Source organism: Chaetodon auriga, chromosome 1, assembly GCF_051107435.1.
Source record: "Chaetodon auriga isolate fChaAug3 chromosome 1, fChaAug3.hap1, whole genome shotgun sequence".
Taxonomy (NCBI): domain Eukaryota; kingdom Metazoa; phylum Chordata; class Actinopteri; order Chaetodontiformes; family Chaetodontidae; genus Chaetodon; species Chaetodon auriga.
The window spans coordinates 23,943,475-24,231,832 of record NC_135074.1 but is presented as its reverse complement, the minus strand read 5'-3'; the positions used below and the strand labels follow the sequence as shown (position 1 = coordinate 24,231,832).

The window sequence follows — 288,358 nt, the reverse complement described above, 5'->3', positions numbered from 1 at the left end:
AGATATCAACCAAGTCATTCCAATTTATTCTGAGGGGGATCATGAATGTTTGAACCTGAATTTTATGGCAATCCACCCAATAGCTGTCTTGACATTTCACTGAAATCCACGACTGTTTGCTGTCATAAGAGGAAAAGTCAGGGGATCACCACAGTAATGAAGATATATTGTCTGAAAAACACGAATTTCATGGCAATCCATCCAGTAGTTGCTGACATATTTCAGTCTGGACTAAACTGGCGGTATGTCTGTCCCGCAGTTTTGTCCAGACTGATGTAATTTGGATGAACCAAGATTTTCACCTTAATTATTTATATAATAATAGAATATAATATAGTGAAAAATATAAAATAACATTTCCAAATATCAGTCAAATTAGAAAAAGTAAAAAAGGACAGGCAAGTTTGGAGAAGGGAGTTGAAAGAAATGTAAAGAAGTTGTAGTGCAGCACTGGGCTAAGGGACTCCACTTACATTTTAAGCATCCAAATCAAAGCATCATCATTTGTAAAAGAGATCAAGCAATGTTTCTGCATTAAAATTTAATTCAAACTTAATACAGGAAATGATGGGACCCTTTTTTCTTCTAAAGGTTTGTTTAATCTTCACACACACGCCAAAAAAAAATCTCTTTGATCCTCTTCTCCCCTTTAATCAGGGTACATGCTCTCATGCCCCCCCTCCCTTTTCTGTCTCTCATTCAGACTTGTTCCTCCTCAACCCGTCTGTCTCCTTGTACTGGTTTCATTTCTGTTGACAAAGCATTACAGAGCCCCCATGTCTTGTCTTGCCTAATTGGTCCACATGGACTAATTTAGCATCTAATTACCAAGCTAGTTTTCATGCTTCTGAATTTTCAGGGTCGTGTTTTGCCTTTAGATAACTGTCCTCCTTCTCAAGGTTATGTAGCTGCTCACATTTCGATGAACCATATGAATAATTGTCTATTGTAATGGGTACTACTAAAAGTTAAAATACACCAATGGCCGTGACTTGGAATCAAGACGTAGCAGCATGGGGGTTACAGGAGAAGTGGGTCATTAAAAATAAAAAAAAAATAATTAATTTAAAAAAATCTATAAACACATGTGAGCATGTCAAAAGTGACAGATGATCCCTGAGTTGTGGTCGTATTAGCATTAGCTGTCAAATGAGAGTTTCAATGGCTCAGAGCTTATATAGCTTGTAGCTGACGTAGTTACAGTTTGATCACATAAGGTACTATAGAAATATAACAGAACAATTAAATGCACATTAACACTGAAATTGATTTTGACTTGAAAATAAAAAAAGAGAATAAAAGAAATACAAAAAAAAGCCCACCCTACCTCTAGTTTGATCACATCATGTCTATCGTTCAGTGGTTTGATTTAATGATGGAAATAGCAAATAGTTCAAGGCAAGCATGCTGCTGTCCTTGTAGCTCTCATAGAATAAATGCTGCTGACAAGCACACATGTTTACCTTGGCTCAAAGAAGCGGACAGTCCTGCAGTCACAGTAGAAATAGATAGTTAGCTAGTAGAGGTAAAAGCCATAATATATGTAATTCAGGATCTTTCCTGAAACAGCGCTGGCTGAGCCTCCTGCCTCAGCTAATGATTCAGGATATAGGATATAATGGATATAATCATACAGTTTGTGCTGTGTCGAACTGATATAACTGTGATTTTGGTGTTTATTTCTAGATGTCCTTCAGTCACATAATGCAGTATGTGGCAATGTTACTCACCTGGAAAGTGATAAATACAATCTTTTCTCTTTTTTTTTTTTGATTTCTGATCTTTTTTAGTCATCACCTTTGTTTCTTAAATGTGTGCATTCCCCCTGAAGCCACATTGACTTTCTCACATTTTAAACAACTTTCAGATACTTTCAGGTAGTAATTCGTTTTGGACTTAAGATCCCATGTGCGTTGTTGTGACATCTACTGGATTACAGAGCCTTTAATGAGAGCATCAGCCAGTAAAGAAAACGAAAATTACTCAAGAAAAAAATGTACTAACAAGCTTGAAAAACATTTTGTTGTGAAAATATTTCACGGACACATTTTTACCAGATTTGTTAGGTGGACCGATTTGCTAATTAGTAGCTGCATGTCCTTAGTCAAAAGTCATCAACATGCAACTTTTAATTACAGCACCTGCATGTGGTGTAATTTGGTGGGAAACTTTGTAGAAAGAACAAACATATTTGGTGTTTCAGTTGATAGATGAAACCCATAATATCTGTGAACACGCACCCTCATGAGTTTTGACCAAACACCAAGTTTAGATTCATATCCTGCTTGTCCCTGACAGTATTCAGGCGTCACTCACACCACAGATTTGGTCAGTATGTGGAGTGACTTTGGCTCAAGGACAACCACAAAGTATGTTTCACAGCAGGGCCTCAGAGCAAGGAGTTAAGAAACAAACTAATCAGCTGATGATAAAGAGCAAAATATTATGTGAAAGACTGAAGGAATGAGGTCTTATTTTCTCTACCTGCACGAGAGTTTTAGAATCTTTGAGTGGTCTTAATGAGTAACTACATACATGCATAGCTACCATCTTTGTTTGTTACAGAAAAAGTGGTGCATCATGGATGACGGGTTACATTTTCGTTATCGTTCTGCAGCAGACAGAATATTTTTTCATGCAGACGGTTAGGAGAGTTGTAACCATCGGTTGTTGTTGTTAAACACTCCTCTGGGTTTTTCAGGTGGTAGTTTATGTGTTTATTTTCCGGTATTTTTCAGAAAATCCAATGTTTAGCTCTGTGACTTGAATGCGTGGTTGTGGTTGTTTAAAGTGGGTCAATACAAGAAGATCAGAAATAGAAAATTCCTCTAATTGGGAATATTGGGAAAGTATATGTAAAGTAAGATTCTCTGTTGTAATGTGTCTTGCTTTTATACACCTGAAGACACTACCTGTAAGTCCATCTAAGTATCTTTTGCTACCATAGGGTGACTTTAATTTGTCACCACAGGTTGCTATGGACCATTACGTTATTCTCACCACATAATTGTGTCATCTTGGAATTAAAAATTTACAGCATGCTCACTTTTATTTTTGGCCTTTCAATGATGGCCATATCATTACACAGCCTAAGCCGAAGAGGCTTACATTTTATGTGGGTTTGAAGATTTTCAGAGCCATAGTTACTTCACAATTACCTTAATTACACCTACACTCGATTGGTCAGAGAGAGCGAAAAGATTAAGAGTGCCGGGGAAATGTGAGTGTGGGTGGTGGTGGTGCGTTGCATATTTGGACAAGCGGAGGCATCTGAGACTGACAACACCAGCATTTTGAGATGTATCCACTCTGGGGAGCATTTTTTGAAAAGCATCAGCTATGTGTAAGTAAAACACCGTCCTGGTGCGGACATGGCCTCAGGCTGGAACGTCTATTGCTAACGACAGCTAGATCAAGACAAGCAGTATCTACTTTTATTGGCCCTTGTGCTCATTATTCATGGTCATGTTTTGCTGTTGAACAGAAGCCACATGTCTCCCCTGAAAATGATGCAATATGAGACCGTCTGTTTTGTCCATTAAAAAAGGAAATATTACACAGAACACACATTATACCTTTGAAATGTTTGCAGTCCTCTCTGTATCACAAACAACAGAATTGTTGACTGATGCAGATAAGGCTGTAAGAATTAGTTAACGCTATAGTAAAACCAGTCTTTGGCCTGTGGACTGTACATTTTGTCTAATTCACAGTTCTATGGTAGGCCCCATGAGATGAGGCATTTGAAAAGACTACTGCAGTGCCCGCTCATGTCTGTTGAACATGTCTGTTCAGAGCGGGCCTGTTGCGTGGTCTCCGGTATTGCTGCTTGGAGCTTCCTCAATATCATCGACCTGCAGAGCCGGAGTGCCCCTGCGGTTCTAGATGCAGCAGTTACAGACCCACGGTTTTAGATGTACGCGTGTGAGCTCCAGAATAAAATGTACAATTGTTTCACGTACTAAAAATGTCAAAATATGCAATTTAAAAAAAAATGATTATACACTAATATCAGCATTTAGAGGAGAAAGAAAAGCCCTGCTATTGAAATCTAACCTTAAGAAGTTTTTCATCCAGATGTAACAATCTTTACTGCTATATCATTACTGATAAAATTCATGAATTCATGTTGAAGCTACCCCAGGTTATAGCTAGTTCCCAGGGTATTACAAAGGATAGGCTGCTATTATTCAGTGAAGCTTGCTAATGTTGGCTCAATAATATTATGCTAATCACTTCATAGAATTATCAAACGTCAACATTAAAACTCAGATTACCTATTCATTAGACAGCCATTGAGAGAGAGGGTTAACCCTGACCCTTTCAAGAATCGTTAATGCAAACTGTTTCACAGTCAACACCGCACTTCCTCGGGTCCTCAGCAACACACTCACAAAGTGTGAGGTCGATTGGATGAAGATTTGTCAAGAAAATCAAAGGACAGACAAACACGGCTACATTCCCCTCTGGTTCAGCAGGTGGCAGTATGTTGAACATTAGCTGTAACATCTAATGACGGGGAGTCTTTCACTCAAACAGCACCAGCCAATAAAACAAGAAGAAGACTGATGAATGTAAGAAGGATGGAGCAGCGGCCAAAAAAAAGTAGGTGCCAGTATCTCACCAAATGGGAGGAAGCTCATCTGTACTTAATGAAGAGCAACTTCATGCTTTTTGTAAAATATGTCAAACAAATTTTAGGGTATCACACAGAGGAAAAAGCGACAAATCTGTCAAGCATAAGCACGTCCAAGAGGTGCAGAAACATGCTCCACCAATGACTGCATTTATACCATCTCTGCCATCCATTTTCATAACCCCCCTCTGCTAACAATGCTCTCTCTTTCCAGCAGCTTGTCTCAAAATCACCACTGAATCATAATGTGTAAGTGATGTGCACATACCCTTCAAGTAAGACATATTTAAACTAAGTGCTCAATGTATCTGCCCTTTTGTGCTTTCATTTATATAATGCAGGGACAGCATTTCACTTTCAGATTCTGATTCTGATGACCTAACTGTACTCACTTAATGTAGGAGCTAGTTGACTCAGTCCTTGTTGCTCTGATATTTTGAAGAAAGTAGTTGCCTAGTAGTGATTTTAGGATTCACTGCGTGTCCGCTTGTCTTAATACAAAGGGCACGTGGACAGTGATAAGGGTGGTGGGAAAGTTTCAAATCCCACTGTTGACCGATGTGAGCTGGCAGTGGAGGCAAAAAGCAATGGTGTGTGTTTGAACTGTGAGTGTAAATGACCTTTGGTGTGGTCCAGCATGCTTAAGTAGTCTGTTGCTTTCATATTTGTTCATTACATAAGTATTTCCTTCAGGCTGTGTTATTATTTGTCCCATTAGTTATAATATAGAGGCTAATGCTTTTATTTTGAAGGAGTAATGCTGTAGAATGCATGTGGTAAGGGCAAAAGGTTTGCCAGTATTTTGTTTTGTACTGTGTGTAATATGTAATAACATTATACTGCTTTTTATGGTTTTTCTTAGCAATTTACATTCCTTGGTTAAATTACAGTAAACAGCATTATTATGTCCACCAGGTAACTCTGGTCATGTGTTCGGTCGTGTGTGTGTGTGTGTGTGTATACCCTTCTGCCGCTAATCCTGCAAACTGCTGGACCCATCAGCTAAATATTTTATGTGCATATTTATGACTCAAAGACCTCTTCTGGTTGCGGTGATTCACATTTTTTTATTCATTATTTTTTTAAAAAACCTACATTATTGACTTTTTTTAAACCACCATTGGCTGCTGACTCCTCACCACTCTCCACCTGCAGGTGTGGGCTGCAAGTGATCAACAACTGCTTCAGTTAGTCGCCAGACACACCTGGTGGCCGTGAGGCTCGGACGTCATCCTCATCCGCGTGTACACATAAATCATCCAGTTGCCACCTACCTGAACAAATTGTTTTCTCCGATTTAGACCCACACCTGCGCGGACATTTCACTCCACCTCTGCTGTTCCCTGTAGGTAATATTGCCTTTTAAATTATGTCGAGCTGTGTGAGCTTTCCAGGTGATTTCTTTATTGTGCGTTGTATTGATGTATGAGTGTTTTCTTCAACGACAAGCTTCAATGACTTTTAATGATTAGAGAGGCTGCTTTCAAAGTTTCCATGTACGCAGTAATGTCCGTGCAGCAAATATGGTGGGACACTTAAACAGCAAAACTAAAAAACTCTAGTTAGAAACTTGACGGGACAGAAGAAACTCTCCAGAGGAAACAGAATTAAACTTTTAGCTTCTGACATGATTTTTTTAGACAGCTCTGATGGAGCTCAGGATTTGTCAGGAAGGCAGCTGCTTTACTGCAATCAGTTTCACTGCAGAACCTGGACTGTGTGTGTGTGTGGCCTTACATAGAAGAACACAAAACATTAATTGAAATTTGATCCTGACAAATCAGGATCAGTCAGGAGATTTAAATATTCAATGAAGTTATGCTGCTGTGCCTCGTGTGTAACCACTACATCTCTCTTAATGAGGAGACGTATTTTCCTCTTTGATGATGTATTATTTCACTCACCCGCAACCAAACCGCCTGATCCACGGATTATCTGCAGTGCCCACGGGTATAACTGTGATTTGCGCATTAGAAGGTAACAAAGGTAACACTGGAGTGGATTTTCACTCCTGTCCCATCCCACTCCCTCAAAAACACACCTGTTCGGTCCAAATCCCAGAGTAAGGACTCCCAACTAGACCATAATGTGCAGTGTTGTATTTTCTTTTTTAAGGGGGCTAGTATTTAGGCAATGGAATGACTTTGATTTGATTTTCCTCGTTATCCTTTTCAGATTACTTTTTGACAGAGATAGAAAGAGTACTAGAATACTATACTCAAGATAAAGTACTGTTACTTTCAAGACACTTAAAACTACTTGCGTAAAAATGTACTTACCAAGATAGAAGTAAAAAGTAAGTCAATGAAAATTTCCTCTGGGTAAATGTGGCTGCATTCAATTTTGGATATTAATGGTGACATATGATGGTACCTCTAGGAAACAACGGCATTCAAAGGCAGTCCAACAATATTAGTGGCACAACATCACATCATGCCACCAAGAATTAATGTTCAAACCAACAATACATTTGTAGAGACAGATTTTGCATACCACTGATGATCAATTATGAATATTCAACAGCCCTCTTCTGTAAAGCCTCACTGGAATCAACCAGAGGACAAAACTCAAGACAATAAAACAGAAACGAGCAGCAATAAATAAGAAGAGCTATGGACACTGCGGCAGGCGCAACACGCAAGCTGCCACTTTAACAATAGAAAACATCACCGAGGCGGACAGCACACAGATACATTAACAATATAAACTCCACAGCAGCTGCAGCCACAAAGACACCAACAAAAGCAGAGAGAGCTGCACAGTTTTTACACTGAGGCGGCACGCGCACACACTGCTACGTTGCTAGGCAACGCGGCGGTTGTTGATGTCTGCTGTTCCTGCTCACCTGTCTGAATGTCATTCTCTGAGCCTTGTGTACCGTGAAGTCCTCCACAATCTGCTCTTGTTCAGCTTCTCTCCTTGACCGCTCTCAGCTCGTAGTCCCCACTGTCCCACTGCGCTCCTCAAACTTTTCAAACATCTGGAGCTGAAAGATGCTCTGCAGTCACCACTGTGACACGAACTGTCACAAACAGGAGAAAGTCCTCACACAGTGGTGGAAGAAGATCCTCAGCGATGCAGCAAATGCAGGAGCCACCGCCAAAGGGCCCACGACAGCACTTTTATCGTTCAGCCAAACAACACGTGCACCTGTTGGTCGCCTTGGGTCTCGCAGGAATCCCGCTGTAATCACGTGACCAACAGACTGTCAGCCTCTACCGGGCATCAGAGAGTCAAGTTTTAGCGTGTTTTCCAGTAACTTCAGTACATCAGGTGAAACATACTTGAAAGAAATAGCGTCAACCCGTTGACCTGTTGGCATGTTTCTCTCATCCAACACATTTGTGAACCATGAGATGAAGAGTGATCCTGTTATTTCGGATGCTACAGCGCGTGTCGCTTTTTTGAGGAGCTTCTGGTGCATTCCTTAAAGACAGCAGTGTGGATTAGTGGCTTCAAGCCTGGGGAAGTTTGTCTGTAATGTTTGCCACATTTTATTGTATTCTAGATTTAATTTCTGATTGTTTTTTGCCATTAATCTGCGCTCAGCTGCGAGACAAAAATAAACCTTGCCCAACATTGCACACTGGCAGCACATTTGTGGCAGTGTTTTCCATTTTTTGTTGCAAATCCTCTCAAGCTCAGCTGGATTGGATAGAGTGATCTCTCTGTATCTACAGATATTAAATTCAGAGGCTGGTGCAGAAGCTGGACTGTGTTGTCTTGCCTGTGTTTTTGAAATTGTTATATATTGAAAGGTGTATTGTCTCAAGTCTGAGTCCTGTGGCAAAGTTTTTCTTCAACTCTTAACAGTAATTCAACTCTTTTCATTCTTCCCTCCAGGTCGACCAGCCCAGTCTCCCATACAGTCCTCACAGCGTGATCCCATCGTCATGCCACACTATTTCTTAGCCTGGTGATGAAGTTTTTTCTGTAGGGACCTATTCTTGAGCTTCCTGATGGAGTTTCATGCATTTTCTATTTCGAAGGACTACTTGACCACTCCAAAGACACACACACACACACACACGCACGCACGCAGTAACCATGTCTGAGTTTGTACAAACTTGATTTTGATTATAGCATCATAAATAGCGAGGAACACTACATTTGAACATGCACTTCCATGGTAATCATGCAGCCAGTATAAAATATCAAGATGCTTTAGCAATTTCTGTTATTAGGCTCACCAGTTACAGCACTGGACGCCAGTCACTGACTAATATAACAACTGAAACGGGAAGTTGGTACCCACTTGACATTTTTTCCTGAATGTGGTTAATCAAATGTAGTGTACCAGATATTATCTACAGTGTCAAAAATTGCTCACTTAAAAGATCCCCTTCAGACATGTCTCATGACATAAAAATACTCTGCTTTGAATTTTGTCTCTGGCATGGTTTTTCTGCAACAAAGTTCAGTTAGACGAGGACTGACTTCCAAATAACTTTGTGATGTCACAAAGTCATACCTGTAGGTTCATGTCTCAAACTGCTTAAGCTGCAGCTGCTGTCTTTTTGACCTGTAAAGACAGAATTACAGTAGTCGGCCCTACTGATGATGATGCTCTGTTTTTTTGCTATCCACTTTGCTGCTGTAATACTGGAAATTTCCCCACTGTGGGACTAATAAAGGAATATCTTATCTTATCTTATATATTTTAATTCTTGTTATGTTCATAATGTGAGAGTGGGATGATATTCTAATATCTTAACACTCAGGTCTGAGCTATTTCTGTCCTAGTTTGTGGGCTTTACCCTTAGTGACTGGAGATGAGCACTGATTTTTAGTCATTCTTCTTAGGGTCCAAAGACAATTATTTCTGTTCTATCTTTGTTAAACTGGAGGACATTTTGGCACATCTTATCATTTGTTGCATGCACGTAGTCTTGCTTGGATGGAACCATGGTTATCTGGTGATGTCACTTTGTAAATTTGTATATCGTTTGCACAATTATGGTAAGATATTTTGTACATTGATTTTTACATGATCTGCCCTAGCGAAGGCATAGAGATGTTGAACAGAAGAGGCCAGAGAACGGAGCCTTGTGGAACTCCATACATCATTTTTGAATACACAGACGTGTACAAAGCAGTGCACTTTTACCACTGTGCCAGAAGCACTGTCCAGTCTCTGAATACGTTGTCGTCACAATGTCAAATGCACCTGAGATCTAATAATACCAAAACTTTTCCACTGTTTGCGTTTAAGTAGATGTCATTAAAAACCTTAACAAGAGCTGTGTCGGTGCTGTGGTGAGGTCAAAATCATGACCGGAAAACATCAAAACAATTGTTTGGAGCCAAGAGGGAGTTAAGCTGCTGAAAAACAGCCTTTTCAATGATTTAATAATAAACAGGAGGCTTGGTATGAACTTTCATTGGTGAACTGTCTAGATAATGCCTTTTTAAGAGTGGTTTAATAACGGCAGATTTCAGGGCGTGAGAGTATAGGTGTTACAACAACTGTATTTGCAGAAGATCAGGATGGCTTGTCAGCCTGTAGGCAATAGCAAATAGGCAAGAGCATTATTATTGTTTTTGACGATTATATCAGAGAAGAAGGAGTGCCTTTAATTTCTCAGTTCAGAATTATAATTGCAAAGTCTCTCATTATAGATGTCATAATGAACCTGGAGATTTGTTTTTTTGCCACTTGTGTTCAGTCTTTCAACACTCTGTTGTTAGGAGCATGGCATTTCTCCATGGTGAGGGTTTTTTTTTTTTTTTTTTTGTCTTACCAGAGACTACCTTTACCTTGGTGGAGTGAATGCCATCAATAACATTTGTGATTTTAGAACTGAAATTATCCGCAAGATCATTGATTGAGATCCAATCAAAGGCGGGTGTGGAAGAGAAAGCCTAAATGAATAATTCACGAGATTTTTCAGTGATAGCACATTTTCTGATTAACTCTGATTGAACATCTGTGCGCACAGAGATAGTCATCTCAAAGAAAACACAGGAATAATCAGAAAGAACAACATCAGTCACCACAACCTTAGAAATATTAAGACTGCTGGAGATGATTAAATCCAGAGTAAGCCCCTGATGATGTGTGGGCTCTGCTGAGTCAGTCCATAGGTATCCAGAACACAGTGTGTTAGTGCTGCAGTCCTGGGGGTTGTCAACATGAACGTTAAAATCAAAGTCATCAAAACAGGTTTGCACTGTGGGAGTCCCGTACATGTCTAAGAATGCAGCTCAACATTAGGAAATCAACTGACAGAAATATTGAGCAAAATGGCAACTCCACCTTCTTTCTTATGCACTCTGGCTTTGCTCATAAAAATTGCGCATGAAAGATTGTGCTTGATAATTAAATAATTAATTAAAAAGTTGACTGTGAAGACCTGAAGTTTAATTCAGCTAAATTTAGTGTGTGAAAAACATTCTTTGCCAATTAATTATTAACTTTTTTTTTTTTTTTTTTTTGTGACAGGGCTTTACACTGTGGGTGACAAAGAGGGCCGTAATTTATATATTTGCACCCAACCACCACAGTAGATGGATCACGGTCTGGCGGTCCAGCAAAATACACTTTAAGTAGATTGATGCACCTAACGCTGAGCCTAACCTCACAAGCACATGTTCCACCAGGAAACCGTTAGCGATACGCCTTTAACAGCATATGCTAAGTTTAGGACAACAAGCTGATTGACGTGCTAATCAGTTATGCTATGCAAGCAACAGTGAAACGGTAGAGTTGGAAGACCTGCCTGCATCTTTTAAATAAGTTGGGTTTGCAGTCAGCTACAACAGCAACAGCAGCAGAGAGAGTGCTGTGGGTAAGCCAAGGATGGTTGCTCCAGTGTACCATTACACCCCTAGAGACAATGAACTGATATCAAATTTGATAAAGCTGCAGAAGTAGTTCAATGCATCTTGTTCATTCTACTTCTTATCAAAACAGGATTAGGAACATGAAGAAGAAGAGCCTGCTTCTGGGCTTTGGTGAGGGCCACTGTACAGCGCAATGGGTCCATGCCCAGTAGGCAAAAGAGAGGGTATATTGAGGGTAATGGAAATGGGGCAAGGACCAGTCTGTCCTCAGCATCTCCTCTACTGTATGCATGGATGCCCTGTAGATTTATTTGGTATTGTGTGAATCGAGATGTGGCAGTGCAGCTCAGTGGCATTCATGAACATCACTTCCAGTTCCTTAATCTCTGATCTTACATTGTTAGTGATATCCCTGAGAAGAGAGGTGGGGGAGAGACTGACAAGGCAAACCTTTGGTGACCTCACTGGTCTTATCAGTCTTGTCCCCCTCGGCAGGAGAGAGCTGTTCTCTCTTTTTGTCATCATTTGTTCAGCAAGGTTAGTAGAGAATGTGCTTGGCTGGGGTGCAGGCAGACAATGTGGCAGTGACCGGGGGGTAAAATTAATGCCAGCGTTAACCAGCGCTTCCATTTTATCAGTGAATCCCTAAAGGGGTGAGTCAGGGAAGGGAGGAGGAATTAGGAGGATGATCCATGAGCTTGTTGACAGCACACTGACATTGAGGCAGTGATGTTTTGTGAACGTAGCACTGAGGCTGCTGTGTGTCAGGGTGAATCATCTAAGGCCTGGCTGATGGATATCTCAAACCAGAAATGGTCAATCAGTGCTTTAACTCCAGATTTGCTTAGGTGGACGCCATCTGCCCCAAAAAGATGCCTGTGTCCCCCGAGCAGATTGAAGTTATCAGTGTAGTTGATCCCTTTCAGACCACAGGTTTTTCCGAGCCATCTGTTGAGTCCTAAGAGTCTCCCAAGCCTGTTGATCCCTCTGTTGAGCGTGATGCACTAATAAAACATTGGCCTTCCAGTTTGTCCATACAATAACACGGTTCAATGAAATCCTGCATTAGCACTTCACATTGTCCTCTGCAAGCATCACTGGTTCACATGTAGAACAGTTATCCTACCGTTCACTGTATGTGTCTGACAGCGGGGTCGTCTTTGCTCCACATGAAACTCTTTTGCTGGCACTCTTCCTAATTGTTCCACGTCCAAACGTATCAGTAGTCATCTCCACTTATGTTTGAATGAGATTTATTGGTGGTTCAAACCTGTTTTCCAGTTATAATATCAGAGGTGACTGTGGCCTGTGTTTATTCCCTCCTTTTGCTGTCCTCCAAATGTCCGGAGGTGAAGCTGGCTGCGCTGAGTCCGTAGGTTTTTGCCCTCTGTGTGAGTACAATCATGCATGCTTTAGCACCCAAATGATCTCAGGTAGAGATCCCAGTCACAGTCCATGACTTCAATGGTTTTGTTTCAGTGAATCTTATGAAAGTTATGGTGTCATTTAGCCATCCATTTACATCTTGTCGAGTTAAATTCTGATTAACTAACTCACTGGCACAGGAGGACACTGGCAAACTGTCATGGAGTTCAGAGGACTTCTCCAGTGCAAATATCCAATCTTCTGGAACAATTTATGACAGTCTCTGCACTTCATCTATTCAGATGAGCAGTGAGGCATAGTGCAGTGCAGGGCATTACTCTGACAGCAGTCCACTAAGTTCCTGTTTGGATCTGTTAACGTTGCGGGAAGCAGAAGGCAGTTCAAAGATAATCGCAACCCAGAATTGTCATAATCATCCTCCCAGTGATTTAGTTGTTTTAGGCAATTTCCTTTGTATTGTTGTTCGAGGCAAGAAGGAGAAAGACGCAAAAGTTGCAGCTAAGCAGAGAGCAAGCGAGACGAGCATCTGCATTACAGCAGAGCAGGAAGCAAACATGCAAGTGAAGCAACAATAAACAAAGCATATTTGTGAGTGGAAGGGGACTTTAAAACCAGACTTTAAGACCATCTGCTGTCTTGTAATGGAAGTGGTCATGTTACTGCACAGAGGAACACAAACAAGCCATTTTCTCAACGTATACCATAATTTGTAACGTAGCAAAAACATGAAAACAGTAAACATATCAAAAAAATACAGCATGACAAAAAGACTTGGGCTCAAGCTGCTGGTACATCCTGTGAACATCCTGTCTGCCACAGATTTAATCGCTGAAGGTCATGGTGTTCCAGCACCGGCAGGATTTTTACACCAGAAAATATCATGTGTTATATATTACTTTTTCAGACGGAGCTAACCTCTTTTATCCACATGAGCGTTGTTGTGTGAGCAGTGCAGATTTTGCAAAAGCTCTCAATATTACACGCAGATACCCCTAGTTCTTCTAAACTTAATAAACACTGCATGCGCAAAATGTTGTGTTTTTAATTTTATTTAAACTGGTGAGAAATTAATCTACATTAATGTAATAAATTAACATTTTAATTATAAAATATAAAATTAATTTTAATGTCAAAGTTTTGATGTAAAAGATCTCAGACCATTCCGATTAACATGTTAGAAATGCTTTTGCAGCCAAAAGTGTTGTATCTCTCGAGCAATTATAATAAAGAATCTGAGGTAAATTATTTATGACTAAGATGTGAGACCATAATTACCTTTATTCAGTGGCATAGGTTAGAGTGGCTTTCAATTTCTCTCTTTTTCTAAATGGAATATAGAAAGTCAATCACCAGTAAACTGTAAATTCAGTCTGAGGGTACAGAGGCACGATTATGTTTTCTCTGCATGAACAATAGTGATGGGTAAATGTAAAATAGCAAGTTTACTTCACACACTGTGTCTGGCATGCCTTCAGCCAGTGTCTGCTTCAATATTAGTTTTACTGCTCCCCACATACAATTACTTAATTAGAGTATTAAATGCACCCATGGGTGTGCTCTGCCAATATGGGAATGAGCTCAACTTGCTTTTCTTCTATGGATTTAGGATAAGAAGAGAGAGGAGGCAGGATGTTAGTTTATCTGTAGCCCACCTAAGAGTTCACACACACCCTGAAGTTGAATTCTATCAAGGAAGGAAGCACTGTATACATGTGTAACAGCTGCACTGATATATTTGCACAGAATGAAGCGGTGTTGTTCTAAACTGAATTTTTCATATTCTTAAGAGGACATGGCATACACTTCAACATAAGATATAAATCATTTGTTTGTTAAACTTTATGTCTGCAAGAATTGAACACTCTTCTGCTACTTGAGAGCAAATTACAGTGCATGTACACAAGGTCAAAGACAAGTAATTGATTCACCCGATGTAAATATGAAAACGGCTCGAAGATACAATAAAATTGAATCTTTAGTATTTTTTTTTTTTTAAATAACTACATAACCCTGTTACGTTCGATAAAATAACAACAAATTGTGCTTTGTGTGTGCATGTGTGGAGGAAGCTTCACTGTAAATGATTCATTGTGTTCTCCCCTTTGTACCCAGACATGATCTCCTACATTGCAAATGCATAAACTTCATACTGTTGAGTGTTTGTTTAGAAAAATGTCTTTAGTCTAGGAAGACCCTTGCTTTCTCTTCCATTTTCGCATTTCTCTGCTGTTGCTACCAGCCATCACCTCATTAATTGCTTTTCCTTGTTTTACTCCTGCATACTCTGCATGCTGGTGTTGAATAGCACTCACATATCAACTCACGCAAATCTGCATTTACAGCTGCAGTCTCTCCCTCTCCCTCCCTCTCTCTCTCTCTCTCTCTCTCTCTCTCTCTCACACACACACACACACACAAATTAGTGACATGCTTGTTTTAAATGTGTACTGTTTATGAGAGCTGCTTCAGTATATGATTTCCAAATAATGCTCCTTGCTGAAGCCAAATGACAACCATTAGGACGAGTGATCGCAATAATATTTATAATACTCACAGAAAACTGTCATAACATTGACATAATACAGTAATATGTGGTTTATATTTTTGTTAAGCCTTTTTTCCAAGTTAAATCTAACGGTTTTCAGAAGTGAAGTCAGACAGGTAACTAACTGCCCGCAAACGCTGAAGCCATCATGTGTCGGTCGCTGAATGAACTCCCTTTAAAGTCAGACAGCTCACTGACTGCTGTGTCTGAAATTTGACCTAATTTCCAAAAGGATCTACAAAAGGGAAAAGGCTCACCTCAGATGTGTCAGGAGAGGGCACTTCTATTCAGGTGCAAAATAAATGACTGTGGGTTAGAATTTTGGACAAAATAACATGACTAATACAGGTCAGTCATCTGTGGAGCTTATAATTAAAAGACCCCTTAATGTAAATCAGTGAATGTTATAGTGAAGACTTGAGTTAAGGTTAGATTAAAGTTCAGGTTAAGGTGAGGGTTAGACAAGCAGTGGTTATGGTTGTGGTTAGGGTATGTCTCCAGGAAATGAATGCAAGTCTATGTAATATGTCCCCAAAAATGATGGAAACATGACTGTGTGTGTGTGTGTGTGTGTGTGTGTGTGTGTGTGTGTGTGTGTGTGTTTGTGTGTGTGCGTACTTGTACAGCTATCTGTGTGAGAACCTACTTGAGGTTTAGGTGTTCGTAGTGAGGACACTTTTTAAAGTGAAGACATTTTGGCCTGTCTTCACTTTAGGAGAGACCTTCAATGGGATGTTTGAGGGTTCAGACTTGGTTTTAATAGTTGGGTTACATGAGACCATTTATTGGTTTCAGGTCTTCAATGTTTTTCTCTTTCTTTGTAATAATACGCTTTAGTTTAGCTTTCTCCCTTATTATGAATGTTGCTTTTGGCACCTGTAAAGCAGGTGTGACAGGTGGATGCAGGTTGCAACCCTGTCCCCGAGTTCTTGTACAGCTAATTTACAACATCTTCCATATGGTACAAAAACATAGCACCATATTGCCTGAAAAAAAAAATATCTGCAACCAGATTTTTATTCCACATTCACATTAATTCAATATTAAAGCAAACGCAAACAGAATTGAGCTGCAGTGAATTTGACTGAGGCAAGATACTGTATAGTTGTGCATAAGCATATACTGTACAGTACAGAACAGCAGTGCATTTGATAAAAATCTAATTACAGTTCTATAAGATTTAGTCAACTATCCTTCTGCTTAATGATGTAAGATTAGATCAGGCACTAAACAAACATATTCATAGCTTCCCAAGGGCACTACACAATCTGTTCCAGAGCTGTAATGATGGGGTGGAGGAAGACACAGGAAAACACAAGGCTGCAGTTTACAATTTAAAATACTGATGAATTACAGGTCAACAACCTCTCAGAGCTTGTATGGGTGGACACACAGGGGGTAGGACAGGAGAATGGGCAGGGGCAGTTGTGCTGCAGACCGTAATCTGTGCTTACCAGTGCAGCTCTCTGTGGCGGGGAGCAAATAAATCTGCCAAGCAGCAGCAGATTCATAAAATCCCTCAGGTGGCTCTGTTCATTTATCTACATTTGCCAGAGCTTCCAGCTGCCAAAAGCAGGTGGCACACTTTGGCTTGGAAATTGACTGTTTTTAAGATGTAGAGCTCTTTAAAGGGGTGGGAGCGCAGACAGGGAGAGGCTGGTAGGGGTTTAAAGGGTGACAGTGGGGTATAGGTGACAAGGTCGCAAGGTGAAGGGTATCAAGTAGATGGGAGTTCCATATTGTAACCTTATAAGACCCAACATCAAAATTGCTTCATTGGAAAGATAAATTGAAATGAAAATGCCCTCATTTCTAATTTCCTCCCCTCAAATTCAATTTTTAGATGGTGGCACACCCAGGGAGTAAAAGGCAGTGCCTGCGGGGGGGCAATAGAGGAGAGGCAGAAGGAAGGCACACCACCAGATAAGAAATTATAGATGGAAATAATCTGGGGATCTATTTCCTATCCTCCCCTCCCTGGCCTGCTGCAAATATGATGTGGTGAAGAGGGAAATTAAAAGTCACTATGATGCACCTCATTGCAGCTAGCACTTGTTGGGGACCGAGGTGCTGCTCGCGATTGCACTTGGGGCCCCAAACAGCTGCTAGCCAGCACACACTTGCTGCTTGATTCATATTAATGCACTGCTAACCTGAAACAGCATCTACACCTTCCACAGCTCATTCCTGCACCCAGCCACATAATTGTGTTTAGTTTGTAGGTATAGTGAATGAATGAATGAATTAAGGACCCTTTTGAATAATAATCCATTATAGCTTCATGCAAATATCTTGTTATCTTGATGCTCTCTCCAAAGGATGTCACATAATAGTCAATTTACAGGCCAATGCTTTGATATTTGTTCTTCTAAAACAAAAACAAAGACAAAGAGCTAAGCTAAATGTTATTTTTTTTCTTAAGATGGCAGCAGAGAGTAGGCTTATTTATTATATTTTCCCTTGAGGAAGGAAACGGGGTTCCAGACAACATCATGCCACAACACTGCCCAGCTCTTCGTTCTCACCACTGCCCAGTACCATGGAGGTCCCGCTGTCCAGCACTCCGGTGGTACGACCGACACCTGCTCCTGGTCCCCAGTCAGTGACCCAGAATCCCTGGTTGGCTGCCCGGCCAACACCAGCTCCTAGTTCCCAATTGGTGGTCTGGCCTACACTCACAACAGAGCTGCAGCGACCCCTGGAGCCAGTACTGCTGTTTTCTCCAGTTCCTGTGCTGCAGCGACCCTCTGACCCTGAGCTGCAGCATTCTCCTGAAGTAAAGCTGCTGACATCTCCACTTTGTGTTTTGCAACCATCCCCTGCACCAGAGCTGCAGCCATCCCTGGAGCCTGAGCTGCAGATGAGCTGTTCCTTCACCTCCTGCCTCAAGAGGGGTTCCGCTATTGCCGCCAGCCTATAGAGGGGTCCCGCCTTGTCGCCGTACTCCCAAGGGGCTCTGCCTTCGTCCCCAGCCTCCCTTGGTGTTCTGCCTACGCCACCGGCCAGCAGAGAGGTTACGCCTTTGCTGGCCTCCTGCTCATCCTCCAGAGGGGTTTTGCCTTCATCACCAGCCTCATTCCAGACCTCCTCTGCTCTTTCACTCATCTGTACAACCCCCAGGCTATCTGCCTGAGGTCTCCTGCACCATCCCCATCCCATCCTTAGGCTGATCCCTGAAATCACCTTCTCCATCCCTGCCCAGTCCACAGGCTATCTGCCTGAGGTTCCCAGCTTTGCTCCTGTCCAGCCCTCCATTCTTCAACTTCTTGACCACTTTCCTCTAAGTCCCTCCTCCAGACCCCCTAAACACACCTGTGACAGTGTGGGCCATGAACATCTAAAACAAATACTTGTTAAGATACTTTAGTTAACACTGCAAATGTAAATGGATCGCCTGCGGCCCATTAAAGTCAAAAAATTCAAATAGGGCACCTATCCATTTTGCAGATGTTGAGATATTTCACTGGATAAGTTAAACATCAAAGTAATTGGAATCGTCTCTATGGCAACCCAGTCAATAGATGCAGAGATATTTAGGCCTGGACTTAAGTGGTGAACCAACCAGCAGACAGACATTGCCGTCCCAAAAGTCACGGCACTAGTGAGGCTAATATTAAAAATCCTATGCTTGTGATGTGATGACATCTCATACAGAAACTGTGTTATTTTTAAAGGAGGATAATGTCACACATTAGATTAGGAGCCTTTTTAATTGGCCATTTTACCCGTTTCGGGATGATGTATCCAGCAAGTTCCAGATCGCATTAGATTTAACAGTCACTTCTAGAGTGTAGTCAAAAGTCTTTGCGATGACAGAGTCTGTAATGCATAAACATCCCAATAGTCAAATTCTCTCTCAGTCTTTTTGCATTTAATTGCATCTCCATTTGAATTCAACTGTGGATCTACTTTGCTTTCAGTTGCTTTGAAATAGAATGGGGTACAAGACGGAATGAAATGAGCATAAGCAAACATGGATATGAGTTTTCAAACAGCCTTGCTCACCATTATTTTTTCCAACGAGCTTAAAGATTGACATGAATAACTTTGATGTTTTTCTCTCCCTGCTCTTGGGAAAATGATGGCATACATCCAGCACATAAGGAGAAACATCAATCAAAGCCATTCACGATTTTCAATATACAGTGTAGCATACAATCATCAAGAAATTAGGAAAATTCATGATCTTCTATTCCAAATATGAATGTATTCAGTGGTCTATTTATTGAGGCATGAAAATATGTCTTATCTTGCGTTCTCTGTTAAGTGAAGTAGAGTACCACCATCTGCCTAAATTGTCCCTGGATATCTGTGATGCTTGATGGTCTCTCCCAACATTGGAGGCATTATGCAGGAAACCACTGTGATTACACATCATTAAAGGCGGTGCAATGCTGCTGACTATATTTTTTTAAGAGCAGGTCAGGGGTAAGTAACAAGAAAAAAGTGCAGGAGTGGCAGATTTCTTCCTATGCATGTGGTCAAGTCTTGCAGCATCACATCATGCCCACTTTGACACTGCTGCATTTTTACAGAAAAATGCCTTCAAAGCAGTATCATCACTACAGCGGAGATAAGGTTTATAGAAAGTTAAAAAAACATCAACAAGATATATCAGCTGTTAAACATTAGGTATAGCTAAGAATTGCAGTATTGTGTAATATTTGTGAAAATCTTAAATAATTAGTTTACATTACCGTACACTGACCCCCACTTACAAGTCCAGTGTGTGGATTTTTAGGCTTATTAGAAAAGCAGCATGAGCCACTGTTCTGATTGGCTGGCTGTACGTGGGGGGTCACTCGTCTTTAGCCCCAATTAGCTGACTTCCATATGCAGACAGCAGTGCTGTTGCTAATGATATGAAAGGCATGCTGACATTTCTCAGGGTCCAGAGCTGGAGGAGACTCATATATATCCAGGTCTAATGTGAAATACGGCAATTTATTTCATTTTTAAATTAAGTATTATTATCATTAAGTGTCACCCAGAGAAAAGTCATTGGGGTTTGTGTCTTGTCTCATTGGCACCTCTTCCAATATTAAGCCTTGAAGGAATAGTTCAACATTTCTGGAAATATATGTATTCACTTTCTTGCAGAGTTAGATAAGAAAACCAGCCACTCTCGTGTCTGTACTGTATATGTGACGCTACAGCCACCAGCTGCTTAGCTGAGCACAAAGACTGGAAACAGGGGGAAACAGGGCTTTACCCAAAGGTAAGGCAACCACTGTGCCTAAGTCACTGTGCTCAGTCAAGAAACAGTCCTACACGTAAGCCTTTTCAGGAACGTGCATCCAATCCTCCCAGTTTGTAAAATGCAATGGAAAAACAAAGCAGAACCGACCACCTTTGGCCTATGTATAATCTCAAAGGATTCAGCGCAGGGGAGACTCACATTTGGGCAGCTTGGCTAACTGTTTCCCTGGTTTGCAGTCTTTGTGCTAAGATAAGCTAATTGGCTGCCAGTGGTAGATTCCATTTACAACATTAACCAAACTTTAGGTAAACATGAAGTCTGGATCATGCTTTAGTTTCCAGGAGCAGGAACTGATGATATGTGACTAAAAAAAGAAGCAATATGATGAGCTGAATGATGGTCCTCTGCCTTATCCTGTTCAAATGAGTTTCATTGTATATGAATGTCATTCACTGGAAGCATGGTAGTAAAACTGAGATATTATCATTGACGCTGGAGTTCTTGTGGGTATGTGCTTGCACATTTGTTTCAAACTATTTTAAGCGTCAGTTGGGACGGAGCTGATTAACGTTGCAGTAAATTCCATTTAATTCCAGCTAATGCTCCAGTTGCTTAAGCTGACCACTCACTAGGAGAGAATTGTGGCTGATTTGGCCTCTGTGGACATTCAGAGGGGCTTTCCCAGATAGCAGATTCACTTTCCTGATTTTCATTCAATTGGAAGGTTTGTAATAATTCAATCTTGACATGCCTGATCCACTTGGGTCCTCTCAGACAACGACCTGATTTGTGCCAAACATGTTTGATGTAATCTTCTTGTGTCCTCACTGCCAGCAAGCTTCCAATTTCTTTACACCAGTTATTACTGTTTTCTGTTAAGCACACATGCACCCTTTATGCTAGAGTCACCATAGACACTAATAGAGAGCCAACAGTTTATCATTCTCATTCCAGTCCTGTAGTGTGTTGAAGTCGCAGAGTGAAACTGACAAACCCCCTTAATAGAGCAGTGAAAGCTGAAACCTGCTATATACTGTATCACAACTGCTATGTTCACTCAATTCAGTGAGTTGTTAATTTAATTCTGAATTACTCAGTGATTTAATTAATGATCTAGTATGATAAACAGTGCCTGCTGATCACACCATTTAATACAAGATTTTCCTCTTTCAATTACACAACCTTTCAGGCTGTTGTGTCTAGTTTCTGTTCTGCAACATGTACAAACCGCACTCAGCTCCTTTTGCAATCATGGCTACCTCCAGATCTTTTTGTTTGTCTTTTTTTCAGTCAATAATTGTGCACACACAGTGAGTGGCAGGTCAGTAGTCTTGCAGGATAGTTTGAATAAGATTTCAGGCTTGGAGTTCAGCTTTTCATTATGGCATAGCGTACGATGCCAGTCCTTTGTTAGATGCTGGCTTTGACATCTAAAAAAGAGTAGCATGTATTATACGTGAGGTCTCACAATTTCAAACTGAAAAATCTTCTATAAATAAACTTTAAATAAACAGAATTCGACACAGCTTTTGTGCATGCATGCATGCAGTTTTTTGTTTGCGCTCACGCCTGTGATAGATATGAGGATCGGCTGATTTGTTACCTCATTTTTAGGATGGCCTGTTCTTTTTTGTGCTTTAAAGCCCTTTGGAATTCATATTTGCACGCTGCCTCCTGTTGCTGTCCATGGCTCTGATCATGACATTCTGCCAGACACGGGGAGTACATGCTCTGGGCATCAAAGTCCCACCAAGACACTTAACCATGTGTTGCAATTTGGGAATAACAAATTATCGAGAAATGAAGCCATGTCTATGGTAATGACCCTGTGGTCGCATGGCTGAAGAGGGAAATTAATTCACTCAAGTCTATTTTTAGACTCGTGTCTTTAGGTCCTTTGTCCGTAAGACCTTTTTTATATAATAAGTTGAATTGATCTGACTTTAATCCCTGAATTTCACGAAAGAAAGTATTTTTTTTTAGCTCACTGAAAATCTTTTCCACATTTTTCTGGGCCATTTTTTCTCTAAATTTGAAGATGTTTATGATGTGTAGAGTATGAATTATTATTCTTATCATTATCTAGAGATTAAAAACCCAATTTCTCTGTGTCTCCTGTTCCTGGTAGTGCTAGCAGCGTAGAGAAACAGCTACATGCAGCGTGTCAGAATTTCCATGGGAAACCGATTAAGCTAAATGAGTGCCTGGATGTCCAATTATTTTTTGAACTCCACAAACTTAGTGAGGAATTTGCAATATCATGCCGAGCTGTTACAATATCTTGAACTGAGTTATTTATGAAAATGTGTTCTGACCTGTAGATTATTGCATGGCTTCCCATGAGGAAATAAAATCGACAGCCATGGAAGTCATCTGTTCAAACACTCAATCTGCATCTTAAAACATGCCTCCCAGGATATGAGTGGATGTAATTACAGAGTGTACAGTGCACGCTTTCCAGCTTTACTGAACTACTTTTCCATTTATATATGATACTATGACCATTTTTATAGTAAAATGTGGGGGAAAACACATATCTGCATTTAATATTCAAACAAGAGCTCTGCCGTTGTGGTATTATGCAGTTTCCCACTCAAAATATTAAAGGTCTGACAACATAGATATATGCATATTGTTTGTTGGCTGCAAATAATTTAACCATGGTTACTAATTTTCCAATTAATTCTCCTCTGCATGCACAAATGTTCCAATCTGTCATCATCAATCATAATCAGTTTTATAGTGTCTCCCATTGACCCCGTCATCTGGTCTACCTGCTGCTGCCCTTTCATATTCTTTTCATCTCATTAATTTAACAAATTTCAATTGTGTACATTTTTGACAGGTTTCATTTTCTGTCTGAAATTTTAAGTGGTTTTTATCAGTGTGGAATGAAGGACTGCCAACTCATGCATATATGTAAGGCTGAGTAAACAATGCAAGGTTAATAACACTCACTCAGACATCCCCTAACTCACTCACTCGCTCACAGATGTGTGCGCACACACTCACACACATCAGTAAGGATGAGGATATTTAAAGAGGAATTAAGAAAAGAATAATGGAATGAAAAGGAAAGCGACATAGAATTGCATTTGACAGCATTGTTGGCGAGGCAAACAAGTCAGTGGCACAGAGGTTTTGAACTATGCAAAGACAGATTAATCACCTCAGTTTGAGCAATACAATATGCCAGCAATCAATCTAGACATGGAATTACCAACTGTGACAGCAATCTATTCTCCAGTTTAGCCCCTTTTTGTATATATTAATTCTTGCGGTCAGACCACCTCCACTTCAATCTGCTCCACCACGGGAATCCATTTGAGCATTAAAATGGCTTCTGGCAGATATCCTTTTGCTGAAATGCCTTTTGAATAACCTCTGTTAACTTAACTTAACATAGAACAGACAGACAGGTCGTCATCACTGAATGCTCTGCAGAATCAAGTAACAACACACAAAATGTCCTCCAAACTAAATGCCCAAACACGCTGTTTGGCATTGCCTTCCAAAACAACCCGTATGTGTGTTTTCTGATCCGATGCTCCAATTGGCAGGATGACATCATTCGTCAGTGCCGTCCAGTCCAAAGGTTAAAAAAGTAGTGATGACTGTTGTCGGACACTGCTGCTTTGAATGTTTAGTTAGATTTACTCACACAAACTGCTTGGTTAAGGTTGGGACTGTAAGGTTTAAAGGTAAAAAGAAAACAACATGAGGCTGTTGGCTGGAAACAGGATGCAAACAGAGGTCACATGCTTTGTTGATCCAAAGATCCATCTCATTGTCACCAACATAAGATCCCATACATTACTGAGAAGAGTAAAATTGTTGAAAGTTTGTATGAACAGTATATTCCTCCCCAAATGTTACCAGCTGATGGAAAGCTTAAATTACTTTAAGCACAGAAAACAATCTAGGCAGGGGTTAGCTACGGGCTAAGACAGATGAAAGCTTAGTTACGTTACCAACTAAAACAGTTTGGTTAAGATTATGTGGAAAGGCCTTCATAATAGTCTTATTCATGTAATAAAACCACAACTGTTTGGTGGATGGACGGGTTAACAAAACAGCTAACTTCTATATGTGAGGCTGCTGTTCCTTCCCTATTTCCAACTAATGTCTCAAAACTTTACTGAATTTCTTAATTTAACTCAGTCTGTGTTCTTTCCCCAAACCAAGTTGTTTTTTTTGCCTATAAACCTAACCAAATCTAACCTTAGCAGGAAACAGATTTATCATCAAAAGTGATACGTTACAATTTTGAAAGGACTTTGACTGAACTTGAGTTGAGTTGTGTCATGAAGTTGTTGACCATATCTGACAAGTTTAAAATATGCTCCCAACTCTACTTTTACTTTAACACACTTCAATTTAAAGACTTTTAACTGGAAGAGCAAAGATCAGGAGAAAGGATAAGAAATTATGTCATAAAACAGCGCCCAGTGAATCAGCTCTTCATATCTCAAGAGTGTCACATTCAGACATGAAGGCCTACGTTGTGAGCATAAAAATGGACGATAATGTGCCAATGCTAATAAATTACAAAAAAAAATTGTGTCACAGTAGCTTGCTGTTGCACAGCCAGTCATTTTGCCTAAAAGGTATAATGTCTAAAAACTGGCCACAAACAAATAACAGGCAGCATATCACCAGTGTATCCTCTAATTACTGTTCTTTGCTGTAGCTTTCTTTGACTGGAGTTACTAGCTGCTGCTGTTAGTTAGCTCAGTTAGCTGTGCAGCTAGTGGCCCAGTTAACTGACTGGAGTCTGCTTCTACAGAGAGCTCAGAGCACTGGGCGATTGTTGGTGTTTATGCTGCTGAGACCAAAGGAGGCCAGTGACAGGAAGGTCATCGCCAGCTTGGAAAAGCATCTAGAGATGGAATATTTTCACATCTAAGCTTGAGAGCCAAGCCAGAATTGGTGATAGTTGTAATATTCTAAAGACGAGATGATTTTTGTGAGCTACATTTTGTTTCTGTTGAGTTTGAATTAAGTGTGTTTTACGGTGAGTTAACCTGACAAATAAGCTAATCTTGGTTAGGTTTAGGGTTAGGGTGACTTGTTTAGGATACAATAAAGAAAGATTAGGATATTGACTTGGGACTTGATTTATCTCGACTACAGAGAGTAACTTATGACTTGCAAGACGATCACTTTCTTGCACCACAAAGCTTAAACTTGTCTCCCATTACTGGAAAAGAAACTGTTACCAAGCTTTCGGGAAAGTTGCTCCATCATATTTTCATTATCAACAGTCTTCACCAGCATCCAAAAGAGATGCTGGAGAATACACAAGCAGCCCAAGCTGACCAATTACAGTTATTATTGTGTCCTGCTAGTACCTCTCGGCCCCTTTTGTGTAGTTAAATTTTTGAGGAGGTGTACGTCAGCTGGAGCCTCAGCAACACTCTGACGCACAAGTAAGAATAGAAATTTACGCAAGTCCAATGTCATTTTTTTACAGACTTGGAAATGGTAGAATAAAAAACACCTTGGCCTTTTAGTATGTGTTTGACACAACCGCAGCAGCATTGAGAATACACCGTATAGCAACATGGATTAAAGTGTTGTAGTTTAAATAATGTATGATTCTTTTCTCCTGTATATCCCAGATGGAAAATATCAAACAGAGAATTTCTGATGGACGCAAATAGCACATTTCTCTTATTCATAAGTAAACAAGTCGAATCCATTGATTTTCAAAGCAAGCTGCTTGATTATGTCTTCATTTTTTAAGCATGGTTGATTTTTAAATGAGGTGAGGGAATTTGAAATACAACAGGGAGTCTTGGGCTTGTCAAGGTTGCTTGCATGTACACATATATTTGCAGGCTGTGCTTAATGTGGCAAATGGCTTTTGATGCACATTTTGATTTACATAACTTCGGAGGAGGGATGCGGTAAAGGATTCCCTCAGCACCAAAGGACATGGAAGATATTGCGGTGTATTAATGACTGCCTCTTCTCCCCAGCGAAGAATCAAACAGAAATTTCAAGCAGGACACACAGAGAGTGAGACCGGGCAGGGAGATCTGACAGATTTCAGCATCACACACAGTCTGCCATATTCTATTACTGAATGTGGATATGTAATACCATGACCTTCTTTTCCTCAGCCATGCTCTCCTGTTCTCCTTACCCACATTCCAAAAATGTCCTCACACGTGCACAAAAACACACACACACACACACACACACACACACACACACACACACACACACCACAACTTGTTTTTATCAATAGAACATTTCTGTAGTATTTGAGGAACAGCTGCTGAGAAAGCCTGAACATACACCGAGTCTTTGAGGGTTGGATTGAGATCATTTCTGTCATCCTACGGTCATGTATGCAGACGCTTGACTCAGAACCACTCAGAGGATCAATAAAGAGTGTTTGCGTATTCGCTCTCCAAGGCTCCAGCAGCACAAAGCTCCATCATTTACCCAGACTGCATTAGCAGCGAGATAAGCGGCTATGTGTTTTCTTGCTTAGCCATTTGAAACACAGGGGGAATGTATTTATATTGCGCCCATTAATATCAAACATAACTAATGAGGTGCGATTATCCTGTGTGCTTGTTGTAATAACGATGGGGATCACACAATAATAAAGAGCCAGCTCTCTGAGCGAAGAAGTCTGGGCTTGCTTTTCAGCTGTGGTGACATTCTAAGCTTGAATCTATTTCAATACCTGTGAGCATTTGTTAGTACTTCCATAAAGGCAGTAAATCAACTGTAGCACAGAGGAAAATCTAGCCACACAATAGCTCCCACTGGGGCAAATCCAACACAGACTTCCTAGTGCTTTATGATAATGATGAGACTTATCTATCCTCCTATCATAAACATGACACAATACTCCATTATCAGCCATAAGGATCATGCAGCACAAATGGCTGCATGTGAGTGTAATTAATGTCTGATCATTTAGATGGCACCTCGTCACAAGTGAATAACACACACAAGGTCTTTCTTTTTCCCTTCTCTGTCTTTGTACTTCACTGTTGTAGCTGGTTGAGGTGGAGCTAGTTTTGACCACTGGGTCTATATATAGATGATTAATGGGATGGGAAAGAAGAAAAACAACAAACTTCTGATACACAAATTTCTTTGAATTATTTTTGAGTTTTCTCTAATGTTTTCTTTTTTGGGAAATATTGAATAATATGACACCTTTGTGCCTCAAATTGTTAATTTAAATGAAAACCAGTTTAGAAGTTTAGAGAGGAAATCTCTCTTCAGTGAAACTGTTAACAACTCACAGTAATCTGAATGTCAGGGGACCCAACGACACACAAAACCAACTAGGCTGAGAGCCGATTGATTATCTAACATGTATTTTTTATGATCATGTTTTTTTTTTCAGATATACAATTTTAATCTGAAAAGCAAGTTAACTATAGATAAATGTAGCAAAGCATAAAGTACAATATGTCCCTCTGAAATGACAACCCAATATCACTGCATTACGTGTAATCCACGAAACATCGTGAAACATTTTGCATCACCAGTGTAGGAAAAGAACATGGTTTGTCTTAAAATAACTGCTTCCTTAAAACATTGTCACGGATGTAACGCACAACCAGCAGTCCGGTTCAAACATAGGTTGGACATGCAGTATATTTGTTAGTGACTGTCCTTATTAAACAAATTATGACAGAAACAGTCATTTTTTCAAATGCTTAAGACTATATATGCATACAAGTAGCCATTTGTGGTTGCATGCAATGGTGGAGTGCACTATTGTACCACAAAGCCTTTCAGGCAGTAGGTCAGGATGGATTGTGGGCACACTAAGTGACTTCAGAACAGCTGAAACCTATCTCCTACCAACAGCCAGTGCTGTTTTCCTTTAACCCTGACCACAATCTCTCTCTAACAGCAACCAAGCAGCTTTTTGTTAACCCAAACCCCTATCTTTCATCACCCATAACACAGCAGTTTTACTTGCTTCAACTTGGATTATTATTGTGCATGATAGCTACAGCTTGCATGCGAAAGTGGTATTAATGACCACTGGATGATACGAAAACAACAGCTGGGGAGTTTTCTGCTGAAAATAAATAGAAGCTTTTGTTTTAAAAATTGCTCCCTTTTGAGTCATCGTATAATTTCTTCATAATTTGCCTCAGCACATTTTGTTCAACTGGTCTTTATTTTCAGTGTGCTTGTCCCAACTTGGCTTCCTCCACAGCCATTTTCTGTTCCTGTCCGCTACAGTCAGGTAGTTTGATGCTTTATTCAGCATTTTGGCCTGCCATTCCTTTTGCGACTGATGAGGCCTTGACACCGGTCACAGCTCTGTACCCAGCCTCTCTGCACTCCACTGTCAATTTCAAGCATTTCGACCTTTTCATTTTCTTTTTTTTCGGGGGGGGGGGGGGGGGGGGTTGCCTGCATTCTGTGGCTGGGCTAATTTGATACAGCTCCTCTTTTTCCATGCTTAATTTTTACTAATGGTGAGATGTCTTCATGAACATTTTAAAGAGATTAAGCATTAACAATGTTTTTCATTGTTTTTGCAGTGATAGTGTGAGACAGACTAAGTGCCGTGCAGTCACACTGGGTTGCCTCACATTTATCATCATTGTTTTTGTGACCTTAATAATATCTGTTTGATGGTGTGGTGTGTAATGTGCGCAGTGATTAATCGTATGCGATTATCTGTTCAGTCAGCTTTCGTCACAGAAATGAAAAGATTTGTTGAGATGGTTGTTGAAATGTGACTCACTCTAGATGATTAAACATGTTCTATTCTAGATTTGCAGAAAAAAAGTTAAAATGGAATTTGAAGGGATGGTGCTTTTTGTGACATGAGTGCTAAGTGTGTTTCACAGATGTGTCCCAACTACCCCCTTCGTGTTCAGCCGCAGGTACTGCTTCACTGAACAGCCATCAGCGGTCATGAATAGATACCATAGATGGACACAGCTGTAATGGGACTCTCGACAGTCTAGATGAAAGCAGAGGCACTTTGCAGCTCTTATAAGAAATGATTTTGAACCTGGTTAGTTCCTGGGTAAGACCTGGGAAAGAGCCTGAGGGGTTGCTGTAGTGGCCCTTGATTGTCTCCTCCACATATAACCTTTTATTGTCTTTTGGCCTGTTGTTCATCCCCGCCTTATTGGCTTCACATTAGTTATAAATCTCAGGGTTTTTGTTTTTTTGGTGATGTCAATTATGTTGTTCATTCTGCTCTGGCCATCTTCCCTCTTTCAGGCACATGTTGTCCTCCAGCAGCGTTTGACATTCTTGTTGCATGTCAAATAAACAGTGGGGGGATTTTGAAAGGATGTGAATTACTTCAATTGATGATGTATATAACAAGATCAACCACTTTCTCTCCTCATCTTGTCAATCAATAGAACTCTGCGGTGCTTTTCGAGGCCTTCTTTCCTCAGGATGCCATTTCATTGACTTGTTTTTTCTTTGTGTACTTCTGTCAGCTAAATGGTATTGTGGCATGAGCAATCGCTCACGAGGAGGCTTAACGAACATCAGGCGCAGAGTGCATGCTGGAAAAAATCGTTCTATTAATTAATGGTGTAATTAAGGTTTTGTCATTGACATGCCACTAGCTGACAGGGATGGATGGGGTACTTGGTCCTGCACCAGGCAGTCGCACATTCGATAATGAATGGCAGCTATTACCAGCACGTTTGGGTGGTGATGGGGCCACCTGCAAAGGCTCGGCTTCCCCACCTCTCCTTGCTCTCCTTCCTCCCAAAGCCCTTTATCTGTTCCCAACACTTTGGTTTCCCATTTCTGACCTTATCCTTCATTTAGCATCCTCCTAATTTAGCACAGTCTCTCTTCCCGTTGTGCTCACACAGATTTACTAAACCCTGCTGCTCTATCTGCCTAAAATTAATGCCAGGTAATTTAACCAGAGAAAATCCCCTTTTCCCCTAATATTTTTGTTGGCAATTATTGTCACATTTCTACATCCTTCACTTAACTCAAGCTGGGAAAAATGTCCTTGTCATGTTAATGCACAGTCCATCTGGGCTGTCAAACTGTCGTGTCTTGCGACAAAAATGCATTTATGTTAAATTTTTAGCTTGATCGGAAAAACTTTTAAACTCAGTCCAGCTGCATCACTTTACCTCAGCACGACACCATAGACGACTGCATTACCATTAATGGTAATTTCAGCCCTGGGCATTTATATAAAAGAGTAGCTCCAATTTAGGCTCTGTTTGGACAAAAAACACATGCTGTACAGAACTGTCACTGCTACCACAAGGAACATTATTGCAAGGCGTGACGTTTTGAGCTGTCGGTCTGTAGCCCAAAGACCGAGACAAGTTATTTTCACCCTCTTTGAAAGAGCACATGAATAGCTTGCTTCAATACTGTGCTGAAGTGCATCAAGAATGTGCCTTCAATGAAGCTGCATTTACAGTCGTGAAAAACTGGTGCTTTTTACACGCAGCTGTTTTCCCTTATAAGCCAAGTGAAAGCTTCTAATCAACATCAGTGGTTCTGTCTTTAATTATTAAAACCAAAAGGATGGCATGTAATATTAAAACATCTTCAGGCACTCCACAGTTGTGGGGTAGGAGGATGATGGTGGTGGTGGTGATGATGGGGGAGTGATTCAAATTCTGAGATAAGGTGATATTTTCATTTCCTATCAGGGGTGAGACTGGATGGGTTTGGAGCTATATGTTTGAGGCCAGTGTCAAAAAATGGCAGTTCTCGTGATTTATGAGAAGGCCAATTTTCTATTTTACTAACGAACGCCTAAAGAGCACACAGTCTGAATGCTCATCATCCACAAATGCTCATATTAGTCAGCACAGATGTACACAGTCACACTTGCTGTCACACATGTGGGATTACTTTTAGCTTAACCGGAGCAGCATGTTTGTGCAGTGTGAAATGCAGAGCACTTGGAGGAACCCCGCACAAACACAGGGAGAAGATGCAAATGCCACACAGTAAGAACAAGGGCTGAAATTTAAACCTGTGCTGTGATGCGACTGCGAGCTGGAGGTGGAAAATACTGAGCCGCCGTGCTGCCAAATATGGCATCGCATGCAAAAAATAAGATAGCAAAAAAAAAAAATTAATGCATCTTTGCTTTAAAAAAATGTAGACGTGTCTGGTACAGTACATCCTGATGAAGGCTGCCATGCTTCAATACCCTGCTGCAATAACCTTGCAAGATTCAATGGCCAATTCAATAAAAGTTTTAAAGGCTTTTCTGAAGTTGTCTTGGGTAGTTCTGAGTAGCTTTTTGAATATAATTGTAGAAGCAGAGAGAGTTTCATTATACATCCACACACAAAGCAGTTTTAATGTCTCCTTCCATAGGAAAAAAAAGTCTGAAAAATGGCACGCTCGGACATGAACGTATGAAAATTTATTTTAAAGGAATAATTTGACATTTGGGAAGCATGTGCTTGGCTGATTTCTCACTGAAAGAAGATGGATGCCATTCTTCCATCTGCACAGCACAATAAATCTGAAGCTACAGCCGCCAGCCAGCCTGGAAACAGTGGAAACAACTAGCATGCTTCTGTACGAAGGTAACAAATCAGTCAACCAGCACCTTTACAGCAACACATTAATTAACATGTTATATCTTGTTTGTTTAATCTGTACAAAAATGGGAGTGGGAGATCACTACATTTTTGTTTTTGTACTGGTTGCACAAACAAGATATGATGTGTTAATTGATGAGCTTTGGGGCTGCTGAGGGTTTTGAGGGTTCCCTTTGGTCATGCTAGCTGTTTGTGCTAAGCTAAGCTAAATGGCTGCTGGCAGCATAGCTTTCTATTTACTAAACAGACATGAGAGTTGTAACAGTCTTCTCATTAAATTATTCACAAGAAAGCAACTAAGCATATTTCCCAAAATGACAAACTATTCCGTCCTAAGTGAAGTGCACAAAACAAGTTATTTTCAAGACATTCTGCATGTTATGGATGAAATTTATCTCATCCAAGAGGAAGACTGAATCAAGCTGGTATCAACATTCATTGATAAACATGTATTAAACTGTTTTAAATAATTTGCTACCCACAAATGTCTGTACTATTTATTTCTTATCAGGTAAACTTCTGCATGCAGTTGTTGACTTTCCTCAAAGTGAGCGCGTTCTGCTTGGCTGGACAAATAAAAGCTCTTCAGCACAGCTAAATGGGTATTTCAGAATTTCAATATCTCATATCTCATACAACTCTTTCTGCTTTCTTCTCCATTTCTTTTGGTCTTTATGTGCACCAAGCTCCACTTTGCTGCCTTCTTTATGGTGTCACTGTTGCCACGTTACTTTAAAATTATCTGAAATCCTGTTATGGCCCTTTATCATGAAATGCGGGAGCAATTTGCATCGGAGATATTGTGCGGAGACAGACAGTAAACTGCTTTTCCTCTTGAGATGAGACAGAGAGACTCTTGTCCTATAGTAATTTAAGCTCTTATTACCTGGCCTTGGCGAGGGTTTATCAGTCACAGAAATTAATCATTTCATTTCTGTGCCATCAGCGGTTATTCATGGTTATTCAGCCATATAGATCAGATCAGTCACATGCACGGCACGGTGGGTTTTTCTGCTCGTCAGTCAGGCAGGCTTTTGCATCAGATACTGCCTGTTTGTCAACATTTTCTATGATCATTCAGTCAAGGTTACCCCCTGTTTGGGATTCCTGACAAGTTAACCTGCTATGTGACCTTTCCCTGCATTTTATTCTCCTCAAGTACCAGTTCCCTCCAATGTAATATCAACTCACTGATACCAGCTGCACAAAGGAAATTAGTCATTTCAGGAAATCAATCATCCTCATATAAATTCCTTTATCAAGTTGACCTGTTTCCAGATGAAATATTATGGGGAAGTGATGGGACTTTTGATTCCCTGCTCAAGGGCTTAGCTATTTCCCTTTTTGAAGGTTGAACAAATTTGCTTATTTGGTTGGTTAGTTTTTTTCCCCAGCACTCACATGATGCGCAAAATTTAATTTCACTGGAGATGTTGGATCTTGTGAAAAGCTTAAATGTGCATTAAAATGGGGCGGATGTAAACCTCAGAAAAGTAATAGCGCAACTTTATGAAATATTTTTCGAATTGTTTGCCGCAAGTGGCTTTACCGTGCTAAGTAGAAAAACACAAAAAAAATGAAGGTACGAACGTGTTGAAAATGAGCCAAACACAGGGCTAAAGCTGTTCAAATTTCAATTACCCCGTAGGAGGTAAGAAGAAGAGAGGAAAGACGGATGAAGCGGAATTGAGAAAAGAGAAGGAGGGGGGGGGGTGTCAGTGAAATGCGAGAGAAGCTATATCAGTCTGATCAGTCATCCGTCCTCCTCCAATCTCCTGATAAAGCAGGTACTGCAGGAGGTGAAACGATGTGTATCAAAACCTCATGAAGATCGATGGCATCCTTCTGCCAGCTTTGAGAGAGACAAAAGAGAATGAGTGCAAGAAATAAAAAAAGAAAAGAAGGCTATCTAAATTGGTCAACAAAAAAGTGACAACAGCGGGGAGACAGAGGAGATTGCGGGCTATTAAAGCATACAAGGAGGAAGAAGGTTTTACTTCTCTTCTACGTCTCTGCTGCCCGTTAACACAATGTCAGGAGATGGGGTAAATAAGTCCCAGAGAAACGATAGAAGGCTATAATCAGAATTCAGTGGGATCTTGAGCCAGGTGTGTTTGTGTACACAGCGCTTAGGCAAACAGCAGAGCGACAGGTGATAGCAGCTCCGAGAGCTTAACGGGCCTACAGATGTAGAGGTCATGTCTTGGTTTCACAAACACACTTGGGCGATGAGAGAGCCACGATTTCCATTTTCGTTCCTCCCTCTTGCCATTATTAGAGAATTTACTCAGGCATCCCTTCATTAGATTCACAATAACATTAACATCGAGGGAAGGTTTGCAGAGCTACAGTCTGAACTGCGAATGCAAGCTGACCACAATCTGCTCAGGTCTCTGATAGAGCTCAAAAAAAAAAAAAAAAAAAAAAAAAAAAAAAGCTTTAAAGCCAGAAGAGGATTAATTAAATTACAAAATGCTATACTGAAAAAACAAGAAAGAAGCACATGCAAATAATGTCCCTGGAAATGTTTTTTAATAGATGTAAATGAATTTATTCTCAGTGAACAGCCGCTCTCGTCCGACAATGTTGTAATCATGAGAAAGAACAAAGAAAACATGTTTATTCCAACATGTGAGACCATTATGATTTTCACGTGAGTATCATGCCATAAACAGATCACGGCTGACTTTCATCATATGGCACCATTATCGTCACATCGTTTCAAAACGTTCACATTTTATATGAAGGCGGAGTGATTATGTGTTTGCTCTTGAGAGCCAAAGAATCCTTAATATTCCACAGGGGAAAAACAGGAACTTATCTTGGGTCACAACAAATGCTGTTTTGTCTGTATGGTACAAAGACTGCTGCGCTGCAAAGCGAGGAAAATAAAAGCAAACCCAGAAAGAAAAAGTAAATATTTGAGAAGCGATGACTTTGTAAGATGCAAAGTACTTGGGAATGTCATTTTAGCCTTTGTTCATATTCAAATGCATGCACGTCTTTGAGTTGTACATTAACAGAAGATATTTACTGACACAGTCGCGCCATAGGCCCTTTTCACTGAAGACATTTTGACATGTCACGGTAGGAAAAGCACAGGTGTGAATAATAAAATGGATGATGGTTAAATTCCATTTAATTCCTGGTATTGTGCACGCTGGCTCGCCGTCACACTGCCACGGCCTTCTGGGACACTTTGATAGAACAGAGCCAGCGTTGATTTTATTGCTAACGCCTGTGATTTTACTGCTATGACAAGGCAAAATGTCTGCTGCGCAGGTCATCTTGTTTATGTATCTGCTTCTCATTTGCACAGAGGATCTGTCCAGAGCTGGACGCTGACCATTGTGCTGACATAAAATGTGTCTACAGGGCATGCCTCAGTGTCTGCGGTCACTTTTTCTGTGCTCATCCAAACATCTTGTATCTGGTCAGACCAAAGAATGTTTCTTTGTGGGAGTTTTCTAAGTGACTTCATATCAGGTAATAAGGTAATATCAGCAATCTACACACAAATAACACCGCTTTTCACGATACATTTTCAACTTCGTCTGGACTGATCTGGGATGTTTGGCAGGAAATGACTAATGCACTGGCAATATAAATACACAGAGATTTATATAACATTTATGCAACACTGTTTATCTGTCCATTTCAAATAGACCCATAAGTAAAAGGCAAAAACAAGAAGTGACATAAATAATCGTACAATAAGGTAATTATTCATTCCAAGGCAACGAGTGCTCCTTCGTCACAGACGAGTTTCATCTTTTTTTTCCGGTGAACATTAAAGGTGTTTCTTTTAATATACTTCCTATTACTAGCAGTGACAATGAGGTAGCACAGTCCCTGTTGGATTTACTGAAGCTTACAGCCAAGACGGTTATTAGTTTTATAATATAACATATAATATACAATTTACAGAATGCTTCGGATAAGCTACAGTGAGTCCAGAACTTAATGTAGTGATAAAGCTCTTTAAAAGAAGTGTAAATCCCTCCAGTCAGCCAGTGTTTTCATTTATGTCTATGGATCACCCCTCCCTCTGTGTTGATTTGTATCGTGTAATATGGGAATGATTAAATAATAGGACTCAGACCACATTATATTTGCTTTTTCCAGTCCAGTGCCGTGACACATGTGCCATGCACCTGCTCCTCCTGTGAGGCTGAGTGATGATCAGGGGTGGGAGGGCCTGTAGCTGCAAGGGAGGGGCTTGCTAACAGCTGGTGAATCATGGACTGAGCTGAGTACAAAGAGAAAGAGGCAGAGAATGAGGAGATAGAGACTGACGCTGTGAGCACTTCGTGTGCTTTAAGTTTGTACCGCAATCTGCAAACTTTGAGTTGTGCTCTGCTGTTGCAAACAAGTCTTTTCTAAATGTGTGAAACTCATTTTGCAAACTTGTGAAAATATTTGTGAACAAATGCATATAAAGGAAGGAGGAACAGTTGTTGATTCTTTTGGGAAATTACTGAAAACACTTGCTGTCATTTTGGCAGAATTAGGTTGGAAATTTTTAATGTGTGTGTTTTAAGCACAAGGGACTTTTGTTGTCTGAGCGACGACTGGAGGGCCGCCAAGACTGGGCCTTCCCACTCTTAATGTAGCCAGGCACAAGTGATGTTCTTTTGCTCATTTCCCTCAGCCAATAATTGAGCTTCAATATATCTACTTTTATAGTTGCTGACTTTTTCACGGTGAATCCTGTGTTCAAACAAACAGAACATTAACTGTCTTTGTTCCAACTCGGCGGGACTGACCGCAGGCAATGAAAGAGGACACGGAGCTGATCGTCAACCTCTGCCTGAGCTGTGCATTAGAGGTTTATAAGAGTGAATTATCAGCAGCTGTGTCTAATAATCATTATGTGTGTGACATCAAGTCTTTCCCTGATGGTGTGGAGAGTATGGCTTGGTATCATCAAACGAAATCTAAATCAAGCAAACTAGTTTTGCTGGAATAAGTAACCCTGCTTTCTTGACGGGGCACCCTTCTCCAGTCACACAGGCTGTGGGCTGCTTTCTATCTGAGTCATAATAGAACTTCACTTTGTCTGCAGTTGCTCTGCTACTGTTACACTCACAAGTGCACCCTGTGCACGGCAGGTAGGAACTGAAATTACTCTGAGCCAAGCGGGCAAAAATAAGCACAAATGTATAATAAATTACATAGGACAGAAGAGTTTAAGTGCTATACATGCTTATGTGCTTACATAATACACTACCACTACTACTACTAATATATATTTATGTGTGTGTGTGTGCATGTGTGATATTTATATTATTATGATGTTACTGAAATACTGAAATACTTACCGTAGTGTTTTGTGCTTAGGTAATGTACAGAGTAACTAAAGTTACAGTATAATCCACAGGCACCTTAAAATCCATCAGATTATTGGACAATTTTTTATTAAACCCCCAGTGATGCGCGTTTTACTCTGCATGTGATATCACACCACAGCAAAGCATGAGCCTCAGCACATACACATCATTCACTCAGATGCACATTTGATGAGAGATTCACTATAAATTCTAACATTCAACAAATCTCCTGGCATCATCATTCTGAACACAAGCATTGGCTATTAATTCAGAGGACGCTGTCTACATGTCTGCTCCACAGATGCTTTTGCTGACATGTGCTGCTAAATACAGAATGAAGGTAATGATGGCATGTTTCCCAGTTATGACATGAAAGGAGCTCAGAATTAAATGACTGATATATAGATGTAGTGCACAAATATGTAGTAATGACTTAATAGATGAGACTTTAATACATCATGGCCTCTCATGAATTATGAAGTAATAACTTGCGCTTAAGTGATTGGAGTTGAGTGGTGAACAGGGACAATATGCACCCTTTGCATTATTGGCATGCTGCACAGGCAGTTTGCAGTGGTGGAAAAAGCACTGAAATCTTTTACATAAAATTCACAATACCACAGTGTAGAAATACTCTGTTAGAAGTAAGAGTCGTGCATGTAAAATTTATATATATATACACACACACACACACACACATATACATGTATGTACGTATGTATGTATGTACGTATGTATGTATGTATGTATGTATGTATGTATGTACACATACATAATATAAAGATACACACATACATGCATACTTTACTTTAGAACGTAACTTGTAAATAGATGTAGATAAAAACATTTGCATCTGAATTGTTGAGTAGACGTACAAAATAGCAGAACATGGAAATGCTCAAGTAAAGTACAAGTACCTCAAAGTTAAACCTACATACGGTACTTGCTAAATGTTCTATCTCTGGTATTATGTGATATAAATCTGAATTTGAATTAAAGAGAATCTTCCTGGGTGGCAAGTTTGCCCTGGGCAGGTTGCCCAGGTAAGGCCTATGTAATGGAAACACTGATCTGGCATACACAAGCTGTTTGGGCAATTTCCAAGGCACCGCACAAACTCGCTCTCCAGGCATTCCCTCTGCTGCTGCTGTGAAAGCCACATCCAAAGCATCCTCCAAACATAACCTGGGAGAGCTGGGGCTGTGATGTTGGTTGTGTAGAACAACTGATTGAGCCTGTAATGGACGTTGCACGAAAACTGCCCCTACTTATAGCGTAAATATATCTTATCACTTCTGTATTAATTGATAACATTAATAATTCCCAGTAGGATTGTACTAAATACAGTATAATAAACCATGCCTCCCTAACAGTGCATGTATATACCATTTACTTGCAGCAGCAAACATCTATAGAAAGAAATGCACAATTTTTATCAACAATAATTAGGAAAAGTTTTTAATGAGGACGTCTGCAAAGTTGCCGACCAATGAAAGCTTCAGTGCAAATCCAACATTTCTGTCTTTCTCATTAACTAATGGGTTAGAATAAAAGTTTTGTAGGAGAAGGTTGTAATATACATGTTTTGTGTGTCTAGTCATAAGAGTAAATATGAGTAAATATGGTAATTGACAAAGGTAAGACAGCCTAAAAACATTTGGTGAATAAAACATGGTGCACTGGACAAGCATTGTGCGACGGACAGAAATTAACCTCAAACCGCTCACTGACAGTGCGTTTTATTTGATTCCCCTAGTATCTGAATCCACCTCCCTACAACTTGCATGACATTGAATTTACCTTAAAAAAAACATGTTCCATGCAACAAATATGTTTCCTCCAAAGCAAACCACTTAGTAGTATTTAAATGCAAATTTGAGAGACAGCGAGAGAGAAATTGGTTGTTTTTTCTCTTTCTGGAATGGAAATCTAACTAAAATGCTACCATGGTTTTAATTCAAACCAACAAAGCGGTTATTGGTATGATTATGATAATTAACTGATCCAACACAGTGTAAGAAAATTTCATAAAATCATACTTAGAATTCCCATTTCATCTCAGCATCACAAATAAACCCAAGTCCACCACTGTAAGGCTAGATATCACTGTAGTCTTAAACCTGTTGTGTACCAGGGAGATGAAAGGGGGCATGTTTGTCTGCTCAGTATTGCAGCAGACCAGTCAGCCACAACACGGATCTGTGTGCAAACACTTCTGTAATAAGAAATTTGTATCTAAGCATACCTCTGCCTTTCCCAACAACAGTCTAATTTCATGGTGTGTCGTGTTTATTCTCGCAAGATGTTTGACCCCTTATGGAACAATTCAAATTTAATTTGTGGCAGAAAGATCCAAAACACCACGGACACCGAGTTACAGAGTTAAGCCTTCCGTACATGGAAAATCACTGCGGGGGCACAGGGGTGTGATTTGTTGGAAAAGCAGTTTATTTATAAGGGGATTTGTGCTGATCTGCACACAAGCACAAACGATGGAGAGGTTATTATCCTATCACAAACCTTAGTACAATAATATGTTTTTAATTACAGTATTTGGTCCCCCAGTTGAATGCACTATTTAATGCAAATTCACAAGAGCAACTTGGCTTTTCAACAGCAGAACATGTGTTGTGGATGATCATCTCATTGTCCATGCCTGCATGTTCCAGAATGAGGCATTAACACTCGCTCAAAGTTACAATACTAACAGTTAACTCAACAGTGAGAGGCTTTGACCAGCGTTTTCCCTAAAGTTTTATAAATGGAAGTAGTGATGTCTGAGATATAAACCTGCACATGGACCATGGACCAACAAACAAAGCAATCACCCTTGGGCTTCTCGCTGTAATTCTGGTAATACCAGGACTCAGTGGCATGATCCATCATGCTGGGTTACAGTGATGAGACCCTGCATTTCCTTTATATTGTCAAAACCAACACTGTGAAATGAACAACCCAACCACCAGGATAGATGCTGGACCTGTGGAAGCTTTATATTTCTTTACATTCTAACTTAATATTTATTTACCTTTCAGTTTTTAATTTTATGTTGTGACAACGCTGGGGTTAAGGTCTGGTAAAAAAGAAAAGCTAATTCTTGGGTGTAAGATATCCGCAAACACAACAAACCGCAAACACAGCTGGAAAATGCTCTCACCTCATGTTAAAAATATCTGGTTTCTTCTCCTCAAGAATGGCTCAAATAGTTGCCTGCTGCTTGGCAGTTGCTTCGCTGTCACGCCACCACTATCCCCTCCTCCTCCTGATGAGAAATTCAACTCATACCCATAATCTGAGCTACGTCACTGTGATACCTACTGTAGAAACACAGATATGAGACTGTGAAAAATGTAATGTGTCCATGGTTTGCAGAAACATCTGATGCCAACATTGTATTTTGTCAACTGGGCTGGCAATAAGTGTACAAAAAAAATCTTATTATACAATTACAGTTAAACCCAATATCTCAACCAAACCCTCTAAGACAGTTGATATATCTCTGCAGGCTCAGTCTGTTGTGTAGGAAGATGAGAGGGGGCATCAGGGAGATGTTTAGCTTCCCATTATTGTCAGCAATCAGGGTTATCTCTCTGACCTCTTTATGGTGTATAGCAACTGTCATTAACATGTCCTAGGTGATTACATTGTGATTGGATAGTGCAAAAACACATAAAATCTGGAAGGAAATGCTTCCAGAAGGCATTAAAGACCCGATTACCTAAGCAACCTCTGGAAATTCATTATGATACAGCAAACAGCCTCAAAAATTACCATAGAGTTGAATCAACACTTGACCCATGCACACAAAAATGAACACTGTCAGCCTCACAAAGGTACTATTTATCAAGGGACTCTTCTAATAAAGAAATATATAAATAAATTCGGAGCACTCACTTGGTTCAGCTTCTAAGATGTGAGAGTTTGCAGCTGTCACATATCACTGAAGACTGAATATCTTTGGGTTTTGGAATGACAAAACAAGGGTTTTGAAGAAACCACATTGGGTTCTGGAATATTATAATGTGATTTTTTCCACTCTTCTGTCATTTTATAGACAGAAAATAACTGCAACCCTACCAAATGGGCACCTTCTAGCTACTGTAATTTGAGTACTTCTGCCTCTATAGCACATCAGGTGTATGGGCATCAAATGCACTTCATGTTCTCCAGATGCTGCTTCTGGTCATGTGTATATGAAGATGTGGGATGAAACTTAACAACTACGACTACGATGAGAACACGCTGAGGTGGAGGGCAGCATCGTGTCGGGTTTACACTCGCTCATGTAGTTCCGACCTCTAGCTGAACGCCACCGTTTCTGCACCATCAAAGGCACCTTCGCAGCTCTCATTCTGCTTTATCCACAGGAGGATGCCTTGTACTCTCTTTACACTGTCACACTGTAATTAATATCGGTTTTAAAACTCCAGCCCCAAAAATAAAGTGTCTCTGGAGCAACATAATATATGAGCCGCTCCTTGAGAATATCTTCGGCTGTCATATCTGCATTCTTATCGCAAGTAGGAAATGGCTGAATATACTAGGGTAAATAGCACTGACAAAAAATGTAAATTATATCCACCGATTATCCACTATTTTTACCAAACACATTACAGCACTCAGAGCCCACGTAGTGTATACTCCAGCTTGAGATGTGATATGCAGAGCAGACGGCTTAGGGCTTATTATCGCAATGTCTTACAGTAGACCATCAGAAACTTTTTCAAGTAGAAAACATGCCTACCCAGAGGTACTCTGAATTGAGGATGCATGCATTATTTACAATAATTGACTATCTGGCAAGTCAGAATGCAAGACAGCCGAACAGGCCACAGTAATCAGTTCCTTATCGTGGTGAGTGAGTAGTTTTAACAGTTCTGTCAGGAGCACTCGTGTCATTTATTGCGGATCATTTGACTGTGGCAAAGCTGGCAGCGAAGACACAAACAGGAAGTGAGCCATATCAATGCTGCAAGGCTCCAATCGAGATCAGATTTGCTCAGTAGACAAGTAGACAGGCCCTCATTGTGCCTGTTTGCAGTGCACGTTTGATGGGTGCCTCCAATTGCTGCTTGCATCAATATGTGCTGTTTAATGTGTCTAACAGGCTGGGGATATGCAGGTCAATTCAAGCAGACTTTAAACTCCTGAAGCAGACTGTATCTGGCTACAATTTTGACATTTGGCTGGGGTTGCTACTGCCAAAGAGAAAAAAAGAGGTTATATCCAAAGCTATAATGTCAAATCCACTGTCTAAATACGCCTTGGACTATAAATATCCCCCCCCCCCCCCCCTTTTTTTTTTTTTTTTTGGTTCCCCAACCATTTTTTGTGCACCTCAAAACAAAGTCAACAAAGTCAAGTGCCTCTGTAGGCTGCAGCATAACTGCTGTTCTTGAGGAGCAGCTGTGAAATGTGTTCTGGGCCAGTAACAAAATGATAACATATGATTGCTGAATGTGAAGGCATTATTTATAAGGGACACGTGTTGGTTAGTGCACAGCTTGGAGAACAAACCACATGTCTTAACTTTGTGTGTTTAAGTCCTTTCACTCTGTAGAAATCTGAGCAAACTGGGATTGCTACTGATTAAACCTACAGAACGCAGTAATTACCAATTCAATTATATACAGCATCTTTAAAGGAGTGGGATGGAAACAAACACCCTCTGAGACACATTTATTCACACTGAGTGCTACACACTACAACAGGGAAAAGCAAAAGTGCACTCTCATTTACTCTTTCCTCCATCTCTGCTTCGCTTCATCACTTTCAAATGACAGTGCGTATTTTTCTGGTATGAGATTTCATTATGAAGTTACTATTATAGCATTATTACAGCGAATGTAAGACGCATTTGTACTTACCAAGAAATACTCCTCTTTATCTGTTCAGGCCAGCTGAAATGGGAACATATTGATTCCCTCTGTGGCTGTATGCCTGTAGTGTATTTATCAGACATACTGTATGTCTTTACTGGTCTTGAAAATTGTATAGCTATGTTCTTGACAATACAGATGCTTTATACCCTGTGTAAAATCATGTCATTATGCACTGCATGAAATAGTGGCGCTATTATGTCCTACAGCCCCGTCTCTGAGGCGTTACATTTATATACAAGCAATTTGCAACAGAAAATACACTTTGAGGGATGCGTAATGATAAACCAATTATGTTTTAACATAGAGAGAAAATGTCAATTAACGTACCTGGCAAGTTGCAAAAGTTGCATGCATCCACCCTGACTGCCTCCCTGCGACTCCTGCTTGGTACATAACGTGTTTCATTCAGTCAAACAAACGTTGACTATGATCATAGTCCTGGCAGCGCAATGTAATTAAGAGAACAATTCAGTAATGTACAAAGGTGATTTTGTAGGAGACAGGGCGTCCAACAATCAAATTTTGAGCTGAATCTTCTCCGCTAGCCTGATTACTACATTTTTCGTGCAACAGCTGACCCATATATTTGGATTTTTACTGTAATATGGAGTGCAAATGTTGTACATTTTATCGCAGTGGTCACTTTGCAAACTGAAACAAAACCCTCCCCCAGAGAGTAGAGGGGAGAAGGGATAAGAAAGTGGTGCATGTAACCATAACTACTGCATATCAATTACGCAGGGATCACAGAGAGGGGAGAGATAAGTGTGTGGTTTGAAATCTTGCCAGATCCATTCAGTGATTGTTATCACGTGTGTTTATCCTAGTTTCAAAGTAGTAAAGGAATAATGATAGAAGGCACTGGATGAGTGCAAGTTTGGTGACGTGACAGATTTGATAATATGCAGAATAAATGACATACCGCTGTCGAAATTTTTATATCTGTATCATAAGCTGTGACACACTTGTGAAAAGGCAAAGGAGCCACATAAAGTAATTTGTTAAAAGTTGGGAGCTTGTGAAACATTAACACATTAGGAGTTAACATTAGGAAACAGAGAATATACTGAAAAGAACTGCATGCTGTGACAGTCTGAACAAACTGAGCAAACAGGCGAGAAACATAGTGGAGAGCTTACACACCACTCTGACCAAAAACTAAACTTTTCAGGCATAATGCAATACCTGCCTCCTGGTGGAAACCATACTGTAAAATACAATAAACAGACCATCCTGTGAGATTATTTCATATTTCAAGACGCTTTTGTTTTTAAAACTGCCTCGTTACCTCTTCACTTGAACTCCTCTCTTTGAGAACCATAAGAAAACAATCAGAGGAAAACTAATTAATCAGATTTTTCTTGTTAGTTGAGCCACCAAAGTGTTAACACTGAAGGCAACATTGGACAGACAGACAAACTTCTGCTTTTTTTTTCTTTTTTTTTTTTTTTTTTTGCTTGAATCGGCTGAGCTATTTTATTTTTATTGTTTACACTTGCATGCCTGAAATAGACACACCTCATAAAGAAATGCGGGTTGGAGAAACACTGCTGCAGAAAAACCAGCCAGCTGACATTCAGCTGAAGGAACAGGTCATGTAATTCACTGCTTATGAGTTTATTATGGATGCTTTACGGGAAGAGCACAATTCATTAGTCAAGAGTTGTGGTTGCGTTTTGCTGATGTTGGTATGTGTAAACCATAGATTGTAATAGACAATGTGATCCTCAATTAGTGGGGAGAGGAAACTCATTAGGAAACAATTACAGTCACACTTTCCTGTGAATCCCCACAGAGCAGTCTCACAGGTTGTCCCAGGCTACAGAATAAAAACCTGGAGAGGAAGCGAGTGAAATCTCATTCCTCCGCACCTGTGATTCCTCCTCCAGACGCCTCCACCAGCTGCAGCCCCTTAAAGGCCGGAGGTAATAGTTAAATTTAAGTATCTATTATGGATAAAATAGCAAATGGTTTTCTGTGAAAGGTACCTTGTTTAGCCTGTTGCCACCATGACCCGGACATGGATGAGAGGCGGAAAATGGATGGATGGATGGATGGCTGGGAAATTCACCACTCTTTTCTGGAAACAGAGAACAGCCATGTTCAGACCTAATGAGCTCACTAGAACTGAAAATAGTATTCATGTTGCCCCTTACTTCTTAGCTCAGCTGTTGGGGATGTTTCTTCTCAACAGAGGAGGAAATGTGCAACAGATGAAAGGGATACATTTTGAGATAAAACAGACGTGAAGATAGTCCCCAAAAACTCCATATGAAGGATTTTGCATCAAATGACATCATTAAAGGGTTGCTTACAAAAACCATGCCAGTGCGGGTCCTTACAACTGACAGCTATTCATGGCTGAATGAGCCAACAGTGTATATATGTACATACTGCATGGGAAGAGCATGAGGTAGACTTCAAGTGAGCTTGAAATATTCAGCCAAGTAGCGTTGTTTGCTGCATTCACCGTGCAAACATGATTATTAGCACGCCTTGCATCAGACATCACACTATAGAAAATGAATGACAACAACCCATGACACTATTTTCTCAGCTGAATCTGTGCTTTTGGAAATGTAGCCATGAGGGAGAGTGACATTTTCTATTCTGCGACTCATTTGCTAAGCATAAATTGTATGTTGTCATCTGATAATACCTTATCACCCTGGGCAGTGATTTGAATGCTGAAAGCTTGTGCTGGTTGTAAAATGATGTGTGGAGTCACCCTGGCAATTCCTCAGAAAAAGCAAATTGCTGGTATGTGTTAGCATACAGCAAGACACAGAAAAAACTGCAAACTGCAATTTCCTGCAACTTAAGCTGAATTATCCAACAAGGTGGATTCATTCCTGGCCATGTGGATTTTTTAACAACACACATTTCACATATAATATTCTAAATGATTTCCTGAAATTCACGAATGTCATTAATTCAAGGCTATATAATGTTTCCAGGTCTACAAAATAAAGAAAGAAGAATTGAATAGACAAGATGGCAATAGCAAATCTTACCTTGCTGAAATAATGAGCTTCAAGAAAAACTACAAAATAGCTTGCTGTAATTACCATTTGAAGAGTATTTACAAGTTAGAGACTGGTAAATGAATTTCACATGATGTGAATGCAGCATTATGAACATGAAGAGAATGAGGGTCAGGGACTTGTTGAGGAGTACTATTCACTTAAGTTTAAGAGACACTTTTCCATTTTCATTTGTTTCTTTCTCTGCTTCTCTCGCCAGCCAGCGTGCCCAATGTTGGAATTAATTTTTGTAATTACAGGAAACATCTATATGGCACCTCATTCTGAGGGAATGAGTCACTCTGCGTTGTAGACCAATGATTAAAACTGATAAGTGGGTGTATTTTACATAAAAGTGTATCTGCAACAATGACTGTACACCTACGTACAGAGAGATCTTAGTGTTTTGACAGTGTAAATCTGTGTAATTCAGCAGAGGGGTCTTTATTTCCTTTCTCTCTGTATCTTTGTTGGATGTACATGTGGTAGAAGACTCAAGAGGCATGAGCCTTTTACTGTAGCCCATGTTTTTGTTCATAACAGGTTTATTAACACAGACAGATTATCTAACACTGATGGGTTTTTTTTTTTATCTGTTTTGACACAGAATGTAACGTGTTACATACATTTTGCCTAAATAGACGTGCTTTCAAACTTTTCAGCCAAATATAATACTAAAAAGATGGACGATGAAGCCATGTTTGAGAAAAAGAATGTGCATGATACTAATGAAAAAGTAACATATTAATTAAAGTGGAATATTTAAAAATGGTGATTATTAAATTGGTTACGTTATTCCTTTACTAAGCCAAAGTTAAATACTGTATGTAAACACCTTAAGGAATACTTCGCATGTGCTGCTTATAAAGAGGAAAACAAAGCATAAAGTAATGAAATAATTTAGCATGGCGCAAGGATCTGAGACTGGAAGCCTGATGAAGTGAATAATATCCAAGTAGTACAGTATTTGAACAAAATGTTCTGCAGGAGACTTGCAGACTTAACTGCCTTTCATCTGAATCTTTGTTACATTTTAATACAGAGAGAATCGGCAAAGTAGTCCGGCCACTTGTGAATATGACTAATTAGCCACATCCTCTTAATAAATGTGAAGCCGCTTGGCTAATGCATGACAAAAACTGCCATGTAGAAGTCTGACCTTTCCGAAGACACATTAGACTCTCAGTATATATGTAGGCAGTTTCTTGCCATCGTCCCTCTTGTCACAGGCTGTCCTCACTGCGAGACTCATAATTACAAGTAGAAATAAATGAGTTAAATGTGCATGACATTCACTGGTTGGTATCTTTTTAAAAAGATATGGACACTATAAGCAGCTCTGCATCAGTGATAGAATCATTATAAATCTCACACTTGACTGGAGCCTCTTTTAGAAATCTTACAGCCTGATAAAAGATATGCGATAACACACCTCTGAGGTGTCTAACTGGTTGTCAGTTATTAAAATAGTAATCTTATGGGCAGTAATAAACAAACTCTTCAAACCTGTGAGTTGTGGGGTCATGCATTTGCTGTATTAGCCGATACTATACAAAAAATTCACAGCAGAGGCAAAGAGAAAGGTGATACTGTAAAAAGGAAAAGTTGATTAAATCAGTCAAGGACCTGAGACATGCATAATATGACATGTTATGGTGAGCTGATATAAAGATGAACTTTAAATACATGCATCCCCCATTAAAAAAATATAACCCAGTTTGACAGTACCTGAAAAAGGACTGATGTTGGAGTGCATGTCAAGAATCTAATAACTACTTGCGCAAGCCATTGCTTGCACAAGGTCAAATCAGCCCGTGCACTGAGCAGAAAAGGATCTCGCTAAACTTTCTTTCCCTGGTTCGCAGCAGTCTTTGACCAGGATCCATTTCAGCCTCTACAGCCAGCCTTCTGGCTTTCACATCAGTAAGAGAAGAGAATGGGAGGGAATGTTTGACCTTTTTCAGAGCGCAGTCTGGAAAGTGATATGTGATTCAATGTGTCAGGGAGAAGAAAAAATGAGGAGAGAATGAATGCGAAAGGAGAGAGCAAATTACAGACAGAGGGAAGGTATGAACAGAAGAAGCATTTCTTATAAGAGATGTCTTGCACTTTTGGCATCTTGAAACTCTAATCCACCCAGGATATCTTCTTTGATCAAACAATATGTCAATCAATGTTCAAAGGATTATTATGAATGGCATTACACCTCTCAAATGCCAACCAGCAGGCAGTAAAGGATGTGCGGGACGCATGCAAAATGTCTTCAAAATGGTTTCGCAGTAATTAAGAAGGCTCGGCAGTAACCGTGGCAGTTGCCATTTGGTGAATCAAAAATATTCCTTCAGCAAGCATTTACATCGTAACTCAAAGGCCCACACCTGTAAAGTTCTGTCCCTGAACCTATGATGGCATCCTGATCCTAAGCCCATGCAGTGATATCCTTTGTACAACCATGTGCTCACAAAGTGGTGAACCTCGCTCCATCCTCGCTTGTCAACGAGCCTTTCGAGGATGCCCCTTTCACACCCAATCACGATACTATCACCTGTTACCAATGAACCTGTTTGCCTGTGGAATGTTCCAAACATGTGTTTTTGGAGCATTCCACGACTTCCGCGGTCTTTTGTTGCTCCTGTTCCAACTTGTTTGAAAGGTGTTAGAATAAACATATATTTACAAAAATCAATGAAGCTGACTATATGTCAAAAAAAGACTGTCATATTTTGTTTCGTTTTCCTTGTTAAGTGACAAAACATCAGTTCCTGAAAGGAATTTGAAGTTTTGATTTTGCTGAAAACCCTTTCACAGAAAATGAAAAACATTTCATATTCACATTTTTCTCTCCCATGTATCTAAGCTTTTAAGTTAAAGATGCCTGATTAGAGGCTCTGATTAGCATTCAGGGTCCACAGCATGCGTGATGCCAATTATCTACTGTGTCATTACCACTCTTGGGAGAAGTCGCGCTGGCAAAAGGGTTTTAAGGCAAAAGGCCCAAATTTTCATCAGCAGTTGCAGTGGCTCTTTTGTGGTATTGACAAGTAACAAATGAAACCAATGCACTCAGTGGGATAAGAAAAAAAAAGAGTGAGCTAAGGCATAGAAATAGAAAATGGTTACTTTCAATGTACAATGCCAAAACAATTTAAGTCAGTGATGAAATAGAGTCTGTGTGTGTGTGTCTAACTCAAAGTATAGCTAAAGTGAGCAACAGTTTCTGGAGGAGAGTTTTGATCATGAGCAAAACAAGTCAAAAGAGTTTATCATTGCACAAGTCTGATTTTAAATGCTAACATTTGCTTAGCTGGCAGGTGGTACAGTGTCACAAGCAGCGGGACGCAGCTCATGTGATAATAACCGATAATAACCCCACTGATGTTTTTTCTGGGCGACTCAGCTGATTGAAGGATCTGAGGTTGGGTAAAAATAAGTATTCATTACATTTATTGTTTCTTTTAAGAGGACGCACAGCATGTTATTTAATATTATTATTATTATTGTTGTTGGTTTTTTTTTGGTGGGGGGGGGGGTATTACAAGGGATTTAGCTAATTAGAGTTCTTCTGGTGGAATTACTTTGTATTTTTTGAGCATGCATACCCAGTGGAGAGAGACAGCACTGAAACTGAAGCAGCTCTCACACTCTGAAAGGAATGTTTCTCACACACTCTTTTTTTTTTAACCACTCGTACTAGTGAAGGCCATGACAGAGAATAATTGCAGTTATGTTAAAGCATAACTAGTGCATCATGAGACACTAACTTAAAATTGAATTTCTGGAACTTGTTCCTCTCCTGACCAAAAACGAGACATTTTAAAGTCCATTACAGCTGTAAACAACATTCTCAGGGAGAATATCCTCATAATTTCAACTCACTGGGAATAGCATTAAAACATCTTTTTCCAGTAACAGCAATATCCTGTCTGTGATGTTCTTTTTAATTAATCTTACCCCAAATCCAAGCATGAGCTATCACTTCTTTATACAGAAGTAAAAACATTTCAAATTAAAAGGCTTCATGAAGGGAATAACAACATTCAGACAAACAGCATCGTCAGGCTCCTCCACACAGGCTTCAGCTTTCAGCCTTGTTTGCTGCTGCTTAGCTCTGACACCGACTGTTTAAGTTTTCCAGCAACAGCTCCTCAGACCTTGTTTGAGCTAGAAAATACATAAATTACCTGTTTGACCTCGTGCTTTAATGCACATGAAAGATAAATATATTTGTTCCTTATATTATTCATGGAGCCAGTTCAACAGCAGGAACGAGTTAATAAGTCAGTGCGAGAATCAAACCAAGGTGAGCAGTGTGATTGACTGCACTTGGCATATGGGGAATCATAAGGCCTTAGGTTTGGACCCTTCCCTTAGGCTCTCTCTTCGATGTGAGATTGCAGGAGGTACACCAGAAGACTGAGAACATATATTAGCATGCTACATTATTCATCACTTGTCAGTAACTTGACTGGCAGAAACATTAGCTACAGCCAGTTCAAAACAGACTAAATAAGGAGATAACAAACCTGAGAGACAGGGTACATTTGGAATTAGGAGCTGCACTGTTGCAGGATTTGCTGATTTTAGCCCCTTATGGTGTCTGAGTCAAGGTCATGTGACACATAATCACAGTAGAAACCAGCAATAATAATCAAGACTCTGGTGTGTATGAAGTTCAACTCATCTTTCAGGTGACATACATGAGACTTTCCTGACCCATGGCCAGAACACATCTGTGGACGTTTGATAGAGTTGGTGATCACTATCAAGGTGTTAAGGGTCATGTCACAAGATGCGGGGATTTCTGGCTTTCAAAGTGTACTTTCTGCTCACTGCTCCCAATCACTGTGCAATCATCCCCGTACTAACACACAAACACCTTTGAGACCTGCCAGTGTTGGAAAATTCTATTACATACAAGCATAATTCTTGTTTTGCAGAAAAAAAAAAACAAGACACATGCACTGTGTACAGTCAGGTCACATGGAGAGATATTACATAGACTTACATTCATTTCCTGGAGACGTACTCTAACCATTACCCTTGCCTTAACCCAAGTCTTTGCCCTAGACTTGGAGACTTGTCAAAATAAAGAAGGCAACTCCCTGCAAAGTGACTGTGTAAATAGATTTATGTCCCCACAACATGAGTAATACATGTCCACAAACACTCCAGGCGAGCAAATAAAAGCAAGTGATGAGTTCCTAATGACTCCAGCTGGCCAGCAGAGCAAGAAAGTGTTTCACCACTGTAGACAGTTATGTTGTCACTTTTTCCTCCACATCAGGGTGTCAGACTTTAAAGTGAAGTGACAGATCACTCCTTTAGCCGCTCTCTCCCAGCAAAGGACATTGATGGCTGGATCCAGAGGCAGAAAGGTCAGGCCACCAGGTTGGTTGTGCTAATGGACTGCTGACCAGGCAATAAGCCAGCCTCTCCGGAGACATTTGCAGCCTAGTTCTCACCTCAACAGTGTGGGCTCCAGGTCCTTTGCATCACTCCCATCACCAGTTGCCAACACTGGCTTATTCTCACTTCTGCCGTTCCTTCATTCACACTTTGCTTCTCAGTGAGTCCCTTGTTGTGTCATTTATTTTGTGGTCACTCGTCAAAGAGCATGAACCTAAGTCTTGGTTCACAAATGTGCAGTCGGCTGATTTCTGAGGCAATGAAGCACACAGCACACTTCGGGCATTTGTGTATGAGCACCTCAAGATGGCAGTGTTCACCACGGCAGGCTGCTCAGCCCCTGAGCTCAACAGCTCGCCTCTCTCAGCAGCAGCACAGGCTGAGAGCCGTGGATGAAATTGAGGGTTATCTACTGCATTGAAATTAAGTAATGATTGGATGGCAGTGTAATAAAAGATGGCTGGATCTGTATGGCTGGGGCCGATTTCCATTTGATTACATCTGCTGTTTTCCAGTTACCTCGTGTCACTTCTCTGACGTGCCATTTTGGGCTTCCTCGACTTCAGTTGCACAGTTCAGCCTCCTCTTGTTGCTTTGAAACTTGTCAAGTAAGATCATGTGCGGTTATGGGCAATTCCAAAGTCACATCACAGCCTCCTCTGATCATCACGGCTCTAGTGCGAGGCAGTAAACTTAAAAAAAGAAAGAAAAAAAAAAGGAATGCATTTTCACCCATTACGCAAAGAGCTCGCGCCACACGCGGCTGTAAAGCTTTGATGACAGGGATAACTGTCAAGGTTATTTCTCACAGACAAACGCTGATGACTGGCTGCAGAGTGCCGAGTGTGGCGGACACAGAGTGAATATGCAGCCCCGTGCAAACATGCTTAGACAACGGCTTCTCTGTCTGGAGTGCAATTATGAGTGACTCTCTCATACAAGGCTTGTTTTGTATATGCCTGTGTTGATTCTTGGCAAGTCGCGGGCCCGTCCATCGAAAGCCGTTGCAGTGCATCTCATTTCATGTGCTTTGCTTTTTATGTCTACCCCAATTAGTGCAGCCTACCTGACAACAGCCTAACAGGTTGGCTTGAGCGTTTGATGCGTCCCTTTAGAGACAATGACTGCTATCTGCCTTTATATAATCCTCCACAGTGTAAAAGCTACAGGACAGACAGTTTTTTTTTTCTACATTATCATCAGCAGCACCAGCAGCTTCATCATCATCGTCGTCGTCGTCATCACCATGCCCCTCCAGCCTCGGGGTTTTGGTTAAGCGTCTCTGCAGCCTGCAGCATCTTCACGGAGCATCTCGCCGCGGACAACACTGGGTCCGCATTAAGTGACGTGACTTCGGGCCAATCCTGTTGCTGCTCGGGCTGTCGACGCCACTGAGAGAGAGGGGCGGTGTCCAATGACGAGGGTCGGCGGGGTGGGGTGGGAGGGGGTGGGGGGGCGCTCGGTGTGGTGTACTTCACCACCCCTCCTATGGGTTTACACAGAGTTAGTGCAAGATATTCTGCTCTGGGAGTGAGAGTGCAAGGATAAACGGCACATACACGCTGCGCATCGGTGTCACACTGAACAGCCTTTATATCGAGGCTGGTATTTCCAAGTGGGATCGACTCTGAGATTTCTTTTTTTCTTTCTTTTCTTTTTTTGGGCATAAATGCCTTCATGATTTTTTTTTGTTTTAACCTTGTGTCTACGCCGGCTGACTATTGATGGTGCGCCGTGAACTTGAAACATGACGGGACATGAGCGTCTCCTCTTGCGTTCACCTCGTCGGCGCTTTCACCTTAACAGGTAGCCGGAGGGGGGGACAAAACGCCGGTTTTCTCGGGACGCGTACGGGAGATGAGATTTGATTTCGGGACCCGCTCTAATGGAAGACACCACAAACCACTGACCACCTGGCTGTGTCTGCTGGAGAGCGACGCTGATCACCGCAGTCACCGCAGGTCGCGCAATTAGATCCTGTCCATTCCTGAAGTTAAATGGGGGAAACGAAACTGCGACATATGCAGCGTCTAATTTACCCCGGTTTGTGCGACCAGCTGCTTTTACCCAAAACCTGTGCTAGAGTCTGATTACTCCTGCGGGGCGATTATTATTTTTCTCTCTCTCTCTTTCCTGGACCCAAAGCTAGATCAGACTGAGAAGGATATCTTTACCCGAATAAGCTCGCAGGCACTGGATGAGAAGACTATGAGCTGACACACTCCAGTTTTCCTCCTGCGCTGTAACGGATTTGGGTATGTACGATAAGAATAGGTCTCAGATGCCCACTAAGAATTCCAAATCTGACTGGGCTTAATTTGTAGGCTTCATTGAAGCGTATTCATTCGTTTAGGAGCCCACACACAGCTCTTTAATTCTGGCAATTTACGTGTAAAATTAATAAGACTGCGTAATGTGTTGTGAAGTTTTGTGACCATGGGGGTTTGAGGCGCTGGAAATTCTCAGTGACCATAAAATGTGGAGGATTTAGAAAGGGAGCAACAGACATGAATGGCTGCCTAACAGCTGCTGCTGCTGCAGTGTTTTTGTTGATTTTTTTTTCTTCTACTATGAATTGTTGATTAAGGCCCTTTGTGTAGATTTAACAGTGAGTTGTTTAAAATGAATGAAAGTTGACAAAACAGCTAATTGTGGAGAGGAGAGGGAGGGGGGTTGTTAAATATATTTATGTTCGTGGCAAAGTTACTTTGCTGAAAAGAAACTGTCATGTATTCGTAGGTTTGTCCGTGGAAGATTCCTGCCATCACACACAAGGGAGTCACTGCCTGTGACAGCGCTGCATAGAAAGAAAGCTTTGAGTTCTGAAGGCTGGAAACACATTTACTGTCATGGATCTAAAAGACTATTACCTGTTGGGAGCCCTGCTTGCCTGTGTATGGCTCGATCCTTCAATAGCCCAAGAGTTAATCTACCCCATCAGAGAGGAGTTGCAAGAAAATGTCCTCATTGGAAACATACCAAAGGACCTAAACATTTCCCATACAAATGCTGCCACTGGAGCAAGTGCTAATCTGGTGTACCGGCTTGTCTCCAAAGCAGGAGACAACCCGCTAGTCCGCGTTCTGAGCAGCACTGGCGAGATATTCACAACATCAAACCGAATCGACAGGGAGAAGTTGTGCCCCGGTCCCTCGTTTGAGGACAGCGAGTGCTCCTTTGAAATTGAAGTGGTCATCCTGCCTAATGATTATTTCAGGCTGATTAAGATCAAAATAATTGTCAAAGACACGAATGATAATGCCCCCATGTTCCCGTCCCCTGTGATCAACATCTCCATCCCGGAGAACACGCTCATTAACAGCCGCTTCGCCATTCCTTCTGCCACTGACCCAGACACTGGCCCCAACAGTGTCCACAAATATGAGCTGATCAACGGGCAAAGTGCCTTCGGCTTAGATATAGTGGAAACGCCTGAGGGGGAGAAGTGGCCCCAGCTCATTGTGCAGCAGAATCTGGACAGAGAGCAGAAGGATACGTATGTGATGAAGATCAAAGTGGAGGACGGCGGCAGTCCGCAGAAATCCAGCACTGCTATTCTCCAAGTTACAGTAACAGATGTCAATGACAACAGACCGGTGTTTAAAGAGGGTCAGATAGAGGTGCATATACCAGAGAACTCCCCTATTGGCACATCTGTTGTGCAGCTTCAGGCCACAGATGCAGACATAGGGGCAAATGCAGAGATACGTTATGTATTTGGGACTCAGGTGTCACCTGCTACAAAAAGACTCTTTGCATTAAATACAACATCTGGCCTAATTACGGTGCAGAGGCCTCTGGACAGAGAGGAGACTGCTATTCATAAGCTCTCTGTTCTAGCCAGTGATGGCAGCTCTAGTCCTGCCAGAGCTACTGTTACCATAAATGTGACTGACGTTAATGACAATCCACCTAATATAGACCTGAGATACATAATCAGTCCCATTAATGGCACTGTTTTCCTGTCAGAGAAGGATCCTATCAATACCAAGATAGCTCTGATCACAGTGTCAGACAAAGACACTGACATCAACGGCAAGGTCATCTGTTTCATAGAGAAGGATGTGCCCTTCCATCTCAAAGCTGTGTACGACAACCAGTATCTGCTAGAGACATCAGCGCTGCTCGACTATGAAGGGACTAAGGAGTACAACTTTAAAATTGTAGCGTCTGACTCTGGAAAACCAAGCTTGAATCAGACTGCCTTGGTAAGAGTGAGGCTGGAGGATGAGAATGACAACCCGCCTATTTTTACTCAGCCAGTTATTGAGCTGGCTGTTATGGAAAACAACAAACGCGACCTGTTCCTCACTACTCTCAGCGCCACCGATGAGGACAGTGGGAAAAACGCAGAGATAGTTTATCAGCTTGGACCGAATGCGTCATTCTTTGATCTTGACCGCAAAACGGGGGTCCTGACAGCATCCAGGGTTTTTGACCGGGAGGATCAGGACAGGTTTCTTTTCACTGTAACGGCAAGAGATAATGGGACACCCCCTCTGCAAACGCAGGCAGCTGTCATTGTAACTGTGCTGGATGAAAATGATAACAACCCTAAGTTCACACATAACCACTTTCAGTTCTTTGTGTCTGAGAATCTTCCTAAATACAGCACTGTGGGGGTGATAACTGTCACAGATTCAGATGCTGGAGAGAATGCTGCTGTTTCTCTTTCCATATTGAATGACAATGAGAACTTTATACTGGATCCTTACTCTGGGGTGATAAAATCTAATGTGTCATTTGATCGGGAGCAACAGAGCTCCTACACTTTTGATGTCAGGGCTGTGGACAGCGGCAGGCCTCCTTGCTCCTCAGCTGCCAAGGTGACCATCAATGTCATCGACGTGAATGACAACACCCCCATCGTCATCTACCCCCCCTCCAACACCTCTTTCAAGCTCGTTCCTCTCTCCTCTATCCCAGGATCTGTGGTAGCAGAAGTGTTTGCTGTGGATGGTGACACGGGGATGAATGCAGAACTGAAATATACCATTGTGAGTGGGAACAACAAAGGTCTGTTCAGAATTGACCCTGTCACGGGGAATATTACTCTGGAGGAAAAACCAGCAGTGACTGACATAGGCTTACACAGATTAGTGGTCAATATCAGTGACCTGGGATATCCCAAATCTCTGCATACTCTGGTGCTGGTGTTTCTTTATGTCAATGACACTGTGGGCAACTCAACCCTCATCTATGATCTCATCCGCCGCACCATGGAGACCCCAATTGACCGAAACATTGGTGAAAGCAGTGAAACTTATCAAAGTGGTGACTATTTAACCATAATGATCGCCTTTGTTACCGGCGCCCTAGTGGTGATTATTGTCATCTTTGTCACTGTGCTGCTGCGCTGCCGCCATGCTTCCAGGTTTAAAGCTGCACAGAGGAAAAAACAAGGGGCTGAGTGGATGTCGCCCAACACAGAGAACAAGCAGAACAAGAAGAAAAAGCGCAAGAAAAGGAAATCCCCCAAAAGCTCCTTGCTCAACTTTGTCACCATCGAGGGGAACAAACCTGACGACCCTGCCCACGAGCCAATCAATGGAACCATCAGCCTGCCCACCGAGCTGGACGAGCAAGGGATTGGACGCTTTGATTGGAATGCCACACCTACCACAACCTTCAAACCGAGCAGCCCAGACCTGGCCCGGCACTACAAGTCCGCCTCGCCGCAATCGGCCTTCCACCTCAAGGCCGACACGCCGGTCTCGGTGAAGAAGCATCACGTGATTCAGGAGCTCCCATTGGATAACACATTTGTTGGGGGTTGTGACACCCTTTCCAAGAGGTCCTCCACGAGCTCCGACCACTTCAGTGCCTCAGAGTGCAGTTCCCAAGGAGGGTTCAAGACGAAGGGGCCCATGCACACCAGACAGCAGGTAAAAGAGCACTTTTACTGGTCTATAAGTACTGCCTATAACTGCCCTGTTCCACAGTGCTGAAGTGCCAGTCTAGATTAGAGACTCTTCTTAAGTTACTGTGAAGCAACAGACAAGAGTACAGGAGACATACCGCTTCAGCAAGTTCCACTGTTTCTCAAACTTTGAAAAGAAAAAAAAAAAAAAGTAACTTGAACAACTGCTAAGTGAAGGAGTTGACCGTGGACTCAACAGTCACATGCATACCTTTGGGCGAATAATTATAGACTGATGTTTTGTCATTAATATCTATTTAATTCATATTTAACAAAATGCAAGTGGGTGAGTGATTGCCTTGCCTTATTTTGTCTATTCAGCACCCAGGTTAGATCACTGGTAAAATGTACCAACATAACATTAATTGTGACTCAATGTTCTTTGTGAAAGAAACATTTTTTTCTTGCCTATCTACTCAGATTAGTGTTTTCATCCCAGATAAATGCTGCACACATTCTTCAAAAACTTAGCTGACTTTTCACCTCTCTCATGAAACTCTGAGTGTATTCATGTTTTTTTGTTTGTTTCTTTGTTTTTGGTGTGTATTGTAATATCACAAAAGACCTTTTCAACACCTGCAGCAATAACAACAGTCAATAATTAGCCTGCTGCGGTGGTATTGTGAATGTCACTGTAGGCTTTGCCACATCATCTAAGCTTGAATTAAATGCCTCCTCTCAAAGCACACTAGCGAACTGAGTGAAGCTTGTCTGGAACTTGATACACATCCAATTCAAAAAGGATTAGCCAATAATGAGCCTCAAATTTCAACGTAATCCATGCTGCTTTTTATCAAAGCCTTATTAATTTTTCTGCTAATAAAGCAGCACTACACAACACACAGTTCTAATCTAATGGAACACACGTGGACAAATACAGGGAGCAGCAGAGAAGAGGGAAGAGAGAGCGTGCAGAGGGAGAAAGGGAGGCAAAGTGAAAGTGTTGTCAGTGGGTCAGGCTTGACTGGTGGTGGTACTGAACCTTTAGGTGGCAGTGTTGCGCTGCACGGCACAGCCTGGCACTATGCCAGCCTGCAGTGGACTTATAAATGCAAGGGAGGAGAAGAAGGGAGTGAAACCTGTGTTGGTGTTCTTAGTGAAATACTCTTGCCTAATGATGTAGAGGCTGCACAGGGAAGATTGATAATGGCAGTTAGAGATGTGAGTGATAAGATCTATCCGGAAGAGAGAGTGGAATTACAGGGGTGACACTGTGTGACTCCTATCGATGCATACCTCCGGGTCACTGCATCTGGGGTTGCATTTAATGTGTTTCTGTGTGAGAGGTAGCAGTCAAAAGAGGCATTCAGTTTGGCGTTATTGGCCAGGCACCGCTGGTGTGTGTGTGTGTGTGTGTGTGTGTGTGTGTGTGTGTGTGTGTGTGTGTGTGGTTGGTGGCGTGTGTGACAGAGAGATGAGACAAGGCGATGAAATGGGTGATGGTGGCGTCGGTGGGGACTCAACGCTAGAGGAGGACACATGAGATATGACACTATACTTTAAGCACAACTCCATTGATTCGCTCAGTCATCCAAGAGTTCCATACAAGATTTATTGGAATCAATAACTCTGACAAATGATTCAAAGAGGCACACAAACAGAGCCAGTGTGTTCCATATAGTGCCGTCAATAATATAAATAATGTATTGCTGCAGACACATTTGCTCACACGTGTTTCTCTGAAATGTTGTGTACAAACAAGATTCTTTTATGGACTTGTGCATAGCATAAATCTAATCCTTACAGAAGCTGAGGGTTGAAACTGACCTCACGTTGTGCCTCAGTCTATTTCTACTTTCTGTTCACTCTGAAATGACACAAAGCAGTTCAGTTCAGCTGAGTCTTGCCAATCTAACCTTCTTCATTTTACACTGTGGCCCGTTTTCAGAACTTGTGATCACAAATTCATAATCAAATCTGTGTTTAGTTATTTTTTGATCGAGCAACATTGTTTAGATTCAGACGAAACCCTTTGCCATAAAAAGTCCAGGCAAAGTGCGACAACCTTCCCTTCAGCAAAACCTATGAATTGCTCAAATAAATATGCGCTAATATATTGGACTTCACACAAGGGTACACTTTCTTATCTCATTTCCTTATTATTAAAAGAAAAAGTAATTTTCTACCTCTCCACTATTAGCTAGTATCTATCTTTGGAGATCTATAATGAAGACTCTTCAGGCGTATCTGGTTGATTCTCAGTCCAAAACATCTCCCTGATAAAGATCCTTCTTCAGATTTGAGGTTAAATGGCAGTTATTGATTGTGGTTAAAATGATTGGACTGCGCTGACTGTCTTAGTGGATAAAGCAGGGTACGTTATCAATTACAGGCAAATTTTGATTGTTTTGCACAGTGCAACCATTTGCATTGACATGTGAATGTCATCTCCATTACATGAGCATTGATAAGCAGATGGTCATCCAGTGTGTCCCATTCCTTTTTAAATTCTACCCAAGCATTGAGTGAAAACAGAGAGGAGATCAGCTGTAAAGAAAAAAAAAAAAGCTGAAAGAATACCAATTACGTTTCAGTGAATGTTTAAACAGACAGTATATCCAAAAGGTAATATTGTTGGATTATCATATCATATTTCCTGCAAAGTAGAACTGCGTTGGAAAAAGATAAGAACTGCATTATTAAAAGATTTCTATACATGCATAGATAATAAAAATACAATTTAAAGTTATTACCCAGTACCTTTGCTGTTTTAAAATACGCTTTGATGCCTTACATTGATAATAAGTTCAGTTTGTGCCATAGAATGCATCACATATAAGATAGAATGATGAAGTTTAGCATTTCCATTGTTTCCTTTTGAGTAACAAACCACGATCAATCTCATATTACTGCCTGACAATGACATGAAACAAGCGATTAAGTGAAAGGGGACGTTTAACTGAAAGAAATGTCCAAAGCTGAGGGGAATGGCTTTTAAAATTGACCTTCTCTCAGAGAATTGAAAAGCCATTTTGTTCCAGTTCTCAAGAGTCACTTCTATGCAATGTCAGCACTGATCAATAAATACGGAATCTTAAAGGAAATTGATAAACAAGCAGGCAGAGAGGAAGAGCAAAGCATGACGGTTTCACTAGCGTCTTCCTCTCAGAGAATTTAGAACATAGGGACTGGAAATCTACAGCAGTCACAGACAGACGCTGAGTGGAATCAGCTTTATAGAGATCCCAAACTTTGCTGATAGCAATAGGAGCAATCCTTTCCTTTCCTTTCTTTTCCCCCCACTTATTATTTACCCTCCAGGGACCTGCATTAGTGTAAACAACACTGAGGAAAAAAGCATGAAAACACTGTCCTAGTTTCACAAGGCAACACAAGCATCTAAGAAACCAAGTATAATCATAGCCGTTTCACCATCAGCCTTACTTTCTTTCCTTTCGGTAGTCTTAAGGGGACACATACAGTAGATGTGGTTCACCAACATAACATGGGCCCAGCGGCCATGCGTTGTAGCCATGTACTGCACATTAGATCCCCAGATCATGTTATAGACACGTTGAACACGGTTTGACTCAGGGTGCAGGGTTTGGAAGTAGTCACCGCTATGGTGTATGAAAAATCGTGCTAAATCAATTACAGTCCACATTCTAGGTTTTTAAACATCACCATTTAGCTTAAACAAATCCCATGGTGAATGTGAAAATAAGGCTGTTTATGGTCCGTTCACTTAGCAAGCAGGTGTAGATTAATGTGTGGTTTTTGCACATAACCAAGATGTGCTCTCTTTCCCTTTGCTTTTTATGGTAATATACATTATGTGTAAGGATGCACAATTAAGGGCCTTATATAGGGCTTTCAGTCGTGCAACCATGTGGGCTGAACACGTGTGCAAAAAGGCTTTATTGCTGTGGGTTATTAGTGTTTTTCTTGCATGGCGGAAAAGATGCAAGCACTGAAAGAAAGCGTGTACCTACAGTTCAGTTATCCCACACTGCTCTGATGTGTTTTCCTGCAGCACAGATCCTGCCGTAGCTCTAGGGAAACAGTCTAAAAGCTCCCTTTTATGCAGCTTCACTCTTGCTACAGCACATATAGAACAACTGACAACATATGCATCTTAGGTTGACTTAATCAAAATAACTCTGGAGACTTCTGTTTTCAATTTTGTCCAGTTTTTCCGTCTGCGTCTGACTCACATATCATCTCCCTTCTTGTTGTGACCACTGCAATACAAACAGACTTGTATTACAGTATCAGTCACGAGAAGTGAGCAGTCCATTAAACGTTACAGTGGATGTAGTATTCAGGTTAAAGTGCAGGATGAAAGACAAGCCTGTGAGGAGGAAAAGGGAATCTTTCACAGACTATTCCTGGTGTTGTCTTGTCAGTACATTTAATGAATGGACATTCTATGCAAACAGGAGTTTGTACAGACCATTGTAATTATGGAGCCTTGGGGGAGTCGTCCTTCTTGTGCAGGTTCATTTGCCACATTAATAAGGGGATTAGTAGTACGTACGGGGGCTGATGGCAGTAGGAGAAGTTTGAGAAGATTAATGAACTATGACAATGTTGCACCTGAGGGGAAAAGTCTGTTGCAATATCTTCTGGGTTGTGCTGACACAGAGTTTGGCGGCATGAAAGAGGAAGATGGAGAGAGGCCAGTGATTGTTGCCGACTGATCATACATCCTTCTCCTCAGCTATCCTGTCACTTCTATGGGATTCTTTGTTTGTGATCTCTTATACTGCACATGCCCATGACACTTTTGACTGGAGATGTTCCAGTGGATTACATTTTTTTTCCTGAAAATACTTATACAATCTCATCGTTTCTGCGCGTATGAATAAGTGTTTCAGCTGGATACACAGCTATAAAGACAAACCAAATCTTTGAGCACATTCTCTGTAATCTACATTTGGGTCTGTTGCCAACATCAGTTTAATGATGGAGGGAACTACTGGTAGATGCAAGAAGAATAACCTGCACTGCATTCTCTTATTGAGTAAAATGTAGCAGATCCTCAAAGCAAATGTAGCTATCAGGAGATCGTAAGCCAATAAGTCTGTGAGTGAAGTTTCTATCAAAGCTTTAAATCATCAGTGGAGGATTTGCAGGGCTCTTTACGGCAGACAACTTTGTATTTCTTTAAAAAACTTGTCATGTCCTCTATGTCTAGGTGGGTAAAAGGAAATGAAATGGATTGTGGGCTATACTAAGGTAGTGGGTGTGAGTACTACCAGAGTAGATTATTGCCCCAAGGGGGATCCAGTTTTGTCTGCTCAAAACAACAAAATAAATCAAAGCTCCCTGTTGGTACACTGGCTGAACTGCAGAGTTCATTTATATGTTTTTATTTTTCCGCTGTTGAGAAGAATGAAGTGCTACTGATTTTTAATATATTTATTTATTTATAGCCGTTTATTTTTCTTTATTTTTCTTTGTTGTGTATAATTGCCAGAGACAGGATTGCCAAAACACAGATGATGGCAAATTACCAGGAATTACATTTGATTTTTTGTGAGCATTTTGTTAATTTTCATTTCTGTTTGATCCATTTTCATACATTTGTTGAGACACATCTCCTCATCATCACTCTGTTTTATTCTGTGAAATGTATACATTCAGTTTTGATAATGACGGATATTGTCACGTATCAAAAGATCTTAACGTGTGTGTGCATTTGTGTGTTTTTTTTTTTTGTTGTTGTTTGTCCATCACGTCTGGCTGGGAACCCATTCATCTCCAATTCATCATCCATTTCTTCAATTTCTCAAAGCACATTGATTGATGATCAGTCTTGAGGGGGTTTGCTTTGTGAAGCTGACTGTTTTGCATGCACAAAAGCCAGAGTCATTGTGGCTTTTGTGGGACTGTCATTACTTAATTCATCTCCATGTTTTCGCTAATCAACAAAACACATTTCCCATTTTTCTGAGGCAATCAATCAAGTTGACATACTAGCTTCATATTTTTTTTTAACACTGCATGATGAGAAAAAGATAAACTGCAGCTTAAAACACTTACAGTATCGACACCTCAACTGAATTCTCAAATTTTCCTTAAATATAAGAGTAGAGGGTGGAAGAAAATGTTTCTTGACTACTTGCTTGTCTACAAAAAAAGAAAAAAAATGATATAAAAAGATGAAGTTATGATGCTACTTCATTGTTTGAATGCCCCCCCCCCCACCCCAACAACCCATCTCTCCTCTCCACTCCTCACTTGGCCCCTCCACCCACTCCTTATCTTCCCTGTCTCCAGCCCACACCTTTCACCCATGTTTTTTCGGGGTCAGCGCCGTTACATGCAATGTTAAATCACCAAGGGTGTGTTCACCTTTGTGTTCTGATCATTTGTGACAGATGAGGGTGCTTTGTGTTCAGCACGTAGCCCCACTTTCTTCCTGTTACGATCCTCTCTCCCTGTAGTATCAGAGAGAGCTGGGGTGGGGGGTGTTTGTGTGTAAAAGATGGGCAAAGTGGTGCTGTACGTCCTGACATGACAAACCCAGAGGGAGACGCGTCCTTGTCATTGGGTTGTTGTGTCAAGTGACACACAGGCCGCTGCTCTGTCACTAGCGTGTGCCAGTGTCTGGACTAATAGTTGTGATAATGGCATTGCCAGCCAAAAAAAAAAAAAAACCCTCAAGCAAAGAGCCACACTTGACTTGAAATGTGACTGCCATTGACTGCTTTGCCACTGGGCCCCATAGCTCACAAAGACTCTGTAACCCTCATCGATGTAAATCTTTCTTGTATATATGAGATGTTTCATGTAAATTGAACTCCTGGTAATCTTGCCTAATGTGCTGTGATAAACAATAATGGACTTGTTTTATTTTACTTTTGCTTTATTTATTTGCCCTGCTTTCTACTTTTCCTTTTTTCATTGCTGGGTATACATTAATTACATCTGAAATAAACTCTGCCAGTTATTCAGTACACTGCAACTCCTATTCTGTTTTTAAAAGCTTTATTTGAACAGTGCTATTCTACCTTTATAATTTCATAATAAATGTTTCAAAGAGCTCATTCCTTTCTTGTTTTTAATTCGTCCGTTTGGTCTCCTTTTGTGATGTGTCTAAACTGGGATACGTTTCAGTCAAGCTACCATGTGTGAAACAGTTTTTGCCCACAAAGAAGTGCTCCAGCTGATTGTGATGCCAACTCGTGTATTTTAAGGAACAAACAGATTTTCTGGTTTGACTGAATATTTGAAAGGAGGCAGACAAAATCACTGACACGCGGCCGAAATGTGGAGTCAGGACAGGAAGAATCATGACAACGACCAAAAACTCCGTCCGTGGACACATGAAGGTGTGATTATTTGAAGACAGGTTGAAAAAAAATGTAGAATTTTGTTTGGAAGTAAGTCTAAAATATACCGTGTGGCTGTGATCAGATGGACTGTGAGCTAAATGAGGACAGCTGTCTCACATAGTGTCAAAGAACCAAATCCTCTTTATGATGGTATCTGAAGTCCTAAAGTGCTCCTCTCCTGGACATTTCTGTTGTGTCTTCACTCCTTCACCATTAATCCTGTTAAGGTTTCATCCTGATTGGTGAGGCAGGTGTAACTGAACAGACTTAATTACATTAGGTGTGAACACCAAGTAGCTCTTTAACAGGAAATTAACTGCAAAAACCTGCACCGTAAAAACTGAATGTCAATCTTGTGTGTCCAGTAATATCAAGAATTTCTTAACGCCATCATCACCTTCATCATCGCCACCACCAGCACCATCATAACAAACTCAAAATGTATTACATATTGTGGCTATCTATGAAGTGTTAAGGAAAAGAAAGCCTGTTTCAACAATGTTTTTCTTTTTTTTTTCTTTTTTTTTTTTTTTTGCAAGAGCTGACTTTTTATAGTGACGCTTTCATTCGTTAATCTCCAGCTACCTTCCGGTGTAAGAAGTATACAGTAGATGTGTCACCTCTTAACTGGTCTTTGCAGAAAGAGAGAGGGAGGGAGGGAGTGTGGATTTCAAAGTGCCACGCCAACACATCTATGGAAAGTAGGCCTAACTCAGCTTAATCTGTCCACTCCGTTTTAAAGCCAGCAGCAGAGCGAGCTTACTCTTCATTTGAGTGAGGAAAAAAAAGAGGATAAATAAATAAATATAGGCTTTAAAGTTTGACCTCATCTATACGGTCACTTTCAAAAAGCTCTGTGCACTTTCTGACTGGAATTTGAAACCTGACTTCTGACCCAAAGTGTAATCATATCGCCTGTCCTTTCCCAAGAATAAAAGGGAAGAGATGGCAGTGCTAGTATTGCATCTCTGAACATTTTATCAGAATATGTTGTCTGTCTCCCAATCTCATGTGGCCAGATTTCCAAATTGTGTGGAATCCATGTGGGATGGGAAGACTGGAGATAACATGGATCTTTGAAAATGCTTTGCTATCTTTGAATGTGGTGAATTTGCTGCGGCGGGTTTGCTTTCTCTGGCCCTGCACAGACTGTATTCGCTGGCAGGCAATGTCAGAGATGGTCTCAGATGTGACCTCCATACGCGTAGTCTGGTTAGTGAAAGGATATGAATAGTCAGTCCTAAAAAACAAAGGATTTCTTCAATTAACGTGGTAGTGGTAAAATGCAACATATAAGTTTTGCAAATGAGGAAGCAATTAGCAGATAACACACGAGACAAACACAGTGGATTTAAACTAAACCACTCCAAGGACCAGATGCATTAAATACTGTGTGGATGTTACACAGAAAGCCTGTGTGTGCACAGCAATATGCATACACAGGCTTTTCAGCAGATTTCTAAACCTCTGCGTTCACGTTATTCTGTTACACAACTTTGTCATCATGAAACTGAGTGCGCATGACAGAGCGTAATTATCCACGCAGGGATGATGTCACATGCCTTTTTAACCTTGTTTGGACAGAAACCAGACTAATTCTGTCCTCGGTCCTCCACCGGCAGTGTCCTCAAAGCGGCCCTTGTTTCATTATGCATAGCCATTAAGCGCTGGTATGCATAGTAAGTCAATAAAGGTGACTGATTGATGACCCTTAGGTGGTCAAACATATGATCCACTTACAGAGGTTGAAGAAGTATGCAGACTCTAGAAATACAACAAGGTATAAATACTCCGTTAGAAGTAAAAGTCCTGCCTTCAAAAAGTTTATTGTTCATTTTGTAAGTCGTGTACATGCTTTGTAAAATCTTAAGTTGTAGATGTAACTAAGTGTCAAATAAATAGAAAAATTTAAATATTTTGCCTCTGCAGTGTAGTTAAATATGAAGTAGCATAAAAAATTGCACAGTAGTGGAGTTCATGTCCTTGGTTATATTCTGCTTCTGTTCACTCGGAAGTTAACGTATGTAACTGCAAATTTGGGGACAGTGTGTAGGCTCCCTCCGTTTATTTGCATTAGAATAAAATCTGTAACTGCACACATTTGGAAATATTATTGAACTCTGCTGAGACACCGTAGAGACCTCTAATGTGCTGAAAAGATTAAAACTGCAAATGAAAAAGCCCCTCTGAGAGGATCGCCTTCTCTTTGCCACACGGTAGCATCACACCCTTTGCAGTCATAAAAGCCTGTGTGGGAATAGCATTTTTATAGAAATGAGTATGTGTTTGTAAAGTGCAACTCCTCTGTGCTCACAAAGGACTGAAGTCAAGAGGTTAAAGTTGAGATTGGTAGCAGCATTACAATGATTTTAAGACATTGTTATTAAAAAAAACAACATCCTGACTTTATGCTCAAAGTAATACTTAATATAATAGAAGCAGGTACTGTAAATACATGTTGCAAACCTTATGATTAATATGGAATTTACAGTAGATATTATAATATCAAACTCTTAAACTATGCATTAAAGAAACTACAAAGAAAAGTCATGGTAAAGCACACATTAAGCCTGTTTTTCTTTCAAGAATGTGCAAGTAGAGCGATGGTTAGTTTGCTAACTTTGAGGTAAGGTGAGATAAATGCAGGGATAGCCAGAACAACAGGAGATCAGGAGTCTCTAATGAGATATATCTGTCAAAGTGGGCTGAAAAGCTATCTTTAGTTTTCAGCAAACACACTGACTTCACTGAATATGCTTACATATGCTACATTCTCATATCTCTCCTTGAATTGACAGCTGCTTTTTGAACATAGAGCGTTGGCTGGGAGCTTCTCTAAATTAGTCATCTGCCCCATGCCATTGCACTGAATTAAAATCAGGATCAGTCAGACACTTGAAGAGGGCCCAAGAGTTTGAGCCATGTGGGTTTTTTTTTTTTTTTTTTTTACATTTCTTCTGCTGAATGATGCACACGCTGTCATATTTCCCTCCAGTGACAGTGTGGTCTAGTCCCACTGACGGTTTCCTCCGGTGTAATCTTTCCTTAACCATTATCTAGTCGTTCACATTTTCCCTTTTGGGAGGAAAAATGAAGAGAGGTGAGTGCATTTCTCAGATTGAATCCCCTAATGTATTTGACTCTAGACAAAGAGGAAACTATTTTCATTTTCACCCTTAACAGCCCAGAATCCTTCAGGACTGTAGTGAGCCATGCGGTGATGCTGCGTGGAAGAAAATGCCCATCCACTGTAATATATGTATAAAAAATTTAATTGAATGAAGCTGTAGTGGTCACACCAGTGGGAGCCTCAGGCAAATGTTATTTTTCTATTTCCCTTTTGCTTCAAAGACAGACTGACATATGCATACAGCCGCACATACGAAAAGAAAGCGAAAGTGGCCTTAAGGTTACAGACGTGAACTACTGACCGAAAGGTTGCCAGGTCAGTCTTTGGACAGGCACGATAAATTAGACTGGGGAGGAGAAACCACCACTGAGGTGCCCTTAAGCAAGGCACTTAACCCACACTTACTCTAGTGGGGTCGCTCAGTGGATAAGACTGTTGTTGTACTGGGCTGCTTCCAGGTGTAGGTGTGTGGACCTTTGTAAGTGTGGGGCAGGATATTCCAGGAGACCAACGTTTGTGCTGAGCGAACCTACTGTGGATGAATTTTAAAAAACTAATACCAAGAGAAAGAGACATGCCTTGAGCTTTATGCCTCTCCCCTGTACGATGTTTTGACAGAGACTTGAAATTTAACTGCTGCTTCTGAGCCTCTTAAGCAGATAAATATGATACTGAGACATCGTCCTTAGTAGACTTGGTAGTTGGTTCCAAATGGATTCTTACAGGAAGCACATTAGACTAAGAATAAAAGCATAAATATGATTTTATGGGGATTTTGAGGGATTTACATTTAAGCACATAGTAATGAACAACATGGAAATAAAAGGGACATTTTGACATACAACATTATGACATTATGAACAGCTTTGCTTCCACAAATACAGTCATACAGGAAGCCTTGTGACCCCATCTGATCATACGGTGGCACTTTCCAGATTTGTTCCTTTGGCAGTAAATCTGAGAGGGACTGTGTGCCCTTTAACTTCAAAATAAAACTAATTCTGCACAGAAAGCGTTGGTCAAACATTTAATGTTAACAAAATAACTCCAGCGGGCATCTCTTGTTCCAGATGAGAGCTTTAGTCTTATCATCAGGAGAGGTTTGATCCTCCTGTTTCAACTATGGCAGATCATAGAATTAAGTATAAATTATTTCCCACAGTGAACTTGATGAAGCACATTGATTAATTGATGTTAAGACTAATTATATATTTCCTTAAATCTGTACTACATCATTAATAGATTCCCTTCATCACAACAACAAAGAACAACAACACGCAGCGTGGATGGCATATGATTTTCTCTGGTGGAGAGTACAATGAGAGATATGAGTGAATTAGTAGATGTATAATGCTCTTCAGGGAGCTAATTAGATAAGAAGTTGTGATGTATGGCTGCTGGAAGGATGTGTGTCAACGCACCCCTGTTCAATGTATAGACTGCAGATTTGTATTGATTGTATGCTTTGTCTTGTGCCTCAGGCATCAGCACGCTACAGTGTAAGCTGAGTGCCTTGCCTTTGTCTAGTGAGTTGAGCAGATAAGGGTTGTGATAAATCTGCCCGAGAATAAGCTGTCATAGAGGTGCCGCACATGGGAATATTTAACGCAAACATAAAATATGGCTTGTCTGTTGTTTTATCGTCGAGGGTATAAGAAATGGCAGGGTTTTAAAATACTCTCAGCCCTTATTTTTGCACTTTTCTATCTCTGCAGCCCTCGCCTGCAGCTTACAGTCCTGCTCATCTTTGTCAGGGCCATGGAGCGGACAAAAAAAGGAAAGAAGAGATGCTTTGCACGGAATGGTGAACCAGCACCTTATCGCCACTCAGTAATATGCAGAGGTGTAAAACATTTGGCTAGCTTATTTAGATGAAATGATTTAGTCCTGGTTGTGCAGAGTTAGCGAGGGCTGAATCAAGTAGTGTGTTGGGGATGAGGAGGAAGGAGGTGAAAATTGGTTTCCCCTATCTTACGGCGCACATAGAGACCCAGTCTGGTTTCCTCTCTCTCCACAGACTCCCCTCTGACGATAACGTGGCCTGATAATGGGTATATGCACCCAGATTTATTTTCTATTTCCTGCCACAACTGCTTTTCCAGGAAACTTCTTTTTTTAATGTATGAGCTTTATGACTGCTTTCAGTTGTGACATTCAGAAGGCAGAGCTCCAGTACCAGAGCAAGGAGGAGAACATTTGCCATGCAAAAAGTAGAAGAGGATGTTCTTTTGAGGGCTGCAACTTTTACTGTAACATATACAAGAAGGCTCTAATTCAAGCTCAGATACGAAGGAAGGGAAACTTTATCCACTCTGTTGATTTGTCTGCCTCGGTTGTCTGCCCGCAGATTTTTTTTTATCCCACTTAGCGTCATTGCAGGAAACTAATATAGAACACCATTTCATTACAGGAGTTTCTCTGTTAGCTGGAGTGGACTTTGCCATCAGATTTATTACGGTTGTTGTGGAATGAAAATTATCTATTCATTTAAACATCAAAATTTAAGTTCAAATTTGCCGAAGGGTGTGAGACAGTACCGTGAGTGACTCGTAGCTATGACTGGCTTTGACACCACAGCTCCTTGTTTGCCCCTATTTCCCCCCCTTCCCCTCTACAAAGCTGTGGCTCCGTCTGTCATGTGACATGTGACCCCCGCTACATGCTTGGAGGGGTGTTTCAGTGTCCCAGAAACCGACCCAGCCTCTGTCCGGGGAACAATGAGGTTCCTTCACAGCCACAGACTTTGGACTGTGGTTGCCCTAGGCCATGCATGACATGGAATCCCCCATGAATGGTGCACGTGTGTATGTGTGCGTGTGTGTGTGTGTGTGTGTGTGTGTGTGTGTGTGTGCGCGCGCGTGTGTGTATTGATGTGGTGATGATGGGACTTTATTCCCTCAACACTCATTTAACACTGCTCTAAGCTGTTCACCCATAGAGATCAGTGGCTGTCTTGTTCTGGTCCATATCTTCACAGTAGGAAGTATATGCCTCTGTGAATGTGTGTGTGTGTGTGTGTGTGTGTGTGTGTATGTGTGTGTGTCTGTCCACTTATTAATAGCCCAGCCTCTGGGATAATATTCATAACCAGAGCAGGACAGAGGGGATTTAAAGCAACACACTGGGCAGATTGGACTGATTAATATCTCAGAGAAGCATGTTCTTTGATCTTGTGTTTACTTTGTGATTAGGAACACACAGTTTGGGGCCTTGTCTGTCCTGTGGACAGCGAAGGACATTATTGATTAGTAATGGTCATGTACTCTCTAAAGCATCCATTATTCTGTCCAATGCAAGATGTATTTTACTGGGACAATGTGCTTGTGATGTCTGCACTGCAAAACATATATTTATTCAGTATAATGAATATTACTGAATGCTAAAATACATTTTTCTTAAAAAAAAAAAAAAAAAAAAAATCTTGTGTCAATAGTTTGGGATTTTACATATATATAAGCAAACTTTGCTTTTTGGAATCAAGATCAATTCTCTTGCTGGCATTGCTCTGCCTTTCTGTGTCTTATTTCAGTGGAGAGACACAAATATCTTTCCTTGAAAAGAAAAGGGGCCCGTACCGGAAATTAACTCACTGTATTGGCAGAACTGTTTTCTTGTTTTATGAAATGTCATGAAGACATATAGAGTGTTGACTGCTCAGCGCGAGACCAAATGCAATGCAAGCAAGGGTCAGTTTGTCACTTGTTGTTTTTTGCATGAGCACACACACATATTCTATTATTAATGTGTCTTTCCTACAGTCCTATCTTGGTCACCTCCTATTATCAAACAGGCTGTTGTACTCTGGTTAACCCATTCTATATATGTCACTTGCCTATTAGCTGTATTTCCAAAGCCCATGTGACCCTAAACTGACCTGATTTCTAACATTAAGACCAGCCGTAACGTTGACGCTAACCCAGACAGTGAAGACCTATCAGCTGCCATTCATATCACTGTATCTATCCTCAGTACGTCTTTCTGCTGACACGTTCTGATCGCTTCACTGTATGCTGACTCTTAGCATAGGACTGTCCCGGTAAAGTATGATCAAAAGACCAGTATTTCCAATATAGCACATGTGACTTTATCATATGGAAAACAGCAGACCACATATGATCAAATCACATGACATAGGCACATGGATCAAATCCCATGATGTGGGCTCATGGACATGTGAGAAATATTACACTATAAATATTACACTTCACACGTGCGATGTTAGTGGGTCCACCACTTTTATCCAGATGGTTCGCGATGGCATTTTGCACAGACGCTGAAGCTCCCCTGAGGTCGAATCCTACTGACTTTGGTGATTCCCTGACTTTTCCACTAGGGCGACCAGCAGATTGACATTTTTGGCTTTTAGTTAAATATCTCTACAACTACTGGGCAGATTGATATTTGTAATATTTGATATTTGTGATATTAACTTTGGCACAGATTCCCATGGTGCCTCTGACTTTTCCACTAGTGCTGCCAGGTTGACATTTGTGGTCTGAAGTGTGAAGTATCGGATAGATTGCCATCAAATGTAGCACAGACATTCATGTCTTCCTGAGTGATGAATTGTAATCAATGATCCCTTTATGCTTCATCTAGCGCCATCACCAGGTCAAAACTATCATTTGTTCAGTACTATGGTGTATGACCGAATACCTGCTGCAATCAGCTGTTATTTGCTTTTTGTGATAATTACCAAATGTTAGCATGCTAACACAATAAAACTATAATGCTTAACATCCATTATACCTTTTAAACATCTGCCTGCACTGTGAGTACTGTATATGAGCATACTGATGTTAGCATTTAGCTCATAGCACACCTCTAAGCACAGCCTCCCACAGCTGCTAGCGTTGCTGTAGGCTCTCATTCTTGTTTGTCAAAGCAGGGTCGTTTTATCCTGAAAAGTGAAGATTTCAATGATCAGCTGATTCTGATCCAATGTAAGCCTAAGTAGCCAATTTATTCATGATAGCCACAAAGGACTACTTGAAATTCTATTTTTAGAATGCTCACCATATTTTAGTGCAATTTGTGAAATAAAATGATGACAAGAATATAATTTGAAACCAGCCACATTTTCCTCTTATGATTAAAAGATTGATTTGTCTTCTTTATAATTGATATGTGAATCCTTTAGACTCCATCAGTTTAAAAGGAAAAATATAAAGCATCATTTGATGCCAGAGCTTTCTATTCTGCACCTGCGCGGCGGCATCGCAGCTTCACAAGAAGGAATCCTTTCTTCTTTTCGTGCATGTGCATGTGAGTGATGTGTGTGTGTGGAGGGGGTGTGGAGAGGTCACTGCCTTAATTGAATAATTGACTGGAAAAACTCTTGCCAGAAAACATAGCAATACATCTAGACAGATAGATAGATAGATAGATAGATAGATAGATAGATAGATAGATAGAAGTCACTGACTTGGAAAACCAGTCAGATTGTCAATGAAGCCTAAAGCTAAAAAAAAAATGGCAACAAGTTTTTGCTAATTACATGAAGCCTTCCTCCATCCTTCCCCATTGAGCAGATGATAACGATGCACAGGTTTGTATTTTGTTTTTTTTTTTCAATTCCTTAGGCTTCACCAAATGCCATCTCTAATTTTCGCCGAGGATCTGGCCTTGAAGGCCCTGGTAATATCAAGCACAAACAATCAATCCCGGCCAATCTCTTGAGGCCGTAATGGACTTGGAAAGAATATTAAGAGATTTTGTCTGCAGAGAAGCTTTCTGCCACAGCAGTCGTCCCTCAGCTAATTTGTGTTTGTGTGCCAAGGGAGGCCACACACTGGGACTGCTGTAACAGGCTCTCAGTCCTACTTTCTGAGGAGCTGCTGCCAGGCCAACGAACACACACACACACACACACACACACACACACACACACACACACACACACACACACACACATGCAAATACGTGCTCCCACATAGACACAGGAAGACGAAACAGGCTTCATTCTGCACGAAATCAATCTGTTTTCAGTCAATAGCATACATTTCCACAAGATATTTTTGACTATTGAAACCACTGCTGACATCTTTTGTGCTCTGGTATTAATGTTGGGCTTCTGTGTCAAATACAAGATTGTCCCTCATGCCTATTATTGTGTGTGCGAGGCTGCATTTGTCTGTGCGACTGAGACAGGGAGAGAAAATGAGAGGGTGGCATTTTAGGATGCCAGGCTGAATGTGGGGTAACCATGAGAATGTGGGACCAGTGCCCAATCTCTGGGTGGCAGTCCAGTTGTAAATCTGCCTGTTGTTGCCACACATTGCTAATGAAACTAAACACCACCCCAGAAATGTCACCACGTCTTAGCCTTACCTTGCTGTTTAGCATAACAAAAATCAGCACTGAGAAATCTAATTAAAACAGGCTATTGTGGACCTCCTATCCTAGTTATTAGGTTTTCTGGAGAGCGCCTGTCTGTGTGGTGTGAGATGAGAGGGTTGGCTTAAGATTGTGACTTAATACTAGCCTGACATTTGTTTTCTTTTTCCCCTTCTTCCCCCGTTCTCTCTCTGTCACTATTCATTTTCCATCTCAGCTTGAGTGCAGGGACGAGACCACAGGCTACCTCAGAGACAAGCTCCTCTTTACATACGTGTATTTTTTTTGCCATCCGACGACAAAGAATAAGCCTTTTTGCCATTATTGTATTTCAGTTTTTTTCTTCTTGCCCTTGTATTCTGTCCCTCTCTTCATGTCTCTCTCTCTTGATTTCTAATTTTCATGCCCATATTTTCCTCTCCATTTCTTCCCTGCTGCTCCACTCACTCCATTCTCCTTCCTCAATCTTCTGTCTTTTACGCCTGTATTTCAGTCCTTCCTATGTATTTCTCATTTTGCTCTCTAATTTATTTCTCAATTTTCATCATTCACCATCTGCCTGTCAATTTGCTTTCACCTCACCCCTCTCTCCATCCCTGTTTGTTGGAAGGCAACGTTTCAGTGTCCCAATTTAGCAGCATTCCACATTTTCTTCTCCTCTTGTTTTCAATATGCACTTACGTGAAGTGTATAACACAGTGTATAACTATTTGATTTTACCCACCTGAACCTTCCTCTCTAAGTGGCCGCTTAGCGACTGCCAATTTAGAGTTTAACCTCACGAGAGCTGAGGCTATTGCCAGAGAGGCAGATGGTCAGAGGCTGAGGCAAAAGATGCTGGGAAATTCATCCATTAACCTCTATTGCCCACTCTGTCATTCTGTCCATCCTCTCTCTTTATTTCTGTGGCTTTATGAGCGAATGAGAGCAAGGGGCAAAGAGAAAGACAGACAGAGGGTATGGAGGATATGTCAGTGTGCTTGCAGGATGGCGGCGGCAGCAACCAGAACGCTCACAACCTACTTCACAACCTACCTGCATATTTTAAAGCCCTCATGCAATATTGCTTCTCAGTCTTCTGCTGTTGTCTGTTGCCGCTCTCACCAATTTTCTGCCTCATTGTCATTCATGTGCAATCTGTTTGTTTGGCTTACCTCCTCGTATTCAGACTATCTCAGCTGAGCTACTTCATGTCCATATGTCACAGAGTGTATTTCGTGCTATCTATTGTATTATCTGCATTGCCTTGGTGATTCACTCCTCTCAGCTTGTAAAGAAGTCCTGCCGAAATGCTGCAGGACTTCCTTACAAGCTCAAGGCTTTCATGACTCCTGAGGTATAAGACGGCACAAACGATTAAGATTGGAACAATAAAACCTTTCAAGAGGTCTCACAATTGCACAACTGCTTTCTTTGCCTTGCCTCAGTTGGAGGATGCCTTTATAAAAGTGTTTAATTCGACACAGATAACCTGTAGTCTTGCTTCATGGAAAGATTTAGCGAGGTGACCCTCACAGATACCTTTGCACTGATTAAAGGGATGATTTATATCTACTATTTCAATTGCATATGACCCAGCAGGAAACCTCTTTATTGTACATAAAGCACACACAGCCATCCTCCATAATTTGGTTCTCCTTATCAATGTCTTACTGTTTCTAATTAGCATCTGCAATGAGATTTTTTTCTCTATTGCTTACTGCCCTCTTTGTGCTTAAACATCAGCAGGAATTTTAAATTAACACGTTATACATGACTTTAAGTCAAATCAAGTCAATGTTTATTTGTACAGAACATTTGACCAAAGTGCTGAACAGGCTTAAATATGCATATGAAAATAAAAAGCAAATAAGAATAAAGAAGTTATCGCTCAACATTAGATAAAGCCAAGGTGCCAAGCTCAACTCAAACTGAATGCAAATGAGAAGAGGTGGGTCTTCAGCAATGATTTAAAGGTTTCTAAGGCCTGAGCAGTTCTTGAATAAGTAAAATGCACTTTCAAAATTTCCCCTTTAAAAAATATGCAGCATGAAGTTGCATCACTCAGGAAAACACATTTTTCATACTTATAACCAGGGCTGTCAAACGATTAAAAAAAATCTAATTAATTACATGCTTTGTGATTAATTAATGTAAATTAATCACACATATAGTCTGCCACAGGTAGACTTACTCAGTTGTGTCTGAACACCTATTCAAGTGTGGCTTGATGAGACTAGATGCTCGTTGTGGCATCAGGGGCTGTGCTAGCTGTGACCTCTGAACTCACTGCTCAGTGTTCTGCATTGAGGTGATATTTCAGGCTTTAACTGTTCCGACGGTACAAAAATTCCCTCCTGTAAAAACTGCTCAGAACCGTGCTCCTATCAACAGATCCATCGGGGGGGGGGGGGGGGCAAGTTTGTCATCTGCTTGTGTCATGTTCACAAAGCTACTGTGGGCGGTTGTATGTTCAGCGACATACAGGGTCAAGAGGCGTCGAAGAGTACGATTAATCTGTGTTCATTTCTTTTATGTGTTATTTTTTTCTATAATGAATTAATCGATAATAACACTTTACAGCCCCACTTATAGCAAAGTAACGGGAGTACATTGTAAATATTACTTTTCTTTGACATGAAATGAAAATAAACTAGGCAACCATGTTTGAAGGTCCAGAGGAAATGCATGCCACTGATCTGAAGATGAAACACATTATCACTCTTCCGGTGAGCAGGCTGTAAAGTATAGGGATATGGATAGAACTGTACTTATTTACTCTGCCTTATTATAAATGCTGCGGTAGTTATGCTGTGCTTTGCTGCTCATGTCAGAGCGTGTATGGTTTCCTATGGTAACCGGGCAGGATAAGAGGATGAAAGGCTCATTATAACCCCACTGAGTGAAAATTGGCCCCTCTCTCTCAATAGTGCACTAGGCTCTTCTTCACAGTCCTACATATCTGTTGTCATAATAATAGACCTCCTCTCTGCGAGTGGGGAGGTCGTTTTCAGCTCTTTAGGTCTTTTTTCAGGATGAGAATGCTCAGTGTGCAAGTATGTTTGTGTGCATGTTTGTGTGTTTGTCATTTCCTTGTATGCACCTGGGTGAGCAACTGCTTCTTTGCAACAGTATTTGTAATTAAAATGCAAAGCTGACTGTGACTTGAGGAACATGGCATGATCCATCATCCCTGGCTTTTGGTATGCTAAACATCATGTGGGTGCTGTTTGCATCGTGACCTCCGTGGCCTTCTCCTCAAACACAAAAACCCTTTGTGATGTTTTGGCTGTGGAGTTTCAGGCTAAAGTGTGTTCATCTGTAGAGCGTTCAAGAAAACAGTAACTGAATGTACGTTAAGAACCAGCTTTATAATCTCATGCCTTTCCGTGTGTGTTAGGGCTGTTGCATCCTAATCAGTCACAGCATGTTGACCATATCGTGATTTCTGGCAGATGGGGGCAAAAATTGACTATAAGATACACTCTTTATTAAAATTACCACAGTCACTATAGTGGCTCAGCGATAAGCACCATCGCCTCACAGCCAGAACATCCTGGTTCAAATCCCGGATGGGGCAGGGATGTATGTTAGCTTAAGTCTCCTGTCAGTGCCCTTACCAAGGCTTAAAACTACTCTACTGTACAGTGGCTGCCCTCTGCTCCTAATACATAGGGTGGGTTACATTATAAAGGATGACTTATCTTGTTGACTAAGTATTGTGTGAACACTGTCAGAAAATCGGACTTAAAAACAGATCATAGCACAGTACAAAGTTTAGACTTATTTGCATTATCAGAACATGAGAATCCCGTAAAATAATGCTGTTCAAATCTGACAAAAGTAATCCCATGCAAAATAATGCCTCAGGCTAATAATTTATGTTTCCAAATGTAAATGCTTTGATACATTATGAAAGAAATCAGGCGTGGTCATGACTGCGTTATTCATTGGCCATGGCCTGGGACCGAGGAAAAAGTTCACTTTCAGACAGACTGCAGGCAAGATATGTTCCTTTATCACACAGAGTCACAAAACTCCCTTTAAAGATCTGGCATTTTGGTTTTCCCTCCCCAGGGGCAAACATTATATGCTTTGTACAACTCCGTCTACAGCACATTCTTGATTTTTACCATCTTCTGGTAAATTCAGCGTTCAAAATGAAACCTCAAATTTCTGTTATTGTAAGCCACATCCATTTCTAAATTGCTTTCATTATTGCTCACTGCTTGTTTCTCACCATCCTTGTAAAAAGGTTACGCCATGCTGATCCTTTTATTCCATCTCGTCTTGCCATATCTTTGTCTTCACTGTACATTTTTCCAGTCAAACATCTGTAATGAACTGTACCCAACAATAGCACCTGTATCATTTGCTCCTTAACTAGATAGCTACTTCTGACAAGTGTGGTGAATTAGTCCCGTACACAGCAGGAGTCCATTGTAAGGTTGATTCCTTGTTCTTAGTGTGAATTGTACCTTTTCAGCAAATTCATTCAACTGGTTACTCACCTCTGATAGTTTGTGAAAAAGTACCACACATGATAAGATTGATAATAATTAGCAATTTATGCTTTATAAGTCTGTGGAAAATGCCAAAATGTCTCAACATAGCAGAAACACAAATACAGACTCAGCTTTTGAGAAGATCGCAGACCCATTTAAATAATCATCAATTTGGAATTTCAATAAAATATGACAGCGTTGCCCTGTAACATTTGAGCTTTTGAACAAAATCACCACAGAAACATCTTAATTGTGTTAATCTCAAATTGTTGTTTGGAGAAAAGAACAATAATTGAACAATAAGGCATTAAAAATGACATTTTAGTTTGCTATTGCATTACATAAACAAACATGGCTGGGCTTACAGTTGCTGCAGTTACAGCACGCATGCTTGCACATCTAATCTCAACGCTATCTTGCATCTCATTGGGTCGAATACAGTGTGTACTTCTCAGATGTGGGTTTCTATTTTAATGGTGCAGTCACTAAGACCAGCGCGAAGTGCCAGGTCATGTGTGCAAGGTCAATGAGGCAGTTTATTTTCGCTCAAATAGGCACAGCGCACAACAACATAGTGGGGTTGTGGAGCGTGTGTGGTGATTAATCACTGTGTCCTCACCCCTTTGGATGACTGGCAGTGGTGTTGTTATACTTGTAGAGGCGGGAGCGTGCGATGAAGCGAGTTACTTTTTACTGCTATGTTAAAGAGCTTTTCACCAAAACACCAAATAGTCAGGCAGTGTGCATTTCAAGGTCGGGAACATGCCACCGTGTACCAACATAAAGCAGCTTTCACTTGCCTTTGCACTGCCGCAAAAATAGAAACCATAGACTCCACCAACACTACCAAAAAACAAAGCCTTTTACTTTGGTTCACTTTGTGTGTTTGCAGTTCCTGTGCTTGTGCTTATGTGTGTGCCATTTCTATATCTGTAAATAACTTATACAATTGTTCGTTTTGGTGCTTACCTTTTGTTGCAGTCATGAGAGTGCAGGCCAAAGCGTGCTTATAAGACAGTAGTTGACATATAGCGCTCCTCTTTCCCTGTTTCACAAATCCAGAGAAGCTCCCCTGGTTTGGTCAGGGGCATGGTCAAGCTGAGAGAGAGGAAAATAAGAAATGTCACTTTGTACTGCACAGCTATCTATAGAGTCAGGTGAATCTTTTTGGATCACTTGTATGCTGCTCTACACGGAAACAGGCATATGCTGCCTCCAAATTGGCAAGGACACTGCATGCAATTTAGATTTGGCTTTGTTATTGTAATAAACACATAAACAAATAGATAAATAGAGCATGAAATGGAAATTCAACAATCAAGAAAAGTCTTCTCAAGAAACACCGCATCATTTCCATCAATCACCATCCTACTGTCTAAATTGCAGTAAATCACAAAACACTCTGAGCACTTTGTAGATTTTTCTTTGAGTTCTTGTTCACCTTGTTTTTGTTTTTGACCGACTGCGACAGAAACACTGCTCCGTCTGAGCTCATCTTTTTAAGCCATTTGAAACTTACAGCCTGTTTGCTAGGAATATATTCATATTACAGTCAGTCCAAATGAATTGACTTCAGAAAATCCCACCGCAATTATACTTAATTCATAATTAATGCAGCGCAGACTGGGGACCTAATTTACACTTGCACATTGTCAGTTTCCCTGCATGTGCTTGTCATTCTGCATAAGAGTAAACATGGCTTGCTTTGGAAATAGGGTGGCATCTCCCCACCATTACCTAGGCTCCTGGGAGCCGTGCACGGCGGCACACGATTGTGCCATTAGGTGATAAAAACAAAGGAAATGATCTGACTACCCTCTTGCTCCAAACAAGAGCAGGTATGCGCAGCCGTGTTAACAACGGGGAGTATCCTCTTATTGTGTTGTAGGCTGCGTTGTTTATTATTGAACGCCCTCAGAAATATGACTGGCGCCTTCACTTTGACTTGATGGAAGAGAAAACAAAGACTTTGTTCATCTGCAAGTCGGATCCTTAGAACTTGTAATTATAACAAGACCTGAATACATCCATACATGTGTATACATGTATGTGAGTGGGTGTTTACGAGCGTACGTCTGTTCATGCATGAGTTGGATCTGACTTTGTGTGTGTTGAGAGAGGGAGTATGGGTGCTTTCGACAGTCTTTAGGAGTGTCATACTGAGATAGTGTGGCTCTTGATCTTGTTGTTTGTGCTGTGGTGCTGTATTGTGGATCTGTGCCTTGCTGTATAGAGTGGTATTTCTGATAGAGTTTGACGGGCTGCAGCCGATGTGCACAGACTGAGGCTGCTTTGGAAAACCACAGACTATTAGTCCAATCACAGCACTGGCAGTCAGGCTGACATTCTGAATTTGTTATTCTCCTTTATTCGAGCTCCAGCATTCACTCATATCCTGTCCGTGAAGCACCTCTGTTGGATTAGAGTGATCTGCTTGCACCCTGTCACAGGCTCAGTGCTGCTCACTGATGGTTATCTCCAGTGTGTTTGCTCCAAAACTCTGGTGCAGTCAGAATACGAACCAGGTTAGAACTGAAATTATTTCCAAACTTGTAAGAAAAAATGGGCATTCCTGGAGAAATTTGCTTTTCAATGTCAGTATTTTCTCAAAGCACAGTTCTGATTTACTCTGCTTCCACCCGCTTTCCATTTTATGCACAAGTCAATACGTGTGTGCAGTGTTTACAGTCTGGCATACTGTAACACACTACAACTGTGGCTAAGCATAAATACATTGTTTTGCGCAAGTCATTTCTCTGAGTCTCAACAGAGGAGGCTAGAGCAAAGTTAGCGCGACCCATAGAGTCACAATAGCTACATATACAGGAAATACCAAATTTACCAATATTATTTGGGTTTAGGAGCACGCTTTGGACATCTATACAGTGCATTCAGAACACACATCTTAGTTGGGGTTTTTACCAGAGCTTGCAACACACAAGACGCACCCTTAAGACTTGGGTATCAACAGGTATTTGGATATACGCAATTATTGTACTGCAGACCTTTTCCGACCTAAACTACATGCAGGATATGAATCCTGGTCACTGGTCACTGCACCCAGCCCCCCCCCCCCAAACACACACACACCCCAAACAACCGCACGCACACACACGACATGAGCTGAAATGGTTTCTCATGTGTTAAGTTTCAAATTGCTATTTGTAACACTCTGTTTGGTTTTAATCGAAGGGTAGAGGCAGAATCGTTTTAATTTCATTACCACTGTGCACTGTTATTTTTAGCTCGGGGTGCTTGTGATCCTTTTTGCCCATTGTAAGAGTTTGACAAGTCCTATTATTCGCACAGCCGCTCATCCTCTTGAGCTTGTGCTTTTTAAAGCAACCTTTGCAGCTACTCATCACACACGTTTTATTAACTGCATATAAAGGTAGCTAGCTGTTGTTGTGATTTTACAGGTGAGACCGTCTGCTGCGATTCTATGGAGGATGATGAAGAAAGATGCACAATTAAGACAGAACATCTTTTTAATCAGCTGCTAGTAGATTGGAGCATGTTAAATAAGGCAAATTAATAAATGCCATATTTGACCTAGAGGCAGTTAACATTAAATGGCAACTTGAAAACTAAGAAAGAGAAGATGAAATTAAAAAGAAACTTACATTTATTATTTTGCTGTTCATTTTACATTTCCAATATTCTGTTTTCCTTTTTCGTTGCAGTTTACATTAAAGGAATAGCTGGACATTTTCCAAAATAGGTTTTTGTGTTATAAGAGGATTGACACTACTCTTTTGTCTGTACTCAAAATGGAAAACTACCACCAACAGCCATCAGTCCTCTTTAAGTCTAAGCAAGAAACATCAACCATCACCGATGTGTAGCACCCACCTTGGTGAAACACGGCAGCCATGTTTGTGGCAGAATGCTCACCACACAGCAGCTTGAGGTGGAGAAGGAGGGAAACGTTGAACTAGTTGCACAGGGGGATGATTAGGCAGCCAGCTGGAGAGAGCCAGGTTGGGAATTTTGCAAGGACGCAAGGGATCCCCCTACTCTTAGTGGTAAGATTTTGACCACAGGGAGTCAGACCTTGGTTTAATGTCTCATATGAAGGACAGCATGTCTTGCAGCACCAGGATATCATCTCTTTTTTCGTATTATGACGACCAGAGGGGAGACTGCCCCTTACTGGTCCACCTTCTGACATACTTGCTACCTTACATTATGTTATGTCAAGTACGTAATGTTAGTTAACTTAGTAACCAAACTTGCATAAAAAACACTTATTTCAACTCTCCAGCAGTGTTATATGTCATTTTGGAGAATGGTCAAGTCATTCTGAAAGTCACAGGCGAATGACCTTTTCTGTTGTTTTAGGAATGAGAGCGTGTTAATTTTATCTTTAATGGTTTGAAACAATATATAATTTCCACTTATTGTATATTAATAGTGAGTATCAACTAGATTCTCTTTGTGTTGTCTCAAGTCTTGCCAAAGTGTCTCTGTGGAAATGTTGGCATAGACCTTATGAGAATAAGAGAGTTAAACATCCACACTAATGTGAGCGCTCTGTAAACATTCAAATGTGTCCTGAATGATTTCAGCTGATATGGCGACATCGCAAGCACGAATGTAAACATGAAAACCCGGGAGGCTTTAAAATTTATCAGATTCCCAAGCAAACATTTAATTGACTTTCTTTGGTATGTGTGTATGAGTGTGAGTCTGTCTCAGTGTCTCATGTTCACTCTTTTGTTAATTCATTTTGTCCCTGCACATGCGTGGCCAAGTACAGACACGAGTGAGTCACAAGTTGGAACACACATGCAAAGGGAACACGCTTAAGCGGGAGAGATCAGTGAGAAGGAAGGGGAGCTGGGACAAGAGGTGACCAGGGTGTCATCGATTGCTACAGGGACAGAGGGATGTGTCCCTCGCTGTGAGGCGAGTCAAGACGAGGCAAAGCTGCGTGCCGTAGGCCCTTTTTGTGCCTGATGACTCGCAGCTGATGTCTTATCTTGGCCAGTCAACACTGAGGACTGAGTGTGTGCACAGGGGAAAAAGAGAGGTGGGGAGAGGGAGGGGTGACAAAATAAGAAAAAAAAGTCAGTTATCTGGCTTGTGATACAACAGATGCTACAGATTTGTAGCAGAGCTTCAAGCTTTCATCTTGGTGTCTCTAAAAATTTATGTTTAAGTTGAGAAAGAGAGGGTGGCATAAAATGCAGGGGAGCACTTAAATGCTTTAAATGTTTGCATTTGCATTTGGCTCAAGTGTAAGACGCTAACATATGTTCATCACAACAGCTCGCCACAGCTTAGTTTGCTGCTCTGTGCAAATGAATGTGACTATTAGTTCATTTTTGTGCAGCAACTGATCAGGCCAGTTTTTTCTATTCACTTTTTCTATTCTTTAACATCTTTGTTGCTAATTCATCAGCTTGTAAACATTCATGGGTACAATTACTGTTTCAAAAACAGTTATTTTGTTAAAAAGAAGGAAAAAAAAAAAAGAGTTTGGATGGAGTTTCAAAATATGACTCAAGTAAATGAGCTTTTTACTGCATGCTTGTACAATTATGTTTTTTATAATGCACTTGTGTTTCGAGTGCAGTTTTTGGATAAGGGACAGTATGAAAACTATTGGGGTGGGGAAAGGGACTAAATCTTAGATTTTAATTTGCAGAAAAATAAGATCCTCCCCAGCCTTATTTATCGTCGGACACTCTCCACGCTCCCACATTAATGGCAAATGTAACAAAGAGGTGAAAATACAGCCACTCTCAAATTTTGAATGAACAGCTGCTAAATGAATGAGTTTGTGAACCTCGGACAGGCTCCAGCTCTGTGGCCACTGAAGGGCTCAAGCACTAGTAATATTTCCACCCCACCCGTAATTCCAACAAATAGTCTAAAAGTAAAGATGAGTTCGATCATATGATGTCGAAGCCTAATGTATATCAGATCAGATGTCTGGCTGTTTGCCATAAACAAAGTAATAACATGATGTGAAGTCATGTGGCCAGACAACTGTTCCAAAGAGCGCTCCATTATACATCAGCACTGTAGCTGAATGAGCAAAACAGGCACAACCACCCTGCAACTTTTGTTACCCCGCTGTGGACTCAAAGAAAGAAAAATAAATAGAAATTACGTTAGATTATATTGTAGCTGTTAAATTTCATTGTGCATTTGAAAACATATGAAATGCTGTTTAATGTGCTGTGTGAGGGTCTGATTGATAACTCGGCCATGAGGTTAATTTTCTGAACTATAGCTAGTGCCAGAACTGCTCTTTCAGGAACTGTTTTTCCAGGAGCTCAAAGGTTCCTTCATTGCTTCTATCGCGGCCTAACGACCTGTGAAGATATTGACGGCTGTTTTTCACTTCACCTTTGCTTCGTCCATCTGTCTTATGCTTACTTCTGTACTTTAAAGCACAATGAACAACAACAACAACAAAAAACTGGTTTGCAGCTGCAAATATTTCCATTATGGCTCCACCCCCAGCGTTCTTGTACTTTTGCCAAGTAGTACCCCAAAGCAGGGACTTTTCCCGGGGTAAAAAAAATGTACGCAGAACTTAATTTAGACCCTGTTCCCTGTGGAAGGAACGCACAGAGTTCCTCGTAAGGTTCCTGGTCCCTGGGGAAAGTTCCTGCGGAGGAAACTCATAGAAAAAGTTACAGTCCTTTGAGAGCCGCTGTTCATGGAGAAGATGTTTGATAGAGCAGACACATTGTTTCTTGGCTGCAAATTTTCGGATAAATTGAATTTAAAATGAATTTGCAGTACATTACCGACTGGAGGCATTTCTCTCACTTCAATTTGCACAAATCCATTCGCCAAATTTGAATTTTTTTGTGAAAAGTCTTGGCAACATGGGACCCCTGCACACGTGGGACTTTGCTATGCATTAATCTGCACCAAGGCACAGGCATCAGCTGTGGCCTCTGAGGGGCTTGAGAATAGTAATATTTTTTGCTCACCCCCGCATTCAAAACAACAAGACTTAATATGAATTAGATCTGATGGTGTTTCTGAAATGAAGGTGTGTGACTGTTGGTCATAATTAAACCAACGGCTCCATTAATCTCAGTTGAATAACCAGAAACGTGAAACAGGTGTTTTTTGGAGACAGCTGTGTATGGCACGCACTCCCTAGGCCACCACTGAGCTCTTGTTTTACATGCAGCTGGTTTGGTGTTTTGCAACCAGATACATGTACGCCGAACTCGCAGTGGTTCGACTCACTGTGAAAGAGTGAATGATAGCATGAAGTATGTGCAGACTTGATCATATAAGGGACCTTCCAAACTTCAAACAGATGCAGTCAACATGTTTCACTTCACTAATGAGAAGAACAACTGGCAATATTATGGCATATTAAATGAACTCTGAATGACATATTCAGCTTCCTGTTATGATGCAGAATAAAAGAGCGACTGCATGGGATAGTGAAAAATTGCTGTGCTCTTTCCAAGAGACGTTTGATCAGTAATAACTAATAAGCGAGTGCTGTGCTTTCAAAATGGACGTCAGCTGTCAGTTTGTAATGTAGAAATTAAAGCCCTGCTACAGAGACAGGATTGATCCTGTGCATGTAAAACGCAGGATTTTGTCCAACACAGCCGAGAGGAAAGAGAAAAGACCTTCACACAATATCCTGGTAAGTCAAAAAGAATCAATAAGCTGTGTAGGCTGTTTTTTGCCAGGAGAAATATTTTGTCATTGCCAACAATAAACCCTATGGGAAAGTCATCTTGTGTTGCCTTAACTGGGTCATATTCATTAAATTATTTGGCAAATGTCTTCACAATGTTGTACTTTAAAACTGCTAAATAAAATTGCATTTATATATATTAAATTATTTAAAGCAGTCATAAATGTTGGCGTGGCTGTTCTGAGGACATAATAAATTAAATTCAATCCAAGTATAGCTTCACAGCTACAAAGCAGCAACGAAGAGTCTATATAGTTATAAGGGGTTTGGAGTAACTCAACTGAACAACAACTGGAAGAAGAAAAGACGTCATCCTTACCATTATTGTTTACACATATGTGGTACCCACAAATTTGTCTATGTTTAGAGGACCAGCAGGAAGCCGGTTTCCACTGAAGTGCCTCCAGAGAGCCTGTAATACATATACTCTGTCATTAACCACAATGGTGCGCATTTATCAAAACACACTAGCATAAAAGCGAAAATTGATTCCAACTTCGGAAACTCATAGGAGGATATAAAAAGGCATTTAATTATAGTCGCTGTAATTTATTATTTCCCCCTTCGGATGAAAGCAGGTGAGAGAAGTATACTCTCACGCCAGTCAAAAGTAACAGCCATTGGCAGGAACTGCCTTGACACTTATTAACAAGTGACAGTAAAAAAAATCGCCTCTGGAGCTCCATAATGAGTGAACAGTCATTTCCATTCTGACCTTTTCCTGCTGAACTGTCATGGTGGTTATTTTCCTGCATGCTGCCTGAGCAACGTTCCCACATTATCTTTAATGTGGTTGGTTTTAATGTCAAATCCTCATTCTGATAGAGCACTGTGGAACGTGCCAAGACGCCATTCATGACAGCAGTCTGTCACGTATTGATGACTTCCTATTTAAATAATTTTGTCATGAATCCAAAGCATGAGCTACAATGCATGTGCTTTTTGTTTTCAATAAAGAATCTCTTGTGTAATGCCAAATATGTTAAAAGCATATTCATGCATATTCTAAATCAAGTTTTTGCAGTAAATGTGCTCTTATTGAGAGAATCATAGAGTCTTGTAAATGTAGTATACTGGGAAACTGGCCATCGCTCTGACTTAAAGCAGCTTTTATTTCGGTAAACTGTCAACCTTTAAGATCGATATGAGCCACTCACTATCTCCACTTACAGTGCATTGTGGTAGAGGAAGATGAAGGAGTAGGAAGCACAGCAGTCCTCAAAGTTTAAATCTTCTTGAAATAAGAGCTGCTTTGTGGATGATGGATGATGACCGCCTGTCCCTAACCACTTAGAAATGGTCAGAGCTCTGGCACAGTCATGGTTATATGTTTGAGTTCTGCATTAACAAAAGCAGATAGCTCATCGTTTGTGGCATCAGATTTTGGCTTTAATATTCTTTGACTGTGCATCATGCCACTTTTAAATGTGCAATAAAGTAAACAAAGTGTGCATATTAATAAGCAAACTCCCACATGACAGCGTGATGTAGTGGCTTTTTCCACTTCGAGATCCACAGTGACCCTGGGCTGGTTCACGCTATCAGAGGACAACTCCTGCTGCAATAACTCTTGGCTTTCCAGTAACAACAGCCCTTGTGTTTAGTACCTGCCCATGTATGCAACAATACACAGACTTGGCACCTCTTCACCTCTCCTGCACTTATTTTGCAAAGCACTCATAAAAAGACAAGATCCAATTACTAGGCCGACAGATGCACACATCAAGTACTATGTGTAAATGCAAGGGCATGATCAGATTGTTCATTGTCCTTACAGCATATCCAGATGCACATTACACTTTTATAGTGGGTGTAAATAAAGTCATAGTCCATTCAGCCCCTCAGTCAACTCTACAGTCAGTCAATGTTAGTGAATGCGGAGTGCAAGCATGAGCACTGGAGCAAACAACGCCAGGGACACATGGATAAATTTTGTTTTGTCATCATGTAACGGTAGGTTGACCAACGAGCTAATCTCCCAAAAACTCAGTGTAGTCCATTAAGCAAAGCCTTTTATCCATGACTGGCAAGGCTCACCAAATAAAAAATACAAACATGCATACACACATTGGTTTTTACTTGACTGGTTTCCTTTGAGGCATGTTTAAATGTGTTCAGTAAAGGCAAATACGCAGGAAGAAATACAGAGTACATGATAAATAAAATTCATAGTAATAATTGAGATTGCTTTCATCAAACTAACCATATTCCTAAATAACTGTGTCCTGGCGTATCCCTTTTACCACTGTCCCTATCACTGCATCAAATGCATATATAACAACCACGATGCATGTACGACACACAGCACATAACAAATATGGCAATACCAAAAAATAGTTATAGTTAATATAGTTAGATTTTAAACAAATGCTGTATTTTGTGGGATTTTCTATCCATGGATTTAAGATGTCCATAGTGTTCTGTTCATATGTGAATGAACAGACCCAGTATAATACAGCATACAAGTTTGCTACTTGTATATGCATTTCTCCTGTTTGCCTCCTTGCATCATTTGAATATGTTATTGACAGTTCTAAAAAAAAGTTGACTATAAAATGTAGACAACCACTGATCTAATTTAAGGACATGAGGTGGTTTCCAGCTCGTTACTGCTTCATTTATTGCAGCTGTAAGACCGCACACACGCACAAAAAACCTTTTGATAGCTTGACAGTTTGAAAGAAAAGGAACCCTTCAGTAGTATAACATAGTATGTGGTGCGGATCATAACTGATAGGGCTGACATTGTCTGTACCCAGAAATCATGCTTCTGGACGTCTGCCAAAACACATGAATATAGGTGATGAGCGTGCTCCACTGTATTCCCACGTGATATTGAGCTAATTTTTATTCATAAAACCTACATCTGCATGAGCATTTGCCGTTATTTCTGCCATCAAATGCTGGCTGACTTTGTGGCACTATGGACCTGTACATAGCAGCATATGACAAAAGGATGACCCTGGCAAATGAAAATCATCTTTTAAATTTTAGAGAGGCTTCAGTCCTTTATCACTCATCCAAGAGAATGTGAATCCTTTGTTTCTGCTACTAAAGGAGGTAAACCCATTTTTCCCTCAATTTAAGGAGATTATTTTTGAACAACGGAGCATCTAAATTCCAGTCCATTTCCCATTTACATATTTCATCTACATGCTTGCAGATACAGCATAGACTGAATGAGCAGCGATTGGACCAAACTATTCAGCACAGTAATGAGTTGACAAAACAGGAAAGAATACATTTGTAGGAGAAAGGTGAGACTGTTTGCCTTTCAAATCCTACTCATGGTGCACTCTGGGGCCTCCACTGAACCAGTTTCTTAAGGGTGGAGCCTAAAGGCATCATAATAGAGTCCAAAACAAATCCAGATGGAAAAAAATAAATGAGATTAAGCATAGAGAAAAAAACGTTGCGCATGAGTGACTGTGTATGGGAGCAGAATTTTCACAGACACACAGACACAGTGTGTTTTACTGCAGTAACACAACCACTGATATTAAATTTTGCATAAAATGATTCTTGTTCATGTCATATTTTGTTCAAAGCATAAATCATTAATGGACGGTCTTTAATTTTCACCTCATCTTACCTACCTTTGCCCCATGGAAATGCAGTAATTTTGACAAAAACTATCATAAAGACTAGGCATAAAAAAATGAACATTAAAATAATTGCAACTAAAATCCATTTTTCCACATCTAATAATGATTGTTGGTTATTTAATGTGCATTGAAAATATTATAACCTGGAAAAATGAATAGTTGTTCCTGTTTAGAACCAGTAACTCCAGTGAATAATAATAAAATATTTGACAATAGTGGAAAGTAGGAACTGGTGGGATCAGTAATTTGGGATGTAGGTTGCAATGCTGACAAAGAAATTACATCCGTGGCTCCTTTTGGCAGGAGCACCAGCACAACAGCTCTCTGGCTTGCATATTGTAGTATTTCCATTTGATTGACAGGTGTGTCATAGCCAGAGACGCGCTGGGCAGACCCCCAACTGCCGTTGCCTTTCCTGTCAGTGTGGTTGGTTTGAAGCTGTCTACATGGATTGTCTGGCCAACATGGAGAACATGGTGAATTAGAGAAGTTGACATGGTAAATCAGTGGAGTTGGCTGTGCAGTGCACTGCTGTGAGCCATGCTTTGTATCACCACAGAGGCAGGGTTTCAGGCTATGAGGCATGCTTATCAACCAGCAGATGCCAGTGGAGGTATTTGTTTGTGTGCATATTTGTGTTTTTAGGGCTCGAAGTGTCTCCTGTTTAACGTTCTCAAAGATCAAAAGCAAGTACGGGGCAAAAGACTGAATCAGCTACAGAAGCAAAGCAAGGTCCAGTTGCCATCATTCAAAATTTATACAGAAAGTGATGTTATTTTTGAGTGAATTTTTTTGAGTGTAATGCATGAAAAAAACATGAAGTGTTACATTTAGTTTAGCTTTTTTGTCAGACTTCACATTTCACAGAATTTTATATCTGGGCTCATATCATCAATGTGAATCGTGCAGCATAATAATTACTGCTTTGTGTAGTGGTGGAAGCAGTAGGCAGATCTTTTACTGACTAGTAAACAAATAAAACAAGTAATTTCTCAAGAAAAATTTCTCCACTCCAGGTGAAAGTCCTGCTTTCAACATACAGCAATATTAGCAGTAAAATGTACTTCAAGTATTAAAATGGAAAGTGCTCATTGCATTGCACCAAAGTGTACGCAGCATTTTATGTTGTAGCCAATAGAAGTGAAACTCATTGTATTTACTTATATAATATACAGTCTGGTAGTTCAACCTACAACGAAGCACCATATTTTGTAAACTGACCACAGACTTTGAATGTAAAACCTAACTGCAGTAAGTAGTGACTATAGTTACATATTTCAATACAATATTTCCCTCTGAAATATGGTGGAGTAGACGTATAAAGCAGCATAAAATGGAAATAGTCAAGCAAGGTGCAAATACCTCAGAATTGCACTAACTGGAGTAAATGCACTTAGTTACATTCCACCTCTGCCTGTGAGAGGATGTTTAGACATTTTTCTGGCGACAATTACAATGAAAATTGAGGTCCCACTCGCTGTTGCAGAGCTGTTTCCCTGAGGGAACGACTGACTTAGACCACATTATGTGTACATCATGAAAAGGATTAAAAGAAACTGGTCAAAATTCCACCTCATTAAAATTCAGTGGAGGGACTGAATTTGCAAATTCTGTTGTTACTGCAAAAATGGTTAAAATAACATGGGAGCCGTTGAACTAGAACATATTTAGGTTCTCATAGTTGGGGGGGGGGGCGTTCCCATCAACTGTTGCGCAAGATAAGCTGTGAAAGAAGGCAGACATGAGTGAGCCATAATTTTAAATTGCTTCAGTCACCTGTAGTTCACTCCCCTCGAGGTACCATGGATACTGTGTGTGGAGACTAATAGCATTATGGCAAAGAGGAAACAGAGATATACTGTGGTGTGTGTGTGTGTGTGTGTGTGTGTGTGTGTGTGTGTGTGCATGAGCAGACAGGGAGAAAGATAGTGACACACAATCTTAGAAAGAGATAGCAAGGTGCAATACACAGCAGACAAAGAGTTATCAAGGGAGAGAGTGAAAACTGCAGCGTTTTGATTAAGCCCATCACACTGTGCTCAGACCACGCAGAACACAGACATCCATGCTTGGCCTTCTCTCGGTGGTCAGAGTTGCTCACTCCCTCTCTGACCTCCCTATAGCCAGGAGCTCTAATCACTGTAAAACCGATTCATTAAAATCTGCTGTTAGTGAGAGGACACACACGCGGGTGACCAAATGGACCACAGCCAATTATGTGATTCCCTGCCAGTTAGAAAGAGATTTAGGCATTAAGTATCTCTGAGGAGGGAGACAGCGATCACTACAGCAGATCTGCACATTATTAAAGGGTTTGGAAGTTTGTCTGTGAGTGTGTGTGTGTGTGTGAGAGAGAGAGAGTGTGTGTGTGTGTCCTCCGTTTGTATAATAAGTACATGCAATATGTAGAGTATGATGAAGGTCGACTCTCTCTGGCTTGCATGTGCTGAGGCAGAGTGATGGAACCTGAAAACAAAAACTGCCTGAGAAAAAACTGTAGAAATTAAAACAAAAAGTAGGGAAGTATGACAAATCAAATTTTCAGGCGCATAAATGCCTCCCTGCTTAAGCAAACGTGAACACAAAGTTTCCAGAGAGATAATAGATGAGTGATGAGTGGAGATGTTTTCAGATGAAGGATAGAGTTGTGATAAAAACAGTAATCACACCTGACAAGTAATGTTAAAATTTGAAATGTAGTTTGAGGTCGCAAGTGGTTTCCATTCGTATCCCTGCTGTAAAGCAATATCAACAGAGAAAATGCTTTCTGTTGGCTGCGTTTGATTCTTCCCTGTGATAGGTAAAGGGCTAAATTAGAGGCCTGTGGCCGGATCCAACCGCCTGGAGAAACCAAGGAGCAGTAACAATCAGGACTTGATCTCGGTCTGAGTTCCACGTTGGGTTCAGCTGAAATTGTCATTTAATGTTTCAGGCCTTAAGCAGAACAGTCTGATAACGCAGAGACACATCAGTTTACTTGTCATGAGGAGTCCTACTCATCCTGTGGGAATGGTTGCATACTGTCCACCTGGGGAAGGCAGCTGTCTATTGTGAGAAAATAACTCAGACGATGTCATCCAGGTTTTTACCGATTGGGCTTGAGACGAGCAAAACTCAGGACGAACTCAGGATGTGGAGTTTGGTAGGCAGGGAGGGTCCTATCGCTATCCAGCTGCATTATGGGAAATGTATATATCTAGTGTCAACAATGAGAAATTATTTTTGCATCCATTGTTGCTCACAAAAATGTGTGTATCCTTGAGGTCTGACAGGTGTGTTAAGTGCATTTTGTACCTCATAAAACATTTCCAAAGCTGATGGAGTCCAACATCATTTACATCAGTGTTTATCAGTTCTTCCCTGACTCTGTTGGTGCTTTGCCTTGCTTTGGCATTACCACCACCTCTAGATCAGAGGAATAGTGTGACACCTGTGTACAGTCAAAATTTGGGCCTGTATAGAAGTTCCATAGAATTATTAGAGGCATTATTATAGCCTTTAATAAAGGTGCAATGCTTCATTGAGCTTTAACATTTTAGAGGGTTGTACTGTAACCAAGATGCAGGAATGCCTTTTCACACTAGGCTCTATAATAGTAAGAGATGTGTTTTTTGTCCTTCTATAATAATAATCAGTGTTTCTTTCACTCCACTTTGCATCATGTGTGCTACAGCATTTATGAAAATGTGTGTGCCGCATTGCAACAATAGAATCTGCCAAGAGTCAGGGTGAGAAGTTGCCTTCTCCATATGAACTTTGTATTTGAAGAGAACTACAGACCAAACTCCATTCAAAAATTGTGATGTTTAATGACTGCTAACATATCTGCAAAGGTGAACAGGACACCAACGTGCATAAAGGCTTGATTTATTCTTTGTCATATTTTGGGAAACTTGGTATGTAACTGCATAATCCATGGAGCAACATCTTATTTTAATAAAACTAGAACTTAGTTTTCAAATGTAAAGGTCAGTTAACAATAACATAAATAGTTATTATGCATTCCTGCTGCCCATCACTGTATGTGTATTATGTTACTGAAAAGAATTGGGGGAATAAAAGAAGAACCAATTCAAAGTTTAGCTAAATGAAAAAAAAAAAGAAATGAAAGTTATTGTGTTGAGGGAAACATTAGCTCATCCTTGGTAGTGTTGGTGCAGTGTTTCTTTTGTCTGCATCAGTCCCATTTGGCATGCACTGACGACGTATATCTGTCACAACTGTGGCAATGAATTAAAAATGAATTTATGACAGTAATACAGCAGAATGCAAATGTTATGTTTACACTGTTATACTATTACATTTTCTTTAACACTTAACTGTTCACGCTGTTGTTGTAAAACAATTGATAAAACCGAAAATTAAATCATTATTTATTAAGATGAAGGACATAATGTGATTGCAATTACATGTCAACGAGGACATTGACAGACATCCTGCTCTATGCAGAATTAAAGCTAACCAAAGGCATTACATTGGCTAGAAGAAAGCATAAACTCTTTCCTAATTTTCATTAGAGCCATTCAGGCTTGTGTCCTTTCAGGTTTAAACCTGCAGGTATACCTCAGGTCTGGGTCAGGGAAGTAATGTTCGGTTGATTTATATCTTGTTATATCTTGCCTCTGCATTGCATCTATTCTTTTCCTCTGCATTATTATGTAAAAGACTTTGAAAATATCCAAATCACATTTGATTGTTCAAGGGTGCCACATGTTCCACTTCACAATATGGACTTGTTACAAAAAATTAGGAGAATTAGAAGACTGGCAGCCTCTAAAGCTTTCTACGCTGCATTTCACATCCCTGCGCTCCAGGGTTGGATTTCATGGATAATATGCCGGATCACACAAAGAAAACTGCTTTATGGCACATAACAGAGGGAGAGCCAGAGACCTGCAGCTTTTAAAATTTATTGTAATAGCAGATGGTGGAACAAGTGAAAGGTTGATGGCAAAATCACATCCAACATTCCATCTAACAGCCCATTTAAAGTCCAACTGAACTTAATTTCTTCCCAAAGGCCTTGAAAACTTGGATCTGTGATTTCTTTCACTTTTATTTTCTCTTGTTACCTTTAGGGCATAAGAAATTTGTCTAAAGTGTGAAGCAGAATCAATACTGCAATATCAAGTGAACCTCTGTTAAACATCCAACTGTATTTTCTCTGACTGGCAATTCCGAGCCTTCGCTGTGCGGAGCTGAAAAGATCAAGCTTTTGAAGGACGTTACGGACGCCATTCAAGTTTTAACCCTAGTCCAAAATTAGTAGCACACAAAGTTATAATACACAAAGTACGCTTCCAAAGCGCAACACTGGTTGGTTGTTACCACCTCCCGAACCCTGCTCCAGATATATCAAATTCATCAAAAGTATTTGCATCTTTCTTTATACTGTGAATCCAACTTTTCACCCTAACAGTAAAAATACTGTGCTCAACGCAGTCATCGACAGCACTGCTTACCTACTAAATCTTTTCTCTCCCATCTTGTGTAACCGTTGATCCTTAAAATCCTGCAGGTTTACACTGGCCGACAACCTCGATGACACTGACAGGAACCATTGAGTTAACTGACTTAAGCTCGCCTGCGAGCGACTTTGGCCGGGAGATAATCTATCTGGACCATTAGCTTTGCTGTCACACTTGACTTCATGTAATTCCCCGACACCAGAGATTGACCAGAGAAGATAACATCTGATGCCTTTGTGTTATTAATTGTTGATTACCTTATGTGGCCCAACTCTTGACTCATTTGAATCCCCTCAAATATTATTTCTTATCACTTTGTGATTTATCACCGGCTGATCTTGGCCCTAGGTTGATTCTTCCAGGTTCACTGATGATTTACATATTCATGAGGAGAAGGTTCACTGCAACCCACAGATGAAGCTGGCAGATGCTCCTTTGATACAAGCAAGTGTTTTAATTACATTAAATTAGGTATGAAGGATGTTCACAAGATATGTACTTATCTGTGATATATAAAAATGACAAACATTTCATTTTAACCTTCAGTATCTTAAAGGATCTTCAAAGGTTAGAAAATGACATTGCATCATATATTAGATCCACTGTGTATCAGCCTCTGCTCAATCGTTGTTTAAGGCCTGCGACGGCATTTCTGTTACGATGACATGCCGCTGCCCTCTGTTCTGCATTCTGCAATTTTAAGTTTACATCAACAAATACCGTGTTCACAGTGCAAGACTAACAAGAACACCTTTTTCTTAAACTTCGCTAAAATAGAGATCCATTCACATTTAATACATTTCCATGCACGAAATAATCTGACTTCACATCACAGAACGCGCAGTGACAGTAATTGTTATGTATCGTTTTGCTCTGCTATTATTATAAACAATCTGATTAATGAACAGTGCAATATAAACTAGCATATCTTATCAGGGAACATCACAGAATGTTCCCAACATTTTTCATTTGATAGATAATGCAGGTTGGATCTAATTGAATCTCATTCCACTAAATAAAGGAACATGGATATCAAATAATGCATGCACACTGGGTTACTGGGTGACAAAATGTTATTTCAGTATGACTAATATGCATTGATTGAATACAAATATGTCCACTGTCTAGCTTGCTGTTTCCTGTATCCTGTGCAAGCATCCTGTTATCTACTGAGCTTAGTTATGTTTGACTTACATTGTAATCATAAACACTGTGGAAGGGAATGCCTTTGATAGTAAAAATGTATGATAACAAATATAAGCTTAACCAGTCTTTGGACAAAAAGATGTTTAAAATATTCTACAGTTTGCATTCAGAGACTTCATGTTCTGGTCCTCACACTGTGTATCTACATGCAAAATATCTCTAAAACCAATTGTAAGGGTCTTTCACAATGCACATTCAAAATTTACAATGCACAATGCAGAGATGCAGGGCGCTGACATGGCTGAAGAAAACAAATGGGAGGCTTTTCTTCTCAAATGATTTACCGGAACCATACTACTTCACGCTCAGATAAAGGTGCAGTCTTTAGAGAGGCAAGAATGTTTTGTTGAGGGTTGATTTTGTTTAGAAATGTCCTGCAACCAAAACAGCTTGGGAAGGAAGACCTCAGAGAGCAAAGTAAATCAGCTCAGTCTGAAATTCAAAATTGCAGCTTGGTAAAATGATACATCACCTCAATCTTCCTCTAACTTTACCTTGATGTCAACACAGAAAACATATCACACATACAAACCCAAAATGACAGCAATGTTTCCAATCCGGATTACTTCACTTTTGCTTAACTTTCTCAAGGCATCCAATTCTCACCGGTAAACATGGACAGTACTAAGACAATCGGTTTACTGGTAGATTCATCAGAAAACTACAGACATCTTATTTTATGAAGACCATGAAACCATAAAAATAAAGCTAGAAACTACCCATTCGTCCTCCCAAAGTGGTGCAGAGCAGAATGAGGAATTCACCTGAATGCAGAGTAAGTTCTCATCAGAACAGGTAAGGCTCTGTTTCAGTTCAAGATATTAAGAAAGGATAAATACAATCATCCCCACAGATGAACATCATTTTACCTGACCCGAGGCAGGAAAAAGAAATGCATGGATGGGATTTTTTGTTAGAATTGTTGCACTTATTGCAATAGGTTTTGACAGCTCCGTGGAATAAAATGAGGCTGACAGACATCCACAAAGTGAAATATCTCTACCTGTCAGCTGGTTGCGGCCGGTGGCAACTCTTGATAACACTTAAATGTTCAGTGTTTATATTACTACCATAGGGATGGATCAGGATTGTCAATTTCGAGTCAAGAAACTATTTCCTATTGACCATCATGACTTCTAGGTTGTTAAATCCACTGAAAAACTGGCTGCACCAATAAAGAAATAAAGGCCTACGTCTGCTATGTCCACCATACAAGTCCCACAATTCCCCAAAGTGCTGACAAAAATGGGTACTTTCTCACTCTGTCAGCTGTAACACTCTCTGAACATAAACATTCTCAAACAGCATTCAGCATGCTGACAGACACACATCTATGAATCTTTTCAACCAATTGATGAAATTTTAATTGACTATCAGTGTCTTATGGTAAGGCTTTTGTCTGAGCCCTGTTGAGTATCCGCCTTACATTTGGCACCCGACTGTGTCTACTAGTGTCTGATAAGAAAAACCGCAGAACAAAACAACTGCTTCCAGTGGCAATTTCACAGTGATATTATTATCATTTCATGATTTGACACAGTTATTTTTGAGAGGGAGATAGAGAAGAACATTAGCAGAGACAAGGTGGGAGCACACGTGGCTCAGAGGACCTTTTTTGAATATGTAAATGAATACAAGAGATACACTACAATAAGTGGACATTCAATAGAGTTCAGTGACAGTCGGGGCTACTTCTGTTTATTAAGGCTGGAGGACGGTAAAGGACATGCAAGGAAGATTTTATATATCCAGTAATACACATACGCCATTATCTCTCAGGTACAATCACAGGCACAGCAGGCCACTGGCAAGTACACAGACTTCTGCTGCTTTTTTCAGGCTTCAACCTGCAGAACACTGTGGAACATTTTGGCTCCTTGGCAGAATACAGTCTGTTGGTTAGTTCCATGCGTGTACTTATGATATGCTCTTCAGATGGTCTTTTTAAATTGAGTAAGGGGTAATTAGTACAGGCGATACTGCATGAAAGACATTTTGAAGATGCTGAATGCAATTAACAATGGAGTCGTTTTATGTTTCAGATGGTTAGTTAGCTTATCTGTTTAGCACTTCTTTAAGAGTCTAAACACCCGTTAGCTGCACATAAAGGCTGTGCTGCTCCTTACTTCCAACCGGACTAAAGTGGTTTGAACCAACAATGCCATTCCTGGAGCCCTGCAATCTTGCTAGTGTAGCTAAAATGGGCAAAAGTTGGCACAGAAAAAGAGAAGTTGCCATTCAGTTTACTTGTACACTGTGTCCTACCTGAAGGCTGTACAGGATTCAATCTTGTGAGTCAGTATTTTTCAAGATGGTAAAAACCCCCATCAGGAAGGAAGTAATGTAAGGCACTCAGTGCAGGAGGTTAGAGAATAATGTCTCTCATTCTTGTTGCCCTCATTCAATATTGCTCATACAGTGTGGCAGCAAACAGCCTTTCCCTTTGTAACTCATATTCACAAATTGGCTACCATGGATTTAGGCTACTTAGATTCCTACAGCTGTTCTGCCCCTTATTGTCCAGAGTTAGATTTAATAGGGTGGGGTAGAGTGTGACTGAAGGTGGGCATACGCCTTGTAAATTGGACTTATTCGGGCGAGAGCATTGCTCGGCCTCAAGGGGGAATGCTCAGTTGACTTAAGCGCAGCACTTTTACTTGAACAGCTTCATCAAGTCACTGAGCTCTTTTGAAGCAGAGCAGCAGTTCCACAATGAACAAAGAACTTTTTACTCAATGGAGAAATAAAGACAGAGGCAGATAAATAGAGACATACAGGCAAACAGAAAATGTCTGTGTTGTGCAAGGACGGTCCTGGAGCTCTGTAAGAAAGCTGTCACCCAGCTCTGACAATGAAACAGAGGCTATGCTTCTATCAATCCTTCTCTCAGTGGATTTAGTGAGATCACCTGTCTTCCCTTCTTGGTTGTGTTTAAAATTAGAATTTAAATTTTGGATTGGAAATAAAGATGAGCTATTTTTCAACACTGTCAATGCCTGTTAGTACCACAGAACCCACAAAAAAGATGCTATTCAACACGTTAATTTAGTCAATTAGAAATTGTTTTCATGGCCATGACATACTGTATATCTGGTTAGTAAAGAGACTCAGTTCATATAAAAACAGCTTTAAGTCTAAAGGAAATAGTGGATTCAACTGTGGTATAAAATACTAAGTCAGAGGAGTAAAGAGTAATAAGTAAAAATGCATACGTCTGTCTTTTAGAAGGCCACAGGAACAACAATACCTGGAGAGTTTAAATCCAAATAAATACTGTTGAGGAGTGAGCAAAAACTACTGTCTGCAAAGAAAATGGAGGTCGGAAAAGTACACAACAGAGTGACCAGTAGAAATCCATGTGATCTCAGGGAAAAGTGCTGCTCTGCAACAACTTTCTTCTCCTTTTGTACATGGCTCCTTTGGGAGAACTCCCTGGGTAACAGTATTCTGAGGCCAGAAGCACAGACAGACCCCCAGTGAGCTGAAGTCCCACACTTGAGAGATGAAAGGTGCACTTATAGAATAGATGAAGGGCAAAGGAGAAAAATAAGAAAGAAGAAAAATGTATTGGTTTTGGTAGTTAATAGGTAGGAAACAGCTCTTAAAACAGATGAAATGTTTGTTTGGTATTGCAGCCTGTTTCATCAGAAAAACTGACATCTCTATCACCTCGATCTCATTTCAGCATCTTAGAACAGAAGTAATTTCAGCTGTGCAGTAATGGCAGAGAATTGTTTTGTTAATGCATCCACTGTGTTCTCTGGACGACCTGCAGCATTCTGCCTTCATGTCGCCGCACTCCAGATTCATAAAATCTGCTTATTACAGTTCTGCCACAAGTCCGGCTGAATTCCTTGAAGCCATTAGCGGTCGTTGAGAATGGTTTGGGCCGGCCTCAGCATCGACTGTAATGACAAGGCCAGGGTGCCAGGGAGAATCAATGCTTCTCTGAGGCTCAAGAATGAAACTGTAACAGCAAGACTGGCCCCATTGAGTGCGGCTCCGCCGTCTTTTTCAACCACTTAATTGATCAAGGTTTTATTTATCTTGTCACAAGACTTTAACCTAATTTGTTTTCCATTCACTCACAAAGCACCTTCATTGAATAACCGTGTTAACAGTCCACAGTATTGCATTTATTTTTTTCCTCCCTCTCTGAACACACTTTAGGTATTGTGTCTGTGTTAATTTATATGTAGCAGGGGCACTTTTAAAATTGTGTAATTAATTAACATATCAAACATAATCTTTATATTAATTTTTGCTGGCACACACACACACACACACATACACAGAGTAGGTTTTTCATTAGAGAATATTTTCTTTGTATGTGTTTTAATACAGCAGAGGGAGTGGAGGGGCGGAGGGCTGAGATGAATTCCTTTCTCTTTGTTCTTTCTGAACAAAGCAGAGGTGCATCATATCCTCTTTACTCTGCAACTATGCAAAGATGTCCTTGTAATTGGGTGATATTTTTTACTGCAATACCCGCTGCATGCATTTCCATTACATTTCTGTCATAAAATACCCTCCTCACTGTCGTCAACTTAAATGGAATGTCAATACTTAGTGTGTGGAATGGGGAGCGTGGAAATGGGCTTAACACTGGGACCCATAAACATAAAGTTTAATGCCGCCACCAAAGGAAGGGCCAATCACGGCACAGCTTTGCAAATCAAAGAATAATAATCGCAGATTTTCTCGCCCAGCCATCTCAACAGCTTAATATAAATAAGTTAGTAGCACCCTCTTGTGCACTCTCATTTTCTAATCATCACCACTTTCCTTCCCTCCATTCCATTTTCCTTTGCGTTGGGCACTTTGCCTTTCCTTGGATCCAAACTGCACAATTCTCCACCCCCAACCCTGTTGTACATTCCTTTCATGTGAGAAAAAAAAATAATAATGTAGGCCTATTGTTCAGTGAGTGTTCAGTCCAGGAAAACATGAAGCGTGCCAAAATGTAAAGAAAACACAACAGAAAAATCAAATTATTCGGTATGAGGCTGGGATGGGATTGTGGAATAAGAGACAGCGCTGCTCAGCTGATCCCTGTCTGATGTCCAGAGGGAGATTCCCCACACAAGACCACTTTATGGCCTCATTTGAATTACCACAGCTCTGACTGTAAGTCAGCAGGCTGCTAAGAAGGAAAAAGCCCTGCCAGCACAGGGCGATTATGGCCATAATATATTAACCCATACTGGGCAATTTCCAGAGACAAGTCAGATGATGCTCTGATTGATTTTACGATGCTGTAAGTGTTAACTATTAACACAACGATAAGTGGAATATGGTCATTGTATATATCATCTGTTCAGACGACAGTGCTCTCCATTTGCCAGTTTTATCATTGCCAACCTCACATCCATTTCATAATAAAACTTTTTTGTATTTAAAATCTAGTGTTAATGGATTGATGCGATTAGCTTATGAATAAACACCTAAATGGATAAGTAAATAAATAATGATTGCAGAGCTGCCTGAGTGAGTCATCCACATAACATACAAAGTATTGTTTTTCCCTCCTGAGACTTACCACCAGTCACAAGATAAACATCATGTTCTTTTCTTAGCAGTATACACACACAACACTTGTTGAGAAACGAATGTTGTCTTGTGATGTCAAGGAAGAGTTCATACAGTGGTATCTCCAAGGTAATTAAACAGAACTAAAGGTCTGCTGTGACTGGGAAGGCTTGGCAGGGCTAGACTAATGGGAAAGCTGATTAAAGCGTGTTTCATCCCTCTAATGAAACTCATCCTCTAAGCCCACAGCATGCAGACAAGTTCAACACAATAGTTTTACAGGTCCATAGAGACTTTGACCACTATGACATTATTCTCATATTTACATTTTGGTCATTTTCTTTAGGGTTACTTAAGTGAGCAACACTAATTCTTTCTTATAAAAATGAACTTTTTAACTGGAGAGGTACCGCAATACTGGAACCTATATTTTGTATTTACTTTCACTTGGTAGATGTTTTAGTCGGAAGCAACTACAGGAAGTAAATTTAACCCCCATAGGAAAAAATCCCATCACAAAAAACATTGAAGAGCATGTCCAGTGCTAAATTATACATGCTTAGATTTTATAGAAGTGCTCATCTGTAGAAAACACTTTTGCACACAGAGAAACAGACACTATTTGGCAAAAGCAGGCCTCTAATTTCACGAGGATGCTCATGGCTGAGCTTTGTGCTGACAAAGTCACGTGGTTGCCGAGTGTTTTCCTGCTGGTGCCCATTTGGCATTTTGGTGACTCACTATGAACTTGACTGTGTTAAATTCCAAAGGTAGGCGCAGTACGTAGGATGGTGGCTCAGTGGTTAGAACTGCCATTTCACAGCAAAAGGCTTCTGGATGTGAATCCATGTAGTAAACTGCAAACACTGAACTGCCCACAGACATGAATAACATTGTCTATTCATGTGTGCTAGCCCTGTAACAGCAATGGCAACCTTCCCAGTCTCTTTCTTGCCCTGTGTGTTCTGGAATAGGCTCCAAACCCCGACTAACCCTGCACAGGTGAAGCCGGTACAAACATGTAGGTGTGAAGGTTTACTGGAGGATTTGAGCTTGTATTGCTCAAATAGTCACACCTGTACTTACTGTAGAACAGATATTATCCAAAACATGCTTCCTGTTTGTATGTATTGCATGTATAAATGTGTTTGTGGCATGAATGGTTGTCACCGAACAAAAGATGTGGACCAGAATGTGTCAAATGAGAATTGTGGAAGTGTCAGCACCCTCTGACGATGCCAGGAAATGGCTGATTGATGCAACTTCTTGTTATCAAACTACCCCTGCTATCCACCACTGGTGTTGACTGGCACTTTCTCTAGTATCATTTAACCTGTTCTTGAATTGAGCAATGGTTTCTCAGGGACATAAACAACACAGCAAATGTGTGACTGTATCCTCCCACGCAAATATAGGGTGCCATATATTCACTTGTCATGATGCTGCATCTCCCACACAAGGAGATCAGTGTCATTTTGGGAGGGGCTTTTTTTCCCAGACTGTTGTGATGTAACTGGTCATGACGGATGGCAGTCCCACCCACACCAACTGAAAATGTATTCCTCAACCCCTGTTCCACTGCAGCACAGATGTGCAACATGCCTCCGGCCACAAAATTGTTGTGGGATGTGGGATCCTCCATCAGTCATGCCACCCTCAGTCTCTTCAGCCTCTCTAATGGCTTAATTAGAGGTATAAAAATATTCCTGAATGTATATGTGATATGTTTTGTTTAGGTGTGTGCTTACATTATTCCAAATGTTTCCTATAATGTTCAAAACCAGAGAAATGCTCAATTTTAACCACACCAACAATACCTATCATTTGGTCGCCTGTCAGTGGCATTATGTCCCCTTTACCCCCTCTTGTTGCAAACTTCCAAGGAAACACCAGAAGATACATCAAAGAGTGAGGAAGGAAGTCAGCAAACGTGACTAAATTGTAATGTGAATAAAAAGTGGATACATTAAATCATCTGTGAACATGATTTATGTCTGAATCGCATCAGTTAGATTTTCATCAGCAATGATGGCTGTTTGACAATGAAGACTAAAACTCTCATAATGTTCAAAACATCAGCAAGCTATGTCTTTTGTTACTGTTTTGATTGAGAGTCCTCTAGTGGTAGAAATTACATACTGTGCATTTAAAATGGAAACAACACTTGGCTATTTACCATTTATCAGTTGGTTTAATTTATATTTTATTGCCTGACAGTTCAAATCTGGAAGATCTACTATCAATTTTGATGTTGATAAAACACAAAATATCAATGAAAAAGTAAACTCTTTAGATTTCTTTGTGCTCCCTTAACTTTAATCATCTGTTTATCTTCTGCTGCCACATTTCGATCCAAAAATGTTCTACTTTTGCCATTTCAGGTAATGGAAAGTATGCTGATACCTCATGTCACTGGCAGCACTCAATCAATCTCAATAAGCTGTTTTATTCATGCACCTTATTTTTGTTGTCAGTGTTGACAGTATCGCACACTGCAACCAAGGATTTACCATGATAACTGTGACATTGCGGAGTGAAAAATGATCAATTATAATGTTGCCAACTTTCACTTCCCCTCTCTCTGTCACTTATCACATTGGTGATAAATGGCCAGGTACTAATAAATAATCTCACATTCTAGGTGGTTTATGGAGAAGGACTACCATTAATTAGAGTGACAGACAAGCGAATATATTAAGAAGATGCATAATGATATAAAGGTTCTGAGTATTGCTCTACCCTTTTTGCTATTCCCCTCATCGTTGTCCAATAATTTAACTTTGGAAGGGAAACTCTTGTGGCAAGAGTTTCTTGTTAAAATGGTTTGCACATATTTAGTGATGCTCAGACTACACCGGCAATAAGTGGACACAACTCAGTAAGATTAACAGCAACCTACAGGATACAAACAATGTACATTCACAAATTTTGGTATGGTGTTGGTGTTTTGGGTTTTCAACCTCTTAAATAAAAAAATATATATTAACAAAACTGACTGGGAAAACAGCAATATATAGTATTTTTTCCCCCCTTGCCCTCTGTGCCTTTGCAAAGTTCTTCCTACAGTATAGAACATAAATGGACAAGCCCTAACCATTCTTTCCTATCCTTGAGCTAAATTAAGCCATTCAAAGCAGTACAACAGATGTTACTTAGTGTCAGAGCCAGATGCCTACACCCCATACAGTGAGCAAGCAAATTCTTATTTAGCCAACTAAATTAGGTAGTATCTTTGTAATGTTAAACTGATTACATTTATGGTAGTTACAACATTTTTGCCGTTAGCTTGTGTTAGATTCAAAACTAAAACATTAGTTATAACCTAAAGCAACTCCAAAATGTTAGCTTTAAGCTAACCAACCATATAACATCTAAAAGCCAGCTAAAAGGCTTGCTAACATTAGCTAGCAGCCAACTAACGTTGCCTGCTGGCTAACTCAACGAAACTGTTAGTTAGCCGTTACCTACAAGCTAACTGCTAGCTAATACAGTAGTACAATGCTGCTGATAGATGGTACTGCTGTGCGAACTTCATTTGTTGTAGTATAAGATCAAAGTTCTACATTTCATACTATTGGTACTTGATTTTGATGCGAATAGGGTTATGGGAAAGAAACATTTCTACAAATTCATAAAGGTGTATACAACGTGAGGCAAGGTCAGATATTATGAACCTAATATTGTGTTTTGTTTTTAGCTGACACCTTGTGTCCAATCCACTACCGATTTCAATACAGTGATGGGTAGTTAAAGTTTTCTGTACAATGACTGCATTCTCGCTGCATAAGTAACATCACAAATGACCCAAAGGAAGATGCAGCCACTCTACAAAATGGCTGCAGGGGACCTGTCCTGCCAATTTTTTGGAAATTTGTGGTAAGTAGACAATATCTATATATTTTCAATGTTTAATATGTCATTAAAGCAAGGGAAGAGGACAGCCTGTTGGGAAGAACCATACATTTTACACTGAGGAACCGAAAGAAAAAAAAAAAAAAAGAGGTCCAACGCAATATAATCTATTACATCTCTGCAATAGATCCAATGTTTGTGAAGCCTAAAATACTCTATATATGTCTGGATTACATTAGCATGGTGTTGATTCACCTTACCAATAAACTTTGAGGTGGTGATGATCTGAACCCAGCTGATTTATCATACACTCACTTTGACGTTACATGGTTGGTTGATGATATTTTCACTACATGGGTCAACAACCTTACAAAGGGCACACGAAATGCTCTGCCATCTTTGCTGTAGTTTCAAAGTAACAACTGCAGATTTGACGCAGTGTCTTGTGTACCCACTTTTAAATGACAGTAGTCAGTATTTTGCAGTAGTGGTTGTTTGCCTGATAGTCATGGATATTTAATAACTACATTGTTACTTAATTGAGATCTTGCATTTGTTTTTACAGGCTACACGACAAGAAAGCTGGCTTGTGGGAGGTTGAAGTTGGGGGCGGGGGGGGGGGGTGATGGTAATGAGGATAAACTCCATCACTGAAAAAGATACTACTATTTGTTTATGTTTGAAACTAACTTTGCTTACTTTGTCTAGTTAATTTTCAAGCTGATTCTACAAATTTGTATGTCTTGCAATTATGTACTTTCATCAAAAAGAAGTAGCTGTAGCTTATTGTTTGGGATTTCCCATCAGAACTGTGGAGTTAATAAATCATACTTACATTTTATGTACAACATGTCTTTTGTATTATTTTCCTTCTTAAATGTGTTTCCTTGGGCAACCAGAAATGCACACTGAAATTTGAGCCCCCTTTTAACATTGACATTTCATCTCCACCCTGCTGTTCACTGAGGGCAATGTTTCAACCAAGGATGGAAAATATTTGCCTCATTATTTATTCTATTAATATTCTGTTGAGACAACTGTCAAGAGATGATAGTGCTGTATCTGTTTGGATTGTACAGTATGTTTCCATCCACTCAGTTCTGCATACAGTTAATTATATTGCCATAAATATAGTAACTGGGCCTGTCCTATGTACATAAAAAATAAGTGAACTTCAAATTTAAATGTGTGTGCATGTGCACTGGTGGGGATTGTAGCTGTTTATTTGTTTATGTTTGTGTGGAAACAGTTTCATGCCAATGACAGCAGACAGCCTGACAGACTGACGGGCATGTTGCCATTCAACATAGTTAAGCCTAACACAGCATCAATAAAAAGTCTCCACCTGTGTTGCATAGCTAAATAAAGCTGCAAGCAGTTAATACATTGGTAGCCAAGCTGTAAACAGATAAATAACTGAGAATTATTGCAAGTGAGTCGACTATTTTTAGGAGACAGAAAACTGTCTTAAATAAGCAAGTTTGGTGAACAATATGGCCTGTGCTGATAAGAAGCAGAAGTTGGATGCTATATAGTGCTGCTGCCCAGATAACCCATTCCCTTCTTTTTCTGCTTCTGCTCTGTGTTGTTGTTGGTCATCTGGAAGTCAGTTAAAGACAGTGATTTATGCCTGGGGCTTCATGCAGCATAGCCTCATTACACACAGCCATTTTGAGAATCAGCAGATAATTACAGTATACATCATAGACCTCATGGGGCCCAGCAGATTCAGTCTATTCCACTGGCGTGTCATTTAGGCCATAGGGCCTCAGGAATGGAAAACTGGATGCTAACCTCATTTGGAATATAATTTGCTCTTCATTTTACAGGGATTCTTGTTGAAAATTCATTGTGGAATGTCGAATTGGCATTTTTTAATTGCTCTACTGTGAATATTCATTAAAGTTAATGATTTCTTGCTGATGGTATATCTTCATTCAGTAAAGACAGTAAAGAGTCAAGCTCATTTGAGGGCAGTAAAGTAGGTGTGATAAAAATGATGATTTCGATTTTTTTGTAATTCTTTTACACTGTGATTGTGTTTACTTTTCTTTGCACCTTCTCTGAGTGAATAATAATTCAGCTTGTGAGTTTTCTTCTACAACTACTTGTACAGGTGACAAGCAAATCAAAGCTAAGCAAGTAATCCTAACAGATTTTTTTTTTTCAATCTTCCATGAAGGGAACGTTAACTCGTGCCCGAACTGAACTGAACCCTGAATATCTGGACCTCCGTCCGCGAGCCGAGCTGAACCCTGAATATTGGACCCCTTGCACCCCTTTAGTGAGTACTGATGGTGCCATTTCTCACTAAATGATCACCATAGATTCAAGTCATTACTTTCAATAAACTCTAATTAGGCAATATTGTACAGCAGTTTTACTTCAACATCTCACGCATTGGCATGTTAAGCTCGGTTATGATTTGTTAGATTCAATATCATTTTCCCATTCATGACTCCATCCATGCTTAGGCATTCTTCTATGTGGGACACTGCACCCAAGCAGACTCTGCTTTCTTCATATTTCCTCCTTCCTCTCTATACAATGTTTAAGTATATTTTGCCTGTTAGTTACTGTGACATATTGTACTTACAACATCATTAAATTCAGGGCCTAATGTGATGCTAATATCCATGCCATTTTTTACTTGAGTAATAAGTATTTGTCTCATTACCTCCATGCTTAGAAAACACAGTGCTTGATAGTCATCTGGGGGTTGGAGGAGGTTTGCTTGTGTTGCTGTGCTTGCACACTGGTGAATCTTAATGATGTCAGTTTTTCTTAGTCTCTGTTATCAACTACACTATGTCAACATGAGGAGGGTTTCTTGTAAACTAGGAGTCTCACCATATTCTGCCTCCATTGTAAACTGCAATGCCAAGTTTATTTATTTTTATCCTTTCATGATGCAGGAATAATTTGCTGTCTGCGAATCCCCTACTCATCATTGTGTGTTATATACAGCGATAGATGGAGATTCTTCTGTTGAAGCTGCTCTCTCTACAGTAGTACATCTTTTTACTATCTGCCTGTCTATAAATCTATATTTATCTATATCCATCTATTCTTTGTGGTGTCTGCATTGTGTGCATGGAGGATTCCACTGGAAAACTGAAACCATGAGGTGTCTTTATCTGACCTGAAGGTCTTTGCTCAGGCATTAATGAAACCACAGAGAGATACCGATTTGAATTAGTTGTTGTCAATAGAACCCCTCTATATCAGCCATGTGTGTGCCCCCTTATTGTAAGCATACGTTACAGTGCTCCTGCTCTCCTGAGTGATTGTGAAGTATAAAAACAAAGGAAAAAATGCTAAACCACTCTTGTTAATTCAAGATGAAAAATGTCGATTCTTCCATATGCCAACGTACTTTACAGTTTACGAACTCTTGAACAGTGCATTTGACGGTGTGTCTTATATTTCACGAGGGCTTTGTGGACTTGATATAATTGTGTTTTTGTAGATACTTAAGGAGCTAAAACAGTTATATAACATGTTGTTTTTCAAATCATTATCTAGTAGTTATATTCTCATTAGTTGAACTCCCAGTTTTCCCTTCATTAAACATTTATCACCTGTTGTGCACCCTTGGGTCCGCCACCAGCAAAGACAGAACACTAACAAGACAGAGGTATAGATGTCCCGCCTACCCAAACTCTCTTGGGCTGGGATCACATCCTCAGGTACAGCTCTGTGTTGTGCACTGATTTTTTTGTAGTAGCTAGAGTCAGCACAACTGGTGAGATATCTGCAAAACTATGGAAAACATTTCCTGAGCATGACACTTGACCCCTCAGATCATTGTAAAAGTCACTGAGAGCTGCATAAAGTTGTTATTTGTCATTCTCGTATGGATAGTTCATGCAGAGTGAGAGAAAGACGTGCATGCATTATGGGAGTAGAAAGACGTTAGAAACTTCTTTCTGTGTACGCTCTGGGTGAGAAGCATTCTTCGAAATAAATGGACTGCCCTGTTTGAATACTTCATCGCTTGTTTAATACATCCATGGCTGCGAGCACAAGATGCCTTTTGACCTCTGCCTGCCATATTCTCCGGCCGCTCCACACAATCACACATACTCTCCTCAGGCCCTGTTTAAGCTTACAGCTTACAGTATACAGGGCACAGAGTGAAGGCAAGCACTGCACAATCAAACCGTAATGCTCCACTGCCAGCCTGATGTACACTCAAGTGTTGAGAAACTGATGTCCTAAGACTCTCTTTTTCCCTCCTTTTCTCTGTCTTATTCCTCTCCCCAGTCTTATGCATCAGAATGCTTATTAAAGCAGTATAGATACAGTAGATCAACATGTAAATATCTCAGATGGTATCCCCTCGGATCTCCCTTAATGTCCACAAAGCTGCTTGTAGACATTGTTTCTACATTTGTACAATTTCATCCAAAGGAAACCACACTGGTGATTTAAATAAACAGGAAAATTGCCATTTGTTTAAAGTCTGATGAATGATCTAGTCCAGCAGTAACACAGAAGCTCATATCACTTATACAAATATGTCGTTGCAGCTTCTCTTAGTACATCAGACTTCATGTTAAGTTCCATTAACAAATGCTGCCTTTGTCTTTACTATGAGACATCTTTATTTTATTAACCTGAGACATATTCCCCAAACATATAATGGCTGAGGGACCTGTAAAATGAAACATGAGAAAGTCTATGTTTTCTGTCTCCCTAAAGCTTACAAAGTCAATATTTGGACTTTAGCCTGATTTAATGAACAGAATTTCTCAGAGATCTCTCCCAAGCTGTATTCAGTGGGAGATCTCTCTGGCTTCGTTAAATCACTGTGCTGTTTGCTTATTGGGCCTCACCGGACTAAAGAAGTTCAAAGACAAACACACGCATGCGCACACACACACACATACACAAACGCACACACAAACGCATACACACTCACTCACCATCACCGCAGAGGAGGCCCCTTTCTTCCAGCCCAAGAGGGAATGATGACTCTCATTATCGCCTCAAAGCAAGATGGCCACAGTGCCCCTACTCAGCAGTCCTATTAAGTTACCAGACAGCTTTATTGTATTGGTGTTCGATAATTTCCTTTCCTCTGTCATTCGGAGTGCATCAGGGAGTTGCTGTATGGTGAGGGCGGGGTTGGGAGAGTGGCAAGAACTAACGTGAAAAGGCACAGCTGGCTGAAATGATTCCCTCCCATGGCTGGTGAGACTTTGGACTGACTGCTGAGCAGTCCACACAGACACCTTCATTAACTGTTTAACCTTATGGATTAATCATATGGATAGGAATGGAGGCTTGAGTTTATCATGTAAATTAGTCACAACACACAACAAATTCATCCTTCAAACTAGCTGATTTGCAGCAGGATAAATACATTAAGAAGCTGGAAAAGTCACCTTGTAGACTGCATATGTCCCATTGATTTATTGGGAGTTTTTCACTCTGTGGTCCCCAGACTCATAAGGATCAATGTATATATTGCCCTTTATATCTATTACTAGTGTCTTGAACACAGGAGTTTCCAAATGTATTAGAATATTGGCATGGAGAGTATCCAAAACAATCAAAGCTGTATGCCCACAAGCATGTTCAGTATGCCACTAAAATGAACTGTGATACATAAGAACCCTTTCTCATTCACAACGTCAATTAAGATTACATTACGATTTAGGAAGAATTCATTCAGCTCACGCTCCTTCTTTTCTGTGTTAAAAAAGACAGATGTCACAAGTAACAAATGACTGGTCGATTCTTTACAGCTTTACGGCATCCTGTAAATCATTTAGATGTGCACGTTCTTGTTTTTCACAGGTTGCTGTTTAAAAAACATTGTGTTAAGTCGCAAATTGAGACTGACAACAATTATTAAGACTCCGCTATTTCAAGAGGGAAAGCAGATGTGTGAAGCTGAAAAAACATCTGAACCCAGTTAAGATTAGGGAGTTGAGAGAGAGAGGTGTACCATCTGAGGTAACAGTGAAGAGAAGGTAGACCAACTTTCATGTTGTTCAGCTCGTTTGAGTTTGCAGGTTTAATTGGCTTTGATTGCAGACCTTTTCATGGCAGCTTGAATTGAATATTAGATAATTTCCTCACTGAAGAAAATGTGGTTAGTAAAAACGAAGAGAGTGGAAAGCTTGCCCACTACTATTAGACAATTTTTTTTGCACTGATTTGATGGAGATTATGTAGAGTTCAATTAATTGCTTGTTTGAAGTAATTACTGGAAAACAGTGTCCTGATTCACACAGTTTCGTTGCAGTTTTGTGAGATTCTACCATGTCAGGGTGGCATTAGGTATGTTGTCAGGAAAAATCCTTGTAGGTGTCATTTTGGAGGCTGAAGTTAGCCAATGAAGAAGGCAGCTACGTGGTTTACACATCAGGTAAATGCATTACTTTCTAAAATGTACTTATTGACCAAGCTGGGGAATCACATTAGCAAAATACTACTTATGGCTATTAATGTTGACAGTGTTTGGACTTTTGAAGAGACTGAGATGGAGTGCTAAATCATATTTGGGTACGCACTGAGACGACAAAGGAGACTTTAGGGGGTTTGGAAATGCAATAGCAAGTAATAACAGCCTCCCAAGCAGCAGCGGTGAATGAGCTACAACTCTTTGGATTGTTCTTTCAGGTTAAATTTTCAGATTTTGGTAAGTACTGACTTTTTCACTGCTGTTTTTTTTGCAAGATGAGAACTATAAGTGTGTTCCAACCTTTCAAAAGTTTGGTCCAACGTAGGCATTATCATTAAAGTTGAAAATCTTTAACTGAATCATGATACCTCAGACCAGTATGAGGGCGTCAGAGGAAAACAACTTATGCATTATGGAAGTGGTTTCTAGTGTTTAACATAATTAAAGGTCAATGTTTCACATAGTGAAAGGCCATATTTGCCACATCACTCATCTAATTTTGGCACCAAATGTATGATGCATCTTGCAGCTGATTGGCCCGCGTGGTGCCTGTATTAGTCATAGCGTATGGTTTGACCTGTTTCCTTACTATTGCTGCTTTTTAATATTTCATGTCTGTTGAATCTGATATGAATCTTTCGCAAACCAGAAGCAGTTGAAGCAGTTTGTTTTTGTTCTACTTTATTTTCAGAGGTCGTGTTTTTGATCTCTCACAGTAACTGTTACTATTTAGAAAATTAATGAACGATTCAGAATCATTTTGAAGCTCTAAACTGAATTACTCCAAAAGAAATTAAAGAAAACACATCTATCCCCTGCTATTTCTGTATTTAGCGCTTTGGATCTTTGAGAAAACATTTCTTTTGAATTTTTTACAAATACAATTACTCTCCTTGAGCCTTTCCTCTGAATTGTGCCTTGCAGCACAATATGCAACAAGCCTCTGCTAACATTTTGAATAGCCTTCTATGAATCAAGTAAAATAAATCGCCTTTCTAGACCACGGTAGCCTTTGTACAGCGATGTTATTTCTGCAACAAAGCTTTTTTGTTCAGATTTGAAAACTGCTGCATGTTTTACAGGCTCGGTTGACAGGAAAACTTTACAGCGAGATTCAACTGTGATCCTAGGAGAGGTGCAGTTGTCATTGTGAGTGTTTGCCTGAGACTATGTCTCAATCAGGTATGGGAGAGAAATGCTCCACGGACTGCAGAGTGGAAAAATGTGATAAAACCAGAGAGAAGAGGAACGGCCTGGGGTGATATTACTTTATATGAAACCAGTTCTGCTCTATTCTGAAATTCCAAATGATATTGCCTCTATACATTACTCTGCTTTAGTCAGCCTTTCTGCTTCTTCAGCAATCATGCTGAATTCATGGTGAGAAACACTTCTGTAATTTCATGTTATGGTAAGGCACAAGCTAGCTAAAAGAACTGAAATTATGCCAAGAAGTTCTGCCTTGGGAAATCATAATTTGTTTACATCCAGCAATTACTAAATAATACAAGCAGTCTGAAAAGAAGGTGTTCAGTTTCAGTTGTCTTTTCCTTTTTTTCCTCAGAAATGCAAATCACACAACAACCACGAACACACACATGCACACACTTCCCCTCTCATTGCTTTTAATACTCCTCTTATCCAACGCCCTCATCATCAGTGTTGCTCCTTACATTACATGGATGATTCCAGCTGTCCAACACACACTGAGGAATCAGTGAAACCCGTGAGGGTGGATTCATACACTCTCGTGACAGATTTCTGCATTGTGGCGGTTACTGGAGACCCAGTGTTTAATCCATGAATGCTTGTACTGTGTTGGTATCATCCTCTGCACGAGTTGGAAAACATGTGACAAGTTTTCATATCCCACTGCTTTTACCATTAACTCTTGGTATGGATTTCATTTTCTACCTGTGTTTGGAGTGTTTAGGAGCTTTCTGTTTGTGTGTTTTCATAAAGAGGGGGCCAATAAGACACATAATGTGAATAAAATGGAAGCTTCTCACTAGACTTAGTAAAGCATTGTGGTGGGGCTTCCTGCGTAAAATCAGAAAGTAGTAGTGAAGTCAGGAGTAATGGCAATGACCTGGATTAAGCTGCAGTGGTTTTGTATGACACACTACTTACTCTTCTTACTGTTCGACTTTCTCTGAAGGTCAGTTTGGCCATTAGCTAGATCAGCCTAACACTGTGTGCCCCACCTCTCCACTCCAATTCTTCTCATCTCCCCTCTCCACACTTCTCCCCTCCTCTCCATGGTCTGAAGAGAAATGTGACAGGGCTAAATTTATCTTCACAGAAACCAAAGCTAAGATGTTAAAAGAGAACTCCTGCCAGCGTGGTAACTGACTGCTGGCCGTGATCAACTTCACCTTTGCGAGGCGTCTGTCAAAATAGCATGTGCCCGTTTCTCCTCTACCCGTCTCTCCATCCTTCTTCTTTTTTTTTATCATCCTCCTCAACTCGATCCTCCCATCCCCTGTTTTATTAACAACGGAGCTGGTGGCTTGTGATAACTGGTCACTCCTCCAGGCGTTGAAAGGCAAGGACACTCTATTATCCTAGCTAGATGGATGGGTTGAAATATTGCCTGCAAGTGGTAGAGCCTGCCAAATCCTCCAGTCTTAAAACCCCTTTGTCTCTGACAAGGAGGAACATTAGTGAGAGGGCCAGGTTCTTGGATAGGGATACGCTTCTCTGAATACAACATGGAGAGAGTAGGGCAGACACAGTTTGACACCGACGTGCATATGTGTGGAAAGTAATCCAGAAATTGCATAATGTCTTTGTTTGCCCTATATAAAAGAAAACATGCATGAAAAACGTCCATTGCTGTGAGTAGCTAGTGTATTGTGCAACATACGGATGTGTGCATGTGTATGACAAAGAGAGAATACTTTGTATACATTAAAATGATTAACATTGGGCAGGTAGACAGCCGGTCAGCCAGACAGCAGGTTCATATATTAATTAGCATCCTCATTATCAGCGACCTTTACCTCACAACAGTTGCAGACTTGTTTCACCCTCTGTGTCTTTGCCAATTCATTTAGGAATATGTAGCCCCTTTGCAAATGGCAAGAGTCAGTAGTTCATGCATCTTAACATAAGCTGTGAGAAACAGATGTTGTGTTTTAGCAGATCTGTGTTAATGCTTTGGCAGGCTGTTAGTCTTTACAGATATAATGAGCGATAACAAAAATGCTGCCATGCTTGCCTTATAGCTCTAGTGCTCCCTTTGGTAATTTAGTGAAGTTTTGAAAACAGGGGAATATATACTTTTTTCTTCAGGTTTTGTTGAAATCCGGTCAGAACAGCTTTAGACACAGTGGACAAACAACATCCAGATGCGGGCACCAAGCCGTTGCATTTCACTAAAGAGATAAACAGCATAAGCCATATGCCTTCTAGCTGACAATTCTACTGAATGTTAAATTTCTATATTTAATCTATTATTTCCTGTATTTACATCACCAACACTTTCTTATTATTGAAAATGGGAAGTCATGCTCCTTGTCACCCGCTCTCCACAGCTCTTTGCCAGAAGGCTCTCCTCATTTGCTTTGCAGCACGCACTCTCATTTTAGTGCCGACAACAACTTGAGGATGGATTTTGTTTAGAAATCAAGTGATTCTAAAAAGGGAAAAACATTTCATGTGATGTTTGGTGTTAGTATCTCCAAATCTGTCTTCGTGAGCTGTTATTCTAAAGAGGCAGGGAGTAGTTTAGGGGGAATGGATGGGCGTACAAAGCATCTGACTGTGACCTAGGGGTTTATAGACTTTCTCCTGCCAACAGTAATGGTTTTTATTCGACTATATAATCTTGCCCTTATATTAATTAAAATAAAACATAAAAACATATGAGTTGTTTTTGGATTGCTTATAATCCATGGTCCTGGTTTTCATTTTAGCTGTGTATTGTACTCATAAAGCCAGGGGACTGTATGAAGCTGTATACGTTCTTGTTCACAGCACATAGTCCATTTATGAACAGAAATAGCACAAGCATGGATATATCAGTCCGTGTAAGAACATGATAACTGAGATTCTGTGGACACTGAATTATGGCCAAGGTGTGTGTATATATATATATGTGTGTGTGTGTGTGTGTGTGTACCCTAAGACCCTAAAAATAAACCATTTAGATCAATAATGGCATAGCAATATAATGAGGTGCTCAAATACATAAAAGTACATAATCCATTTGCAGTGAAGAAACATGTCAAATCAAACCCGGTGAATGTGTGTAACTCCCTGCATAAGAATATGTATATAAAGTATATATGACTGTCGCTAAAGAGAAGGCATGCAACTGTGCACCAAGGAGAGAATGGACCAGGCCTCTGAAGACGCTCGGCTACACTTCTGATAGACATTTTGTACATGAACGGTTATGCACATGTGCAGAATGTGGACTAATGCATTATTTACAATAGTTTTGTGCAAGAAAAATAAGAATTTACTGAAATGAGACTTTAGTGTTTGTGAGTCAGCCTCTCCTTTAAGCACAAAATTCACATAAAATGTCCATCTGGCATCTCTCACAGAAATGTTCAGCTATGAAGTTTATCACTGCCTCAAGGACTCTTTTAACACGGCATGCTCATCGTCCATGCTTTTTTAATTGAATTAAGGAGCACTCAGTGTGGCATCTCTGTTATTGTTATCTTGTAGGTGTACAGGGTTATTAAAGAGGGAAGCATGTTAAGTCATTTGTTATCCCTGGCATTCTAATAAACATGTTGGCTTTGGGCAAGGCCTGTAGGTTGTCTGTGCAGTTCAGATTGATACTCCTGCCATATCTAGAGCTATACACCTCATTATCCTAAGAGGATGCTTAAGAGGAGATGAATCCGGGAGAGAGTATGGAGCACAAAGTCGGAGAGAAGGAAACTGCTGCACATATTAGTGCTTTCTTTTTTTCTTTTATAGCAAAAGAGTCAGGAATGCATTTCAAACGATGTATGTGCATCTGCTGTCAAAATGCCAAGCGAACACAGACTGAAATTCATTTGTGAACTATTCAATTTTTGCCACTCGGTATATAGAACTGACTGTGTAAAATAATAGCCAAAAGGGAATAAAAACACAAAGAACACAGACATTTAACCTTACTGCCCCAATTATTCCCAACTGAGATGCACACTTATTTTGCTAACTTTTTTTTTTTTTTTTTTTTTTTTTTTTTCCCAGCTCGAGCACTGGTTCTCGACACATATAACCCCATGGGTTTTCTGTCAGGGAAGGCTTGATTTTACTAATTGGTACCAAAGCTGTTAATTGGAGCTGTGGAAACAAGAAATGGAGAATCGGAGGCTAATCTCTTGGGAAATCTGTTTGTTCAACCTCATTTTCCACCTTTACTCTTTGTTTTTTTAACTATCTAACTGCAGAGAGGACATGTCGCTGTCACAACAAAATGCCCAGTAGAGAAATACAACATGAAAAACAAACATGTTACATACAGCACTGCATATATTTACAGTAAGATACAAAGGCCATCATGGCATATTCTCATAATTGTGATACAAGGATCATCATGTAATGAAACAATGACAGTTTACACCATGCACCAAGTCTCCTTTCCTCTCCCAATACCAACCATGTGTGTCAGCCAGTACTGAGTACCAGACCGATGCTGGTTTTTCACAAAATGTAAATATATTCATCTCTCTATGTGAAACTGATTAAGAGTGTGTAAGCTACTGCGAGGCCTTAATTTTTAAACGTATTTTGTCCATGCAAAATTGTAAAATCACCTCCTGACAAACACCCCATTACCACCTGGTATAAAAATGGGATTTGGATCCAGAGTCGTTGTCTGGATAATAAACGAGCCATTCTTGCCGTTGCGTTTATGCCTAGTGTTTCAAATGCAATCTCTCCTCCAGTGCAAAATCTGCACGCGAGTAACTGAGATGGCAGGAAATCAGCCCCGACTCCCTTAAAAAAACAAGAAATTCTGTGAGTTGTTCTGTTAGGGGAAACTTTATAAACTTTGTCTTTAATTGTCAGTTTTGCAAATGTAATAAGTTATTCCTTTCTTTGTATAAACAATATTGTGTCTGTTTGTCCTGGCGGGTTGCAGTACAAGTATGCCGGCTGCTCAGTGGATAAACTGTATGACTTGTTAACCGCAGATCAGGTGCACCCATCAGCGCATGCCATCGCACACGCAGTTATTTTTTCACTGTATATCATTAATTTCCAAACCACATTGCTTTCATTTTTCACGCAGTTCTGCTAAAAAATGCATGTTTTTGAGCTTTCATGGCACAGAATAGACGTATAATCAATTACCGCGTCTCTTTCAGCCATCTCGCTGCTGGCTCTCTAAAATTGAACAGCCTATATTTCATGCTGGCTAAAAACAAACATCTGTAAGCAGTGTGGCCTACGATTTCCAGGACATTGTATGAACTGTGTTTACACCGACCTAAAATCCGAACTCATTGCAAGCCAGACCCTCCAGATGTGGTCAGGCAGATCTGATCACATTCTGATCACGATGCATTTACACACTGCATTGGCATGTGTTTTTCCTCACCCAGATAACATATGCCGATATAGATCACATTTTAATACCAAGTGTAAACGGGGTCAAAGAAAATGCAGGTGTTGAAAATGCTGATTGACCGTTTTCAATGCCCACTACCTTCAAGTTAAAGTAGTTATTCTGAAGCACATGCAAGTTGCATTGTATGAACAGTAGTTTACTTTCCACTGGAAATGAATTGAGCCTAACAGAGAACAGCTTTAATGGAGATCACTGATACTGATGCTGACTTAATAAGGTCAGTATCGGGGCCAAAACTGAACCAGTGGTTCAGATCACTGCATCTCTAGTTTGCAGCTGTAGTGGCATTTCACTGATAAGTTGCTAATATTGTCATTACAGTGGTGTTTTTGAACCACACGTTAAAGGGAGCACTTAGCAATCAGTGTACTGTGGAGCCTCTTTCATTAGACAGATAGATAGATAGATAGATAGATAGATAGATAGATAGATAGATAGATAGATAGATAGATAGATAGATAGATAGATAGTACATAGACACACATTGACACAAAGATCTAACATGCTTCTGAAACAGAGAACACAGCATCTTCTAGTGAGCGTTTTTCCAACTGTGATCAGTTAATCTCTTCAAGCCACGTTACCTCTTCTCAGGGGCCAAACAGTCATCCCCTCAACTGCTCAAATGATTTTCCATTGTCAGCCACATTAGCAGCTTTAAACTCCCTGTCACTCTGCAACAGCCACATGCTGTGCACCTTGGGAAATACAGTACACACAATTTATCATGGGAAATCATCATCAAAAACAAACAGAGTAAGCATAAAAAAAAGTGTGAGATAACAGAATTGGAGGAACATCCCTTTCTCACTGCTGCAGCAGTTCTTGTTATTCTCTGGTGTTTGAGTTGCTCACTCTAACCCGATATGTTGTGACACTGACAGCCAACATATTTATTTATTTATTTACTTACTTAGTGAAGTGAATTGGTTCAGAGAGACACATCTTGACTCAACTTGCACATATCACTGCTTGGTGAAAAACGCGCGTCTCCAAAATGTCAACTTTTCAGGAACTAAGTAAAGCTGACATGCTTTTATCATGGTCACAATGTGTTGTTTTGTTCCACTTGATGTTGAAAGGGCTGGAGAATTGTTTAAACCCTCAAAGAAGCACCCCTCCCCTTAGTCATTTATTAAAGGTTGATATGTGACTGATTAAACCGACCACAAACATGAAATGAATTTAACTAGACTCTCTCTTTATAGTTCAGCTTTTGCCTCAAAAATAACTTTGCTGTGCACTCTATATTGTAGGCCACTTTATTTTGGCAGTGAAAAGTCATCTTATCTTTATTAATGGAACCTTGTGACCAAGTGTCATCATCAAAAACTTCCCAGTGACAAAATGCAGCCTCGTAGGCAGCAGATGCTGTGGCGGCTTTTGATGTGTTGCCCAGTAGTGCGAACCCATGCAGTTCAAGTCTGGCTCCTAACAAAATGTCTTGATATGTACAACATACCCACATGAAGACAGCAGTGCAGTCCACATGTTGGAGGTTGAGCGCGTTGGAGGATTTTCAGATGTTTTACCTGTAAAACTGAACCCGGAGTGTGCGTGAGATGAAATCGCTGTTGTCTGATAGCAGAACATCAATTGATGCGCTTTCAAGAGTCGGATCAGAAATCAGAAAACACTTCATGATATTTTTGAGGGTGGATTGAAGAACTTTTTATGCTGCGTTCACAGTTCAACTGCATCAGCATATAGGTTACTACTTATCTTCGTAGATTTACTTTTGTTTTTCTCCATCTTGCTGTTTCCTCGTGTTCAGGGAGCAGTTACAGTGCAGGACAACAGTGCTGATGGCTGCTTTATAAAGCAAAATAATCAAAAGCCTTTAGAAAGTTATCAAATGCAACAACTCTCATGTAAGCAGCTTAAAAATACTCTGTGGCAGCCTTTGAATAAAGCCCCACACCTTCCAGGACATATCAGTAAAGCCCATAAGTATGGAAGAGCTGTATGTCTAAGAGAGTAAAAAAGTTGTTTGAATGCTTTAGATAATTTGTTTTACGGATAGTGTTGCTGCAAGCTGATAAAGTATTGCATGCCAACAAATTAGCTTCATACAGCGCTTTATAACAAACACATCTGGAAAGCTGTGAGTTATAAAGCCCTATCAGCAAGAAGTGCATAAGTTATTGCTAAACCCTGCTATTCTGGTACATTGCTCAGCTTTAGGGAAAACACTTTAAGCAGTGAAAGGCACCAAACAAATAAAATAATAGGGATAAATAAGATAATGAATTTTAGCCTTGCATCTTAGCTATCAGCTATTAAACAGCTCCGTCTGAAATATGAGACTTCTGCTTGACCGTGAATGCTCCAATTTGCTGACTATATATTTTATTCACTTGAATAGTGGACCACAGACATGATGGTTCATTATTAGTTAACCACAGAATTGCACTCTTCTCTTGTTGTCTTTTCTATTAAAGGGAGAAGCTGTGCTTTATGAGCCTATAGATACAGCGTTCAGTTTACATTAGGCCCCCTGAGTAGATACAGTGACACTGACACACGAATGCATGCAGCATGCAACCAATGTATTGCATCCAGAGACACATCGACATACGGTCAGATCTGACACATGGATCTGTCCATGAGTCTCTGCAAGGAAACTGCAAAACATAAGATGAGCGAGAATAATAGTGTGACACTAACGTGGTTCTTTTGAATCGTCTTTAAATATGCTGCTTCCAAGTGTATTTAAAATGAGTCAGTAGATTTGATTCGGTAGGATTTCACACCATTTAGAATGTCCTGCAAACCTATTTTTCCATATTTCTCACCCCCAACTCAATTTAATTTCATCGACATTTTGCACACTTTAGCATGTGGACTCGCTGTACGAGAAGAAGTGGGACAGGATTTTGGCAAACCACAATCTTGGTGCACTAATGAAGTTGAATTTAGGTAATTCCTTAACACATCAGATTCATACTTAGGGTGGACCACAAACCGAACACATTTGGCTTTGATCCATACAGAACTGCCAAAGCACGTATAATCCACCACTATTTGTGCAATTGATGATGACATATGATGAATGAAAAACATAGAAGTAGGTCAAGTAAAAAAGTTTTCTTGCAGAAGTGAAAGCAGCATGTTCTGACGAAGACTTATCTGGCTCTTCCATCTAGATGGATCAACTTTCTTTTCCAACAATCAATGCGTTGTAGGGTTAGCCTTTTTTTTAAATTGGGCCCGGGATGAAGCGGGAGAAGATAGATGGATGGATGGATGGATGGATGGTTATTGTTATTGGTTGAAAGTCATCGTACTTTTCCCCACGATACTCATGAGAAATTACTTTGTAAAAGCAGTTAATTTAAATTCTCAAATATACCCCTGAACAGCATCTGAGGGAGGATTTGATTATTTGCCTCCACACAGCAGACATCATCGTACGCACTGATAGAAACTGTAAGGAATTTGCCAGACTTGCTTGTGTTTATTGGTAATTTACAGTTCAGGAATTCTAGAACAGGCTGCGCTTAAGAAATGGAGTCACAGAGCAGCAGTGATTTTGATCAGTGGTTTACCCGAGGTGCAGGGATGTAGATAATGAAGGGAATTAGATTAATCGTGTGTTTATATGTTTTTGGAGGAGAATGCCATTTCAACACCTAATCACATCTTTTTATTCTGGGACCTTTTCCAGATACACATTCACAGTATTACATGCATCCACATACTCAGACAAGCTCACAACTGTCAGTAACCCTTGGCTGATCAGAGGCTCCTGAGACGTGCCAAACAAAATCAGCTCACAATTTGAACAGAGTTCAGTGATGAATATTAAATGAAAAGGGTAAAGAATTAAGCTAAGGTTCAGGGGGTTAAATTAATAAATAAATGGGCTCATATATATTTATAAATATAGAAATAAAAAGTTGAATCTCCTGTGGTCAGCCTCCATAGACCTAGTGGTCTTTGAAGGCATCATTAGCTGGTTTTATCAGCACATTGACCCTAAAACTAGTACCTGAGGGGCCTGACTGTAGTGGAGCAGGCATGAGCATATGAGTCTTGGATGGATGAAATAAGACTTTGAAGTGGATTTTCTATTTGAAGGATTATACATCAGGGATTTTGATTCATGCCCATTTTTTGTCCTCGAGGCGATGTGCTTGTGTGGGTGGAAAGAGTTATCGTTCACAAAATTATTAATGTATTTATTTTTCCCTCAACTAAAACAATGATATTTGCATTTCAATTAGTTCCCCTGTAATGACAGCTGTTTCTGGTTGTGGAAAAAGAAATACAATGCAACTACTGTACATGCAAAGGGACTCCAGAGAAGATTCATGTTCATAATATTGACAATGTTCTACACAAATAAACCAAAGATTTCAGGTCACAAGATAATGAGGGTGCTGGAAGTGCTGAGAAATGTTGTTATATTATGTTCTCCAAAGCCTGTAAACCAAACCAATTGTCTTTTATTCCCATTTTTTTTTTCTTCTCTTGATTGTATAGTAAATTGGAAGTATAAATACCTCACAATAAAGATGATTATTTCAATACAGATAGAAATCTCATAACATACTCATTTGTATTTCATATGGATTTTCCTAATCCCAGTGTATGTTGTCATGACCTAGTTTAGTATTGAAATTTGGTGAATACCCTTTACTTGGTAATCCTTGAATATAATATAGGCACCCTTTCAGCTTCAATGGCCTATTTCAAGAAAAAAATGTTTTGTTTTGAAACAGTCCCCTAAGCCATGCCCGTCAGATGAGGTATGTTAAAGAGAATTCACTGGAAAATCCATTGTTTAACTTTTCAATTTCATTGTGAGTAGAAATTTGATAACTCCCACCTCCAAATGTCAAGACCAAAACATTTATACTGGATCAAATATATTGACAGACAGTGTCAATAGTTTCCCCCCCATGCTTGAGAGGAGACTCTCTCATACTGATATGCTATAACACAAGGCAACACCTTAATTTCCCTGAATAATTTCCATGACAATGGGGTCTTTCTATGGTTGCGCATTGTTTTGGTTTACTCATATAGTGGAGGGGTTATTGTTTCCAATATGTTAATGCTGTTTTTTCCTGCAGGAATACTGTCTTTGAAGTAATCTCTTTGAGTGTGTTTGGTTCAAGTGCCATTCTCAGGGGAGAGGGTTGAACTTCTAAAATGTAATTTTCCTCTCACCACCCTTGAATAGTCTTACTCTGGCAGTTCTAACCTTGAGCCGTCAAAACAGATAAATCCTCGCAGATTGTATTCTGATTAGATTATCTGCTTAATCTCCAACACATGCATAGAACTGCAAGCAGTGGGAATGCCATTTGCAAGGCAGAGTAAATGCAATAATTGTTGGATGATAATACTTGCTGGCACATAGTGATGATACCAGGGGCAAACGGTATTAACGGAGCACTGATCCAACAGTTAACAATAACTTAATTTATTAAACAAAAAGCTGACTTCTTTGCATGAGTTCTATAATTGTCCTTTTCATAGAAGCAACCTTTTCCAGGAATTCAAGAACTGTTTAAGGTAGTCAGGAACCTTTAGTCATTGATTAATTTGGGTGAGGTTGAGTATGAGCACAGAGCATGTGTCTGTGTGTGTGCGTGCACACATACTGTATGTGTGCAGGTGTGTCTGTGTCTTTGCATCCTGACAGTTTTTAAGTTTGAGCGTGTGTTGTCGATGACTGATAGATGTGATTCTGTTACTGTTCTGCAGGCTCCAACAGACAATCCTCGCTTTTTACCTTTGATTAAGGTTCTCTGCAGTATAAATTTGACACCTGCCGCTGTTCCGCACCACTCAACTCTGAAAAGTTCACTAAAATAAGTGTTTTGATCCTAGATGTGGCAGCTATTAGGGCTTGAAATCCCTGTTTCTGGCAGTAATTCATAGCTTTGCTTTTGATGGAATTGAAAAGAAGTATAATGAAAAAGGTCTGATTTGTTATATTTAGATATTTCCAAAATGTCTTTTTGAATACAACAGAATAAATCATATGGTTCCTCCTCATTATTTTAGTGCAAAATACCAGTTGTTGAAAACAAACACATATTTTGGAAGTAGAATGAATGTGGTAAAGCAAGAAAATTGGATGGGGACTGCTACATATGCTTGATGAATGGATGTGGTAGATTTGAAAGACAGCAATCCAAGTATAATCCGGTTTGAGTGGATTTAGGAACAACCAATTTGACGACCAACTTATCTTCAAAATCTTGTAAAGATAGTCCAGTCAATGCTATTCAAAACACTGAAATTCAATTACAATCCATTTCATTAGACCATCCACTCTTGGCAGCCAGAGAGGAAAAAACACAACAAATACGACATTGCATTGGTCATTGCACTGTTGAATCAAGTGCAAATAGTTCTGTTGATGCGACTAACTTCAGTGGTAGACAATCTCAGGACTCTGAGTTTATGAATTACAGTTTTCATTGTTTGACCGAAGTCCTTAAACAATATATTAAGAGATACAACCATTGGGATGAGGCAGTTTTTCTAGGACTTCTGCATGTTTCCAACTGTAGCTCATTCAGTCTTTCATCCAAGGTAAAATACAACTTCACTGACGTTTCCCTCTATTGATTAAATGTGTGCCTTTGTGTTGAATGTGGTCTGCAACAAAATGCATTCCCGAGATGCCAATTCTGATGACTTTGTCTAAAGCTGTTTGCCTTACTGAAGTCAATCAGCAAACCAAAGCTACTCTTGTGTTCAGAACACTTCTTACTTTAAGGTATACACACCATCTGACAGCTCAGGCAGTATCTCTCACACTGTGATAAGCCCCTAAGTCACCCTAAGTCACTATATTGCTCCATTTTTGAAAGGGGCTCAGTTAACATAACTTTTGGTATTAAATTAAGTAACCCTTACACAGGTCTTTTATTATGGTATGGACAGTCTATTACATGCATTCACATATCTCTTATAGATTTTCCATCATTATTATGAGGTGTAGAGAGACCCTAGAGACAATGCTGAAAGGCTCAGGATACTGGTCCTTATTATTGAATAGCCTCTGTGTGTAGACGGGACACTGCTTTGTGAACAAGACCTCTGGGTGAGTTCGTAACCATATAGCACACTGTGTTGAACGGAAATGTACTCTTGTTGTTTGTTGTAAGCATGCTGTTCATTTCCATATGTGACAGGATTAAAGGGTTGAACAATGACCTGTGGTGCGGCAACCGCACATGAAAAACTAAAAACACATATAAATTAATTAAATTACTAGATTAAACGAATTCATTTCCACAAACAGCATGATGCAAACCTTGCTGTGTTGAAGTAATGTTAAGAGAAATATTTTTCCTACGTTTTTAAATCATACAGTCATAAAATTATTAACATTAAAGTAATCACTGTAAAGCAAAGAAAAGTGCAAGTCCTTGATGTTGAATGATTGTCAAATTGTGTTCACATAAAACATCTCATTCAGTATAAAAACAGAACATTAAGTCGACCGGGGTAACATTACTTAAGCTTCTAGGCTACATAAGATGAAAGGTATATTTAATGACAAAAACATTTACCATAGGCAGGGTGCTTACGCTACAGTATTTGTTCAGTATGAAAAGATAGGTGATCACATTAGAGACACATAAGTGAAAAGTTGTGGCAGAGTAATGTGGATGGCTTTGTAAAGGCCTGCTGCTTATTTTAATCAAAGAATCTGCTTACCTCTGTACAAACTAAACGCCGCAGCTACAGGTACACAGAACTTAATGACATTCTGAAGCCCACTGGCAATGAGATGATGAATATAATGGAAAAAATAATTGCAAGAATTATCTAGAACATATTAGAGGTTAGGTACCTACATCAATTAGGTACATCTGGCATAATATTGCATTAAAACTGGAGCTGGTAACATTGGAGGAACCAGCAAGAGCCAGATTTTGAAAATATCCGACGGGAAAAATCCCATCCCTTTCCTTCCAAGCCACTTCCAAAAACACCACATGAACACATATTGCCTTTCTACTCACGAGAGAGCACTGGGGAGAAGACCGGCTCTTTTAATGAATCCACGAGTAAACAATTCTGTTAAAAGGCACAATCATGTAAATGCAAGCAAAATAGCCATCATGAACTTACCTATTTGTGTCTCATTCACATGTAAGAAAACACCTCACAATATCATAATGAACGTAAACCAATGAACCTGGCTACTGTCAGTACTCGCAGCAGTCCACCCTGCATGTTAGTGTTGGGAAGTTCTGGCTCCACTTTCTCTGCCATTCTTGTGTGATTAGCTCATTTGAGCCTTAGAGCTATTTTTGTCAGAACATTTGATTTAGTGATTGCTGTGACGATGTAAATAGCAAATATAACAAAGAATGCCTGGAAAGCACATACCTTAGCTTTAAGTTTGACTTGTTCTGGCATACTGTAGCAGGACACATTGTAAAATTCTTCTGTGCACCATGGTTTGACCTATGTTTTACAATGTCTGAAATCTGTAAAGGAAAGGAAGACTGAATAGAAAAAATAATCAATATATATTTGGCTTGTGGCATAAAGAGCTTAATGCTTTTTAATGTAACCTACAATGAGAGGAGCAGAGGGTGGAAGCGGAGGCGGCTGACTAAATAGACTGCTTGCGCCTGCCTCGTGGCTACCTTTATATGCTACAGTGATGTCACATTGTGTGGCAGGAGGGAAGAGCTGAGGGGGAAGTAGGGGGTCTGTACAGGTAACAAGTTTATTAACTGAACATGATGAAGGTGATGTTAATCAACTTGAACCATTCTGCAAATTGTTTAGCTTACCCAGGCTTAATTAAACAGCCCTGACAATTGCACCACGAGCTCTTCTGAAAGCTCAGATTTATATTCTCCCTCCAGACAAAAGCATTCGTTTGTGCGTGCTGAGGGATGTAAACATTTTGCATACACTGTTTCTGCTCATGGCATGTAGAATACATGAGCAATTAACTATTAATTACGTGAATCACACCAGTCAGTGGACTCACATAGTCTTGCTAGATGTCCTTTTTACCCAAGTTTAGGTCCAGAGTTGAGTCTAGAGTTTTGTTATCTGATGGAGACTGAGCTATCAGCAGCAGGCTGGAGTGCAGTCATTCTGCTGCTACTTGCCCAATCATGTCCCATCAGTACATTTCTTGATTGACAGCTAAGCTGGGGTAGTGTGGCTAAGAAGGGGAGAAAAAAGCCATTGATGATGGGTTAAAGGAGTGTTTTAAAAATAACACTGATGGTTTTACTTAAATAAACATATTTTGAGCATTTATAGTCAAAGACAATGGCTGGCTACTGAAAAGTTTCGAGAACTCTGTCGAAATGCTGTTCAACATTTAGTCATTGAATCCAACAGCATGTCATGCTTTTGTATCATCATCTGTTGGGTTGATTTATTCTTCAAAATGTCTTCTGAAAGATATGGCTGATGTTCGTATGAATGAATAAGCCATTAGTATGAATGTAGCATCTGCCTGGCAACACTGATGCTTGTGATCATATGATGCTGACACATACAGCATCACGTATAGTACGAGACTGTGTTGACAGAAACCATAGGAATGAAATAACTTCAGCATACTGCACTGGAGTACTGAGGGACTTTTCCCCATTCTTACCTGCAAATTCCACCGGGCATGGTTGCGTTCTGGCTGCAACGCAGTGGCCATCCCAGACATCCCAGACAGTGCTTCTGATTCCACTAGAAGTGCTACAGCGTCCCAGAAGAGGCTCTCGGCTCTGTTCCACAGAGAATACACGCCGAGTGTATTTCTGACGGAAGCCCCATCAAGCTGCAGAGAGCAGATCAAGCCAGACAAGAAGTCAGACACAGGAACAGGGAGTCTGGACACTTTTCAAAATAAAACACCTTTTGCAGACTCAGAATCATGTATCAACAACAAACACACTTAGAACAGACATCGATCACAAACTCATGGCACAATCATAAACACCAAAAAAGAATGACCAAATCAAGAAAATCTGTGCTGGTCAACACGCTCTGCTTCACGTCGGGTATGAAGCCGTGCAGAGGACTGAACAAAACATGTTGCGGTCAGGACATTACGCAGCCGTGTCTGGTGAAATCTCTGGAATAGATCGTTTCTCTATGTTCCTACCTCTCTGCAATATAACAACTGGATGAGCAAGTTATTTTGTTTATCTCCTCATAATATCATATTTGAGTGCTGTGCTATTAGAAACTCAGGTATAACCTCTTTGGGTAAGATTGTTTTTGCTTCAACATCCGTTCCAACTCATTCTTCAATGTTAAGAATCATTTGAAAGAAAGTCGTTGCAAGAAGATCTGATAACTTATATTCAGAGTTAAGTGGAGTCAGAATTGACAGAAAGGTGAAGAAGAATGATTTTTTTTTTTTGTCATATGCCTATTTAATGTCACCAAGTTTTTCATCAAAGTGAAAATGTCACCTTAATCTCAGTGATCAGTTTTACATTTTGAGTGGAGTTGCGGAGGATTTACTGGGCATCCGTACAATCATCCGAACTTAGTGATCTACACTGATGACACCCATCTACTGATCTTGCCAAAACAGCCCACACTTTTCCTTTAATAAGATGTTTAACCAATCACAGGACTCATTCATCTCAGGCTAATGAGATCACTGTCTGCAACTTTTAATGTCTTACTAGCTACAGCACTGAGATTCCAACATTTGTCTCATTTAAGGGGCCATATTTCATTCATTCGGGCATATTCTTAGTTGGATATGTGTAGTTAAGAGATAAATTTGATTGTGTCTGTCTTTCTGTGGGACTGCAGGCATTAATAATTGTCTTGTTTTAATGATTTCAGTTAAATAGGGCAACATTTTGGATTAAACATGCAGGCAATACATAAAAAAGCTTTCTGCTTTAACGTAACATAATGTACTGTCTCTGATTTCATGTCAATATATAAATATGACAGCTTGTGATTTTCCAACACAAACAACAAATAAGACAAAAGAGAGAAAGTAGAGGAGGTCTCTGTGCCGCAAATCTCTATCTTCATGCACACATACCTCACAGTGTTTTAATCAAATTATGATAGCAGTGAATTGAATATTGTCCTTAGGATGCCTCTGGACGTGAGGACAGTGGAATTTGGCTGGCTGCTCTGCAGAGCTGAAGGGAACTGCAGAGTTTGGTGATATATCTCTGTGGGTTTGTCACTAGAAGCAACCCCTTTCACGTTACACATTGTAATTTGATCAAACGTTGATATAAAAATATTGAAAAGTGCAGCTTTGAAACATGTGTGTGAAGTTTTTTGACCACAGTAGGGCTAAGTTTTGATGACCGAGTCCCCGTATTACATTGCATATTTTACCAGTGCGTGCACAAGGATGCAGATGACATGATACACATTACTATGTTGCACTATTTATCTTAATTCTCCCATCCAGTGAAAGTGCTTCATCTCTGGACTGCTCAAAGGCTACAAATCTGTCATGCATCGGACCACCTCTGTTCTGGATTCCTGGTTGACTTGTAAAAGATTTTATTGATCGCCTTTGAAACATGGTTGGATATGGCCTTGAGTTGCAAAATCGTACACATTTTTTATCCCCCAGTGTATGGTTTCAGGCCCTCAGGCAGGGTCCTTGCTACTCCTAAGACAAGGCTGACAACCTAAAGGCAATTGTTTGTTTTTTTTTTCACCACTGATGAGCCCCCAGGCTACTACTTCTCCTACCACTAGCAATAATTACACATCATGTTGTATGCAGTCTGAATAAGAATGTTCATTACAATAGCCATAGTCGTCTCACTTCCCATTATGGTGATCGAATGGGGATTTCTTTGCTGCTCACATTCATCTCCAGCCAGTAAATAACAACAAATAGGAGTCAGGTTGTTTGGTGTAAAATAGCTATAACCGAGCTCCAGCAGAGCCCGTTTGAAAGCACTGAATTGCCATTACCATCCAAACCAAACCCTAAAATTTGACCAATGACATAATTCAAAGAGTAACTTAACAGCTGGCAGAACAGCAGTCCTTCTTTCTTTGTCCTCCTTGGTTAAACGTTTGCAGTCTGTCCCCCTGTGACCACACCCAGCTGATGGATGTGGTTTGGGTACACACCCAACAGTGATGTCAAAGTGTAGGTAATTATAACATGAGTATCATGGTGAGCCTGGTTTCATTCAAGGTTTTATGCATGATGCTCCAACTCTTAAAAAGTACCTACTGAATATCTTAGGGGAAAAAAAATGTTTTTATTACATAGGTCAAGAGTTATCAAGAATTCAAGGCCTTGATTTGTGCGGAATGCTGAAATCGAAACCATCCCAACTGATATCGACTCGCTCATCTTTTGAACCTTGAAGAAAATGGATCAGGTATTGGGCAAAAAAGTAAAAAGAAAAGCAAATTAGAGTACTTACCTCATGTAACTTTTTTAAGTGCTGAAAGATTGCTTTTCTTTCATGCCTTGCAACTCTCATTACATACCACCCAGGGGGTGAGAAATCAATCTGTGAAGCTTAAACACGAATGAAGTTTTTCTTCTTTTTTCTTTGGCGGTCACCATTAAATAAATAAATAAAAGAAATAGAAATAATCTAAATCACTCTATGTGTCAAGTGGACAGTAAATCAATGCTATTCTTTGTCTTCAGTGATTACTAAATAATAATACCTTTAAAGAGCCGTTGTCCTTTCACACATTTTTCTCACTGCGTGTTGTTTACAGAATCCATTTTATAAAATGTCTTTTAACTTCCCAGTTAAGCAATAAATAATAGTTGGTAACCTCTGCAGCGGAGCCTCTGTGTTGAAACTTTTCTAAGGAAAAGACAGCAGTAAGGGGGACAACTGTAACCAGCAACAACAAATCACTATCATTAGAGTACTGTAAATGAACTGTCGCACATTACTAGACTGGAGTGGAAAGGTAATAATACCGTGTTGATCATAGCGCAGTGTTGTGGGTGAAAAGCATTCTCTAAATGTGGCAGGTTGGTCAATATAACCTCTCTGCCGTCTCACATTGCGAAACCAGGGAAAAGCCATCACAAAGAGCTTCACAGCACACTGTAAGACATGTGCTGATGATCCTGATCATGTGGCTCTTTGGAATTCTTTTTCATGGAATGTGATTTCATGAAAAAGTTCTAAAAAGGAGTTGGTGCCTTAATCAGTCTACTTTTTAAGAGGAGGTGCCAGTGGATTACATACATTCAATTTGTACATTTGTGCATGTATGCACATTTTTTTTGTTTGTTGGTTTTGGTTTTAAGTCTCAGACTTAAATTGTTTTGGTCTCAGATATCTAACCTCTGCCCTTGGTCTAGTAAATGATGGCCGTCTATGTTTATAGTCTGTAATCAATATCTAAAGACCTTCTTTTCATACCAATTGAATTTTATTGTTCAACTTAACCATAAATTTGATCTTTTCACTGTGGCCCACACACATTTGCTGAAAGTGATAGCTTATTGTTAGCATGACTCCACATGTAAAGATAACTGCACACACACCTCTGACTGAGTGATGAAATATTTTCTGAATCCGACACTGGGTTTGTTGTTATGATCGTGTTCATCTCATGGAAGAATTCCATGATAACCAATTTGATAATCATGTCTCCGGGAGAATCCAGACAAAGGATTTTATCTTAAAAAAATGTACCATATTATCCTGATGATTATGCATTGTTATTCAGGAGGTATTTTTGTCTCCAGTCTGTGATGTGCTCTTCTAACATAGTTCACAGCTGTTTCCATTCAGTGTTACAGTATGATGGCTCTGTGGGTTATGCTGCCGCTGTGGAGACTGCATGCTTTAGCTCATAACAAGGAGCTTGATCACCAAAAATGGTTGTTTTTGTTCAGTAAGTATCATAAATTGAGTGGTGCTATATCATCTCAATAAGAAAACAATGCACAATGTGTTTGTTCTCCCTGCTCTGTGTGAAATTAAACATATTCCCACATGATAACTGTTACAAATATCTAATATTAAGAGGAAAAATAGGGCCTGCACACTTAATTGGAACTAAAAAAAACCCATTCTACTGTAGTTTGCTGTTTGTTAGTTGTGTGTTTTAGATTTCTCTAGAGGACACCATTCTGCATCATTTAATCAAAACTGGATCATTCCTATGTGAAGTTAAACTGAAGCTGTTTTGTAACCCTATCTCACATGCTAAAACATACCTGAATCCAAACCTTTTCTCTATGATCCTCATTATTAATTCATTCCCACAGACACACCTGAACATCACAATCCAAACCCCAGCATTTCCGCTGTCTTAAAACATCTCAACATCTTAGTCCTTCTTTCTCTCTGGATCCCATTCATATTCTAGCCCTCTTTTATACTCTGTTTATTGTCCTCATCTCTCTTATGTTCTCTTTCTACCCCCAACTTCCATTTCCACCTGTCTCTTTCCTTTGTTCCTGTCCCTTATTCTCTCTGCCTTGTGCTGTCTACTTGCCTCATTCATACTAACGGCTGCATCTCTAATAACTATTGAAGGATGGTCACAGGTTCCTTTTTTCAAACCTACATCTGGGAGGTGGTTAGGCCCACCGCATGAGAGATGAATGGAAGATCAAATTCAATGAAGTATACTCAGATTTTGTATTTCTCAGCATTCTCACAGGAGAGGAGCAGGCATGTTGGGAAAAAAAGTCACTTAGAATTGCCCTTACATTGCTTGAGGATGTCGGGACTCTTTAAGGTTTCCTCGTCTGTATGTCTGCGTTTTGCCACTGAACAGCTGTGTGCTTGTGTTTAAAAGAAGCACTTAAATGAAGATGAGGTATCAGTTAGTTGAGAGGCATTGACATACATTTGAGAATACTGTAGATTTCTCTTCCTTCTGATGTGAGGTTTCATGTGATCACTAGCAAGTCTGTGTGATGTTCTGTCATGAAAAGGGGTCTCAAAGATTTTTATTTGTATTTTCACATTAGCAACGCTGCTTGTGGCTATACAAGCTTAACTCCAATCAGCTTGTGTGTCTTCCTGTGCCATTTATAGAAATCTGTGTCTTTCAGCGAGTGGTGATCTGTAGGTCAGCCATCAAAATAGCTGTGTATAGAAGAAACCGAACATATGGCACGCATAACGTTTCCACCAAATGACAGCGAGCTGTTGACTGTGTTGAAGTTCCATCATGACATTTTTTAAGTAAATGTCGCATGGATAAACATTGTACCATATGTATGATGATGCGTTTCAGTGGAGTCTAAATGCTTGTCATGCACAACTTCTATTTGTGTTTTGACCTCAAAAACCTTCCTATAGAGGTGCATCTGTCCTTCCATACTGTCAAAATCGGCTACGTTGGATATTTGTTTCACAGTTTTGGAGGGTTGTGCTGAAGTGATTTAAAAGAGTTCAAACACAACACGCCCAACTACTCTGATGTCACTGTCTCTCGTCTCCAAGGCAATCACCGTAATTGACAACAATACAGTTCAATACAAGCCCAATGCTACATCTCATATATTAACTCCCTTTGCAACCAGAGATGCACAGGAAAGGCCAATCCAGTTTTGGTCAAAGCGAAGGTCCATTAGTCAGTGGGTCTATGTTTTTTCCTCCCAACAGCCTTTAATTACCCTGGTTGAAAATCTGAGGATGACAAAATGTTACTGGCTTTTATTGCATTGTTTCTAAAGTATGTTGATTGTTTTAGAATAAGTATGTAGGTGGGGTTATTAAAATTTGAAGTTTATGCTATTGAAGTAGATTATTAAGCATTTTATCTGTGAGCAGCCCTCATTCTTTTCTACCAGCTTAGTCAGAAGGACTGCTGCTTCTTGTTCTATAATTCTTACATTTCTATGAATAATGGAGGAGACTTTCAGAGCGAAGGTGCATCCTGCACTCCTGAAGCCCAAGGTTCCCAATTAGAAGCGTGGATTGGTGCCAGAGCACATGTTTCTCCACTGTATTTGTTGGCACTTTTGAGATATACCCTCCTGAAGAATTAATGAAACCAGCAAACAAAGCAGCGCTTGCCACAGATATTTCATGCTGCCTTCACAAATTTGCCACTGTGCAGCAAGAGATTGTCACATAGCAGGCCCGTGTGCAGCTGTTTTTCTAAATGGCTGAGAGAGCACAAATACATTGTCTTTGAAAGTGTTTTAGTATGTGACAGTGCTAAGTAAATTACCTCATGCTCTGTGTCATCAACAAACATAATCATTTTAAGTCACAGGGCAAAGGTCACAGTTTGCGTTGGCGAAGTTGAGTTTTATAGAAGAAAAAAGAAAAAAGATTGCAAATCACAGCAGCCTTTCTCAAAGCAACTAAAATACTTTTCACCCACTCAGACAAAAGGTCTAGAGAAAAAAAAAGTGTTTCTTACTTTTGGGCAATTGTTGAAATGAATGAAAAGAAGTCCCGATCAAGCTTTTATTTTCTGAGTTTCACTCTGTGAACAGACTGATCCCAACAAAATTTAGCTGCTACCCCTCAGAAATGCACTGTAGATTTAAACTGCATGAGAGTTCAGTGAGGTCTTGTTCATTTTATATTTATAAAGAAAACATGGCCTGTTCCTTAAAGAAATAAAGCATGACTTCTTTGGCTCGCCAGTGAGCATGTCAGTTTTCTTGTTTTCCGAGAATATAGTCTCCCATGGAGCACAGCGGCTACCTCTAAGACACACTGTGACAAAACTTTGGAGAAGAAATTGAGTTTTGGGCAAGTGTTCGTGTTACCAGTTGCCAGAAAGTATCTTCTGTTTTCGGTTGACATCCTTAATGGCAGTATTTGAGGGTTTTATTCTACATTACTTTTGCCTTATTTTGTCTTTGCATATTACATGATGCCTCCTGTTGTTCAGCTCAGTAAAACATCACCATTAAAAGCATTTGTGTGTTTATATGCTTGAAGGAGATTAATTATTAAAATCCTCACGTCATTCATTAACAATTGAAAAAAAACACAACAAATGACTTGCAAAACAACACGCTTGCTGCACATAGGTAGGAAATTAATACTTTTTAATTTGAAGGGCATGGGGTAATATTGTCAATGCAGACAGAGTAGCATTTCACCTTAATGTCCGTTGGTTCAGTTAAACAGCTATTTCCAGTGAATTGGATTTAAATCAGGCAACTGCTTCACATTATTTTGGGAGAAACATAATGTTGCTGGAAAATGAAGATTTTCCCACAATAACATTGCATTCCAAATAAAGTATGGTTAAGCTTAGGCTGCTGAAAACACTTGGTAACACTCGGTTAAAAAATAGATATTTCAGTGCTTACTGCCATAATGAGATGTTTCAAGAAACCAGTACACCAGTGTTGGAGGCAAATACTTCTCTTTGCCCATTCACTATCCCAACACACCTCCATGACCTCCACATTTTCGACAGGATTAAACTACGTGCTGCATTGGCACAAAAAGTTGCAGGTTAAAGTTATCACTGCTTGCACATTTGCTTTATATAAATATGTGTGACCTGCATTACATTTCTCCCAGTTGTAATTGCTTATCCAAAAATAGTTGCGTGAATGTAATTGGTAAGAAAGTCAGGCATGTAGTCACATATACAATATATGCACAAATGTGCATACACTCACATAGACTACACAAAGTCAATAAGACAATTAATATGCCCTTTGAGACACACAAATGTGTAGGGCGAGAAAATGCTGACACACAATGTCCTATACAATGCTCTTCCAATTTAATTATAATGTAAGAAGTCAGTGGGCACATTGTAAAACTTTGTCTGTTGTTTACTGTAATAAAAAGTGTTATGAAATCAGTCTCAATATACCATCTAAATCTGCTTCACAGTTGTTATTGTTTCAGTGACTCTGGTGATTGTATTAAAAGGAACGGGAAGCAGACCGCTGATAATCAGTGCTAGACTTGTGCTCCTGTATATTTTTTGAACACGTTCATTTTTCTTTTCCCCCAGCAATGTTCTGATTGTTTGATATGATTAATTTTGTGCACTTGCAATATACAAATTGCGGCTTTGATTTACAAATGATATAGAGTGGTCACTTAGATATAAAGCCAGCAAGCTTGGCTGTGCAATCGTGTGTGAGTGTTTATGGCTGCAATGTTTTCAATATGCCTCTATTCATGTGAAGGCTGTCCAGTGTCCTTGGACCTCCAACAGAGGTCAGCCATCACAGGTCTCTCTTCCTTTTTTCTCCCCTCCCTCACCTTTACTCTCTCTCTCTCTCTCTCTTTTTCTCTGGCTGTCTCATTCAAAGGCCTGCGGTCACCCTGCAACCATGGCAAATAACTGCCGTCGCCTTTGTAGGTCGGGCGAATTACACAACGTGTCATGTTGGTCGTGTAGCAGGTAGCAGGGCCCGTGGGAGATTTAGTGGCTTTAATTACATTTCTCTTGCTGGCCGTTGAGGAGAAAGGAATTAAATGGGACTGTTTTCTTAATCAGCTCGCGCTCGGTGGGTAACCACCCTAGCTTTCCAAATGAAAAAGTGCATTGAAGCGTAAACTCTATGCTGCATCCAGTGATGCTTACGTGGTAAACAATGGCTTGTGTGTTTGTATGTGTGCACTTGTACGCAGTGTATTTTTGAGTTTTGACGGTGGACATTTATTGCCATTTCCATGGTCTGCTCACTGTGGGCTGTACTTTATCTGTAGAGTTGGATGGAAATACGTTTCTATTGATTGCTGTCCTTAGAAAGTGAACAGATGCTGGCGGTGGTGTTGAAATAGTCTCAGCATTAGGAACATGAACCTTTTGTGTGAGCAGATAGATCTCATACTGGAGGGCTACGCAGGACTAAGAATGGCTTTAGGAAATGGAATGCATGATTCATTGAATGTACAAAGCTTATTACAGAAATACAATAGATAATTGTAACAGTGAGAAAGCCAAGCCAATAAAAAAAAACTGTTCATTGTAGCTGTTTCCCTTCATTTTTTCCCTCAGCTGTTTACTCTATTTCCCTCAATTTCTTGTATGCTGCCGCTGATCACTTTTCTGCCTCTGCTTGCTTTCTCTGCAATTCTTTACTCTTCTTACATTGTTTTTTCTTTCTTTCCATTTCACTGCTTTTTTTCCAATTTCCCCTTTCCATTTTACTCTTTCCTTGGCTTCGGCGTGCATTTTTCCTCTGGATGCGCTCCGAGATGGTCGAGCTGCAACTGTGAATTTACTGCCCCATCAGGTGCTTCTAATGTATAAAGTAGTGCATATAATGGTTATTGAACAGGAGAGAGTTATGGTGCGTGGTATTTATATCCTTGGCCCCTGAGTCCGATAACATGATATTGAGATTGAGCTGCCCGCCAAGTGCAAGGTGATTCGAGGAATACAGGACACTCCACACAGACAGCAAAGTGCAGAACAGGGAATGGGGATCCTATAAATGAAATAGGGCCAGTGTGGTATAAGATAAGAAGGTCCAGAGGAAAGGTAAGGCATTAATCCTTATGTATTATGACATGATAATATCAGAGGTCAAGAAAGATGTGAAGGATGAAGTTGTGACCTTTAATCTGAGGCTGGTGTTGAGGTCAAATTTGATGAGGCTTGACCTTGTTCCCCAGAATGGGGAAAAAAAAGCAAAGAAGCCAATAAAAGTTAAACCTCTTGTGGGAATAAGCAAGAGACGGGCATTTGTGTGTGTTCATGTGCGCACATGTGTACATTGTGCGTGTGTTTCCAACAGCAGCAGAGGTGTGTTTGTACACACGAGAGAGAAACCCGAGAGGCTGATGATCCCCTGTTCGGTGCTGACACTAAGAGAGGGGTGCCACAGTGTGGATCAATAGCACAAAGTGTTGGGTAAGAGACACAAGCAGAGAGCAATATAGAAAGAGCAACAGAGGGCAGGAAGTTAAAAACAGCTGTATGATAAATGATTGCAGAAGGTGATTGGGGCAGAGAAGAGAAAACAACACAGACTCTGTTTCAAAAAACAACTGCTCTTGCACAGCTGGCCTGTAAAGTGGTGCCATTTGTATCAAAGCTGTTGCTAATCCAGGACATGTGCAAACAACAGAGACAGAGTTTGACCTTGCTTGAGAAATTAATGGCACATGTCACCGGACATGTAGCACGGCATCAGTCTCAGAGCATGACAAAGGGCCTGACTGTGACATCTTGAGGGCTATGAAGATTATTTTTCGCCATGAGTAGTAAATTACTCTTCAAATAAAGCAGAATATAAGACAGAAAATGATAAATGAAAAGGGCACATTGTTAGTTGAGGGAGAAACCTTAGATAAAGGATGCCACCAAAGTGAAATACTGGGACAGAAGGAGCCAGAGTGACACTCATTGCCCTTTTTTTCTGGCAAAGGTAGTGTGGGTTGGCTTGATTCTCAGCTGTAACTCTTGGAATGCTCACAAACAAATAATTTTAGATCAGTGATGTGTCAGTGGTGTTCATCACCAGACTGAGGAATACATGCTTCACAATATCTTCAGAAAAATAAATCCTGGCAGTCACTCTTCCAGGAGAAAAATTACATCTATAGAAGATGCCATGCTTTATTGATTATGCTGAAATAAATAATACAGCTATTATGTTAGCTTGTAGCCAAACAGTGATATATAGGGATGGTGTATGTGAGTCACAAGAGGACCAAAAAGCAGGAAAATAGAGACCCTGTGGGCATTATTTTGATACATAGTCTGTCTGGGCTTTTCTATTATCCTCGTGGATCTTTTTTGTTTGCATGTAATGTGTGGGTGTTTGTGAGCGTGTGCTTGGATGGTAGTGGTTTCATCAATGGGAATGGAATCAGGATTGCCCAGGCAGTGCCCAATTTCAATCATCCCTTGGTCAGTTATAGCATCTGAAAAATGAAAACGCCTCCATTCTCAAAGAGATTTTCCCGGTATTTTGTGTTGTTTCTGCACAGCTCCCGGATTAGGCAGCATGGCTCTGTGTGCTAGCTTGTTTTACAATTTGCTTTCATTTCACCCTCCCTTCAACTGTCCATGTGACCTCGTGCCCCAGCTGCCTTTCTTTCATAAACTCTTGCCCTGTTCAATCCCTGCAGTCATGCGGGGACAGTTGACCCTATCAGCCGAGCTAGAATATCATCAAATATGCTTTTGGTATTTTCTAACACCAGCAAACCGCTTATGGTAATAAGTACATCTACTATTTTCCATGTGATGCTACTGTTTGCCTCTTTTTGCATTTTTCTTTTCACACTTGTATTTTGGTTAATAATAATAATTATATATACAGTGTGAAACAATTTGCTTTTGCTCTGTAATCTGAAAATACTTAAAACTTCCACTTTCACACATTTAGGTCATTTTAAAGTGGGAATACTGAAAGCACCAGTACATCACCTTGCTGAACAAATCCAAAATCTGTATCGAGGTGTTAAAATATGGTTCACAAATGGCCCAGGAGTGCGTATGACACTAAAATGACCATTACATTGCATTATCTGCACTTAGCTCATCAAAGAGTGGACAAGCATTAATTTCTGAGTGCAGTTTGGATAACTACTCATATTAGCTGTCCGAGCTACAATTACCTCATGTCAAATGATTACGTCAGTTCTCACTGGACTACAAGATATATCTAAAATCAAAACTGTCAGTAGCGTAGGATTATTTGCTGTTTTCAAATAGCCAGCTGAGGTTCATATGTTCCTGATCACCGACTACCACAACACCATTTTGCATCTCCACTCGAGGCACTTGTTAAAAAGTTTAGCTGCTTTGCATAATGTGCTCAAGTTCTTGGCTTTCTCGTGCATTTGGCTTCCACTTGTCCCACTTGCTCTTCTCTCATCTAAGTGAATCTGTATTCCCGAGTTAGGAATTGAAGAGCTAGGTTGACCACGGAGGCCATTTTCGAGATGTGCGGCAGTGGACAATTATCACCACTTTTGAAACAACAAACAACTTCAGCTTGTCAGCATCCTGACCTGTGTATGTCCAGGATGCTGCACCCCAGCATTACTGGACAAGATCCTCCTACGGCTTCCATGCTCAGTCAGACCTGAATATCATACTTTTGCTTAACAATGAGATACTTTTCCATTGCCATCCTCTCCAGAGAGAAGTGTGTACGTGACTGCCCACCTCAGCTAAGGTGGGAGGCATCAGGTGATTCTGAGGTTAGCCTGGTTTGGCAGCAGTCGTGGTCTGAGATTTAAGGGTATATTCTGTGTGTTGTCACAAACCGCTGTGAAGGCTCAAGAAGACAAGCTTATCCTAGTTCCCGTAAGCCCCCTTAGACAGAAATCAATACCCTGTCTTCCTTCACAATGCTGACCCAAATTAAATAGAAAATCCATAGAGATGTAAAACAGAGGAAAACAAAAACAACCAAATGAAGGCATTGATTCTAGAATATATAGGCTGGACATATCATGGCACAAACATTATTATGGCTATCGATATATAAACAAGTTCAATCACTCTGAGGTCAGCTCAATGATTATAGACAGAAATAATTATGGTTTGTGACCATAATGCTGAGTAGTGAGAGCACTAAAGCTACAGAGAACCAAAGCAACCGCAGGTCATAAACGAAAAAAGCACTTCAGCCATGTACAGTAGATGAGTAATTTATGCATCAGTTTTCTTGATATCAAGCTACCGTTTAGTTATTATGTCATTTTATTTGATGTACCAGACAGAGAGCAAAAAGGACTTAATTGTGTCTCTTTGTCCAGTCCCTGTTCCTGACAGAAGGCCAGAGTGTGAACAAGCAGGGCATGTTAACAATGTCTCTGTTTTCTGTCCACCAACACATTTGTTATTTCTCAAAGGTGTTAGTAAGCCAGATATGACAAAGACCAACAGGGGCAATAATTACTTACTTACTGTATGTCACTGTCAGAGCAGAATAGGCTCTGTAACACATTTCACAGTGGGCAGTCTTGCTCAGTTCATTGTCAGTTCCTTTTTTCCCCTTGTGGCTTTCATATGAGGGCTTTGAACAACATGCCTTAAGCACTTTGTGGCCATTTTTTTTCCTGAATATCTTGAGCCTGGGATTATTGTTGTTGCTAAAACTAAAATCAGCCAACCTGACATAAGTCGGATGATTTAATGCTTAAGGGTTAAGGAAACAACTTTTCGTGGGGGAGTTTATGTTTGCGCAATCTACTAGATTATGACCCTCTCGAGGCGAAGGCTGCCTGTGCCTCTTTTTTATTCTACCACCTATGATCCTCTGTGAATAGCTGTAGCCACCGTAAATAATGATTTTGCCTCAAGGTCCCGTTGAGTTCTCATACCTAAACGGCAAAATAGGTCATTTGTTGGTGCTTTTTGAAATTATCCATTTCAGATGCAACTCATTTGAGTATTTTGATTGGATGATTAGCTAAAAAAGATCATTAATTGACCCATAGAGCACTTTCATATGAAAATAGTGGACATGTAATAGTTAACTGGTCAGTAGCACTGCTGAAAGATTGCAATGTAGTGTGCATTATTTTAATGATCAATTGAAGCAAAATTATAACCCCATTCATTCAAAAAGCTAAACATTGCAATGAATCTATCTCTCTTAATTTCTTTGCGCAGAAATTTGTAAATGTCATTGGAAAAGCAGGGAGTCCAGGTTTTCAGTGGGAACTCCATCAATTACCATGAGATCAGACTCTTAATTAATATGCTGATGTAGATAAGATTAACATCTACTACATGTTGAGGGAACTACAGACACAGACCACTTCTATGCTACACGTTTGGAAGCTATTTGCCCTTTTTCCCCTCTGGCTATCTTGATAGAAAAGATAGCTGGAAGGGACTTTCCAAGTCTTAGAACACAAGCTTTACTCCAAAAACATAGCAAGTTCAAGACTGCCTAAGTCTGAGACCCCAGTCTGGGTTGTACCTCACTGAAGATGAAGAGTTCATTTGAATTATTGCACCTATTTAAAGTCACAAATGCTGTAATGGCACAGACTGCTTTTGAAGTCAAAAAGGATCTATTAAGTCACTAACAAACTAGAAAAAAAGGCTATTCATGGAAATAAATTGGTGGTTTAGGCAGGCATGGCTCAACCCACCCCTGGTATGTCATAAAAATCAGACATCTTCATGAGACACTTGAAACTATCCTTGAATCGCTGACAGAATGAGGACCCGGTATAAATAATTAGCACAGTTTTCAACATGTTTGTCATTAGAAGTGGTGAAAGCCTGGCATACAAGGGTACAGATTAGTAGACATAAAGATGATTCCACTTGAAATAATGGACTGAACTGGAGCAGACATGACAGTGCTTCAGAGAGAAAACTGGAATATAGAAGAATTTCAGTCTCTCCACAGCTGTGTGTCACTCTGGATCTTTGAGTGGCACTGGCACATTATCATGGAGTCAGAACAGAAATCCATCCTCCCCCTTTCTCTCCCTCTAAAACTAGCACAGGTCCCTTGGGGGCATAAGGGAGATAGCTTCAAATTGATAATCACCAGTATTCATTATCGTGGTTCCTGGATTTACTCTTGAGTTCATTTCCTAATTACTTGATTATGTATCGAAAATTATTCATTAATGTTTTCCACTTGCAACAGTCTGCACAAGTCATTAATTACTTTAAGTGTCTCTCGATAAGTAATGATTGGTTCCTTCTCTGATATACCCCCCACTGCTGATTCCTTGTCACATACAGGCACATTGTTGTACATCAAGTGTTGAAACATTTTCCATTATATTCATGCAGTAAATGAATCTGATGGGATGACAACGCACCACATCAAAATCACTCTCACAGTTTGGCATGTGACACACTTCAGCAGGTTGTTTTGTCACAGCAGGCCATTTTTGACTTTGGCACTTCTTTCTTTTTTGCGGTGTCAGACTTCACTGTGTGCCATTTGAGTTCTTTTGGTGATTGTCTTATAGCTGGTTTCTATTCACAGCTGAAATGGTGCATATATCTATATAATCGCTGTCAGACAAAAACATCTTTATAATATCCAGAGAAACTGAATCCACATAAATTAATTAAATCGCAAGAGGCAATAGGAAAACTACCATCCAATAAAACTGTACTCTAACCTGAGTCACAATGTCAACCAAATTCAATAAACACATTTATATAATACCAACAAAATAACCTCCACTTGCTGTGTCTCTGCAGTCACAGCTGTAGACTACTTGTAGCTGTTGACTACTCTTTATACACCTAATATAATACAGAGTGGCTGGTCAAGTCCAGTGTGACCTAAGTGGAAGTAATTAGTCATGAGTTAAAAGATTTTTATCCATCTTTATAATGCATTACATTCAAGCTATTAATTACATTTGCCAAGTTGCACTCTGTGGCTAACAGTGACATTTAACTTCCAGCCATGTCTCCTTGAAATTCTGTTTGGATCTTACTAATGTAATGAAGTAATGAATAAATGTTAACTAACATTTCTGGCAACCAAACATGAGCTCTTGTGAGTGAATTTTGCACGTTTCACAGCCACCGTAGGTGAGGGGTGAGGCAAGAGGTGCCACTGAATCTTACACACTGGACCTTTACAGGTTGAATTACAGTGTTATGGGGCTCAGTGTATTGAGGCTGCAGCATCAGACTGTGATCCTCAGCGTGCAGTCTAACTGAATATGAAGGTGTTCATATTTTTGAAACTGCGATAAATGAACTAAAATGGCTGAGCCTGACATACTTTGATTATCTGTATGTATCTTACTTCATGGATATCAAGATACAGTGACTCCGCTAGGTTGTCCTGTATGAGCTAATCACACGTTTAATACTGGCCTATGGCCTAATTGTCCACCTTTAAATACCATGATGCCTTCCAGTAACAAAATCCTGGCCACAGCACTGAAACAAAATTAGCATCTAAAAATTTCCAACAGCATGTTGATCAATGTGGATGAAAACAGAACTAAAGACACGGAGACATGGAGAGATTTGGCTTGCTTACTCACTAATGTTAGGACAAGTGTGAGGATTCCAACCTGGTAATTGTCTTTGATTAGTATGAAATCACAGTTTAGTCCACACTGAAATGTCAAATGCTAGATGGATCTGGATTATGACATTCATTCGGAAACGTTTTGAATGCTCATTCTTGAGATAATATTTGTCTTAGCAGCTCTGTACAACACTGTACTGTACCATCAGAGGTAAGTGATGCCAAAATTACAAGTCCATTTTAAGATGAAAAGCAGCCAAAATCTCAATACTGTATGATTTTATATAGTAACAAAATACATTCATAAAATAACATAAAGGAAGTGCTAAATCCTCAAGCTTTAGGTTCAGCTGTATGAGTGATATCATAGACAATAGGTCACCTTTATGCTTTCTCTGGGACAAAAAAAAAAATCATAGGGAGAATTCTGAATGTATCAATAATCCATTAGTCCCTTTGTCATTTTCAACTCTATATAGAAAGTCTTTTATCTTTTTTCCAGGAAAAAAAAAACCCCTGCAAAGCCATTTGAATGCTCGTAGATTGATACTGAATTGCCGAACTTCCTCTTTAAGTGCATTTCAAAGTATGGCAGGCGTCCTTTGGGAAAACACAGATGGACTGTTTACCATCCCTGTGTCATTTCATATTTCCCTCATTTCACATGTTTAGTTTTGAATCCTCTCAGTTGGACATCTCTTCCCCGTTTTCCTTTTTTCATTATTTAAAAATGATTCACCTCAGACATACTGCATGTGACGTTTTAGGGCAGTGACTAAGAGGCACATCCAGGCCTCGCATGAAACGTTGACAGTTCTTTAAAAGCTTTCTATTCAGCTGAAAAAAATGACATTGGGTGTGGACAACTCATAGTATTTTTAGTTCTGATGATCAAACAGATCCTGAAAACTCTTTAAGGTGCTGATAACATAAGAAGATTTTTTTTTATTTTTCTCATGTGGATTAATTATTTCATGTTTATTTGGTATTAGCTTGAAACATAGACATTATTGAATTATGGGCAGCAGACAGCATATATACAAGCAAGCCTATTAAACGGCTCCGAGAAGCCCAGATATGTCTGAGGTTTGTGGGTCTGCTTGGTGTTCATCGCTGTGGGAGGAGGCGAAAAGTTGGACCAAACAAATGTAATGTTTGGGTTAAGTTGGTACGATTTAAGGATTACAACTAGAATTATGGTTTGGATAAGGTTAGAATAACAAGTATTAACTCAGGTAGACTAAAACAGTGTCATCACAAGTATAGTATTGCCAATGTGTGTGTGTGTGTGTGTGTGTGTGTGTGGCTTTGTTTCTCCCAGGGCATGAGGAGTCTTTTTTGTACTTACAGTATGTGGATGCATTTTTGCATTGCTACCACTTTTTGGAGTTAAGCTGTTTGGGGAAAAACAGAGAGAAACACAGAGAAAGAGAGAAAGTCGGGGCGAGGATGAGGAGGGGGAGGGGAGGGGAGGGGGGGTCCTCGGTGCATCTTGAGCAGATTTAAACAGGCACAGAACAAAAGGCCTGTGGAAGGGAAAGTACGAGGAAGGCGAAGTGTGTATAATCTAACATACTGTGACTCATCTTTCACCTATTTTCTGTTAAAGATGCATGCATCAGTTTTTCTTTTTCTTTTCTTTTTTTTCTTTTTTTTTTTTTCTTTTTTCTGCTGTTCTTGTAAGTTGGTGCTCCCACCCCTCCAGAAGTCACGGGAGATCACTGTAAAAGTCATTTTGAATCATTTGTAATTCAGAGCACTTCAGAGGCCCAGGACTGTGTAGCCAATGCTTGGATGAAAATTAAACTCAGTAGGAGTAAGAGTACTTTACACATATTATTTCTGCACCATTGACCAAGCCTCTTAGCATGCACATGTACAGATCTGCTGAGTAAACACGTCCGATGGTGGAGTAGTTACTGGTTTGTTTGGTGACTTGCCCTTAAATGACAGTATCAATAATAACTTATGTTGCATATATCAGCCAAATCTGTGCTACCAGATGGTGCAGTCATGTCTTTTTATGTTTATCTTCTCATCAAATGTGTAAACTTAAATTCAGCACTGGCCTGTGGTGATTTAACTTCAGTGGGAGATCATAAACACAACATATAATTAAAGGTTTTGACAAACTTAAGATGATCTATCAAATGTTATTGAAGTAGTCTAAAGACATTACAAGTAAAATTTGAAGCTGAGGATGTATCTGACCTCTTCAGTCCTATACTGGTACGTTTTCATATCGCTGTCACACAGATGACAGATGGCTGGAAAGAAGACAAATGTCTATTCAGAGGAAACTGCATTAAATAAAAATTGATGGATATGGACCTGGAATAAGCTTGTGCAAGAGGTGGAGTTATTTTTTCTACATCACAATATGTATTCATCAGAAGCCAAATTCAGGTCAGCAGTCTGCTCTGTCACCTTGTATTCAGTCAGTTGAAACGCTGGTGTTTGTATGGTCACATACTGTAACACACAGCGATAAAGCTAGCAAAGCTCCATGTCAGCCTTCTCCAGAATGACTGGAGTGGATGGGAGCCGGCTGCAGAAGTCAAAGAAGGGCAAAAAGTGAACACAGAATTATTACAAAACATTATGGAGCACAATCCAAATGTTTAATAACCAAACAATTCCACTGTGAAGCCAAAATGCCTGGATGAGGAGCCACTGAGCTCTCAACTTTGAGCAACTTCATTGAATTTAACCTTCCTCTGTTTATAGCTAGTCAATGATTGGCACTATACAGTGAACTTGAAACCTCCTCTGTTCAGTAACGAAGGGGATGTAAATGTGACATATATGTGTAATTTAAGAAGTTTTGTTTAATCTAATGCGAGGAAGTGACAATTGCAGGTTGTGCAAAGCGAATCCTGCTCCTGACTCAAAGTTTCTGCAGGTTTGCACAAAAAGGCTTTCTATCCTCATATATGCCTGCCAGAAAGTTGCATATACCATGAGTGAAATTCTCCCATTGCCCATTGGCAGTCATTGACATGCAGGACTGCGCTTCAGTGAGAGAAATGTTGTTTTCTACAAGGCTCTCTGTGCACCCGAGTCACTCGTTGAGCAGTTCCTTTATCAGAGCAAAGCAGCAGGATGGAAGAGCACATCTTGGGCTGATAGTGGGGCTGCCGCTCCTGACTAATCCTGCTCACTGCTGGAGAAATAAAAAAAAAATAATAAAATAACCAAGGACTTGAGAAAGGAAAGGAGTGAAAAATTTAGTTGTATGGAGAGCAGTTCAAAGGCTTTCAGTCATATGGAGGAGATCACTACTTGTGATCTATAGATAAAGATGAAACTGTAGAGACAGTATATTGGCTTGGAAAGACAGAGATAACGAGAGATAGTGGAAAGGTGTGTGTGTGTGTGTGTGTGATCGCATAGTACACTTAAAAACATCCTATTGATTTTCACAAATCAAGTTTTCAGGTTGGCCCTGTAAGTATATTAAATATAAGAAGGCTTCATGTGTATTAAAAGAAGTACATTCAATTGTAATGCCTTCTATATAACCTTCTGGTGTACCTTTTATGGCGTCTGGGTGCAAAATTTTGTTATTGCGTTTCACACCCGAGACACACATTAGTGTAGGAGATGGAGAAGAAGACGAAGGAATTGGATCATTTTCTTTCTCTATTTTGTTTGTGTAAATCACATTGCTAAGTGCTTTCAAAGGGGAAGCATGCAGGCATTTTTGCAGTTAAAGATGTCCAATATTTTAGACTTGACTTTCGTACCTGGTCTTTACAATATGCAAATCGGAAACTCTGTACAAATTTGCACCTTCAGTATGTAAGAATGCTTTTTTTTCTGTGTTAAATGGGATTAGCAAAAAGAGAGAGAAAATGTCTCGCTTTGCTGGAGTAAAATTAAGAAAATAAATCTAAAATGTCAACAAAACTTTAATGTGGCATTACACCAACCAAGCTACAGACATAATATAAAAATAAAATACAGTGTCAGTGTTTAACAGTGGATAACAGAACATCTTCATGAGCTTTAAACCCTCTGAGTCCCTGCAAATGATGTGAAGTGGGCTATGGCTCCAATCATGTCAGACACAAAGAAAACCTGGATTCCGAGTCATTAAAATGGTTCATTGCTCTATTTTCTAATTTACTGAGATTAATAATAGGAAATGAAAAACATATACTCCAAGGAGTTCTTTAATTTGCTGGAGTTTACAACAATACGTTCCACAAGGAGACTCCCCAGTTAGTGAATAAGGAAGATGAACAGAACTAAACAGAAATTACAGCTGACAAAAAATAAATAAAAAATCCTTCTGCAATATAACAGCAGATTCGATAAAACAGAAACTAAAAAACTAAAAGCTCTCTGGGTCAATTCCTATACTTCCTCACAAACAGAAATAAAACCATTTCAGAGCAAAGCACTGTGATTTATCTGCCACAGGCACACGGATGCGCAACGCAGGCAGTCACAGTGGAGTGACAGGAGCTTTGGGAAGTATTGTACTTCTTTGTAGTGTCTTTTCTCCACGATGTGTGTTTTCAATACTAAATAGATAATGTAGCAGTCTAGAGGCCTGGAAGTACCCTACCCTCAGCCTGTGCAGAGAGTGCTGAATATGGGTGATGTTCTGCCCGGAGGCAAACTGTGGCAATAAAAAGCCTTTCAGGCGGACAGGTTGTCAGCACACAGTTCAGTCAGTGACGGTGCAATTGGTGCACGTTCTGGATGCTTGAAGACTCTTTGACAATGATGGGTGCATCTACAGCGTCCAGAAAAGGTCTGACACAAGAGGCTTGGTTAAAAGTGCAGGGACCATATTTCCTATTTGATGTACCAAACCTCAGAGTAGGCTATCAAAGAGGGTTTTTTTTGTGTGTTTCTTCAGGAATAGACACCCTTCTACTCATTCATAAATAACACATGTCAGCAATTAGACACATTCAACTGACTGCGTTCAGTTGTAAGACTTTATTCAGTCAGATCAAACTAAGTATTAACAATTTGCTGCAGAGAGTGACTTTCCTCAGTGATGAAGCAATTGAAAATAGCATACATCTCTGACCTTGACGACAGCACTATTTAGACTTAACATATTATATCAACCATTCATCTTACTTAAGATGACTCATTTCAATCACAGTTGTGGCCCAGGTTCAAGGCAATCAAACAGGCAGACAGCAATAAAATCAGATTTGCTTTGGCCTGAGTGACCGCCGTGACACCAACTTCTAAATCAATGTTTTGATATCTTGACGTCACAATCTTTCACATTATGTGACTTTTTTTTTTTGTCTCTTTCAAAGGCGCTACTTACCGCTGAATATGTGCTGTCACTGGTCAAACTGCTCAAAAGAAAAGCCTCAGGAATGACATGTTGAATTAATACCCAGCTCAGCATTCTTTCCATGCAGATTGAAATAGAAGTCCTGCATCTTCCTCTGGACTTCAGAAAAGCCCAGTGAAAGACATGGTACATGCACCCATTCCCCCTTGCTATCCACTTCCTTTGAAAGGATGACAGCTACATCACAGTGAGTCAAAATTTTGAAGCCAATACTTGGCAGCCCAGCGGTATTTTTTTTCACTGAGCAGCGGAAATCAGGGATCCTACAGACATCACAGAATTCACTTTATTTCCCTTGCTGCCTGTGCTCCCTCTGTTGTTATCCTCTGAAGGCTCCGTATGACCCCCAACACTTTGTTGTTATTTTCAATATAAAATATCCATTCAGGGATTACTTGATGCTTCTCAGTGTTTATTCTCTACTCCGCCTACACGGTTCTCACTAAATGCAAGACAAATTGAGCATTTTCGGAACTGGCACTTCAGTCAAAGCCGTTGTCAGTATCATGCCCCATGTTAAAGCATTTCAATGTTGATACAGCATGTGTGCATGACCATTGTGATTAGTATAGGGAGAAGTAGCACTTGCTGTTCGTGTGGTTGTTAACCACTCAATCAAGATTCAGGATTCAGTACTCAGAGAGGACAGAGTCAGAGGGAAGACAGAAAGGAGAGACTTGAAATGGAAGAAGTGTAAGACTGATGGTCTTGGCTGCTCAGTCAGTCTATGAGATGCAGCTGCATGCTTCTATGTTGCGTTATGCATCACTGATCTCCTCCTGCACACTCACCCACTGAGCTGTGGTCATGCCCACCATCTTCCCATATTCCTCACCAGCTCTCCCGATGGCTTTCATCCCATGTGTTTCCTGGAAGCCTGTCCAGTAAAACTCCACCCCAACCTACCCCTTCTACACACACACACACACACACACACACACACACACAGGATATCACTTCTATAATCTCCACATAAAATTTATGTTTTGACACCGCCATATAACTCGTGTTAATAGCAATAAATGAGTAGAATCATTTGGCACAATGTATAGCTGTGTAAAAAAGCATGATCTCCTCATCTTTTGCGTGTTTTGTGGCACCAGTGTGAACCAGTGCTGTTTATAATCAGACAGAATGCTTTACAGGACACTCACAAGGGTAAGGCCAGGGTTCTCAGAGGTGAGCACTGCTTCAGTGTTAGCCATTTATCATCACCGCAGTGGGGATGGAGGAAACATGCTGTGAATGCAGAGTGGTATTATGGGATCTTGGTCTCTTGATGTTGCCGGTGATAAACATTATGCTAGAGGCCAAGTGTGTCTTCCGCCATCATTTAGAGGACTTTGAATTGGAATTCCTTCCCTGAAGGGTGACCATGACTGCTGAGTGAATGGAATGTTTACAGACAAGCATTGATGTTTTTATAGAACAGATAAAGCGTATTATGAATATCGCTGCCTTTATCCGTAGTGTTTCACTAAAAGTTGTGGATGTCGTACTGTTAAGTCAATTCAAAAAAATTGCGAATAAATAAGAAAATGCATTCTATGAACTGTGTAATGTAAAAACGATGTACTTATTAATTTATGAAATGCATCCATAGCGCATTATATTACTTTGAGTTATTGCATTTGGTGGTCAGTGTGTGTACATTGTCTTTTGAAGACAGGTTTTCATTCCACATCTATTATGCAACTTAGCAGTGCTGTAGAGACCCACTGAACTATCTGTCTTATACCCCCCTCCCTTACCTACATCCATAAAACACAACTCTCAGTTGTACACATGAAGAAAAATACCTTGTCAACCATTGATGTTTCCCTTTAAAGAATAGCCAATTAATTGTAAATCTTTAAAGAATATAGTTTTGTTGTGAAACCTTATTCCGAACTTTCCGCTGATGTACCAGTTGGCGTCGCATTATTTGAGCATTTTGTGTTTGTGGTGACAAAAATAGATGCACTACAAAACAGAATTATTACCAAAAGATGAGGCCAAAGCAAAGAGGCACAAACTGTTCACATGTGCACCATTGCAGATAACGAGTTTAAAAGAGCATCTGTTGCCATGCTCTGATGATGGAGAGAGTACTGCAGTGAACGAGAGCTGTTATGGTAAATGTGTCCTCTTCAGAGAATAGAGTCCGCGTTCTGTTATCTGTTTGTGTCCCGAAATCTTGAAATATGACATAACAAGAGCTCTGTTGACCAAAGATTATAAAGCCTAAAATATACACAAACTATGCTCACAGCAGATGTCCTATATATAAATTGAAGCATTAATATATCAATATATATCTGTTGGCTGTTTAGTTTCATTAAGACGAGTGGTCTGAACCTCTGAAATGATCAATTAGTGATACTTCTTTGAGCTAAAACATCAGTAAACACAGTCGGTTGGAGTTGATTGCAGACCTTTCGGTCTTGTTCTAGAGCTTCTTGTCACTTATATCAAAAGGACACATTTGACTGGCTTGTAAACACCCCATTTCAAAGTCCCATTCCTGTTTCTAGTGGTATGGCAAAGCAGAAACAATATATCCTTCAACGCCTGCTTCAAAAAAGGGGGTTAAAGAAAGACAAAAAAATGGGGGGGGGGGGGCAGTTTCATGATCATTCCTTACAAAATGACATGCTTTCATCCCTGCCACATCCTCCCTTGGTATGTCACCATATCTATCTCAGCTTTCTTTTGCCCTCCTTTTTTTAACTTTTGGCAGGAAAAGACAGAAGACATGAAACATTTCCCCCCCTTTTTTTTCATCTTTGACAAGGCTTGTGAAGAGAAGTCAGAGAGAGGAGGTGTGCAATTTTTCTCCAACCGCCAACCAACAAAATAGAACAGCTTCCCTGCACCGGAGAGATCACCTTTCCCTCAAAGACCCAAACAGCAGCAGAGCCTTCTCTGAGACTCCTGAAACGAACGTTGTGAAGGGACATCAAGAGCATATACTGTACTGCATACTCAAGCTGCAGCATCTTGCAGTCAACATCTCACTGTATTTTCCTTGTCTAATGTACATCTGCCCTGTCTTCCTTTTCTCTTTTGTAGTTACCACGTGTTAAGCTGTTATGGGAGCATGAGCGAACTTTTATAGTAATTTAGCTTATTTCCACAAAGAGATTTTGATCACATCAAGCTGCTCCCTGTTACCCACTTAAAACCTCCTGCTCACACCTCCTGGTAATAGGCTTGTCTGAGACACAAAAGGCTGAACTTGACATCTACCTTGTGATGTCAGTGGTTGTTGGCAGGTTGATGGACAGCCAAGAATGGCAGAGTTGCCCCCTCTCTAGCTAATTAGCTGATAGAAGGAAATGAATGCAATTTCACCAAGGCTAGCACTTATCAAAAAATTCCAATCCCCCTGCACATAGCCTTTTCACTCCAGGATGGCCTTCTCGGTGGGACTATTATCGGAAACTGGAGCCGTTGGAATGGGCACAATAAACATAGATGGCATCAGGAGGTCAAGCTACTTGCCCTTAAAGATGTATGAGATCATAATGGAATGCTAGATATTTGGAAAAAAAAAATTAATATTACAAATGCTCAAGCTTGGAAAAGCTTGGATGTAAGTGTGCAACATGTCCAGCGAAGAGATTAAAAGGGCAAAAAAATTGGGTTTCATGGGACCGAACATTTATCAGCTCAGCTTCCCACAGAAGTGGAAGCCAGACGACCCTGAAAAAGCTGCCAGCGTAGCACAGGGCAGAGCAGAGAGTCTGTTTTGTAATGGATGGAGGATTTTTTCTTTATATATTCAGTACACATAAACACATCAGAGCACACCTCGCTTGGGGGAGGCGACAGGGGCTGCAGAGAGAGTGTGTAGTGGCATAGAATTACCATGAATAATTAAAAGACTGGTGTGAGCATTCTGGTAGCTCTTTGATTGACTCTGAAAGCCCCAGGAAGAAATTGGCAGATGAGAGCAAACTGCAAAATGGCCAGCTCTTTGCTCTCAGCTCCCTGCCTAAGATTTGCTCGGCTAAAACCTTGAATCAGCAGTGTGCTAGGGGGCCCTTTTTGTGTCTGCCTGCCCCAGAGTGAGATCCAAATTCCGCTCATCAAAAAAGAAAAAAACACAAGTTGACATGTGGGCGCTGTGAAGTGACACGCTCAGTTTTCTAGGTTTTTTTTTTTTTTGCTTGTTTGTTTGTTCACTTATTCATCAGCGTAATCAACTGTTTAAGGAGTTATTTTCCTGAACAGGTTCCAGACGGCCATTTCTTGCATTCTAGTCTTATATTCAGAGCATGCAGCCAGGTAACAGAATTACAAAAGAACAAAAATGGCTGACATATGTCACTGCTGAGGAGAGTGGCCCGTGGGGTGTCATCTGCAAATTTGCTGAGTGCACAGGAAGGAGAGGTCAACAGGGACTGGGGCTTGGCAGCAGCCCCTCACCTTCCCAGAGTGTCCGGATGTGGGCGGCATCCCATTACTCATCCATATCATTTTGCCAAGCCAGCACCAATGTCCTTAGATATGTGACATGAAGGCCATTCAGCTAAATGAAACCTGCAGGTGACTCATGTTGTTCAGTTATAGGCCAGTGACAATCACCACGATGCCTCAGGATGAACAGTTGGATTTTTCCAGATGTGTTTGGTGTTGAATATTTGGATGTTGAGCTTTGTTTGCCTGATGCTGATATGCAACAGGTTCAGTCAGCTTGGGAAGAGGTTTCGCCTCATTCTTTCTCATATTCTTCTGGAAGTTCCTTGTGATTTTGTTTGCTCTTTTGTCATTGTTGAGTCTGCTCACGGTCATTCCATCTTTCAGATTTTGCCAGTGTCTTTTGCTGTTACATTCAGCATGAGAAAAGAACTGTGCATTCCTTTTGTACAACATGTCCCTGTCAGCGTTTTGTTGTGGTTAGAGTTCAGGACAGAAGCTGCATGTATTCTGTATGTATGACATGCAAGACGACTGGGTGGGGGATGGGGGGGCTGTTGTCTTCTAAATGCACATTCAATGCCCATTACTTGAAAATATTTCTTTTACTTTTCGTCTTTTTTCTTTTTCAATTTATCCATACATTTGAATTGACCCTTGGAAACATTTCTAATTCCAGCTCTCTCACCCATTGCACACTATATGATAATAATGAAGCAGGGACCTATTTACATAATATGGGGCTGCTCAGATGTGAAGAATTTTTGGTCTAGAGTTGCACGTGTGCAGTCTGATGTAAACAGAACTAGTATTGAGAGTTTACCAAATATTTTACTTTTGTAAATTAGAAACCCTTTGCCTGCCACTTGATGGATGTTGCGCATATAGTGCCATGCTTATGTATTTTTTGTTAAAGTGATCCATGTCCAGTATTGCAAATAGTGATGATTTTCTCTCATACGCTGATACTAATCCTAACCTCCAGTATTGAAAAATTAAAAAAAGTTGTCACTAAAAGAAATGATTATAGAATCACATATAATCTGAATCAATTCAGTGATCACACTGTATTGAATGCAGTGAATTATCTGCAACTCTGACCCAATAAAGGCATGAATTAACAAATTCTGTGTTCGTAAATTATATGCATATTACCCAGCATCCCTCACACAGTTAGTTCCCAGCTATTGCTGTAATGCTGAGAAAGCTTCAATTTAACAACTCTGAAATATGTTCTGCTACAGGTGCACACAGCGGGTTTAAGTAACAGTTACCACCACAACACAGACACACCACTCAACACAAGCGCTCCATTCACTGACAGTCACCACTAATGAAATGTCAGATGGCTGCCTACCTACCTGACTGTGTGACCTGAATTTGCCGTTTGATGCCCCTTTATGTGCCGTGAGAATAATAGCTGGTTGCCAGGGAAGATTCTCCCGAGAAAAGTGATACAATGAGACACATTTTAGACTTCTCAAAAGCGTATCTTGACTCATGCGGAGCCGTAAACAGCGGGGTGTTTCAGTGTGATGGTTGTACACATACTTCAGCATGTTCCTACTCTGGATGGGTCATGATAAAAGATCAAATAATTTACATAATTATCATCTTCTCTTGAAGTTGTGGGAAGTAGATGTCCTAGTACCTGCATTTTATCGCAACTATCGTCAAGTACAAGCTACAGGTAGTACAAGCATCCAAATGAGCTTACCTCAGCCTAATAGTTTATGAAGGCCGGGGTGGGGATTGAAGAACAGTCAAATAGTTCCCAGTGAATTTTCAATACTATTTTTCCTTGAAATGCCCAGCCTTGGTTTTTACCAAGGCCATCTTAGTAGGTATTTTTCCACCATTCTGTCAATTGTGTTTGGCTGTTATAGAATATATGATCTGAGGAGCAAATATTCTTTTTTATCTTGATCTAGTGTATCTCAGTTAGTTTGCAGACACTGTTGGCGCCAACAAGTCCATTTTCCAGTGCTTGTTTTCAAATTTTATTTTTTCTTGGAGGTGCAGTAGTTTGTGCAACTTGTCTTTCTGCTGCCGGTGATGTTATCTGTTTCTACATTTTTTTCTCCCCGAGATACACTTGAGATCCGTCCCATCCATCTTTAAACGTCTAATTAAGTTGAGTATTTATAAGCAGTAAATAAGCATTAGTAATGCACATTATTTGTCCACAATTACTTGTCCTATGAAGACATATTATATGTTACAAGTTGGTTTTACTGCATAGTCAATCTGTGTCTCTTTGAAGAAATAATGAATGATGTGTCAAAGCAAACAGCCACCCATCTGGGTTAATGTTAGGGGAAAAAATTGCTATAATTGATAGGAAACCAATGTTGGCTGTTTGTAGGACATAAAGTCAACACAGACCATCCTTAGCTGTCGCAGTTGCATAGGTCAACTACCCATCTATTATCAGAGCACAGCGCCTTGGAAAAGGACACACCATAACAGAATAAGGCAAATACTGCACATTGTCTATGTGTATCCAATTTCATTTAAAGGGAGACGTATGGGAACATGCAACATTGTTCGGCCTTTTGTGGTTTGTTCAGAATTTCATATCTCTACTGCTCCTGAGGTGTGAAAGGTTTGACAGAATGATAGAACAATAAAGAGGGGTAGGCTGATACAATGGAGTAGGTGTGGAAAAACCGTTATATGTCACTGTCAGTCATACGTAATTTTTCAACCTGCAGTATCTGATTGCGTGCATCGACGCTGTGGACGACCCGCAATTTTCTACTTCCTTCCATATTACCCATGACCACAACCAAAAAGCCTTGGGCGAAATATACCTTGAAAGTAGCTTTGGAGAGAATGGAAAGTGTGTGTGTGTGAGAGAGAGAGAGAGAGAAAGAGGAAGGGGTGATGGGAAAAGAAAGAGAAGAAAGAGAGAGAGCACTGTAGGTAGGCAGTGAAAGTAATGGCGCTGTTTATGGATTGGGGCTATTTTGTACATCAAAGTACACAGAAAAGGAGAGAGAGAGAGAGAGGGAGAGACAGTGAGGGAGAGAGAGGGAGGGGAAAGTCTGCTGCAGGCCATTTGATTGTCATTGTTTCTCCTAGGTCATGTGGGAGTGCATACGCCTTGTTTTTATTCTTTTTGTTTTCCCTCTTCTGTTCTTCCTTTCTCCCCGGTAATATCAAGCAACACTGTTGAAAATGCTATTGACATAAGACTATAACAAGCACAGCTAGCTCTTCTTTGTTGTTTCCATGGATCAAAAACTCCAGATTGCTCTGTGTCCTGCCTCTCTCTGTGTCTCTCTAATATGCTGTATGCGACCTACCCTTCTAAGCCTTTCATAATCACTTTAAAGTAGTCAGTCTTAATCGCTTCATCCCTTTCCTTAATCTCATCATACCTATTCTTTAATCTCCTCAGAGAAATATTCTGCATACACAGTTATTCTCAACATAATCATTATGGATATATGGTCTAAATGCACGTTTCATTTTTCTTTTGGGCCTGAGATTTGATTTCATTATTGCTCGCTAATCTGGCTAACCCCCAAACATCTGTGCGGGTACCCTAGACACACACATGGACGCTCGCTCGCACGCACACACGCACACACACACACACACACACACACACACACACACACAAATGTCCAACCGATATCTCAAACAGCATGGGATATGCAGCTGACTGTCCATATCGCATAAAAGGTCAATTTGTTTCAAAAATGATGGTTCCCAAGCCAAGAGACAAGTGCAGAAAGTCAATGGAAATCAGGCAAAGAGAAGGTCCGTCATGCTTTGACGTACATTCACACCCGTGTTAATCATCAAGTCGCAAAATGGAGCCTCTTCCTTTTTTTTGACACTCTGCGGAGTGTCCTTCAGGTCTCCTTCCAGCGTCATGTGTGAGAGCCTGTCCAAAGAGATTTGACAAGGGCCCTGCAAGGAGAAGGAAATAAAACCCAGAGAGATGAGGCAAACATATTAATCTTGTTAAGTTAAACGCCGACCCCCACCTCCTCTCTCCGTGCTCCTCCGCTCTACTCCTCTCCCCATTCCCCACTCAGATAATGTGCAGTGCTCACAGTGAAAAATCAGCTAATTTCAGACCACGACTCAGTCTGGCTTACAGAGGCTCTTAGGGTGGTGCTGAGCTCTGTGCTTCTCCTCCATTAGTCGCCCCCCACTACTGTCTCTGCCTTTGTCTTTGTCGCTGTTTCTGTGTCTCTCTCTCTCACACACACATTCTGTCTTCAGTCCCTGTCTCCGTCTCTCTCTCTGCACACACACACACTTACAGGAAAACACTCCTGCACATTTATCTCGGCCCTTCATCCTCGGTCCATCCGTGACCTTGAGATGTATGATGGATGCAGGCCTTTGATGTAAGTGAGTTTTAAGTTTTAGATTGACAGGGATGGAACATATTGATCATGTTACTGAGAGAGAGAGAGCGGGAGGGAGTCTGGCGAAAGACAAACATACAGTCACACAAATTACAAGGAAAAGGAGAGGGGGGGACAAGTAATGCTTCTATAGAGCATGTGGAGTTGATGGACAATGTTTCCCCCTTGTGGTGCTGGCAAGCAGGTAGGATGCATTTGTAGTGTGTCCTTAAAAGGCGAACGGTGCATCTGAGGAAATGGGGGTTGGAGTTTGCTGAGTGCGGTGACTGTGTTACCCCCGGGGAATAAAAAGGGCATGGAAATTAAGCCCTGTGTTAAATTCCAATCTCTCCGTCTGTTTGTCTCCCCGACTAACCTACTCTGTCTCTCTCTCTTACTTACTTACTTACTGCTCATACAAAAATCCAAGCATCTTTAATGAGCGTGAAAGCAAACATCAGCGTTACAGGTGTGATTCACACCAGCCAGGAGCTTTCTGTCAGACTAAGCCTCATCCCAGGCTTGAACACACAGCCCTCTATCTCCCAGCTGTACCCCTCACTGAACCATTGGAGAGGCTCTAGAAGGCCAGTATGCATGTTCTAACTTAATTTTAATAAATCAGTGTAATGTCTTTTTAAAACAAAACAAAGTTAGAACTTGAGAGTGCGTGACCTTTTCAGCTAGTGCCACGAACAAGAAAGAAATGTACTGTATCTGCCGGATATTTAATTTTTCCTCGTCTGTCAGTAGAGCAAATTGGGAAATCTTATCAGTCATCGTTGGCAGATGTTGTACAGCAAAAGAGAAAATGGCTTTTTGAATATCACTTGACTGACTATCTCTGCCATTCCATGCTTTCTAGTGGTACGGTATGTTGTCTCCATTGAGTAATGAGATTAGTCTTTAGCTTAAGTGACCAGTGAAAAGCCCACATCTCTGTCATATCCGGACAGATTTCCTTTTTACATCCTCTGGATCTTCTTGCTTCTGCAGAACAATGGAGGTCAGCCCACTAATGCTGACCACTGCTTTTCAGAGGGCACAAGAGAAAAGGAGAGACAGACAGGCAGAGAGATGAAGAGAGACAGACAGAAGCAATTTCAGGAGATGGTAGAGCACTGAGTATTGAACCGATGCATTTCTGGGCTGGTTACAGCACTAAGCCATTAAAAATGTACATATGGTTGAGTAGGTTTAATATACAGTTAAAAACAGCAAAAAAAAAAAAAACATTGTGTGTTTTGAGTGGCATCTATAGTAACATTTCAAGCTGTAGCCTCTTTGGCTTAATGGATTACACTGGGAATGTGTCTGAACTGGCCAACAGACGGAGGGCAGACACATCGGAGCTGAACCTTGTGTCGCTTGGCTGTTCCTCGTGCAGCGTGTGTGCGTCTGTGTGTGTGTGTGTGTGCACGTGTGTGCCTGCGTGTATGTATTTTCACCAAATGTACAAGCATATGGTCACTCTGTGACTGTAGAGATGCCATTAATGCTGCACGTCCCTGAGAGCTTACACTGCGTGCAGCTTTCATTCTGCGATGCCTTGATGGCACTGCCTGTCTCCACCATTATGATACTGGTTTTAAGCTCTTGATGACACTGTACCATGAAAGATGGAGATTATTCCTCAAATGTGCAAGAGAGATGGGGCAGATTATCTCTGCACGGATATCTCTACACTGCTGTAACTTACCGATGCTCTCAGTTTCCCTGGCAGCCTAATGTTCGTCTGCATGCAGCTGAAAGCTTTAGTTTATTCATGATATCACAACGTGGCACTTTTCTGCAAGCTTTCTAAAAGGAGTTACATAACAAAAGAACTGCAGTGCTAATGCTGCTAACATCAACACAAACTATTTGTTATCAGTCTGACGTTACAGAAACGGAGAGTCTGGTCTTGTGAATATATGCTCTTCAGCGACCTCATATGAGGATTAACTCTATTTTAGGTCAGAGAAAACATGCTTATTATAGATGGCATGAAAGTGTCATTCCTCCTGGGAAAACTACAGTAAGTAGTTGAGGCTGACCACTAACACCACTGACAGAGAACTGGGACTGTGAAATAGGGCTGTGCATGTGCGTGTGTGCGTGTGTGTGTGTGTGTGTGTGTGTGTGTGTGTGTGTAGTGTAGGTACAGAGCAGTATATTCGTCTGAGCAGTATAGATGATAGCCTGAAACTAGGGCTGCTTGACTGTGGCCAAAATCATAATCCTGATTATTTTGGCCAATATTGAGATTATGATTATTTAACAAGATTACCTGTTGACTTTGGTAACATCATGCATTTACTGAACTTGTATTTTTCGCTGAATTTCCTTGAACTTTAAATTCCACTGAAGAAGAAATTAAAAAATGAATGTCTTATAATATACAATATAAAATCTAATAAATGTAAAGACCTATTGGATATAATATGTTTTATGTTGTTGTTTTTCTTTGGGATATAAAATGTGAGAAAGGATTGGTGAATTCCGACTCTCTCATCTTTTTGGCCGCTCCAAGCACTGATACCGCAACAGCACGGATAGACATGCAGCGGCTGTCTTGATCAGGGTTTTGCAAACGACAGCTCACTAAACTGAACTAAACCTGCCACAGCCTGGCTGAAAGTGATTTGGGGATTTTCAGGAGGGATGAAAGCACACCACTGTTCAGGAAAGGGATGCACTGGATTCATAACACAAGACAAAACCAGAGCATCATTGCAAAGCCGAACGCGGCACAATAACCGCTTTATCTCGAAATGTTATTTCCAATAATTAGCGTAATTGGGAATAAAATTTGATGAATCGCCCAGCCCTCGCTGAAAGGCTGTGTCTTACAGACATCAAAACTTTCAACTTCACTCATATATAAAACATATTCTCCCTTCATTATTGCTTAATTTCCCACAGTCTTTCAAAAGTACAGTTTCCATTGTTGATAAAACAGAATACTCAGTAATAATAATTACTAATACATCAAGATTCCAGATCTCATGTTGAGACAAAATACTGAATTTTATAGTCTTGGTTGGCTCTCTCATGGATGCACAAATATTTAACATGCGACTCTTTAAAACTGTGTAGGACTTGCTCATTTAGACTGGAACATTTTCTCCTTTCTAAACCGTTTGTGTTCAATCAACTTCAGGTCAAATAGTGTTGAAATGTGCATTTGAAAATGGATAAATTTCAACAGATGAACACTGGAAGGCCTCTGAGAGTCCAGCAGAAATCACAGGGGGCATGACATTCTTTAGCTAAGAGAGAGGCAAGAACCCTTTCAAGAACAAGTACAGGAGAATAATTGGAGTACAAGTGCTAGCCTCGCATTACCGGATCATGAGGGTAAGTGCTGGGGAGTTTGTGTGTGGTTGCGTGTGTGGAGAGAGAGAGAGAGAGAGGGAGAGAGAGAGAGAGAGGAGGCATAGAGACAGACAGAGGGACAGACAGATGAGGATGGAGACACAAACACAGAGCCAGGTCTCCCCAAAGGTTGGCGGATACCCTGGGAGGTCAGAACAAAGTCAGTAACACGACCTGAAACCAATGTTTCACAGCTGTTGAGAGAGAGAGAGGACGAAACCTCAAGAGATGTGTCTGGGGTTAACAGCAGCTAAATGCCCAGCGTGTGAGTGTCATTGAGACCATTTAGCCTATCATATCTCCCACAGATGAATGGAAATGTTTTTGTTGTGACACTCACGGTGTAGGTAATGGTAGTCGCTATCCGCACATAGCTTTCTGAGAGGTGACAAGTGTTTTCAAATAAATCCTGCATAATTGCTTTGATAGTTTTGAGGAGGGACATGTTCTCTGCTCCTGTGCTCAAGATTGTAGAGGGTATGCATTTATATATATATATCAATATATATATATATATGTGTGTGTGTGTCTATTTATTTACTTGACTTCAGATGCCAAGATAAGCCAACATAGTGCAAATGCATGTTATTTATTTGCATTCTCATTCACCTCTGATGTAGCTAAAGGAGTTTGTGAATTTCCTCGCGGAGAACATGACATTTATTCTCAGGTGATGCTGAGAGTTCGGCTGTTGATCAAAAGAGCAAGAAAAAAAACATGAGAGCAGTAAAACAGAGGAACTATTCAAAAAGGAAAACCGCCTGTATCACAAGTATCTTTACACACAAAAATATAAGATCTAAAAAAAATGTGGAATGTACAACGGGATTACGAGACATGAGAGAAATCCTCTGTAAATAAACATCAAAGCTTATATGATTCCTCTGCTTGTGGAGAATACCAAGAAAAGCCAGGATGTCATTGGATGATTCCATAACAGCAACTTCAGTATTGTGGAATAACAATTGCTATTGTTTACTGACCGAGGATTGTCAATGTGATTCCAGTTCTAACCAAGGACAGCAGAATGGACAACAATGGACAAAAACAATTATTGGCCAACCAGTTGTCAGGATCAACTATGTGTAACACGGCCTCTGTGTCAATGCTGTGTACAAGTATTAGCATTTGCGCTTTGTTTTTTGTGTTTTTAATCAGTATAATGAGGGTACAGTATCTGCAAGCCAATACAGTTTTCATTCTAAAACTTTTTTTGGCCATTTGGGGAGAAATAAGTTGAACTTGACTGATATACCATCATCTTTTAACTTGATATGGCGAACTTGTTAGAAAACAGTAGCTAATTTACACATCCAGACATTACAGAGGAACATTTTCCTGCTCACCTCATGAATGTAAGTCTAATATTCAGTCCTTTTTGGTCTCTAACTCCTAAGGGAATGATCGGCTCTTTAGCCACGATGTTCATCAGTGAATTGGTGTCTGCCATTTGGTGCTGAGCAGGTCGTGTACACTGATTTCTTAGAGCTTTAGAGCTATGGATCCGACAGGTAAACAATGAACTGACAGATGAGCCTCAGACTCAGGTGATCTGCAGGTTCATCACTAGTAATGACCCCTTTCGCATTGTTTCAGCTTGTAAATTGGCTGCAATTAGATTTCCTCAAAAAAAGTACTGTTTGCTAGAACCTACCTGCAGTACATAGATATATTTTATAGAAGATGGGTTGAGTGTGTGTATGTGTAGGGTATTTTTAGAGCTTCAATGCAAAGGAAACAGCAGTTGTGAGAGCAGCACCTTTACCATATGCCAGTCCAGAGGAGCCCAGCCTTGGTAAACACACTGTCCTCCTCAGTTCTACGAAGTTGACATCAAACACTACTAACAAGGATGCTAATTTGTTGTAAAAGGCCACATGGCTTGTTGAGAGCGTGAGTGAGAGAGACAGATCGAGAGGGAGAGTCAAAGAGAGATGGACTTGCCATCGCAAGGTGATGGCACAGAAAGACAATCCTGCCTGAGAAATAGATTCTGCTCCTTTTGCCTCTGAGAGACGACACAGTTGTGCCTCTTGCTACCTTGTAAAAAATACATGTAAGTCAAAGGTGTGTACCTGTGTGCCATTACAGTTAACACTTGCAGACAAAAAGTGTGAGACTAAAGCTAAATGTGTGACTGGGTGAAAGATAAATTGCTGCAAAGTTTGCTCCAAAATAGCACCAAATGCATGTTAAAAATGTATAAATATTGTCTCCCCATCCTACCTATTACACTGTTGTTATCCACTGACTATAATACTGAATGTATTTAATTGGTATACAGTATTATTGATGTTGACAGACTATGTTTAATAATTTATTTAGTACCCTTCATTTATGAATGTCCTGATTGATCCATCTTGATCCTTTGTATGGTCCTCTGCAGTACACAGTGCATCCTTTCCCTGTCATGCCAATGAAGCAGATTCAAACTGAACTGAATTGAGAGAGACAGAGATAGAAATAGACAGAGAGACATGGAGATATTGATGGACTGATAGAGTGAGAATGTTCTCTCTCTCCGTGTCTCTCTCCCTCCATGCTGAACTTCATCATCTGACAGCTGCAGTGAAGGGTTATCATGATAGCCAAGCACTCAGCACATTGGAAAACAAAGGATTTCAGGTCTTACCTGTGTCTGTTCTTACTGTCGAAGCACATGCGCAATCTCAGTCTTTCTCCTTTTTTCTCGCTCTGTCGCCCCTTTCTCTCCCTCTCTTGCTCTCTCTGTCTGCGTTTCCCTTTTTTTTTTCTCTCTCTTTTCTTTATCTCTCTTTGAAAAACCGTCTTTGTTTGCTTAATTCTCTAAGTGATTATACCATTGGATATTGAGTGCAGAAACGGAGCCCATCAAACTAATGTTCGAGAGATCACTGCTCACAGCTGTACCATTTGAATTAAGCACAACATTATTTCCCAAGACAAATGATTAAAAATTAAATATTTTTTGATGTACTTGAGACAAATAGCATTTTAGGAGACTCACTATTTCACTCCCTCTGTGGTTTGATAAAAGAGAGCGTATACTTGAGATGATTAAAGACTGAGACCTCTCTGGATGTGCATTAATTAGCCAAATGAATTTTGCCTTGGATTGTGATCACCTTGGGTAAGTGCACAGCCTGCTCTTGTCATGTTAAGGCGCAATGTAAATCCATTTGTATCATCTGTGGTAATACAGTTTGAAACAGCCATGCCTTGAAGACAGCTTTTCTAAAAATCTCTTTGATGTGTTTTCACCAGATCTTACAGTATGATTAGCAAGACGTTTTGGAGACTGAAGCACTGGGATGATTGATACTTAGAAAGTGACCCTTAAGATGAAAGCCACTGATGAGTGAAGAATAAAAATCCCCTGAGCTGTCCTCTACACTGCAAGGGAATGACTTTGTCCTCAGCTCTGAAAAAAGATTTGGTTGGAGGTCAATCCCGAATCTTTTCATTGTTGGTTTTAATATCTAAATTGTCTTGTGAGTCACTTCCTCTGTATGAAGCAAACTCATGCTAAACCTCTATTGATAAGTACAATTTTCATAATATTTTAGAAGTGTGGCATCAGCTGTTATGATATTCCTTCATATTGTGTACTACATGTACTGTTTTGCCACTGAGCCTGCACAAATTGTACGGATACAAATACAAACAACAGTGAAAAGGAAAACGACACCAATATGTAACCATTATAGAGGCGTCATCACATTGTGCATCTACAGTACTCCATTGTTGGCAGCATCTTTTTTTAACACAAACAAAAAAGGAGGGAGGCTCATTCTTCCAATATATACAGTATAAGGTGGATTGCCTCTTTGTTAGTGCAATCATACTGCAGATGAAGTGGGCTTGTACTGTATGTGGCCAACACATAGCAGAATGTGAACAGGAAGATTAGCTGTTGATGAATTGGTAATACAGTAGTTGTTACTCCAACTGCAAAGACTCAGCATTAAATACACTCTACCATTTTCTCCACATGCAGCACCCAAAATATTGTAATATGTGGCTTTTGATATGGAGACTTAGATTTTAACAGACTACAAAGATCAGAGCCTGGCATCCTACTGGTATATATTATGATTCAGTTTGAGTCAAAGCTCTCGGGCTGTTATCCCAGATCAACACTGCTTTCCAGTGAAACAACCATTGAGGAAGCTGTCAGTCCCACCGTGGCCAGCGGTGTGGCACTGACACTGATGATGCTCAGCTGACGAAAGAAGAATGAGCTGGCATGACAAGAAAGAAGGTCTTACTAGATTCAAGGCTGATGGGTGTGCATGTGTGTGGAGCCAGTCGGGCAGCAAATTTCATGCATTTTCCTTAACCAATGGTTGAACAAATTACCAATAACCAATTCATCACTGACATTTAATAAGATACAAAATGCTCGTCTGCTGGGTGGTCTGCTTTGTGTCTGACTGGTATGGCCTTGGTTAGCGGGACCGCTGATTTCAAATGCCTGTCTTTGTCAATGTAGCGGCATGTAACTGTGATGCAGCTCCGCATTTAAAGCAGTCAAATAGTCAGTCGTGTCAACTGAAAGTAACTGCACCTTAACCCCCTCTTTCTTTTTGTTGTACCGCTTCACAACACGGCTAGTAATTGCACCTCTTGAGGGCATGCGATAGCCCGGTTCAGTTCAGTTCAGTAGCCCACGAAATCCCTCACCGTCCACTATGTTCATAGGCATCGTTTCCTTTTCCACCACAAAGTAAAGCCTCTGAGTTATTGTCCTCTTTTTGGGAGGATGGTTTTCCCCCTTTGATTTTCACTGCAACCATCAGTTGCTGACTTTTCAGGTGGTGTAACACTGATGTTGTACTGGAGCTGTATTCAAGACAGTGTCCCAATATTTACATCGAGCATTGTCCTCTTCTAAAGTGTCATGCTCCCACACTGGGCTACATTTTGCCCAATGACCCCATCTTCCTTTGTTGTGACAGTATTTTTTCTGAACTGCAAAGGTGAAGTACGCCCCTGGTATAAAACTTAATATATGTGAGCTACGTAAATTGGTGGTTAATGCATTTTTAAATGTTTAAATTCTGAAAGGCAATTAATCGATTAACCATTAAGATCCCTAACTCGCTAGCCAGTCAGCTAGCCAGCCAGCCACCCAGACAGACAGACAACCAGATAGACAGCCAGATAGATAGAGAGATGCTATTGAGGTTGAGAAGGTGCAGCTGTCACTAGTTTAGAGACTGATTTGAAAGAAACCCTCAACAGAATTATTTCTCTTCGTATTAAGCCATGTTAACATGCCTTTCAGGTCATGAATCTGGCTGCCGTTTGTTGAAATTTATTATTTAAAAAAGAAATCTTCATCCACTTAAGACAAAAAAAGCTATTTCATTCCCTGTTTGCTCAAGCGAAATTAAGGGAAGGCTTGTCTTCTTGAACCACTGTCAACTGAGGGTTTCTGGAAAGAAAGGTTCCATGGTGACATCGAGATAGGCACGAGTCTCATGGATGTGTGTTCTCATATTAAGCCTGTCTGAGGATGTGGCTACTTGTCAGATCAGGTCACTTTAATTGATTTATCTGCTCGGCACAGCTGCGCGCACTACAATCTATCTTGTTTTAGAATGCAATTTGACTGGCTGCATCACAACAGCTCCCCGACAGAAAATCAATGCACGGCACATATAAATATCTATGCATGCAGCAAGCACATGTAAATATCTATGCAGCGGATAGATAGATAGATAGATAGATAGATAGATAGATAGATAGACAGATAGATAGATAGATAGATAGATAGATTTGATGATCATAATGACCAACACTTTTCACTCCTTCTACTCTTTGACCTGCACACACTGAACATTTTCTGCCCCTTCCTTCTCAAGGTCAGACCATCATTCTCAAGTGTCGTTCAGTTTTACTTTGTATTTTCCTTTACATCAGTCGTTTCCATCTACCACTGAACCTGCCATGGTGAGAAGCATTATACACATCACTACCCTTCAAATAGAGACAGGAGCAGGAAACTGGCTTGGAGAGACAGAGCTTCACACTATCCTTTTCTGTCTCAGGAGAACGTCATCTGAATTCATCTGAGCAAGGATTTCTCTCTTTGTTGCTTCTTTTCTTACAATAACTTGTACCAAAGTACTTGTATCTGGTTTCCAAAGTGCCTAGTGGAATACCTACTGTGCTAAAAAGAGCTGTCAATCTTAGTCAGCTTTGTATCAGCTATGACTATTTCTATGAGAAAGGTCCTGCAAATTCAGAAACTAAAGCCAGTTTGCCGGCATGCTTGATGACTGTTCCTCAAACCCTTTTAGAACATTGATAACAATACACATGCCAATAGTGATTTTTGTAACATAAACATCTATGGATGTGAAATAGTGGTCATGACACAGTGGATGTTCTATAGCATAGTGTATATTGTGATGCAGTAGAAAAGGCACTAGCAACAGCAGAGTGGCACAGCAGAGACAACAACAAAATTCTACTGTATAAAAATAATAAATACATTACCACAAATCTGCAAATAATAAAACCAGGGTTTTATGATTTGTCATGCATTCATTATGGCTGGATGGATGAGATATTTTTCAAGGAAAATATGTAGCATCTTTCCTCTCCATTTTCACCTTAATAATTAAAAAAAAAAAAAGAAAAAAAAGACGGAGAATAAAATAATGAGAAAAACTTGAGTGCTGCTCTTATTATTGATAATGAGGTGCCACATGTACTATGTTCATTTTTTGCCAACATAAACTATTTTATAATATAATTTTAACTGTCAATACATTAAACATCGCACCTTTTTTTCTGTGTTATAGAGATAAAGTCAGTAGAATTTGAGTCAGGGCATATTCATTTATACACAGTTTCATTTGTTCAAGCTCTTATGAGTACTGTATATGTTACGATAAATTAAACTCTGCCATACTCACTTTGTAATCTACTTGAACTGCAGCACAATTAGTCAGACTTTAATGTTTGGATTTATTAAATTGTCTCATAAAAAGGTAATAATGAAGCATTATTAGTGAACAGGGAAATCTCCCTTATCCCCTACATAATCTCAGAGTCACAGAAAAAAAGTATCTTCCTCTCTGGCTGATGATGGGATCGATAAGATAATGGAAATTATAATTTCACCATGTGGAACAGATGGATATGGAGAAGCAAAGAATGGAAGATTCTTCTGTACTTCAGTGCAGTTCCTTCTTATGTATCTGTAATTTCCCTGGAGCTAAGTAGACCCGTCAGTGTCCAGCTTGCTCTCCCCCTTCATTGCACTCAGAGGGTGCTTTCTCCCTTGTTCCCCATACACAATGGATAAGCTACTGGCTTTGTCCCTCTGGGGCTTTTTGATTCACTTGAAGAGAGCCAGAACAGACACCTCCAGCGATGGCAGGGCATAGCATGTCTGTGCAGACTAAACACAGCCTCTGCAGGAGTCATCTTTGCTTTAACTGATCAAACAGCTCAAAGGATGTAAGGCTGCGTATGAATAGAATATAAATTCAATATATGGATCAGTCATTGTGTTCAAACACAATGATAAGAGCTGATGTTTTAGAGGCAGACCTTTTATTGATGTTACTTAAACACTTAAGACATGTTCTTGGTTATGTTGAAATTTAAGTTTGGTTTGATTATGCAAGAAAGACTAGAGTTACACTTGGGTTCAGGACACACTGCAATGCACTCCACAGTATTTACTGCTGCACTGGAAAACAATGTCACCTTACTGTGTGCAGTCAATGTATTTAAGTACAGTAATGCATTTTTTACTGTGCTGCATATGAAATAAAAAAAAAACTGAAAGAAAGGAAACAGCAGCGTACAACATGAAAAACAGCTTGAAGAAATCAGTCTTAATACAGAAATAAATTGCAGTGGTTCTCAAAGCTAAATGAAAAAAAAAAAAAAGGCACAGGTTTGAAATTCCCCAGCTTGTTTGTCTGGCTGAGCGGCCTTAATTTGGTTGTATCACATTTATGCCTCGTGGTTGATACTGAGCGAGATGAATCATTGTAAAATATGAGCCAGATCAGCCGCTTGTTTCCTGGAGGTAAAAGCTTGTAAGGCTGCTGGTAAATACACCCAGAAGAGAGCATATCCTCTGAGACAAAGAGGAGTAAAAGCAAGAGAAAATGATGCAGAGGTACGAGGTTAGAAGGATGGTGCACGTTCCTCTCAGCTTTCCTGATACATTATTTTGAGTGGTTCTATGATTATAAGAATTTTATATTGCTTTGATTAGGGGGTTAGAGTAAGGAAAGATGAGCGTAAATTAATAAAGCAAGGCAACATTTTAGGATATTTTCTTGTTGTAGGGTATGTGATTAGCCATCTTCAGGACCTCACATTTTGCCAGCGTTAATCTCCTGCCTGTCATCTAGATCGTCTAAAAGTGCTGAGAGGCTGACCCCCTATCCACAGTGTCTGAAATCAGAGCAAGATCTTTGCAGTTGTAGCACATTTCTGAGGCCAGCTAATACCCTCAGTACAATCTGCTGGTTTCTGATAATGGCTTGTAAAATCTTTCATCTTGACATAAGCTGGCATATGCTGAGTGGCTCCACATGTTTATCTTAAAGCAACAAAAGCAAGGCCAAAACATGTAGGGTAATCACTTCAAAGACCGATGTATATGCTTGACTGCAGCATTAGATCCAGTTTCTTTCTAATCAGCCGCTGACCGTGTTTACCGGGCATTATGTGCATCTGAAATTAGTTTACAAGATGTTGCTACAGTATGGTGGGAGAAGCAAATTGGGTCTTTGCTCCAGAGAAATGTTGTGCAGGAAAATAAGCTTCGTAGAGCAAGGCCTAAATTAATCCAACCTTTGATGACCTTCTCTTTGATAAGCAGCTGAATACTTGTAGGAGTAATGACATGGAGATGACAAAATCTGTAACATATCTGTCCAGCACTCTATGCCAGTTATTTAACACACCACATCCAAATGAAGGCAGGCAGTATGTTCATGTGGACTTTATTATGCCTTTGCTTTTATCTTTGGACACCCTAAAATAAATAAATAATAATAATTAATGTGGCTTATCTTTAAATGTACCCACTTGGCATCTTTCATCAAGTGGGCAGATGAGGATCAAGCTACCAACCCCCTTTAAAAGAAAACTTTGCTTACCAAGCTTTGGTTTGGATGTCGTCGTGCAAAAACTGCAAATGATGCTATTCCAGGAAAATCTAAAACAACCAGTGTCTCAAAAACAAGCCCATCTTTGGGGCTTTTGGTGAGGTTCACATGAACAGAGCGAGGGACGAAAGACAGACAAATGTGACAGGGCATGGACCTCCGCTGTTGAGTAATGAAATTAAATGACAGCTCTTGAGCGAGGAAGGGATGCTGTGAGAGAGGGAGCAAGGGAGAGAGGAGTGGGGGGATTTTGTCCAGCCAGGAAATTGAAGCCATCACAAGCAAATTGAGTTCAGGTCCTTTTGGTGGGCAAGAGCAGACCAATCAATTTGGCCTACTACTCAGTGCCTGTCAGCCGCACAGAAGGACACCTTGGCATCCAATAATAGGAGCACAGTAAACAACTGAAGCCCTGGCTCAGTTAGTCTCAGCTAACAGCTAGCTATCCATAGTAATTTCTCCTCAGGGGAAACAAATATATGACAGTAGTGTGCATCATTCTCATATGAGCTAAGGAAATTGTTTCACTGCAGTGTATTTGTGTGAACACTGGTTAATGACTGCCAACTTAAAGACTGGACCCATTCCTCTAACTGCAGTGTCTGTTTCATGATTGAAGAGAACACTGCTTGTCATGAGATTAGAAGGTGTAATCTTTCATCTTTGCATCCCTCACTTCTCCAAAGACACAAATAAGGTAAATGAAAACAAGACACATTCTCTGACAGTAAATCCTATCAAGTCTCTCTAGGTTGGAACCACATTTTAATGAGCCTTGTTTGGCCTTTCCCTTTTGCTAATCTTTGGACAGTGACACAACATTCTTGCTAATTATCTCGATTACACAGCAGGAACGCACTACATCACAGTTCTGAGGCAACAGTCGACGAGGGGTGGAATCATACAACCCCAAAGGCCTAATTATCTCTGTTGGTTCCCAATTAATCCATTAAGTTGTTTTGGCTCAGCTGCAAGACCTGAGGCACCATGTTATATACCAATACATTGCACCATCACACAGCCATGTTACGTGAGCTTTTGTTTTGTAGCAGTTCACCGTTAGTACTGCTTTCTCTGCCCTTTCTTTTACCTGCAAAGTGTCCTCACAGGCGTATCCAGGACTCCGTGATGAGTTAAAGTCATACCCTTTCCACAGAATATTCTCAGTCAAGTAAATTAACATTTACAGTAATCCACAGTAACCCATATTCAAATTTAAGGACTCAACAGTTCTGCAGAAAATGCCACTGCAGACCCTTTTATTCCCATTGTAGAACCTGGTGTATCTTTACTGCCTCCAAGCTTTCTGCCTCCACTGGCTTACTATGATGAAGTTGCTGGGCTTACCATATGTAAAACTGCACTGATGGTATTGATGGCTTGCAAAGCAGTCAATAATCGTTTATGTGATAAGCCACTGGACTTGTGGGGGAGGCTGAGAAAAGGCTTCTGGGCCAAGATGGGTTATGAGATTCATGGTGATACAGGCTGTAGACATTAAGTTTGTTTACACGCTGCCAGTGAGCCACTGGAATCAGCTCTTGTGAATGATTGTTTGAATATTGCAGCTGTCTCTTTAAACTAATATTGCGACATTCAGTCTACGTTTTTTTTTCTCTTGGTCCTGTCTGTCATGCCCATTTTCCTCACACCAATATTGTCTTTCTCCCCTTGCTGTTCTGTCATAAATTGGTAACAAGGGATGGTGAGAGGAAAAACCAATATACATCGCTTTTTCATGTGATGGCAGGGCTGTGTCCCAGTTGGAATATTATTTGGCAGGTTGTAAGAGGGTCCCAAGTGAGCTCATGCAAATTAAACACTTATATACCAGTTGTTCTTAGTCTGTGCCATTTAGTTTTCTTTCATATGGATAGGGAATGGAGGTACCCATCTTTACAAAAACAGCTGAGCTTGTGTTACAGCTTATGTAACTCTCAGACGTCCTTGTTTTTCTCTCTCCTGGGATTTTATTACTAGATGTATAATAAGTTATTGCTCCGGGATATTCTTCAACAGCAAACATTATTTTGAGTGTATATCCATGACTTGGAAAGCACATCTTTGTGCCAAACTGAAAATACTGCTGAGATGGAATGACACCTTCATATTACGGGGGTGTGTGACAAGCCTGCAGCCTTAACCAGGAATGCTGCATCTGACTTACTCTGATTGTGGGATTTCTTAGCATCAAGTGATGGGGTTTAAATGGGTTACTTTGCTTTGAAATATAGTAAAATGTGTTAATATTTGATCTGTTCAAACTGTCACAATAATAATAAAAAAAATGCTTCTTTTCTGCCTTGCTAGCAATCTGATTTCTGATTTTAACTGTGGCATAAGTGCTAGAAGCTCCCCCTTCCTCAGATGTGTGATGCACAGAGTTCCGTTACACCTTCCAAAACAGGGGTATATAAATTGACTCAGTCAGCTATTTCAGTTACAATGAGGGAAACCATGCTATTTTTAGATTTTGGCCCCAGGAAGCTCCAGAGTTTGGATACAATACTGGTTTGCACTGTTTTTTACACTTAGCACAATAAAGGGTCTGTATGCAGTATGTGACACTCTCAGATAGAAATACAGCATGTTATGCTATTCAGCTTCAATTCCAAATAATACTGGGTGAAATAATACTGTAAAGTAGCATACATCTTTGTCTGTGTTCATTATATTTAGTGATCATTACAAAGCTTGAAAGTTTTCCCACTACTAATAGTGAATTCTATCAAAACTTTTATATAGAAAATTAAAAAAACACACAGGCAAAAACGGCCTGCAGGTTGCTGAGTTGATGGCTACAGAGATGGAGCACGGCTGCACACAGATGATCTGTCATCCTCATTTACAAAGCTTCACTGACACTGCATATTACTTTCCCCCTTTGTCCCTGCTGGCTTGTGTCACACTTACTGTACGACTGTACGCATCTATCAGACCTGACTTCACCCATCAAAGACCAAGCGAGCCTCCACACTTACATCCAAAAATTAAAATGGAAACATGCCCCTCATTTTGCTGAAGAACAGTACAGTATGTGACAAATTGGTATATGTGTTGCTTGTTGAAATTAATCAAGAGTGATTTCTAACTGAAGAAAAGGGTATACAGATTAGTATGACAATGGAGATTGTGGCTGGAGAAGATCAGCGGTTGAGTACATCAATCTACCTGCACAACCTGACCACCAGTATAAAAGGCATGGTCGTCACAGGCAAGCCTTTCTCCCGCTGTGGGAAATCAGGGCATCTTGCCTCAGGCTTTTGGTGTGAGTACTTAGACTACAGAAGCTGTGGCTGAGGGGGTCACAAAAGAAGTGCATGGAGAAAGAGAAAGGTGACCAAAGAAAAAGAAGAAAATGAAAAGATGGAACATGAACAGGGTGGACAAAGTGAGTTTGATGCTGATAGTTTGGATGCAGCGCATGTTTTTCCCATTTCACACAGTCACGACCGATACTGGGTAATGCCTGCACTGAGGGCAATGTTCTTTCAAAGTGTTAAGAGTTGTCCACATTTTGACTGGAACATAAGAAGTCAACATTTCTCAAACTGTACATTATTTAAGGGGACCCTCCTGTGCAGCAAGGCCAGAAATGGTGGGGAGGCTTCAACTGAACTGACAATATGTGATTCTCTACAGGAGATCTTGAGAAAGCCTTATAGTTGTTCAGTGGAGAACTTAGCTGTGTGGAACATGCTTACATAATTAAAGCCAACTGTCAAAGCACGAAACAACATAGCAGCTTAGGGACCGAACCAGTGATGTCAAACCAACAGGCCTTGGTTTGACACCACTGCAAAGATGGAGCACAAAGGGTATTTACAGAGAATACGCTGTCAGTGCTAAAAGGATACCATGAGTGTCATTTTAATTGTTTTGCCTATTTTCAGCAACCCCAAGTGGATCTTGCTTTGGAGTTACTGCTCAGTGAGAGGAATCAGTTTACTGGTTCAGGTAACTGGCAGGAGTTCCGGACATGGCCAAGTGTTCGGTGATGGCAACCATTGGTCTCATCTGACCTTACATTACATGGAAAACCGAGACAACTGATGAAAGACTACTGTTTGAGCTTAGCTTTAGCCTGCTTCATTTCTGATCTGGACATAGATAAACCGATTATCCAAGAACAGTCCCTGTGTTTGTGCAACAATTTTAGGGTAGTCATCAAAGCTTTGACTGTGGGTCAGGTGATGCTCATGGGAGACTAATGTGTTTGAATTGTCATTGTAGGGGATAACAGATACTTTCAGCCTTTGTGCAAGGCAGCAGTTTGTGTTGCCATGACTGGGTCACCATACTTGGCATTCCATGTTTTTATATATAAATGGGATAAGTGGTGACAAAACCATACTACACTGTCCATGAGTGCTGCCTATTTCCACCTACTACACCATTTATCCAGACCCAGCATGATACTTTTCGTATTGTGTAACTTACACATCATGTTATTTCAAACACATGATACAAAGGCAAACAGAGGATCCTTACACCAGCATGTCAGGGCTGTCTCTGTCACTGTTTTCAAATACATAGTTAAAAAAAAAAAAAAAAAAAAATGGTCAGAGACTAATATGTTTAATTTTGTCATGCTTTGGAGGAAATTGCTAGAAATGAGCACACTCGTATTAACTCCTGTGTGACATAACCTCAGAACAGCCTTTCCGGCCTACAAATTGAAGATCAGTTATCTCACCACCATTTGAAAATCAATTACAGAGAAAATCATTTTAATTATCTTCATGCATGTTGTATAATATTGGTCTTCATTGCTTCGGGTATTCATTCCATCCTTTAAACCTAAACAAAGGTCTAACAAAGGATCTTGATGGGAGCCATCAGGATCAGCATTATCCTTTATGCACCTCACAAAACAGATAATGTATGGACCCACACATGGTGGAAAATGTCTTTTGGCCCATTAATATTCATTCCTTTTACATCTCTGTGTCTCTGATGTACTCTTGTTTGTTCTTCCTCTGTTGATCATGGGCAAATCCAGTCTCCATCCTGCGGCATGTTCACAATAAAGGTAAAACAAAAGACATCATCTCTAGAAATTCAGCAATGCTGAAAATTGCCTCACTGCTACTGTATATACGTATAATGCTGCTTTGGTCTACATTTTGGCTGAATGGCTTTCCATCAGTGAAACACACACACACACACACACACACACACACAAAAAGAGAGAGAGAGAGAGAGAGAGAGAGAGAGAGAGAGAGTTCCTTTTCTGTCACAGTCTCCCAAAATACAAACGGGCAGGCGATCACATACAAACAAAAACAAATTATGCACTGCGACACACTTTCCACCACTATGCATTATGCTGGCGCCTTGCTTTCACTAGAAACTATTGGAGGGAAATTGCTGGCTGCTTGGCAACAAAACAAATGGAAAAAGGTCCGGGTGATTCTTATTTTCCAGATGATTAGTTGCATCAGAAATAATTGTTGGTAAGATCATTGACCATAAAATTAATTATTAAGGCTTGAGCTTAATTGTATTTCCCTCACTGTGACTGTCCTCTTGGAAAAAGTTAGTTTCTAATTTCCTGATGGGTGAAATGGCAAAACAGCAGGTGTGCATACCTGATGTTTTACAAATCTAAAGTGATGTGATACGATGAGGATTAGTATGAAGCAGCTTCGGTTGTCCACAGTACTTGATGCATTGGTAGAAAAGGGCTATGTGCCATACAGAATTGGCTAAGGATTAATATGACTTATCATATGAAGTATACCCATTAATCAGTAAAAAATGCCTTTAACCGAACATCCCAACACTTTAATTGATATTCCCTGGAGTGCATAATAAAAAAGCAGAATTTGGGGGGCGGGGGGGGAGTATAAGCACACAAACAAAAAACCCAAAACGATATTTTAACAAAATAACCCATCATCAGTTTGGTCGATATTTCCTGGAGCACACAATAAAGAAAAAAGAATTTAGAGAAAATAAACCGGAGATATCTGTTTCATCAACCCTTCATGTGTTTATTTCTTTGGTAATACCTTATCCTTCACCTGGGCACATTTTATCAATCTAATATGAAACTGTTCCAAATTAAACCCCAGACCATTTTCTTATTTCCCAAAATATGATAAAAATAATGATAAGACTAATTCTAATATTTACATAGAAAAGCCTCTTCAGTAGATGTTTTGCATCTTAGTGTACGTGGGCACAAGTACGCCTGGTTTGCATGTGCATATAACACTGTGACGACTGGCACATACTGCGAGTGCAGGGCGTCGATAGTGATATTTGATGGCACTGTCAACACCTTGCCACGGTGCTTCAGTATCAAACATCACTTCCATTAGCACTTCCTTCTATTATCAAGTGGCATAAACATCTGCTGCTTTTTGGGGGTGGTTATATTAGTTGCCTTGTCAGGTGATTTAACACAAGTAGATATACAAATTCAATCTGAAATGCTCTTTTTTTTCTAGCCATAACTTAAAAATGCTTGTTACAGAAGTGGGAGATACTGCTGTACATTGCCTGTCATTGTTTCAATGTCTTTAAATGCAGCGACTATGCATACAGAATCTCTGTAAGCTGCCATATCAGTCTAATCAGTTGTTGTCCATGTCATTAGGTTTTAGCACTTTGTAGCACTTCACTAATTTTCCAGTCAGTTGGATTCAGCTTTTAAATGAGAGATTGCGGTAATGTAGAAGCTCATGAGTTTAAGGTGTGGATTAGTTGCATATTTCCAACCTAAGTTTATTAGATTAACACCCTCATAATACCGTGTTTCCGTTAATAGACAAAGAAATAAAATCCGATTTATTGTTGACAGAACAGAAAGTGTTACGAGGCGAAAAAGAAGAAGCAATGTTTTTCTTTGAGCAGCTAAGGAAGTTGATTGGTTAATATGTAGGTATGTAATAATATCTGAGTGCCAATTTTGAAGAAAAATGAAAAATGCTCATCAAAAAACAGCCAGAACTGTTCCAAATTACACATAACCACACTGTTGACAGGCCATGCTGAGCTGGATCTGTGCAAAGGTTAGAATACACTGAGCTCTACTTCAGCTGTTACCATTAATAAGATGAACAAAAATAAACCAAGTCAGATGATCCAGATCTGTTTGTTTGCTGTTCTGGTAACCAACACAAACAATCTCACAATCCTCATTTTTTTGAGAATGCCACAGGAAAAAAAAAAAAAATCTAGAAAATTAGACCACCAGTTGCCAAAGTCAACCAGACCTCCCTGCTGCATCGATTTACATTTGATCTCTCAAAGCTGGATAATCATGGCTGTGTAAATAGCCATTATTTCCACAGGATAAACAGAGATCCAACTAAACAAATGTACGCTTCTGTACCTGTTTGGTGTAATGGAATCACAAATAGGATTTCATGACAGCTAATAGGGTTGTAGGTTATTATGAATCATTGAGTGTACTGCGATTATGCTTTGGCTTCGCCTGAACACAAACAAATGTGTAGCTTTGAACATGACTGTATTGTATTTAATTTGATTGCCTTTTAATATTTCTAAGTTGTTTTATTGGTGCAGTGACACAAAGGTATGTCTCATAAGCATTGGTAGTTTGTAAACAAAAAGCTTCCGTCCTCCACAGTGCCACAGAACAGTGACTTCAGTGTACACTGTCGGCAGCTCAGTGCAGCACCAAGATCACATGGACTGTAACTCATAAACACATCAAGCTTCCCCATTCAGTGCTCAGGGCCTAGCCTGCTCTGCTCTGTAGTTAACTGTCTCTGAGTGTCAAATCCTTCATCCTGATGCAGGAGACACACATAGAGAAGAATTGCTGTGTCTCTCATTTTATGGCTGTGGATGTCGGCGGAGGGTAGAACCGATGAGTGAGTCAGTAGTGGTTAACTTTGTAGCTAATGCTCTGTGGCAGTTGCACAGGTTTCTTCAGCTCTGCTTAAGGCACAGAGTGAAGCTGGTTGAACTACTCCTGTCTCGCAGTTCTCACTCAGCCAAGTCAGGTTATTTAAAAGCACACCAAAGTGAGGATGAAGACGGCGAGGGGGATGCAGAAGTAGAGGGTGGTGAAATCCATCAGAAATAGAAAGAGGTCACTGCAAGGTGGAGAGGAAAAAAGAGTAGATTGGCCCAAGATGTCCAGATGTAGCCCCAGGTGGTTGTTAAGATGACATCAATTATAAATGAAATTTCACCCCTCTGAAGAAGTCTGTCCAGGTAAATTCTGTTTAGTGATTTTTGGGCCTGTTTTCATAGATGAAAATGTGAACTCTAAAACCATATTCTCGCCACGGATCCGCAGTAAACCGGCCATAGGAAGCTGGAAAGATTTGCTGAACTTTACGCATGCTTAAACAATGTATGCATTTCATGTGTCCAGCTGTAGGCAGCCTGTGGTGTCAGACTCAGTTAGCTCAACCGCCGCCGCCTGTTAGCTGCAGTTTAAGCCTGACTTCAGATACTTAGAGAGCTCGACAAAGATAATCCCAGAAGGTTTGTTCCTGAAGCTTTGTAGCTTCTAAAGTAAAGAGTCTATTTGTTGTGTTTGCCTATGCTACAATAGATTAAAGCCTCTGTGTTTATGACTTTTCTGATTACAGAGTTTAACTCCATTCCAGCATCTGTTTGCTAGAAGAAAGTTTTGGTTGCTGAAGAATTAAATAACCCTTGCCAAAGACTAAAATCTGTGCAGTGCGTATTGGTTTCAGCCCATTCATCTCATTGTACCAAGGTCCGATTCTACACATGGTGGCTTTAGTCTGACTAGAGGCTATATATTGAAGGAGTGAAGCCTCATACACTCTTAACGTGTCCAAGGATTTCAGCAACCTTGTGTGCAGTCCACAATGGTTTACAATTATGTAACAGAACTTTAAAGTTATCATCCTTAAGATCAAACCAATTTTCGATACTATGAATGGCTGGTATTCATTAATAGCCAAAGGAAACATTTAATCATAAGTTCAGCATGCTGGATGATGTTGTTGACTGTGTTCTCTATTCTTCTTTGTTAAAGCAACATGTCAAGATGAATCATCTGAGACACCCACAGTTTGGTTGGGTGTGCTGTAAATAGATACACAAGTTCCTCTTTTGTCTTTTTCTTTCCTTTCCTTTTTTTTTTTTTTTTTTGTTTTAACAGAGCAGCTGCTCTTGAAAATTTGCTGCCCCCTGGTGATCTATACAAGTGTCATTTCAAATGGAACTCCTTGACTCGCTGCTGCCACCAGGAACTGCAGATGTCAACAAATCAACCAGGCACTAAAATTACTTGGTTAGTTTTAGAAAAAGATCATGGTTTGGATTGAAGTGACTCGGTCTGCTCCTTTACAACAATTGGCACTGACCATTGCTTTCACATGGGAATCAAACCCAGGTGACCAGTGTGAAAGTCCTGTGTGTGATCCACCACTGTACCCCTACCTCCAACCCTCAGCCAACTTTATCGCTTTTTACTCTACGTTTATCCTCCTCTTCATCATCATCACCCTCTGCTGATACTACACCGTCATACATGTGTGCACTTTTCACGCCTAGCCGAGGCAAAATGTAGCACTGACAAGCTATCCTCTAATGGATCAGTGGGTCTACGACACACTTTCATGTAACTGTCCCCTCAGATCTGCAGAGGATTTTAGCATCTTTCAGCTCGTTGTTTTGGTTTTACTGCTCGCAACTTTACTTCTTTGGTCCAGTCTCAGCACTCTCATCAGCCTCACCTTTGTAGCTGCTGCAGGCAGCTGTTTTCTGTGCAAAGCTCTGATAAACCCACTGTAAGCTACCTAACACGGAATAGATGTTGAACCTAGTAGAGCATTTAGAGGCTATTTCCCTGGTTGAGACCAAAACAGAGCTAAAATTAGACTGAAGAGTTAACTAACTTCCACCTGTGTCTACTATCACAGTCATCGTATTAATCCCATTAATCAATGTTGTTTATAAACATTGTTGTTTCTAAATCCTGTTTTGCTGCCCCCATGTGGCCAAAAATCAATGAATACAGATTAAATAATAGGCATTTTGATTCTTGATTTTCTAAGAAAAAAAAAAAAACTGTTTGTTTACATTTTATGCCAGTTGAACAGGTTTTAACAAAGAAATGGGAGTTTGGGGATATTTTAGCGAGTGCTGTGTGGTTTCACATCCTCTGTCATTTAAATGTGATATCTCTAGCGTGACTACCGCAAATTAGGCTAAAAAACAAATATCTATTTAACAAGCAAAAAAAGAGTGGGGAGGGGTGCTAATGTATGGAAGTAGGATGAAATGGCGTTAATTAGGGAGGTGTAGACAGACGAGAAGAAAACAAATTGGACTTTGAGGGCATCAACTAGAGGGATTTTGTCAGCACCTGTCACCCCGTCATCTGTGAAAGATGACTTGAGTGTGAGTCTGGTGACAAACACACTTGTGACTACACATGGATTTCTGCTTTTTAATGAGAAAAAGTGTCTCCTGTGTAGGCTAGACAATAAATTGTTCAAAGATATTTATATAAATAAACATACATGCTGTGTACTGCATCCATAAATCTGCATCAGATCATTTAGACCAGAGAGAGTCAGAATGATGGACTGTGCTGATCATCACACGCTAAGCAAGCACTACTTATAAATGACTAACACAAAGCGCACTACTGGTAGACATAACACAGACAGACGCTACATGTCCACCTCTCCAAGCTTGCAATTTGGGAAATGGGTCAGATATGACTTAGATTTATGTATCTTTGTGTTCGTCTTTGCGTGTGTATGTGTGTGTTTGTAGCGAACCAAACAGCGAGGGAGTGACTGATCGGGCTTCGTTGTGGATGTGGCAGAATGCAGATGTTTCTCAGAACTGCCGAGCTATGATTTAATGATGAAAAGCAGAAGGCAGCAGACTTAGACTCTGGAGAGGCAGCAGGAGCAGACTACGTCAATATTAGAGTCAGAATCAAAGACCGGGGAGATTGTGATTTATTTGTCACTTTTTATTTGAGTGTTGCTTACAGAAACAAGTTTGGGAACTCTTTTTATCCTTGCGTCTTTCATCTTTTTTAAGCTGTTTGAAAAACTTGTTTTTGACTGCGTTTATGTCATCAAAATAGAGCCCTGCCTGACTGAGATTGTAATGCATCTTATGGATGATCCCAAAGGAAATCCGCATGTTACGTTGACAGGAGGCAATGTTTATCGTCTGCTAATGTTTCACTTGATTTGATGTTTTATGGAATGTTACAGCTTGTCGGGATTGAGGATGAAAACTGTGGGGAATAGAGCATGACACCGAAATGTACTCTCTAAAAAAACATGATAAAACATAAAAAGGACATCCATTATTCTATTTCAGGGTTAATACCATCAAATAAGACTCAGCTTTGTTATTTTGTTGTTTGTGTTGCAGTACAGCAACGGCAGTGCAAAGGTGTAAGACAGAGAGGGAGCGACAGAAAAGGAAAAAAATCAATCGGCATGACCACTGGAACAAAGAAGACAATCACGTCTGTGGTCTTTTAGTGGTAGAAAATGTATTTTCCAAGGTGGCCAGCAGATGGCACAGCACCTTTGGTCTCCGCGGGAAGGAGAGAGAGAGAGAGAGAGTGGGAGAGCAGGGCAGGGAGAGAAAGACAAAGAGATCTTTTTGTGAGTTTTGTTTTCCTGGTTGACTGATCTCCCTCAGTGGTCTGATTGTGAGAACGGACTCGTGGGAAGTGTTCTCTCACCGCAGGTGTCAGACTGCTGTTAGATAAGATTATTTGTGAGGGTGAGGAGGTTGCATTATTGTGTGTGTGTGTGTGTGAGCATGCACGTCCGCTCAGTGTGTGCTTCTTCTCATTAAACGTCTGCCTGATAGAAATGTAGCGTTATCCTGTGTTCATTTGGAACACAATGCAACACAGAAGTTGTTTTTGACTTGCACACTGTGCTCCATATGGTCACTCAGGAGGAGAAAGACAGGGATGCAGAGAGAACGCTCGAGTCTTAAGGCCTATGCCTATTTGTTTTCTGTCACAGAAAACCAAAGTTGTATCACTTTTGTGTTCTATGGGATTGAATCTTTACTGCGTGGTTTCCTTATTTCACCCACTGACTGTGATTTTCAACAGAGGTGTTGCATGAAGTGCTACAGTTGCACAGCACAGCGCTGAAACACTTCAAAATACTTCATGAAATGATGACCCACACATTATATATCACTTTATGGGTGACTAACTGCTTTATTTATCTGTTTCTTTCACCATCTGGTTAAATTATTGCTCCCTGACTGCAGACTTTGTTGAAAAAAAAAAAAAAAAATCAATAGTCTATCTGAGTTTGAATCAGTACTTAATAATTAAAATGCAAACTTTAGATCAATATAACTAATGAAAGTTGGATTCATCTATACTAGTATACTTACTACTACTAAATCTAACTACTAACAGTGCAAAAAATTCTTTGAATACTCAAACAGTACATCACCATTTGAACTTTAGAGGAGACACTGCATGGAGCTATGTTCATGTGTGGGAAGCCAAAATGCTCCACTTTCACTATCAATAATATGTTTTGCATAAAGTTGCAACTATTGTTTCAGGACTTGGCGTTTACTTTCCCCTGTCAGATTTTATTTTCATTTTGCTTAATATTGCATCCTTTCTATGAAGACCCAAGGGCGAACGCTCTTCTTCATAATTTGCATGCTTGCTGGAATTTAAACCTTCCAGCAGCAAAGTGCTGCTATTTGCTTTGTGTTTGTTAAAGTGAGTGTGTTTGGTCAGGCAAATTATAAAAACAAGCGGATAATAAGGGTTAGCAGGCGCGATAAGCCATAATATCTTGTAAACTGGCAGCAGGGATAGTTTAAGCCGGTCTTATGCTAATGTTGCTACAAGTGACTGTCAGCAACAGAGAAATACAAATATCTTCAAACATGCTTAAACCCACAGATAAACACATGCGCAAATGCAAACAGACGACACCCACAGATATACACAGTGCATGTAATTTAAAAGTGGACCTTTATATTTACCCCAATCAGCAATGAGTCAGTTTTTTACTCCACTAGAAATTACATATGCAAAGTTATCATTGCTTCAATTATTGCCCACACTTAATTTTACAATATCACATTTGTCATGTCACATATTGTGATTAATTGCGACTAAAGATTGTTGTTCTTCTCCCTGGGCTTCAAGCAAGAGCAATCATTTTTCCACTGTCACACTGTCTACTGCACGTCATTTTGTATTCATCACTCCATGTATTAATCAGAGTATTCTCATAAACGTCTCAACCTCATGCTGATGTGCATGTAGTCTCGATCACAAACCTTTTCGGAAAAAAAATCTTTACAAATGCTCCAACGCATTGAAGACTACTCCCGGTCCTACAGTTTCACTCATAACAAAAGATAGACACTGTGAATATCTCCTCCATTGACTTTGTTGTAAAATGTAGAGTTTAACTCTGGAGAGCAGTGGCTGAAAAGCTGCCAGTATTAGTATTGCCAGCTTGACACTTTCAGGGCAGCCAACAAATACATGGCTACCTTGCCTAAGGCCAACTGCTTTGGCATCGGCAAATAGAAAAACATATGAAGCCACAGTTAATTAAGTGCAGATACACCAAACATGTCAAATCTGTAAGGCCTGCCTCACCCTTCTGCTTCAGTGGGTTCATTTTCTCTATAAAATGTTTTTTAACTGCACACATACACACACACACACACACACACACACACACACACACACGAACACACATAGCATGCCTCACCATGTGAAACTGAGAGCGCTGCATTGCCTAATCAGTATACTTTAGCTGTCACACAAACAAACAGAGGAGGGAACCTCTTTAGAGAGGACTTTTTCCCCCTGTTACATCATCTTCATCCGAAATGCCACATCTGATCATCTGCCTCTTTATAATTACTAACGGTGACATTTAAACAGATTCCTACTGTTTTACAAGACCTTTACATTTAATTGTACTTGATGCTGCACTTTCAGTTGCCGCCGGAGACTGCAAGTGTGGAGCATTGTTCAAATCCTGATTTAGACTTTTGGCAATGTATGCTGGATTTTGGGTGGCATTATTTCTGATGATGGCAAGAAATGTCACAGAAGTGGTCACTTTCACACCGTGTCTAGAAGAGGGAGAGTTGTGCCACTGTCAATTAGATTTGGGTATTTATCTCTAATATTCTACAACTACTTTTAAAAGGGCCTTAAAGTATATATAATAAAACCCACCACGCCTTCTCATAAATAAAGCCGATAAAGGTTTTCCTTTGCAAACAAATGAAGTATTTTTTTTTACAGTAGCTGTCAGCCTTGGATTTCATAAAACTTTCTTTCTTGTCATTTCAATTCATTCTCCCTTTTGTCAGCTGAGTATTATCAGTGTCATTGCAACACTCCTGGGCATGTGAAGGTTGACATCTCGCTGCAAGGTTGTTATAGCTGACAGGTTTTGCAGGTCTTGAGAAGAATATTAAGAATTCTCTTATCTTTCTCCATCCATCCATCCATCCATCCATCCTTCCTTCCTTATATCCATCCATCCATCCTTCCTTCCTTCCTTAAATCCATCTATCCATCCATCCATCATTCCTTCCATCCATCCATCCTTCCTTCCTTAAATCCATCCATCCATCCATCCTTAAATCCATCCATCCATCCATCTATCCATCCTTCCTTAAATCCATCCATCCATCCTTCCTTAAATCCATCTATCCATCCATCCTTCCTTCCTTCCATCCATCCATCCATCCATCATCCATCATCCTTCCTTCCTTCCTTCCTACCTTAAATTCATCCATCCATCCATCCATCCATCCTTCCTTAAATCCATCTATCCATCCATCCATCTATCATCCTTCCTTAAATCCATCCATCCATCCATCCTTCCTTCCTTCCTTCCTTCCTTAAATCCATCTATCATCCATCCATCCTTCCTTCCATCCATCCATCCTTCCTTCCTACCTTAAATTCATCCATCCATCCATCCATCCAACATCCTTCCTTCCTTCCTTCCTTAAATCCATCTATCCATCCATCCATCCATCCATCCTTCCTTCCATCCATCCATACTTCCTTCCTAACTTAAATTCATCCATCCATCCATCCATCCAACATCCTTCCTTCCTTCCTTCCTTAAATCCATCTATCCATCCATCCATCCATCCATCCTTCCTTCCATCCATCCTTCCTTCCTTCCTACCTTAAATTCATCCATCCATCCATCCATCCATCCTTCCTACCTTAAATTCATCCATCCATCCATCCTTCCTACCTTAAATTCATCCATCCATCCATCCATCCATCCATCCTCCCTTAAATCCATCCATCCATCCTTCATGAAAATTAAACACCATGCATCTAAATTTAAAGCCAGCTTTTGTTTTTCCCACAGTCCCCCAGGTCTGCATTAAACCCCCCCGACCCCCACCTCCCTCACCACCCCATTTCTTTTCCTTCTTTATTCCCTCTTTTTGGTTAATTGAATGTTGCATGCGTTTGGAGCAGTTCTAAAATATATAATGAGGTCATTTGCATTAGACTGCAGATTGCGTGACCTTTGCTTTTGCCAATAATTACTGTAAAACCCGTCTCTGTCATCACCAAGGATGTGGCAGGGACCTCTCTGTGCTCACGAAAGGTTAGCTGGAGGCTTGTGTCTGGACTTATGAAAAAGCCTGAGGAAAATGTCATTAGAGCAAGGGGAAAAGACACTTGGAATTAACAATTGGAAATTCAATCAGGGCGGCTTTAAGGATGGTGTGTGTGTGCTGTATAGATTATGCCCCTGGAACACTTGTGGGTTAAGAAATTCCTCTCCTCACAGGATTTAAAATGTGGGAAGAAGGAGACCCCGCGGGCGACTTCTGTTAAACAAACTGACAACACGAGCTAAACAATCAGGCCGTGAACGTCACTGCAGCATTCCTCACAAACACGATAATATGCTGCCACCAATATCTAGAAATTTCATGGCCTTCATTAATTATGCCTGACGTTAATTACATGATGTGTTTATGAAAGGCTCACAAATTTTGCACTTTCCACCTTGCTGAATTTTTTGTTACAGTGCATGATGTTTAATTTGCATGCTGTTATTGGTTGTCATTGTGCAGTGAAACGTGACTGTATTTACCATTGTTAACTCCCCCTCCATCAATAACTCGGCCCAAGTCAAAATAGACCTGTTATTCTACAATCACTCCCAGTCTGCTGAAACTGAAAATGAACCCTTCGATTCATCAGTGCCTTCCTTATCTGTAAACTTTTAAAATATTTTACATTGTTCAGACAAACGTGTTTGACGCTGCAGTACCGATCAGTACTCAGTGTGTCAAACAGCAGGCATGAGCTCGCTCGGCTCAGTGTAAAATAATAGTGTGAAAAGGCTAAAAATTTGAGCGGGCAGAGCAGAGCACTAACATCAGAGGCTCTGTTTTGTGCTCTTGGTTCTAGTCGCAGCGGCGCGTCACGTTTCACCTGCCGGATGGCTCTCAGGAGAGCTGCAGTGACAGCGGTCTGGGGGACCACGAGCCTGTAGGCAGTGGCTCCCTCCTCACACAACCTCTCCCTCTGGTGCAGGCGCAGGACGACTTCTACGAGCAGGCCTCCCCTGATAAGAGGACTGAAGCTGACGGCAACTCCGATCCCAACTCTGGTGAGTTGCAATATATATCTCATGGCACATTACCATTTCTTTTTTAAGCCTTGTGCAGTCTTAACACACTCGCTTTGTCCTAAGGGTCTAAAATGACCAGCCTTCGCAAAACCCCGAAAATGAAGCAGCTTAATTGAATCTTAAACCCCAAATCTGTTTTGCATGAAGGAACATACTGTCATTTATCACAAACTATGTGAATATCTGTGTTTTCTCCACATTTCTCTTTCTTTTGGACATCTGAAAATATCAGCTTTACAACCTGTTGGGTACTGAAACGTGCTCTCGCTGCTTCAGCAGAGAGAGCTGGGAGTACTGTCATCTGCAGCACCTTTCTAGCAGATGACGCGCCTCTGACTGCCTCATTAGCAAACATCGCTGTGAAGAAATGTTTACTTTGTCTGAAATTTTGTTTATTTTGTCTGATTTTTTTCATTTTGTCTGCGAACTTGAGTTATGTGGGGGGCCGCGAAGGGGAGATGCTGCACGTGCACAAGAGAGCTTGGTTTTGTCTGAGTTTAATTAGTAGCACATATTCTCATTCTGTGTGTGTGAGTGTATGCGTGTGTGTGTGTGCATGCGTGTTTCTTTGTGGTTTTGTGGTGTGTAAATGATTTTAGAACTGCTGGATCGATCTTTGTACCCTGGTGGTGTAGACGTTTTATGGAAATGCAAACAAAGGCGATGTTTCACTGCGATGTTGAGGTCACTGTAGGAAAAGTCATCAAATTTCAAGTTGAAAAAGATCCCTGAGGGGGTTTTCTCTGCTGTTATATATATAGCGGGTCATTTTTTACCATTAAGACAACACAAGGGTTAAAGCGCATGCATGGGCGGTTTCTGTGGACTTCTCTGTCTCTCTGTCTTATTCTCTCTTTTGCAAACTGTGTGAGTATAAAACACCCTGGAAGACACTTTTAAATAGCTGCAAAATGTTCACTTTGATCCAATTTAGTGGACATTCTGTGCGTCGTAATAGTGTCTTTTCTTTCAAACACATTACGGCTCTTTCAATTTTCTGCTGATTGTATAGAACACGGCGAAGTCTGAACATGCTTTGTCTTAAAGTGCAGGTTAAAGAAAATGAAGACAATGTTTCAGATTTTGCTTCAGGGAATGACTTAAACTCCTTGAACAGAGATAATAAATAGTCATGAAAAACAACATCAGTCTCTATAAAGACTTCAACGTGCCAAATATAATTTAATTTAGAGTCATTTGATTCCTCAAGTAGGTTTCTAGTGGATACACGAGCAGGTCATTCATTTCTCAGTTAATCATCCAGACTTGTTCATTCCTCCCAGGAGCAAACCTGGGCCTCCCATAGGCTCCTCACCTATTTGTGAAACTCATTTGATTTATTTAGAGATGATTTCCCAGTTGGAAGTCTTGGTGCTCTGCTGAAGATGTTAACTTCCCACTATTTCTGGTGGGAATGTACATCTCCGACCCAGTTTTCTCATTTTATCATTAAGAGGTGAGGCGTGCGCGAAGATCAAGCGCATCGCCCCAAGGTCGATGCCAGCTTGCCTGCTGAGGGTGGAGCAGCCAGCACCGCATAAATACAAGTGCTGTGAGTAAATTGTGTGTGCGTATGATTTCATACAGACTCTAACTTAGCAGATGTACTCACAGTTGGCAGATGTACTCAGTGAGTAACATGTAAGCCTACTGACTCACTGTCTTCACAAATGAATAGAGCTGCACATGGCCCAGCCACGTGCAGTTGTAACTAACTGTCTAGCACTGTTGCAAGGAAAAAAACATCTTGAATTAATAAAGCATCCCCAATTTGTGTGAGATAGAGGTTTTATATATATAGTATATATATTATACACATACACATATATATACAACGCCAACTTTTTCAATATTTGCCCAAACCAGGATGAATGAAAAATGAAAAAAAAAGATCAAATCTGGGGGCGTGGAACTACAAAGTGAGCTAACCAGACCTCCGCTGACCACTCCTCATATCTGTCTGAGGCAAGATTACCCACTGCTAGCATAGCCCACCCTGTTCCTGCCCGATCTGTGTCAGAAATCCAGTTTATTCAATGCATGTGCAAAAACGCGGTCCTTGACTGTAACTGGTTGGGGAACGGTTACACTCGAATCTCTGACCAGCTGTTGGCAACTGAGTTGCATTGTGGGTAATGGAGGCACCATTTGCATACCATCTCTTTTTTTTTTTTAATCAATAGTGAGTCTGACATTGTTATAGTGCAACTTCAGTTTAAATGTTATGCCATTATGTTGATATAAAACATAATCTGGACTGCCTTACACTTCCTTCAAATCATATCAGCCAGTCAAATCATATCAACACAATTCACAGTTTCAAAAGTGGACAGACAAGTGATTAAATCCAACAAGAACTGACAATATATGAAAGCTGTAATTAAATAGCAAACAGCAATTATTGGCCAGTACAGTTGATGTGCATGCTGTATTTCATGGCATGTCAGACATTAATGCAATATGTTAAATTGACATATGCAAATTAGATACACATGTCAAAAAGGAGCTACGCCATAAATGTGATGAGTAATGAGATGCATGACCGAATATATGAGAGCCACTGCAAATAGGTTAAAGAGATAAGAGTATTAAAAGGCCTGAATTACTTATAGCAAATTTATATATATATATGTAACTCCAGTTACACAAAAATTGTAACGCGGTGTAAAACATAAATAAAAACCAAACACAATCATGTGCCAACAAACTGTTTACCATCAGTGGTGAACCTCTCTCCACCCTTGCTTATGAACAACTGAGCCTTTCCAGGATGCCCCTTTCATACCCAATCATGATACTATCACCTGTTACCAATGAACCTGTTTACCTGTGGAATGTTCCAAACAGGTGTTTTTGGAGCATTCCATTACTTTCCCAGTCTTTAGTTGCTGCTGTCCCAACTTGTTTGAAACCTGTTGCTGCATCAAATTCAGAATAAGCAGATATTTCCAGAAATCAGAGAAGCTGATGAGGTAAAAGGTGAAATGCCAGTGTTGCATGTATAGTACTTGTAGAAGCAGTCCAATGACATATATTGTGAATTACTAGTCAGACACAGGATAAGGATGTAAAAAAAAATCCAATGGTCAGAGTCAGACAATTGTGCAATTACCACTTGACATCATGACAAGGTGACACCTGACCCCGTAAATAGATTTAGCCCACATAAGATTAATAACATATGAGATGCACCCATGTTCCAAATGGTCTCTCTGACTAGTCTCTCAATATGCAAATGCATTTATATGTATAAATACATAAATATGGGTATGTTTAGACGATACGGTGCACAGAGAGTGAGAGAAGGGTCGATTGGTTCCCTGAAGCTGCATCAAGCGTACAGAAAAATCAAATACTGACTATCAATGCATAATGAAAAGTAAATTTAAGAAACACTTCCATACTAATTGAAACTTTGCTCACTGACCTGCTGCTTGGCAGGATAATGATTTCATGTCCCAATTATGAGAGACGTGTTACCTGCTGGTGACATTCTCCAGTATGCGAACTCAGTGGTTGCAGGTTAACTAGTTTTGAGTAACTTTCTGTCAGACTGTGTTCCCACACTTTTGTCTGTTGACAAAGGCAAACAGTATCTGGAAGATATTCAACACGATTATGTTCTAAGTTGAGTTGTAAATTATCTTCTAACACTGCTGAAAACAATGAGCACCTTGGCAATGGGTGGTGCTTTGTTCAAGGTTTGACAATAACATCTCCACCTTTTTTTTCCTGGCATATTCAGACTCTTCAAAAGAGCCTCTTAAAAACTCAAAATTGGAATAATTAAATTATTATAAGTCTGCTGTCCTCATTTTTGTGCAGGATATTAAAAAAATATTTAGTTTAAGGGTGTTTTTTTTTTTCCTGGTTGCGAGCAGCAGTGAGATTCACATGGGAGACAGACGAAAGTTGCCTTCAGATGAGAGTGATCAGTGCATAGTCCTCCTGATGATAAGGCGATTGATGTTGAAGTTATGACACAGTCGGCATTTTGGGACATCTAAACAGAAACATTCTAATCCATAATAAATAGGTAGCTTTTTTTTTTTCAGAGAAAGGACTTTTTCTACAAAATAGAACTGTTTTGTTTGGTGATGAAAATGAAGTGATAATAAAGACTAGATTAGCTGTTAGCAAGTCATCAATCTGAGTCAAATTCATGCCAGTTCATCAGTAGTTTACTGGATAAGTGCAGTGTCTGCACACTACACCCGATTAAATCTTAAACTAAAACACTCACTGTGCAAATGTGATTTTCATCACAGAACGCAGGTGTCACATTTTAAACTGATAAAATGATTGGGGGTAAAACTGGTCAAATAACCTTTTGATCTTGGCCTCCCTATTCATTTTTTGTTGTTTTTTTTTTTTTTTTAAGTGAACTGACTAATTATCCTTTATGTAATACAGGAAAGTGGTTGGGCTTGTGCGTAGGTTGTGGCTTTCATCTGAACTAAGGAAACATACAAAGTGTGGGAGTTGTGAAAGTCTGATGTCTAACAGTAGTTTTTCTTTTATGATGGAGCAGAGCATAAAGAGATGTTTTATATTCCTTTGTGACTTGAAGATATCCGTAAAGCTTTACCACAATGAAAAAAAATGAAGTTGGTAAACAAAACAATACAAGAAAGAAATCTGTTGAACATGAGAGTGAAGAAAACAACAGCAGCAGATGGATGGTAATCAGGGACACAACAGTTTCAGCCAACATCATGGCATTTTTTCGTGGAGAGGGAAAGGAACTTGACGGAAATACATGTGCGAGTGGTGTGACCAAGTGCGGCTGCAGAGAAGGGGAAGAAGTTATAGGGCCCTGCTTCCCAGTAATGATCGATTTTAAAGGTTAAGAGTGTTTTCTAAGAGCATTTTTACAAAAGCTCTTAAATTTTTACACACAATTCCCAAAACAGCACTTACAAGAAGTGCACGTGCCGGGCCTTTAAGAGCTCCTTAATGTTCGCTGTCCATGGTGCTGAAGAGAAGGACGAATTGATTTAAAGTAACTTGCTGTATTAAATTCTCCACAAACCACGTCAGATATTAAAAATCTGTCAAATGCAAAGCATAAATGAAACAAATGACTCAGTTGATACAGTTAATGCGCTTGGAATTATCAGCATGAGTACATCATGAAAGAGCAGCCTGCAGCCTGGGAAGTTTCAGAAAGTAAACTTCAGCTCAGCCATTCTGTCAAAAGCATTTTAGTATTCAATTGGCAAACTAGAAATTCACTATCAGTGAAAACATAACCAACCAACACAACCACGCTAGAATAAGGTGAATAAAAAGATTAACAAATGATTATGAAACGTTGCATCAACGGCAAATGGAGTCAATATTCGGAGTAAAGACAAAAAAAAAACAAAAAACATGCACATTTTTCCAAAATCCACCAGCTCACAGTAATTATTTTGAATGCTATGCTGGATATACTTGCTCTATGGTAATGGAATACAGTGGCCATGAAAAGTGAAGAAACACAGACTTCGCACCCTTCATTAGTAGGCAGGGTTTGGGTTTTGGGGGTCACCTCCTTTACTTTTCCAGCAGTTTGAAAACTGATACTTTTCATGGCCTTGAAAAGCTGCAGCATTTATCAAGTGATATACTGTAACCTATACTGTACATTTACTGCCAGATTGACAAATGGTAAATGGACTGCATTTATCATGCACTTTTCTGGTCTACCAACCACTCAGAGCGCGTTAACGTGCCACATTTACCCGTTCTCAGACTCAGAAAGCCTTCGGGAGCAATCTGGGGTTCAGTCTTGCCCAAGAACACTTCGGCTGGAGGAGCCGGGAATTGAACCACCGATCCTCTGACACATGGAAGACTGATGGCCACAGTCAGTGCTTTTCCTCTGCTCCGCTCACACTCACTGTCACGTTTCTGCTGCACGCTCTGTACGCACATTAAGCACTGAGCTAAGCTATTCTTATAACTACAAGAACACAATGGAGGACTCTGAATGTTTCATCTTCTCGGTCTGTGGTTGTTTATTACAACAAGGAGACAAGCTTTGTTTGAGAAAAGGCTGCAGGCAGCAAAGCAAAAGACTGCGAGATGTTGATAAGACACGACTGCTTCAATTCTGTGTGAACAATCAACGGACTGCAGTGTTTCGAGCTCCACCTTTCAGTACGGGATCATGTGTAGGCACCTCAACAGAGGGTCCACCAAAAGCCGGATGGTGGTTTCTATCGGTACCATCCACAATTTTTGTGTGTAATGAACTGAACTGGATTGCTTAGTGGAAATGTTGTTGGTCCACTTACAGTAATACACTTTCTCTGAGTTGGTAAAAAAAAAACAAAAAAACAAGCTACTAAAGAGTGTCTTTACTTGTAATGCTTTTCAGAAACACCCAGAAAATGCATAGAGATTTCCAAGATAGGATTGCATCTCGAGGTACTTTTAGGTACCGGGGCCCAGGAGCATCTCTAATGTTAATGCTTCATCGTAGTTATTTCTACTTCAGCTTGTGCTTTACTGAGTACATGCAGAAAATACTGATTTGAAATGGAAGTCTCTATCTCTATCAGGTCACACTATTAAAAGACAAATCAAATAAACGGTAAAGAGGAAAGCAATCGTCACATGCCTAATATCTTCTTGGACCACTGCTTGTCCCTTTCCAATTACAGAGTGAATTCATTCTCAACAGAAAGAAATCAAAGAAACAAATGAAATACCGAGTCACATATTCACCAAATGAATGAATGTTTGGGATGAAGCATAATTCTGTCACATTTCTGAAAGAAATATTGCAATTGATTACTCTCCGGTGGAGGTCTGTCGGATTAGTTGCGTATGTGTGACAGTCCCCAGACCACACAGAGGCTGAAATAATACATGACAGGAGAGTGCCCAGAATAAACAGAGAGCAGAGTGGGGTGAGATAGGGAAGTCATGTTTATTTATAAAACATTTAAAACAACCATTATTGTCTAAAGTGCTATATGAATGATTTAAAAACATTGCAGACGAGAAACACAGAGCAGAAAGACAGAGGGATCACTTGCACGATCACGCATATGCAAACACACACACACACACACACACACACACACACACACACACACACACACACACACACACACGGCCATGGAACGTCCGAGGGAAATAGAAACGGCTTGTGAGAGTCGGCGTTTGTGGAACAGATATAATGAGAAAGGTGGTGCAGCAACAAAACTTCAGCTTCAAACCTGCGACTATGAAACAAACGAGGCTCAGGCTCCGCACGCTGAATTTCAAAGTGTGAAAATAATATTGTTTGAATCAGTCAGAGAGTTGCTTCTAACTTCTTAAAAGTTGATTTCAGTCCAGTGCTGAATAACACATTTTTTAAGATGATTTTTGATTCATCCCCGCTTTTCTATATTAAACACTTTGCTCATGAATCCTCTTTTACTGCCACTGAACATTACTAATGCCCTATAATTAAATTGGCTTTTGAGCAGAGTGGCGGCATTGTAAGAACAGCCTTTTGTCTTTTACCAAACATAGCCTGCGCCTACCATATAAACAGCTGGTGTTGTCACATGCCACGAGCTGTGATAGGCCGATTATTATCAGCTTTGACAATGTAAATGAAGGGGAGGAGAATTATCTTTTCAAACAGTTCTTAGACAATCAATAATGATTTCCAGAAGTCGGGAAATGGCAGGATTTGTCTTTCAAAAGTTACACTAATGTTGACCATTGTTTTGTTTTGACAATGATACAAATACGCAAAGTGATCTCGACCAGGAAACAAGCAATAAAGCTAAATAACAGTGAACTTGAAATAAGAAGGTTCATTTCAGTTAACAGTTGACAGCATGTTTATAAAAACAATTTTCGATGTTGTGTGCTATTCGTTTGTGGCTGTTATCACAAGACCGGTGTAAGTCTGAAAGGGGAGAGGATGGAAAATAAATTGGAATTTGAAGTGACTGGTAATACCTTGACTGGTTGTCCTGTAGCAGGCCTGAATCAGCTTACCCTTTAGACTTTTTGTGAATAAGCCTAAATTCACTGTTTTCAACATTTAATGTCACGAACAGTAATGTCTTGCTTGGATTGTCCTCATCACGAGGCCTGAGCTGGAGCTGGAGCCTGAAGAATGCCCCTGAAAGCTACTGTGCATTGATAGCATCTAAATGTGGGACGAGAATCGTAACTTAAATGGGACTTTAATGGACCCGACAAGAAATGCAAGACAGGGGAAATTACTTGTTTAATTCTAAATTATGTTTGAAAGAGACTGTCTGGACCAGGAGAAAGAGCGGGCAAGGACGGGTTTAACTGACGGCAAACGTGAGGAACCACATAATAGAAAACATGCCAAAGGTACAGAGCTTAAAGCAAATGTAGCTCGACCATAAATCTGTTGAGTCAGGTGAAACCTTTCTGCTGTTAGAGATGTGAAGTAATCTAATGCATTCACACACCTCCAGAGACAAAATAAAGCGAGCACTAGAAGCTCACTGCCACAGAATCACATCAGGTCACATGTTCAAGCAGAATCAATTTCTGGATTCACGCCTTTGGTTAGTTCGTTCGTTTACAAATCATTTCACAAGGGTGCTGTTCAAATGTGTTTTCTTCAGGTTAGCCAGGCTGCCTTTAAGTGCTAACAGGTAAATTAATTGATAACATTTTTGATTCCTGACAGAGAAATGCAGTTAGTACTTCCTTAATTTCATAACCATGCAGATCCCATCCTTCAAATACGCTGTATTGCAGAGGACTGTCAAATTCAATGTTACGAGGCTTTTTCTTTTCCTCAAAATGTTAAATAAAGCTTAAAGGTCCAGTGTGTAGGATTTCGGGGGGATCTATTGTCAGAAATGGAAAACTATATTATATCTTAATTTGTGTATAATCATCTGACAATAAGCATTGTTGTGTTTTCGATACCTAGGAATGAGCTCTTTAATCCACAGAGGGAGCAGGTCCTCTTACGTTCTCCTACATGCATAAAGGGGAGGGCAGGTGCGCAGGAAGATGTTTTGACTGAATAAACAAGTATGACAACATGTATTTCTAGTGCAGGACAGGAGCTCTCTGGCAGTGTCACTCGCAACAGTAACAGTGACAGTAGCAACAACATACACAACCACTCATTAGGCTAGCAGCCATGCAGCTACTTGACCCATCATGATCTGAGAAAATCAACCACATGAAAATCAAGCCAATCGCAGCTGAGTTTGTAGATGAGTAACGCTTCGAATAGCCAGTGAAATTCTGAACATGCAACATGCAATGCCATGACTGCCATATTGTTTGTGCTAAGTCTAGTGAAGCAGTGTGGTGAAGCAACAAAAACACAAAGCATTAAAACACATCCTGTCGAATATTAAATGCCTTCCACAATAAACTGTAGGAAGCTGAGAAACCACTGTCAGCAATTATTGTATGTTACTATGCTGGGGATTGCAGCAAGCAAATAATAGTTGGTGTTTTATCTACCAGGGCCAATAATCCTCCTACTCATTCATAATTACAGTAAATCACATTTAAGGTGTATCAGACGCGAGTCAGCACACTGCACCTGAACATCTCTATGCATCTCCACACACACACACACACACACACACACATATATATGTATATACACGCACATATATGTATATATATGTCTCACAAGACAGAGGTATGTGGGTATATGTGTGTATATATGTCTGTGTGTGTATGAATAAGGGGTTTTAAAGTGGTTAAATTATTTCTAATGATTAGATTTTCCGCTATTTATTGTGTGTGTGTGTGTGTGTGTGTGTGTAAATAAGAATGCCACACATCCACTGTAAAAACTGCTCGTTGCACAGTAAAAACTGTTTGTGTCTTTCTGCTTTTATTCCTTGAGCTGGTAAACTGAATTCACCCTCGACTCCTCCTTGAAGCTGATGTTTGGCAAACCTGACCTGAGCGTTATCTTATTCAAACATTCAAACACTTAACCATGGGAAGTGCAGATAACTATAGATACATAGAGTATACACTCTCACTCACACATACACACACACACTCTCTCTCTTTCTCTCTCATTGACTTGAACAATTATTTATGTATTGCTATTTTTATACAACATTTCTGTCAAAATCATTATGTCCTTCCAACTTCAAGTTTCTTATTGCCAATTTACATCAGTGTCTCTGTTGCAGGGGTTCTGGCAGGTATTCGAGCACTAGTTGAACTGTATTTGTGGAACTGTTTGAAGATGAATGATGTTAACAGGAACACGGTTCACCAAAATGGTCGGTTGCACTATTCATGCATAGGAACACAGCCAACTGACAGGAACAGGGGAGGAAGCACATGGAGTGAAGAGGTGAATGGACGAGGTGCTTGTTGGAAAAACACAATGTGACTGGGAGAGGGTAGCTGTTAAAGGGCTTGGTAGAGAGGGACAAAATGCTCAAATGCAAGATTGTTATGTTCTCTACCATGAAAATGGAACCACTTTAGCCATTAAACATTGATGGACAGGAGATGATGGATAACTCCCTTGTTGAAGTATCCTGCTCCATTGCATTCTGCACTGCTTTGTCTCAAACATCAAAGCATCTTTTCAGGCCCAGACTCTGCCAAGAATTCACATCAAAAAACAAATTTCTCCTAAATTTGACTTGGCCCAAAAAAATATTTCACTAAATGTGGAAATACTGTGAAATATCACAATTACACTGGCGTTAATCACTAACACATGTGTAGCCATCAGGACAGTGATATAATGCTTTCATGATGTTGTCCTCGTATTTTGTCAGCATGCTGGCTACTAATTTCATCAATATTGTAGAAATATGCTGCAGGCAAGCAAGATGGTCACAGTGCCATGTTTTTATAATTGTTAATGCCAAATTTCTGGTGCTATGTTTCCCAGGCGTCCCAATTGTCTCTCCATGGCAGAAAAGACTGGCAGCCTCATCACTGCATTTTACCTTTGTGCCACCAGGCTTGTTGTCATGGGAAATCCTGGAGTGGTGCGCTACAGAAAACAGGAGCTGATTTACTCTGCGGCTTAGTCTATAGTACTCGCCTTTACTTTGCAGTTCCAATGTTCAGTGAAGAATATTTGTGTTCTGAGCAGTTTTCCACAGACTGGTCCAAGACAAGCGTTGATCGCGGAACTCCCGACCCCAATTTTTATGGGTGCTTAAGTATTCGTTAGCATCACCACACTCGAGTCAAGTTCTCACTGAACAGGATATGGCAGATTTACACAACTTGTTCTCAGGAAAGTATGTGGTTTTATAGCTGTAATAGAATAGATGTACAAGGTGCAGTGAGTTGGAAAACCTCCACTGCATTCATGGCAGCGGGAAAATAGCATGGTAATGTACAGAAACCATGAATGGGCAGCAGAAGGCAACTAGCTTATCAGAGCTATGGTAGCACTCACAGTGGGAATGTTGATTACTGGAAGCAAAACATAGCATTGCAGACTGGATGTGTATCAACCTAAGAAATGAATGGGCTTACAATATTTGGCTGCACCTCTGCACTACCACATATACATATTTCATGCTATTTTCAGTTCATTCATTGAAAGCTCTCCAATGAGTGAGAAGGGAGCAGGAGTGCTATGTTTTCCTGTTGTCCTAACTGGGCTGACAAATCTGGCTCCATCAGATTTATGTCGGTTTCTATCAAGCAAATAAAAAATACAAAACAGAAAATGCCATTCAAAGTGCTGGAAGGATGGCAGTTCTTTTTAAAGGCATATTGTAGGTTGTCGTTTGATTTTTGCCTATTTTGACTGTGTTGTAGTCTTTTAAATTCATAGGTCTTACTGTGTCTTGTCTTGTCTTAAGTTCACACTGCAGGTAAAGTGATGTGATCCTTCATGTCTTATAGGGCTGAGTACAGAAATGTGCTGTTATGACCAAACAGAAGATGTCTATGTTTGGGTTCGTCTGTACCAATTTGACCTGATTTTATCAGTGGTGGAAGATGTTTGCAGATTATTTACTCCATTCCTGTAAAAATTTGCCTAAAACACAGATCCAAGACATTCCCAAAGCAAACTGAAAGCTGTTCTTGAAGCATTTGGAGTACATGCATGATTTTTGTCTCTTCTCTTTTGAAATGTGACACTCTGAAGTTTTATCCCCAGCAGTCAGAGTCTGTGTAAGTGCTACTGAGACTGAGTAATAGAGGTTTGAACACACTGAAGAAAAAGGTTTTTATTTCCGCCTGAATATTTTTTTGCAAATAGATTCCTGCAGATGACTGCATCTGGGCCTTATTAGCTGAAAAACACAATGGGAGCCCAGCATGAAGCCTTCCCCTCATCCAAGTAAATACCACAGAAAACAAATATTTTACATCTGTCTAGATGTTCTCCAGAAAAAGCCAATTTACTGTATCTGTCTAGGTAAATATATATTAATGTTTAGGCAGTCTATTTTTAGGACATCTATGCTTATATTTTGGGTATCTATATTTTGATTTTGGCTGAATACCTTCATATTGAAGACAGTTACTATATAATTTCAAACCCTGTGCAATATCTGTATTTGGATTGAATTGCTTGATTTGGTGAAAGTTACCCACTGAAGCAGCATATCCTTGTTTTCGCCTGTGGAGATGGAATGAAATATACCTAATTGGTGTTGCCACCTTGAGGCTAACATGTTGCTTATGAGTACATGTGCCAAGATATGCAACAATGCACCAACAGAGGCAGAAAAGAGTAAGACCGCAATTAAACTATTAAACATGCATGGAAATGCTGGATTCAACATACTTAAAACACCGGCTGTGCAATGTTTTATGAGGACTGAAATACATTTAACATGTTTGACCATAGAAACCTATCAAACCACCTCTAGGTTTGCACAATATGTTCCAGTTAAACTATTGTGAAAATATGGCTAAATGCAATGTATTCAGTGCACTGCTTAAATGTAGTTAGCAGTTCATGTGGGTCATTATTTGGCAAAATACGTGACAGAATATGAACCTATACACCTACAGAGAATATGCATCAAATTTACTGCAGCTGGATAAATATTCTAACACTGGACAACAATGAGGGAAAGTTGAAAATGGATGGATGTATGATCACGATGCCGCAGAGAAGAGAGCAGGCTGATGAGTGGGCTCGGATTATATGATGAAGGTGTGTACGTTTACTCCAATTCTGAATTCATTACGAGCTTCCATGCATTAAATGAGCAGTTGCTGGATGTAGGCAGCGACTTAGGACACTTTTGACTTTTCGGTTGAACTAGATGTAAACTGCAGCACTCTGGATGAGCTGCAGGGGTAAAAGAAAGCACTTAAGTGTCACAGCCAAGAGCGTGTTGCAGTAATCCAGACATGAGGTTGTGGCCATGATGTGATCCTGTGCAACAGAACTGAGATTAAAATTCTTGATGCCTATAGCAAACAAGGACTAGTTTAAGTGCTCATCCACCTCTCAGCCGTAAGCAGATAGGAGATAGAACTATGTGTAGCCATTCATTGATTCATGATTGATTCACTGATTAAACATCAACACATTAGCAATACTGAATGTACGCTGCCTCAAACTGACATCTGTACAGCTGCATATTTTTGCTTAATATTTACTGCTGTACAAATACTTTTAACAGACTAGGAGAAACACAAGGCATATGACTGAAACCAGCCCCTCAGTCAACACATAACTAATATATTTTCTACAAAACCCCAAATTTGGTGAATGTGCATGCCAGTGTAACACTGTAGGTTAATCAGTAATATCTGAAAACACAACATGTATTATATAACATACAAACACTGCACATAACATGTATTCAGTTAAACTAGATCTGGCTTGAGCTGCACAAATAGATGTGAAGAATGTGGGAGAATATACCAACAGAAACCAGTGGACTTGTTATTGATAAACAACTAATTAGGGGGTGGGCAGTCCATTAGGCATGTACTTCTCACATATACTTCTATTTATGTATAGCTGTCCAGAGAACATAATAGTCGACTGTAAGATAATAGAAGTCTCATTAAGATGTTTAATGTACTGTCATAAAATGACAACGTAATACAATAAAACAAAGGTATGAGAAAAATGTAAGATGCTCAAGAACCTGTGCAGAGCCACAGGTTGTGCTGCTGCTGAGACCCTCCACACAGACACCCCATTAAATATCCTTAGGCCACCATGCATGTGTTTTGATTGCATCCATAAAACATATGTTGCAAAGATACTGCCAGCGCTCTAACTGTCTGATTTTATTGTTGCATACCCACAGAAATACATGACATGATGCCTTTTATGAATCCTTTATTGCAGAAATTAGGACAATTTAAAAGCATTCTGTCAATTGAATAAGAGTAACAGACACATCCACTGAAACACTGAACTCTGTGCCAGCAGCTTTGTTGTTTCTGTACTACAGATGCCCGGCAATTGACTATTCAGGATAAACAAATACCAGGCTGTCACTCAGTCTGGCAGCCATCCGACCACCTCAGTCACAGACAGCCAGTGATGCCAGTGAGATGGTGGGATGCCAAAACAGTAGATGGATGTCACAGATCTTTTGACTAGAGCTCCATGCTGCAGTGACAGACCTAGAGTGTTCGTTTGCATATCCTTTAACTGTATATCAAAGTGATATATGGAGTTTCTTAAACCATGCATTGTCAAGTTCGATTCTGTCAAGGAGATCTATTCTATCATAAAGTTTAGTTTGGAGTTATTTTCCCTTGCCAACAGTAGTAAGAGACAGCTAGTTTTACCCTTGCCAATTCTGTGTTCTCTTTTCTTAAGGGAAATTTGGAGGGATGATCTATGCATATTCGCAGTATAAACTCCCCTTAAACCCAGTTCTGCTGTATGTGAGTAAGTGCGTGTTTGTGTTTGTGGGTTCCTTCTGATACCTAAATCCCATTGTGTGAAGAGGAAGTAGCAGGGTAGAGTAGCTAGGGCCCCTGACCAAGCCTGTGGGTGGGTGGCATGGATTCATAAATCAGGGAGCAGTGTTAATCTCTCTCAGGTATTGGAAAGCCAGCCCTCAGTAAATATGTTGCCCCAGGATAGAATGGGGTTTAAAGGATTTCTGTCTCCAAAGAGAAATTAGGCAGGAGCTTCAGAAGTGAGCTAAATGGAAATGCTTGCTGGAGCATACAGAGAGAGCAGGGTGCTGCTGTCAGCTAGTAAACATCGTCTCAGAGTAGCCTCAGTCATTATCATGGCAGTCGGTGCCAACAGCCAGGGTGAGCAGACGGGTGGGCTGATGAAGAGCATCTTCTATGCTGATGATTAGTCACAATAGGGAGGAGAAAAATCTGAAGACTGTTGGATTACACTGTTGGGAATGAGAATTATTTATTCTAAAAGTTAAGTGGCTAATTACAGAAACTTACAATAACATCCCACCCACATTGTGCTGAGGGATTTTCTTTCCTTTTTTTTGAAATCGACTAAGAAATTAACTCAATCTTATCCAGATGCTTTTTACTTCAGCTCACGTGTTTTCTGCCTGCAGTGCATATAAATTCAAATTGTAACATACTGTAGATGTTCTTTTAGGAATCACAGAGTGGATTTTAGATAATCTAAGGGGTCAAATAAGTCAATGTCAAATGTGGAAACACCTTTAAATGGCAGCGTGTTATGCATAATGTTATATCTAATAGTCGGTTTCACTGGGAATATGGCACTTGATTAAGGCTAGTGAAAGATAGTGGCCTTAGCTAAATATTAACAAAGAAGCATGAGACAGGAGTACTTTGACTTTTTTTTTTTATTTTATTTTCAACCAAAAAGCAACTACTATACTACGGGGGTGGAGAGTAGGTAACCCTTTCTAAATCTGCTGATCCCTATTAAGGATCATGTGGGGCTCATTATCTCAGCATGCATTGGGCAAGAGGCAGGATGCCAGGCAACAAGCTGAAAAATGACACATGCGAAGAACAAATAAAAACACTCACAGCAATGGACACAATTTTAAGCTTACAATTCACTGAACCTGTATGTCTGCGGGCTATAGGAGGAAACCTGAAATCACACAGAGTAAAACCCCGTCAGTTAGTTCAGCAGTGATTGTGAATTTGACAAAATGACCTGCAGATGTAGAAAAGCTGAATATTCAATTGAGGTTTTTTTCCACAAATGATCTGTCTTGGCTTTTTACCCACACACACGCGCATATAGTTTATATTTGTAGGTAAAATGATTCTTGTTACCAAATGAAAAAATGAATGTGTGATATGAATCATTCTAAGAAGTTTCCCATGTACAGTATTACTCCCCATTCATTAAATTTTCATTTATATTTCAGCAGTCCAGATAATGTGGATGAAAAAAAAAGTGATTAAAAAAATGAAACTCCAAACTAAGGCGCATATAATATCAGTTGCTACGATTTTCTATGACACTAGTGTGATAAAGTGATAATGGAGGAACCTTGATTACTCATAGTTTCTTTATTAATCCTTTAAAAATATCTTCAGAAGTCTAGCTCTCATCTGGGTTTTGTTTCTATTTTATGATGGATAACATAAGCACACGAGGAGTTACAATTGTCAGGGTATGATGAAAATATTGATAAATATTTCAAAAATCTTTTGATGTGCCAATTTGGATAGTAATGGATGTTCAGGTAATGTAGGACATGGGGTGAAGTGGGATGGATGTGCTTTGAAATGATTTGATATTTGCAAAATCAACAGCCAATCACCAAAACTGATCTTGAGTTGTTACTACAATATTTCCTGCCACTAAACAATGGCTTGGATTAGTCTGACATCACCAGTGTGGGTGTAGTCTGTCTTTATAGGAAGCCTGCACAGCGCAGACACATGCTAAGTTCAGTGGCATGTAACATTTCCAAATGACAAGGCTGTTAATGGAGTTTAAATTAGGCAACAATCTGGACTACTGGATCAGAATGAAGTGGTTTAACCACTGACTGAAACACACACAAAAATGTTTTAATTAATGCTTGGTTTTTATTAAAAAAAAGAAAGGAAAAAAAAGTTAAATACCACTTTTGTACTGTTTTTTAATCTAAGAACGAGTCCCATTTTACCAAACTAGCTGTGCGACGTGAACTGAGCATGCTGCCAGAGCGAGAGAGGGGGTCATGTTGGTATGTTATGTTCGAAGGTGTATCGCTTCTGAACAATGGTGCATACCCATTCAATTCCAACATAGAACATTGAATATGGCCTATAATGGTTTATAGATACATCACTGGAGTGAAGTAACAGCTTTTCAGTAAGTCTACTGGAGCATCCACCAAAAAGCAACCCACATTACCTGAATTCACTGATATTGCATCACTTTCACGTCCATCCATGTGTGACACATTTAGCTACAGTACAATAAGCAAGTGAAGTATAATCTCCCACCACATAGAGCCAATAAAAAATATTTAAAACTCATTTGTGCTGTGCAACAATACCAATGGAAACTCATAGGCTTCAATATGTTATGACCTTTATGCTGAAGGTTCTGAACTAGCACCTGTAAGAGGATTATCATTCTTACTAAAGTGGGCAAGAGTGGATGGTCAGCTTCTTCACAGACGACGGAAAAATTGATAAACTGTTACAATTTAGGTTAAAGACTTTTATTATTAGGCATAATGCAAGAAAATGTATTATCATCCAGTAAACCATGTGCAGCAGTAATGTCAGATGTTTATACTAACATCCAACATCTGGCATATCTGTTGCAATGGGAAACAGCATCAATTCTCAGAGAAACAAGCACATAATATATAGCACTTTATTCTCTTTTAGTGCCCACTGCCTAAAGGAAAATCTATTTCTGGGCAGGATGGGCAAGACATATTTTTTAAACAGAAGGCAATGTTGCTGATGGGAGTGATAGAATCTAGCAAGCGGAAGAGGAATGGCAAATCTGCGATTTCTTTTTCAATCTTGTGGGAGTGAAAAACAAAAAAAAAAAAAAAACATCCTTTCCAAACCTCCATTCTCAAAACAGACTACCCAGAAATTTATCCAGAAGATGCCCAAAAGTTATACATTAGAAACAAAGTTCTGTCTGCAGACAGACTTCCGTGCGGACCCTCGCAGCTCATTTTGCCATTTTCTCACATGAGTAAAATGTGTCTGGACAATGCAGATGCAGACATGGAAAATATAATTTGAGTTTTATGCATAATTCACTAAAGGTATCACTGTGTTGTCAGACCAATACGAGAAAACAGATGAAATACAACAAGACTCTATGAATAGCACCTTATAACATTATCACACACAGAAACAGTGTGTTAATTACAAAGCTTTAGAGGTGTCAGTAAATGTATTTTTGAGCCAGGCCAGCTGCACAGACCTGAGAATCACTCTCAGGAGGAAAGCATGGAAGCATATTTCACAAAATGTACCTAAAAACAAAGCCAAACTTTTCCTAATTGTTGCACGTTTGGCTCCTCGTCTTCTTCATCTTTAATTATCTCTTTTTTGTTCGCCTCACTCACTCACTTGTTAGCTAATACTTTTAATGCCCCACGTCCTCGAGTGTTTTGACAAATATTGTCATTCTCCGCTGCAATGTCAAGCAGTAATACAAACCTGCAGGCTCTGACACTCAAAGAGACAGAAAGAGAGAGAGACAAAGATGCTGAAGAGCGGGAGTATTTATACTGAGACAGCAACTTAAATGGGTTATCATAGCATTAAAGTTCCACTCTGACTGGGCTCCTTTAACATGTCACTGTGAGAGTTCTCACAAAGAAAATGGTATCTTCAGAGAAAGCTGCACCTTAACCCTGGTGAACTGATCTGGGGGTAGTGAGCGCTGTGATAGGGACTAATCCCCTGCTGTGTGCTTTGAGCGGGACTCTGAGCAATACACCAGAGGAAAGCAGGGAGAGGCGAGGAACAAGCGCTAAGAAAGAGACTTCTGACAAACTGAAAAATGTGTTGAAGTGGTGCTGTCACCGTGATGAATCCTTTCAGACATCGTCTCAAAATGGGATGGAATCTTAATGCGCATGTGTGCATGAGTGCAAGGGGAGATTGTGTTTGTGTGTGTGTGTGTGTGTGTGTGTGTGTGTACAGTGAATTTCTGAGTGAAGCATATGGTGTTTAGCTCGTGCAAAAATCCACCAGGAACCAAGCTGATGCCTCCTGGTTAATTGCAGAAATTTACCAATTTAGAACTCAGAGTGTGACACTGAGAACTCCGGCAGATGTTGGGAAGGTCTCAGCTAAATAAAAAATGTGTGCTTCCTGGTTGCACATGAGACTACGGAGTGTTAACATGTGAGGCAAACAGAGGTCTGATTGCCAGCATGTTGACAGAAGAATAATATCTATAGCCTATGCTGGTTAGTTGATTTATGTTATATTTTTGGATGTTTTATAGGAAACTCTTCAATTGGTCCACATATTACTTATCATATTATGTTTCCTTGTAATTAAAGAAAAATATAGATTTCTTATTAGCAATACTGTGTATGTAGACTGCAGATGCATATTTATTAATGTTTAGCCAAATATGAAGCACAGTCAGGGACATAATGGGACCAGAAAATGGATATGAAATTGTCATTAAGCATTTGATGTCTGTAACAGCATCTAAATGTCAGTCAGTTATAAATAGGTTAGTGTAAACATGCTCCTGATGTACTATACATTAAGATTCAACAAATACACTCTTGCCTGTCTGCTGATGAGCCAGTGCATTTCCACACTGAGACCTGAGGACTCACCAACACAAGAGGCATGCAATTATTTGTCAGCTCATCCATGTGCCATGCACAATATCTCAAAGACTGTTAATCTGATTTTGACACAGCTCAGTGGAATGATGCATCTCACCGCTGCGTTCAAGTATTTAAAATGACAGTGAATAGCTGAAGGGGGATCAACAATTAAGGGTCAACAAAGGGGACATATTTGATAGTGACAGGCTGACAGGGACTTTACCAATCACAGAGGACAACATGTTTACTGTTGTTGTTTAGTTGAAGATGCTGCCTTAACATTTTTCGCTTGTTTTCAAAGAAGAGAATAAAGGTTTTGATATACAACAAACTGTTGTTAAATACTGCAACAGATTATAGTAATTTATTGATTTTGACAAAGCGAAAAAGCAAAAGAAAATGTTAGATTTGTTCCACTGCATTGCACTGAGGTTCAGGTGTTGGTACGCTTGTACCCAGTTTTCATTGGTACTATTTACCTTGATTTCTGTATGCATTCTACCATAAAGTTTGGAATCCTTAATATTTGAGTCCTGGTCAATTTGATGATACCAATGGAAACAGCAAGTGCAGTTTAATACTACAGCAAACACTCATTTAGCGGCTGCTTTGTCAGAAATACGGCACAGAAGCAACCAGTGTATCTGTTTACAGTGCAGCCAAACAAATTGTTCTAATGCAGAAATCAGTCAAGAATAATTGCAACTGTGAATTGATTTCATGTTGCATACAGGACGACACAATGAAGCTGGTTCCTTTGCTGAGGAGTTGGAGTTGCGCGGCCTGTCGTCTGCACGTCTTTATCGAACAGCCGTCATTGCGGCTGTTCCCTCTTTCAAAATTACCTGCTATGAAAAAATAACAAAAATGACCTTGTTTTGCAGACAAATATTTGACAGCTAATTGCAGTCAGCACTGACTGCAGTGACAAATACACTGCGCTTCATGTCGCTGCCTCACAATAAAAGCCATCCCTTCTTTGGCCAGTTGAATGCCTCTCATGTGAAGCAGGAGGGTCGGAAATGTTCCGTTCGCATTAGCAGTGAGCAGTAACAGTGAGGCTGTTACTGATAAGATAGAATTGCAGTGCACTACATGAATGCATTCTTTTCCTGTGAATCCCTCGTGCTGGTGGGCTATCTGAAATCAGCAAGGGAATGGCAGACTCCGCCACTATACCAATGAAAACTACTACAGACACATAATTACTGAAAGCAAATGCATTGAAAGGCTATGGCAGTAAAAATGCAGAGTACGAATTGTATCAAAAATGGGCTTTGACAATCTTGAGGATTACTGTATAAATTTAAAGCAATAATGAGGATGCGTGATCCTCACAGTGTGTGTGTGTGTGTGTGTGTGTGTGTGTGTGTGCGTGCATGTGCGCCTGTGACAGAGAGGGAGACAGAAAGACGGGTACTCAACAGAGACTTCAGATGGGCACAACTAATAAGAGGTGAGAAAGAAAATATCACATTGAAAATAGATGGAGGGATGACAGGTGAAGTCAAGGTGAGCTGACAGGGTGAGAAGTAATCACTCTGAGAGTGGAATGCATACTGATCCTGCAAGCGATAGAAGGGAAAAGGTCATAGACAAAATAAAGCAAGTTTGAGAAGAGAAAATGTGGCAAACATTCATAGCTTATCTGTGGGGACAGTGAATACAGAAGGACAGAGCTTCCCACAGGCTGACAGTTTGATGGTGGTTGTTAGTGGCGTGAGAGAAGCTTTGACGATTTCAGTGCATCATGGCCTGTTGAGGATTATGGATTAATTCCTTGTCTTTACCTACACTGCAGGCAACCTCAGCGGTGAGCAGAGAGCTTTGACATACAGTAAGGTCAGAGGCAAACATGCAGGTTTTCTATGGATGAGCATGGCTGCCATCACTGCACCAAAATATGGTCACCTTTTACTAAGTGAATATTTCTTTAGATGATCTTGAATAGAGCGTGTTCATATCATAAAAGATAGGAAAAAAAAAGGGGAATTCTAGAATTTTGTTACTGCATAAAATCACTTAGACATGCAGTTATGTTAATAGTTAGAGGAACAATACAGAAAAGGAAAAAGGAGTTTTTTAATTTCAGGAAACCATCACAATACAGTTTAGCTCAACTATGCTTTAAGTGGCTTTACTGGTGTTTTTTTAGATGCATTATACTTTGAGAACTGTAAGATGGTGTTTTGCAATTGAATGGATGTCCACACACATAACGCAAATGCTCAAATTAGTTAAACTTGAATGAAGGAAAATTACAGCTCTTTGGCTTTAAATGTTGCCAAGCTACATCTTTGTACTGATCAAGGTTTTCTTGTCAGAGATCCAATTATGATAACCTTTAATTACAGAGACACAGTTAGATGAGTGGAACTCTTACACATTAGAGGTGTACAGAAGGAATTTGCTGCTCACAAGCTGAACATTTAAATATCATTCACCTTCGTACAAATCCAGCGGACTGGTGATTATGAGTATTTTGTCTCAGCTGGTGTCACGGCCATTGCACCAAAGCTCCGAGCTGAAGCTGCAGATGAGCTGCAGCATCCTCCCCATCTTCTTCGCTGTTCCATCCACACACCTACTGTTTCGTTTCATTTTCTCCTGCCACCTCTCTCCACTCTTTCTCACTCACCAGCCTGCCTCACCGCTTCAAATAACCTCTCACGATTCTCCATGCATAACCCCTCAGACCATGTCTCCATCAGCAGCTGTTGGCTTTTTTTTTTTCCCCCACTTGATTTTGTGCTGTATCCCAACTTGTGGCTATGCATCATTTTCACTCTTCTTCCTCTCTCACTTCACACCTCTGAACTTCAGGCACGATATCAAAATCAGACAGAAGATGAGTTAGATTCCAATCAAGTGCAAGTCAGATCTCGACTGAAGGAGGAAAATGTGAAAATAGAGGCAGGATATATCTGCATTTAATGCCCAGAGAGCAAAACAAGAATGAGGTCCTGATATCAAATAAAGGCACTCACACATGCACACAAGCAATCAGACACCGACTAAAAACAAAGCCAGTAAAAAGACAACCTCTCTAAGCAAGTTGAGGTTGCATGCTCATCTGGAAAGGGAGGTTTTGACATTCACATCTGTTCATCTGGCAGCAGCTTCACAATCAGCTTGACTGTGCACCAGGTTCTGCTCACGATACAATAGACATGTGTGCATGTGATGAGTTTGAGCTCCCTTAAAATATGCTTTATACAAAAAAAAAAGCCTTAGACTTCCTACTTTATTTATTGGATTAAATGATGTTTTGTATGAATTTTCATTAGTGTTCTCTGTTCCTTTTGCTTAGTGTGAAGCAAGCCGTATGTGGCTGCTATATAAATAAATAAAATGCAGTATATGTGTGTCTTTGGGAGGGTGGAGGGTGTTATGATGCCACTGTCCCTCCCACTGGGTCCTGCCTCAACATCATGAGCTAATCCCTAGAAATGTCACCCAGAGCTTGGCAAGCCATTTGTTGCTTACTGGTGTGGAATTTGCCACTAGGTGAGAGTGATTCCATTTAATCTATCCCCTATTACAAGCTGCAATTTTGCATGGTAGACAGTATTACCCAGATAAAGTGTTTAATAGAGTTACACTGCGATTTACAGAGGGCAATCCTCAAGGGGCTGAACTCAAACTTTTTACTTTAAAAAGTCAGCATTTCACTTGGAAATGCCCAAAAAACAGTGGTGTAACAAGTTCTTCATTTGTTTTTCATGTAAAAAATATTGTGCAGCCTGTACTGTCTGCACATTTACTTTATTTATTAACTTAGCACGATTGGGTACAACATTGTAAGGAAAAGCGTGATGTACGATTTGCTTTTAGAACAGTTTTTCTGAAGATTTTGTTCAGCTTAGTTGTATATTATAATTATAACATACAGTACATGCAATGAAAAAGTCTCAGTCTAGATTCCAATAACCAATAGATGAAGCCACTTGTGTTCATAGAATCTGCTTCAACAAAGAAAACATTTACTTATTTCTTACTTCATTTAACAGAGAGAGTAGAGGTGTTCATTGTTAGCAAAGGAAAAGCAGCGCAACAGTAATGTAAACATGGTGTCTCGCTAGCATGTAAAGTAAAATTTGAAGTTGTATTGAACTGGATTTGTCACATAATTGCAAACACTGTTACTGTTTTCTCTGATAATGGATGTTCAGCACATCACTTCTGTGCCTCTTAGTATTGTTTATGTGTTTACTTATTGGAAGTGATTAATTTAAATTTGATTTTATAATGTTGATGGATCCGAAGGTTATATTAGACGCTTTACGGTTGTGTGCAGGTCAAATTGATAAAATGAGAGTGGCACAATTATGAATCAACTAGACTTGTTTGTTGTTTTTTTGTGATTTAAAGCCAGCTACCCTCTTAGTTATTTTGTCCTTTACTCTCAAAGACTACTTCCTCATCCAACTGTGGCCTTCCTTTCCTAAAATTTATCCCCCTCCGTATTATTTTGACTACGATGAAAACAATTTGCAATCAAACGCCCATCATTCAGTCACTACGACACAGCCGATTTGCTGTGGTTGAGGTGCTGACCAGACGATTTATATCACGAGTGCTCTGTGCCAACCTGTAGCCATAACTTTCATTGTATGAGACATTCGTTAAAAAACATGAACCTTCCTCTGCCCCTGTGCCAAACTGCGATGCTACAGAGCAAGGCAGTATAGACAGCTGGCAGAAAAACTCATAGCCATCTGTCTTCCCTCTACCTGGCACTTCAGCCCTCTCCTTACCAGAGATCAGAGAGCTTCTTGTGTGTGTCTGACTTTCTAATTCTCACGTGGAAGAGCTAAGCTGAACATGTACGCTGGTACACCTGTTCAGCACTGGCTCAATCACTGGAGAAATTCCTGTAATGTAGCGTCTTAGCCTTTCCACTGACAACACCACGCAGTGTTGTAATATGGGATCGAAACCTGATCCCCCTGAGTAGTTAAGTTGGGGCTGACGGTGTGTGTGTGTGTGTGTGTGTGTGTGTGTGTGTGTGCGGGCGAAAGAAAGAGACAGCAAGACTATCAAGTTCTTTGAAATATAACGTTGATAATTACTGTGCCACATCAAGTCGACTGTGTCCAATTAGCGTGTCAAAATCCCAGTTTGTGTTTTCCATGTGGATCTCTGAGAGCCTGTGTTTCAATGTTTACGGATCCTACTAAATTTAAAACAAGTATCAATAGTAACTCTGACGACGTTGTAAGCATTGACAGGGATGGTGACAGCTTAGTTGGCTAGTAAAGGGTGCTGTTGACATCGAGGGAAATGGGCAATGTCAAGACTCAGCCCACCTCTTTCACCACTACCTGTCACACACTGCCCACCTCCACAGTGTTACCATGAAATCACACAGTGTGGGAGTGCAGAGCTCCAAAGGGTCCTCATACCTGTCACCAGACACATCACTGATGCTCAGTTCCCCTGCACTGAGAAGCTTTTGTAAGAAGCTCTGCGTGTTGTGTGGCTGTGAAAAGAACTGCAGATCTGGTCATTAGTTAACATAATGTCATTAAGACTTCAGTCGATGCTTTCCGAGTGTCTGCATCAATCAGATGCCTTAATTAGAGATTTGAGAGTTAAGCACTTTTTTATGAAGTTTCCACCGACTCGTCCTGTATGTGGTATGTCAGAAAACGTACTGCTTTCTCAAAGAGAACCATCAGATGTTTGGTTTGGTGCACTCGGAGCAAGTAACATTAATTTCCAACTTAAACCCTCAATCTCAGTGAGAAGATGTTAACTTTAGAAGTTAATGTTTGAAGTTCTTATGCATATTCTAAACCACATTAAAAATCTGACCAGAGTTTCCTTTAATATGGCAGGAGCCAATAGGCAGAGAAGTTTTCACACATTACTTGGGTCCCTTGTGTGTTAATTAATATTTATATTTGTCCACTGCCTCAAACTCTGCCTTCAGGCATTTATTAAATTATCATGAGTTTGGGCAGAGGCATTGCTGTGTGTGTGTGTGTGTTAGTGAGAGCGCTGCAATGCTGTGTTAGTGCGTGTGCGATGTGTGACACAACCGATCCCTGATTCACCAATCAAAAAATTCCACACAAATTTAAAAGAGGACCATTAATGACAACTCGTACAAACAATATCAACAGCAGCAGCAAATTGGGGGAGGGGCATTAAACACTTGTTTGTTTACTCATTTATTTACATAAGTCAGTGATGCAGAGAGTTGCCTTTGGCAGCCTGAACCTAAACACCCATAGCTTTACAATCTCCACAATTAGAGCCAGTCCTGTGAGGTATCTGACAGCGTGACCAGGAGGTGCACGCTACCTAGTGCTGAACACAGTACTACTAAATGCAAGGCAGCCATGATAATTAGTGTTTCTAGCCAGGAGCTTCTCACTGGCGTCTCACCCCCGCACTGACCCAGGGAGATTGGAAAGAGGCCCAGTGGCTCCCAAGAGACTGAGCCTGTCAGGTCCGTCACATCTCCCACGACACAGGAGTGAGCGGAGGTGTTTTAAATGCCAAACAGGACACACTTGCCAGGCCTATCGGCCCTGCCTGAATACAAGGCCTGTCTGTCTGTCTGGTGTCCCCACTCTGTAGACCCTGAAGCAGAGCTGAGGCTCATTGTCTGGGGACAGTTAACTTGCAGGGAGGGAGGGAACAAATCAAAAAAAGTGTTGCTGGTTGGAATGTTGCAGAGTCCTCACACACTCAGATGTACTGCTGAATCACGCAGAAAAATATTCGTCTAAAGCTGCATTTTTAGCTGTGTATATGCATTCTTTTCTTCTTTTTCTAGTGTAATGTCAGATCTTTTTGCTGTACGTTTTTCTTTGTTTGCACTTATTTGTATGGATTTTCAAAATCGAAGTGTGTCAGGAAAAGTAACAGGAAGGGGATAACATCGAGCAGGCATGGAGCCTGGCTTGAGATCACAATGGTGGCTGCACTGAAGGCATGCTAAGCTGCATAATGGTATTTGTTTGCTCTCTGTTTGTTGTCACTCTGACACGAAGCTCATAGCGATTAGATGCAAATTTCATGGTTTTCCGAATGAGGGGGCTTGTGCTTTAGGTTTCTCTCAAGTAAATAAAGAGAAAAGGCGTACATGCTAAATGAAGAAAAAAATGTAAGCACAAGTAACTAACCCGCTGTACAAAGTCACAGTAATAGATTAATTAGATGGCTATGTACACACTGAAACCGAAACACTTCACTCATCACTTGCTGCTGAGGGCACGATTCAAGTACATCCTATTAAATAATTTTTTTCCCCCCTCTGTTTCCATCTTAAGAACAGATAGAGATTGGTTTCCATGTTGAAATGTTTGATTAAACAAGAAAAGAAAGGATGACAACAATGACAAAGCAGGGCTTTGAGTGCAATAGAAACAAAAACAAACATGACATGATAACGTATGTGAAATGCACACAGCTGATGGGGAAAAAATGTCCCTGAGAGGATCTTCCTTCACACCTCTGGTACAAATTCCTATTTCCTGGTTGAGAGGTTAAAGATTATAAGATTATTATAGACTTACTCCGGATGAAAAATGATTTCAAGAAATCACTCCATCAGAATGTATTTATTCCATAGAGCCTTCAGTACACACTTGTGCACAAATGTGTAAATTCATGTATTAAACATCGAGACAACAGCAAATTAGTATCCATGGTACAGTATATCAGATGTATCTGCCATGCTCTGAGGCACATATTAGCTGCAAACCACTCTGTGCTGAAGAGGATTATCCAGAGGATATACTGCTCCAGTTAAGGGCATGGCCCAGTGCATCGTATTAATTGCCATATCATATGTAGCTGTGTTTTAAGTAGAGACGACTCCTCAGGCATTGTGAGTCATCACCTTGAAATGGTGTTGCAAATGAACTTTTTTATTCCATTATGATTTATGATATAAAAATACTGTATTACAGGGTTGGGTGATACGATGGCATATACGGTGTGATGGTAGAAATGTGTCCACTGGGAGAGATTTGGCAATACTGTTTCAACTGCTACCACCTTTAATGTGTATTTACACACCGTCATTCATAGTGTATGCACTCTTACGCTACTACGCAGCATGTAAGTGAGTCATTGAGTGAAGCTGCTTCGTACTCTTTTCTGGTTGCCTGTATATTGCGTTCCACTTTTTTTTTTGCTGATTTTTCAGATATATCCAAATACATGCAGTATTGACATCAATGCAAAAACAGTCATCATTACAGATGAGTCCTCATGCACACTCGACCAAGGTTCCACCACTCGCCTAAACCAAGTGGAGTAATCCCAGCAAGTGCGACTGCATCTGACACGGACAAATGTGCTACATGTGTGAAAGGGAAACTCTGGACAATCCAGAGCTGACGCTTTGGACATGGGCAGGCAGCATGATGTACCAATCAAGCTGCAGTGCAAGGTCATGTGACTTGGGCAGCAGGACTGCTTACCATGTTCTCATGTGACCTGAGAGTTGGTGGAGATAATACACCTCTGTTGCATCTCTGTTGTTCACTTCCAGAACCTTACTGAAGGGTGACTAGTATTGGGCAATATGTTAAAGTTTTCCAACCAGCCAATCTCAACCCAACAATGAGTGATTAGCTAGGTGTGTCTGTCCCCACCCCTACCCAGAAGCAGCAAGTTCATTACAATTCTTGGCTTTTTTAGTCTAATGTCTATTTTTAGTCTAATAAACAAACTAAGCTGCCAACATGCTAAGAAGGGGGAATATTCTCACACCTGTTTTCCTAATTAAACAGAAAAACATAGCCGTCCACCTCCTTAATTCAAAGTTCTCTTTTGCACCGACATAAGACAACCTTAATTTCCTTGTTAACTCATCATAAAACACACATTAAGCTTGACAGAAACAAAATAAAAATCACCACGATCATCATTGGTAGTCTTGTCACTCTTCCAACAATCACAGATTGATCAAAGGAAACCCTTAATTCACTGAGTTAAATGTGAAAATATTCTGACTCGACGCTGTACTGTTTTTCCCCGCTGCCTCTTTCTACTGTCGCTGGCATCTTTGTGCCACTGGGCTCGCTGAACAGAGTCTGTTGCTGAACAGTGGCTCTCACTCATTCTTCAGAGGCAGACCATTAATTTATCAAAATCAAATGACTAAAATCGTCCAAAAAATGGCTGATGGCTGATGGACTCAGCCAACTGCCAATAGCTGATATTTGAATTCATCCAATCACCCAACCCTCATGATGACACAAAAGAAACCACAAACCAAGCAACTTATATTGATGACTGTGCAACCCCAGTGGTCTCTGTTATGCATGAATGAGTTGGAGGATATGCTGTGGGCATCTTGTATGGTGCAAGTAAAGAAACCTTATATAAGCAAACTAATTTAACACTGGAGGCCAAGGTAGAGAGGGGGAACGCATGACTGCAACTGGCTTAAAGGTGTGATCGGAATTGGCCTGGGTCAATCCTATACCTCTCTTAAATTAGCTGCACATCGGAGATCTTGCAGGTCAAGGGTCAATCAAATTGAAATCAATTACTCATCAATATGTGACCAGCAGGCGAATACAGGAAGTCTGCCTCTCCACTGAAATGAAAAGCAAATTTCTGGCTTGACCACACTTTTCTGGTGACCCGACTCCATCCTCCAGGCACCCGCAAAAAGAGACTGTCTGCAGAGCATCATCACAACAGATTTGATATATATTTGATCTTTCCTTTAATTAGACATGAGAAAAAAACACTGCAGCAGTTCACTCCTGTTGAAAGTCTTACTTCAAAAGCTAATAGTGCACAAATAATGCATATAAAGGATGCAGAGAGAGTATAAAACCGTAAAGCCACTGAACAACAGCCAAATGCTCAGTGTTTACTCCAAACAACTTCTTATGTCACTCACTCACTGGCATACACCCACACACCCATACAAAGTAAAGGGTTTATTTGGATAGTCCTTAATCACAGCTGAGGGCTACGCAAACATGCTGGGCTCAGAGGGCTTCACAGTGCCCCCATTATAAAAACAATTAATGCAACACAACATTTCAAATGAAATATTAATAACAAACTTGAAAATAAACAGAATGTGTGCACTTGGGGAAACACTGAGAGCAGGCGCAGGGCATCAAGGTTAACCCTGTTACTGTCATCGCTGTCACAAATGCATCTACAAGGGCATCCACATCTGCCATTTTTAATAAAGGCTCAATTTTACTGGTGCTGTTAATGAGTGGCACAGCAGTCAGAACAGCATGCAGGTTATTGTTCAGCCCTAACCACACACAGGGTCATGCAGCCCAAAAACGATCTCATCCATCATCTGCTTCATTTACTACTATTCAAAATACATACATTCCACTATTGTTGTTTTTGTTGGTCATTCACTGTAGATAACATTAAGGTGTCAACATATGTGTGTGCAAATTGGATATTTACTCCCAACTGGTGCTGTTATATAAATCCTGATCCATTTCCAATCCTGTTTTTTTTTTTTTGCTCTGGGGTCCTGCAGCTGTCAGAAACCTTCGATTGAGTTCAGTTAAAACAGCAGAGCGTCTCCTAACACATCGCATTGAGCACTAGTGAACCGCAGAGCTCACAGCATCCAGCAGTTTCAGTTAATGATATGTCTGTGAGCGATGCAAGAGAAGAACAAAAAAAATGGTTATTTCATGCCTTTAAAGTGCTTCTCTTGGTTGACACTCGCATTTGAACTTTTGTATTTTGTTCACGCTGGTGGAGAAGAAAGGCTGTCTAAATCTTGCCACAACACATCCACACTGACACCATGCTTCTTCTTAAATATAAAAGGAAAGCCATGAGTATATTTCGTAAATCATGAACTAATCAGCTGTAACACATATTTAAATTACTTTACTCATCCTAATGTGGACTTGATGAAGGTCTGATGAAATGTTTTATACAGAAAAAAAAAGAAGTTGAAAATAAAATATTGGATTTGACTCTGAAGAAGAAACAAAATATATTTTAAAATATTTTCTGTGAATTAAAGCATGTTGGCCAAACTTGTTTGTGTCAGTTCATGCGGTGGTAGTCGTGCTGAACATGTAAAATGTTGTATGTGATCTAATGATAGAAGATATGCGCTCGAGCGACATGTTCACTTTAAAATAAGCAGCTCCATGAAAGCGAAACACATCACAGAAGCCACAAAGCTGAAAGTTGCAAGCACTAATGACCATTGCTGGTTTTGATGCCATCAGACATGATATGGCTACTAATTTGCATATTTTAATTTTGAAACTAATTTGGAAGTAATGTACTGTCATGCAGTATGCAAATATCATATAATGAAGGGAAGCACAAGATCTCTCCTGTTTGTTGCCCGTCATTATTCGCTGCACTGGACGATGGGTGTAACGCATTTTGAAGGATGCATGGGCCAGATTTAGACTCTTAAAAATATCTTAGTAATTTGGCATAAAAAAAAAAAGCTGCAAAAACAGTGATTCTTCTCAGTGCACCTCTCTGTCTACAAAAAACAATGCTGGAGCTTGTTGTACTCAGACACCACAAACACAATTAAGTATTCTATTGCAAATAATTGGAAAAATATGTATGTGTATGAAGCTATTACCGTTTCATTCTTACTCTTTTTAGGTGGAAATTCCCTTGCTGCATATGCACTTCTTTGCATCAACTGAATAATAAATTAGTTTACACAGTATTGTGTCCTCACAGTTCATTGCATATATTGAATATAGAGTTAATCCAAGCCCTTAAGAGCTGCTTTTAATGAATGCCTTAATGCCTTGTGTATTTCAAGCTAACTGTCCGGCTATTCGGCCCACTTATGACTTAACACAGCCTTGCTAAAACATTCTTTCCTCCAACAAAATGGCTGCTTGGAGAGGAAATTAAGTCTAAGTGTACAGAAAGACATGATGTAACAAACAACAGCAGCAGATGGGTTTACAGAAGAGACAAAGAGTAAACCGACCCTATCAGGGGGGCCATATGTGCCTTGGATAGCATCCCAACTCTTGGTGCGTAAATGTGGCAGATGTTTGCTTAAGATTGCCACACTTTAAAAACAGCAACAGAAACTATAAAGTGGAAGAAGTAATACAGTATGGTGGAAAGAAGATAACATATTGTGTCGTAAAACTATTTTTTATGACAAATCATTCAGTTAAAAAAAAAAAAAAAAAATGTTGAGCATATTGCTGAATGATTGGAATACAAAAGGATGTCATCCTCACATTTCATCTGCAAATTAGTTTGAGAGTGAGGATACAAATTATACGAGTAGTTTTTAAGATAGAAACACTTCAGAGTTCTTCTTTATCACCTTTAATTCATTAATGTGACTGCGCTTTTTACTGAGCTGAGATCAGAGTGTTCTAATTGAAGCCATTTGAGCATTAGAGCCACAGCTATCACATAAAGACATTTTGTTGATCCAGGCTAAGAGGACAGAGATAGGACAGGCTTGAAATTGACAGAGTAAATGACAGGGACTCACTAATGTTGACAACTGCCAGTTACTGCCTGGGGTGTCACATGATCAGTGATGATGGGCCCTGATATGACTCACTTGGAGCTGAGGCCCTTAAAAATGGGCTGCTGTGACCTTTCCCTTGGGTACAAGAGCTGTCTGGGCGAGAACAGCTGATGCAGCTGTTTGTACTGTAGCACTTTTGCCGTTTGCACAGCGTCTTCAATGTTCATAACCTTTTCTGCCAAAAGCCCTGTTATTCACAGTCTTCATGATAAGGGCTGATATGCTAAACGAGGCAGACATTTAGGTCCAAATAACCTCTGGTGTCAACGTTTCCACTTAGAGAATTTGGCCTCGATCGCATTGTGTACATGAGGAATTTGTGTTTTTGTCTTGAATATAAAAAGTTCACAAATCGGTTTATTAGTTTACACAAATGGGGTCTAGATGGTGTTAAATTGATGCAGCATATTACATCGGCTTGTAAATTATTCACGCTCTTCAAAGCACCCCACCCCATCCACCTACTCTGTGTGTGTGTACGTGCAGAGAATTCTTCCACATCGGTGTGCTGTGTTAATGCATCCTGGCTAGTATTGTGTGTATGTGTGTGTGTGTGTGTGGGGGGGGGGGGGGGGGGGGGGGGAGAGAGAGAGAGAGAGAGAGAGAGAGAGAGAGAGAGAGAATGAAAAAAAGACAGAGCTATTTTATATCTGATACCTGTGTCACTTCCACTTGGCCCAGAATGGAAATTATATTGATATTTCATACTGTGACTGTAGATATATGTAAGATTACCCTTTGGGGACTTTTGCTCTCCTTTGAATTAGGACTCGGAATAATCAAATACTATGAATTTTTATTCTTCTTAATCATGAAAAGGCTATGTGGAAACAGCAGAGCCAGAGTTGATTAAAGTGCAGCTGAGATTCATTGAATCTGGCGCAGAGCTCGAAGGAGTGTTTTAAATAGGAGTCCATTTAACAAAATGTTATGTTCTTAATGGGAAGGTAATAAGATGGTCTTTATCTTTTATTGAAAAAAGTGGAGTCGTTTCCCAGCATGATGTATGCTTTTAAAGAGAAGTACTTTGAGCAAAGGAAGTAGAGAGGAGGGCTAGAAATATCATGAAAGGAAATGACTTTTGATCATGCATTTAGTGTATGATGTATGACAAATTCCAAGCTGTCATTAGCTCCAGGGTTGGAGCATTAGAGGCAGTAAGAAGAACCATAAATTACATTACCTAAGAAATATTCTTTCATGCAGGTTCAGCCCAAAAGCTAAAGAAACGGGTTCATAAGACATGTCAAGTTCCTTCTCATCCCACAAACGTTACCACTTCATACGGAGCCTCTGAAAGGTCACATTAAGTTTGCATTCCCTCTGATCTACACAGAATTGAATGGACGTCTTTATTGTCCACTCACATGGAAATTAGTTTTTGGCTTCAACATTGAGCACATGGTGTAGCAAAAATGGACATTAAAAACAAAGGGACGGACCATGCACACAGACATGCATACACTTAAGAACTTCCCCTGGCACGAGTAAGATACGAGATAAGAGCTGAGGACAGGTTGGGATGGTTGGGGTGAAAACATCTAAATGATCGCAATGACCAAAATCTAATAGAAAATCATTTGTTTAGTAGGACAGCAGGGGATTTCTTCCTGATGGGAGTTTTTCAGATTCATTAAACAAAGGGTGTGAAAGGTCCTGAACTATTATAGCACATTCATGTGGGGTTGGAATAATTGGAAAAATGAAAATTCATGTGAATGTTCCCTCAAGTCAGAACAACAGCTCGGAAAGTCTGCAAAAACTTTGGTACTTGCTACTTGCTGACTTTGACATCATGGATGCAGAAGCATTGCAGTAAAAAGTACATGTTTGGTTGATGGTAGGAAACTTTTTTCACGTATTGTATTATTAAATTTTTTTCCCCGCATGTAACGTAACATGGTATTAGGTTGTAACCATTAGTTGATGTCCATGTAGAGTGACCTTACATGCTCTGAGCAGTAAAATACAACACATCTCCTTTGTAGCGTCCATGTTGTTTCCACATTACAGCTTAAAAGCTCTTGAACAAACCAAAGTCAATTGAAGCACTTCCCAACTCAGGAAATGGGACCATCCAAGGAGCACATGAATGCTGTATTATTGTTGCTGTCCTCCTGGGTGTATGGTGTACAGCTCCACCAACTGTCTCTCAGGGATCCATATGATCTTGCTGGCTGTGTTAATTATTTTTGTGAGCCTGCTTAAGCTTCTAGCCCTTAGATGTCTGTATACCAGCATGTGATGTTGTTGGAAATTGTACTTTCCCTTAGACTTGTGTAAAACATCCCCAGGACTTCTTTGCTCATGTCAAATTCATCTAATTTCCTTGAGTGTTTATTAAAGTGTAACTTAATGTCTAAAATGCTTCCGAAATGTTTAAAACTACCTGCCATCTCTAAAGCTTGGCCCTCTTTTTTGAAATTGGTTAACAAACTGGCAGCCAACCCCTGCTGTTCATGACTCCTTTGTCTGGTTAGCATTTAAGAGCAAAGCACTGACTTGACACCATGTTAATAGATTGTTGATGCGATTAATATACGAACCCTGTGGTTCATCATTACCCTTTAACATTAAACCAATCATTGCCATGTCACCCACATACTTCAAAAGACTAAAGTTGCTGTCACAGATCTGCATTTCATTTATATACATAGAGAAAGTGCAGAAGATAAAACGCAACCTTGGGGCATCATCTTCAAAATGATTTCATCAGACTGGGGGGCTTGTACAGAGACTCTTTGTGGCGGTCAGATAAAAAGTCTTTGATCCACAGTGCAAAGGCTGAGCTGTATTATGGTATAGTATTATGCATTATATTGTAGATGCTGGTTGTGAACATGACGTGTGGGCGCACCATCAGCTGTGGTGGCTCAGGCTCAAGTCTATACCATTGCAGCTGGATAGATAAATAATGGAGTTAATTAACCTAGCTCTCTCACCGACTGACTGTGATTATTACATACCTTTGACTGCTGCTGTCGCTATGATCATTGCTGTAGCCATGGCTGTGCTTTGGTTGTTACATGACTATGAAACATGGTGCTGGGTGTGTGTGGTGAATTGATATTGTTGTGCGAGCTGAGCGTTACATTGAAGTTACTGTATTCCTGAGCTCCTGTGGTGTCTTAGTAACACATCTGTCTGTAGGAAGCACCTACAGTAATTCATATGACCACTTCCCACGGTGATCTGCCTCCTGCTGGGACCTAAAAGCCAAAGTCTATTCCGTCTGTTCACAATGAACTTAATCTTCAAATTTTCTCATTCTCTTTCATTCATCTTATAAGTCTCTCCTTATTGAAATAAGTAGTTGTCACAGTACAGCTACCATACCAATATCCATAGCAGAATAGATTCAACCACAAATGCATCATAGTCCGAGCAATAACCATATCCACAGCCAGACAGAGCAGCAGCTGTGCTCACAGCCAGAGGCTGTATACTGTCAGATCTCAGCTTTTTGAAAGGGGTAATGAGCAATAAATGCATAATGTAAAGTGTCACGTCGTCTCTACCTTCTGTAGTACAATATCTACAGTATCTGCAGTGTATCATAACTGGACTGGACCAACACACTAACTGTTCTAGGGGGAATGCAAAAAATATTGTGATGGAACACTAAACTTAATGTGAGGAAATGTGAAACGTATTGCAGGGGAACGCAAAAGCAGTTAAAAAATTCCCACCGTGTCCCTTCAGGGGCTCCGTAGCTTAAAACAAGAAGTAGCCTATTCCTGCTGCATTTCAGTGCAGTTAGTGTAATCACATTATAATGAAACAGCTCAGATACAATTTCATCCCCAGAGCTAATATGGTAAAATGGCCCATTGTAATTGGAATATATTATGATAATTATCTCATTAAGATAGTTTGTCATGCTGCCAAAATTGTGAAGTCAGCTAAATGTATGTCACAGTTTGGACATGTCATGGGATCAGGGTGGGAAATTAACTTTTGAAAATGTGAACATCTACGAGCCTCTGACAAATAAATGGCCACCCACCACTCAACAGTAAATCATTATTTTGTTTTTGAAATCTACCAACCATTCTCATATTTGCATTAGACTGGTGGTTGCTGCTAATTTCCCACCCTGCATGGGATCCAAAGAAATTCTGTCAACACGTCCTGGAAAAGCTAATCAGTCAAAGAGAATAAGAGCCAATGCCATTTTTTTTAAACAGTGCTTTGTGTGATATATGTAGAATAGATTTCAGCAAATGCACAATGTCTTGAAAATCTGAGCTACATTGTGCTGAGTTGAGCACTAATCACTTTGGTTCCTGATTAAATCTGTAATTCAACCCACCAACCAATCCTCAACAGCTCAAGATATTCTTAAACCCTACAGAAGATGAGCAAAGTTTTGTCTATCTTTCTATTGGGAGAACATTATATGTGGTTCAAAATGGGACCAGGCTATAAAATGTCTTCGTATTGGTGCCAAATCACTCAGATTTATCCCTGAATATTTAAGCATCCTATTAAGAAAGGAAACAGTTTTAAACAATTAAACTGTTCCACAACACTGGTATGATTTGGAAACTGAAAAAGCAGTTGAAATATGAAAGCAGATTATGGCATGGTGGCAACAAACCATGTCCAATGCCTTGGAGCAGAGTTAAAAGGGCTGAAATGGCAGCAGTGTTTGGACGCATATCCCTTTATAGTATATGAACAACAGTAGAAAGAGCCTTGGGTCAAAATAAAATGAAGAAAAAAAAAATGATGGCGGGGGGGAAAGCAGCGAATTCAGCTCATGCATTCAACTTATATGATGTGCGCTCTTTACATCTCCAGAGATCTTTAAACAATGTGAGAAAAAGGCTGCGGTTTATTTGAAGATTAAAAGGCGAGAAAAATAACTGTTGTGCACAATACAGTAATTAGTCAAATCACTGTGTGGAAATGTGATTTAAAATAACGCAGTAAGACCAACTCCTCTCCGAGTTCACGTGGCTCGGGACTAGACCTTTTAAGGTTATAATACCCTCAAGATAAAACAGGAAAATAATTGGTGAAATGAATTTATTGAGCGGCGCGGTAATTCAAAAAATGTGATGCTGTGCTCTCATCTGTAAGACCCCCTCACATGGTCTACACAGAGGCAAGATAGGCTTGACCTGATGTCAGTTCTTAATCCTACTTAACATTTCCTTCTCTTAATTTCAGAGTTTGATATTTTTACATTTTCTTCAGTCGGCTACAATATTTAAAGAAAACACGTCTCCATTCACCGAGGCAATGAAGCTTGGTGCTTTTGTCTCTATCGTGGCATGAGTCAAGCCCGTGTTGTGTATATCTCATAATGTCTAGAACTATGGGAATATAGGATATTAAGCTTCCCTAAGGCTAATAATCCTGCTTTAAATGTGCATTTGCCTGCTTCAGTAGAATCTACCCTGCACTGTTGTGTATTGGCTGAAATGGTGATACGCTCAGGTTAATCTAGTGGGCCTTGTTGTGGTGGCATGAGATGAAGGGTGGGATTTAGACAGGGCTCTCCTGATGCCCCTTTGTGTGTGCTAATTAACTGGTACAGATTGTTCCCCTCACCCCGCTGCCTCCCCACACACAACAGTCCACGCCAGCCCCTCCACCTCTTGCAAACACACCAAACCTTGTGTTCTTTACAAACTCTTGACATTCATTGTTGGATATTCAGGCTGCCCCACCTTCTAATGAATTTTCCTGGGACCGAGAGGTCAACTCTTTAAATAAATGCAGTTAGAAGTGTCAAAGGCCTCGACATAACCTCATGTTATACCATTTAGTCTTAATTACTCCTGCTTTCAGCTGGTAAGAACATTCTGCCTGTGTCACTTTTTATCCTGACTCGAACCCTTTTACCTTTGACCCGTCGTCCACAATAGTTAAAAGCATTTAGGACTTAATTAATGCTGCGCTACTGAATCTTTTGGCAGCAAAGATATTTTTCTGTTTTAAAGACTTTTTTTAAATGTACCATCAAGCAGTGCAAAGATCAGCACCGTAAAGTCCTTACAGTATTTTGAATAGAAACATTCATGTGCCACTACATTGCGTACAGGTTTTAGAAGAAGATAGCTTTTTTTTTTTTTTAAGGTTCTGAGAGCTCCTGTAGGCAGGTTGAGGAGGAGGATATCGCTCAGTCATGTGTCATTCAGGGGGCAAAAGGGTGGGGGGTGGGGGGTGTGAAGCATCTTTTGAACAGACAAGTGTTTGCTCTTGATGAGTAACTCTGCTGTCTTGACTTGAGTGGGAAGTTCATTCCACTGGAGAGGCAAGAGAGGGGAGACTCAAGGCCAGGTGATGAAGAAATGACAAGGTTACCGGCATGAATGGAGAGTGGTTGGTGGAGGCAGAGAGGAGAGCTTAAGGGCTTTTGTGTGTTATTTCTTTGATTATTATATTAATGTGCAGGATCCAGGACTCTGCATGGATAGTTTGCATGCATGCAAAAAGAGCACACAACTCAACCGCTGTTAAAGAAGAGCATCTTCTTCCTTCAGAAAGACTCCTCTGTCTCTCTTCACTGTCTTTCTGTCTCTCTCTTTCCACTCTGCTTCCATGTGTATCTGTGAAAGATGAAGTCTTTAAGACCTACACTAATCCTGTAATTATGCTGTTGTCTTCACTGGCATATGTTATCTTCTCACTTTCTTGGTTATCCTGTGGACTAAAGCAATTATTGTGCTGCAATTGAAACATCAAGTAATTAATTCATTTTCCATGTTGAGCATACTTGGTTTGATGCCACGCTTCAAGTGTGAGATGAGTGTGTTTATGGGTCAGCTGTACTGAAGGGTAAGAATAGCAGTCAGGATTTTACGCATCTCTTGGCACATGGGACCCCCACCCAGGGCCATGAAGTATATAACATGCAGAGTAATGTCATTTAGACCTTGGCAAGCTTCTTGTGGCCCACTCAGGGGACTATCTCGCCTCCACAGTGCTATCTCTCCCATCCCCTCTATTCCCTCTATGTCTCCCCTGCTTCTTCTTTTCATCTGTTCCATTGCTGCATGCCACATTGTTGTATTCGCTTTCTTCGCTCTATTCTCCGTTCCCCTCTCTCTCCTCTCATCACTCTTCTTCCTCTCCTTCCTTTCATCCTAATCTTCTACCCGTGTCTCTGTACATCCTCTGCCTCCTGGTGCATGGCCGTCATCTGCGACCAGCGTGCCACAGAGCGCCGCAACACACTGCAGTGCCATGATCCAGAAACCCCACATTAACACTGGGATTTCACCCAGAGATTATTTAAGTGTGGCATGCCTGCCAGGCAGGGTTCTTCTCTGTAATCTCCATAGCCCCATGAATAGAGTAGGACTGGGAAAGAGGGGATTTGGAGGAGTTTGAGGGCTGATTGGGTTCTAGAATTGGTACAGTATGGGCTTTTAGGCATTCTCAATATTTCAGTTCCATATGGAGTTGGATTTAGGAGGTGGGGGTGATATGTGTCACAGAGAAACGGAGGTTAAATCCCTGGCAGAATGATCCTCTTCTTCTCAGTTAGCTATGTATCCTTCTGAGGTTTGCAAAGTAATTTAATTTGAGGTAATTGTAGCAAGGATCCATAATTAAAAGGATTAAAATGCATGCCATTTATAGATGGGCTAAAGGAAATGAAATGATGAGGCCGCTGGCACCGTTTCTGCTCATGCCCCATACATGTCTTTCCTTTCATATCCACTCCTTTGTCAGTGAATCCAGATTTGCATTATTGAATGTGTCAGAGGATTCAAATGGAGGATAAAAATAACAACTACAGAGGTACGCAGCAATGACACCACATGTCTGGCTGCTAGCTAAATATTACTATCTTGTATAAATTTCATTTATTTTATTTATTTATTTTTTTAATGCGCTAGTCACTGGCTCACACTGTTTCACTCGTGTCTCAGGAAATGTGTGTCTATATGTCTGCGTGTGATGACAGAGCGTGTCCTCGACTCAACATGGTCACCCTCTCACAGCGGCAGAGGTCTTTGACCCCATCAGGGAGTCAGAGTGCCTGCTGATTTTTTGACATTGAGAGGGGAACAGACAAAGCTACTCATCAAATGTCCAATGACTGAAAGGACTGTAGGAGGAATGGGTTTTGACAGAGTGCCATTTACAATTTTCTAGCTATTCCTCACTACTTCAGTTGCCGAAGGCTTTCTTGTTGTCATTTATTTTGTCAAAATAACTGTGTTGCCAACATATCTTTTTTGTACCGTTTTATAAGGTACACCTTAAACAATCTGTTTTTCCTCTTAATCAAAAATAGATTACGAAGGGAAAAGAAGACATTGAATGGAAAGAACAGTGCAGAGAAAAATCCAGAGAAGGAAATGAAATCTTATGACACCTTACTCATGACAATTTATTCACAATTCTGTCGTTCAGTCTCCAAGTTTTATAACCTTTGAGAGAGAACCCTGACGCCACATAGAAAAGGAGCAAATATTTTTTGTTTTATATTTTCAGTCCATTCAATGGAAATATCCAAGTACATTTACCAAGCTAAAATACTATGTCTGACAATGTGACAAACATTGCAGCTTTGCATAACATCAGAATAAAGTAAACTCAAATAATGCCAACTTTTTTGATACAACTGAGAAACTCTGCTCTGGAAATCGGATACTGCCATCTGCCAGTATCCTGTAAGAGTCAGTGTTTGCCATTGACTGAAAAAAGTAATAGGTTAGATGTAAAAGTACAAAATTGGCATGTTTAACTATTTATTTATTTGAGGAAGTTTGCCTCCAGGATGCTGAGGTTTTTTTTGTTGTTGTTTTCTTTCTTTTTTTTTTGTTATAAAAGTTGCACATTTGTTATAATTACCCACCTGATGGTGCATAACAGGTGCAAAACAGCTGCTTTCATAATACCAACTTTAGATTGTGTTTATTTCTTGTTAGGAAGGAAACCATGTTTAGAAAGTAAGTTGAAACTTATGTTTCATTCACTAAAATCCAATTTTGTAAATCTACTTTACACTTTTTGCCACCAGCTGTCTTTGATAATAGAAGGAAAAGACCAGCTTTTTGCATAGCAGGAAGAAGATAAATAATAATAATAAGATAAAATGCTAATCACTCCGAGTCCGCATCATGTCATCATGTCATTATTTTAACCCCTCCCAGCTCAATATTAGGGTGTTCATTACTAATGAAAGCACATATTCATCTGCCTTGTACTTTCATGTTTTGGTGACATATGGAGGGGCGTAGACATGTGCTCCAAATGCACCTGAGTGGTGTGCAACTCTGCTTTCATCCTCGTGTTCCATGTTCTGCAGTTGCATGCTAGAAAGAGTCATTACAACAGGAGTGGCAGGGGAGAGTCACGGCGGTAGGCACAGATGTAAGGATTTACAAGCACCCCGATGCTAAGCATTTACATGAGGCAGCGTCATGAAAATATTCTCTTATCATCACTCCCTCAGAGAGCCAATGAGGGAACATAATCCTTGAGATTAGCTTGATTGATTTGTTTCTTCCAAACATGATCCAACATAGCAAGGTTGATGTGATCTTCCCCTTTTTCAAAACAATAGAAATTGAAAAAGAGCATCCTCTGAAAGCACAATGGATTTTACAAGTGTTTCAATAACACAAATGGCAAAAACGAAAAAAAAAAAACAAAAGAAAAACAGACTTACTCTTTGAAATGGGCCAAAACTTGAAACGTTTTCAAAAGCCGGTACACAAATATAAGGTGATAATACAGTGGTACGTGACAGTGACAAATACGTACTGAAAAAGTGCTTTAAAAGCCTTAAAAATAGCAAAACTGTATTAAACCATCTGTTGGCATTTGAGACGGGATTCATAACCTTGTGTAAGAACCGTGAAACTCACACTGCTAAGAAATTTAAAAAAAAACAAAAAAAAAAAACACAAAGAAAAAATGTGATAAGTGGGAGTTCTGATGAATTTTTCATCCTTTTTGCTTCATCCAGATGGTTTTATTGTTTCCACGCAGTGACTGTAACCCACCATATCTATTTCTTTTTTGGTGATAATCAGAAAAAAAAAAAAACACCACCAGTTTGTTTATGCTGGCTGTGTCTGCTGAAGGAATGCTATATCATTGCCGTTTATCCAATTCACGCATTGCAGGCTGGTGTATTAACCACTGACACCGATACAACTTCTCTAACGACTCTGAATCTTATGTCCTTGAGCTCTACTGCCTTGGTGGTATTTGATATTCATGTATTGTTAGATGTTTTCATTATTTTGTCCATCCCCGTATATGCTGTATCACTCTGAAAGCTGAGTGATTTGCCAAGAGAAGAGGGATGACTGCAGAGGAGCCTCCCAATGTAGGTAACAGTTTAAATGCCCTTGACAAGTGCACAGTTTGCAAAGGAGCAAATTTAATTTCCATGGTTTGAAATTTCAAAGGTATCACCTGCTGTAATTGCTTGACTAGGGAATCCATAAATCATTGTTCAGTAAGGTCATCTTGTAATTTCTTCCCTAATGCTGGCATTTATTTTCCTAGCATCCTCTCTTTCTTCTCATTTAATCTAGCCAGGTCATTTGAGAGATTAATTGCTGCCATCTTCAAAAACAACAAATTAGTTTCACACATGTTCCGACATTAAGACTGAGTAACCACACATATCAACACCTACCCAGTCAAAAAGACGGTGTACTACATTACAGCTGGATGTCACGTGCGTTTGTCTCTGTTACGCCTGTTACAAAGCAATCGTGATAACAGTAGTTTAAGCCCAGAATGAGATCTGCTTTTATGCAGTAGGAAGCACATTTTACAGCCTACTTCTACTTTGGCTACAGCCAGTGTTTGAATTGTAATAGATCACCTTCACATAATGACGTGTTTTTCTTTTCCTTTCAACATTTTGCCTTCAGGAACCCCATCAAAGGTCAGAAACCATATCAATTAAATCCATGTTTATGATTATCACACTTAATCACTGCTTTGATTCATTCCTCTGTTCACAAAGGTGAAAATATGAAGGTTGTTCATGGCTGTTGCTAAAACTCACAGCACATCGCATATTACCTATAGCTTCTTACAAATCACAGCTCCTGCTGCTCTTTTGTCTCCCTTTTTACAGTATGGATTTAGGTTGCAGTGCACTGACAGCCTTATTTTGCGCCAGAACCATAAGTTATACCTCCCTTTAGTTATTGTTCAGATTGGAGTATAACGGAATGCATTTCTCCATCAATAACTCGCATTTCCAAACACTTAAACTTTGAAAACCTGGAGTTTCTGTTTTAGGTTCACACATAAGCGGCACTAAAGGTCCCTCTTCTATGAAAGGGCTTTGTCAGAGTGGCTTTTAGGCTATAGAATATAGAAAAAAACTGTTTTTATGACATTGATGAAACACAAGCATCAGTCCATACTACTGCTCACGGCTGAATAATTAGTAACTACACTTAGAAACCTAGGCACTGCAAATAGCTGTTTTCAAGCTACAGCTAAAGACAAATCAGACTGCTGTTCGTCCACCTGATTGCCTTGATTTGATTGTATATATATGACTTCTTAGCTTTCTTCCTTTCATTCCTGCATTCATTTGCTTTCAGCGACAAAACCTAAATGCTAAAACATGTTACATGAGGGCGTACATTTTATTTACAGCTAAGCTGTAAATAAATTCTCAAACAGATTTTATCATATTTTCCATGTGGCACATTTTACCAACATATTTCTTCATGCGTTGGTATAGATATACTGATCATATGTAGGGCCATATTGTAGCTCTAGTCCTTCTCACAGATGGAGATTGGAAGAGGCTTCTGGGTTGCACAGCCCTCCTGCAAGGATGTGATGGACACTTAATTACTTGGCTGACAGAAGTTATCCGCCACCTGCACCCAACAGGGGTCTCTGCCAGGCCCTGACCTCCACTTCCTCCCAGTGCACTCACCATCTCACAAAGCAGATTTATGCATATGGCTTTCACTCATACTTCATGTTTTCATTTCAGGATTTTATTTCCTTTATGTTTTCGCTTTGTCGTTTTTTTCAAAGCCAGCACAGGCCTGACAGTAGCAAACACAGTATGACTGACACATTTTTCTGTGAGACATTGTCACTGACTGATTTCCATCATTAAATCTACATCAATCAAATCAGGCACGATTTAGTATTTCCCCATATCTGTGCTGTTTGTGCGAATGATACATCAGATAAGGATTTTTAAACTGTAAGACAATGGGTATGTGGATTGTGCATTAAAACTGACTAAGACTGACTGCATGATACTGAGTAGACCATTTTCTCAGCAACTCATGTGATCCAGTGGCCTTGAATATACTGTATAAATGGCATTTTCTGTTAACACCTTAACACCACTGCACCCGAAGCAGACGGTTCTCAGTGTTGAGGAGGAGGTGCTAACTTTTCCATCACTGCCAATTTAATGCCTGAACAACTTGTAAATTTTGACACATTTGCTTACTTAACAGGTCGACATGGTTGTGAACTACATGACAGAATGAAGCTGTGCTACGAGCTGATGTTTAGCTGCGAGAGACAAAAATCAAGTCCTGGCAAACTGTTGGTGACATGCATGCAAGTAGCTTGCAGTGCATTTAAATCATAGATGATTCATTAGGACTTAGTATGGAATATATATTGCATGCACAATCCATACTTCATGTTGATGACCTTGAAACACAGAAAGGAAAAAAAAAAAAAACACTCTTTTATTTTACATACAAGCCACATTTTTTCTTTTTTTTTTTCTTTTTTACCAAATCAATACATTAGCAGCTCCAATTTTTCAAGCATAGCTTATATCCATTGAATTCAGTGCACTTTTAATAGACAGTACACCACTATCCTTTCCCTCAGGTAATTATGAATAAATGTATATGTAGGCAGAGCATACTCTGAAATTACAATTATTAACAGAGAGGAGATGTACCTCAACATTGCAATTACAGAGCTCTCATGGGATTAACAAGGTTCTGTTTTATTACCAAATTCCTTCCGGCTCCAGGTAATGATCAACACAGAGAATTACATGTCTCCTTGTCACAGTTTCACTGTCGAACCTATCTGTCTCTCTGTTTTTCCACTCTTTTTCCCCTCTCACTCTTTCAATTTTATTTTCTATTACCCTTTTGCCGTGTGCCTGCTGTGTCCCCTTCCTCTTTATGCTAAGGCATTATGCTTATGCCTGCGTGTGTGGGCTTTACTGGAAGAGCACACGCCTGGAAAGTACTCCAAATAATTTTATGAATACCTAGCACCATAACTGTTACACTGCTGTTGCTTTGTGCTGCAGGCCATTTACTCGCCCCTGATGCTCATTTAGAGTCAGCACTCTGCATCTCCGTTGAGCTGTGTTGAGTGATTCCAGAAGAGGGGTGTGTAGACAACCAGGGAACAGTCATTTAAGATTTCAGTTATCTCCAAAATAATGAAGTAATCTGAAGGTCATGCAGGTATTCCTATTTACTTAGCCATTTTAGCATATTTATATGACTGGTTAATTGCTTCAAACTAATAAGGCAGAAAGGCACATGTCTATTAAAATACAATAGTTTTAACTGCAGTGAAGCAAATGTGTAGTAACTGATTATTTGAAGTTAGCTTAATCAGATATCTTTGCAAACAGCAACATTTACAGCGCATCATTTATGTCTTTTTATAGTATGAGACCATTAGTGTTATTGCGGTACGATATCAGTGTGCAGCAATAAAAAGAAACAATAATCTCTAACATGCCCAACTACATGCCTTGTGGTGAACCACAAGGGTCAACCCGTCTCCTGCAAATCATGTTCATATGCAACTAATTTGCAAGAGCCATTTTTCGATTTTTAGAAGCACTTTTTAGTGCAGAAGGAAAGCAGAGTAACCATATAGCACAGGGCAAAGCAAAGGTTGCGGAGGTGGAGAGTCATCAGGTTTTTACTGTGACATCAGGCTCAAATTCATCTCACATTTTACGTTGGACAGATATTTAAGGGATAAAAAGTATAGTTTTTATAGTTTTTGGAAATGTTCAGTAAAAACAAATGCTAGCTAGACTCTTTTCCTCTGTGGTTCCCTGGTGGTAGAACGAGTTAGCAAACTCCATTTGTTCTGAGTCCCTTTCGATCTTTAGAAAAAGACTCTTTACTGAACAACTTCAAAAAAAAAAAAAAAAACCTCTCTGTTGACTCTCTGTATGCTCTTGTAGCACCTATGTCCAGTTGGACCAGAAAGCTGCGTTGCATTTGGGGCACTTACCCTTGTTTTTCTCTCCCGTCTAGAACCTTGCTTGTGATGTATGAAAATCTCATATGTACTTCGCTTTGCATAAAAGCGTCTAGCAAATGACAAACTGTAAATGTACTTTGCTCGTGCAGAGAAACTTGCACTGAATAAGAGATGTGGTGGCAATGTGAACACCACATGCTCATCAGCCTAACACATAAATCTAGCACATCCGTTTCACCACATTTTTTCCTATCTAACAATGGTCCTTGAAAGGAAATGAAACAGTGTGAGACAACAGCCTTGCTTTATCTTAATAATCTAATTGCAATGCTAATTTAAAAGGTGGCAAATATTTCCATTATGCCATCACCTGATGCAAATTACACTGAAGACTGCATCAAAAACTGACATCATGAAACAATATATTGAGTAATTCTGCATGTTAGTTTGTAATTTGTTATGTTATGTTAAGAGTTTCTCCAAAGTTTAGAATCCAACTAAAAAACTCATCTCATCTTATAGTAAATTACTGTACTATAAATTACTTTTGCCAGCAGCCAAACAGCAGAAGTCCGTGTCTGTTACATCTGTTGTTTAGGTAAGTATAAGTTAAACTCATACATTACATATATTATGGCTTCCAGTTTCTGACATCAAGATAATTCTTATGCTTACAGCAATGAAAATATGAGCATCATCATCATCAATGCACTTTGATAGCAAAGCGCCAGTGACAATTTCCAATCTTCCCATTCCTTCCAGATTAAAATCAATATTCGCTGCATACTGCAAAGAACCTCATCACAAATAAAAACATGAAGGCACAGTCTAATATTACAAGATGCATGTGTAATACGGCCCACCGTGAAGCAATCGGACCGAACCCCTGAATAGCATGATGCCTGCAGTCATTAATTTCTCCCATTTAGACAGTTGGATTTCCTAGTGTCTTGTACATACAGGGACAAGTGAAGTGCAGTCATGGTGCAGTGTTACTGTCTTATGAGGTCAACATGATCTTTATCTGTATCTGTAAAATTATTTTAACCATCACAGCCACAGCAAGCTGAAAATAATTGAAAGATTAGAATCTTGTATTGAATCTGAAATCTGTTCTTCATCTCCAAATGTCAACATAAAGACTGTTAGTGACTGTGTGTTGTAGGCTGGTGAACTTTTTTTTTTTTTTTTTCCAACCACATTAGCGACACGGCCTGTTAGTGCAGCACTTTGGCCAGGCCTTAACATGAAATTTGGCATAGATATTCATGGCCCCAAGAGCATGAATTAAAGCCAACTGCAGATTAAAATTTCCATGTGTCCAACTCCAACTCTTCACTTGTCCAATAGACTGTGAGCAAAAACAATATACTTTATATAAATGTCATTATTATTATTATTAGAAACAGAAAAATAAATAAGGGACGTGTAAAAAATGAATCAGTTACCACATATCTGTCTCATTGTTATCATCAGTGCTACTAAAGGCCTTTGACCAGAAATGTATTCGATCCACTGTTGAGATGAGCAGGCATACTCACTGGCTTAGAACAGAAATTAGATTACAAGGTCAGTGCCTGAGTCTAATGCAGTGGAAGATTAGAGAGGGAGAAGAAATCATTTTTACATGGCTATTGTTGTCATGGGGACTGAGCACTTGCACTGAGCTGTGTAATACAGCAATTTAAAATGTGTTTTGAAAATCTGTGTTGCCATCTTCGTTTTGCCGTGCAGAAATATACAAGGCGAACGCGGATTACCAACGGAAACAAAATGCCTATATGTTTGTTAAGACATCTATTTTTACTCATTTGATTATCATATCTTTGATATTGTGTTGACATGGTATTTTAATAAATAAAGTTGTGTAGCTTGACTGTGTCATTGATCTAACCCAAGGAATCAGAACAATGGAGTTACAGCATTAGAGACGTACTTATCTCAATATGAGGCACAGTAATAGCAATAGCCTCTTTCAGAGATCTGTAACACTGCTGGCTTGAAAATGATGGCATCATTACAGACCCAGCTGCAATGCTCGCACAGTATCTGCCTTCCAATGCACAATGAACATACAAACTTAACTCATTTTCCTTTGGTATCCTAAACTTTAGCTGTCGTATGAGTAATATAGCCATAGTTATGGAGTGACTCATTTGTGTCATTTATGGATGGTTAAATGGATGGACAGCAGCAATGGATGGATGGATGATGATAACATGATGATGGCAGGACAGATATCTATCAAGCTGAATGTCTGAATGTCAGATGTGTCATTTTTATCAGAGATGGCAATTCTGTCACAACAATAATTCAGACAAGTCTACTAAAATCGTTGCCTTTGGCTTTTATATTTAAAACTCAGAAGTTTGTGAATGATTTTGCATATCAAAGTTTAATTGTATTGTAAGTCTACAAATGGCCACTTACAGTTCATGTCTTGAAAAGTTACAGTATGCACTATATGAAGACTGCCATTGTAAACAACAGTGCACCTTATCAAATATATAGACCTGGAGAGAATCTGCAGGAATGTGCCTGAAAGAAAACATAACAGGAAAAAAAAACGAGCAGTCCATGGCGGTTTGTTGAGTATCTGCAGCGCAGTACAGACACCCTGCCTCACTTCCCTGCTAGTTGGCTTAGATTTGAGTTGCTCGGTCCCAAAGCATTGTACAGTCTAATAGCTGCAGGCACAAGTTTGGATGCTCATGCAAAGAGTGAAGATGTTCTCTACTGGAGCTTCATCTCACCATAGAGGGGGTGGAAGGTGTTTTTTACAAGTTTAGTCCTCTTCTTCCCCTTTGCTGGTGCCTCCAAGCCAGATGGCAGTTTTTCACCAGTTTAGTATTCAAGCTTACTTTCTGCACCTTTTTTTCTAAGACAACACCACAAAAAACAGTGTTCTAGTCTCCCCAAACTGATAGAATATGTAGTCTGTTGCATACACTCATCCAAAGCCCCATGAGAACAGTCTAATCTCTTTTACACCATTGCTCCATGTTATCAATATATGAAATAATGAATGAATATGAAAGGCACGCCTAGAACTGTGGCATCACCACTTTTCTTTTTGCTGACTGACACTCTTGTAATATCTTTTTGCTCTCTCTCAAAAAAATATAAAATCTATCACAAAGGTATGTCAGTAGTTGATACCTGGTTAAGGGTTAATCCAGACATTCTTGATGGATTGGTATTGGTATGAGTAAATCCTGATCCATTTTGAGACCTCTGTTCTCGGCATTCCAGCTGTGAAAAACTCCTCACTGAGCTCAATTAAGACACCTCACCATTTCTTATGCACGGCATTGAGAGTGAGTGTGGTATGTTATCGCTCCGGTTCACCAACCTTTGTTAGGTGCAGGAGTGGGAGTCTCTCCATATCCTTTTCAACTTTTCTGCTACATCAGATCTACAGTGATTCTCATCCATCTAGATATATTGTACCTGTAAGAATACAGGACTTCACACAAAACAAGTTTGGCGGAATATTTTAGTCATTTAGGCTGCCAAACAATTTGTTCTTAATGAATTGCCTGGTTGAATAAAGGACAAAGAAAATTACAAATATAACTAAATGTTCCATTTGGTCAAATATGCAATAATACTGTATCCAGACTTTGATCTGGATTGCAGCCAGAAAACGTGATTGATACCTCTCAAATTACAAGCTCTTTTGTTTTCCAGCCATTAAGCTGGTGGTTTTATTTGCTCCAACGGACAAAACTCTCTGCCAGTCGTCTACCTCTCCATCTCACTGCTGCAGTCTAAAAGGTAGGAGTCACCTCAGAACTTCTGGAGGTGGATGACCCACAACTGCAAATGAAACTTGTGGTGTAGAGTAGAAGATGAGAAGGAAAGGTCAGAGTCTTTTGGAGCACCCCTGTGCTATTACTCCGCAGCATGTGTGACACTCTTCTCTGTGGCCTGTCGACAATATCTGATACAGGACAACGCTAAGCCTCTTCCCAAAGCACGAGAGACCAGATGGATTTAATGCACTGGGGAACTCAAAGTGTATGATTCATACCATATTCACTGGTATCTTTATTGAAACTTTGCATAAAAGTCTAGAATCTAATATATAGAGTATGAACTGAGCAATACTTTTGAGAATACAACCTTGTTGTCATTGACTCGTGTATCTCGGCAGTACAAAATGGCAACAAAACACTTTAAATGAATAATCATTACTAATCCATACAGAGGAAACATCAATTTAGCTTTTAAATAAGGTTAGAAAGAAATATGTTGACTCCTAAAACAACTGTTTAATTTTTAATGTTACTCTACTAAAGTTCAACAACTTTGATAGAATATTCCACTTATAGTGGATGTGAAGTCAACCCCTAGAGTGGTGCAGTGGAGTTTTGAGTGAAGAAAGCATTGGGGGTAAAACGAAAGAAAGCAGTGGAAATATATTTTGGATTACTTGGGGTTTCATAGCAGTTCCTCACTTTAGGAAGAAGTGAAATACTCATCAGAATGGGTCTTTACTGTGACATAGTGGCTACAAATTTGAATCTCTAAATTAGAATCCAGACTGTAGCAGAGGTGAATTAGAATAAGGGTAGAAAGAATCGTATCTCATGTGAATACTATTTACCAAATGATGTGATATATTTTGATCAAAAGGCTAGACATTGTGATTGTCAGTTCATAGCAAGGGCTGTCAGACCGCATGCAATTTGAAAGCGTTGCAGGCTGTTTTGGCAACAGACAGTGCTACTGTTTTACAATTACTGCTTTTTAATGCTTCTCAAATCACAAATAATGATGCCAATCTTGCAACCCATTAGTGCGGGGCAAATGTTAGCGAAATAAACAAGACTTGACACAAAATACATGGTGATGAAGACGTATGAAAGAAATTAATTGCTGCCGGTGATGCTTCCACAAGTACTGAATACTGAGTAGTGTGAGTATGTACGTTCATTTTTTTGACACTTTAAGGCACACAAAAACACCATATGGATATACACTGTATGTAGATATGCACAGTGTGTGGTATGGACATCGCTCAGTGCACATTTGTTAAAAAAAAAAAAAAAAAAAATCAAGTGATTTATTGTCTGATCAATAAAAAGAGTCAGAAATACTAATCACGTCCGAGCTTCATTTCCACAAAGATCAGTAGCACACTTATTCCCTTACAAACCTTGCTGCAAAAAGTACTTTTAACAGGAAAAACTGTGTGGGACCAGCAGAGAGTACCTTGCATTGAATATTTGAATTACAAATTGATCTGAGAATAGTTTTAAGTGAGGTCTAAGCCAATGATATTCAGCAGTGATCATGGAAATTATGTAAATGACGGGAATTTTTTGACAGGCTTTGTGTTTTGTTTCTCTTACTCTTCCTCACCTCCTCTTTGCCTTTCTTCTCCTCCATCTTGCTCGCTGCTTTTCTCTATCTCTCTGACCACCCTTCACTTCCATTCTCAAGCTCTTTTTCTATTTTGACTCTCTCCTGCCCTTCATCTCCTCTCATGAGAAGCTGCTGCCAGGCCTCAAAGGGAGCACTAGAAAGGATCCATCAGCCAGACTAGTATTCTCTGGAGGATGCATCCAGCGTGTTGCTCTGTTCTGCTCTGCTTACTATCATATCTATCCAACCCCAGATAGCCTTTACTGTAGATCACAGGACCTGTTTTCAAATTTGCTGCAAAGCGGTATGGAGCTGTAATTCTATGCCTTGTTGGACACCAACCACCATACCACTCACTTTTCCCCAAGCTATTTACCATGTATTTGCTCTTGGCGTGAGGCACATCTTCATGAATTCAGACTATGTTTATAATACTGTATGTCATTATATGCCTTGGGGTACACGGGGATGGATTGGTGGTATATGCATGTATGTTTTGTAGTGGAAGCTGAAGAGGTCACAGAGAAAACCTACAACAGATTTAAAGCAGAGGGAATTAATCTGCCAGATGTATCTTGTGGGTTTTTGAGCGGCAGCTGGAGACAGCGGTATGGCACTTTGAGCCTCCATGCTGGACCAAAACAAAGAATCATTCATCCCCAAATAACAACATCTGGGCATGCTTAACAGCGTGGATAAATAAACAAGCCCCATGGACACTAAATCCCCCGCACTCAATCACTCTCCCTCCCTCTCCGCCCATTCCCCCTTGCCATTCTGAAGGCTGTAGGTTGTTGGCGTGGGACTGGCACATCAGCACGGATAGTGTGCATCCAATTAATTAGCCAAACGTTATCTCATTAGAAATAGCCGGCAGACTAAAACAAGAACACTCCCTTATAGTTGCAAACAACCTCTGGACAAAAATAAGGATGATTCCCTCCCCCTCTATAACCTCTGTGATCTGTTGATGCTGAGTAGGAGTCCGGAAAGAGAGACATGTTTGGTCAAAGTGTCCATCATTAGGCGCCTATTGCTCATGGCTCGCATTTATTCACCAGCTTCTGTGGAATGAAACAGACCGGCCTCCCAGCACATCCTAATGACTCCGTATCAGGAGGCAATCTAATGGCTTCTTTGTCTTTAAGTTATCTGTCTTTGTGGACATCTGCAACATCCTCACAGTGCTGTAAGCAAAAGTCAGCACCATCTGACACAGAGTTCTGAATCCCTTGCATTCCTCAACACCTGTGCCTCAATGTTATTTAAAGCACTCAGGGGTGCTGCACACACCATCAGCCACCGGCTATTTGCTTGTGTGTGTGTGTGTGTGTGTGTGTGTGTGTGTGTGTGTGTGTGTGTGTGCAGGAAGAAACTTGACTGCTTGAGTAAAGTAACCATGAGCAACGGGCTATGCATAGACAAAGTAACATTAAACAATGTGGAAGCCATTCCTTGCATAAGAAGGGAGCATGGTGTTACAAATACAGCTTTATCTATGCAGAAGAGCTGTGACTTCCCAAAATGAGCTGAATAATCATACTGATGCTCTTAAACTGACGCATGTCGATTCCTTGACAGCGGACGTTAACATAACTAGGGTTCTGTGTCTCAGCTTCTCTTGAACAAAAAGAATTTAATTGAAAGTCATTTTTTACATTTTAGCAGCAATCATTTTTGCTTTTTTCCGCCCGTCAGTGCTGACACATTCATATTAAAAAAACTGGACATGTCATAGCAGTTTGAGAAAATGGGAGGAAATAGCTTATTCAGGATCAGTATTCCATACCTAATGCGTTTGCATGGATTTGCATACAACTGCGAAAATTGTGCATCGGTTTATCAAAGACTACAGTGCCATGCCACGCTTCCTATCTATCAATCTGTCTAGAAAAAACACAGTCCACTTGAAATTTTGAATTTACATAAAAGTTCAGGTACAGTACAGCAAGTGTATTTGCCTTAAAATGTTCTCCTAAAACCAACAGACAAAAGCAACATGCGAAAGTCATGAAACAGTTCACTTTCTGTATTTCACTGGGCCAGACGGGATCTGTTTGTTTGTCGAGCAGCAGTACAATGGAGTACATACCCAGCGGCCTCTTATCTACAGTTGTAGTGTCATGGTGTGCCAGTGCTTATCATCTGTCCGCAGCTCTTCAAGGTTTCAGCAGGAGTAGCAAGATGTCACTTGACACCCTCTGGGCTTTTCCAAGTCACACGGTTTTCAGCACTGACACATTCTTGATTACACTATTTGCATGTACTTCTGTGTGTGTTACTGCGCATGAATACGGTGTATAATCAAAATCTGAAAATCCAGTGTCACTGACAGTATGCTCAATCACCAACCTATTTACAATGGTGATACATGAGATGAGATGTTGCTTTGATTACAGAGTGGGAAGTCAAAACCTAATGAGGCAAACAAGCTTATTCTTGGGCACAAGATAATCAGAAGAAGCTAGCTGCTAATAAACCCTGATGGGCAGTTTCTGTCAATTTCAGTCAGATTAAATCAAAGAGCTCCATAAACAGTCAAGATTATCACAAAGAGCTTTGCAGGGACAAAAGATGAAAATAAGAATTTGTCTCTGTGTGTATTGATTACGTGGATAAGAAAATACTGGACATAGTAGGTCGAGCCACAAGAGAATTAAGTTATTGACAAACTGCAAAAAAGTAAACAAAGAGAGAACAATAGCTAATAAGGTGAGTGGGTTACAGAATCTGCTTAATGAATTGCTACTGAAGCTGGACTCATTGTTTTACAATGTCAGAGAGTCCACTCCAGAGGGAGGAGGGCTGATGGGAGAGGGCTCTACTTCTTGCAGTGTCCTTTCAATTAAATGCAGCGGCATGTTCCTGCACACTGTTAAAGGTAGGACTCCATCTACATTTAAATCAATAGAGCGCCAGTAAAGAGATACTGAGGCACAGTGTGCTGAGTGGTGTTTTGGTTTTGTTTGAAGTATGTGCTCTGCTAAGTCAGAGTTTTGAATAGGCAAGATGGCTTTTAAGCGTGGAGGTTGGCTCCTGGGGAGTGACGTACCACAGTCCTTTATGATGAAGGGAACAAAGAATTGCCTGTTTTTTTGTTTTGTTTTTTCTTGGCATCAACAAGAACAACATTTTATGGTTCATATCTTGTATCATGTATTTTTTAGGGGGTAACTTATAGTTGGCAGGTTGCAGGTTTGACAGTTTATTGGTTATCATGACACTAAATATGCTAAAGATCGACCTCACACTAATTTGGATATTTGGTTTCTTTCCATTTTGAACAGCAGTTGTACCCTCCTGAATCACTGCTGTTATGACATACATAACACACCTGTATATATACTGTGTGTATATATATATATTAGATATTTTTTTTTTTTTAACCATCAGCTCAAGTGGTCTTTCAATCAGGCTTTGTCTCAAACAGCAGGCATGCAAAGATTAGAAGACAAAATGGCTGTTCAAATTATCCTCTGCTGCCCACTTGGGCCACTGATTGTACCAACCTACATGCAAATGGTCATGTTTATTACACCATGGGAATAGCAAAGCACAAAGAGCCCTTGATTAATGACTTGATCTGCTTTTGTTATAAATTACATTATACATTACAGTCACCTAATTCTGCTCTTATCAATACACAGACTGCTAACACCACATACAGCACAGCTATACTGCGAATCACAGAGCAGTCGATGATTTACTTGCTTCATTTATGTTATTTTTCAAGTACCCCATGATTTAAAAAGCTGGAAGAAATGACATCATTGACTTCACTATTATCATGCCTTCATTGTAATATTCCCCTAGCAATGCAAAAAAAGGCAAAAAGTCTTATAATTGACAGGTCTGTAAATAGTTTCCCTGCTCAACACTGCACACCATGTACATGTGCACAGTCCTTCCCCTTTATTCCATCTCTCTTCCTTAACAGCTCCCCAGATGTCTACTCACTCGTCTACAATCTCATTTGAGGAATTCATCTTGCTGTCTCCTGGGTACCATGTATTATTGCTCTATGTGGTTCTTCATGCAACTATGATAATGTGTGTCTTGGTTCGACTTCTCAAATGCCAATTATGGGTGCCTGTTATTGTGATGGACTCCACATTCATGCAGAAGAGTGACTGACTCTCTCTACGCGGGCCCCGGCTTTCTTCACATCACATATTAGAATGTGCTTTCAAAGCCAGAACCCAGTGTTCAGGCAGCAGGGCTTAGTGAAATATGAATACATGTTCTTATTAAGCTAAAATTACCTCAATTCATATTGTTTTACACATGAATGACCCACAAAGACTTTCTGTCATAAAAACGGCAAATGAACCAATGGGTAAAATACCATTTTTTTGTTGTCTATTTTTTTCTTTTTTTTTTACCCCAATGAAGAAGCTTAGGAACAGGAAATATATGAATATATAATTTGCTAATTGAGCTAAACCTTGCAGTTTGCGGCTTGCAAATTTTACTGAGTATGGAAGGAATGGCCACAATAAATGAAACACTTGTATGACAGAGGAGTGTTGCTTCAATACTATTAAAATTTTGGAGGCATGGTTATATTTTGCAAATGGAAATCATGGGATTTGTTTACAATAAAAAAGTTTTTTATGATTGAGATGGGCTGAACTGACATTAAAGCTAGCATGAAGGGGTTTTTTTTAAGATATTTGAAGTGATATATTCTCATTATGTTTATCTGTATGGTGGAGTGTGGTAAAACAGTACATTCACCGTGGTTTAAGACATACACTACACTTGGTTTGTCAGATTACAGCATCAGTGTTTTCCAGATTTAACCACAGAAGTAAATAATGCACTGTATTTACATTCAAATCAATCACTGCATAGCAACAAAACAAGGTTTTCAGCTGAGGCGCATTCATTAACCAGGTTCATTAACCAGTTTTTGACCATGAGGGAGCAGGTCGGACCTCAGGGAGCTATAAAGCTTGGCAAACCAAAACAATCAGATGATGCAGTTGAAAGCTGCAGAGTTTGTTATTGATTCGCAGTGGGATCGGCACTAACAAGCCTCTCACATTGCAGTGAGTCTTTTGATGAAGTGTCAAAAATGTAATTTGATGGAGCTTAAGCCATTAGCTCAGCCCCTTAAGTATATGACTCTTTTTTTTTATTAATTTCATAATTTCAGTATTAATTTAAAGTCAGTTTTCAAAATATTTGTACATATTCAAATAATTTAAATTTAAATAAACATAATTAAATCCATAACCACTCAACTAACCTATGGCATTTAGATTAACATAAAGACACAACATAAACCAGCATACTATTTCTGCTCCTGTAAGAAGTCTTAACAAAGTAAGTTTAAATTAACCAGGAGAAAACAGATCCAGGCAGGGGTTTAAAAAAAAAAAAAAAAAAAAAAAGCCCTTTGAAATATTACAGAAACTACCCACCAGCCAATTAGCTCTTTGTGAAGCAAAGGGACAAATTAGGACAAATAGTTATCATTTTCTCTTTTAGGACAAAAACAGATGAATTCATTACTCTTTGAAGCTTGATATACAAACACAGACAGAATTGGTTGCTTCTTTAAAAAAGAAAAACGACTCAAAGGAGAAGAATTCTTCAAATAGCAGAACTGCCTTATATTTCATGCATTATTCATGTTCTTCGATCAAATGAAATTTAAACAAATACCACCTGAAACACTGACTTGTTTGATTTTTTTTTATGTCTGAACGTTGATGCGTGTTCATCAAAGGAGTAGCCAGATGGTAGCAATGACTTGCAGAGGAAAGTCCCGCTGATGATTTTTTCTGATGCAAACTGACCTTGAACATTTTTTTTTTTCTTTCCTGGTGTTGGGGAAGGGGTTGGGGATAATTTGAAGTCATTTCTGCTGAAAGAGCAACATCCATTATTTACTGTAGATTCAAGAAATAGTGAGCTTGCGCTGCTGTGGTCTCCAGGCTCTGGGAAAGCCTTCATATCGACATTAGGTTGGTCAAAATCATAGAATTTCAAACAGTATCTGGAAATCAATTGATACTTGACAAGGCTTCATTTTTTTGCCTTCTTTTTTTGTTTCCTTTGTTTACGCTTACAACAACTATTTGCTGGAAATAGTGTCGAGCAATCTCTTAACTTATTTAAGAGCTTGAGATTCAATGATGGAAGAAGAAAGAGATGAAGAAAGTTTGCTTGTTTGGATAGTCTAATTACAATAGTGAGTGAACAATAGTCAACACTGCAGTGTACTGCCTTCTCCTATTACTGCTGAATTGCTGTAGTACCTGTAATCTATTTACAGTGTATTCGACAGACAATGTGAATTTCTCTATGAACTACAATGACAGCGCTCAAAGAGAACTCATTCATGCTTTCATCCTCCTCGAGATCTATAACCCCCCATGCTCTCAAGCTCTCGAAAGCACAGCTCATTCATTTTTCAGACTGTTGGTTAGTCCACTGAATTCAGGTCTCTCAACTTACATGACCCGTACCTCATATTGTGAGCTGGAGAGCCTCAACGAGCACAGGAAACCAGCTGATGCCAATTAAATTTTTTTTTTGGATTGAAATTAAGTCGCTATAAGCATTTGAAAAGTCGCCAAATCCACAGGCAAAAGTGAACAGTTCAATTTTGAGCTGACTGTGGGTGCTTTTATTTCAGCCCTGACTCCAATACTACTAATTTGTTACCAGTATGGTCTAAAGGAAACATAATTGCTGCTTTAATTATTTTCACTGGCAAAGGTTTCCTGTTCAATGAAGTGCTTCTTTTTTGTATTAAGGCAAAGTCCAATGGAGAGGATCGGGGTGAATGGTGGGTGTTTACAGGACTCTGACACCCGATGCTTAGGTTTGTGTGGTGAGTCCTGCATGCAGTTACATGAAGGCATCACTAACACAGTTAAGATTAGGGAGAAACTGTGATTTTGGCTGTAGACTGAGTGACCTCTTAATTAATGACAGTTTCTGAAAACTCAGTATGAACCCCATTTACTGTCAGAGCAGCCTTAATTTCTTTGTGGCATAGATTCCTTTGAGTTTTGTCCATGTTAACATCACACAGTTGCTGCAGATTTATCAGCTACACATTCATGCCTCAAATCTCCTGTTTCACCACATCTCAAAGGTGGTGAGTGCAGACGCCAACAGAGTTCACTGAACTCGTCATGTAGCAGCCATTAGAAAATGAGTAGACTGTGGTTATTAAGGGACATGATCAGCAACAATACTGTTATTTAGACAATGGCCAGTTGGTATTTAGGGTCCTAATGTGTGCCGGGAAGATGCACGCTACACCACTGCGCCACTAGTAGCTGCCTGTTCCTTTGACACAAGGTAGGATGGATCCATGGATTCATGTTGTTCACATCAAAGTTTGACCATCTGTCTGGCAGCAGGACTAGAGATTGTTGCGACGTGTTTCAAATCTTCTACTGTGCTGTTTTAGTGAGCCTGTATCAACTGTTTCCTGTTCTTAGCTGGCAGGAGTTGAAACCAGTGTGGTCTTCTTCCGCTGTAGAACATTGACTTCTACATGTTGTAGGTACTGAGATGCTCCTCGGCATAACACTGCTGTAATGTCTGGGTATTTGAGTTACTATTGCTTTCCTGTCAGCTTGAGCCAGGCTGGCCATTCTCCTCTGACCTCTCTCATTAACAAGGCGTTTTTGCACACTGAACCACTGCTCAATGGATGTTGTTTCTTGCAGCATCCTCTATAAACTCTAGAGACTGTTGTGCATGAAAATCCCTGGAGATCAGCAGTCCCTATGATTGCCAGCCCATGTCCATAACACCATAACAATCATCCGACAGTCACTCAGATCACATTTCTTCACCATTCTGATGCTTGAACAGCAACTAAACCTCCTGACCATGTTTGCATGTTTTTATGAGTTGATTTCTGCAGTGTTATTTGCTGATTAGAGTCTTGCATCAAAGAATAAGCGTACAAGTGTAGCTAATAAAGTGGTAAACATAAAGTATTCATGTACTGTCTTGTGCTTCAAGTCAGCAATGAATGTTTTGTGACCACAAGCTTTCCCGAACCTTAACTGAAGTGCTTTCAGTGACAAAACATAACATTAGTGATACTTTTGCTGCTAGAAGCAGATATTTGAAAATCAGAAATTCTCAGAAAAACAAATGAAATTGTATTATTCAAAACACTGTGTTTGTATAAACATCATTTCTATGAGACAAGGTTATTTTTTTATTTGGGGAAAGCAATTTGTTGGCAACGCCATTGAAGTAATTTATACTGCATCTACAGTGATCGGCTTTCACTGTGTCATTGTGAGTTCTGAGGGCGTTCTGAGTTCTGAATTTTTTTTTTTTTTGGCTCTTTCTGGGCCTTTTTTTTTTTCTTTTTAGAACTCAGGGGACAACTCAAATTTACTCTAAAGGTACATGACATGAATTTTAATACTTGGTGGACTAAGATATATTTCTTTCAAAAAAATTCTGAATAATCATCCTGTTTAAGACTGTAACAAATTTGTAATGATGCAGTTATTATTGCTGATCTCAATATATTTTTGTATTTTTTTTTTGTCTTCTTCTTCTTCTTTAGATGGCCCCCTGGGACCTCGTGGCCTAGTGGAAGCAACAGAGATGTGCACACAGGAATGCTTAGTCCTGGGACATTCAGACAACTGCTGGATGCCCCCGACATTGGGAACATACCAGCAGCCCAAGTCCCCCGTGTCCAGTTTCGGGTCTCAGAGGGAGTGGGGTCCCAAGGACAAACTTCTCAATGGACATACTTTGACCAGAACCTGGAAAAATGAGAGTGGTCGGTCAGAGCATTTTGGTGACAGGAAGCAGTTTGGGAGTGGAGAGGGACACTTCACCGGCAGTGGAATGGCTGATATTCCACTGGTGAGTCTGAAGTCCTGCCAACCAGCCTCCTGCCCAGACAGCCCAAAGGACCAGCAGCTATAAGACGGACTTTGCCTCTTTGCTGTGAGATGTCCTCACATCTGGACACAGTAAACAGACGAAGCAACCCAACTGAGCTCCTCTCCCTTATTGTTTTCTTTCGTGTTTCATCTTTTCCCGCTTAAGTTGACGCTTCTGCAGTGTGATAGCCACATGTACTATGTAGGCCACAAAACTTGTGCTTATGCTGTGTTCTCTACCATTCAAACTTACTATCGCTCTAGCGGAAACCCCTTCTTTTTTAATGAATCTCCATGGATTTCTTCAACACAACATTATCTGTCCACTTCAGGTGTGACAAGTGGAGGAAGGACGTGTAAAACGGAGAAAATGAAAACAAATTACAAGAAAAAAAACCCTACCATGGCTGACCAGTATATACAAATATTTGTGGTGTGGTTGTTATTGAGTTGTTCAGGACTATATTAATCGACACAATCAAAGAAAATGGAATTACATTTCAGAAAGTGTTGATCTAATAACACTGTTAGTGGACACTTGTTTATTCCGTCATTGTCTGTGTGTTTGTAAATAAAACTTATTAACCACTATCATGTACCCGTAATAACCACAGTGAATAGGACAGTTCTTGGCTGTTGTCATCATAATGGCTTGTCATAAGGATTTGGGATATCAACTGGACAAAGATCTGTAATGTGGCATAATGTACAACAAGCAAACATCTACCGAATTCTTTAAAAACCCTCTGGTTGATTTTGAAACAAGTTTTCATCCCGAAATATACTCAGTGTTGCCCATATTTCACGATAATTTTCTTCAAGTACTGCAAAACCACAGGCAGACCTTTTTTTAAAAAAAAAAACAACAAAACATTTTGTATGAAGGATGTCAGTGCTCAATATGTGCATTATAAAAATGAAAAGCTCTGAAAGCGCTCCTCTATAAACTGATTTTGAAAGTGTTCAGTACAATTAAATAGCAATATATTTGTAAATGGCTAAATGTTTTATCTAACGTTGATCTTATTATTGTATAGATTTTATTCAAATTGTGATTTAACTGAGTGCAATCCCTCAGTAGTACCTGCAATTTATTGACATATGTATATATATATTATTTCCACACTGACTATGATTTTCCATACGTAAGAAAAAACAGATTAAGATAACACTTTAATCACTGTGCCTTCATGATGTTTCCTCAAACACTGAATTGTGCTTATTTAAATGACGAGAACATGTCGGCTACAGAGAGTATCCTGTCAAATGCCTTATGCATTGAATGTTTGCCAAATTTAGAGACATAATCATCCAGATATTAAAGTACAAAATCAAGTCATTGGTACTGAAGAAAAACACAAAGGCATGTGCAGATAATGGGTCAACCGTGAAAGATCATCTGTCATTCCACTGTCTGAAAAGGTTTGTTTTATTCCACAGCATGGAAGGCAAATTACACAATGGAATAGCATGCTAAAAGATATAGCTTTTAAAAATTATCTTGATCATTTTTGTGTCACTTTCTTTTGTTGGAATAGAGTTGATTTGTGCATTAAGAAGACATTCAGTTTGTAAAGCACTTTCATGTTTATGTCACAATATAAAGAAGTTAAGTGAGATGGAGTGATTTGCTTATCGCAGTATGTTGTCAGTTGTGAGGGTGTTTGACATCACAGATACTGAAACAGTTAATCCTTGTTACTACTCTACAGGTATACAGCTACTGCAATAAATGTTTTAATTATGTGTATGCTTAATTTGTGTACAAGATGATCACCTCAGGAGTTCTGTGTCTGTTTTGTGTAGATGATGCACACATGAACCAGTTTTCCTGAATAATTTGGTCCAAAATCTATCTAACATTAATGAGATACAATTTAGCTTTTCCTTATTTTTGGAGTCATTTTCTGTCTTGTAGGACAGCCAGATCCTTCCAATTACCTGATAGTGAATTAGACCCATGTCCTTCGCCGTCACATGGGCACAGTATTTACTGTTATTACCATATTTTGCTTTGAAAATGAGGACTCGGCTATTTTAGGAACCAAAAAAGACACATCTGTTAAAACATCCTATATAAGAGTGTGTCCTCTTGAATGACATTTCTTCTGGTTATTACTCCAATTTACATTTTGTGTCCTTACCAAAAGCGTGAGGCTCCCTAAAAACATGACTCCAGGGGTCACTGTGGCATAAAAATCCTCCACTACAGTAACAGTGCAAATCCTAAGGGTGGCAATTCTAGGACAGTGAAACTTCTTGAAGGGGGTCACTATGAAAAAGCAGAGTGTTGAGCCATTCAATGAAAGCACTCAGTGAATTGGTGAGTTTTCTTTCAGAACTTACTATATGGTCTTGAACTTTGGTTAGATGCTGAAATAATAAGATTTCACATTCAAGGTGAAGAGATCAGAGATCTGGACCTTGAAGGTGATCTGGCACTGTTACACTGAGCTGGTTGAGGAGACAGTTTAGATAAGGTGGAGGCACAGCATGAATACTAACTGTGGGGAGGCTATGGGACCAGGGGCATCCTGGGGGAAAGATTCAATATTAACACTTTTATTGTAGGTAGGACAGGAGGTGCTTCACTTGAAGAGGTGGTTACATCCACATTTTCATCAAATCCTCTAACTGTGTCTGAAATCACTCCATCATTCACTCATTCACTACTCCCTACATCACATACACTTAGCAATTTACTCCAGTGAGACACAAATCGACACTTATAAAGTACTGTCATCTTGCATCATCACTGCCGGGTATAGAGTTGCATGAATCCTAATTTTCACACTATGAAACCTAATGCATTGCATAGTTTGATAGCAGAAAGCAGTGTGAACCCCATAGACGCTAACTATTTTCATGCAATTTTTGAGGGCACTGCATGGTGGATGACTCTGAACACGGTCAATAAATATATTGCACTGTATACTAAATACAGTTTGATTTTGGACACAGCCCAGCGATATTTAAAGTTAGAAAAAACTTGTTTGCAGTATTTATTAAAAATTAGAACTCAAAAATGAATCTAACCTGCTTCATCAGGACAGTGTGTGCACAGTTTGATCAGACAAGGAGCAATCTTGGTGTACACAAGTACAAGACTTAAGCCTCCCCTACTTCAAGTGAGTCTTTTCAGTGATAAGACCTCAGAAAATAGCAATAACTAAAAAACAAAAACAACAACAATCTCTGTTCTAACTTTGTCAGAAAGTGTGTGTGTGTGTGTGTGTGTGTGTGTGTGTGTGTGTGTGTGTGTGTGTAGTATCCCTTAGCTTACAGTGAGGAGCTGATTGAGAATATAAGTAGGCTATTCTGGGTCTTTAACACCTATCAGTACACCGAATGTAAGGCCAGTCCCAACAGCTCTAATACCTGTATGCACTTCCCAGCGTGTCTGTCATGATGATAAATTAGCAATCATCACATGGTTTCATCTGCCAAGTGTTCAACATCATTTTCCCACAGATGTTTGGATAACAGTGCAGTCTTGAGCTCATCAACTCACAGGCAATCAGCAATAAATTTGCATGCTACCACTGGCCAGTAATGAAGGGCCAGGCACCCCACATAACTGGTGAAGTAATTTTATTTTCTTTATTCTTTTAGGTTTCTCTTTCTCACTCTAACCTCATTTGATATATTTATCAGCTGCCGCCCAATGGACCTGCTTAAATTCATATTTGCCATGCTAGCTATCGACTTGGGCAAGAATAGTTTCTGAGAAGCTTCAAAGCTAATTGCCTTGGAAGTGTGAGGGGAAGTAAATTAGTGTCACGCCACAACCAAGAAAAAAGGTTCCCAATCGCATTTCATTTTTATATGGCTTTGAGAATATTTTTCTCAGGGAAACCTCTGTGCACAAAGTGGAACAGAGTGAGTGTTCAGCGGGGAATCAGTCACAGAGAAGGCATGCACTTCAGACAGGAGAAGAGACAACTCTCCACAAAGATATAGGAGACAGAAACAGCACCATCTACATATTTTGAAGGCAATATTTGAAGATAATAAGAGGACTAATTAATGCTAGTCTGCGCCAAGACTTCAGTTAGTTTCAATTCATCTGACGAATGTGGGAGAATTCAGGCTGGATCTCAAGCAGTCTAACAGACCCTGTGGCCTTGTGAGCCTAAATATCTTCAGCCAGGAGGGATTCCTGTTTGGCTCACTGGAAGAGGAGCTCTGCGGGACATCAAGATCTAAAACCGTTACAGTGGAGTTTTTAAAAAGACCAAGATTCTCTATAGATCATAGTCAAAAGATGGTAAGAGTTGTGCAGCCTGAAGCTATGTAACCCAAGCTGTCTTCCTTGACCAGATATCTCCCCTTCACTTACTAGTACATCCATATCAGCACTGTTATACAGTATGACAAATGTAGCTAAGTAAAGCAGAGAAAATTATAGGATGTCAACTTGATACAGTTTACAGACATTCAGATATACGTGAAACTGCTTCTCACGAGAATGGTTAAAGTAGTTATGCCTGGTTTTTGAGATTTTTGTAGTTTGATAACATGTAGTATTTTACTGCCATGTACAATATACAGTCTTGGAGTTGATATTGCAAAAGTGTATCCCACATATAAACCCATGTAAATGAAAACCAACAGGCTGGACAAACGATTGCAGAGTTGCAGATATTTAACAAGCTTATTCTATAAAGCGAGAGCATGTACATGCATGAGAGTTCTTCTATTACTGTATGCCAATTTTGGATAAATCAAATGAGAATTGCAGCTGTCTCAATAAGTATGAAAAAAACAAGCATGGATGGTTCTGGCCTTTAACACCATATGAATGTGCGGCACCATGGAAATCAGTTTCAAAATGGAAAATGAGAGTTTAGATATTGGTACATTGTCTTGTACAGACCTGACAGCACATCCTTTAGAGATGTCGGTGTGCACACAAAGTAAGCCTCCCAGACACTGTGAGAGATGAAGATGAGGCCTGTGCATCTTTATCCAAATTTCTGAACTTAATGGTCTCCATTTAAATAAACAGCAGAACAATATATTAATATTATACACCCTGAGGAAGAGGAGGCTGACCAAATGAAACGTGAAGGTCAGCTGAGAAGATGATGACAGAGCATGTACTGTCATGCAATACCCACAGCAGTAACCGTGACAGATTAAGAGTCTGACAGGAGAAATTGTACCTTGGCCAACTCCTCTTACTATGACCTTATACCACGAATCTGAATCATTTGAATTATTACGTTCCCTGAGGTCACTGTGAAATACTGTAGGTCAAAAGACTTGAGTGAATAGTGAGGGCTTCTGAAGGAAAAGCTTCAAGAACCACTGTTTCAGAAAATAATGTAAACAAGAGACGAGGAGTCTACAGCTTCGCTGGCAGCTCCGTGAGGCTGCACAGGGGCACAGCGGAGCTTTCAGCTAAATGTTAACATCATTATATTGATGTAAATCAGGTGTGATATTTACCATTTGAGATTAGCGTGTGAGCATGGTAACATTTCAAACAGCTGAGGTTATTGGAAATGGCCCTGGTAACAGACAACTTTAAATTTTGACTTTATGATGGTGCTATACACAAAACGCAAAAGAGACATATTAATCACAAGCACAAATGTCAACTTGATGATGTTGAAGTGAAAAGCACAAAAGTCATGAATACTAATATTACTAGTATTACAAGTACTACTTAATAACAATAATAATCCCAGTTTTCATATAGTTACAAGGTGCTTCACATGGTTCAATCAGGATTAAAACATTTCGGGATGACATGAGACAAGGGGGCTAATGAAAATAATAATAATAATAAAAAAAATACCCAACAATAATGAATAAAAGACTACTACAACTACTACCACAACTACAACTTCTAATATTATTAGTAATAATTATAGTAATAATAACAATAATAATAGTTTAGAGAGGCTAAAACAAATCTGATATGTAAAATTTCTCCTAGTATTTGTTAAAGGCTGAGTGGCTGTATTTTATAGAGTTGTATTTCATTGTATGTTGTTTTTCAAATTAAAGGTCAGAGTCAAATATTACACCCAGGTTTCTGGATACAGGTTGACATTTGCAGACAGGGAGCCAAGATGGTTTTTTTTTGTTAATTTGGGATAGACATTGGAGGACCAAACATAAGGATTTCAGATGTATTTTCATTGAGCTGGATAAAGTTTTGGGACAATCAGCACTTCATTTCTGATACAAAAGGTAACTGATGAAAATCACCGTCTCCACAGGTTTTTCATGGGACAGAAATTTGTGTGTCCTCTGCATAAGTTTGACTGTAAGTCAAACAATGGTACTGAATTTTTGTGTTTATGTACGATATCGCAGCATGTATACATAAAATAACTGGGGGTCGAGGATGGAGCTTTGGGGAACACCACATGTCAGATGGGCTACAGAAGAAGAGGATTCACTGTCCAATACCAAGAAAGTTCTGTTTAGTAAATGGGATTTGAACCAATCATCCCCGATGCCAACCCACATTTCAAGGTGATCCAGATGTATAGAATAATCAACTGTGTGAAATGCTGACCTTAAAAGACTTAAAAGAGTACATAAAAGAATTCAACTTATAGTACCCAACCTTCACTTAAATTTTGGATAGAAATAGTCAATTAGAAATGGACAGAAATACATAAACTAGCCAAAATCCTTCTATTTCTTTGGACTTTGACTCTAGAACCGCAACACACTACTTCCTCCTACTATTACTCCTGATGGACAACTGACACTACTCCTACGCCACTAGACTACGCAGATAAAGTGTTTTCAAGGCCAATAAGTTCTCTTTAAAAATGTTATAAAACTCTTCTTTTTCAGAGTTTAAGACTTCTTCTTCCACTAAACCAACTGTCTTCAGCAACACCTGCCTGGCCCTGTGGACTCAGAGAGATGAGAAGTCTGGGCTTAGATTTGCCATCTCTGTGTGTGTTTCTTCCTGTGCTAATATAAAGGCACTCAGGTGACTCAGTTGTTAACACTGTTGCCTGTCTCGAATATGCATGTTCTCACTATGCCTGTGTCAGTTTCCTCTGGGTAATAAGAGGTTTCTTCCCACATTCCAAACACATGCATATTACGTTCACTGGTGACTTTAAATTGTATTAAATATCATAATTACTCTTACATTAGATGTTGTTTCCAATTACTTCCTTTCTTTGCATCTTTTCTGTCTGGGTGAATGGTGTCTATGAGTTTGGCTAATTACACGTCACACTAGGATGACATTTTTGTGTGTTTAGTCATGTCATAGTTTGCTGTGATTTGTGTTGTATTTTCATACTTCAGTTATTTAGTGTGTAGTATGTTTTATTCTCTTTCTATGTATTTTCAGTTTGGCATTTGCATGTATTTTGGTTGTTTTTCTTCTGCCTACGAGACTTGAAATACAATCAGATTCAGGGTTCAAACCCAGTCCCTGTCAGACTGGAGGTGGTGACGTGCCAGTGGCGTGTTTGAGGACTTGCCCCCAGATATAGAAGAAGACCATTCGACAAGAGGAGCACAAGGGGGAAGCATGGAGGAAGGTCTTGTAATAGATGCAGGAAGAGGATGCAGCCGACGGATGAGTGCTACAGACACAATGATAGAGATACTACCCGTGAGTGGCCATCTCATCACTGTTTGTTATTTATTATTTCAAAATCAACATCAGGCCACCTGTACTTGCAATTGCTACAATAAAAAATGACAATTGACAATCAGGCCACTTATTTTATCAATGGATGGTAAGGATTTGGCATCATTTCATGATTTTTAAAATCAAATGAAATTACAGTCTCCATACCAAGTGTCAGTTGAAAACAAATGCTCTTTTTTTTATTCAACGGAGAAACATTGCCAAAATGAAGCCTTCCCTGTCATTTCAAGAAGAGAGAAAATTATTCATGCTGTTATATTGTCACGCCTGGACTACTGCAATGCTTTGTTTAAAAGCCCCAGCCAAGTTTCTATGGCTCATTTCCAGTTCATCCAAACTGCTGCTCATGGTTGAACACCAAATGTAGCTTCTACCACTGTGACATTGGCCTCTTTACACAGACAACCAGTGAAATGATTCATCTCCATTGAAGTTATTTAAAAAATGCACCGATCATAATTCTGAATATACTTTGTGTCTGGATTATTGAGCCTATTTAAAACTGTTAGGGAATCTTTGGTCACAAACACCAAAGACAAAATTATTCATGTCATTTCAGAGAGCACACTGAGGCTGTGAATTTCAGAAAAAAAACCTAAACCTTGATATTTTTTATATTTGTGTTATTTTACCATTTTACATCACAACTTGGTACACTGGTACCACACAGTCCTAGAAAGGTGCTGCTATACACTGCTCTTACATGCTAAAAGATCATCAGCACATCTGAATATCACTGTGTATTTGCATGTACTGTTCAAATGCAAAGTAATATATTTATTGTGTGTACAACACTGCATGTGATGTATTCTTACCCTATCTTGCAGGCATGGCTGTTAAGAATACTACTGCCTTAGCTACATCAAGAGGAAGAAAAATATTAAAACTGGACAGTTCATGAAACCGTTGATGGAAAGCACAGGCAGTTTCATCAAGGGTTAATGCCTTGGTGACGATCAATGACCGATCTACTTTTGGGAGAGTCATTCCCTGGACCCAAAGGCCATTTAGAGAGAGATCTGATGGCTTCAGTCTGTCTTGGCCCTTCCAGGAATCTGATCCACATGGGCACAACAGACACATCTGTATGGATCGCTCCCCCAAAGCCAATCAAGGAACAAACACTCTGCCAATATTCCCTCCAGATGAGGCCTGAGCTGTGAACAGAGGGCTGAGATGAAAGAGAGAGAGCAGAGAGGGATTGTTGATTAACCTCTGTAGTCTGTAGTAAATCTGTACACAGGAAAGGTGAAACTCAGGCACCGGCACAGCCGACTCATACCTGTCCACCAAAGCAATCTCAAAAGGATTCTTGTCAACACCAGCTGTCTTTAAATACAGTGTGTTGGAAGAGGTTGTCGACCAGTTTGTTTCTCGCCTGTTATTGCCTTTTCTGTGGTTCCTTGTAATGACTAAGACCGTACTCTCTGTACTTGTGAAGAACAATGTGTTCCTGTAGTCCGTTGGTTTGATCAGTGTGATCTTACTGAAACAAAGCTATCACCAAACACAACTTTTCAATACCATGATTCTAAATTGAAAAGAATTGGTTTTTATTGAATGTATAATAAGTTGGGTTGTTTAGTAGACTGCACTCACAAAGAAGGCGATCTTTCCACTAGGACGTAAACTAAACGGTACAATTTTTATTCGGAAGTTAGATTAGTAAGTTAACGGCAGCAACTTATGGATAATAGCTATTTAACTTCATTGTAATGATGGACAACTTTCATTAACATGTTTACATGCAGGGTGCTTTCATTTCAGTGAGGACATTTTGCCAAACTTATTTGCATCTGGAAGTAAAATGGGTGACAGGCAAGTAAGGCAATATATAACAGAGAACATGACGTCATGTGTAGGTGTTTTTTTTATTACCATTACAGCATAATTATAAAATCACAACTTCCTTTAGTGAAATGAACATGCAGCCCTAAACACTTTTAACAAAGTTCACCTCATGCCATATGCATGAGTGGTCAAGCATTTTTGAAAGATTTCTGCTCAGTCTTTGTGCATGCAAGTTGCACATATGTTCATTTACTACAGATACATTTCAGTAATTTAGGAATTCAGGAATTTTTATTCATATATGTATGTGTTGTGGAGGTGTGCCACATCTGGACCGTTTTCCAGAAAGAAGTAATTATGCTTTCAGTATAAGTACTGTATGATGATGAATGATTAAATGATTTACTGGTGTCCGTGATCTTAAGAGATCCAGTACTGCAGTCAGTCACAGGGACACACCCTTGAATATTGTCAATAACAGAACAATAAAAAAGTATATCTGTATTCTTGTAGTAGAAAGTTGTGTATCAGACTCGCTGCAAAAGTGAATTTTTAGACATATTTTTATCATTTTTGTTTTAATACAGCAGCTCCAACATGATGTTGTCAAATTGCTTCTTTTAAATTTGGCCCATGTTCATGAAAGAGTGATGTAATAGAATGAAAACTGCTGTAAAAGCAAATGACCCATGAGTTAGAAGAAAGATCAGTGATGGGGAAGTGAAAAGAGGTCACGATACAAGAAAAGTTGCACAATTTTGCATGTATTGTTTGCTGTATGAAGACAGCTTTCTCATCTAAAATGAACTGTTGTTGAACTTTAAACAATAATATCACACAGCGAGCGATCCACAAGTTATTGTTGCAACAGCACCACTGAATGAGAATCTATGATGGTATATGCTCCTTTATGAGCTATAGAGCTTTAATCAAGATTTCCCCCTCAGACTCAGTCCCCATAATTGAAACCAAAATTTCATTTTTTACCACCTACCGACATTTGAAATGCTCCCTGTCACGTCACCTTCTGACTGAATTAAAATGGAATTAGCTGTAATTGTGCTGGCTTTGGGGATTATTTTACTTAACGTAAGGTCTTTTGAACACCTGAAAGACGGCAGTGAGATAAGCAGTTTCCATTAAAATTCTAATGAAAAGACTGCGGTTGAGCATTACCAGAAATAAGAGCTTTTAGTCATTCACATGCTTATAATTGGACAAGGAATTTCCAGTAACTTCCTCAGGGACATCTGATATGGAGTAGATTGATAAATCAAGATGCAATACATGAATGAATGAATCGTAGGATTGATTACTGTAAAGTTACTGTCAATGCAGTTTATGTGTGTGCATGTGTTACATACAGATCTAGTCTTGCCATGTAGTTTGTTTTGTGCTTACACTACTAAGAACTACTGTTTATCACGCCTCTCCATTTAACTTTAGGGTGGGAAATATCCATTACAGTCTTAACAAGCTAAATTAATGAGCAAGTGTCTCTTTCTTCTCAGATGACAGGATGTAATGTGATTTTTTTTTTTTTTTTTTTTTGAGTATTAATGCATGTCTTTTTGCTGTTACGAATGAAATAGAACCACAGGAAAGGAAAGGTGACTCACTTTCTTCACTTGGCAGAGTTTATCTCAGATCGAGTCCAATTTTTTTTCAATTGTGCTGCATGTACCTTTCTGCTTTGCAGACCAGCGCCTGCACTTCACACATCACACTTTGCTCAAGTTTTTCTGAATTTATCCAAGCTCAGCTTTTCTTGCATCAAAAGGCAAAAAAAAAAAAAAAAAAAGCGTTAATTTTAATAACGTCCAGACCCTGCGATGACAACCGAAATTGTTGATCTGAGTACATAAATATTTGTCTTAAAACAATACCGAAAAACTCACAGTTTGTGCATAAAGCTCATTTATGACATATTTCGACCCATCAGTCAACATCTCTCACGCACTCAAACACACACAAAGACGCACATGCATACACACACCTGCACAGATATAAAGAGAACTGCAATAGAAGGTACTTACTCAGAGTTTGTGCTCAAATACAACATTACCAACTTGAATGAAAAGCAGGCAATGAGATCTCATCTCTTATTTCTGCATCTCACTGACAATGCACATCAAGCTATTGATTTGTCCCTTTGAACAGCAAGATATTTGTGTGGTGCATTTCTTTATCAGCGCTCTACTGTTGTGACCCAAGGTTAAACTAATGATGGGTAACACATATTGCAGGGGTGTTGATATAATTTTACCCTCAGTACAAGGCTCCTCATGCTTTTTTCTATAAACGTTAAAATTTTATGACCATTACTGCTAATGTGGTGCAGCAGTGAAGCTTTCTCAGAAGCTTTGGCAGTGTGAATTTATCCTCTTGTCGATCGCAGAGCTTGAAGAATTAAGGGAAATCTTCCTTAACAAACAACTCCTGAATTTAAGGGCAACAAGGGGGATTGCAGGGAAGCTATATTAGTGACAGATGGTCTATAGTTGACAATGATTTTATTGGTGACCGGTTAGGGACTCATTCAAAGTCTCCCAAAATTCATCGGTGGGTCAAAACCCACATTTTTAAGGCCACTGCTTCAGCCTGTAAATCTTCTGCATTCAGCCTTTTGTACACACACAGAAAAGTGGAGCATGCTGGGACTTGATTAGGAGCCTGATCATCCTTGTAAGAACACATGCACCAGAGACATGTTATCTAAACATCTGCAGCCACTGGCTTCGTTTTTTCTTAGTCCTCAAAGGACATTTAATTTGAGGGTTTGTTTTATAACGCAGAGTGGAGGAAATGAGTGGAGGTTGGATATCATTTCCGCTTTCAAAATCAAAGGTAGGAATAAGTCTGGAAGGACTGGGAGAATCAACATTAGCCTACCATAACAGTTGATTTTCCTAAACTGTAAGATGATATAATTCAGATAAATCGAGGTTAACCATCAGTTGCTGCTCAAACAGGAATGGGTTTACAAAGTTCAAATGAAATGTGTCCCTTCTTTGCATGTTTTCATTAACATTATTAAGGTATAACTCATTAATACTCACCCGTCTTCCCTTTATCCTATCTTTATACTTAGTCTGGAAAAAAAAAAACTTAATCTCTGCGGAGAACCAATGAGCATGAGTCATTTTCTGTGCAGCATCAGCATCATCATCCTAATGATATGCGGAGAACAGAAAGGGCTTTTCCTGACCTTGTGCTTCGTTTGTAATCTCCTTTGTGGAAATTACACTCTCACTTTATGAATATATTGTAATTAGGCATATGTATTCTAACGGGCAGTAAGATATAGTTTCTGCCTAATCTCTCATTTATATGCAAAGGAGCACCAGTTAAAGAGCTTAGACTTTCTTCCGTCTTACTGATTCCTTTTTCCCCTAATCAAGTTACTTTTTTATTTCTCTTTTCTCGGGCTGCTGTTTCATTTGCCTTTTTCTAGTCAAAGAACAGTGGTCTATTATCAACTCTTTTGAGGTGGTGAGAGAAGAGTGTCGATAGTCTAACGTTAGAGAAGGAAGTCTGGAAGCATGGAGGTAATTATGGTCTAATAAAAGAGTTTTCTTGGCATGGTAAAGAAGTCTGAAAATGCACTAACAAGTGCAGCGAGGTAAACAAGGTGACACACCTCACCTTTGGTGATAAAAATAACTAATGTAAACATTACAGTGTGAGTTGTTATCATGAATAATTTATTAAATTCAAATATTTAACATTTTGGTTAACATTGCTACAATGAGGCCCACAATTGACAAATATGGCATATTTATATTTAAATCTTTGTTTCTAAGTGTAGATTTTATTTTCCAGATGTTTATAAAGCCATATGCATACAAGGATAAATGCTTGAATAAATTAATACGTGCACTATCCATATGTATTTTAATTTCATGTTAATGTTACGCAATGAATGCACTTTCTTTTTCAGAGACAAGTACACTGGGCAATAATGAAAAAGGTTAGAGTTATTTAATATTTTAATACTGAACTTTAAAATCAGAATTCACTGTGAGTGCTCCAAGGGCAGCAATCCAGTAGACGTCTTGCTTTGATCAGAAACCATAGCAAGGCTAAAACAAGCATAGATGGCATAACAAGTATAGATGAGTGCTTGGTGAAGACTAAGACCATTCAAAGCAATTTAAAAATTGCTCTGAGACAAGAGTATGTACTTTCATTTTAAATTATTTTAAAAGTCCAAAGCAGTTTGCTTAATTGACTGGTAACCTTAAAAGGACTGTTAAGAACTATTTCTGGTACTGTAAATTGAAATTCCTCAACATATAGCAGCAAAAAAATGATGATGAACACCTGGGGTGGAGGTATAGGTAGAAATGATCATAGTAGGTAGGACCAAAGTGGACAGAGCAGGCCAGTTAACCTGAGCACACAGTGTCAAATTAAGTCTGGTGGAGTCTGCACTAGAAGCACCTGACCTGCTCCTGAGAATAACATCTCTATTTTGCGTTTGATTCCTTGTCAAAGTGTAGAATATCTGGCCTGATGAAAAGACAAACACACACACACACAGCTTCACTCATTTAGTTGGAGATTTCTTGATTCTAGAGAGGCCAAGGGATTCATCCAATGCCCAGCCTTGAAATATATATCCTTAAAAGGTGGAAAGAGAATGGCACCTGTTCTCATAAATAACTTGGTAGAAAGCCTTCAGCCGTTGGAAATTAAGCTCCAAACAAGTTCATTTATTCCCAGACGTGTTCAATTGATTTCGCACCTCAACTTCAAAGAGGCAGCAGTCAGCCTCTGTGGGGCATGGCAGAAGAGGCAGAGGCCTCGGCTGGCTGGTTTTGCAAACCTGATCAAGTTTGGCTACACCAGCTATCCCTGCAACCACAATTAGTATTCATGGAAATGCTATTGATTTATTACACTATCTGGTGGCTACTTGAGGCATAGAAAATGAAATAATTAAAATCAGCCTTTTATATCCTTCTACCACAAGGACTGATGAAAAATGTGCAAACTGTCCAGCCTTAGGCACTATTTACACTGGTAAAACATCAAGCAACATATCGGCTCATTGCTAGAAAGATCCTTGCAATTAGCATTCTAAAATCCCATTTAAGTTGCTGTTTACACTACTCCTGAGAATGTTAACGAGTAGTGCGTTGAGACACTTCTATTAGCCTGACTACCCCAGGGTAAGCCCCTGTCAGGGCAGTATTTGCATGCATTTCTGAGACAACGTTAATTCTGAGATGGATCAATGATAGGATGAGTTACATTGTGCCTGCTCTGCAAGAATCCCCATTTTCCCAATTGAGAACATTTTAACACTTTTAACACTGCAAACAGCAACATACTTATTATTCAAAGACGTGTAAACTTCAGGCAGTTGCTCAGAGGGGAGCAACTGTATGTGGACTTTTGGTTAAGATGACTTTGTTAGTTAAATTGCTGTTTCATTACCATTCAGTAGTGACTGGTTTCAACCATGACAGGTCTTCATCAGGGTTTGAAATGAAAATACCTCTCTGGAGGGAGTGTACACCAAGAGTTTTCAGCCAGTTTAACCTCCTTAAATTGATTTGCCATTGTGCAGTCTACATTTAGCTTTATTAAATTACAGATTTGTGTTCAGAGAGTCTATTAGACCTATTTTTGTGTAAATGTCATGAACAAGTCATGTAATTAATAAAGGCTTTATATCACACCTCAAAAACTCCTGCTCCTCTACACTTGAGCGACTGAAGTTTGCTCTTTTGTTTTTTATGTGACGCTTTCAAACTTTTTTTCTTTAAGTGCACCATTGTTTGCATATTGAGTACATCAACATTTACGCACTGACAACACCACTATTTTCTTTCTTTCCTTCCTTCTTTTTGGTGAAAAAAAAAAAAAAAAAATGAATAAAAAAAAAAAATCCTGTGCACTTTCATATGTATTGTGTTTACAAAAAGAAGCTTTCATCAATTCAAAAAGTGTTTTTCAGAAACCTGAAGTGTTGAAGATCACTGCCATGTCCTTTCATGAGAGCTGTAAAATTAACTCATAAAAATAAAAAAAACTTCCTTGAAGTTCCTTTATTATAAGGACATATATTTAGAGAACCTAGATAAAGATAAACCTTGAAAAGAAAACTGAGGCAAGCATATCAGTGAATAATAATTAAAATAAAGTACTAACAGAACTTAAGTAACAGAAAATCAACCACAAGAAGCTACAAAGAAATACATGAAAATCAATGAGGTTAAATGAACATGACATAGTCCCAGGTGTGGGTGGTTGTGAGCAGAGGGACTACATGAAGGACATGTTCAAATGAGAAGGTTTGATTAAATGAGTCAGTGTTGTACAAGTGTGGAGAAGCACATAGAAGCTGTCAGAAGTGATGTATGGGAGCCTATAACAAGACATTTTTAGTCAATGATACAATATCAGATGTCATAGTTCAATTTAATTGAACTCTAATTTGAATAACATGTGGCAGTAGATCAGACTAGAGTGACGAGTGGTGGTGATACATTTAATGAAAAAGAGAAAGCTGCATGTCATCAGCATAGAAACTAAGTCGAGGTTCATGGTGGCAAGTGATACCACAGAGAAGCAACTTCTGGTGTCACAGCTGCATATTCTGAGATGTGAAATGTATGTACTGTTCTCTCTACAGGCTTCATAATCAGAAACTAACAAATAAAGAAGCAAACAAAAATAAATGAAAGACTATTCCACAGCGTGCAGCAGGAGGGGAGATTTGTGACGTTTTATCACTTTTGGTGGATGGTTCCTCTTTGACCACCCACCCAATTTAGAGTGACTTCCAACATAAATAAAACAACAAATGGTTTGCAATAAATGATTAAACAAATGGTCCAAATACATGTCATGTACTGACAGTTTAAAAGGATTTCAACATGCAGGCCATGGCAACTTTGTGTGTGTGTGTGTGTGTGTGTGTGTGTGTGTCATGTGCAAGAAATGTGTCTGAACATCTCTGAGAGGCCTCTCTTGTCCTTACAAGAGGACACATACACACTGAGTGAAGAACAGGTAAGATAAGTGAAGTGTTTAACGCTCTTTTTGAATTTAATTTGTCAACAGACACAGCTCATTATAAAACCCTTAAAACTCATGTGCTCATGAACTCGTAAACAACTATGTCAATGTTAATTAAGAACATTTAACAAAAGTATTGAGCACTAAGCAAACACTCAGCCTTAATATACAGTTTGAGTAGATGCAGAAAGACTTTAGTAAAAAGAGATAATTAGGTAAAGAGGTTAGGAGTTTAAATGTATTGAATCAAAACTCTAATTTCTGGGGAAGTTTCTCTTATAAAGACAGTTTTTAGTTCAAGGTCAGAACTGAAGCGCTGTGGAGGTGAGATGCATGGGTGGTGGGAGATCCTCCAAACGATAAAACACGTTCTAATTATTGTAGTCGGTAATTCTCTCAAGGTCCTTGGTTTTTTGTGTGCCCCACTCATTTGACATAGATTCAGAAATGAAGAGCAACACTCTTTTTGTAACTTGATGAAACTCTGACTTGACTGGAATGTTTTTTGACGGCAAAATGGCACACTGCCGGCAGGAGAGGTTTGTTATTACTGTTTGTGTTTTCCACATTATTTTCGGGGAAAGAAAGAAGGCCAATTAAATACATGACATATTCAGGGAATCATGATGCAGCTTTATTTTAATTGTGGTTGCAGCTTCTGTGAGAAATCCACAGTCTCTAACTAGATGATTCTTAGAGTGTGCTCTATTCAAATGAAATACGTTTGGGATAAGCTGTTTTTTTTTTTTTTTTTTTTTTTTTTTAACTCTTGATATCTGGGGACAGTTCTCTAAATGAATGCAGAAACCTCAAGATGTCCTCAACTATAACTTGCTGCAGGCTCATTTTGCTGTTTGGTAAACCTTTTGGGAGGCCAAACCAAATTTTGCCTCCATGTTTTCTGAAAGACAGGCTCCAGAAATCATGAAATTAATACGTTGATCATATTATGAATAATTCATATGCTTAAGCTCTGGCTCTCATGCCACTCTGGATTAATCACAGAATCAGATTTCTAAAGTACACAAAGAAAAACAAATAAACAAATTACGCAGAGAGAAAAGGGCTGAGACAAGGGAGCATCAAGAGCTGGTCTCAGTCAGATCTGCTTTGATCAGAAATAGTCACTTCCCCTCCATTCACCCACTTCACACACCATGATGGAGGCTGTGGTCTAATAATTTGCCATTGGAAAAAGCATCCTGTCCCCCGTGGTGGTGACTGAAATCTCTTGGCACTTGAGGGAGTCCCTGGGAGGCGCTGCAAAAGGGCTGTCAAAAGGCAGTGTGGAATATTGTGAAATGACGAGTGGCCTATTTCATGCATGTAGATGTGCATGTTTGAGGTGTTCCAATTCACACTTGAACCACTCAGTGTGCACACTGAGGATTGTCGGTTAGCCTTTACCTGTGAATGGTTTGTTCAAATCTCTCCATCATGTGTTTCTTCCTATTTTTGAAAAGGCAATATTATGCTTTTTTTTTGTGTTTTTTCCCCTTTCCTTTAGGGTATGTAAAAAATCTGCAAAGTCTAAGACAAAGGAAACTAGTGGTTCTCACACCAAACACTGCTATGAACTGCCCAAAAGGCCTCATCAGTAGTCTTTTCTTCCATTACTTGTCTGTGTCGCTATGTAACACAGCACCACCTGCAGCTCGGTGACCATCCTCCATTTGGGTGACCCACCAGCCCACCTTCCTATCTGTCATTATCATACAAAGTAATGAGCAAAGCAGCAAAAAGAAAGGGTCAAACTGGAGCAGTTCATTTACTGAGCAACACTGTAACATTGATTAGCACTCAGCAGCTAACTTGCTCGGACCATTCAAAGCCCATTACAAAGCTGACATTCGTGGCCCTCTGGGCAGTCAGGACAAAGCTAATAAGGATCAGATTCCTGCTTAAACATGTGCAGTGGTGTATCTTATTTTAGCAATGGTTATTGTGGTGATATTCAAAGTATAAGTGCAGCTGGCTGGAAGCTTAAAACACAGGCAGAGCCTACGGGAATCATAGCGAACGGTGCCTGCTCAGGCTGGCGTGAGCTGAACAATCAGAGCAGACTGGGCTTTTTCAGTTTAGAAAGAGTGATTTGTGAGAACATGGGATCCGTAGAATGAATCTCAATGTTTTGCATAAATGCCAGTGTCTGCACTTAAATGCAGAAAAACACCTAAGCAGAGGAGCCATATGTCAGAAAATTCAGACAGAATTCAGTCGCATGTTTCCATTGTTTTGAACATGTTCTTGTGTGATCAATTCCTCATTTTCATTAAAAATTGTCCCATGCTGTGGGTGAGGCTGTAGTGTAAAATACCCACTGGGCTGACTGACCTCTGCCAGGCCCACACACCATGACAGCCAGACTGCTCCATAGCTAATATATTTAGCTGTTTTGGTGTTTGGGAACATATAAGGCATGCAAAGGGCATTTACATTATGTAGGTGGCTGGCTGACTTGACAGTTTGTAATAGCGTTCCTTTTCTGTAGCTTTTATGAATAATTAAGCCCCTGCTAAAGGTTAAAATGCACTTTTACAAGTTAATAAATTCTCTCCAAGGTGGATATGCTCTAGGTGTGTTCTTTTTGTGGCCTTAACCATCCTCCATTAATTTTTAACCTGCAATATAGTAGCTCTCATTTGACACCTTGTCATTTTTATTTCCATTTTTTATACGTGCAGAAATATTTGATGAGTTTCTCTTCAGTTAAATTTAGAACACTTCATGTTTATTATTTACTTTGTTTATTCACGTTATGCGTTCCAGCTTTATGTTATCACATATATTTATGAGTGACTGAAGTTTCTCTCATTATGTGTTGAATTTTGATTAGTCAAACTGTGCTTGCATTTTGCTTTGACCTTTAACAGGCTCTATAGGCTTGAGCACTCTCTTTCACTCAGCTGCACCACAAAATTTGCATTTACGTGCACAGCCAATCAAGTGCCATGATCAGTTTGTGCAAAATGTATTGGGATCAAGAACTTGCAAGGTCAAAATCTTACTACACCTTTGGTTACTTCAGTGATTGGAGGAAGAACAATTTAAATCCACCACATATCCATTATGTGCATGTTTCTACAGTATCTACAGAGTGAGTGAGCAGAAGCAATACCTGTAAGTGAGTTATAGTAAACCTTCTTGCCTGTCAAAACTACTGCTATTAGAGCAATGGGTATTTATTCTATGTACAGATTTTTACACACTCGAGCTTTAAGTAGGCTTCACCCTCAGGAACTCGTGGCCATATTTACCTTGCAGTACATGAAAGGTGCCATGCAGCTTGCTTCATGCAGTTTGCATTGCAGCATAGAAATGAACATTGTAGGAAAACACCAGGCTAATTTAACTGCCAGTGACAGGCACGACTTACTAATCACACATTGCAAAGGAGAGCTTCAAAAATGCAGTTCAGAATCAGAATTTTTGCAACTTGGAGCAACAAACAAACTCAGGAATTAAAATGAAAATTAAATATTGCGTTTCTGAAATTGAGTTACTGATGAAAGAGGTACCAGCACGCGTGGATGTTATGCAAGTACAACTATGACAAGAAGAAAAGGAATTGATATTTTTCATGAAGTAGATCTAAGAGGCCATAAAACAAATCCCTGGTAAAATGAGGTGGCACGGCCATATTCAAATCCAGCATGCTCTTTTGTAAGACAGGGTGGGATAGTACACAGGCGATGCAAAAGGACATACAAATTGATTTATGGCAGGAAATGGTCACACTAAAAAAAATTCCAAAAGTTGTCATCTGTTCAGGAAATTATAAAGTTTTTGACATAATCCCAGACCAATATGGCTGATGTGCTGTTCACACTGACTTCTCAAGCATGTTTTGTAGTCCACGGTGAGCTCTCAGAGAGCTGCTTTTCAGAGTAGATAAATGGCTGTCAGTTCACTCCGCGATAATGCTCATCTGCTCTGTGCTCTGGTGATTGAAGAAGACGCAGGAAACAATTTCCTGGAAACAGTCAAGAGAGATCATTTGACTTGTAGAAGCGGGTGGTCTTGTTAGGCTCCTCTGCTTGGCATGAGTGTGCCTTTTACAGTGATGGTCGACAGGAAATGAGGTTGCTTGTTCAAGCTCCCTCACTATTGTAACATTGTGACTCTTGGAAATGATTGGATGGAAATTCCAAGTGAGGCACACCAAACCATTGTGAGTTGCTGAGCATACAATTGCAGCTATGGTGACCATTTTTGTTTTGTTTCATTTCGTATCACATTAGATTTGGTATCATATCTAAATCTCATCTGTAATTTTATTTGAATAATTAATAAGCTATTCCTTGCCATATCTGCCAGTTTCCATGCTAAACTGAAGATAAAATTATCAATCTGCGTGTGCGCTTTAGATATATGACACAATTTGGGAGGAGTTCAGCAATTTACAGACATATTATGAGGATTTCTATGATCTGGCTACAGATGGACTTGAAATGCTTACACCGCCTCACCTCAGAATTCATTCGTTTCTGTATAATTAAAGATGCAAATTAAAAACCAACAAATTAAAGTAAACTTTTGCAAAGTCTGAACTCTAGAACTTGTACCAAGCTGCACCACACACATACATATGCACACACATTTCAACAATGGTTGCAAAGCGACAAAAGCTTGCTCAATCGCCAACCTTGAGAAAGCTGAAATGAATGGTATGAAAAGTAAAGTGTCCTTAGAGTTTCAATATAGACAGCTGTGCTTATGAAATGCTCAAAAAAATTCATTCCACCCCTCTTTCCAGTGTTGGTATTAAGTGAAATCCTCTGAGTTTATACAAATATTCAAAAGCAGATGGTCTGACGTTAATCTGGATTTCATGTTAATGCCTCAAGTCACTAAGCGATGTATACAACAGAGAGTTTTCATGACAAGTTAAAGAAAATGTGTCGGTGTCAGTAAAGATACTGATGCACTTCTTCCCTCGTTTATTTTCCACGCTCTCCGTCTGTCTCTCTATCTTCATCATTCACTTTCTTCCCTCTTTAAATCAACTTCCACTGTCCTGAAATTCGAGTTACCCTGAGGAGAAGGATAATTATTAACAATTAATATTCATAATGATGTCTCCGTCCCTGGACAGCCTTCAGAGTCTCAGTCAAATGGATTTAGAATTCAATTTTTATTTTACATAATCCAATCAAAAATGTGGATGCATCCTCAAACACATCAGTCGACTCGGCTTTGCAAGCACCAGGGGACTGACGTGTCTGAATATGCATCCTTTATTATCTTATATCCTGCACTATATATTACCAGAGAAGCGAGGAGGTTATTTAAAGTATATTGTCATGATTTTCATGTACCTTGTAGGGAGGGTCCTCACCTTCTGAGCATTTATTGTTTTCAGTTTAGTTCAAGAGGTGGATGGTCAAGGTGTAGGAAGCTAAAGCATTGCTGTCATTAAAGGTCTCGTGCAGCGTTTGGGGATCTATCGGCACAAATGAAATATGCTATTCATTGCTATGTTTTCATTAGCGGATATTCACCTGCAAATAAGAATAGTTGTGTTTTCATTGTACCTTAAAATGAGCTCTTTATAGCTGCGGGTCTTTATAACTAACAGGTCGTCTTCCTCGTCCGCCATGTTGCACTGCCATGTTTCTACAGTAGCCAAGAGACAAACTAAACACTGGTTCTAGAGAGCTACTTTAGTGTTTTTCAAGGCCACAGTAGGGGAGGGTGAGATGAGGGGTTGTGAGCTGGTTGCACTCTTTAACCTCACCAATCCATGTCAATAAATCCAACACACTCGAGCTTTAAGTAGGCTTCACGCTCAGGAACTCATGGCCATATTTACCTTGCAGTACATGAAAGGTGCAATACCGCTTGCTTCATGCAGTCTGCATTGCAGCATAGAAATGAACATCGTAGGATAACACCAGGCTAATTTAACTGCCAGTGACAGGCACGACTTACTAATCACACAGTGCAAAGGAGAGCTTCAAAAAAGCAGTTCGGAAACAGAATTTTTGCAACTTGGAGCAACAAACAAACTCAGGAATAAAAGTGAAAATTAAATATTGCGTTTCTGAAATTGAGTTACCAATGAAAGAGGTACCAGCACACGTGGATGTTATGCAAGTCCAACTTTGACATGTAGAATAGGAATGGATATTTTTCATAAAATAGATCTAAGGGGCCCTAAAACAAATGCCTGGTAAAATGAGGTGGCACGGCCATATTCAAATACAGACTGAAACTGATGGTGAATGGCAGGAGCATAACCCAGAGAGAGAAACAAATCTAGCACTTGTTCATAATAGAGCAGATACCACAGAGAATGTACTTGGCAGTAATACAGCTGACTAAAATCCCAAGATAATAACAGCCTAATGCACAGGTGTATATGTTTTGTCTAAAGAATACAATCAACACGCCGCATTAGCAGTTCATTAAATGTCCCGCCTTTGTTTGATGTTTTAAACGGTCAGATATTTTGTCCATTTAGTTTTTTGGCTACATCACCCTCTTTCTTCATTAGATGCTCTTGTTTTGCAGTCAGTCACTGAGGCTTCCCCGCACGCTTTCACTGTTGTGCACACACTTTGTCTGCCGGCGCTGAGACTTCTCTAGAATTCAGCTAAATTTTCTCTTCAGACTGTTTTCACCAGCTTTTTAATGCAGCAGTGATAATTTGCACCTGCTCTTTTACAAGAAAGAGAAATTTCCACATAAATCTGAAGAGCACTTTGCTGATTATACACACAGTGCACTACACAGGAGGGGCAAAATGATCTCCCAGACTGGTGTGTCTGTTTGATAAATAACATGCATATCTCGAGCTGAAATGAGAAGCAGAAGGCTTAGTAAATCTGACCCTTAGTGTCAACCTTTTATGTATTACTTCTCCTAAGTTGTCACTTTCATGTCACGATCTTTAATTCACTGTCAGTCTGAAACCTATCCTCGGGATTCCTGGTGAACCAGCAACATCAGATGCATACCATTAAAACGTTTCCTGTTTGAGTGCAACTAGAGACCTTTGTCACATGTCATCTCCTCCCTCCGTCTTTGTTTCCCGTCACTGTGTCAAAACTGTCCAATGAAGACAAAAGGCTACAACAATAAAAAATATCGTTCTTGATCGCATATTATACTGTAAAATCAAACATGAAATTTGGAGAAAAATTGTCTTTTTACATAAGGTAAAGCAATTTTCTTACTGTTTGGCCTACGGTCATGTTCAGTATCATACTGTTTGAGCAACAATATCATTTGGTAGTAGCTCATTGTTCAGTGTAGAACAATCGTGTCCTACTTGCCTTTGCCTTACAACTGAAAAACAAATAACAAAAAACAAACAAACTATAATCTATTTGTAGGAGAGGCATCATCAGTGAGGTTCATTCAGATACTCATCGTCTTAAAATCTTTGTTCTCTTAACCTCGTGACTTGCTTCATTTTCAGCGTGTACCTAATCTTGCTCTGCTTTGAAAAACAAAAGGTTATTGCTTTATCAAAATTGTTTTCCGCTTCTGTTAAATTCTTTCTGTCTGTCTTTATCTTTCCTCTCTTTCCTCGCGCTTCTCTTTGGGGTTGATTAGACAGGAGAGGGCAAAGTTTGAATATTCAGCATGCCTCTGCTGTGTTTTGCATCAAACTTTTATCAAGACATAATTGTGATAAATGATGCATGTAATCAAGCATTAAATAATGCTCGAATATGCAACCTCCAAAGTGAAACTGTGACCAGCATGTCTGTGTCCTTCGTCCCCAGTGGATAGGTACCATCTGGCTGCGGCCATTACCACTGACCTGAGTGCCAGACTCCTTAGTGTGCAAGGAGGCTCAACATCGACCGGTCAAGCCCCTGCACACCTGACCACATGGATGCAACCTTGCCAGAAGTGTTAGGGGACAAATTACCGATGCAGGATGGCCATATCCTAAAGGTTACGCTCAAGTGTGTGTACGGCCTCATCCATGTGTGTTGGAACACTATCGCTGTGTTTTTTTGTCAATGGGGAACCATTGGATTCAAAATGTTGTTTCTGATATCATCATATGTTCTGCAATCACCAGCAGTGCATAGGACATGGTTTTTTGTAACCTGTATGAGGCTTATTTACTAGTTGATGGCATGTATGAAGTCAACCTGCATGATATTGTTTTCTGCATTTGCCTTTATTAGATGGTTTCAAAATGGAGATGTAGACAGGAAACATGATGGTACGAGAGGGAGAGTTGGACAGTCAGCTGAGGATGCTGAAGTTAGATGGTATCTGACTACGACCACAAGGCATTATGCTACATTTTATGCATTTCTTTCAGTATTTTGTTTCTACAGCCCTGCCATTAAAATACCATATTCACTGAGCAAATTGCTGCCATCTGGGAACATAGTGAAAGGGGAAGAGAAAACACCCCCCAGTAAGCCAAATGTCTTTGGAAGCAAACGGTTAAATTCTTATCCATTATAACTATGTTGCAATTATCAAGTGATTTAACCTGCAGAGCTAACATTCGTAAATTGTCTATGTCACACATTTGACTTGATTAGAATGTCTGATCATCTCCCTGCCTTGACAGAGTTCACTGTGGCGATGATGACTTGTTCCCACGTTAAAATAAAAGTCGTAATGCAACCGAAAACTCCTCTTGGTGTTAATGGGCCTGTTCGACTCATGAACCACATAAACAAGGCCTCGGTGAAACTGTGCACCTTTGTGCTCAACTGCATGCCACTTAATTGGTCCTTACTGTTTATATTATATAATTTTGATCAGCTGAGGGTCACACAGTTTTGGAAGGGGTCCTCGTTACTTGGTCACTCTGAACATTTCTTCCATTGTTTTTCTTTGCTGCGGGATTTATATGGTACGCTGTGATTTTGATTGGCATATAAGTACATTTAGCATTTCTGAAAAGGTTAATAAATTCCACTTTTGGCTATAGTACATATTAACAGCTAAACTTTATTATAAGAAAGGTCACACAATTTGGCTGCAGAATATATTTTAGACTTTATCAGTTTTGAGGCATTATATCATTAGATATTAGTCTTATGTACATGTAGATGTGCTTTATACAAGGCCAGTTAAGCTAAATCAAAGTGTAGAGAGGAGACAAGATGACTGAGCATTTGTGGTCAGAATCTCTGAACATGTCGGACAAGCCTCAAAATGAAAAGTCATTTCTATTACTTAGCTGTCTGTGTTTTTTTTAGTGGGGCCTACAGTAACATAACGCTGTCTTTCCAGTTAAACTGAAAACTCAATAAACTATTTCCTCTTTGGACTCGCCTGGTCTTTTCTGCATGACTGTCATGTCTGTCTCACTCTCCATTCTAACTCTTCCACCTGACTTCCTCAAAGTGAGAGTCTGATCACTGCACAGTACGCTGGCATCACTGTCTGCATGTGTAACAGTCAAAAACAACAGCAGCTGGGTGGTCCACCGGTTGCATTGTGCACTTCCTTACCTCCCCTTCTGTTCTAGGTGATGGTGTGGTGTGCCAAACAAAAAGGCTGCACTTTTTAAAATATCTTCTTTGCTTGTTCAGTTTACTCACAGCCAGCTGAAATCCAGGCAAATTGAAGATGAGGCTGTGCAGTTTTCAAAAAATAAAGATTAATCTAGTCAAGTCACCAAATCGGATCAGATCTGTTGTTCCAGGCTAACATGTTGCACGTACACTATGTTAGTTAACACTATGCGCCTTTTCTAATTTATCTGCTCAGTGGCCAACAGTAATGAAGCTCAAGTTCATCCAGGAAGGCCACATCACCCTGGCTCTCTTCACACAGGCCTATTGTTACTTCCAAATCATTTATTAAATGTGTTTGTTTCAATCTTTTCCAGAGGCTATTCCTAAATAAAACATAACTCTCTGTCAAATATTTATACACCATAAATGTTCCTCATAATCAGATTTTCCAGTGAGCCAAAACGCTCCTTTTTCAGCAGCAGTCAAGACCCCAACTGCCCACAGATTTAAGCAATTTATTTATGATATGATCACCTGCATGTAAAACATTTTACATGCAGGTGAGATGCAGGTCGAGAGGATTTTGTTGTAAGTGCGTAAGACAGTGGACTTGAAGATAGACTGTGGCTTCCCAGTACTGATTAAAGTTCTGGACACTGGTACACACTGGGCAGCCTGGAAAAGACTGATATCTATATATTTATTTATTCATTGACTTTGCTCATACAGTTAATATGTGCTTGCACATTTATAGATATCATATGACATTGTGTTTCTCAGCAGCCAAGGTTTTTTTTAAAAAAAAACCAAATTCTCACTGATTTGGTCATGAGTCAAGAAATAAAGTATTAAAATGAAGGAAGTGAATAACAGGTAAAACTAGCTCAGGGTTGGAATAATTAACCTGCCTTAAAACACTAATTAACTTAAAACATGTAAATCTAATCACAGCCTCTGAATAGTTATATTAGTAATGGCACGCATTAAATGAGTGTTACCTTGACAGCATCCCTTCACAGGTTAGCTTTGTAAAGTACTTAGCAGAATAGAGGAAAATGCGCACACGCGCACACACACACACACACACACACACACACACACACACACACACACACACGTAGATTTAAGACACTTGACATACTTTTCAAACTGTGTCACTTTTTCATTCAGAAGTTAACTATTTCTTATCTTGCTTTGGGAAAACAAACTAATTAAAAATGTGGTTATATTTCACAGTGCATTGTATAAATGACAGCATACAAACAAGGGGCCTCCGAAATACCTGGAGTTTATGGATCAGTTTTCAGGGTTACAGTGCGGGTGTGGCGGGTGTGGTTCATGTGTGGTGTCAACAGCCAACCTATAGCCATAAAGACTTTATGGCAACTGGTATTTTTGATCAGTATCAGTATCAACACATATCCACTGAATTATTGGTGTGTCCTGAAAAACCTTTTTTCTTTGCACCGACAGTAGATACTGTTTACATGTACTGATTCTGCTGTTGTTGTTTTTTGCCTACATTAATTTAGATAAACCTCCTTGTCATATCTGACGAAGCTAGCAGAATCCACAGTTGCTGCTTTGTGATGATCTATAAACCAAAATGATAAGCTTGGTTCAGCGTGCTCTTTGCCTGAGGTAACTGTCTAGAATGTATGATTTTGCCACTGTCAGGCGTAAGATATCTGTATTGAAAGCTGTCTTATCCAGGTCAGTCAGCATGCAACTTCTCCCCACTTATCTCAGGCTGAGAAAACTACAGACACCCTTAACAACCAATCAGTTAACTCCAGATATTTTGTGACTGTGACATGAGTCTGGTAAGCCTCTGCTTTTCTCTAACATGACCATTATGTTAATTTTATTCTAAAGGATTTGGTGTAAAAGACTGCTTTTGACAGGAAGGAGAACTCCATTTCAGCAATTTGTTGCCTAGTATGTGAGTGCTCCGACAATTTTCCAAGTGGTAGAAAGCGTAACATGGAGAACAATAAGACAAAGCTGCACAATGTGGTGCCGAGAAAATGAGACCTGAAATGAGAAGCATTCTAAGAACTGTTTTGTGCAAAAAAGATGGATTTGTTGGTAAGTTCCCTTGCTTTTAACTCTCATTAGCACCGTGTTTCAATGATGGTCTCCAATCATTTTCATCTTTTAAATTCCAACCATGTCAATGTGTCTCTCTAAAGCTCAGCTATTCTTACTCCCACAAACTGAGAGGAAATTACACAGACCACGCAAAACCCAAGAGAACATCCACCTGCACTTTGAACATTGCATCACACGAACGTAGTATGTACAACATATTCACAACTGGTATCATTAAAGCAATAAAAGGCTCTGCAAGAGGCTGTTTCCTTACAGTATCATTAACTATATATGTATGATATTATCCGCCCTTTTACTGGAATCAAAGGACAACTCAGTCTTTCATATAGTGATCATTAGCACCACAAAATCTGGTAGGTGAGGAAGTTGGGGGGGGAATAAGTGAGCCAAGAAAGTATATATACTGTATACTGCACTGTATCATTTTTGAAACTGTAACTTGAGACGCATTTGGAAGGCAGCATCAATGTCAATGTCAGTGTCAATGAACCTGCCAGTAAATTGACAACACTATTGACTTTAGCGGACAAGGTGCTTTAATATTTGCCTCTGGAGCATCCATTTTTGAATGGGGGTACATGCTGCCCTGCAAGGTGCTGGCCTGGCCATTGGGAGCAATTTGGGGTTCAGTGTCTTGACATTTCGACATGTGGACAGGAGGAGCCGAGGATCAAGCCATCTACCCTGGGAATAAGAAGGCCTGCTCTACATCCAGAGCGCAGCCGCCCCTGGGGCATCAAATCAGAAACCAAACGTTTTCTTTGAATGACATGTTGCTTTACGGAAATTGTTGGTTGTAACAATATATTACTACAGTATATTTTATAAGTGAAATTAACTCAAGTATGTACTCTGTACTCTGCAGAGAGAGTTGTGTAGACTGCCAAAAGGAGCCCATCTTTCTTAAAGGATCTTTGGCACTTGCAGCACAGGCCTTTGAAAGCTCTGGCTTATATCCATCCCAAACAGCTTTCACTGATTCCTGGGATTCAATTAGAGTTACTACCTGTAGTATAAGGATTTAAATGTAAATTGAAATTTGTCAATATTTGCGCAGTACCTGCAACTAAAGCTAATGTTTTCCTTTGTTAATATGTGACAACTCATTTCTGATGCAACAAGGATCCTCAGTGCAGCCTTGACATTACAGTCATTTGGACTTGGCATATGTGTTAAAGACTAATTAGTGAGGAAAACACTGTCAAGATGCCATATGGTGGGAAAGACAAAGCAGCTTGCAGAGGTCTGGTGCCACACAGTACACTTAAGAAATTTAAATGCTGGGAAGACAGTCTGTGTCTAGTATCAAGGTACACCATATGTAAATGAGGTCAAACATTATCAAAATTTTGACATTTTTGTTTCACAATCACACAGAGGGAGAGAGAGGGGGGAATTGTAGGGTAGATAAGTGGGCCTGGTGTGAATGTCTCCATTATTGTCAGGTTTGAAACAAATTTACTTTAAGCACCATCTACCATACATTAGAGCGAGAAAAAAACCAATTGACATGCTCAATAATCTGAACCGTCAAAGCACACAGTCATTTCTCAGAACTGTTCTATAGATGAGAGGGCACTGCATTGGGTCAGATGGATCTCAGGAGATTATGCTAATGTTGAAAGAAGGAACAGCAAGTCTTCAGTCAGCTGAGACAAATCCTTGTGCAGTGCCACATTACATAACTGTCCTTACCTCTTTGGCCTTCTCCATGATTGTCTTGTAAAGGCATTGACAGAGGCAAGAAGAAAATGGGATTGAGATCTGAAAAAAGGCATTAATTGCATCTCTTTCCTCAAAGGGGATTGTGATTAGAAAATATAAAGTTGATATGAGGAAATATCTAAATGTTTGCCACTATTGCAGCCATTTACCCTGATTCTAAAATCAGTGACATTTTGGATATTCTCCAGTAATGCCCTCAGTGGGATAACAGTACATGGTATTATTGTAATACAGCAACTTCAAACGTAAAGTGGACACAATGAGATGAAAAATGCAGGCTCTGATGCTCAAACACTACTGTTTTTGCTGATTTGTATGGCATTTTTGTTCACATCCATCTCAGCCAAAGCTTGTTTTAAATTAAATTTGATTTCCTGTCACTTTCTCCTGTAATGTCCAATTAGTCCAAGTTGTCTAAAAAATGTACTCATTACACTGAATGTAGAGTGCACTCTATTTTGAGTGCAGGTTTAATTAAAAAGTGTAATTTTAGTAGAGGTCATTAATGTTCGGAAATCATTTTCATCAACTGTATCTCTTGAAAAGAATAATTCATCCATTCAGAACTAAGTGATTAGTGGTAAATTTAGTGGTATGAGCTTCATTTTCTACAAACAATATACTATATACACTACAGTAGGTCAGAAATGTAGAAAACATACTTTGTCAGTGCATTTTCTTGGACTATACGATATTACAAACATATTTTTAAAAGTTTTTTTGGCAGCCATTGGGCGCCCCAATGAGCATCATGTTTGTTATTCCCATCAGTTATATATTGCATTGCATGTGTGTGCAGCGTGGCCATGTAATGTTAAGGTACGTGCAGTTTGACCACAATAAAATAAACATGGTGTTCACTGTCTCGCAACCCTCAACTCTCTACTATTCAGCAATAAGTATGGACTGTATTTGGGGAGCAATGGCAGCCTAAAAGGTTGGAAAAAAAAAATTAAAAATCAAACAATTTCGAAAATGACAGTGAAAACTTGTTTGCAATATGGTATTCAGAGCTATAGTGTAATGCATACTGTATGAGTGTATTACGAAGCAAAATCATTCTCATTTCGCTTCATGATACCAAAGGTGTGCAAGATTGTAAAAGAAAGCAATAATGCACATCAAAGCACAATTGCTACCTTTTTCACAGTAAAAGTAATGTGTATAGATGTTCTGCAGTAATAATACACATTTTCACAATAGCTTTGGATAAAAATGACTGTTTAAAAAGAGCGACATTCAATGTTATATTGTCCTGTGAATTTTGAACTATATTCCTTAATAGGGCCAGCCTATGAACGCACACAGTCTGCTATCAGTTTCTTCAAGAGGCCTGTATAAGAAGGAAATGACAGTGTAGCCTGTACAACTGAGACTATAGTTTCAATTAGGCTCACTAATAGCACAATAAAAAGTTATGATTTCTTTCAGTTAAAGGCCTCCCCTTGTAGTTTAACATAGCTCTGATGATGTTTTTGACCTTTCAAAGTTAAAACAAAAATATGGAAGTAGCCACTATCTTTCAACCGCCCTCTCTCTTTCTGCCGGTCAGAGAGAAAGGAAAGACGAGAGCGGAGAAGCATCACGCTGAGGGCTGAGCTAATGACATGGATGTAAAGGGGACCCCCTGCCATCATGGACCACAGTGATGACAGGAGACATGAGAGAGGACCAGCAGGCCTTTCAACTTTTGAAGGGAGAGTTGATCCAGCTACTTGCTGCGGGCAAGTGTACCATCTTCGAATCTCAGCTGCGCTCTTTCACATTCAGAGGACAGTCTGCACTCATATCTATGAGAACTGCTTAGTTTTCCTTTAGAAATCTGCTTTACCATCTTATTTCTCTTCCAAATCCCTAGCTCAAGCTTCCTACCCTCGGGGTCAAGATCCCACAGAGGGTCCTTTGATATGAGAGTGGTCCCTTGATAAACAACCACTAACATGTTTGTACATTGCAAAAGAATGAATTTACTCTCTGAATCCGCAGAAGCCTTTCTAAAAGCAAGATAATATAAATAGCCTACGCTCAGCCTGAAATACTTTCACGGCCGACACAATTTACAGCGTCTAATTTCTTCCATGAGAATGCTTTTGTTACTGTGTACTTTTGGATGAAAGTATCTGAAAAAATACCAACTTCATTTAACTTTGAGCGATGAAAGACATTTCATCAGCTCGAGGGAGGTGGAGCTTTCTCACCACACAGAGGATCCTGTAATCATTCAGCTGAGGTTAAACACAAAGCCACTGATCTGCAACAGGCTGTGAACCCTCCATCATGTGCCACTTACAAAAGAAGACCTTTCAAACAGTCATGCTTGTCACTTTGGCTGGGGGTTTTGGCTTAGGTTTTCCCTGCAACTACTTCATGACATTCAGCAAATATCAGTTAAACATGAGCAAATATGATCCCACTTGAAAATGACAACAAATTCCTGTTGAGCAGTAGGGGCATTTACAGCCCGGTCTCATTCCCAGTATTTGATGACCTTGGAAGAGAATGCGTTGGTTTATACCAACTATGAACATTTCACACATTTTCTGCTGCTTTCTCTGCCCTCTATATCACCTTTTTTCTGTGCATGACTTCCAACAGTTCTGCGAATCGCCCCTTTTTAGGTGCGCTATGTTTGGAATTTGAACCATGCATGACCTTGCTCTCCATCTGAAGGCAAGAGAGATTTATGAATAGTGTATTATGAAAATGTATGAATAGTGTGTAACAGCTGTCAACAGAGCCTCAAAGCTTCAGTGTTGATCATTCTGTTCTTAAAAGAAAATACGGTACATCTCACACAATCCAGAAAACACACAAAAGCTCCATCAGTTAATTCTTGATTCATGCAAAAACTTCAATCGAAAGTCAAAACTGTCTATCCGCTATGATTTTTTTTTAATGTCTCCATTTAATTAGAACAAGCAACTGCCCACTAGAAAAGGAATATTCATTCAAAGCTAAATTAAACCTCATCAGCATACCATGCTATACCAACAAAAGCTTGTCAAATAACTGGAGTCATTGTACAATGTGAACTTTGAGGTTTAATGAGTTGTTTTACTTTCAAACGGATACCAAAAATGAGATGGATGCCCTGATAATTGTGTCGTAGCATCATTATGAGTGTTATATCAATATGCTATGATGTCAGATCTCATTTAGATCTATTGTGACCAGAAGAAATGGCAGAAGTTGGTGGATATTCACCCTTCAAATTAGCCTGAATCTGAACATGCAGAACAAACTGCTCTTTCACTGTAACCCTATGTGTTTTAGTTGGTAAAGGAACGCGCTCATATTCATTCTGCATGCGTGTATGTGTGCTGTGCAGGTGCATGCTGTATAAAGCAGATCTCCTTTTACAGAAATAAATACCAAAACAATAATCCTTTGTGCAATATTTACAGCAAGCTCTGTCCTGTCTTTCTGTTTCTTTGATAAATTCAGTTTTCAACATCATATAGTTTAATACGTCATGCCTCCAGACAAATCATTTGTGGATGTTCAGTTTCAATTGCTCCGTTTTTGTTTCAGGGGATTGTTGCATTTCTGTCAGAAATAAGAAAAAGGACCCAGAAGAAGAAGAAGAAGATGAAATTCTCCCACATTGACTGGACTGAGAACAGTGATTTGGGAGTAAAACAGAACTCAACACACTATATTCATCAAGGTGTGTAGAGCCATGCTGCAAACTAGGACTTACATTGGCCTACATTACCGCTGACCTGAGTGGAAGCTACATGGAATTTGTTTAATTCAGTCAGTGGGGTTAGAAATGTTTTTATTAACTTGTTCACACCTGCTTTCATTTATAGATTTCATGTTTAGGTTCTCATTTGGGTTACATTTCTTCTTCTTAATACTTGAAGGAAATTCACATTTGTTAAATGAGGAGATAAATGAATATGAAGCTGAATATTCTCATGAACACAACAGCATTAGCTCAGTAGATAGTTTTAGTTTGTTGTTAGTTGCAAGCTTTGAAATGTTTTTTTTTTTTCTTTAATTGTAATTATTATAATTGGCTACAAACGTTTGCACAATTAGTATATTGGGGACGTTGTTGAAGCCACTGAGTTCTTATCCAGCTACCCTGTTCCCGTTCATTACCCCCTGACCTAGACTTAAGAGCTATGACTTTTTCAAACATGCAATTATAATGTAAAGGGTAAACGTCTCTTCAGTCAGTTCTGTTAAGGTCCTGCAGGTGCTGAATGTGATTAGCTTGGAGTCCATATAGTGCAAAAGAAATGATATCAAAGCTTGAATAAGTTACAATCATCACATTAAAAACCAAACTAAAGTGGAAGCTATATGAAGGCTCTTCGTATTCTCGTCCTCACATCATTTCTTGTGTTTACACATAATTTCCTTGTATACGTACCTGTGAATGCTGTGGGAGATGGTTTTTAGTAATTAGCACTGTGGGATAACTATAAGTTCAAAATATATATTTAGTATCAATATATCGTTGTCATCTCTAATTGTGGTTACAGATACAACACTATGTACACTTACTGTACAACATATTGCAATGCAATAAAAGAGCAAAAACAGAATGGAAAGCCACATGATAAACAATCTCATTGCAATAATATACATTCAGTGGTGTCAAGTGGTTATACCTGAATTGTTCATGTTTTATACACACTGTTCCTGGACTTCTCACTTGCATAATGAGCAGCTGTTGTGTGATCTGGAACGCTGCTGAAAGGTTCAGTTACCCTCAGATCATTAAACTATCCACAAACAAAACTTACACCGACTTAAATGACACCTCTCTGATACAGCCTTGGCAAGCATGTCGCGAGCTCAGAAGAGATTGCATTGTTTTGCATGGCTAGGACGACATTACATTACAGCAGAGACATGCATTCAATGCAACTGATAAGCCAGTCAAATCACTACATGCTGTCTAGAAAAAAAGATGACACAGAGGTCAGTGGGAACTTCTCTCTCTTGAAATTGAAAGTCAATACATTTTTTTCATTGAAAGTCTCAAAGCCAATTTTATTTCCGCTAATGTATGTCAGGGTGGCAATTTTTGAAAATGACTATTCCATTAAGAGAATATTATGGCTTAGAGAAGAGCATGTTTGGGGGCTGTTTGCCATGATTGACAGCTCTCTCAGGCCTTAGCACTCAGCAGTAGTGGTCACTGCTTTGCTCACCTCTCTGCGGTGTTACACTGGCTCTACCACGTTATCCAAATTTGTATTCTCCGGCTCTAACAATGAACAAGATGACAATGAACAGAAAACCACAGGGATGTCTCCTCAGACAGAGCTGACATTACAGATGTGGGGCCCATGATTTTTAACAGCCTGTTTTGTTCATATAGTGCTTATAAATGCTAAAAGGGGAGGCTGTGCAGCAGCCACGCATGGACCTCGAGCTATGGCTGATGTGGAAGGATCAGAAATTATCTGTTTGATCTATTAATTAGGACTCAACTAGGCTTCAGTCCAAGTGAGCTGTTACTCATGACAAGACTGCTAGAATAAAGAAAAGGAGTTTTTAAGAAGTATGTTTTCCTGTTACGCTTGTTTACTGGTTCCAGGTCGCTGCATCGTGTTTCCAAAGACACTGTTGCCGTTTGAAAGTTAGCATAATCTCATCATTGTTAAGTAAGACACGAATCTCTCGCTGAGGATTTGTGTTTGAATTAAAGAGATATGGAAGTGTTTGATCAAAATGAAGTGGTTTTCTTTTCCATCTGTTATTCATCTGGTAAGTTTGCAGGAGTCGAGTTCCAGCACCAGGCACACAGTATGACTTATGAAGTAGCCTCAAACATGATGCAGAATGAGAAATGTGATTGGTTCGCTCTCCACAAGGGGGTTATACATTATTAGATGGTAGGGTCCTGCCGTATCTGTACTGGATTTTGAAATAGCTGAATGTTTTGATGTTCCCCAACAAGGAAAACAGAAGGACAAAAGGGCAACAAGGACATGAGCAGAAAACTTTCACTATTTGCATTTTTTTATTGATTTCTGGAACAAAATATAAGAAAATGTCAAACAGGAGTAATATCTTGGTAAATAAATGGACTTGAGAAATGCAAAGCACTCAGGCTTAAGTTCTTTGAGAGCACAGTGTCTGATCTACTTTGATCTGAAAGATTTTGACCTGTTATGATTCATTTGAGTTGTAATGCCTCCTATTAACACATGAATATTAAAATGTTCATATTGTAAGACGGAGCTGAAATAGGGCTGAAAATAGCAGGGGCGAGAACATTTATATGTAGAAAGCTACACATTATAAAGACAAATTCAGGAGCAGACTAATTGAGGCAATGTAATTCGTCAATTAAGGATAATTTATTTTCCAAGGCAGCGCTGTCTTCCTCTGATTCAAATATAGTTCTTTATGATAAATTCAATCAAATGGTACTTTGCAGTTAAACACGAGATATAATGCTCTCATAAAAAATTAAAAAGACAAGAAAATTGTCATTTAAACATTCATCTCAGTGACCAAATATGGTTACACAATTAAGTTAAGCTGCAAGTGATTAATGGGACGCAGCCGAGCAGCCGTTTCTTTATGCAGGAGATACGGTAGGTTCTGCGAGAGTGCCTAAAACAACATGACACAATCCTAAATATGAAATCATCTGGTTTAAATTACTGTGTGACCTACCATCTAGTACTCTCTTCATGACAGACACCAATTTGCCATTTTCTCATGAACCAGACCTGCACGTGTGTGTGGAAAAACTGCAATGCTTAGCCGACTTATTGGCATTAGAACAAAGGATCTCAGGTTTGGCAATGCAGTCCTTTCACATCAGAGCTCAATGCCAATGAGGCTTATGATATTTTTTAAAGCTGTGTCTTGCAGTGACATGTGCAGAGTAAAATCTTATAGTTTTTGTGACCGACTGTCAGAGGCAGATATCAGATGTCAGAGGCAGATGGCACACCAACCGTGATTTATATTAGCTGTTTGTCATAGCTTAAAAAATATTTACTCAGCAGAATAAATTATCAAGAAGCTGGCGTTATAAAACCATGACACAACTTCAGTAAAGTGATCAAGATAGGCATATCTCAATGAAAAGTGAACAACAGGGGCATAATTAAGTTACTGAATAAAGTTTTCAGAGCCCACAAACTAAGCCTCTTATGAACTTATGTAAATGAACATGTCTCTCCTGCAGAGGATAGAGACTGACATTCTTCATTTGTGTTAGTCATTTTTGGTTTATGGACGTATTATAGGCTAAAGGATTCCGCCTTTATAAATCACATTAAAATTTTTTCAGTTTTCAAATATTCTCTAAAGTTGTGGAGCTTATCTGTAATGTTGAATAGCAGCTTCCAAAAAGTACTGAAATTTTGTTAATAAATTCTTTGGGTTTCCGTTAAGAAGATTCTATAGCGGGGAGGAAAAACTGAGCCTCGGTTCTGATTTTTGTTTTTATTTACTTTTTTTTATATATATATTGCACAAAGTGAAGAATAACAAATCATAGTGTCTTTGGTGGTGCAATAAAGTGAAATAAGAAAAAAGAGGGAAGAAAGAGAGGAAAACCAAAGTCTTATGTGTGTGAAGAGAAAAGGAAACTCAGGGACATGGCATGCAGCCAGAGATCCTGAATACTCCCAGGCGCATATCAGCTTCCAAACCAGATCCCATTGGACAACAGTGATCCGACCGCAGAATGGTAACAAATCTGCTCAACGGGGACTCTGTCATGGTGACCTGTGTGCTGGGTGACCTGCAGAGTCAATGGATCAAGGTCGAGGGAGGAGGCGTGTGAGGAAAGGAGGAAGGTTGGTATCTTGGTGCGTGTGTCTGTGAGTGAGAGACAGACGGCCTGGAAGGTCATTCCCATTGTTTTTATTATCACTATTTAAACTATTTTTCATCTTCACACTGGGATGGTGCAGAAGTTGCTGGACCAATAAGAGCTTTATGGTTTAACCGTGCTCAATATGTCATCTTGTACAAACTCAAAACTGAGTGCATGCATGCGTTGTTTGCAATAATTGACTTGCTCATGAGTCACAAAACAATGGGCTGACAAATGTCACATAGCAGTGGGTGAGTAATTTTGACTTCAATGCAGTTGTGTCATTAATACTCATGTCATTTACTTCAAACCACTGTCTTGTTTTTGCAGCTCTACCATGAGAGGTCCTCATAAGCATAATGACGTGTCTATGTTTCCTAATTGTGCCAGAAAAATGTATCTCTTAGATCTTTATTGTAAATAATAATATAATATGGCATTCAGCAGTAACACATTCAGTGCCGTCCTGGATTGAGAACATCTATTGTGTGTCATGTCTCACTTGACACACACGAGCATCGGCAGTGCTGAGGTGCCTTAGGATCTCATAGGATATTTCACTGACTTCCAATGACATGGGGCGTTATTGCACTGTTGCTCTTAATACTTTACCAATTTGCACGATTAAGGCGCTGTTACAATGTTTCAAGGTGCAAATGAACTCATTTGAACCTGCATTTGCACCTGATGTTCTATCATGTGTTGAACAGGCTGCAGTGATATGTAGTGTTCTTAACTGCAAACGATATCTGGTGAGCACATTTTCCAATTCAGAGGCAGTACATTGTGACCACGTTTCTGTACGCCGTTCCTCCACACGCAACAATTCTGGCCAAGATCTCTTCAAAGCAAAACTCGACTTGCTTATGGGTATCTACTTGTCTGTGTTCCCTGTATTGTTGGCGGCAAAGCTGTGTTGCTCTTTTTGCCGCTGACTTCTCCTACAGATGACAAATGGGATCAGGGGGCCGTGAATCATTGAATGACAAGACCAATCAGAAAGAAAATACTACAGTCACAACAATGCCTTTCTCATTAGCAGTGATAGTATCACTGCAGGCAGCATCAAAGCAGCCAGACCGTTTGGGACAAAGAGTCAGTCAGTCTTGTCAGGAACAGGAAAGCTTTAAATTAGCATTAGGATGACACATTAGGAGCTCCATGAGATTATTTCTAGTGTGGTTTTTTCTTCTACTTTTTCAAATTGTTATTTTCCCTCTCCGGTTTTGTTGCTGAAAGCCCAGCAAACACAGAAGAGCAGTTCTTAATATCTATGTCACAAAGGCACAAAGCCTTCCAATTCACTCTTACTTCTGTGCAGAATCAGATCTTCAAGTACGTATAAGGCTTCACCATTTTATCAGAGTCTGACATTTCCTATTGAACTGGTACAAATGGCATTTCCCCAGACAACTTGTTAACTTTTAAAGGTTGATAGATTCAATACACACCCGCCTCAAATAAGCAGTGGATCACTCTGAAAAACAAAGCTTCAAGATTAGCTGCTGTCAACTTGAGGATGAGATGTGCAAGTTTGAGTAGCAAAATGTGAACACTATTTATAAAGTGACATGGAACACATTGATCGAGTCATTTATTGGAAAGAAGACCCTAATTTGTGGACTCTGGCTACTGCTGTCTTTGTCCTGTGACTGCAATCTACAAGCGCTGTGGTATTAATGTTTCCCCAAGTGACTTTGACATGTGAAAGGTAGTCTACTTTAGGGACTATATAAGAAAACAGTGTCAGGTCAGAAAACGTATGCAGACATAAAGTTAGATGCAGGAAGGACACATTTGCTTCATGATATTGTTTCAATGAACAGCAATGAAATAATTTACCCTTCAAGAATACATTAAGGATGATTACAATTTTATGGTTATACAGAGAGCAGTATCATTAGGGAGCCATATTGAAAGTCATTCTCCCTGAGGTTCCAAGGTCATCTCAT

General features: G+C 39.8%; 1 protein-coding gene across 6 annotated transcripts; it reads left to right on the top strand.

Moving 5' to 3' along the window:
- The first annotated feature begins 53,249 nt into the window (after positions 1-53,249).
- On the top strand, positions 53,250-250,612 carry pcdh9 (protocadherin 9). Of its 6 annotated transcripts, XM_076730587.1 has the most exons (6): positions 53,266-53,792; positions 53,895-54,004; positions 54,489-57,634; positions 108,429-108,530; positions 188,054-188,255; positions 248,539-250,612. In XM_076730587.1, exons 3-6 carry the CDS (start codon positions 54,599-54,601, stop codon positions 248,907-248,909), a joined length of 3,711 nt encoding a protein of 1,236 aa, XP_076586702.1. In that variant the 5' UTR covers positions 53,266-53,792; positions 53,895-54,004; positions 54,489-54,598; the 3' UTR covers positions 248,910-250,612. The 6 variants fall into 6 exon arrangements, with proteins under 6 accessions (XP_076586718.1, XP_076586694.1, XP_076586728.1 ...); XM_076730603.1 differs by having other exon boundaries at positions 53,250-54,004; positions 188,180-188,255; XM_076730579.1 differs by having other exon boundaries at positions 53,256-54,004.
- Positions 250,613-288,358: the final 37,746 nt, after the last annotated feature.

Coding starts and splice junctions, on each gene's coding strand:
- pcdh9 (XM_076730579.1), top strand. CDS start 54,599: ATGGATCTAAAAGACTATTACCTGTTGGGAGCCCTGCTTGCCTGTGTA. Junction 57,635..108,428: donor CCATGCACACCAGACAGCAG/GTAAAAGAGCAC, acceptor TCTTCCATGAAG/GGAACGTTAACTCGTGCCCG. Junction 108,531..188,053: donor GGACCCCTTGCACCCCTTTA/GTGAGTACTGAT, acceptor TCTTGGTTCTAG/TCGCAGCGGCGCGTCACGTT.